The sequence below is a fragment of the Halichoeres trimaculatus genome, unplaced genomic scaffold (genome assembly GCF_033239565.1).
Source record: "Halichoeres trimaculatus isolate MK-OKI-2021-1 unplaced genomic scaffold, fHalTri1.1 fHalTri1_scaffold_2, whole genome shotgun sequence".
Lineage (NCBI taxonomy): Eukaryota > Metazoa > Chordata > Actinopteri > Labriformes > Labridae > Halichoeres > Halichoeres trimaculatus.
In genome coordinates, this window is record NW_027437180.1 from 12,242,646 (window position 1) to 12,519,900 (window position 277,255).

The 277,255-nt window shown below is 40.7% G+C and overlaps 16 protein-coding genes and 1 pseudogene across 28 annotated transcripts; 10 read left to right on the forward strand and 7 right to left on the reverse strand.

Moving 5' to 3' along the window:
• Positions 1-3,314: 3,314 nt before the first annotated feature.
• On the reverse strand, positions 3,315-5,761 carry LOC141785418 (myeloid-associated differentiation marker-like protein 2; annotated as a pseudogene).
• Positions 5,762-14,603: 8,842 nt separating this feature from the next.
• aspscr1 (ASPSCR1 tether for SLC2A4, UBX domain containing) lies at positions 14,604-41,377 on the reverse strand. Of its 2 annotated transcripts, XM_074682398.1 has the most exons (17): positions 41,258-41,377; positions 40,971-41,026; positions 40,243-40,357; positions 37,952-38,052; positions 33,241-33,298; positions 32,963-33,036; positions 31,275-31,827; positions 30,946-31,005; positions 29,372-29,511; positions 28,523-28,604; positions 28,355-28,421; positions 27,931-27,993; positions 25,178-25,230; positions 20,311-20,362; positions 20,119-20,188; positions 19,383-19,570; positions 14,604-14,959 (listed from the first exon to the last, which is right to left on the reverse strand). In XM_074682398.1, the coding sequence occupies exons 1-17, from the start codon at positions 41,345-41,347 to the stop codon at positions 14,949-14,951; spliced, it is 1,833 nt and encodes a 610-aa protein (XP_074538499.1). In that variant the 5' UTR covers positions 41,348-41,377; the 3' UTR covers positions 14,604-14,948. The 2 variants fall into 2 exon arrangements, with proteins under 2 accessions (XP_074538499.1, XP_074538508.1); XM_074682407.1 differs by lacking the exon at positions 14,604-14,959 and having other exon boundaries at positions 19,375-19,570.
• Positions 41,378-43,972: 2,595 nt separating this feature from the next.
• On the forward strand, positions 43,973-53,106 carry notum1b (notum, palmitoleoyl-protein carboxylesterase b). Its single transcript, XM_074697105.1, has 11 exons — positions 43,973-44,662; positions 46,270-46,322; positions 46,416-46,511; positions 47,051-47,111; positions 47,475-47,533; positions 49,323-49,425; positions 49,522-49,713; positions 49,805-49,902; positions 49,990-50,137; positions 50,263-50,310; positions 52,217-53,106. Exons 1-11 carry the CDS (start codon positions 44,301-44,303, stop codon positions 52,554-52,556), a joined length of 1,560 nt encoding a protein of 519 aa, XP_074553206.1. The 5' UTR covers positions 43,973-44,300; the 3' UTR covers positions 52,557-53,106.
• A 226-nt stretch (positions 53,107-53,332) lies between these two features.
• tmc6b (transmembrane channel-like 6b) lies at positions 53,333-72,326 on the reverse strand. Of its 3 annotated transcripts, none has more exons than XM_074698954.1 (21): positions 72,283-72,326; positions 67,041-67,201; positions 64,726-64,856; positions 64,402-64,563; positions 62,246-62,407; positions 62,051-62,159; positions 61,884-61,968; positions 58,930-59,184; positions 58,431-58,618; positions 58,179-58,323; positions 57,806-57,961; positions 56,328-56,506; positions 56,150-56,240; positions 55,827-55,924; positions 55,590-55,685; positions 55,429-55,504; positions 55,168-55,301; positions 54,334-54,510; positions 54,110-54,188; positions 53,892-53,978; positions 53,333-53,783 (listed from the first exon to the last, which is right to left on the reverse strand). In XM_074698954.1, exons 2-21 carry the CDS (start codon positions 67,094-67,096, stop codon positions 53,769-53,771), a joined length of 2,481 nt encoding a protein of 826 aa, XP_074555055.1. In that variant the 5' UTR covers positions 67,097-67,201; positions 72,283-72,326; the 3' UTR covers positions 53,333-53,768. The 3 variants fall into 3 exon arrangements, with proteins under 3 accessions (XP_074555055.1, XP_074555046.1, XP_074555061.1); XM_074698945.1 differs by lacking the exon at positions 72,283-72,326 and adding an exon at positions 71,797-71,850; XM_074698960.1 differs by lacking the exon at positions 72,283-72,326 and adding an exon at positions 70,807-70,837.
• Positions 72,132-82,906, forward strand: tmc8 (transmembrane channel-like 8). 2 transcript variants are annotated; one of them, XM_074698984.1, is made up of 16 exons: positions 72,132-72,219; positions 74,250-74,481; positions 74,601-74,749; positions 74,851-74,985; positions 75,074-75,126; positions 75,200-75,339; positions 75,904-76,051; positions 77,326-77,490; positions 77,580-77,731; positions 77,812-77,884; positions 78,001-78,110; positions 78,299-78,485; positions 79,900-80,057; positions 80,249-80,392; positions 80,715-80,793; positions 80,991-82,906. In XM_074698984.1, exons 2-16 carry the CDS (start codon positions 74,453-74,455, stop codon positions 81,096-81,098), a joined length of 1,830 nt encoding a protein of 609 aa, XP_074555085.1. In that variant the 5' UTR covers positions 72,132-72,219; positions 74,250-74,452; the 3' UTR covers positions 81,099-82,906. The 2 variants fall into 2 exon arrangements, with proteins under 2 accessions (XP_074555085.1, XP_074555075.1); XM_074698974.1 differs by lacking the exon at positions 72,132-72,219 and adding an exon at positions 73,345-73,631.
• A 254-nt stretch (positions 82,907-83,160) lies between these two features.
• On the forward strand, positions 83,161-91,470 carry LOC141801444 (Fc receptor-like protein 5). 3 transcript variants are annotated; one of them, XM_074684516.1, is made up of 10 exons: positions 83,161-83,264; positions 83,368-83,394; positions 83,508-83,786; positions 83,871-84,167; positions 86,088-86,360; positions 86,448-86,822; positions 89,177-89,287; positions 89,381-89,402; positions 89,482-89,578; positions 91,354-91,462. In XM_074684516.1, the coding sequence occupies exons 1-10, from the start codon at positions 83,213-83,215 to the stop codon at positions 91,372-91,374; spliced, it is 1,554 nt and encodes a 517-aa protein (XP_074540617.1). In that variant the 5' UTR covers positions 83,161-83,212; the 3' UTR covers positions 91,375-91,462. The 3 variants fall into 3 exon arrangements, with proteins under 3 accessions (XP_074540617.1, XP_074540602.1, XP_074540610.1); XM_074684501.1 differs by having other exon boundaries at positions 89,482-91,470; XM_074684509.1 differs by having other exon boundaries at positions 86,448-86,780; positions 89,482-91,470.
• A 324-nt stretch (positions 91,471-91,794) lies between these two features.
• Positions 91,795-98,349, forward strand: LOC141801469 (Fc receptor-like protein 3). 3 transcript variants are annotated; one of them, XM_074684517.1, is made up of 12 exons: positions 91,795-91,894; positions 91,983-92,009; positions 92,141-92,267; positions 92,350-92,525; positions 94,809-94,995; positions 95,300-95,406; positions 95,489-95,758; positions 95,841-96,248; positions 96,321-96,348; positions 97,657-97,705; positions 97,843-97,908; positions 98,239-98,349. In XM_074684517.1, exons 1-12 carry the CDS (start codon positions 91,864-91,866, stop codon positions 98,329-98,331), a joined length of 1,569 nt encoding a protein of 522 aa, XP_074540618.1. In that variant the 5' UTR covers positions 91,795-91,863; the 3' UTR covers positions 98,332-98,349. The 3 variants fall into 3 exon arrangements, with proteins under 3 accessions (XP_074540618.1, XP_074540620.1, XP_074540630.1); XM_074684519.1 differs by lacking the exons at positions 91,795-91,894; positions 91,983-92,009; positions 92,141-92,267; positions 92,350-92,525 and adding an exon at positions 92,933-93,088; XM_074684529.1 differs by lacking the exons at positions 91,795-91,894; positions 91,983-92,009; positions 92,141-92,267; positions 92,350-92,525 and adding an exon at positions 92,933-93,084.
• A 144-nt stretch (positions 98,350-98,493) lies between these two features.
• syngr2b (synaptogyrin 2b) lies at positions 98,494-106,599 on the forward strand. Its single transcript, XM_074689122.1, has 4 exons — positions 98,494-98,789; positions 101,253-101,490; positions 102,404-102,540; positions 104,326-106,599. The coding sequence occupies exons 1-4, from the start codon at positions 98,679-98,681 to the stop codon at positions 104,599-104,601; spliced, it is 762 nt and encodes a 253-aa protein (XP_074545223.1). The 5' UTR covers positions 98,494-98,678; the 3' UTR covers positions 104,602-106,599.
• Positions 106,600-106,829: 230 nt separating this feature from the next.
• On the reverse strand, positions 106,830-110,910 carry tk1 (thymidine kinase 1, soluble). The gene is made up of 8 exons (XM_074689134.1): positions 110,832-110,910; positions 109,597-109,877; positions 109,386-109,417; positions 108,842-108,955; positions 108,272-108,365; positions 108,028-108,117; positions 107,635-107,754; positions 106,830-107,497 (listed from the first exon to the last, which is right to left on the reverse strand). Exons 2-8 carry the CDS (start codon positions 109,660-109,662, stop codon positions 107,318-107,320), a joined length of 696 nt encoding a protein of 231 aa, XP_074545235.1. The 5' UTR covers positions 109,663-109,877; positions 110,832-110,910; the 3' UTR covers positions 106,830-107,317.
• afmid (arylformamidase) lies at positions 110,822-117,346 on the forward strand. Of its 2 annotated transcripts, none has more exons than XM_074689103.1 (11): positions 110,822-110,957; positions 111,475-111,565; positions 112,667-112,771; positions 112,877-112,925; positions 113,027-113,112; positions 113,213-113,285; positions 113,378-113,475; positions 113,638-113,716; positions 115,086-115,221; positions 116,079-116,183; positions 116,470-117,346. In XM_074689103.1, exons 1-11 carry the CDS (start codon positions 110,928-110,930, stop codon positions 116,497-116,499), a joined length of 882 nt encoding a protein of 293 aa, XP_074545204.1. In that variant the 5' UTR covers positions 110,822-110,927; the 3' UTR covers positions 116,500-117,346. The 2 variants fall into 2 exon arrangements, with proteins under 2 accessions (XP_074545204.1, XP_074545212.1); XM_074689111.1 differs by lacking the exon at positions 110,822-110,957 and adding an exon at positions 111,283-111,388.
• A 794-nt stretch (positions 117,347-118,140) lies between these two features.
• Positions 118,141-127,198, forward strand: cant1b (calcium activated nucleotidase 1b). 2 transcript variants are annotated; one of them, XM_074682302.1, is made up of 5 exons: positions 118,141-118,267; positions 123,112-123,708; positions 123,800-123,940; positions 124,156-124,359; positions 125,758-127,198. In XM_074682302.1, the coding sequence occupies exons 2-5, from the start codon at positions 123,171-123,173 to the stop codon at positions 126,126-126,128; spliced, it is 1,254 nt and encodes a 417-aa protein (XP_074538403.1). In that variant the 5' UTR covers positions 118,141-118,267; positions 123,112-123,170; the 3' UTR covers positions 126,129-127,198. The 2 variants fall into 2 exon arrangements, with proteins under 2 accessions (XP_074538403.1, XP_074538393.1); XM_074682292.1 differs by lacking the exon at positions 118,141-118,267 and adding an exon at positions 119,499-119,660.
• A 93-nt stretch (positions 127,199-127,291) lies between these two features.
• Positions 127,292-135,097, reverse strand: ogal (O-GlcNAcase like). The gene is made up of 17 exons (XM_074689548.1): positions 134,764-135,097; positions 134,482-134,533; positions 134,109-134,206; positions 133,262-133,392; positions 132,831-133,002; positions 132,639-132,737; positions 131,908-132,047; positions 131,667-131,811; positions 131,321-131,419; positions 130,968-131,227; positions 130,706-130,880; positions 128,862-128,947; positions 128,586-128,678; positions 128,445-128,515; positions 128,244-128,364; positions 128,027-128,156; positions 127,292-127,767 (listed from the first exon to the last, which is right to left on the reverse strand). The coding sequence occupies exons 1-17, from the start codon at positions 134,822-134,824 to the stop codon at positions 127,631-127,633; spliced, it is 2,070 nt and encodes a 689-aa protein (XP_074545649.1). The 5' UTR covers positions 134,825-135,097; the 3' UTR covers positions 127,292-127,630.
• Positions 135,098-136,255: 1,158 nt separating this feature from the next.
• On the reverse strand, positions 136,256-143,713 carry LOC141787184 (uncharacterized). 2 transcript variants are annotated; one of them, XM_074665472.1, is made up of 11 exons: positions 143,513-143,713; positions 142,496-142,600; positions 142,151-142,306; positions 140,481-142,005; positions 140,206-140,259; positions 139,333-140,116; positions 138,068-138,262; positions 137,495-137,558; positions 137,288-137,409; positions 137,052-137,203; positions 136,256-136,920 (listed from the first exon to the last, which is right to left on the reverse strand). In XM_074665472.1, the coding sequence occupies exons 1-11, from the start codon at positions 143,606-143,608 to the stop codon at positions 136,820-136,822; spliced, it is 3,354 nt and encodes a 1,117-aa protein (XP_074521573.1). In that variant the 5' UTR covers positions 143,609-143,713; the 3' UTR covers positions 136,256-136,819. The 2 variants fall into 2 exon arrangements, with proteins under 2 accessions (XP_074521573.1, XP_074521574.1); XM_074665473.1 differs by lacking the exon at positions 143,513-143,713 and adding an exon at positions 142,822-143,162.
• Positions 143,714-159,390: 15,677 nt separating this feature from the next.
• On the forward strand, positions 159,391-189,078 carry ldb1b (LIM-domain binding 1b). Of its 2 annotated transcripts, none has more exons than XM_074689582.1 (11): positions 159,391-159,823; positions 176,382-176,484; positions 179,206-179,250; positions 179,475-179,550; positions 179,641-179,743; positions 179,831-180,003; positions 181,729-181,851; positions 181,956-182,039; positions 184,957-185,080; positions 185,169-185,317; positions 187,893-189,078. In XM_074689582.1, exons 1-11 carry the CDS (start codon positions 159,796-159,798, stop codon positions 188,121-188,123), a joined length of 1,239 nt encoding a protein of 412 aa, XP_074545683.1. In that variant the 5' UTR covers positions 159,391-159,795; the 3' UTR covers positions 188,124-189,078. The 2 variants fall into 2 exon arrangements, with proteins under 2 accessions (XP_074545683.1, XP_074545690.1); XM_074689589.1 differs by lacking the exon at positions 159,391-159,823 and adding an exon at positions 173,748-174,106.
• Positions 189,079-194,829: 5,751 nt separating this feature from the next.
• On the forward strand, positions 194,830-222,226 carry armh3 (armadillo like helical domain containing 3). Its single transcript, XM_074665027.1, has 26 exons — positions 194,830-194,981; positions 196,126-196,235; positions 196,340-196,396; positions 196,752-196,898; positions 197,155-197,262; positions 197,348-197,440; positions 197,527-197,601; positions 197,709-197,795; positions 199,027-199,083; positions 199,176-199,219; positions 199,730-199,790; positions 199,891-199,937; positions 200,618-200,693; positions 201,107-201,200; positions 203,636-203,737; positions 203,868-203,926; positions 204,084-204,149; positions 204,389-204,458; positions 204,777-204,837; positions 204,918-205,006; positions 207,323-207,405; positions 207,771-207,897; positions 209,338-209,413; positions 210,841-210,919; positions 217,391-217,507; positions 221,289-222,226. Exons 2-26 carry the CDS (start codon positions 196,134-196,136, stop codon positions 221,379-221,381), a joined length of 2,070 nt encoding a protein of 689 aa, XP_074521128.1. The 5' UTR covers positions 194,830-194,981; positions 196,126-196,133; the 3' UTR covers positions 221,382-222,226.
• Positions 222,227-234,436: 12,210 nt separating this feature from the next.
• LOC141805259 (A-type potassium channel modulatory protein KCNIP2-like) lies at positions 234,437-250,641 on the forward strand. The gene is made up of 9 exons (XM_074690198.1): positions 234,437-234,856; positions 245,619-245,721; positions 246,817-246,937; positions 247,078-247,147; positions 247,827-247,897; positions 248,278-248,385; positions 248,483-248,587; positions 249,757-249,819; positions 249,925-250,641. The coding sequence occupies exons 1-9, from the start codon at positions 234,784-234,786 to the stop codon at positions 249,970-249,972; spliced, it is 762 nt and encodes a 253-aa protein (XP_074546299.1). The 5' UTR covers positions 234,437-234,783; the 3' UTR covers positions 249,973-250,641.
• Positions 250,642-251,448: 807 nt separating this feature from the next.
• Positions 251,449-273,254, reverse strand: jupa (junction plakoglobin a). Its single transcript, XM_074662137.1, has 16 exons — positions 273,107-273,254; positions 262,506-262,554; positions 261,754-261,918; positions 261,414-261,664; positions 260,823-261,061; positions 260,025-260,226; positions 259,506-259,650; positions 259,224-259,327; positions 257,830-258,168; positions 257,203-257,349; positions 256,928-257,047; positions 256,691-256,841; positions 255,572-255,693; positions 255,248-255,287; positions 254,483-254,623; positions 251,449-252,421 (listed from the first exon to the last, which is right to left on the reverse strand). The coding sequence occupies exons 2-15, from the start codon at positions 262,513-262,515 to the stop codon at positions 254,490-254,492; spliced, it is 2,169 nt and encodes a 722-aa protein (XP_074518238.1). The 5' UTR covers positions 262,516-262,554; positions 273,107-273,254; the 3' UTR covers positions 251,449-252,421; positions 254,483-254,489.
• Positions 273,255-277,255: the final 4,001 nt, after the last annotated feature.

Here is a 277,255-nt window from a genome sequence, read left to right on the forward strand (position 1 = left end):
TGCACCACATTTAGAAAAACAAAAAGCTACAGGGGGAGCTGACATCAGTAGCATACGCCATCAGAGATAAGTCACGACAGCAAGCCAGCCCCACCCCCCACCCTAGCACTCCAGGCTAGATAACCAGGAGAGGACGTTATGATGGACACCTGTCGAAGTACATCACAGTCAGGAGAGTTCATTCACTGTGGGCCGTGTGTGTGTGTGTGTGTGTGTGTGTGTGTGTGTGTGTGTGTGTGTGTGTGTGTGTGTGTGTGTGTGTGTGTGTGTGTGTGTGTGTGTGTGTGTGTGTGTGTGTGTGTGTGTGTGTGTGTGTTGAGAAAGCCATGTTTAAGATGCAGCCTCCGGGGAGTGAGAGTTAAAATGGTGCCAAACATGGAACAGCTGCTAAATGGAGCTCCACAGAGGAGCAGGGAGTACACAGGCCTAATGGAGCTACAGATTGCTCTGTGGCAAAGCTGTCTGTCACTTTCAGTGGTAGTTCTCTCTTGGCTCGGACTTGGTCTTCCAATGTTATCTGCTACTCCCCAAATATTAATCAAAATACAAGCGGAGTGAGTGTGCCTTTCAGGGGCCCTTTGGAGAACCACTCTGCCAGACTGATTAAGCTGTGAGACGCTATAAACACAAAAACTCCATATTAAAATGTTAGTTTAACAGAACAAAGTTATTTATTGCTACAAAAAAAGCACATAAATCCACTTAAAACTCTGGTTAATCTGCTCTTTGTGTGCCTGTTGTTTACTCATATTAACTCATTACAAACATTGGCACAAAATGAACAGCGGTAAATCTCTGACAGGAACAGAAGCCTTTCCAGTAGTCTTAGACAGCTTTGGTTATGAGAGGAGCCAACTGTTGTTGGATTTTCTTCTGAAAACAGAGATGCTCTCTCTTACGTATGCTGTGGCACAGTGGCTTCCAGAGGACTTAATATAATACATCCACAGCACTCACAGCTGTGACAGGGGAATACACTGATCCTGGATTACAGAGATGAGATTCACAGAGGTGACCACAGCAGAGAGGAGCGAAGAAAAAGGAGGGGGTGACTGGAGTGATGTGTCAGAGAGAGAAACATTCAGGGGGGAGTCAGCGTCTGAAGAGACAGTGAGAGGAGGGATGGATGTGAGTTAAGAGCAAAGAACAAGGAGAAAGAAAGGCCGAGATGAGTTAGCGGGACGTCTGCCCCTGTTTTAGGTCTGTGGAGAAAGAAAATGAAAGTGCTGACAGAGGAGAGGACAGAGAGGACAGAATGACCTCGAGTTAGCAAAAAGAGGTGAAGCTAATAAATAACCGAGAAACAGTCAAATGAATTGTGAGTGAAATTGTATTAAATCTGGCAAATAGACGTGATCAGGATCTTACATTTTGAGAATCAAGAAAAAAAACAAAAAATTACATTAATTAAATAGATTAACTGAGAATTAAAATTAACATGCTGATTTGAGTGCTAAAATGAAAATAGACCAGAGAATTTTCCTATCCATACACAATAATATTGTTTTAACTTCAGCTGTTAGAAAAAAAAGTTAAGGTTGATTTTAGTGAATTGACTAGAAAGATTTTAAAAATGTCCACAGCAGACCTGACACATAATGCTTTAAAAAAAGAAAGGGATGACACCATGTTCAGAAAAAAAAATGTGATGAAAGCAGACGCGAGGCCCCAGATCATAAGTTAAGGTAATAACCATGAATCTGACATAAAAATTATGGGAAATGTAATAAAAATTAGAATCCTTAAAATAGTGATGACACAAAAAATGATCAAAACAATGATGAGAGCGGACTCTAAGCACAAAACATGAAAAAAGTGATGAAAGTGGATCTGACAGAAATGATAGAAAAGTTTTGAGAGTGAAACTGAGACACAAGATCCTTAAAAATTAATAAATAAATAAAATTTAAAAAAAGGTTGACCTGACTCAAGAAAGAAAGAAAGAAAGAAAGAAAGAAAGAAAGAAAGAAAGAAAGAAAGAAAGAAAGAAAAAGAAAAGAAAGAAGAAGAAAGAAAGAAAGAAAGAAAGAATTAAGAAAAGAAATAAGAAAAGAAATAAGAAAAGTAAGACAGAAAGAAAGAAAAAGAAAGAAAGAAAGAAAGAAAGAAAGAAAGAAAGAAAGAAAGAAAGAAAAATGTAATGAGGGCAGACTTGTGGTTTAAGATTAGGGATGGGTAACTTTAACATTTGAAACAATCCGGTACTAATGTACGGTATCTTGCAACCGGTTGTACTCAACGGTACCAATGTTGGTACTTTTTTGTGTTTATGTAGTAACAAATATCAATTTGTTTAATAATAAAATTTATCATTGTTTTTCAATTTCACATATTTATGCTTTAATATATCACCTTGCAATGCTGTGTTCATGTCCAGCATGGAAAATCGCCTACTCTTATACTCCCTCACAGTCACAAGGATGTGTTTAGTTACCTAAACATGGTACCTTTTGATTTTTCGTGAATCGGCACCCGGTACTTTTGACAGAATACGGTTTGTACCTACAGAAGTACCTAATTAAGTTCCCATCCCTATTCAAGATCATGAACAAAAAGTGCTGACACCCAAACTTAAATTTGATGCAGCTTAATCTGATTTGTTTTTTGCTATTACCATGAAGATTTACAGAGGTAGACAATGAGAGAGAGTCACTTTAGAGGAATTGAGAATTTTATTTTCAAACACCATGCTTTGGAAATTAGCAAATAAGTATCATGCAATATTTACATAACTGGTGTAAATCATAGCTTAATGTAAGATTGTCTAATTTTTTTTTTTTTTATATATATCATTGACATACCTTAAACATGTCTCCAAATCATGTTTGGTTAAACAAGGTTTCAACACAACCTTTTGTTTAGAGTCAAGTCTCTGGAGACCTGGTGAACATTGATGTAACGTGCACTGTATCACTCCCCTGTTTTGGTCTCCAAAAACCCTTAAGGAGGATTTTAGTGTCCTCTGTAGCAGCTCAATGTCACACTTTACTGACACATCACTCATTTCCTCTGTGTGTCAGCTGCTTGATGGTGGAAAGCTAGCTTATCGTGGGGTTTACAGCTTTTAATTTAAAAGTACAGCAACAAAACATAGATATGCAAAAAAATAAGTTATGATCAAGACAATTTAAAACAAGATACTGTGAGGAACTGCAAAACAATAAATCTCTGTGCAGTTTTCAGTGATATTCACACCCAAACATATTTGATTCATGGAGAAATTAACACATTAATTAAAGCTTATGAGCTTTGTGTCACAATCTCATCCCACTGTGTATCACCTATACCTGCTCATTCAGAGGTGGTGAAAAGGAAATAAGTAGAGGTAAACAGGTTTTTGACATTTGACCTGTAGTTTAAAGACACATAAATGTCAAATGTTTTATCTCCTGAGTGAATGTATTTAAATTCCCCGGTCACCACAGGTCATCTTTGGAGGAGTTGAGTCTTTACCATCCTGGACAGAGGGAAGCGTCTCATCAAGGTTTTAGAGAACCTCTAAAGACACCGGCCTCTTCTGAGCGCCGCCTCACAGCTTTAATAGACCGCAGACAGTTCTTGTTTATTTTTGGCAGCTGGGGTACATCCCTGGTGGTGAGTCTGCAGATGACCTGGATGCCACAGATGCCATTTCCAGGTTAACTATTCATAGTCAGAAATGTAACGTATCATTTGAGCGCACATACTGGCAGCAGGTCAGTGTGTTTATAAGTGTGTTAATAATAGTGGGGGTGTACTGGTTTATGAGAACTTGGCTGCAGCAGTGAGCTTTGGCTGCTTGGGTGAGGCTGGCTGGTCTCCTGACATCTCTCAGAGGGCAGAGGGGGTAAGTGAAAGAGATGGGGTGTCACCTCGGTGGGGTGTGGCTGACGGGAGATTCCTTGTTCACATTCCAAAGTGAATTTTGGACGTCTGGATGCCTGGGCAGAAGAGCATGTGCAGCATAGGAATGTTCAGGGCCTGACATCTGTGACTCATACCCGTCCATCCCTCGTTTTGTCTTACAGATATTGATGCAGAAACAAAAAGTTAAAGCAAAATAAAAAAAGAAATAAACCTGTGAAGACAGTTGTGTGATTGGCTCCCACATGGCTCTATGCTCGGGAGATTGTGGACACATGTGAGGGGACAAATCGAATCCTCTGGGAGTAGATCAGATCTGCCACATACAGGGCAAAGTTGACGAAGGAGAAAACAGCCACCACAACCTTACTGTCCCATGAACATTTCCCCCGCGGGCACGATGAGGGTCTCCAAGGAGAGCCGTATTTTGAGTCAAAGCAGAACACGGACCACACTACCGAAGCACTGAAGTAAAGCAGAACCTCCAGCAGGGTGAACACGACCACAAAGCGATCGAAGGACATACAGCGTATAGCTTTGGTCCGCCCACACACGGTCATGATGACCATCACTGCGGTTAGAACAAAGCAGAAAGCATAGACTGCAACACAGTAGATAGTGCCAGCATAGCGGGAATACTCGCTCCCGTTAGCAAGAGCCCCAAAGATGATACACGCGACAAAACCCTGAACCACTTTGAGGAGGCCGGACACAGTGGCCATGTAGCCCACCACGGCCTGGCCCGGCCTGGCTCGTCATAAGGCAACCTCAGCTCCATAGGCGAGAGTGCCCAGGATTGAGCAGACGGTCACTGCGATGCGGAAGTTCCGGACGTCACAGCCAGCGTACGGACACTCAGATTGGACAAAAAAGAGCGGGTAGACCACAGAGGCTGTCACATACCTGAGGGAGGAGACAGACAATCAGGAACACTTCACACACATTGTTTTTCACCGCAGCCATGAATGTCAGATATGACAGAATAATCTCAACTTGAGTCTCCATTTTGGTTTTGTTGGAGCTTTAACGACTTTTAATAATGGATGGCAAGTTAAAATTGAATCATCTAATTTAGCAAGGCCCACAGCTAATTACTGAATCAAAACCAATCAGTTGGTCTGACGTTTGAGTGTATTTTTTTAAACTGGCAGCACACTCAGGTATCATCTGCATACAACATTAACATGTTCACTAACAATAATTTATAAATGTCTGGAGCAGAAAGTGGGTGATACTATGGCTCTTCTGATTTATGCAGCTGCATAGACACTCAGTCTTTTTTTAATTAGCACACATAAATAGCTCTTAAGCAGCTAAATTTTCAGCTTATTTCCAAATGTAGCTGCTATCTTTGTCTGTTAGGCGTAGGTTGGTGGGCAGGAGATGTTTAGCCAGTCAGTCACCAAAATACAAGCTGTGATAACTTAGCATAAATTGTAGCCATAATGTACCCAAAATATGATGCTAGCATCTGATTTTTTATTACTTTTAGCAGTCAAGGATTTTGAGATTAGACCAGATCGTGACCAGAAGTGAAAGTATTCCTGATGATGATGAAAGCAAAGCTAGGGAGGTAAATCTCATGAGCAAGCTTTGTAAGAGCATCTGAGTTAGTTACACCTGATCATGTGACTTACATGAGCGTGGCAAATGCAGCTCCCGTGACCGTCAGGTTGTCCCAGGACACAGGCAGGCAGCTGTAGAGACGAGTAGCGTCCAAGAAAAACACCACAACCGTCATGGCAAAGCAGAAGCACCATGCCGCCATACAGAACACACCCTGTGAGCCGCTGTAGCCTGCACTGTGGGTTACCATGGCAACCACACTACAGCCAGCTGCCAACTGACCGAGGCGGGCAGCACCCAGAGGTGAGCAGAGGGCCTTCTTGTTGAGGAACGGACCACCCTGAGTATCCATGAGTGTTGGTGGAGAAGAGAAGTTGTTGAGAAGTTAAAGGAGATTGAAGATGTAGAGAAGCTTTAAATCAACACAGGTTGAAAGTCTTTGCTCAAGGCCCAAAAGAAAAAACAGAGTCCTGGTGCAAAAGACTCAGAGATCAAGTCATTCCAGCAGCCTGTCCACGTCCATCCAAGAAAACCTGAAAACAGTTTTTGACAGATATTAAGATAGAGCTCAAGTTTCAGTTCTGTGTGCCGTCGCCTCTCCTCTAACACTGAAGCAGTCAGGCTGTGCTCTCATCCTCTACTTCCACTTTTGATTTTCTCTGATGAAGTCACAACATCGACATGTGTCTGGAAAGTTCTGCTGCCTCCTCACACAGAGATCCTTGGATGATGAACTGAAGTTAAAAACTTCCAGGTTATCTGTCTCCCAGGTATTCTCAGCTGTTATATCCCCCTTTGTGTGGGCTCTGAGATTCAAATGTATCACTCTCTCAACACCCCTGCAGATTCATACTCCCCTATTCATGCTGTGTTTACAGACTTGTCAGGGACTTTCTGATGATCTATTTCTGTAGAAACAGTCACAGGTCTCAAACATCAAGACTCCACAAAGCAGGAATGGCTGGTAGAGATTCTGGTCATGTTATGAGGAAGTTTATGTCTGTCCATCTGTAGATTCTTTAAATCCAGTTCATCCAGCAGTCAAGCAGAGTTACTAGAGGCAGCGCCAGTGAAAGCAGGTCCGCTCTGACCCGTTAGCTATACCGGTCCAGTTCAGTCATAGAAATTTCTAGAGGATCTTCTGCACTGGATACCAAATGTACGACCGACCTGTCAGTAGCTGTTCACGCTCATGTTTGTCCATGTGGCCACGAGTGAAAAACAGCCATCAGCTCTCAGATGTCAGTGCTCATCTTCCCAGGTCCTCGCTGTCAGACACTCTTCCTCTCACACTTTCTCCTTCCCCTCTGTGCAGAGGAGGGGGCTGCCGGTCAGTGGGACCAGAATGGAAGTTATGTAGGGTTGGGCCATGAGGGGTACATGTGGTTGGGCGTGGAGTCGGGGCATGCAGACACATTACTGACACATTACAGACACATGAGGAATGAGGTGATGTCCTTGTTGTCAGATCTGAACTGAGACATGACGACTCTTCAAACAGAAAGCTTGGAAATACCACAAACAGAGAGATGTTAGATTTGTAGAAGAATTCAGCATATGTATGTGACACTACCTTTACCCCTGGCTTTATCACCACACCATCATCCTTTTAAGTTTTTCAGTTGTTGTTAAGTTGGCCTCACTTTTCACCTTGTTAAAAATTCAAGGACACAGTTCAAAGTAGTAAACCATCTATACAAAAGAGTTTATCAACTGTATCAGACCAGGCTGTTAACCCATGATGCACAGAAGTATCTGATAATACAAAACTAAATACTTGATATACTCACACAAAGCTATCAATCTGAGTGTTCAAGAAGCCTGAAGCCTATCCCAAAAGTTTCTGGGTGAGAAGCGGGTACTCCTTGAACAGTTCAGCGCCCGACCACACAACACATACACAGACAGTACAACACACTCAGACCAATGGAGAGTTAAGAGTAAACCTTATGAGTATGACTTTGAACTCTGGAAGGAACACACACATTATTTTCAGAGCTTTTTAATTATTAGTTTAGTTTTTACGTGTTGTTTAATAAGTTTATTTTCATTTTGTTTTTTTTTTGTGATTCTCATAATTTTGGCCTTTCTTTATATTTAGTTTTTTCTGGTTTGTGGTTTGATTTTTTTCTTTTTTCACATTATGATTTTAATTTATTTATTTAAGTATGTTATTTGAGATTTCATTCAAGTTTTTCAGTTTTTATTATTTTTTTATTCAAGGTTAAATAGCTTTAATTTTTATATAAATTTGTTTATGCTAGTTTTGTATATATTGGTGATTAGTTATTTTAGTTTATTTTTTTCTATACATTTTTCTTTTTGTTTTTCGTTATGTTGAAATGGTGAAAGACATTCAAACATGTTCAAATCTGGTTTTTCTATATTTGATTTCCATTTCTTTAGTTTTTAATTTTAGTTTTTTGTTTCAGTTTGGTTTGTCTTGGTTATTTATTTTAGGTTTTTTTTTATTTTTTCTTTCTTTTAGGTAAATGTATTATTTGAATTGATTTTTGTCTTATTTTTAGTTTAAACTTTTGTTGTTGTTTTTTTCTTTGTACACCCATAGCTATACCTCAACTGAATATGACCCACTGACACATGCCTCTTTGTTGGTTGTTATGGGTCATCTTTATGAGATCTGCCCACCCATACTTTATTGATAAACCACCATACATTACTGCAATAAGTCAAACAGAGACTGGTTTGGTCATATACCACTGATGATCCTACACCAGTCAGCATACGATGAAGACCCGCTCTCTTGTCAAACATGCCAAAGTTCACCTGTCCAGCAAAGGACTCTGGGTAGTGGACTAGAGGAGAGAGAGATGAAGAAGAGCGAGAGGAAAAGGGAGAGGAAGGAGAGAGAGGAAGGAAAGAAGGGAAAGAGAGAGGAAGGAGAGAGTGGAGAGGGAAGAGAGAAAGAGGAGAAGGAGAGAGGAGAAAAAGAAAGGAAGAAAGAGTAAAAGGAAGGAGAATGAGGGAAGAATAAAGGAGAGATGGGATGGAGAGAGGAAGCAGAGGGAAATGAAGAAAGGAAAGGCAGAGTGGAAGGAGAGGGAGGCAGGAGAGAGGAGGTGATGTGAAAAGGAGAAAAGTCTACCTCGTCTTCTTTCATAAGGAACTTGTCTTTATCTCTCGTCTGTTTCTTGCGGAAGAGGGGACGTAGAGGGGAGAGAAGGGTAAGAGAGGAAGGAAGGAGGAAGGAAAGAGGGGAAGGAAAGAACTCTACTTTGTTTTCTTCTCTTGTTGGGAACTTAAACTTTGTCTCCTGTGGTTACTTTGTCACTCTCTCTTGTCGGTTACCCATGAAAGAAAGGAAAGGAAAGGGAAAAAACAAGGGAAAAGAAACAAGAGAGGGGAGAGAGAGAAGTGAAGGAGAGAAAAGAAGGAATGAGAAAGGAGCGAAAGGGGAAAGGAAAGATAACTCTACTTTGTCTCTTTCTTTGGTGAGGCCTGTGGTCTGACGATCACATGTTGACATTCTTTTTGGAAATTATGGATGCTCTGCCCTCTGGTCTAGAATGAAGAGGGAGCAGATTATTATGAGGACACGTTACAAAGTCAGTGTTTGTGACAGTATGGAGAAGAGGAGTGCTCACGTCATGGGGAGTTCACTCTTCTTTGAAGGCTCTGTTAATGCAGATCAACAGGTGTTGGAGTAACACATATGCTACCATCCAGAAAACACCTTTTTCAGGGAAGACTTTACACGTTTCAGCAAGACAATCCCAAACCATGTTCTGCATGTTTGAAATGGCTCTGTAGTAGAAGAGTTATGGTGTTAAACTGGCTTATTTGTTACATAACTTTTTCAGTTTTTTAACATTTATCATCTTTGCATTACAAACCATAACATCCGCCTTTTATAACACTTTACGGTGTCTCAACCTTTTTGGAATTGAGTTTATTAAAATAAGTCTTCAGTAAATGAAAATAAAACTTCAAAGCTAATTCTCTGTGGGTCTGTCACCAAAAGTGACACCTTTCGTATACCACACAGTCACCTCATCAGCTGTTAATATAAAAGTATTGATGGAATCAGCGTCTTTCAAAGTTGATACCAAATATAGAAAAATAACAAAGGGTGACAGCAGAGACCCGAGACAGAAAACACACACCTCAAACAGTGTTTTCAGCTGATGGCCAACAGTTTTTCTACTGAGGAACAACTTTTTACAGTTTACACTCATTTTTCTAATGTGTCCAGCATACTTCCACTTCTCCCTGTTTTTCCTTTTTAACAGAGATAAACAGAGATAAGCCAACAGTTACCCATCATACTTTGGGGAAGCTGAAAAATACTGATCACCATCAGAGCCTTTGACAATCAAGAAAACAAAGTAATGTGCTTTGATGTGTAACCACTATGTACTATGCTCCACTAACATGGCCTAAATATGTTACCTGTCATGATTCATGTGGTCCTCATGTCCACCAGGTCTCACACATAAAGAAATGGTTTCTTCCAACAGTAGTCTCTCCAGCAGCTTCAGTCGGTCCTCTACACACTGGTTTCCCCCACCGTCCTCGGGTCTCTGTCTCCACCTGCAGGTGTGTGTCTATCTCTGCCCACTGGTTCATGTTTTAAAGTATTTAAAAGTGCATGAGCTGCGTATCAATCATGCTCAGGTGTTACATGTCATATGCTGAGATGGTCCCAGGTCTGCAGAGCAGGAATAGATCAATAGCCTCATATAGAAAGATCAATCAGAGCTTTTTTTTATGTATTTGCACATTCATTGATGCATTGTGGGACTCGATACATTTTTCACTGTAATTTCAAACTAACACTTAAGATGTAAATACCTCAGTGTGTTAGTACCAGACTGGCTGCTCTGATCTCTGATGAGCATCATTTACAAATCAGATCAAGTCAGTAACACTTGCTTTAATTCCACTTGTGCAAAATAAAAATACCAAAGTAAAACTGATTTGAAAATCATTCAATCTGCTGTGATGTATTTTAACACAGTCTGCACATGGGAATTCTGTTTTTTTTTAAGCTTTATACACAAGGTGATACAACACCTGTCACTTGGTAACATACTACTCTAACTACACCTCATTAACTGGAACGCAGAGCCCAACACGTCACTTACACAGCACAAACACACAGACAGTGTGAGCTGGTTTTAACAACAAACTTGAAATTTAACGCTTTGACCTGGTTTAACTCTCCTGATGTTGAGCTGATATCAGATACATCTCTGACCTGAAAACATGTTTGAATGTTACAATACCTGAGGTTTAAGTGAAACAAAATGATACTGAGTCTTTTTTTTTTTTTGGGGGGGGGGGGGGGGGGGGGGGGGTCTGTTGAAACCTCCAGTACAGATAACTGGTCATATTCACTTACATACTAAATGTCTCAAAACACTTCAGTAATGGCAAACAGATGAATATAAACAGTGTTTTAGATCTGTGAGTTCATCATGATCACTAAAGACAAAATAAATCACTGCGTTGCTCCCTTTAGCGAAGTGATTCCTCCTTACAGTTTGAGGCAGACAGTGCATAAAAGTCTTAATCCAACCATGGACAAATGTTTTTAATTTTAAAAGGTAAAAAATAATAAAAAGAGACAACTCAAATACAATTTAAAGTTACCTAATGATGTATTATGCCAGACTAGGTTTTTCTGGAAAGACTTGTCATCCCTCCAGCTGCCACATGGAGGCGCTGATGTTACAAAGCAGCAGTAGTATGACTGTTGGGACATGCAGACCCCCTTTGCAAACACTGGCTTCTCTATTTCCAGCTGAGACTTTAAAGTGCACAAGTGTGTAACTGATGACAGCAGTGAGAAGTCATGGAAGGGTTAGAAATACATCTTTAAGTCTTTTTATTATTTTATTTTATTTTATTTTATTTTATTTTATTTTATTTTATTTTATTTTATTTTATTTTATGTAAAGTTGAACAAACTTCTTTTTTAATTCCACAAAAGTAAAGATGCTGTCTTGGATGATGATAGAAACATAATTTAATGAATTTATTAGAAGATACTTCAAAGTTGGCCGATACATTTTTGTATGTGGAAGAATGTTAATGTTTTATTTTTTTTAACAAGTGCTCATTTTAGACACAATACTAGCGATGTTTTTGGAAAGAAGTAGGAACAAGAACAAGAGAACACTGAGAAAGTTGTGTCATGGTAAAAACAAACTGCCTGGAGGAATATCTCCCACTGACTCAGGTTAGTTGTAGCTGACACAGCAGGGAGAATATCACGGATGTTGATCAATATAATCATGTTTTGAGTAACATATTCAACCAAGGGCTTGTTATTTCCGTGAGACAGTGCCAAAGTCCATCCAGCAGAATGTTAAAACAGCACACCTCTGTAGCAGGAGAGTTCAGATGCAGAATTGAAGCCTACAGCTAAACCCCTCAACAATATTTGTCTCACCTATGGTGCATCAAAAGAGACCTGAAACTATTTTATTAGTAATGGTTTCACTTTCAAAACTCCAGAAACTGGCCTCCTCAGTTCCCAAACATTAACAGTTTTTTTTAAGCAGAGGTGGCTCCACACGATGGTCAGCAGCCTGGCCCTCAGCTCAACTTTTTGACAACATTAAATTGAGATTATTATTACTGAGCAAAACTTCCTCATAGCTGCTCCAATTGTCATCAGTTTGTACATTATGAAAGTAATGTGGGGATCGGCACAATTTGTAAAGTTGCGTAACTGTGAGTTCAAAACTTCCGTCCCCGAAACAAAACCAGCACAAACTTCATTAAGCTCCCTTCTGCTGCAAGTGCCCATCGCTATATTTAGCATCAAAAGCAGAGTTCATCGTAGCTGGAAGTAATTAATTTGTAAGTGGGGGACTAAGAGAGGGGGAGTGTGTGTGTGTGTGTGTGTGTGTGTGTGGGTAACAAGTAGATGGAATGTACTCCACACAGACACATCAATTGCAGCTCTTTTTGTAGCCAAAGAAGTAAATGAGGGCAGCCCAGGGGAAATAAATTGAAGGGCATGCTGCAGGTGTGTAAAAGTGACATCAGGAGTTAAAGAGGACTGTTTGTTCCTCATTACGCTGATTTTTTCCACTGAGAAGTTAAGTTTTAGTTAGCAATTTTATTTCAAAAGAATAACTTATTAACCGATCTGAGGGATCGTCAACTAATTTTATTTGTCAATTAATAAGTTTAACTCAGAAATGACAGCACGTTATTCAATAAACATTCAATAGTTTCTGTCAGCTGGTTAGGCTTTGTTTCGCTCCATATACTCGAAATGAGTAGCTAGCTTGCACTTGATGTCGCACTCATGTAGTTAAAGTTTTCCTTGATATAACTGCCTTTCATTAAATGCAAACTCTGTTCACATTTAACACTTCCATGTTTACATATCGTCGCCCAATTAAAATAATGGCCTGAGTCATTTTTTGACAAAAATGAGCTTTTGGTTTAAATTATCTAAAGCCTAAAGGATCCTGCTCTTTATGCTCTATAGGACAATGGCCTGTGTCAAGAGGGCGACCTAGGCCATTTTATTTCTAGCCTAAGTCAAATTTTTGAATTATTTAGGATAAAATATGTGACTTGGGCAATTTACCAAGCTTTCATGATGGTTTTTGCTTCAAGAAGAAACAGAATCTATAGAGCACTGGAAGCTGTAAACATGATTCTTGAATCAGTTTCAACAGGTGAGTGATCAGATTCACTATCATTAAGGCTAGGGCATAATGTTGTGTAGTAATTTAGTCTAAATTCAAAGTTATAGTTTCACAACAAATTTAGCTAAAGATAGCTACCTATTTCTGGCTAGCCTAATTATTTCTGCAACCAAACATAAATGAGCAAAAGGCAATAATACCCTTCAAAGTTTTCTACAGTTTTACAGTTTTATTTAGCAGACGCTTTTGTCCACAGTGACGTACAACACAAGGATTTAGTGGGCAGAAGGAAAACCTAATTAGCACAACAAAGTGCCACAAGTTATTTGGCTGCAGGTGCTGCCATTAAGTGCAAGAAGATTTTTTTTTAATGTAGAACAATCTCGCCAACTAACCATAATTAGTTGCTGCAACAGTATACTTCAACCTTCAACAACATTCAGTAATTAGTGCTGAAAATTCACCAAGAGCTGCGTCTGAGACCTTCTGACTCATTCTACCCCTGAGGACAAAGAGGAGAAGGGTCAGATTGAGGGCCTAAGTGTTCCCTGAACAGATGAGTCTTCAGACATCTCTTAAAGTAGAAAGAGACTTTGTGGATTGTGTAGAGTTAAGTAATTCATTCCACTTTTTTGGCACAAGAGTCTGGCTTGTGATTCAGAGCCGCGCTGGGCTGGGAGCACCAGGCGTCTTTCACAAGCAGAGCGTAGTGGGAGAGAAGGAGTGTAGACCTGGGTGAGGGACCCCAGGTAGGCAGGAGCTGTTCTTATCAATGTTTTGTAAGCCAGAAGAAGAGCTCTGTATTTAATTGAAGCTGCCACTAGAAGCCAGAGTAGAGAGATCAACAGCGGGGTGACGTGTGCCGTGCAGTTTCAAACTTAAAGAAATGTTTTTGCTGTTTGGTAGTAGATGTATGAGTATGTATACTCAGCGTAGGAATGACCTGACATTTGTTCAATTTGGGTTGAAGGTATTTACGTTTTGAGTTTTCTTTATGGAATTAAAGGACAGTAAATGGTCAGGTTTCAAAAAGTTGTCAAAACTGGATGTTGGAAATGGGTTAAGTTCACTAAAATCCCAGCAAACCTGGAGAAGTGAGGAAAGGGGCGGCCTCCTGACCAATTTGATTTACCTGACATTTGTTTAACTTAATTCAGGGTAATTTTTTACAGTTTTGAGTGTGGACTATGGAACGAAAGGGCAGTTTAAGCCAAGTTCAAAGTTGCCTAAGTCACTTTATTGTTTAATGTTACATGATTGACAAACAATGTTCTATGCATGTCAACAGTCATCCACTGTGAAGGCCTTTTTGATTGAAACGATAAATAAATATCATATGCTCTGTATTTGATAAGGTTTTTGTGTTTTCCAAAAAACTAGAAAAAATGACTTGGACCATTATTTTTAAAGGGTGACGATATGATCAGTAAAAAGGGTTAAACACTGCAACTTAAAAAGATAAAGGCAAGTATTTAAAGAGGAGCAGGGGGCACATGCTGGATCAGATATTGGCTTTAAATAAACTACACAGAATGTTTCAAAATAAGACAAGATAAAGCATTATTTGTATAACAATCTTTATTCACGTTGCACTACATTTTAAGCCGCTGAATTAACACAGCCTCCTCAGCACCCTCTCTCCTCCACTGGGAATGAAACACAGCAATCTTCTTGGCAATGAAGAATTCACTACTCACTCTTTTATAGCGATACTCGACCGTTTAAAGTCAATTGAAGTGCACGATGCTTCTGAAACAGCTCAGATCTGTAACAATTCTGAGCCTTTATCAAAGCGCAGGAAACGTTTAAGTGTCCTCATGGTCTGAACGCAACTTGTCAGACGTTGGCCATGTCAAGTCCTCCCACCAACACGCAGCAGCAGCAGCAACAGCAACAGCAACAGCAGCTTTATTTCTTACCTGTGAAGGATAAAAATAAAATAATTAACACCATTGCTGTTTGTGTTGTATGGTGTTAAAATCCAAATATCTGAAAAAAAATAATGGCCAAAAAACAGTTTTGTGAATGATGTGATATTGTTTTTAACTAAAACAAACAAAATATAACCTTTTTTTATTTAAAATAACACATTTACCTGGCACTGAAGAAACAAACGTAACATATTTTACCAAATTTTCACTCTAGATTTATTTCTTTCTCTTGGTGAATAAACACTACTTCTACTCTGTGAGAAGACAGGTTGGTATAGTGCAGGGGTCTGCAACCTTTACTTTCAAATGAGCCATTTTGCCTCAGCTCACCTGGATTAAAGTCATTCAGGAGCCACAAGATCTACTGTATTCTCACAGTAAGGACAAGAGACTGAATAAAATTCTTTACAAAGTAAAAATGTAGTGAATGAGTGTCTAAACAAAAAGTTTTTTCTGTGTAGAAAATTGCACATGTGAAGTTTAAGTTTTTTGGTTTCATGAAATTTGCACATATATCCTCACAAAATGAAAAAAATGTAATGCCATATTTCATAATTTTATGAAATTTTAATGTAACTTTTAAAAATTCAAAATTTTCAAAAATTAAATAAAGAGAAATTTTAAAAATTTGCAGATTCTCCAAAATTTCATATTTTCGAGAAAAACATTAATTTAAAAAAATTGTAAAACTTTTCAAAAAATTGCTAAAATTGAAATGAAAAAAAAAAACACATTTTTTTTAAAAGGAATTTAAAAGATTTTCAAAAGTTTTAATTCAAAAACAATTGAAATTCACAAAAAAATCATAAATTAGCAAAATCTTCAAACAATTTTATTTTATTTTTTATCTAAATTAAAAAAAGAAACTGCCCATGAACTGAGAAAAGTCAAGCGTGCAGCTGCCAAGATGCCACTTGCCACCAGTTTTGCCATATTTCAGAGCTGCGACATCACTGGAGTACCCAAAAGCACAAGGTGTGCAATACTCAGAGAAATGGCCAAGATAAGAAAGGCTGAAAAACGACCACCACTGAACAAGACACACATACACATGGGGTACTGGTATGGGCTGGTTTCATCAAAGATGAGCTTGTGGGGCCTTTTCAGGTTGAGGATGGAGTCAAGCTCAACTCCCAGTCCTACTGCCAGTTTCTGGAATACACCTTCTTCAAGCAGTGGTACAGGAAGAAGTCCCCAGAAAAACATGATTTTCATGCAGGACAATGCTCCATCACACGCATCCAAGTACTCCACAGCGTGACTGGCAGGAAAGGGTCTAAAACAAGAAAAACGAATGACATGGCCTCCTTGTTCACCTGATCTGAACCCCATAGAGAACCTGTGGTCCCTCATCAAATGTGAGATTTACAAGGAGGGAAATCAGTACACCTCTCTGAACAGTGTCTGGGAGGCTGTGGTTGCTGCTGCACGCAATGTTGATCATGAACAGATCAAAACACTGACAGAATCCATGGATGGCAGGCTTATGAGTGTCCTTGCAAAGAAAGGTGGCTATATTGGTCACTGATTCGTTTTTGTTTTGTTTTTGAATGTCAGAGAAGCTCCAGCAACACTTGTAGTGTAGGAAACAACTTTAATAGACCAACGCGTTTCGGCTTGCGGCCTTCATCAGGGTCATCCGTTTTTGAATGTCAGAAATATATATTTGTGAATGTTGAGCTGTTATATTGGTTTCCCTGGTGAAATAAATAAATGAAATGGGTATGTATTTGTTTTTTGTTAAGTTGCCTCCTAACTATGCACAGTAATAGTCACCTGCACACACAGATATCCTTCTAAAATAGCTAAAACTAAAAAAGCCCCACTCCAACTTCCAAAAACATTCAGCTTTGATATTAATGAGTCTTTTGGGTTCATTAAGAGCATGGTTGTTGTTCTATAATAAAACTAATCCTCAAAAATACAACTTGTCTTATAATTCTGCACTCCCTGTAGTGTATAGTATATTCTCTGATAAGTTCATCATAAACTCTTGGTAAAAGGTAGCAGTCAACTTGGAATCAGCTCAGCTAACACATTAAATGAACACAGTGTTGCTGTTCTGAAACAAATAGGACCAGTCACATTTTTAATTTGGTGCCCTCAGTTATATTTCAGCAGGTGTTTAATGTCATTCAAATCTATGTACAATCCAATTATTTTGTGGAGTTTAAATCAGAGGGATAAACGACTGTCAACAAGGCATCAACTGAAAGCTACTCTTGTGCAAAAGGAAGCATGAAAAAAGAAGTATAACACTGATTCCTCCAGGATGCACCTAAACACTGGAATGTTGTTTCTATTAACACGTGTTCAGCTGTGTCTGCTGCTGCTCTAAGTGTCCTCTGTGCTGCAGGGCACACATGTGGTCTATAACTTCTCATTCAGCTTTTCTTTTAACTTTCCTCGTGACGGAGAAGCAGCCACAAGCCCCTTAAAGAGACACACAGGGACACACACACAAAGATTAGAAAGAAAACACACACGAACAAAGAGTGAAGCAATACTCTAAATAACAACATCCATACAGTGACCATCAGAAACACCACAACAGAGCAACGCGCCTGGAGAGAACGGAGGAGCTGCTCTGTGTGATGTGGCCCTGCAGCAGGCTCTCTCTGGGCTGTGTGTGTGTGAAGTGGTCTTCTCTGCTGGAGACTTTGACCCTCCACAGCTAATTGGTTCATCCTAACATGCATCCTTCTTGTCTGAGTCATGAGAAATTCTTCTGTCAAAGAAACGTTTCTACTGGCTCTGGTTTAGGGGTTTGCGTGTGTGTGAGGGTGTTTAGTGTAACAGGAATTGTGTGGCTCAAAGCGTTCTGATCTTTCACTGCAGGAAGAGGAAGAGATCTTTGAGGATGATGACTGGAGTACTTAGACACTTTAACATCGACACTGTTTGCTGTGGTTCAAACTGAGGCGCAGGTTTCCGTTTGGGTCAGTTAGTTTGGTGCACCGTGAAAGGCAGGCTTTCAATCAGGACTGTGGTGAAGCTGTTTTTCGTGTGATTGAAAAGGAAAGCAGAAAAATAAAGCATGCAGTGACAAATGTGGGTCATAATTAAATCAAACTGTGTCCGTCCATGGATAGCACGTCCATGCTGTGTCTGCAAATAGCGCAACAACAAACAGGCTGTCTGATGTTGAAGTAGAGTGCTAAAAATAACTTTGAGGAGTGCTCAGGCTACCTGCTCAGTTCAGACTCTCTCAGTATTAGCTAAGTTATGTGGCAGAACCGAGCCCGTCTGCAGGAAGTTGAAGCCCAGACTGTGACTGTTTCTCCTGGCAGTTTCTCATTAAAAGTCCCATATTATGCAAAAATCACTTTATTAAGTCTTTTAGTGAAATTTGTGGGTCTTTGGCTTTCCTCCCATCCCACAAAATGTGATATTTAATGACAAAACCTGTACTTAGTAGTGCTTGTGAATGTAAAATCCTGACCTAAATCAGGACCAATCCTGATGGACCAATCAGGAGCAAGTCTGACCTGATTGGTCCATCGGAGCAGATACCCCCAAACCCCCTCCCCACCCACTCCTCTCCCCGCTGCTAGAGAGAAATCTCTCCAGCAGTGGGGAGGAGTATGCCAAAGTTGAAGAGCCATCACTGCTCTTTTTTTGGCTGTAAACAGCCACATAGTTCCATGCACAAGCTTCCCATCTCAGGGGAAGACAAGACTAAGTGGCTAGAGTTCATTTATCAGGAAATGTTCCAGCTACACTCAGTAAAACTGTGCATGTGTGTGCTAGTCTCTTCATGGCCGACTGCTTTTCCAACTTTGGACAGTACAACAGAGGGCTAGCGAATAGACTGGTCCTGAATCCAGGAGCATTACCAACCATCCGCCAACAAACCTCAGACCCTGGAAATGTGAGTATTTTAAATGCTGTGTGCTGTGGAGCAGATGTAAGAGCTTTTCCTCAGTGTCCCCCCTGTCTCTGCGTTAGCTTCAGGATGCTAACTTTAGCTGCAGTTAGCCTGTTGTATAAGCCTGTAATGTTACGGTAAACAAGCTTCGCTGTTTTCTAAACATCGTGCACTCAGAGCTCGTGGCGCCGCTCTCAGTGACGCAGAAGAGCAGGGCGGTATCAGCGGTGGCTCATTTGCATATGAAGGTCACGGCCACTAAATCAGAGCGTTCTGAACAGAGGGGCTATGAGAGCCTGGAAACAATGCTGCTGTGCTTGATTTATTGGCTTTTTGGACTAAAACATGTTACTACCATTTCATGAAGACATCAATGATCCATATTAAACTGCAGAAAAGGGGCGGAATGTGGGAGCTTTAAAGATGAAATCTTTCAGACAGATACCTCGATACAGATTAAACTTCTTTGACTATTATTTTACATGTTGTGTTGAAACAGTTTCTGTTTAGAGGAATATTCTCATGGTCGGGTCCTTCACTCACCTGGAAGCTTGAGCCACTTTGGCACCTTTCCTGGGTCAGATCTTGCTGGTTTAGCAGCCTGGGTGTGTGCAGGTGGCTCTGGCTCTTTCTGTGTGGACCCACTGGTGTCAGGGCTGATCTCTAGAGGAGGCTGCGGCTCTTCAGGTTCTGCAGAGCTGGTGAGGGATGAAGGAGACCGGAGCATACAGCTGGTGTTGGAGATAGAAAAACAAGGTTTGAGATGTTAAAACATGTCAGCAGCAGAAGAAGGGGTTCCCTGCTAATTTTTCGAATCTTTGTCTTGTTTTTGTGAACAGCAGAATTTTTTGCTCGAGAGGAATTTAAACAAGTGGCTGAGATGTTTAACAGAGAAGGAGAGCTGACCCTGTTAGAGAGGCAGGAGGACAACAGGTGGGGGTCACATTTAGGAAACAAGCTCTTATTTTTAGAGGGACTGGAAAAAGTGTGTGTGTGTTTGCGTGTGTGTGTGTGTGTGTGTGTGTGTGTGTGTGTGTGTGTGTGTGTGTGTGTGTGTGTGTGTGTAGGAGGAAATGAGGGTGCACGACGGCACCTGCTGTTTAGGCACAACCTCAAAGGGATTCCAATGATGATGGCTTTGTGACGGGAAAATAGGCTGGTTGCTGCAGGATACAAGTGCATGTACACACCCAGACGTTCACACGACCAGGCACACTCTGAAAACACACACACACACACACACACACACACACACACACACACACACGTGTTGGCGTACCTCGCAATGGACTCGTTAGCTTGTGAGGCTGAGACAGAGGACTGCAGCAGTTCTTTCTTTATGTAGGAGTCTGTGTGAAGACATGATGAGACACAATGTTGACTACTGTCCGTACGATTACACTCCTCACTTATGCTCCACAACCTTATTCATCATCAGCAGATCAGAGGAAGGAGCAGAAAAGACAAAAACCTGTCTTGACGTCTGAGCCAAAGTAGACCAGAGCTCCAGGAAACAGATCGGCCTGCATCAGAAAGAGAGACAGAGAAGGAGAAAAAAAGAAGGAGCTATTAAAAACATTGGCACACAACTTAATTTTGTACAAAATGGAAAAATCTAAACAAAACTGCCTCCTGCTACACGCAAACCCAGCGCTGCCACCACATCAAACTGGTGTGGAGTTGATTTTTGTGGATGATTCATGGCTCGGGGATCTGAACCAGTAACCGGGGTTCTTTGAAGCAAACCACAAAATGAGCTCCAATCAAATGGTTAGTGAAAACACTTTCACCCCCGGAGCACAACACTCCTCCACAATGAACTGCTTAATGGTTTTAATGGACCAGTGGCAGGCAGATATTATCAACCATACAATTATGAGGTACAGACGCAGACAGACAGACAAGCAGGGGAGCGGGGAGATGTCTGTGACTGTATTAGAAAGTCAACAAACAGAGCTGCTTTAAAGGAATAACACCACTTTGTGCCTGTGAGGACGCTGTGAAGTGGTTCAGTCTCTTTCAGAGAGTAGTTGTCAAGTTAAAAACCTCCAACAGAAACAAACCTCAGCTGAAGAAAAACACCAGGAGTCATCTGTTCCCTCTCTCTTAGTTTATATCAACTCTGACAAATGGTAAGATTATTTCTAATGATAAGAGCTGTTACCAACTGTTAACATCAAATCACTTATATGTATATATTATTGAGTATATTTTATTCAATTATAAATCTATTTCAAAGAAAGGGCACAGAGGTCAAAGACAGTCATATTAATATTTTAATCATTAAATACAAAAGTAAAAATATTTGTTTTTGAGCATAAGGGATCGTAGCTTTATGCCTCCAGAACCAGGGGCTGCCACACAGTGAAACAACATTCACTGAAAACTCAACCCCAAAGCTCCTAACAATCAGTCCTGAGATGATCTAACACAAACGCCATGGCTGCTCATACAGTATCAAATGACAGTTTAAGCAGACATAGCCTTCATATATCTTCATCTCATTTATTTAGATCAAAACACTGTCAAACCGTACACTGGGTTATGAGATGTTATCCTTCCTCTGTGCTTATTCACACCAAATTTACAGCATTATAGCATCAGGGCTAGGGTTTGTTACTAAACTTCAGCTCTTTTGTGGTGTCGACTGAAATGCTTCTCTAGTAACAAGTATCAAAATATGTAGTTTAGTGACTTTTCAGACCCCTCTAATAACTTATTTTTATTCACAAAGTGACTAGCGACGAATGTAGCAATTTTTCTGGAGTTTGGAGACTCTGACATGAACGCGTGTATTGATCTCCAAAGCACTTAGAGGCAGAAAGGTCCTCTGTGCTTTGCAGCAGTTCCAAGCTGCATTCAGAGCAGGTAACTGGATGCAAATCGTGCCTATGCTTGTCTTGTTTGGGTCACACTGACTGGTCAAAAGCGCAGGTACAAGAGGACAGTCATTATTTTGATATTGAAAAAAACAAAACAAGAATCGACAGAAGAAAGTTCATTTATAGTTAAGAACACACAGTGATCTCAGTTTAAACTGACCTGTCGTTTGCATAGACTGTATAAAGAGTGGACAGCGTGGCTTCGCCATTTACCATTGTACAGTTTTGAAGCCAAAATTCCCCCGTCAAAGGCACAGCCATTGTAGCAGTTGTGTAGCCAGAGTCTGCACAGTACAGTAATCTGAGTGGTGCTGGGTGACAAAAATGATATATATTTTTTATCTTTTGAGAGTCTTATCACTTCTTGACTTTACCTCCTGATATATTTTACAATCCCGGAAAAAAATACACAATAATGGCAGCTGTCAATCATCGTTAAACGTTACGTAAAACCTCATTTTTAACCTCTAGAACTAATGAAAACGAAACTTTTCAGAACAGAAGAGGACTTAAATACAAGGCAGCCAAATGATATCTTCAAATCACCACAACAATCGGACGTGAGAAACATTTCTAAGAGGTGTATTAATTTTTTCAAAGTTTGACCACAGCCCATCTGGAATGACTGGAGAGCCAGATTTTTTGACCTACACTGCAGCCAGCCACCAGGGGGAGCAGTTTTTGTGGCAACTTCACTTTGAGTCAAGCAAGCGGACATCCTTTTTTTTTTTTTTTTTTTTTACAATCTATGGTCATTTGTTTGCAACTGTTCTTGTGCGCTGGCAATAATCTGTTGTTTATTTTTATGTAAGAAAACTGCTCAGAGTGGAGAGATTTATACTGTAATGTGTAATCCAATTTTCTTTTTGTTAGAATTGATATTATGAAATTGGTATTGTTCAGGAAGCAGTATCAAAGTAAAACTATCGATATTGGTACAGGTATTGGAATTTTTTAATTGATACACAGCCCTCATCACTGCAGTAACCATGAACCAGAGACAAACAGGTCACTGCATGATAGACTCAACTTAACACTTAAGACTCAGTGTTCCAAGTGTACAATTAAAAAAAAGCATGAATGATTTAAGCGAAGACTAATTCTGTTACATCATTTAGTGGACTAAGCCTGTGACTGGGAGCTGAGGAGAGGAAGACGTTAGTGGTGGGCAGTGTGGGGAAATAAGCCAAATGCTGCTGTGGTGAGGACTTGAGGAGCCTGCACACAGGTCACACTCTACTGACTGAGACACACCAAGACAACACATCTCCATCTGTCCACTAAAACCATCAATGTGAAGCACAGAAAGAGATATGCTATTCTCGCAATTCGATTCTGTTACGATTCTTGGGGTGCTGATTCAATATAAAGTGCGATTTCTTTGTGTTTATGATTTTTGGTTTGCTTTTTTACCCCCAGACCATGTGAAAAAGTTAAATGATGATGGTGATTATGTCTACAGACTATATCAGGAGCCATATTTACCCATAAAATGCACATCAAGCGAATCAGAGAAAAACATTTCACCCTCTGCTGAAGAAAAGTGGAAACATTTTTCCGACCCCATTTTCAAACAAGAGTGAAATTAAGAATTTGAATTCAAAAAGAAAGATTTTGATGTTGTCAAACAAAAAATCTTGATATTCTGTTTTTTTTCTCTCACACTTAGAAAACACATTGAATAAGAATTGAATGAAATGTAAATGAAGTAAATTTTTCCTCCTGTGCGGCTCAGCCTACGCACTGTCCTCTCACGCCGCCCCCTGATGTTTGCTGAATTGGGACACTCGGCCTAATTGCTATTATCTCAGCTCTGTGAGCAGGAAACAATGTGTTACAGTGAAACGACAACATTCCTGCTATCCCGCTCCCTACGACACTGAAATGTTCACTTGGGATGAGACAGCGCAACAGAACAGGATCTGTGTTTGTGTGCATGTGTGTGTGCGTGTGTGTGTCTGTGTGTGTGAGAGAGTTTATAAGGGACAGGAATGAAGAGACAGAGAAAGAGGCAGAACAGATCTTGATTGAAGACAGAGGGAGAGACGGGTGAGGGAGGGAACGCCTGGTATCAAAGGGCTTCTGGGTCGGGAAACATTCCTTTCCTGACATGACACAAAGTGATTAAACTGTGCATCTGCGTGTGCGTGTGCATGTGTGTGTGTGAGTGTGTTTGTGTGTGTGTGTCTGAGAGTATGTTTGCAAAAGAGGGAGTACATATGACTGTGCATTTATGGCGATGTAGCGTGACAAAAAAATGATTAAAGATTTCTTGTGTGTGTGTGTGTGTGTGTGTGTGTGTGTGTGCGTGCGTGCGTGTGTGTTACAGACTGATGTAAACATCAGGAAACAAAGCCAGCCTCTGTGTGCATCCACCTGATTTTCTTGCACTCCATGTTTGTCAGTCTCTTGAGGACTAATGGATAGAGACACGGGAGTCAGTGAAGAAAAAGAGGAGGGAAGGAAAACGGAGGGAAGATGGCACAAGAGGGTAGAGGAAAAGAGGGGAAGATGAGGTGATGAGTGAAAAAGACGAGTAGAGGGGTTAAAAAAACCTGGAGTTGTGATGCAGGAGATGTCTACTGATGAACATGCAGGCAGAGTTCAGCAAGGGACAAAAAGATGAAAACAAAGCGTCTGCAGTCTTAAAGCAGAGGACAAGATCAATCACATCGTGGCTCTAAAGCTCTAACACACATTTCAGTTTGTTTTGTGGAATGTAACTTTAACAGCAGATCCTCTGAGGGACTGAATCTTGTTTTATTCTTGTTGAGGCCCAAAAACAAGAGTAAAAGCAGAAATGAAAAAAAAGCTCTAACTTTTAATCTGATGTTTCTCCAAATAAAAAAAACAGAGAGATGAGGTTCATGTGGTCGTCTTAAGAGGTCGTTCATCTCTGTATCAGAAGATAACTTTTACTATTCCTCGACTCTAAACGTGTGCTGATAAGAATAGCCCTGAACTCCGAGGCATCAAGGCTACCCAGTGCTGTGAGGGCCTGCATGTGCACCCATGTGTGTATACGTGTGTGTGTGAGAGAGGATCAAAGCAGAGCCTGTATTAACCCCATGTGCCAGTCTGGGAAAAATCAAGCCCAGCTGGGGTCAAGGACAGTGGAGAGGGGGAACAAGCGTGAGAGTGTGGAGGCGTGAGCAGAGAGGGGGAGAACGGGAATGTCGAGGGGCTTTGAAGAGAAGAGAGCAACCAGCAGCACGTTAAACAGTGTGTGTACCAGTGTGTAGCCCTTTCTCTTGTTCTCTGACCTCTCAAAGCTCTTTTTACTTCAGATATCACACTAACCCATTCACACACCTGCTAAAGGCAGACGCTGATACGTACAATACCTTTCAGGGTTAGCTGCATCTATTAACACACAGCTGGCGCAGCCTGTGAGAAGCCACACTGTGATTTTAAGGAGTTTGTTTTGTTACCTTGAAGGCAGTGTGAATGTCTTACCTGAAACAGTGTAGCTGAGGAGTCGTTCAGGATGGTTTTCGGGGGGGTGATGACTGAAAGAAAAATCAAAAGGAGGCACTTCATGTTTGCTTGATGACACCACAGTAAACAGGTGTCAGTGTTATAAACTAACCGGGCTTTTGTCATCAAATTCTCTCAAAGTACAGCAGTGAAACCATCAGAATCTTAAATGATAGAGCTTGATGTAGAGCTGTTTCATGGTTTTAGTTGACAATAGCAAGTGTTTGACCCCCCAGGAGGTCCTGGTCACCAGTTCATAGAGAAAGTTTTATCTCTCCAGCCATTTTCTTACCAGCAGGCCGAGCAGAACAGTATCTCTTGTAAAGATCCTCATACAACCCCACTCCTAAAAAAACGGATCCATCTCTTTAATCAGAAAAACACACAGAGGAAGATTCCAGCTCAGCTAAACTGAACTCACAGGGTTTGATTTTTGGCCGTCATTTTTCCTCCATTATTTTAACATTTCATCACTTTCATCAAAACTAAGCTTTGGGAATGAAGTGACATCACTCAAAAGAAGTCATATGAGTCAGAAATCTAGGGATTCAAACCATTCGGAAAACCATTAATTCATATCAAGGAGAGATGTATTCTTAACCCACATTCTTGTCCTGGCTTGTGTTTCTTTCCCTGGTGAGTTCTCAAATTTCAGAAGCTAATTTTGGAAAGGGTGGAGTAATTTAGCTCAAGAGATAAAGTGACTGTCATTGTCCTGTCACAGAAAATAGTTTAACATGTTAATATTGTGTCATACCTGACAGAGGTATCATTTAAAGTTTTTAGAGTTGGTCAGATGCTGAGTGAGAAAGCTGATGTTCTACTCAGGTACGTGCACAGCAGTGGTGATTGCTCTAAGACTGCAAGGGAAGCTCAGCTTCCCCTAAAATGTCCTCCAAAAAAGTGGTGATATGTACTGCTGTGTGTACATTTCATTGACAAAATATGAGCTAGAATTCCTTCTTCGTTTGTTCAGAATCAGCTACCTATCACAGGTAACTGGCTCTACCTTCTTCTCCTTCATCCCCGCAGCGTCTCAGCGCTTTAACACAGTCGGACGCTGAGCGTCTTCTGACTTCAGCGGGGAAGCGTAGAGTGGGTTTTACCACTGTGGAAACTGGACGGTCATTGGATAAACGCTGGGCTTTGTCCCACCCATCGGACGCTAAGCGTCTCTGGGGGTCTATGAGACAGTGGGCTGGCCTGGACACTGGGCTTCTGCATGATGATTGGATGATCTGTCTGTGGTCAAATCCCTTTTTGATTGACAGTGAAATGAGCCTGTCAGCGATCTTGAAGTATAACCCCCCACCAGAGCATCTTCTGAGTTGTACATTTATTTGTTCTGGACTGATCCAGAGGTTTTATCGATCCCCAACGAGTTTACTTTTCTTAAAAACGACGAGCGTTGTGTTTAAAGATCTTCTCTCTTTCCACAAATAAGCAGCTACAGCTACAGCTGCGGAGCTTCTCCCCCTGTCACTCACACTTACAGCCTGTCGTAGTCTCACGTAGCAGCTCCAGCTGCTAACAAGCTGACACGTAGGGTAGAATTTACGTTTAAATAAATAAACAAATTTAAGATGTAGGCCAGAAAAAAATGAGCTTCCCCTCTTTGACTGACCAGCAGCCGCTGCTGGCGCACAGGTACTTTGATGCAATCTCACTGAAGCAGAGGTTAAACATGCAAAAAATTAAGTAAGCATACTTTCTTTAAAATTTACTTTAAGGGCTAAGAATTTATTTGGACATGACCTCGAACTACTTTCAAAACGTCTTATCCAAACTGTTGAGGTGTAACCAACAGGAGAGCATTAACGGGAGAGGATAGTTTACACTGAATATTTCTGTTTCCTCTTTGTTTTTACTCTGTGACTTGATGCAGGGACCGTCTATAAAGTACAGTCTGCTATGCAAGAAGTTCACGATGAGGTGTCCAGTTTGCAGGACGGCTTGTTCTGATCAAAATCAGCCTGTCGTTCACATTTGACCTGAATCTAGTTGGAAAGAGGCGTCAGCTTTGCAAAATATTTGTTTTGCTGAAAAACTATTGACCTGGGGAAAATGAACCTGTGATTTCAGTGCGATCAATGGATCAGAGATGCCAGCCAATCAGCTGCAGGCTTGTGTCCTCTCCAGTTTTTACCTTTTTCTGTGAGTTCAGTAACTGATGTGATGTAGAATATAGTAAAGTGCAATTCTTTGTATGCGCACACACACACACACGCACACACACACACACACACACACACACACACACACACACACACACACACACACACACACACACACACACACACACACACACACACACACACACACACACACACACAAATCACTTCTTCATTACAGTAGCTGGAGTAAATGTAACCAGGAGCAAAAGGACACCAGTCGGACTGCACCGTTTGGTGGAAGGATATTATTCCCAAAAATTATCCAAATGCCAACTTTCAAGGTTGTTTTTCTGCAAAGTATTGACCTTTTATTTTTCATCTGTTCAATGTCATGACATGTTTTACTCATGTTGATTTAATAAACACAAATAAAGCCATTTGTAGCTATGTCAGTTCTGTTCCACGTTATCAGGTATTGTTATGGTGAAAACCTGAAGGCCAGAAGTGTAAAAGTAAAACCTGATTCATGAACTGCTGGGGTTTTTGTCGGCTCGAGGTGACAGCACAGAAATATGATTTTAAAACAGGGGGGGTGTTGGGAAGTGAAATGACACTTACAAAGGTAGAAACTGAGCCGTGGATCCTCCAAGTGACTCCTCACAAACTGCCTCACCGCTCCGACTGCACAAAACAGACACGGAACAGAAACTTCAGCATGAACAAACTGATCAACCTGCTCCTCTGCTCATTACCGTGTGGAGTAAAACTCATTTTTCAGATGGAAAGTCCCCCAAGGTTTGTTGTTGTGCTGGCTGTTGTGTTGCTGCTGGCTCTGAGGTGGATTAAATCTCTGGAATTACAGACCTGTCTCATTCTTTCTGTCTCTCTGTCACTCTGCTGTGGCTGTGCTCATAAATGTGGTGAGGGAGCCGCAAGTAGCTTTTACATTGCAGCCATACCTGTGGCTAGCCAGCTGAAATGCAGCTCGCTGCGCACACACACAAACACACAGGCAAACACACACATAGAGACAGACACACACCTGTCTCCAGGGGCCTGAAGAAGCCTTGTAGAACATGTCTGTCTGGAAACTGGACCCTCAGGACCACCTGGAGACACATGGATGGTGTGGATTATTCAGAGGCTGAAATTTCAAAGAAACACACCAACCTAAAAAATGTCACGGGGGTTACTTGTTATTTGTGCTCACTTTGGGATACCGCTCCATCTTCTCCCTCATCTGAGCTTCTCTCAGAGATTTAGTCATCAGTGGAGCCTCCTCCAGTGTCTTCCTGGAAGAACGAAAAAAAGAAAAGATGAAGAAAAAAAAGGAGGAAAGTGCTTCATCCTCTTCAACCACTTGCGTGTGGCCGTTTATGTTTGCGTGGGTGTCAGAGGCACGAGATAAACTGCTGTGGTCGTCTTAATTCCATGCTTGGTAATTGCAGTCATTGACAGGGCAGTTGCGTAGCCACGAGGCAGCCGGCTAAGTCGACGACGATCAAAGGATGTACGCGATGAGGTCTGAACCTGACAGCGTTAGGTCGACAGCTAGAAGATAAACGTCTGCACACACGGCTCACTAATTGCTCCTTGTGTGCTGAATTTAGAAGCTTTCGTTGTCTGTGGGTGTCTTATAAATGAGAACATGTTTACAAACACACACAGCGTCTCAGCAGCTGTGGTCTGCAGCGGCCACATCCAGAGAGCACAGAGTAAACTCATCCACATCTGTTTCGAGGAAGCACTCATAAATAAATAAAAACTTCAAACTCATGATAAAAAGAAAATAAAAAACTTCACAACGCGTGCAGAGATGCTCAGCGTTCCCCCTGCCTCTGGCCTCTCATCACTGCTCTGGTATTCAACAATTAAAGGTTATACATGGACAGAACACCGCAGGACTGAAAGCCTAACTGACTAATTATCTGTTCAAAACAGATCAGGAACACATCGGATCCAGACGTGTTTCTGCAGCAACAAGGTGTTTGGACTAAATATCGCACACAGTGTCCTGACCCAAAGCCACTCCAATGTTTCCATTCACTTCCTCTCTTACCGCTCACTCTTCAGCTGGGCAAAGCGCTTTCGTATGTCATCCACCGTCACCTCGAAGAACTCATCAGGCAGATCCTGGTTGTCCTCACTGTGACAGGACATGGAGTCCAGATGGTAGATGAGAGGCTCCCGCTCCACTGGCTGCAGGGAGACAGAATGTGTGTGTGTGTGTGTGAGAGAGAGGATGGAGGCAGAAAAGCATACACACTTCACAGGGGGGCTGCAGAGTCAGGATGAGGAAATGTTAGGGGACAGGGGGGAAAGATGTTTATAACTGTTTGGCTTAGCATACATAACTTCATAGATCAGTCTGTAGCACTATCTGCATGTAGCATCTCTTGTTAATATTTATGATACCTCAAAATTATTCGGTAAAGAAAACATAACCATTCAGCTGCATTCCCACCAAGCGCTGAGGTTCACTACAGTTCACTGTTGTTTATCTATTAAAATAAAAAAATAATAATTTAAATATCAGAAGCTGAAAAGGGCACAAAATCAACTGATCCAAACCGTCCTTTAGTTGTGCTATCAAGCTAACTGATCAAAAGCGCAGGTAGATACAGCAATTTTTTTTGAGAAAGCGTAGGGCTCATTATGGATTAAACTGCTGGTTGATGCAAAAATCAAATCAACCAATCACGTGACAGAAACTCAAAGCATCAAGGCATGTAGGCATGGTGAAGACAAGCTGCTGAATTTCAAACTGAGCATCAGCATAGATAAGAAAGGTAAGTTAAGGGACTCTGAACATGGCATGGTTGTTGGTCTGAGTATTTCAGAAACTGCTGATCTTCTGGGATTTTAACCAACAACCATCTCTAGGGTTTACAGAGAATGGTCCAAAAAAGAGAAAATATCCAGTGAGCGGCAGTTGTCTGGGGCAAAATGCCTTGTTGAAGCCAGAGGTAAGAGGAGAATGGACAGACTGGTTGGAGCTGATAGAAAGGCAACAGTAACTCAAATAACCACTGTTTACAACCGAGGTCTGCAGAAGAGCATCTCTGAATACACAACACGTCCAACCTTGAGGCAGAAACAGGCTAAACTGAATCTGAATCTGAGAACACATGGAAACTGTAGTTTCAGAGCTCAAACATCAAATTCTCAGTCGATTATTTGGAGGGTGATAATGTGCGTGAGGGTAATTCAAAATGGTGAATTACAAACTAAGTCCTCAAGCTGTTTTTAAGAAACTATAAACTTACAACTTCACAAGACTACAGAGATTAGCTTGGCACAGTTGGCACGTGAATTTTTTTCCAGAAACCAAAACAATTAAGAGTGACTAAACAGACAAACATCTTAAATCACATAAATCTTAAAACATGATTCTTTAGGCGTGCAGATGGCTTGGCAGTCTAGACCACGCCTCATGAGGTTTGCCCTCAAGCAGAAGGCCTGGGTTCAAGTCCAGCCTGTGGCACGATTCCTGCATGTCATTCCCCACTCTTGCCCATTTTTCTAATATCTCCAGTGTCTTCTCCCATCTCACTAAAGGCAAGAAAAGCCCAAATAGTACCATTGAAAAAGGACGTTTTTCTAGAGACCTCAGCAACAAACAAACGTGTTTACCTCTAAAAACTGCTCCCCCTGGTCCATGTCTTCTTCTGACTGTGTGGAGGTGATGACACGCTGTAAAAGAACACAACATCCTACAAGTTAACCTACTTTGAAGATAAAATGATATGTTAAAAAAAAAGGCAAAGATACACTCAAAAGGAAAACATTATTTTTAGAGGGTTGCGTGACTGTGGGAGTGGTGTTATTGAACACTGAGACACTCAGGTTCACTTTAAAACATGATCATTAGGGCAATATAAGCAAATCCAAAAGGAAAGACTTGAAAGTGTCAGCATGGTTGGTAGTGTGTCTGGACTTGTACTTGTAACAATGTGGCTCACCTTGGCGCTGGAGCTGTGACCTGCTTTGGCTTTCTTTGCTTTTGGAGACTCGACAGCAGCAGTCAGAGATGACGATGATGAAGATGAAGATAAAGAGCGGCCCCCTGCTCCTCCTGGTGGACCCCCAAGGCGCTGACCGCCCCCAGAGAAGGGAGTGAAAGGAGCAGAAGGAGCAACAAAGGCAGAGGAGGAAGAAGAGTGAGAGCTGAGTCCAGATGGCCCTGGTTTCTCTCCGTCCCCCTCGGACGTTTCTCTGTCAGCAGCAGGAACCTTGGGCCTGACTGCATCCTGCGAGTTTTTAGCTACTTCCTGTTTAACAGGAAGTGTGCTTGTGGCAGAGGTGGGACTTGGCACAGGCTGAGTTTCCATTTGTCTGTCTGGGATTGAATTCTCAATTGGGACCTCTGCTTCTGCTGATGTCTCTGGATGTGCCGGTACAGCATCAGGGCAAGGTTTCGTTTCTTTGGCAACAGCTGAAGTTGGCATCGCACTTTCTGGAGTGGTGTCCATGCTCTCTTCATCTTCTTGTGTTTTGTTCTTTTTGAGTAAAAACCTGAAACAGAGGTGTGAATAAAAGATCTCAGTTAGATCAGCAATACACAAACTGTGTGGAACCACATAGATAAGGGACAGTTTAGACCTTTAATAATTTCATAGACACAAGGTCTCACAGAAGCCGCTTTCTTAATCTACCACTTTGCTCCGGGTTCAGTTTTATTTACATTCACTGCCATACGGCAAGGTGCTGCCCTGTTGGTTGTGGCTCCCTGTTTTTTGACATTTTTGCATTTGGAGTGGATCGTTACTTTATATGGTTAAATTTTTGGTCGTGGACACCAAACTGGTTTTGTCTTCAGTGATATTTTAACTAGTTTTACACATGTGAACTCAGCTGTTAGCAGTCTGTAGCATGTCAATGCTAACTGGTGCAAGGCCTGATGTTTCCCACAAGGTGAGGAGAAGGAGGTGTGGACGACGTGCTGGTTCTCAGGCATGAGCTGAGAAGTGATCAACCTGTCCTTTCATCCATAGTAACTAGGAACGTCAGATCTATCTCCAATAAGATGGACAAGCTAGCTGTGCTAACCCAGCAACAGAGGCAATACCAGAGGGCAGAGTAGCATCATGCTATTCACAGACATGGCTAACGGAGCTAACATCAGACACCAACGCCTCATTGGAAGAGCTTCACCTGCTGTGAGCATACAGGATCCAGGAGACAGAGATGGAGCATGACTGATGAAGCTCAGTCCTGGACCCTGTGGAGGTGGAGGCTGGCTGAACTGGACAATGATGGACAAGCTGTCAGCATCTATTTTCTTATGGACCTCTTTGCACTTTCTATACACTTTCTTTCTTTTCTTGATTGTTGTTGTGACTCCTCCTGAATTTCCCCTAAAAGATAAATAAAGTATATTCTATTCTATTCTATACAAGCTGGGCCGCTTTCTTAATCTACCACTTTGCTCCAGGTTCAGTATTATTTACATTCACTGCCATGAACTTTAACAACATCTTGATAAAACTTCTCAGCCTGCTCCTCTAATTGGTATTGTGGGTATTGTGTAAGAGGCAGCCTGACCCACAATCCCAAATGTTAAATGTGTAATGTTGTGATCCTGGGTGAGAGAAGACAAAAAGATGCTTTCTTTGAAGTACTGAAGTCGACTGAAACACCAGCAGTTTACCTGACGATGGCGTTTCCTCCTGTTAGACCCAGAGACTTCAGCGTGGCCTTCTTTAGAGCTTCTTCACCACTCACCTACAGCAGTACACACACACACACACACACACACACACACACACACACACACACACACACACACACACACACACACACACACACACACACACACACACACACACACACACACACACACACACACACACACACACACAAAAACAGAGCTTTCTAACCACTAAATTCTCTTTCATCTCTCTTAAAAGTGAAATGAGCCTTGCTTACCTCATCTCTCATGTAGACACATGTGGGGGTGGATCCTGACTCGGACAGCTCGGACGCACTGGAGTCCGGCAGTTACAGGAAGAAAAAATCAAAATTACAGGGAAATTATTTTTATTGGCTTAAACTGTGAAGAAATAGAACACAGAAGTGACTTTCTCTTGTTCAGCTGTGATTTTACAACAAAACCTCATTGGATGTCATGCCATGCAGCCAGCATGTGTAAACCATGTGTGCACAATTCCGTGTAGATACTAATTGAACCATAAATGTTTTACTATTGTTCTCCTCGCTCTGAAAGCAAAGCTTCTCCCTTTGATTCACAGCATTCCTGGAGCTCTCACTCTGAAGGAGGTAATATTCCTTCAATCGAGGCATAACTTCTCTGGAAAAGGTCCAGGATGCAGACAGTGATGTCATCTAATGGAGAAGAGATGAAGGCTGGGGGAATGCACGAGCACCTGGGACCTCACAGCTGGAACTACTGAGTGTGTGTTTGTGTGTTTGTGTGTGTGTGTGTGTGTGTGTGTGTGTGTGTGTGTGTGTGTGTGTGTGTGTGAGTGTGCATTCGTGCACATTTGTATTACTGTTGGGTATTTGTTTGTAAGTCACAGTTTTGTTGCACGTTTATGGAGTTTTGAACAATTCAGTCAAACTATGCCGTCAATTTCCAATGTTTGAGTGTTCATCACTCTCCTGACCTCCAGTAGTTTTCAAAATGTAAGAAGACTTTGATGCCACAGAACAAACACAGCCTGGTGATGTTTGATTTGTCCTCTCAATATCTGGTCACATATCTTGTTTTTTTACCCCGAGATGGAAACAGTAAAATTACAGCAAATTTAATGCAAAACATAAAAAAATGTTTTTGTAATGAAGAACATATCCTCCCTTTCAGTTTGATGCCAACAACACCTATCAAAACAGCTGTGACAGGGTCATGTTGACCATTGTGTAGTGTCCGCTCTTCTCTTTAAAAGTGTAAACATTTGGGAACTAATGAGAGCAGTTTTTAGACTTCTGAAAGTAAAACTTTGTTCAATTCTACCCTGATATATGATAAATGCTCAACGGTTTGGTGTCTCATTTGCTGTTTATTTCACTTCATGATGCACCAAATGTTTGCCATGGATAATGAGTCAGGATTACAGGCGGGTCAGTTTCACTGCAAAGAAATGACATCTTACCAAGTGTTTTTGTCTAATTCTAGTGAAAAATGTCTTTTTAGATTTAATATGAGCCACATTCACTTGACCAGTCCAGAAAAGTCTTATTTCAAGTTATTTAAAGGCAAAATGAGGTCTAAACTGCCTGTAACAAGTAAACAAATCTGCTAGTGTGGTAAGAGAAATGTGCCAGTCAAGACTAGAATTATGTCCTATTACAAGTACATTTCTCTTACCCAACTGGCAGATTTTTTTTAAGCAATTCAGACCTCATTTTTGTCTTAAATAACTTAAAATAAGACACTTTTCTGGGCTGGTCAAGTGAACGTGGTTCATATGCAGTGTTGGGAAAGTTACTTTTAAAAAGTAACTAGTTATAGTTATAGTTAGTGCTGAGAAAATGTTATTAGTTACTTTACTAGTTCCTAAATTATAAAAGTAACTAGTTACTTTACTTTAAAAACAAAAACAAAACGTTGGTGGCTCAGTAAGTGAAAGGTCAACTTTATCATTTTAGCTACTATTTTTATGACATGTAGTGGAACAATAAAACACAACAAATAGATTAAGAAATATTGACGGGAATATTTATTTTTGTAAACCAGAATTGCTCTCATTTGGCAGTGTAACAGTGACTACTCCCTTTGTCGTGTGTTTCGTGGTCAGGTGCTGTAAAAGATAGGCATTGCTGGATTTCGATGTGGATAAATGTTTCTGCCTTTACCTCCACAAATTCAAAATAATGGTTGTACTTCCATCCTGCATAGCAAAGCTGGCACGCTGCCTTCCATTGTACATGGGCGTGAGGTACTCGTCTGCTCGCTGCTGCTCATCTTGTCGTGTTTACTGTGTGTGTGCGCACTTGATCATACTCATGTCTGTTAGTGTGTCCCAAATCGCATACTTCCATACTGTGTACTCAAAATTTTCAAATTGAGTGTACTAAGCATACTACATACTCACTGGCTTAGTGCACAAATTTTGAGGGTGTAGTGCTGTCCCAAATCGCATACTGCCGAGCACCGTACTTACCGGGAATGATGACATGATGTCGACCTCTTCTTCTTCTACGTCTAATTGTGACCGGCTTCCAGCGCGTTTCCGCCAAATACCTCCACTATTTGCCAGCAAATTTTCACAGCCTTTTCAGTAGTATATTAAACATAGCTAATAACACGATCAGTGGTGTAGAGTTTATTAATGGGGCTCGGTGCAGCTAACTGAAGCTACCAAGAGAGCTACCGGGGCGCTGTGGCAGTTAAAATACATCCACAAATTAAATGTCTGAGTGGTGCTTCTGGTCATGTATTCACTGTGCAGGGTCTAACCCGCTTGTTATTATATTTACCTGGTTCACCGGGTAATGCTAGGGCCCCGGTAACTGTTAGCCCAATGAGCTTTGGCATTTGAGATAGCTGTTAGCTCAACTAGCATTAGCATAGCCCAGTGTTTCTCAATCCTGGTCCTGGGGCCCCCCTGCCCTGCATGTTTTAGATGTTACCCCACTCCAGCACACCTGATTCAAATGAATGGCTCGTTATCAGGCTCGAGCAGAGCTTGATGACGAGCTGATCATTGGAATCAGGTGTGTTGGAGTCGGGTAACATCTAAAACATGCAGGGCAGGGGGTCCCCAGGACCAGATTTGAGAAACACTTGCATAGCCTAACATTCGCAGAACAAAACAAACAAAAACAAGTTACACCACATACACAACGTCAACAGCTGATGGTGCTTGGTGGAAACAACACGTGTAAAAAACAACATCAATAAGTTACATTTATACATTGCTGCCAGAGGATGAAATGAGTGCGTTAAGTGTCCACAGCTGCATACTCAAAATCCGGGCCGATTTGAGTACATCATCCTGGTACTTTTGCATACTCATTTCTCGCATACTATGCATACTGTTTTTCATTTTGACGCAGTATACTCAAAATTTTGAGTATTTGAGTATGGAAGTATGCGATTTGGGACGCACTATCTGTGTGTGCAGCAGCATGGGCCCGCCCAACTGTGTTTCTGATTGGCTTACCGTCAGCAGTTCCCCTGTGTTAACCAATCATCACTATCACTCGCTTTCTCAGCAGCAAGATTCATGTTAGTGTGAGAGCTCACCGCTCCTCATCCATGCGTTTGTGAGAGGAGGAGGAACGGGGAGTGCTTCATTATAACACGACTAACGCAACTAACGCACGTATTTAATTCAAAAGAACTATAACGACACTACAGAATGACAAAAGTAACGCGTTACGTTAGAAGTTACAGAGAAAAGTAGTTTTGTTAGGTAACGTAACAAAAATAATCGTTACTTCCCAACACTGTTCATATGTAGTCTAAAAAGACACTTTTACTTAAAATAAGACAAAAACACTTGGTAAGATTTCATTTTTTTGCAGTGTTGGCCCCCTGACTTGTCTTCAAAAAGCTGTCTTAGGAACAGAATGTGGACCAGAATTGTTTTGTTAAGATATGCAGGATCCTCCCTTATAAAGACATTGACTGGTTGGCAGCACGTATTGCTCTAAAACCTGTATATATGGGTAAGTATTTGTGATGCTTTCCAGGATGTGTAACCTATCCATGTCATAGACACTGGTGCCTAAATTGTGCACTGACAGCAGGCTGGGTCCCTTGAGATGATGACCAGGATAGCAGTGCAGCCTCTGTCAAAGCAGTAAGCCTCCCCTGACCTGTTACAATTAACCGAGTAGTTGTTGTGAGATGATCTTTTCATGTGTTTTTTAATTCCAGGCTTTTTTAAGAAGTGTTACACAAAATGAACACTTTTTTGATTAAACAAACAATAGAATAATTTTAGGTTTCAGCATCTATTGCAGGGGTGGCCAACCAGTCAGAGATCAAGAGCCACAAAAATGACCGTGGTACTACAAAGAGCCACGTCACACATGTGGTCTTACAAACACACTTCCTCTCACACATAAACAAAATGACATAAAATAAAAAATTGTCACATTCCAACTTTATTCCAATTTTCAGAGTGAGGTTTATTGTGTTTAATTTGTACTAGAGAAGAGAAACTGAAACTTAAGTATCAATGTGTACACCCAAACATTGATCAACACTGATCCCAACGTATGCATCAGTATATCAATATTTTAGATTGATCGGCACACCGCTACTCATAACTTTATATATATTTTTATGAATGGATCGAAGAGCCACATGCGGCTCGCAAGCCACAGGTTGGCCACCCGTGATCTAATATGTCTTCTCTGCAGTACTTTCAATCAAGTATAAGGCATAAATGATGTAAACTATCCGTATGTGTTTCAACCACATCCTACACAGTGTCCTGTTCTTGTAAACTAGGGTTGTTTTTTTCCAATAAAACATTTGATATGTGAAGGTCGAGTAGGAATAAAGTTCTCCTGGAAAATGTTGATTTTTCCACTAAGAAACAATCAAACCTGGCCCAGAAGAGCATGTCGTCACGATTCAAAAAAGTCTTTAAATTTCTAATTAATTTTGCGCTCCCATGGACACACCCACACAAACATAGATCTTTGAAAATAAAAATACACACACCTGATTTGGGGGAAATGTGTGAGCAGGTCCCACAGAGTCTGTCCACATGAGAAGGAATCCTGGAGCCTGGATCCATCCTCCAGCTGTAGGGCGATCCGCACCTAAAGGAACATGAAAACTACAGTGACCAGAAACTGGAGTTTTCACTGACAGCACACGTCACACATAAACCATCATGCGTGATACAGGCTACACTACAGGCTTTTCATGAGAAGTACATCATACATCAGCAAGATTTGTTTTCTTCTCCCCCAGTATAAATGATGTTGAGTGTTTTATGCTGCACTTTCTGCAGATATTATGCACTAGTGGGAAATGTGTGATAAAGGAACGCAAACAAACCTGTTTAAATATTCCATGATAAAATCCTGCCAAGTTTGAGGTTTGAATTAGTTCATTAAAAAAATCAGACAGACATATTTTCATGATGTGAAGGCCTGTCTGTGAAAAGGTGACTTTCAGTGCCTGAAATAAAACTCACTACACTAAGAATCAAACTTTCTCTTGGTGTCCGTCTGAACGCTCTTGGCTGCAGAGTCTGGAGTAATTTGCAAGAAGAAAATTCTTTGAAAATCAGACTTGATTAAACTGCACATGTGGGCCTATCTCAGTGTGGAAATGAGTAACATCAGGCATCAGTGTTGTTCTTTCTGCCTGACTCATTCGACCAGTTGTTTATGTTTACTCAACAACCATGTTGTCCAGCACAGAAAGCACGCCGCCTGTCTGCACACCGGCAGAGATGAAAAGAGCTGTTGGCTGTCAACTACCAAACATGAAACTCTCACAACCACACACAGCAGCTGAGAGAGCTGAGTGTGTCTTTGTCTGTGTGTGGCAAAGAAGTGTGTGTGCATTAAAACTACGAGGTATCAACAGGCAGCCATCCATCAAATAAAGAACAACAGATGAAACACAGACGTGACTTTACAGCTCAGATTATGATGCCATGATGTCATCGGAAACTACAGCTCAGATACAACAAAGGTTTTTTGTAAACAGTGCAGATCAGAGTGAACAGGGAAACACAGACGGAGAATTTATTCATTTCCAGGTTCTGACAATAAAACCCACGTATACTCACATACAAGGCGGTGTAGGGTTATTAATCAATAGTCTGGGAATTTTATCTCTCTTTCATGGAAATATAATACTGATAGTCTGGCACAGGTACCACCATACTGTCTGCTGTGTTACCAAAGCAGAGGTATTTCCTTTCTTTCCTGCAGATATTTCCTTTTGCCATTGGAGGGTTGTCTGATGCTGCAATCTTGGCCCGTCTGTCTATGTTTGTTCATGTTTGGTTACAATGCATCTGTCACTACTTAACTGTGTAAAAATCATACTTAACTGTCAGAATCCTTTGGAAAGTTAGACATCAACAACAGGGATCTTAATTTATAATCAAAGACAGAACACACTTCCCTTGTATGTTCTTGCATATTTCTATTTGACTGAATAGTTAACCCTACTGATTCCTGTTGAGTTTTCTGGATGAAAAATAAGCTAGCAAGTCACCAAAGCAAGCAAGCAAGCAAGCAAGCAAGCAAGCAAGCAAGCAGGCAAGCAAGCAGGCAAGCAAGCAGGCAAGAAAGAAAGAAAGAAAGAAAGAAAGAAAGAAAGAAAGAAAGAAAGAAAGAAAGAAAGAAAGAAAGAAAGAAAGACTAAGTCTTTTACTGCCAGGGATGACACTGGTGTCCAGTGCCTCAGTTACTGGACTAAATCTGTGGGAGGAAGTATTAATCTATGTTTGAATGAGTGACTGGCACATCTTATGATTCACACATTCAGGCTTTTTTTCTGTGGTTGTCCAGCACTGTTGCTGTGTAAAATGTTGTATCTTTTTCCAGATGAAACAAATAAGAATTCTCCTCTGCCAGGGCCATGCCAGTAACATCCACCTGATCATTTGTCTACAGTTATGATCAATGGACATTGGTGGATTCGAAAATGGCCAAATGATTTTGACTCAATTTGGATTTAGGATGGTTTGACAATAATTTCTCATCCAATAAAAAACAAAGTTTTGAACTGTCAAAGCATACTTGCACACTATCTGTTACTGTGCTTTCTGTGCAAACCATCTGATGCAAATCAGTGTCAGTTTTTTGTAATGGCCTGACGTATCTCTGTTTCACTAAATCTGACTTTGAATTAAATTCAAAGCTATTGCACCAGGCCCTAGGTAATAACAACAAGCGAGAGAAGCACATGTGTATATCCATTGGTACCGGCTGGCATATGTCCTTTCTCTTTCTCACACACACACTCAGGTGAACTTAATGACTAACCTGGCTCTCAGCTGCAGCCTGTTTCCTTGTGCTCGTCACGATCTCTAATTTAGCGTTGTTTGGCAAGTTAGCGAACCTCCATGGCAGCGAGAGGTCGACAGTTGTTCTCTGAAACCTGTTGAGAGTGATGATGGAGGAAAAGGGTGAGAGGGTGATGGGAGAACTACATCCTTCTAAATGTAACAAATACATATAGGGAACTAAATTTGGCTGTACACACATCTACTCTGTAGAGCTACAGTTTTACCCTGTCATTGTATGAACTCTGCTATGATACTGTATCCATGAATTGAAAGTGGGAAACTATCTTTACACTCATTTTGTTTGATTCTAGGGTAGCTTCGTGGTTATAGTCATTCTTGTGCATTAAAGAGGTACCTAAGTACTTCTTTCTGTCACTACTTATAGCTTATCTAGCATGTTCAAAATATATTCAAACATAAATCCTGACTCCTATTAAAATTGATTAATTCACTGGGAGCCTCTGCTGCATGTTAGCACCTTTTCACGTACGTGGAAAACCGTCATTTACACATTCAATTCAATTTACTCCCTTCTTTTATCATCTCAAACACAACAGAGTAAACCTGGTCTTGTATCTAAGTGTTTATAATGCAGCCATGGCTCATGTTTAAATTGAAAAGAAGTCACAGAGCATGCATTTAATCAACTTTCACCGGGCTCCATCCTTACATGACAGCTGCACACAGCAGGCAGCTAATACTCACTTTAAACCGTGATCATCCGGGTTAAATCCATGCTTTTTGCAGACATCCTCAAGCACCTGAAAATAAAGTATAAACCGCGTTTCACATGAGAAGTATTTCCAAGAAATTAATGATATCACTGATATTCTCCGACTCGAACTCAGAAACTGATCTGTCACTGGCTAACTGCTGTTAGCCGACCAGCTAACTCAGAGGGAACCATTTAGCTTCCGTTTGGTTGTAAATGAACAGAGAAAAAACAAACTGCTTCTGTGGAAGACATGAAATGAGGTCATAATGAAGTTTACCTGTAATAAAGGTGTATTTGGAGACACTTTAACTGTTTGTCTTCTCCCATTTGGAGTGAGAACCGTTACAGCTGTGCCACTGGCTGCCATTGTTTGTCGTGACGTCACTGTTTGTTTGAATAAACTTTATTGACTCCTCAGGAACAGAGCTTGCAGGGCCAGGTCACTCAAGAAACAGCAAGGAACCTCTCCAACAGAAAAAAGTACACTCCTGATCATTGTGTGACATTTTTTATCATTATTTTGAAAGAAAGTTGCAAGGTTGAAAAAAATCAACATATACAGACAAGCCATTTTATCGACCCGGGCATAAGTAGGCTGAGTAAGTAAGTATACAACCACTATTTTTTTTTTTTTTTCTTTTCTCTATTTTCTTTATGTTTTTTGTTTTATTGTAAGAGCAGTCATAAGGTTTGCTGTAAAAAGCATCTATATTTATAACTGTATTTTAGTGTCCTAATTTAGAATTCTCTGTCTTTTAAGTCTCACTTTCAGCAACTTTCAAAAAAATGAAGTTATGTTCTATTTCAGAAATACTTCATAAAACTCTATTACTGCAAAGAAAAGACTTGTTGCTGCCACTTCCTTGCCTTTGATAAATTCTGGTGATGTTTTATATATGCAGCATGCATCATCTCAGAGACTATATTCTGTGGATACTGTTCACAGTGGAGCTTTGAGGTTGATCATGAAGCCAAAGTCCCTAATTTATTTTAACTGCTCTCTGCTTGCTCACGTTGGTTGAAACAGAGAGGTTTTAGATACCCTGCTCCTACTGCTTGGAGTTTGTTGCAGGAAAATTTGAGTTTGAGAGAGCTTGTAGATGTTTTGACAGATGACTTTCTGTTATGTGGGCCAGAATATGTTGATGTGTTTTTAAATTTTATGCTGTTTGTGTGTTTAACTTTGCTGGAATGTGCTGCTGCCGGGACACTTGAAAAAGAGATTGATAAACCCAACAAGATTTTCCTGGTTAAATGACATTAAAATGAATAGATAAATAAATGTAAGATTTCTTTCTGTTAAAACTGTTGACCCGGACATTTTTTAGAAAATTGCTGCTAGAAATACACAGAACATCAAAACAAGGTTTTGCCAAACACGAACAGGTTTTCCTGGTAAACTTTGCAGTTTATATTTTCTTGTTTAAGTTTATCAGAAGGATAAAAACACTCCAATTCAACTCTGTCAGTGTAATCCTTGTGATGTGGATCATTAATATCAACCTTTAATTCCACCACATGATATTCACACTACCTTAGTTCTTTCCCACAGTACGACTAAAGAAAACATCAAACAGACAAGCATTCAGATAGGGCATACAAGCTTAATTACAAAAATACAGCAAGTGACAACAGGAATACCTAAAATATGATCAGGTTTCCTGTCTAGACTATGTTCTCTACCATGTGGCTAAACAAGCCTCCCCACATTAACAGCAGGAACCCTCACAGGAAGAAAGATTGATTCTGTCTGTAAACTGGCAACAACACATCCAATCTGTGTCCCATATGTATGACTTTATAAATGTATACACCATATGGAGTTTGACAGACAGCCCACTCAGAAACAAAGAATCTGGACTGTTTCTTTCTCCAGAAAAAAGAATCTAATTGGATCAAAGCTGGAATCAGATTGAAGAGACCACACGGCATGAGCTGCCAACAGATGGAGAGGTGTCAGGCCTGTGCTTCACAGGACACTCAAGCGACTGACTGAATGAGCACCTCTGCAAAGTTTAGAGTCGCAGTCCACCTGAGAACAAGAAAGAGAGAGGTGAATGCAGTTCTCAGTTCAGGGGGGAAATTGCCACCGTCTGAATAAACAAACAAACAATCAGTTTCCTTCCTCGCTCAGCAGGCCAGAAACTTCAAAACTGCCTGGCTGGAGTGCTGGCACACAAAGGCATCTGAACTGAAAATCTGTTGGATTTTAACATTTTGTACAAAAAAACAAACAAAAAAACAACATCAAAAGGATTTTCACTCAATGATTAATTGATGGTGAACAGATACACATTTTAAAACAGAGGTCCTTTCATGTATAACTGCAAATTTCTATGAGGGTATTTTTGGTTGTACTTTAACCAAACATACGATTGCCATATGTTGCCCAGTGGAAGACTCACAGATGAAAGATCTGCTTTTAAACACTGATTTAAAAGATTATTTAAAATTGTCTCGAAGTATAAGAGTGGAGCTTTTATGTCTTGAAAAGCAACAGAAGATACACGTTTGAAAACTGACTTCAGAGTGAAAGGCTAACACAAAATGGAAAGATATCTGACCTGTATCATTTAAAAAGATGTGTACTGAAAGTAAGACTGACGACCACAAACTTGTACTAGATAAAATCTCGAAAAGATTTTTTTAATCCAACGAACTCAAGTTTATAATGTGAACTTTTGTGTATCGTTGGAAACTTGTTCGTGCTGGACACAGGCATGCTTTGACCCTTTGCAGCCTCACACACTACATTCAATCAAAGACACTTCAAAGGCAGAGCCGCCATACGATGACACAACATCAAAGGAGCAAACCGACCGAGGGGGCGTGCCAGGCATGCGCGCGCTCTTGGTGTGAGACCGACGCCCCGCGAGGAGCATCAGCCAACTATAATAACCATTGGCCCGCAGGATTGAGAAGCACGCGGGGCATGGGGAGGGCAGGGGGGGCTTCAAATAAATTTCCAGTTTGTCCGCAGCTCATGAAGAACTGAACAGAGAGCCAACAGGTTGTCAGGAGACCTCAGCTGAATGTTTCAATGCAGGGACTTGACGCGTAATGACGCTTTTCCTGGATGATTTCAGGGCCGAAATGAGCTTGGACCTTCATGGGTTTTCCAGGTGATCTTCAGACCGACTCTTTATCTCTCGGGGCACCATGGAGAACCGAAAACTGAGATTATTCTGCACACCTTTCACCAGCTCCCCAGAAGTCCTCGCGTTTTTTCAAATAACTTTAACTTCGACTCCAAGGATATGCTGAGCTTGACTCGCTTTCCACCTACACTCCAGAGAGACGTCGATCAGTAACAATTAGAAATGCAGAGCCTCAGTGTGGTGAGGGGCTCAGCCGGTCCGTCCGCGGTGCGCTCCTGTCTGCTGCTGCTCTTCATCCACATGAGCGCACCGGTGGAGGCGAAGAGAGCGCACGGAGGTCGGACGCAAACCCGGAGGGTACAGCAGCAGCAGCAGACTCCGGCTTACAGGGAGCGGATAGATGGAGCAGAGAGCTTCCCTTTGGACTTTACAGCAGTAGAAGGTAACATGGACAACTTCATGGTGCAGATTAAGAACCTGGCGCAGTCTCTGTACCCATGCTCTGCGCAGAAGCTGGATCAAGAGATGAAGCTGCACTTTTTAAAGAATACATCTGTGACCTGCAACGACGGGTCACCAGCAGGGTGAGTTAGCAGCCTGAACTGCTTTCTAACTATTTTGGTCACTTGGCATGTTGTTTGGGGGCTCTGGACTTCAGTTTAGTATGAGAAGAATTTGGGGGAAAGGCACAGAGGCTTGTTGGTTGAGTTGTAGTCACACCGAACATTCACTCTCTTGTTACCTCTGATGTGAGCAAAGGATCAGAGAGAATGAGATTGGGAGGCAGATGTTCCCTCTTTAAATAGGTGAGAGGTCCTCCAAGTGGAATAGCAGCTTTATGTCAGGATCATCAGTCATCCCTATTAACTTGAATTAAATCCCTCAGACGGGCCTGCACAGGATTAATTATAGACTTTAGCACAAAATTAGACATTTTAACTCAGATCCTCAAAGACATGTTCATCAAATGCAGCTTTGACTGATAGACACCCTGATAATCTATTGTAAACAGTGATATCAACTCATATAAACATTCTTTTTTTCATTATTATCATTAAAAAGCACATTGTGTTAACTATTTCTAACATCAGTCACTAAGTGCCGTTAAACACACTTAAGCCATCATCACAGAGTTATAAACTCAAACCTCACCTGTCTTTCAAATGATTCATGAAACCAAATGATATGTGGTCATTTTTCTACACTGTTATGTCCTGTTAAAACATCAGCAAACTCTGCTTCTTCTAAACTTTCTCCATTAGGGGGCGATGTGGGAAAATATGTCAGGGTTTTTAAGGGCATGATCAGGATCTAAATTGACTTTTGTGATGTTTTTAAGACAATTTTGACCCATTCATAACATTTTTAGCCTCAAACACTTCTTATCCTACTATTGGAGCAAATTTTTCCCACCATTTCTTAACTTTAATCCAGTCCCAGATGTGTCTTTGAACACACACATTTTCACACCATGATAAATACATTCATTTAAACACTAGATAAACTTTGGTTTTGTTTGTGCACTAGACAGGAAATGTGAACACACACTGTTAAGACTATGATTATTTTTAGTGGCATAAGATGAAAGATGGGGGTTGAAACTTTGGTTATGTCTGATCTGAACTTTGGCCCCTTGGTCCCTGGTTTGGTGAAACTGGCACACAGCTTTGGCTCAATGAGAGGTCTTAGTAATTTGATCGTACTGTCAGCAATTAAGCATTTAAGCTGCATGAATACTTCCTGAACAAATACTGAAAACTTTATGTTAAAACAGACCAGCATTGCATGAAAACATCAATCAAGTCCATTTTAAGGTATTAAAGTTTGCCCATCTGCTTTGATGTAACTCCTATAAGAACAGCTCACATCACTGCTGAAGATCTAAAAGAGGATTACATCATCATCAAGTTATAAAGTTAGCTAACAGCAAGATGACTCTGTTCTGCAGTCTGAAACGATAAAAGAAGTAAAATACTGTTATCAGAGCCAAACCTTTTATGTTTAGATCAAAGGTTGAGTCCCTGCTGTGAAGCTAAAGAGAGAGTGTGTGCACTTTTATATCTGTGTGTGTGTGTGTGTGTGTGTGTGTGTGTGTGTGTGTGTGTGTGTGTGTGTGTGTGTGTGTGTGTGTGTGTGTGTGTGTGTGAGGCACACTAGGCATTTACAGATTTGTTTTGTTGTGCTCTCACAGGTATTACATCAAGGAGTCAAAAGGCAGCAAGAGGTGGCTGCTGTTCTTAGAGGGTGAGGATGATGTTCACCTCAGACACAGCAACACACACACTCTGCATCTATGTGTGAGCTGTTAACACGTGTGTATGTCCATGTGTTTTGCAGGTGGATGGTACTGTTTCAACAGACAGACCTGTGACAGCAGGTACGAGACGATGAGGAGACTGATGAGCTCCACCAAGTGGCCACAGACCAGAACAGGTAACGCCAGCATCTTATATGTTAAAACACATACATGCAGGAAGGTGTGTGTTCGACTTCAGTAAAACCTCAGCAATGGCCAACAGAGCTTTTTTCTTCTCTGTAGGAAAACAAACTTCTTCTTGAATGCCTGAGATTCATAGATCCCTGTTTGTGTTTCCTCTTCAGCTGAGTTTGCAGTAATCTTTAAAAGTCAAACTCTGCAGCCGTCAGGGAAGCCCTTGTTTGTTTATGATCCCCCCCCCCCTCGCTCTGAGTAAACTGTACCCTGGTGGCCAGTTCAGCCGCCACAGAGCTCTTCAATGACTGTGTGTAAACGCTGACCAAAGCAGGAAAGGTTAATGACTTTGTGACCACAGGGAAAACACACAAACACAGACAGTAAACACACACACACCTCAAACGTCACCAAAACACGAGGCCATACATCAAGGTTTGGCAAGTTTAGTCTGAAAGATGTGAACTGAAGCTTTTTGAGTCTGACCGGATGTTTGCTGGGAAAAAGAAGTTAACGGTACATCTTTCCTACTCTTTTACAGGAACAGGAATTTTATCCCCTCAGCCTGAAGAAAACCCTCACTGGTGGAACGCCAACATGGTGTAAGAACCCCTCTCTCTGTACACACTGATACTCCTGTGTGTGTGTGTGTGTGTGTGTGTGTGTGTGTGTGTGTGTGTGTGTGTGTTTCCTTTTCCTGTTGATCTCTTCTACAAATCTGTCTGCTACGTAAATAACTGTTGGTGCATGTTTGTGTGTGTGTTGCACTGAATGTGCTTTCATTAATCAAAGTAATGTTACCACACACACAAAAACACAAACACAAATGCAGTTGGATGTCATACAACACACTGCTTTTAGATACAGTTTTTTACTCTGGTGTCTGTTTGTCTTCCATAAGGCTGTTGACAGTACACGGACTCAAATAAATGATGCTCTGTGATGTTTCTCCATCTCTCCTGCAGCTTCATCCCCTACTGCTCCAGTGACGTGTGGAGTGGAGCCTCACCAAAGACAGAGAACAGTAAGGACAATACATAACATGGTGTCATTGTAGATGCACCAGAGGAAAGAAAAAGAAATCTGTTTAAAGTCCCTGTATATCGATTATCAGTGCCAAAGAAGGTTGTTCTTAAATGCTATTTCTCAGCTTCCTGTTTGGGTCAGACAGGACTAGATTGATTTACATCTCCCAGTTCCTGAGACACCACACCACGCCAGCCATAAAGTTTGGCAGTCAGAAGAGAAATCTGTGTTTTTCTCTGCTGAAAACAATTTCTTGGATTAATTTTGTGGTGATGGTGGACGGAGCTGAACTGTCTGACTGAAGAGCAGAACAAATCTAATCAGGGGAGTGATAGAGCACGGGTTAAAACACAGATTAAGCTGTTTGTGATAATGTTGATTCCAACCCACAGTCAGCAGATATTCTGCAGTGGTCTGTTCAAACTTTACAGTCTATAGGGATGGGTACTGAATCAGGTACTTTTATAGGTACCAACCGAATTCAGTCAAAAGTACTGGGTACCGATTCATGTTAAATCTAAAGGTACCATGTTTATATATCTAAATGTATCCTTGTGACTGTGAGGGAGTGGAAGAGTAGGCAATTTTCCATGCTGGACATGAACACAGCATCGCAAGATTATATATTAAAGAATAAATATGTTAAAATGAAAAAAAATATACATCATTACTAAACAAATTGATAAATTTTACCACATTAAGACAAAAATGTACAGATAATTGGTACTGTTGAGTACCGGTACCCATTGCCAGGTACCGCATATCTGAACCGTATTGTTTCAAATGTCTATCAATAAAATGAAGAGTGAGGTTATGTTAGCTCTGCTTGGTAGATGACTGGTAGGATATAGCTAACCAAGATTCTGTGAGTTACACTAAATATACCGTAGTTACTAAACTATGGTACAGTCTGACTTTACAGAGTTTGCTTGTTGTCATGTTCCATTCAACAATAAGTTGTCTTGAACGAAGAAAAGTAGTGTTCTGACTTTCTAAAAATGCTGTTTTGGTTTTGTTCAGAGAGATAAGGTCATGTTTGGATTGTTTAATTGGAGTGCATGAAATGTTGCCAACATATATTTTTGCTGTAAGACAGTGTGCAGGAGTGGGCATCACATTGTTTAATGTGATCCTGTCATATACATCTGTTCTGGGAAATTTGTGCGGAGTTAATTAATATGTAGTGTAGAAACTGATATGCAAGTCTTTAACTTGATATGAGCCACATTCACCTGGAAGGTCCCGTAAATTTACTACATTTCAATATAAGACAAAAATAACTCCAGGATTACTTGAAAATTTGACAAGCAAATTTTCTGTCCCCGCATTATAAGTTTCTTTTTGTCATAAACAACTCAGGCAACATTTTTACCTTTTGGTATATTGGAATAAGACATTTTCAGGACTTTTCTGATAAATGTGGCTCATATCAAGCCTGAAAAGACCATTTCTACAAAAAATAAGTTTCTGGAGCAGCCAATCACATTTGAAGAGGGGCCCATGCCACACATGTGGACAAACTCCACTGTGAATATGTTCTAGTCTCAGTTACAGAATAACAAACCAAACTGTTTTTCACATTATCATCTCTGCAAATGTCCTGAATCAAGTCAAAATCTTCTCCTTATGAAAAGAAAACGCAAATATAAACGCATCTTATGTAACTTTTTTAAAATCATGACCTAGAAATTGTTGAATAGTTTGATAATTGATTAATACATACTATTATTATTACTACTATCATCACGCTGTTATTGCACATATATAATACATTTTCTCCCTCTCAGGTGATTATGCCTTCATGGGATCTCTGATCATTAAGGAGGTAGTGAACGAGCTGCTGACAAAAGGTCTCAACAACGCCAAGGTTTTGCTTTTAGCAGGAAGCAGGTAATGTTTTTTAATGTGTGTGTGTGTGTGTGTGTGTGTGTGTGTGTTGGCTTAAGAACGTGTGTCAACCCTCTGATCCCTCCGTCTTCTCCTCAGTGCGGGGGGTACAGGTGTCCTGCTGAATGTGGACCATGTTGCAGAGCAGCTGAAGTCACAGGGACACAGAGGGGTGCAGGTCAGAGGTCTAGCAGACTCTGGATGGTTCCTGGACAACAAACAGTACAAATTCACAGACTGTCTGGACACCATCAGCTGTGCACCCACTGAGGCCATAAAGAGAGGCATCAGGTAGGACAGGTGGACAGCTGAGTGGACGGTGGATGTATGAACAGGACATTAAAGCGTATCTGTATCATGGTGTTGTGTGTCTGTTGTACAGGTACTGGGGAGGTTTGGTGCCAGAGAGCTGCAGACAGGCTCATGTAGGAGAGGAGTGGAAATGTTTCTTTGGCTACAAAGTCTACCCAACAATAAAGAGTGAGTAAAATCAGTAAGAGCTTCTTCTTAAAGTAAAATAAAGAGGAATACTTCATAAAACATCTGACCAGTGGCTCGTCCTCTCAGGTCCTGTGTTTGTGGTGCAGTGGCTGTTTGACGAGGCTCAGCTCACCGTCGACAACATCCACCTGACGGGACAGCCGGTGCACGAGGGCCAGTGGAGGTACATACAAAACCTGGGACACGAGCTGAGGAGCACGCTGCGGGATGTACCGTAAGATTGACACACACACACACACAAACACACACACACACACACATACTCGGAGGCAGAACCATAATACACACTTGAAGAAACCAGATTGTTGTGTTGACTTTGATTCTCCGGTTAAATTGCAGGGCGATGTTTGCTCCAGCCTGTCTCTCTCATGAACTCATCACCAGAACGTAAGTAAACTTTTATTACAGGCACATCTGATCTTTATGATCATCCCAAATAACATCTTATTTACACTCTGAGCTGCTGAGTCTGCTCGTGGAAGGAGTAACAGTGACCGTCTCTCTGCCTTAAAGTGATTTTTGATACTTTTACTAGTCGGTTAGTGTCATGCATGTGATGTCTCAACAGGTGGTAGTTTGGGCTGCTTTCTATTAATTGACCTTATCACAGAAAAGTTTTTGTTCACTGTATGTTGGCTGGTAAATTACTATAAAGTGCCAAAAAACATGTTTTAAAATTAGGCTGTTTATCCACTGGAGGGCACAGATGAGTGCAAAAAAAAAAAAACTTTAAATTTTACTTCTTCCTATTTTCATCTTAGACTTTTGTATGTTCCATGTCAACATTAGTCTCGATAGTCTGTCCAGGATTGAACCAAGACATATAAAAGACAGGTTTGGGGTCATATATCTACAGTGGGGAAAGTAAGTATTGAACGCGTCAACTTTTTTTCATTACATTTATGTCCAAAGCTGCAATTCAAGTGAAATTTCTACCAGACATTGGTATTAACTCAAATAATCCACACATGAAAAGGAATCACAACGTTCAGGTCCATAAATAATGATTATGTGGAATTAAGTAAGATAACACAGGAAAAAAGTATTGAACATACCATGGAAAAGCTGTATACTTTGGAAAGGAAATGCACCATACCACCTGAAATCTTTCAGTAATTATTACTTTAACTTCCAATTAGTGCAAACCAACATCAGCTGGGCTAGAGCAAATTGATGGTCCTATAACAAAGGTTGTTTTTTCACCAAGCATTTAAATACGACACACCTCATGGTGGATAAAGGCAAGGACCACCCTGAAAGTGCTCCAGAAAGACTTGGAGGCAGCAGGTACAATTGTTACAGAGAAAACAATAGGCAATGCACTCCATCGCCATGGCCTCTATGGATGCTCAGACCGCAAACTCCATTCCTCAAGAAAAGGCATGTTGAAGCTGGTTTAAAGTTCGCTAAACAGCATCTTGACAAGCCTGTAGAATACTGGGAGAATGTTGTCTGGTCAGATGAGACCAAAATTGAACTTTTGGGCTGTCATACTACATATCATGTTTGGAGGAGAAATGGCACTGCACACCACCCAAAAAACACTAAACCAACAGTGAAGTTTGGAGGTGGAAGCATCATGGCATGGGGTTGTTTTTCATCTCATGGTTTTGGCAAACTTCATATAATTGACGGAGCAATGAATGGAGCCATGTATGAGGAAATTCTTGATATGAATCTGCTGCCATCCACCAGGATGATGAAGATGAGACGTGGCTGGACCTTCCAGCAGGACAACGATCCAAAGCACACGGCAAAGTTGACTCTCAAATGGTTTCAAAAAAAGAAAATCAATCTGTTAGAATGGCCTAGTCAATCACCTGACTTAAATCCAACTGAACATTTGTGGAAAGAACTAAAGAAAAGGGTTCACCAGAGGGCACCAAAGAATATTCCAGATTTAAAGACAATCTGTGCAGAGGAATGGGCCAAAATCACACCTGAGCAGTGTGGGCCATTAGTTAAAACATACAAGAAGCGTCTGGAAGCTGTCATTGCAAACAAAGACTTCTCCACTAAGTATTAGATGAGTCTCAGTTAGCGTGTTCAATACTTTTTTCCTGTGTTATCGCACTTAATTCCACATGATCATTATTTATGGACCTGAACGTTGTGATTTCTTTTCATGTGTGGATTATTTGAGTTAATACCAATGTCTGGTAGAAATTTTGTTTGAATTGCATCTTTGGAAATAAATGTGATGAGAAAAAACTTGACGCGTTTAATACTTATTTTCCCAACTGTATAAAAATATCTCCTGTCTCCATCACTTCCTGTCTTTCTGCCCCTGCAGACACTGGATGAGCATTCAGGTGAAAGGCACCTCTCTCCCCAGAGCCCTCCACTGCTGGGACCGCAGCCTACAGGTTAGCAGGCACACCAACAGCAGCCACAGCAACCACCACCAAAGGAACCGGACCCCACCCTCCAGGGGCTGCCCTCTGCATCTGATCGACAGCTGCCCGTGGCCTCACTGTAACCCCTCCTGCCCTACGATCCGCGATCAGCTGACAGGACAGGAGATGAGCGTGATCCAGTTCCTGAAGCACATGGGCTTTGACGTGCAGAAGATGGCTCAGCAGCAGGGGATGGACCCCAGGACGCTACTAGGCATGCTCAATAACGGGAACTGAGTTCAGATATTTTTTGTCAAGTCTGTCTACAACAGATAAAAAAAGGTGCTCCATATAAAGACAAAACTCCTGAAGAGAAATCTGCAAATGAATCAAACATATTCTTCAATGAACAACAGAAAAAAGACTGAATGAGAGAAAAAAAGAGATGAGTTTGAGGAATCAAACCAGAACATTTCCTCTGATTCACTCATCGTACAGAATCAGATTCTCCTTGTTTTAACACGTGGTTTCATGAGATGTATACTGCCTTTATGTTATTAATGTGGATGTACACAAATACAGTTAAAGATTTATATATGAACAGAAAATATATTTGTGGGACATAATCATAACAGTCTGAAAAAGTTTAGACGGTGAAGCACAGGTTCGTTTTGTGGGGATCCGGTGCCATCATCCGTCATCTTAAAGGGAAACACATCCACAGTGCTGCTGTTTCAACCCTCCACCAAATATGCTGCTTTTCCTCATTTTGAACATTTTAATTTAATGGCTAATATTACTAATAAAGGATACAAAGATTATTTCTGGATCTTCAGGCTACTTTGAAGAGCATCTATATTTTTCTAATGAATATATCTTCATGTCACTGTCAGAAACTGTCAGAAACTGTCAGTATCTCCATAAGATTTGATATTAAAATGCATGTTTGTAAAAAAACAACGTTATGTTTAAAATGTTTTTCAGGCTAAGAGCTTAAAAAGAAGTGTCTTTTTTGAGAGTAGCTCACACCTTCTAGAGGTTTAAATAAAAACAAACGTGTGATGTATGTAAAAAACTTTTTTAATAAAAGCAACACATGGCAGTGGTCACACCCACCTTAAAAACTCAGAGAGAGATCTCTGAAAACAAAACAGTATCATACATATACCCACATCCACCTTCAACGATGATTAAAAACTTACACTAATTACTATTTACACAAAAAAACATGATAAAAAAGTGATTTGTTCACAGTATATTTAAAAAAGTGCATCAATGACTGACCAGAAGTCTGCGAACTGAAGACGTCAGCTTAAAGAATCCTCAGGTCCTACTGTCAGACTAGATCTAACTTCCTAACCTTTGACACTTGAGCTTTCTCCTAATAAAACGTTAAAATCTACCAAATCTGTTTGAGATCAGTCTGGTTATATGTGCAGCTGTCCTTCCAGTTATATCCCCGCTGATATGAGATTTCCCCGACCCTCAGTGCTCAGAGGAATGGCGATTTCAACAGTTTGAGTCCTAGGAGTTAAATAAAACAAACACTTTGGGTTAGAGGAGGCAGGAACAAAGACATGGTTCATCTGTCAGATTAGAGAATTTTTAAAGCTCCAGGCAGCAAACACTGACCTGACTCATGAGTCTCCGATTAGGAGTTCGTTTTTGCTCATGGATGGACTGCAGGCGGGTGATGAGAAACTTCTTATCCTCTCCTTCCTAAACATAGAGATGAAGAATTACGTTGGCAAAACAAAGGTGTCAGGTATCTGATTTTATTTTTCAAATAAAAAAAAGAACCAGGAGTTAAATATATGAACCAGAGTTGTGTTTATGGAGATTTGTTTTACGTTTTCTATCTGCTCCTGGAGCAGGTTGATGATCTTCCTCTGACCGTCCACCACCTGACTGTGGAAGTAAATAACAATCCTGAAGAAAGAAAATAGAGCACATCAGCTCAATGCACCCAGCACTTTAAAGATAACTGTAGTAAACACACATCTGCTGCTGGTGGCATTATGACGCACACAGCACGTACCCAGTCACTGGTTTGTGTGTGTAAGTGTGTACTCACAGGAAGATACCTGCACCCACAAACAGGAAGAAGGGGTGTTCGAGCAGGTAGGAGTGAGCCCTGGCCAACACAGAAAGGTTTGGATTGTCCTTTTCCAGTTCTTCCATCCAGTGTTTCCCAGCTTGAAACATAGTCTGCAGTCCACGGAATGGTCCACATGAGGAGGAGGGAGGGATGCTTTGGAAAGAGGAAAGTCACTGTGAGTATTTCTGCCAAACTGTTTGCATGTCACACAGGAAGAGATGTAGCTTCAAAAGGTTGTCCCCCTTGTGTAGCATTCAAAAATGTTTTAGTTAGCCTGGTTTACACTTGCATATCTTTGCCTTCGTTGTAGGTCTTGTTGTAGCCCCTGTACCTGTGCAGAGACCCACACATGTAGCCAAAGTGCACCTCCTCACAAATCTAACTATGTGTTGAAATGACAAGTACTGTAAGGCCTGGGATTTTTCTGCTGGGCGGGATCAGGACTCCCATATTCTTGATATTTATGTAATCCCCATACATTTACCAAACATTTAATCTCCTCAGGCGTCTACTCTTCACCCTTCTTTGTAAAAGATGCTGTATGACAAATGGCAACATGCTTCATCTCCGTAGTATTATTAAACACGCTCAAAATCGCTGTAAAAAAGCAAACACAGCTGCAAACAGGAAATCTGTCAATCATACTGATGACACTGCCCTCATGTGTTTCAGAGGAGAACTGCAGAGTGATGCAACGATATGGCATAGGGTTAACAAGGAAGTGCAAACCAGGCTTTACTGATATAAATTAAAAATTTTGTGTAAGGTACACTTGTTTCTGGAGCCCCACAATTTTTTTAAAATGTTTACCTCCACATTGTGTAAGTGACACACACGGATGCTCCAAGGAAGGAGGGGAAGCAAAGCAGGGTGATGAAGACGGTGTGCATTTGGCTGACTCTGTAAGGCCTCCTGGGTGCCTGACAGTTGTTCATCACACTGCTCTGTGGGCAGACAAGACAGGGCCCAAAAAGATTAATGTAAAAAGAAATACAAGACACTTTTGTGATTAAGCTGTGAACATTTTTAAAGCTTTTAATTTAATTTAAGTTAATGTTTCAGTTTTAATACCTTCTTAATGTAAAACAGCAGCAAAAGTTTGAGAATCTGCACTATAGGAAGCAGAGGACAGAAGAGGACTCCCACCCTGAAAAAAAAAGACAAAGGTCAAATCATAATCACAAATCTTGACCTCTGGTAACAACTCTCTGTCAGCTTAGAGGACTTAGTACCAGGCTAATGTCTGTCCATAGATGAGGTCAAGGACATTCCTGGCAATGTCAAACACAGGTTTCCTCTTCCGCTTTAGCACCGTCTCAGAAAACAACCTGAGGAGAACAAGAGAGGAGACTGGAATCAACAACAAAAAAAACATTTTGTTAAATATAAATACAAAATAAAAATACCATTCAACTACATTTTATTACTTTACACAATAACACTGAAACCAGTTTTTATGAACCATTTACCTCCAAAGGAACTCCCCAAACAAAGTGTCCAGCAGAGTAAAAATAAAGTCCAGGAGAAGGAAACGATAAAGCTCCTGGCCAACGAAACTCTCCCAGCACTGAGAACAACAGAGAGCTGGTCACGTTACGCAACAAATCAATATTCAAGATTATTCATTCAGCATGTCTTCAGCTGCTGTGGCAGTCTATAGAGAAATCATAACGTCTTGCCCAGCTCAGCCTCCATCACATTCACCCACATGAATCATAAGTTTGATTCAGTGACAGCAAATGTTTGATGATGTGCAGATAATCTGAAAGGACCCAGTGTGTGTCCCTGTTACCGTCAGTCCGATGCTCTGAGGTTCAGCAGCCACTCGACCCAGCCAGTGGTAGCAGAGGACTCCCAGCACGCTCACTTTCAACATCAAGTTTCTAGAAATGCAGACAGCAAAAAACAGTTAAGCAAATTTTTCCATGACTCTTATTATTTCTCAAATTCTCACATGTATGAACCCATACCTGCCAATGGCCACGTATGTGCGCACAGACGGGGACTCGTAGTCCTCCATCCAGGCTGCGAGGTTAAACAGACCAGGCAGCAGCTGGTTCATGAGAGACACGACCACAGGGAGGGCCAGCAGCCTGGCCTCACTTAATAAGGGGTTCTTAGGGGGGGAACGAGAGGTGTGTCTGAGGTTCTGTTGAAGGGACGGGGTCCAAAAAAGGAACAGAGAAACACAGAGAAGCAGATAAATATGAGAAACATCAGCTCACAATCAGGTGACATTTTCTGCCCCTTCATAGTGGTTTTGAGTGGAAACTAGCTGCTTGAAAAAGAGAGTGTCTCTCTTATACGCCCTTGCCTCTAAAGGTCCCATATCATGCAGAAATCCCTTTATTAAGTCTTTTAGTAAAATTTGTGGGTCTTTGGCTTTCCTCCCAGCCCACAAAATGTTACATTTAATGACAAAACCTGTACTTGGTAGTGATTGTGAATGTAAAACAAAGAAACGAGCTGTATTTTGGGGATCTGCCGACGTCAGCGATACCCTTTTTTGAGTAATCAGGAGCAAGTCTGACCTGATTGGTCCACCAGAGTAGATACCCCCAACCCCCATCCCTGCCCACTCCTGTCCCCGCCGCTGCTCCAGCAGCCATCACTGCCATCAATGCTCTGTTTTTGGCTGTAAACAGTCACATAGTTTCATGCACAAGCTTCCCATCTCGGAAGAAGACAAGACTAAGTGGCCATAGTTCATTTATCAAGGAAATGTACCAGCTACACTCAGTAAAACTGTGCATGTGTGTGCTAGTCACTTCACAGCCGACTGCTTTTCCAACTTTGGACAGTACAACAGAGGGCTAGCGAATAGACTGGTCCTGAATCCAGGCGCATTACCAACCATCCACCAACAAACCTCGGACCCTGGAAATGTGAGTATTTTAAATGCTGTGTGCTGTGGAGCAGATGTAAGAGCTTTTCCTCAGTGTTCCCCCTGTCTCTGTGTTAGCTTCAGGATGCTAACTTTAGCTGCGGTTAGCCTGTTGTTTTAGCCTGTTATGTTACGTAAACAAGCTTCACTGTTTTCTAAACATTGTGCACTCGGAGCTCATGGCGCCGCTCTCAGTGACACTGAAGAGCGGGGCGGTATCAGTGGTGGCTCATTTACATATGAAGGTCACGCCAACTAAATCAGAGCATTCTGAACAGAGGGGCTATGAGAGCCTGGAAACAATGCTGCTGTGCTTGATTTATTGGCTTTTTGGACCAAAACATGTTACTACCATTTCATGAAGACATATGGGACAAAATAGTATGGGACCTTTAAAATGACAAGTATGTTGTCCACTTTGACAAAAGCAGTCCCGTTCCATACAACACAAACCTGATAGGAAGTTTGTGTCAAATACAAATTACTTATTTGACACAGAGAGGTTATTGTACACTGCAAATATTGTGTAACTAACCCAAAGCTTGCCCCCCCCCTCCACAGTACCTGGTGCATGTGGTCAGAGAAGAAGTAGATCCCAAGCACACAGGCTGTGGTGCCTGCTATGCAGATCGCCCAGGCCAGGCCCTGAACTGCCAGTCTCCACAGCTTCTGACACACAGTGTTCTTCACTTTCTTATGATTCACCTCTGCTAGCAGCTCCTGGAAGAGCAGAAACAAGACAGGACGATGACTCGAGGGTCTACAGGGGTTAGAGTTTAAAAGGTTGGAGGAATTTTATGAAGAAAAATACAAACATCAAAAGAGAGTTTAAGGTTCAGGATGCTTGTGCATCAGATATTTGACAAAGAGGGAGATAAAAGGAAGCAAATTCTTATCTTTAAGAAATCTAAATGTTTGTAAGCAGGTTTCCCAGTACCTTTAGTTCTGTGCAGATATTCTCAGACATGAGCTTCACAGAGGGTTTCTTGATGACCTTAAAGTCCCAGGAGCAGAAGACTTTCATTGCTAACATGCTGTGAGAACTGTCGATCCTGAAGCTCTGTCCAAAAGACTTTGACATGCTGTTGGCAGATGTCACATTAGCATTCTTTATTAGAAACTGTTTCACTCCATTTGCTTGGTGTGTAGACATTTGTTTTGTATGGTTTTTGTGTGAGGTAGTTTGTACCTGTATACAAGAATGATGCATGTGACAAAGAAAGCGACTCCGATGGTGAAGAAGTATGCAAGCGGCATGTTGTAAGAATGCTGCTTTGATACACAACTCGACCTCGAGTCAACGCCCTCGCTGCAGTTTTTATTCAGTGTGTAGTTACAGTAGTATCCATAGTACATCACTGAGTCTGAGAAATAACCCTGAGAGAAAGAGAGATACGGTTTGAGTATATTTTGACAAATAATACTTCGAAAACAAATGATGTTAAAGGCAGAAGATAAATCTGATTTGGTTTTTTTTGTCTGTCAAAAAAAATCAATCACAGTTCTGAAAATCTACTCTCTACTATCTTTTAAGGACAGAAAAACTGATTTCTCCTTCATCTAAGAAAAGTTTCTTCATGACTGCACACTGCAAGATAAAGACTCATCACACAGGATGTGGTGGCAGGTTGCTTCAAACTGAAGCCTCACAGCACTTTGAAGTTTTGCATATGGTACACGTGGCTTACCCCCCCAGTAAGAAGCTCCAAACCAGAGAAGGAGCATCCCCCAAGAGGCGTTGGGGGGTGCACCGCCTGAGGCAGCACCAAAAAGGCCCCCGTCACCAGGAACAAGAACAAGTTGAAGAAGAGTAAAGTCCTGAGGAACAGGAAGTATGAGAGGACTCCAGAACCAAAACGTCCTCCCACTTGCTTGAGAGCTACTTGCCACAGCTGGAGTGAGTGCAGGAAGGACAGCCAGCTGTACCAACTCTGCCTCACAGCCTGAGAGGGGGAAGAGACAGAGGACAGGGGATAAATGACAAACCACTCAACACAAGCAGATTATATAAAGAATAGTAGATCAACCTCATCAAGTGGTGACACACGAGTTTGTCCCTTTGTCAGCTAAAAAAAAGACTCACAATGCTGCATTAGAGCCACAGGGAGTGTGTGCAGTGTTTGTGTAGCTTTTGCAAAGCAGACATCCATGACTCACACTCCCAGAGCAGTAAACGCTTGAGCAACAAAGTGATTACATGCTAACAACACCTACAGGAAATACCCACTGACACCCAGTGACGGTCACAGAGAAGAATTTGCTGTGCTGTGCTGTGTGTGTGTGTGTGTGTGTGTGTGTGTGTGTGTGTGTGTGTGTGTGTGTGTGTGTGTGTGTGTATTTGTGTGTGTGTGTGTGTAGGGAAGCTCTAGCTATCATTTGAGAGTACTGGTATCAGTTTGCTTGTCTTAAAAACTGATGTCTGTAATGGAATAAAAATCCCAGGTTGATTCTGTTTAGGCGGATGAAGTATTGACTACGTGTGAGGCTGAAACTGTTAGTGTTTTGATTGTGTTTAAACATCCAGCTACTTGAAGTAATCTAACCAGCTTCTTTGCTCCTTACTCAGAGTTGGTATACTGCGTCGCTGTGTAGTAAGTACTAACAAACACACAGTCTAAACCCTTCCCCTTTGGCCCGAGTGAGTCGTTTGCAGATCATACATTTAATGTAGGAGTAACTTCTGTCACCACAGTTACAATAAGAACAACATGAGTCAGGTCACTGTTGCTGCATTGAACTCACAGCATCTCAAATAAAATGTAGGCTAAAAAAAACAAATCTTACTGGATTTCCTCACCAAGATGGTGTGCGCAGAAAAATACAGCAACTCACAGACCAACCCACTGTAGAGTGAAAGTTTTGATCACAAACTTTGATGGGGAATTTTAAACCAAATATGTCCAAAGTCTTCAAAAATTCTTTGATTTAATAACAACAAACTTAGATAAGCTCATTTTTTGCCTGAAACACCTCCTGTTGCTAGGCGCTGCCCTGTTGGCTATGGCTGTCTTTTGCAGCAGCTCTCTCTTCTTTGTCAGTTTCTTGTAATTTTTTTTGCCTCTTTTTCATAAACTTTGTATTTGGAGTAGATCATCACTTTGTATGGTTCATTGTTGGTCATGGACACCAAACTTTTTGTGGATTCAGCGATATTTTTACTACTTTTTTTCCTGTGTTTGTCTGGAGATCCTACATGTAACCATGGCTGCAGTGTTTACATGTGAACTCAGGTGTTAGCAGCCTGTAGCATGTCAATGCTAACTGGTGCAAGGCCTGATGTTTCCCACAAGGTGAGGAGAAGGAGGAGGTGAGCTAAGAAGTGACGACATGGACCTGTCCTTCCATCCATCTTTATTGGGAACGCAAGATCTATCTCCAATAAGATGGACGGGCTAGCCATGCTAACCCAGCAACAGAGGGAATACCAGACATGGCTAACAGAGCAAACATCAGACACCAACGCCACATTGGAAGAGCTTCACCTGATGTAAGCAGACAGGATCTAGGAGACAGAGACTGAACAGACTGATGAAGAAGCTCAGTCCTGGACCCTGTGGAGGTGGAGGCTGGCTGAACTGGACAATGATGGACAAGCTGTCATCATCTATTTTCTTATGGACCTTTTTGCACTTTTTATACACTTTCTTACTTTGTTTTCTTGATTGCTGTTGTGACTTCACCTTCATTCTACTTGTTACAATGACAATAAAGTTCTATTCCAATATATTTTATTCCATTCTATTCTAATAGACATCATGAAAAGACTGTGTGGAAATATCTGACTATATAAATGCAAATCAATGCTTTGAATAATTTTAGACCTCTTTGAGCATATTTTAACATCTGACATTTTCCCCTTCATCACCACTGAAGCCTGAATGACCTTAATCAGTCATGAGACTAAAAGCATTGAGTAATGATAACAAACCATTACGCAAAGTCAGAGAGAGGAGAGACAGAAACCAAGGGGTAATTACAGACCAGGGAGCAATTTATTAAATCATGAAGCCTGATGTTCACATACAGCTCAGTGGATTAACGGTAAATGTAAGAGCTAAGCTGCCGCTGATCATGTGAAACAAAGGATCTGCTTTTCTAACCAACGGATTCATCGTGCTGAAAAGCAGTTTTTGTTTCGTAATGGGGCTAGCTGACTTCAAAAGTGTCACTTGAATACATGAGAAGATCTAGGACACTCAGAAAAACAGGCCCTTTCTGTTGCACCAAGTTCATGATCTGTTCAAATCATTGCCAGCAAACAATGCGTTGGTGCTCAAGTTAGGGTGTGTGGAAACATCTGGCTAAATTGTGCAAGCACAGACATGGCTGCATGAGCTGCCCTGTGTTTGCACTTGTAACGTTGTGTAATATGCACCTCTGTATGCACAGTGGTGTGTTGGGCTCACATGGTTTTGACTGGGTGGCATTGTTTTATTTATTTATTTTAAGATAAAAACAAACATGTTCAAATGTGATTAATGGGGATTAATCAAATATTTGTGTGACTCATTACAGTGGACACATCTAGTTATGTAACTTAGTGATAAATACAAAAACAAACTTGTCCATGTCAGAGTAAGACGACTGAGTGCCTGCTTGTGGAAAAAAGGGACAAAATGTAGAAATTCTGTCAGTGACTTACGATGATGATGTAATATTTGAGCCGACTGCAGCAGGGGATTTTGCTGCCAGAGTGTATGCGTTTCTCCTTTTGTAATGCCAGCCTCCTGTGAATAAACAGACAAAGATATTGAGGAGGAGACATTCACAATTCACAACAGAAGTGTTAATAACAGTGAGATCACCCACCTGAGCTCACTCTTCTCTGCCACGCTGAGGGGCATCGCTCTGAGCATCCTCACTCTGTCGCTCACTGACAGGTTCTGGAGGTTGTTCACCAAACGCTCCCTCTTACTCGCTGGATCAAGCACAGACAAATACTCCTGGTGAAACTTTCTGAACAGAAAATCTCATCCTTATGTCTTTATCAGGCGTCACCCTCACCTTCTGCGTCAGCATCTGTGGTGTCCGCTTCAATGCCGTAGCCTCGAATGCTCGGCCTGGCAGAGCGAGAGAAGTCTTTGATGGCAGGTCTGCTCTGCCTGCGTCTGCGGAGCTGCATAGTTCTGTTGTAGTACTGAGAGATGATGGCTCCCCTGCTGCGGCCTGACAAAAGAGACACCACAACTGTTCAGAGATAGAAGCAACACTTGAAGCCTGAAAGAGGCCCTGACAACACTGAAATGTCCAACTTCTCTAATATTTTGAGACTTGTCATCTTAAAACAGTCAAAGCAAGGGGCAGAGAGGAAGAGCAATGCTTACTAGTTCACTTTATGTTTGTTACAACAGCTTAAAACAAGAAAACACAGACACTGTGCAGCATAATCTGCTGGCAAGCTTAAAGTTTAAAAAGCCAAACTAGTTTCACATAAGCAACAGAGCGTGCAAATTTAAATGACTCTCTGCGTCTGCTTGTAGAAAGGAAGTACTGAAGTACAAAGCAGCAGATAAATAATCATGTGGCACAGCTTTGAGAATCAGTCAACAACTATCATCAACGAGCTGAAGCAGCTGATCTGCCACAGACGCTGACAGGAAGATGACAAAAACTGCTTCCTCATGAAACTCTGCTCTGCTTTTTATACATCTCAACTGTGTCAAGCCACGGGACACAAATTTGGGGCTTGGTGTGTCATGAGATTTCAAATGTCCACTGTTTCATGTGATAACACAGTACCCTATTTTAGATCTTGAAATGGTGAAATGTGTGATACAACTGCTTATCACCTTCTCTGTATGTTGCTTATCACATCATGTGATAATTACCTCTGTAAGTTAACCATTATACCCCAAATGTATCATTTTTGATACATGAGTTTTAAAGGTCCCATATTATGCAAAAATCACTTTATTAAGTCTTTTGGTAAAATTTGTGGGCCTTTTTCTTTCCTCCCAGCCCACAAACGGTGATATTTAATGAGAACACCTGCACTTAGTAGTGCTTGTGAATGTAAAATCCTGACCTAAAACGAGCTGTTTGGATTTGGGGGATTTGCCGACGTCAGTGATTCCCTTTTTTGACTAATCAGGAGCATGTCTTACCTGACTGGTCCACCCCTGCTGCTGGAGATATTTCTCTCCAGCAGCGGAGAATGCCAAAGTTGAAGAGCCATCACTGCTCTGTTTTTGGCTGTAAACAGCCACACAGTTCCATGCACAAGCTTCCCATCTCGGAAGAAGACAAGACTAAGTGGCTAGAGTTCATTAATCAAGGACATGTTCCAGCTACACTCAGTAAAACTGTGCATGTGTGTGCTAGTCACTTCACGGCCGACTGCTTTTCCACCTTTGGACAGAACAACAGAGGGCTAGTGAATAGACTGGTCCTGAATCCAGGTGTATTACCAACCATCCGCCAACAAACCTCAGACCCTGGAAATGTGAGTATTTTAAATGCTGTGTGCTGTGGAGCAGATGTAAGAGCTTTTCCTCAGTGCCCCCCCTGTCTCTGTGTTAGCTTCAGGATGCTAACTTTAGCTGCAGTTAGCCTGTTGTTTTAGCCTGTAATGTTATGGGCTCATTTACATATGAAGGTCACGCCCACTAAATCAGAGCGTTCTGAACAGAGGGGCTATGAGAGCCTGGAAACAATGCTGCTGTACTTGGTTTATTGGCTTTTTGGACCAAAACATGTTACTACCATTTCATGAAGACATCAATGATCCATGTTAAACTATGGAAAAGAAGCATAAGATGGGACCTTTAAGACATCAATGTGATAAAGTTTCCTCAAAAACCTGTTTAAAAATGTAAAAAAAAAGACCTTGAAGATTATTATATTTTTCCATTTTTAGGAAAAGCAGTGCTTATTTTCAAGAAGTTCTAGTAAGAATTACATCTAAATTGTAACTGTTTTTTTAAATAAGTATTTTTTGCATTGCAAGAACTTCATTGAAAAATTTGCCAAAACCATCTTATGTGTCGAATGTGATAACAAAATATATCATAAATGAAAGAAGACAGCAATATTTTGTGGATTTTATTAAAAGGGTCACATCTAAAAAAAAAAAAGATTTTCTGTGTATTTTTTTGATGGGTGTTCTTTTTACAGGGTTAACAACTTGTATGTAATTTTCACTGGCCTTCTGCAGGACTTACCGATGGTGCGACTGGGCATGGAGGACAGGATCTTCATGGTGGCTGAGGACCATCGCTCACCTACGAGTGGATCTGAGGCTGTTTCATCATCTTCCCACTCAATGTCCCTCCGCTCCTTAATCCTTCCCCTGGATCCAGGGCTGGACAGGTAAGCAACATCATCTGTGACGTAGAATAAATAGGAAAACATTACATATGTAGATATGATGGCCATGAGGTTTTCCTCAGTAAAGTATTTATCTTGTTTGGATATCATTTTGTTTATTCCCATAACCAGCTTTTAAACAAACTCAGCCTGTCACATGCTGATGTTTAACAGAGTACCTTGTTCCTCTTCATCCAGGTCTCTCTGCAGCTGCTGCAGCTCGTAGGCATCTGACAGTCCTCCGTTCTGACTCTGCTCTGCTATCAGCTGGCTGAATGAGTCGTGAACACCGTCCTCATCTATTGGGCTCCTGACGGACAAACACATGGACACAACTGTCACTCTCTGACAGTGTATGTGGTTGTTTCCAAAAACAAGCTGTTATCCCTTAGCAGCTTTATTACTCGCAACCAAACATCATCTTATCATGCAACAGCAGGCACTGTGAGAGAGGGACCACTCTCCCATGTGTCTTGGACAAGATGCTACAAACAGTTTCCCAAAAACTTTTGACCTTAGGCCACAAATAAACCCTGGGATAAAAAGTTTATGGTGCTATCTCTGTATCTTCTTCTCCTTTGTATTATTTCTTCTGTGAATGTGACCAGTCCTGTGAATTAATTCATAATGTATCATTTGATGGTTTATAGCTAGGGATGGGTACCTTAAGCCGCATTTCCACCAAGCAGACCTGGTCAGGTTGTTTCGGTACAGCTTGCATTTTGTGGCATTTTTATTGACTTATCTTGGGACAGATCCCCAAATAACCGAGATGAGCTGTCCCACTTTTTGGGACCCTTCCGCATGGGTGCCAGACTAAACCGATTTGATCTCAGGAGGTGGAGCAACACACTTCAGACTGTTGATTGGTCAAAAGAATCGCCACTTACCCCGACAGCGGCTGCATTTCTCCTGGTGGCACACAGACTTCTCTGAAACAAAGCTTGATTGCACTTTGTATCAAAGAGCTACATGCCAATCACAGAGGACGAAATGCTGCATGTCTTCTATCTGTGCTCTTTGTTTACTGTGTCGCGTTTTTCTTCTTCGTTGGATTTGTTAGCGGGGTAAATTGTGTCGCGCTGCTACGGAGTCATGCATTTGTTTAGCAGCTGCTTTCGGCCTCCGGCTTACACGCCGCATACTATGAGAGGGCACAGTTTTTTTGTGGAAACACAAACAGGGTCAGGCTTAACTAAACCATACTGTGCCAAACCAAACTGAGCTGAACCAGACTGCTTGGTGGAAACGCAGCTTTTGACATTTGAAACGATACGGTACCGATGCCTGGTACTTGGCAATTGGTATCGGTACTCAACTGTTCCAATTTTAGGTCCTTTTTTGTGTTCATGTGGTAAAAAATATCAATCTGTTTAATAATAAAATGTAAATATAATTTTTAATTTTATATATTTATTCTTCAATTTATAACCACATAATGCTGTGTTCATGTCCAGCATGGGAAATCACCTACTCTTCCACTCTTTCACAGTCATAAGGATGCATTTAGGTACCTAATCATGGTGCCTTTTGATTTTTTGTGAATTGGTACTCAGTACTTTTGAGAGAATTCAGTCTGTACCTGTAAAAGCAGCTAATTCGGTACCCATTCTTATTTATAGCCGATACAGATCAGAGGAACTATCAATGTCCTTCTTCCAGCTTCTTTTTTTTAAGAGCATCATATGAAGCAGTTGTCAGGTACTTTTTTGCTTGATAAAAGACCAATTAACAATAACAGAAATCATTTAATCATGTTAGTTTTACAGCGTTTAGAAAGGAAAAACATTATTTTGCTTTATTTTCACTGGCTTAGGAGGGGAAGTCTGTTGTTCACTGTTGGAGCTAAGCATCAGAGCGTGTACAGGAGAAGAAAACAGCACAGAAACATCTTCATGACTTTTTTTAAAAGCCTTATTCACAGAGCGCTCTGAGGACTCTTGCTCACTGACAACACCACAGATAACACTCTGACTCAGGCAGCTGTCTCATGGGGGAAACTGAAATCAAACAAAGTGTGTGAAGTCATTTTCATTCATTTTGTGAGCACAGATAGCCACCCGTGAGTCTCTCTTCCTGTTGTGTCTGGATGTACTGTACGTCAAAACTGAATTTACAGTTTCCTGTCTAAGAGTAAAAGACAAAAACAAGCAGCAGGTTCAGCTACTTTTGACTCTTACACAGATAAAAGAATACAGAACAGAGCAGAAGGCCTGAACTGTTTTCTTTTTGAAACACTGACACAAAACTGGGCTGTAAACAGGGACACACGCGCTCTCGTAAACACATAAAAAACTAGAAACCCTGCACAGTAATACACCTTCCTGTTGGTGTCCAATAAGACTTCAAAGAGCTGATTTAATCTCTTGATCTCAGTTCCTTATTCCTCCTCACAGCCTTCATGTTGAGTACAGCTGCACGTGAACTAAGTTTGAAGCAGAAAACTAAACAAACAGAGAGAGAGAGAGCAATAAAAGACAAGTGAAACACTCACTCCAGTCCAGCCTCCATGAGAGGGGAGCTCAGGTAAAAGTTCACGTTTCGAGCCATTCTTCTTTCGCTCGCTGTCCACACGTCTCTCTTGGTTGCGGAGGGATCACACCCTCACCAGCTCAGACCTGCACTCCCCTCCCACCATGTTGTTTATTTCTCCACCTGAGGGGAGAGGAGGAGATAAGGAGGGTGAGGCGGAGGAGTAGGAGTGAAGTGGAGGCGTCAAAAGGGGAGGAGAAAAAACACAGGAGCAGAATCTGTTGGAATTTCAACGCTCATGTCATGTTCCTGCTTGTCTTGCGCACATTTTTGACGGAGCAATGAGGAAACAAACTGAGAGAAGTGTACAGATTTTATAATGAGTCACTAAACTGCATTCAGCATTTTTCTGCTTCCATCATTCTTCAGAGTTTGTAAAGTGACGTCACTTTATCCAGACTTGATGAGAGCTCCTTTGTCACCCTGCTTGTGACCGGGACGGTGGTCAGAGTCAGATGTTACCCAGTCACCCATAGCATGAATATTCATACCCGTAGGCTGAATGGTGCATTGTCAGTTCACAGTCAGTGTGTGTCATGCAGAAGTTTGGGGGAAGCATGCTGGTGTCTGTTTGTGTTTGTATCTTAAAAGCTGTGAATTCAGTCCTAAACTCCATGTTCAACAACTGCTCATAAACCTTCATCAAAGACAGAGACAGAACGTTCTGCTGTTTTAAAACACAACCACAGAACCTAGAAATCGAAACGCTAGAAGAGTTTTTGGAATTAGAGGAAACTCAATTCAGTGTTAGTGTTTTTAGAATCCAAGTGTGTTTGATAAAGAAAGCTAAAAAAGAGAAACTTTACAACTACAGACACAGCTTGATGACTGCTCTTTGGACGTCCCAGTCAGCCATAAAAACTACAGATCTCAAAGTTTAACGACATGCCTCGAAGACAGAACACAACACTTAACAGATGGATCTGGAGATGCAGCTTTTAACGTTCATGTTTCAACCCACGCCCTCTTTTTTCCAGTATATTTGAGGGACTGATCAGGGCCAACATGAGCAATAAAACATATAAACATGTGAGAGTGTGTAAGCATAATTAACTTTCAGATGACTGTTTTATTTATCAGCTAACAGAAGAGGAACAGGGGATTTATCTTAAAGGTTTCTGTGCATAATTCTTTCCAGCTCTTCATTTTAGAAGTACATGTAACTTTAAAATAGTAATGATAAAAGTGCAAAATTATTAAAACATGACTTCAAAAATTAGAGATGCAAATACTGATACCTGGGCTTTCATATCTTATCCTACTCAATACCAGTATCAATTTGACATTCTCTATTCCTAAATATGAGGATGAGACTGTGGATCATTTTTTACCAACTTCAGGCTTTTCAAACTTTGTACACTCCTTTCCATTTGTATTTCATGAGATTAACAATCAGTAACTGTGTGGTGAGTTCATCTCTAATATTAACACGAAACCTCAGCAGTGGATAAGTGAGGAATCAATCCTTCATATTACAATTTCACATCTGAGTTGTCAGCGAAACAAGTACTGCGATTAGGATTTAGCATGCGATTTTTGGGGGGTTACGTTTATCTTCTACATTATTCACTTGACACAAGTAATAAACCGTCCTATAGTATGACCAACACAACAAAGGATAGTGTAACATACAAACATTTTTTTCCTGTATGCCAGGGTCTACATGTCATGTTTACAAATAACATATGCCTTTATCTAACTATTACAATCACAGTAGAATATTGACTGATTGATTTAACTTTAGGCCTTTTGGACCTGTAACAAAATTACCATTAATTACCTTCAATAAAATCAGAGAAAGGAACAAAGCTCTACAGAACAACAGGCCTATTATGAACAATAAAATAAATAATAAATATGAATACTCTCATCTATGGATCTCACATAAAATAAAGTGCAGAAATGTAAATAAGACCAAATCTCTGGCTCAACCACTGAAATATGTCAACATGTGGAATGCGCTTTTTTATAAAATGAAAAGAAACAAAATAAATTCAAATTTTAATTGCATAGAAATCATACTGATCTCTTATCAGGAACAAAACACAAACTAAAGTAAATGCACTGTAATTTTTTTGTTTTGTTTTTTTTAAATTGCAGCCTTTGTGATTTGAAAATTGCACTCTATTACATTGCGATGTTGGTTTAAATTTGATTAACTGTTCAGCCCTACTACAATCACACAAAAATGAACCACTTGTAATGCGAATCGGGACTTCAATGCTGTGACTTTCAAGAAAAATTGTGTTCTTAACCAATTAGCTCTATTTTTCACACACAAAAGAACAAAAAGCAAAACCATAAAGATGTTGTTTTATTATTAGCAGATCTGTCTGAGGAGATGCTGAAAACTGTATCTAGTCTTTTCCCTTTGACATCCCTGAAACACGGACAAGATCCCAAACTTTTCTAGAAATAAACACATTTTTCTTATATACATGTTGATAAAATTGATGCTAAGAATAGTGAATGATCTATAAAAGTCAGATCCACATCCTGTTTACATGCACCCATCTCCACAGTGATAATGTGCCTCTTGAGGGATGACTTTCATGAGAACACACTTCAACATCTGAGGGTCTTTAAAGAGCTTTATCCTCTGTAGTGACATGGAGTGTTTCCAGAACCAGAGCTGCTGCTGCTTGGTCACACACTCACCAGTTATCAAGCAATGCAAGGCAACATTCATTATGACAGAAACTAAAGGCACGTGTAAGTTTGTGTCAATATGAGTAAGTCCCTCATCTCTTTATCTTTTTGTCCCTGATGAACAAAATAACTGCTGAACAATCACAGCAGTGGAAAGTTTGGGTCCCCGGAAGACCTCCTGCACCAACAGCATGCATTGTGCAGTGAAACATACTCTGCAAAGAGTGCTGAGCACAGACAACACCGCAGGAAACAGTACTAATGTGGAGTTTGTGTGATGGCTGGCAGATCTCAACAGATGCAGATCTGAACTTCTTTTTTTATTTCAACAAAGATTCAGCCTGACTCCTGCTCAGGGTGGAGAGCTTTCTGGTTCTGCTTTCCAGTAAAAGTGATATCTGCAGCATATATGTAGCAGGGCGCAGCTCTGACTGTCAGCCAAACACTGACTACATGACAGAACAGCTCAAAAATGTCCCTCCACCAGCATCTACGTTAATCCCACTTTTTTTTTTTTCAGTTAACTTTTCCCAGGCTCTGCTACAGCACACATCTGCTGGTCTCCTCTCGACAGCATACTTTTCTCATTACCTGAGGTTTAAAAGATCAAGTTACCATTACCTCGAAGGCTTTTTTGCTGATCACTTTTTGTCTGAGTCAGTTTCTGCCTGCTACGGGGCACAACAACAAACACAAAGGCTTCATGCTCCGCTGCATTGCTGAATAGCTTGATATTCTTTGTCTTCAGCTTCTTGGTGAATCTTTGTGTCCTTTCTCAGTGAGTGTACATGTGATAACTGATGTTAGAGCAGTCTTCTTCAGACTTTACAGTCTGAGCAGGATAAAGTGTGGGAGGGACTACAGTCAACACTGCCTGACAGGGGGTCTCAGAGGAGCAGAGTGACTGCCAAATAAAACATGCTAGGGATAATTAAATACAGAGTGGGTCGATCGTGGGTTTATGTTAGGTTACAAGTCAACAAAAATACAGGGTTGCTTTTAAAAAAGGAAATGAGAAAGAAATCTGGATCAATAGGGTTCACTTAAGTTTTAAGAACTGAAGAGAAGGCATCACTGACCCGAAATAAACGCTGGCTAATACCATATACATGCAACTCATGTTCCAGAGACAGGCAGCACTTCTCAGCTGATATGAGGGTGAGGCATAGGGGTAAAGGAGGGAGGATTGGAAGCAAATCTCCCTGCTTTGACAGCTTTCAACAACTGCTCCCTGAGAAAAACCAACACAGCGAGCAGAGACACAGTAAACACAGCAACACAAGTACTTGTAATTTGTCAGGCATCCATGTTGGGAAATGAGGGGGTTACGGGGACAAATATGTGGGTAATTAAAGGAACTAACCTTCAATGTTTAGTGAAAAGAAGTTAAATGAAGGGAGACAGAAGCAGACACCAGAGACATTATGGTTTCAGACTACTCAGCTGGCTCTAACACAGTCAGACACGCATGCATACACACAATTACACTGTTACTGCACTGTGGGGCCCAAAGGACAGAACATGTCTCCCCGCCTCCGCTCAGAAGAAAAGAAACAAAATTATAGGTTAAATGTTAGCTCCAGTGCAGAAACTGAGAGCTCCTGTGTTAAAATAAAAAAAAAATCATCCCAAACACAACTCTCCTCTCGTGCTCTTCTCGTCTGTGTGTATGTAGTTTCGGGTGAGTAAGAACGTAAAAGAGATGTACGTTACAAAAAAAAAAAAAACACTACTGTTACTCAATAGCCGACCAAAGCACATCCACGGGAAACGAAGCTCAGATACGACAGCAAACCCCGAAAAATAAGAGTTTATTATTAGTATTCTTATTATTTCAAACCACCTACGCTACTTAGTGTTTGTTGTCAGCTGTCCTGTGTTCTGAACCTGCACACGTTAAGAGTGACGACCTACGGCTGCCTGCAACTTTTTAAACTGTCAGTAAGTGTCAGTTACTCTGCTCAACTTTGGAAGTGACAACATGCTACTTTTAAAAAATCAACAGGCAACTGAATAAGGAAAAATCAGAGCCCAAACATTGAACAGAAACCTGCAAAGGTCCCACTCACCCACTCGGAACTCGCCAAACCAGTCTAAGCTCTCTCAGTTCAGTCAAAATAGTCTGCACGCGCAACCGGGCAGCGAGGACAATCCATTTTGTCGGAGGGAAGTTGCGTTGCCATGTTTTTTGAAAGTAACACAAATAAAACCTTCAAACCCCACAAACTTCCCGCATTATTCCCACAGCAAAATTCATTTTCAAAAAAAAATCACACAACGCAAAATCTATTCAGCGCCATAACTTTTTCTTGTTAAAAGGTGTTATCGCTGTGACCCCTCTAATGCTGCCCCACTTGGTTGAGTCCTTTTCAACTAAGAATGCCTCTACCGGTGTTTGTCTTTAGGAACAATGGACACTACTTCAAAAATTTAGTAAGCATAGACAAGCATACCTTAACGAGACACTACGTCGTCCAAGAAGTGACAAATCAGTAAGTACCATAAACTACACATGGCGTGTCTCCACTGGGAAGTTAACTAGTTGTATTACTCACCCGATACAGGTAGATACTGTCAGAGAAGTAAACACACACACACAGTGCTCTGACAGCTGAAGTATGATCTAACCACAAAGTTTGCCGGCCCTTCCACCTAACTCATCTGCCTCTTCACAGCCACACCCAGGATGTTTTAGAGAAGTGTAAATAATGTATGAGCATATGAGAAGTTGTGGTCCTCATAATACATTATCATGAAAGCAGAGCATCTACTTTATAGTTTAACTTAAGATATTGCTTATTTAATTGAGGAAAATAACAATACTTTTCTTTACAGGCCAGGCAGAGCAAAAGGGGACATTGTGACAGTGTAACTACATGTCTTTAAAATCTCAAGTTTCCACTTAATTGAAACTGCAAATGTAAAATCATAAAAAAAATAGCACATGATAAATTGTGCCACATCTTTTTCTCAAAAACTTACTGGAAGCCTGAAATGTCTCTGTGGTTATGTGGGTGGAAAAATTTTTCTGCTGCATCATCTCTTACAATAGTTTCCAAGTGATGAAAAGCTGCACAGCAAAAAAAAAAAAAAAAAAAGGTTAATGTCTACTTTATCCAGTGTTATTCAGCTTATAATAGATAGTATGGATTCAGCGTAAATGACAGATGATAATAATTAGTAAGACAACTGGAAAATCTGACTCATTTAGCAGGAATTCCCCCTTTGGTCAGTATATCGTTTCACACACCTTCAGCTTTAATGGTGTGTAACCCTGTCATTCAGCCAACATTATGCATTAATGAAACCAGGAGTTTTATTAAAGTGGTGAATCAATTAACTAAAAAATAGATTATAATATAACTCACAATGAATTTTACATCAAAAGCAAAAGCAATAGTCAAAATTATGTTGTCTACTCTGAGGTGGAGTTTAACTTGCTTTCAGTTCTGTGTGTGTGGGGGTGTGGGTGTGAGTATTTTTTGTTGTGTTGTGAACTTATGTACGATACTTTTGACATCTGATATCGTGCCTGTTCGTACATCCTGTCATGTGATTTCCTGAGTGCTGTCAATTCTGCTACCCTTACAGTCGCTTGAGTATGAGGACAGAATTTACATCTGCTCCACCTGTCAGAATGTGAACCCCACAAACAGGACTTAAGGAACCATATTAACTCACTTCTCAACCTCTTAGCGGTCTCGCCTTCATTGTGCTATCAGTTTGAGGTGGTAGGCAGGCTGTTCAGATGGAAACTGCGGAAGAAGCTGTTTTGTAAGAGCTTGACGTTGCTTTGTTGGAGGAGGTGAGGAAATTGGTGTTTGAGTATTTTGTGTTAAAGAGGAAATGCAGGGAGACAACATGGAGGAGGACAGTCCAGTCAACTTCATGAGACTCCTTTCAGGTAATGGAAAGATACAAGTATAGTTTTTGTATTTACAATCTGTAAGAATGTGTTGGAAAAGCTATCTTGCATATACAACACTACTTATGTGTTTGTGTGTGACTATGCCGAAACATAGAGTGGAACTACGTAATGCACACTTTATTTTTGATCGCATAAGCAAACTAACAGAGAATGACTCTTGACTTTCTGTTAAGTATGAGTCTCATCTAACTCAACAAATTTATAATAATGATTCTCAACTTGTATTTCATCCCAGCTTCTGCAGCTTCTTCTTCTTTTTTAAAGTCCTATCTCAAGTCATGGTCTTGTAACCTTAGTGCTTTCATGCAGAACAAAAAAAAATCTTCAAGCTTTCATGATAGAAAACTAGAAGCATAAAAAACCTCTCCAACACCGTATACCAATAGGCCAGAAATAAGGAAAAAATACATAGTTGGAAATGGGATGCATAGTTTATTTATTAAAAATGTAATGATCAGCTGCTATGCATAATAATTTGATCTTTCTGCTGATCTCATAGTCAGTTTTATCCTTTTAGTTTTCTTTTACGTGCACTAAGTGCCACTTGAAATTTTGTAAACCTTCACTGATAAGACACAATCTTTCTCGCCCCAGAGGAGAGCACTCAGTCCACCCTGTCGTCTGACTCCTGTGAGTACTATCAGACTGAGATATATGACCTACTGCCCAGCACTCAGGCCATCAGGCCCACCCAAGCACAACAAGGGGGTCCAGAGCCAGAGGAAAGGACTAGTTATGGCCAAGTGTCCAGAGGACCCAGAGACAAGACGTCCACACAGCCGCTCAGAAACCTGGTCATGTGTATTCAGGGGAAAAGAGACGTCAGGTTAGAAAGTCAGATTAAACAAATCTACATCTGTACTTGTGCTGCTTTTGATAGAGAGAACCTGCTGCAACAAAGCATTGTTGTTTTGCACCAAATGTATTATTATACTTCCTTATCAGGGACAGGAGGAAAATGCAAAGAAGTAATATTGGCTTTTGGGAGTCATGGAGGCGGAGTCAGAGCATCAACAGGAAGAGAGTTTTTGCACAGATGAGAGAAGTGCTATTGAGATTATTGCCATGGCAGCACACTCTCCACACCATTGAAGGTGAGAAAAAATAGGCACGGTGCATTCAAAGTCCTCTTGTTTTTGTATTAACATATCAAGAATGTTCTGCAACAACATGATTTGTCACTGATGTGTTTCAGGCCGGTTTGGAGTCGGCGTGAAGTCCTACTTTGTCTTCCTGAGGTACCTGATCTTCTTGAACCTACTTCACTGTGCTCTCGTCTCTGGCTTCATCCTGGGGCCTACAGCTTTTTATGGCAGGAGTAACACCAGTGGTGAGGAGGATGTAATGACAGTTCTGTTCACCACAGATCAATGCCGACTCCTTCAAAACTTACTATTGTGTTGTACTCTAATTTACAGAAGCTTTGAGGTTCGGAGGCAATGACTCCGTCCTGGATTTCTTCCTGGGATCTGTAAGGCTTCATCTAGATGTGCTTGTGTTTTCTGTGTGTTTCTTATGATTAATGTTCTCCTCTCTTTTTACAGGGCTACCTGGATCGCTCTCCAGTTTTCTTTGGTTTCTACACTCGGGGCTCCCTGGATAAGACATGTCTGAACACACCTCTGCTGTACTTCTCAGGAATACTTTGCATCTTTATCCTCAGTCTCATTATGGTGGTCCGCAGGTCAGTACACAGCATTGAAAATATCCTTTAAAGAGGGGGTATATTCTGCTTTCCTTTATTTTACACATGGACGTAAGGTAATATATTTGGATGTCTATTAAAAACATGTACAGATCAATGTTTTTAAAATCCCTGAATCTGTAAACTGCTCAGAACAATCTGTTCAAAAACAGCACAAGATTGTTATTAGACTGGCTGAAATTCTCATTGCATAGGGATCTCCTAACTGGTTCATGACACATTGGAACATCAATATCTACTCATAGCTCTGTCCCTGACAGGCCTCCAGAGGGCTGGCCAATCAGAGTGAGGAGGCTTTGTGGAGCAAGGCGCCTTAAAGAGACAGCAGCCAAAATTCAGTGTGTGTTGTATAGACAGAGGCTTAAATAAGGGTTTCTAAAACAAAAAGCAAAGAAAAATTGGGATTTTTTTGAGCTGTAAGTTATATGGAGCTACTACAAGGGTACCAGAGGGACAGTATAAAGCCTAAAAAAAGCACAATACCCCCTCTTTAAAATCAAATGCTATATCAAAGAAAGCCTAAGTATGATTATCTGCAAACAGAACCATAGTTGGCTACAAACACACCCAGATGCTAGGAAAGCGCTACAGTACCAACATGAGCTACAAGATCTTCTGTGGTTGGGATTTCACCATCCAGGACCCACATGCAGCTACTCTCAAAAGCAGCTTTATCAGGAATGATCTCAAGGTGAGTAAAGTCACATTATCTGCATGTGTGTGAAAACACTTCTCTTATTAAAACCACAAGTCACATACTGGCCGCATGTTTGCAAAATAAGGCTTTTTCTGTCAGGCTGTACTGTGAGACATTTGCATAACTTCTTTCTCAGCAAACTCATTCTCTTTCTTTCAATTTTTTCTCTCTTTTACACCCTCTATGTTAAATTAACCTGAGCAGCTCCACAGGTGTGATTACAGTGCCAGATTTTACTAGTTATCATCAAACCTGTTAGCCAATACCAAGGTTATAATAATGTTGCATTTGTCATTATAGTTTAGTTTTAGTAAGTTTTGACATTGTTTTTCTCATGATAGTTTAGTTTTAATTAGTTTTGACTTTTTTTTCCCATTACAGTTTAGTTTTAATTAGTTTTGGAGCAGGCATTCTAGTTTTTATTTAGTTTTGATTTTTGCAACAAGGCTCAGTTTTAGTTTAGTTTCAGTTTAGTTTTAGTTTTTCCATACCTTATTCACCAGGTGCAGGATTCAAAAAGGTCAGAGTAAATACTTTGTAATACTGTTTATTTAGTAAACAAGCCCTTCCCAGTACTTTGCTGTGATGGTGCCCTACGGCGCTTACAACTGCCGAAAACTGCCGAAAACTGTCGTAAAATTGGTTGGGAAAATGTGTCTGATTAATTTTAATCCTAAAGGCTATAAATATTGTCAAAAATGATAACTAAGGACATTGTGTCTATAATTTTGGTTAGTTTCAGTCAGTTATATGTACACAAGATACAGTTTTAGTTTACTTATCGTTTTTGTTTTCTTTTCTATTTTTTATTAGTTTGAGTTAACTGCAATGTATGTTAAATTTAAGTTTTCGTAACAAGTTTTGTTTTAGTTAACTATTATAACCTTGGCCAATACAGATAGCAGGTAAGTGGTTTATCTCCCCGCTGCCAAAGCAAATGTAGGTTAAGTACTTTTAACCATGCCAGCATGGTTTGCTAGTTTATTTCACGTTTGTTCGTCTGTTTGTGCTGCATTTTAATCTCAGAACAGAGTAAGCAGTCACAGTTGACTTGCAGCTCACTCAGCATAATAAAAAGAGGTAATATTAGCACCAAAGCTTGCTATCTGACTGGTGAGAGCAGATATAGTTATATGGACATGTTAAGGCTCGTGTAGCAATAAACCACCAAGGGAAACAACATTTTTGTAAACAACTGTGACATTTTAGTGCCTTATGTGTGGATACAAAAATGTATAAACAAAATTTGTTCTTTGTTTCCTCCTCAGCTGTTCCTGTATGAGCAGCATTTCTCACTGCGTGAGAAGCAAAGGACTCTGGGACAGAGGATGCGTCTCTACCTCCTCAGGTTCTCTCTCAATGTGATTGTCCTGGCCCTGCTGAGTGGATCCTTCTCCGCCATCTATTATGCCACTGTAATATCTCAGACAGTGGTAAGACGGTTCAATTTAACATTAGTTTCTCTCACAAAAGACGTGTTTGGTTGCGCTACCAAAGCTAACACCTCACACTTTTCTGTTAGGATGTGAATCACTGGTTGTTACAACTGCTCCTGCAATACCTTCCTCCCATCACCATCACCTTTGTCAACATGGTCCTCCCTCACATCTTTCGGAAGATCTCATCTTTTGAAGACTACTCTTACACCACACAGATTAATGCTACACTATTGAGGTAACAGGCACAGAGGAAAAACAGCATTAAACTTTGTTCTGTGAACATGAAAACATTGATTCAGTCCATCTTCTCTGTAGGAGCATTTTCTTAAAGTTGGCCTCCCTGGGGATCTTCTTGTTCTTCATCTTCACCACAGAAGAGCCTCAGAATGTGAGTCCTCTTTGATTTCAGTATGACAAAGTACTGTATACAGTCTTTAATTCACACTATCAGGATGTTTTAATCACTAAATTAGCATCCTGTGTTATTCATGTTTTCCTTTACAGAACAGTTCTCAGTGCAGACCCAACAGACTTGGCAGAGAGATGTACAAGCTGTGTATCTTCAACTTCCTCGCCATCTTCTGCACTGCCTTTCTCTTGAACTTCCCCAGGAAGTGGGTTTGATTGAAATTATCTGTGCCTTTCTGAGTAGATGGGAGATTTTATTCTGAATGGAAATTAAAATTTGTCTGGAGTAATCCTCATAACATTTTAACTGTTTATGGGTGGAAAACAGAAACATACAACACCACAAGATTAGTGAAAAGTTTTTGTCTGATCTGACTTTACCCCGGTCTGACAGGCTGGTGCAGGAGTACTACCCCTCATCTCCGATGGCTTGGTTGTTGGGGAAACAGCGCTTCTTGATCCCCTTTAATGTACTGGATCTAGTGTACAGTCAGACGGTGTCCTGGGTTGGAGTGTTTTACTGCCCTCTGCTGCCCCTGATAGGAACTGTCACACTAACGGCCACTTTCTTCATCAAAAAGGTACTCTTCAAAAGTTTTCTCCCATCAGCGTACTGCTGGGTTGAGTGTCTGAAAATGTAAGACAACAAGAACCCAAATTCATCAATCTGATTCACAGACTAACTAACAACAAAGGTTAACTTTGAGCATGCAATAGTTAAAAAGTCAAATTTATAAAGTACATTTTAAAATGCTGTAAAGCCAAGGGTACAATCTAAAATATTATTTAAAGATCCTAATAATAGTGCACCAACATGCACAGTAATATTAACCTGATGAAACACTGGGCTGAGTATAACATTTTTTAAAACCTTTTTTTTAAACATTTTTTAACTGCCAGGATTTAATTTTTAAAAAGGAAATAATAATAAGACTCGCTGGGCAATATCAAATATAGAACAAAGTAGAACAGAGTTAGCTTAAATTTTAGGTCATTGAGAAAAGATCTTAAGCAATCTTTGCAAAGTCAGAATAGCACACATCCATACTCGCAGTTATGTTATAACTCATTTCAAACACCAAAGTTTGAAAATATAAGTCTGAAATCTTAAATAAGTATGCAGCATTACAAAGGGATCACAGTGAGAAAAATAACCCACCACAAAGACATAATAGCAGAAAGTTTTTTTTAAAACTTAGATAAAACTGTTTTAGTTCTAATTATAAAACTTCAACACTTATTCTTGGATAATAAACTTAAAAAATAAAAACTCATTAGATAGTTATAATGACTTTTTTCGACCATTATCAAACACTGTGTCATTATCCTCCCATACAAAGCTTAAATTGGCTTTTAGCATAGTTCAGCACAAAGCCTGATAACAGAAGAAACAGTAAGCCAAACGATAACGGTACTGTTCAACCATCACGTCTAAAATCAACTTATCAATGAAATCTTTTTTATGCTTTTCTTTATGAGTTAAAGTCAAAGTTTAAAAATGATTGTGGGGATTAGTGTGAGTGTGATTTCCAGAGTATGTGGAGCACATTGTTGTCACTATGACATTTTCAGCCATCAAGGAAAAACCGTAGCTATTGTACAATAACATTAAATTCACACTTCAGAGTGAAACAGTGAGCAACAATATATCAGTTATACAGTTTGCTTTATGCATGAATAAGAAAGGTCAAATATGATATGTGAGTGGCTGAGTGACAGTTTTGGCAAGGCCAGTGTTTACAGTCTGTACAGTCTCTTCAGGAAGCTAACCGAGTCCTTGCTGACGATACATATCCATCTAAAGTGTAAGCATCCCCAAATCTACCACAAGAAAAAGAAAGAAGTAAACATAACAAATGTTTTTGTATCTCCCCTTGTTTAAATGGGAGGGTCTGTTGTGACTTGTTCAGATGTACATGTGAATTCAACAGTTTTTGATAATTTCTGAACAGCTTCAATGTTTCTCCCCCTCCATCTGTCTGTCTCTCTTCACAGTTCACAGTCCTGCGCTGCTGTGTGGCTGAGCAGAGGATGTTTCGAGCCTCCAGCTCCTCTGTTTTATTCCACTTCATGTTGCTGCTCGGTCTCCTCATAGCTGCAGTCTTCCTGGGCCTCAACTTACACCATCAAGAAGTTAAATCCCACATGAAAATGTACTTCTCAAACTGCTGTTCTTCTTTTATTTTGTTCGTTCTTAGACAAACTTCCTGTACACATTTTTCATTTGTAGTTAGAATAAATACAGAAATGTAGTAACCTTTTTTGTTCTAAAGATTAAATCACATGTATTCTTGACTTTCTATGAAGTTTGTTCCTCGTTATTGACCTTTTTTTTCCTCTTCAGGTCGTCCTGTGGGCCATTTGGAGGTGGAGAAACTGTGTTAAATGTTACGGGAGAGTGTGTAGACAGCCTCCCCAAACTGGCACAGAGGATCCTGCGCTACCTGTCCTCTGAAGCCTTTGCCCTGCCGCTTATATTGGCTGAGATGTGAGTATGAAGAAAGAACGTATTATGATTTTAAGGAAATGATTCAATGTATAGAATGACTTGAAATCGATTTTCTAATATAACGAGATATTCTGCTTTGAACTTAAACATAATTTCACACTCATGTCCATATTAAAGACTTAGCCACCTTTGACCAAGACAGGGAAAGTACATAACAGTGTTGACTTGTGCAGATCAAATGAAAAAAATAAACACTCATTTTGGCTCTAATAACAAAGTAGGTCATAAAATTGCTTTTTCAGTCGACAGGAAGCACATTTATCTGCTGGTCTTTTAATGTGAAATGTTTTTGCCTTCTTAGTATAATCTTAACCTCATACGTGTCGAGGAGCCGCGCCAATCAGAAGGCCATCGAGCGGTTAAAAGATATGCTGGTTATGGTGAGTCATGTGATCACACAACTTACATATTAACAAATCAGTCACAGAGAGAAGATCAGAAAGTTCACAGAATTGATCTGATTCTTTGCAGTGACTCACCACCAAAGGATTTTTATTATAAGTATGCTCTGCTTTTTCACTGCTTCTGTGCACAAAGTGTGTCTGTAAATGTGTGTATGTGTGTGTTTTTCTCACAGAGCAGTTCAGATAAGCGTTTCCTGGTGAAACAACACGCCACAATGCTCAGAGGTCAGAAGCGAGACCGCAGAGCTGCCCCAGCTGCCACCCAAGAGGCTACATCCTGAACTCCTGCAAGAGGGTTTAAGTCCTCGAGTTGCCTGCCCTGTCCGCCTGTCCACCTGTCCGCCTGTCCACCTGTCCATCTGTCCTTCCACTGACTTTACTTTTAAGATACAAAGGCTGTTTGGTGTATGGCAGCCTGTAAGTGCCTAAATCAGGGGTGGCCAACCTGTGGCTCACAAGCCGAATGTGGCACTTTGCCTTTCGTGTGCAGCTCTTTGATCTGTTCATAAAAATACGTACATATTGTTATGAGTAGTGGTGTGCCAATCAGTCTAAAATACTGATAGACCGGGGGTGGGCAATTAATTTTTACCGGGGGCCACACGAGGAACCTGAATTGTGTCAGAGGGCCACCAACTTTCTTCCATCGTAAAATGCTCTAAATTAAATATTTTGAATAGCTGGAACTGGTAATCAGAAGAATAAAGCACTCTGTAAATGTTTATATTAGGTTATGTAAAATTGTGGTGTATAGGTCAAGTAGAAAAAAAACAATTATTGAATCCAAAATTGAAAGAGAAAATGTCTTAAGTTTTCGTCTTTGTCAATATCTGTCATACATGAACTCACTTTTACCGATCGAGAGTACTGGCAGGCTGCCATCACTCCTGAATATGGAGGGAGTCTCCCATTTTTTAAACCCTTTCTCCCGCTGTTCTCCTGGCTTGTGATTTCTCCTGATAGTCCCCAAAATTTAAGTATGCTTCTGTGAGCTCTAATATTTTACTAAGTCAAATCAAGTCCCGTACTTGGGCCTTATATCGAAAACTCAGAAACCATCCACCCCTCTCTCTTAGTTGGTTTGATCCAGAGACGCTGCAGGACACCTCAGAGACAGAGACAGATAATGGTGCAGCTCTTATTGATGAAGAGTTTATCAGAGCCTTAGCTGTTTTCTTTCTTTCTTTTTTGGAGTTGACATGACATGTCGTGAGTTAAACTAACGTAGCTCTGCTCTAACGCAGCATCCTCTTAAATCAGGAAAGTTTATAGCAGCGTGAATTTTATAGTGAGGAGGCTGACTCTAAAATAGTGAAACGCGTTTCGTTGTAAAGTTCTGTCCGTCTCTGGTGTGTGATGCGCATACGCGCTGCGCGTGTACGCGACAGCGCTCTCTCTTCAGAACGGGAGAGAGTTCAGGTGGAGGAGAAAGACTGTGCCAGTAAAGGAGAGGGAAAATTCAATCCACAATGTCTTGTTCAGTGCCTGTAATAGAGTATTAAGACATATGCACCCGCACAAGTTTCATGTTTATGTTTATGATTGGCCTCACGCGGGACAGATAGGGACGTACAAAGGGCCAGATGTGGCCCGCGGGCCGTAGTTTGCTCAGGTCTGATCTAGATAGATAGCCAGATAGAACTTGTCTCTTCTGCGGTAAAAACAGAAATGTGTCTTTGACAAGGCTCCAAGTACACATTTAAACACACTTACAAACACAACGAATCTCACTATGAAAATTGGAAATGTATTATTTTTCATTTCATGTCATTTCATTTTTGAGGAAGTGTGTTTATAAGACCCGTGTGTGATGTGGCTCTTTGTAGTACCATTGTAATTTTGTGGCTCTTGGTCTCTGATTGGTTGGCCACCACTGGCATAAATAAAGACAGTCAAAGGATAATGAAGTCTTTCCAGTGGGGTTGTAAACAGGACATTGAATATTTTGAAATTTCAAGTGTTGCCCCTCAAATCTCTAAATTTATTCCTCCCATGTTGTTGATAAACTGTTTTAAGTCCTTTAAGTCTTCAGCTTCATCATCAATAATGAAACTTTCACTTCTTCTTAGTAAATGCATAATATGTGTTTGTGGTACAGTACTGGCCTTTATTTCTGGGACCAGATGGTATGTAATTTTTGCCTCTACCTGTGTGCAATAAACTACGATAAGAATAAACTCATTAAATCTTTGTGTTTTGTGCAGTTTCAGAAGTTTCATGGCACCTAAAACACACAGGTTGTAAGAGCCAAACCAAACATGCAGAGGAATGTGTTATCTACTTGCAACACATGTTGACACCCATAGCATGTACGCACACTCCATGTCCACACACACGCATGCACTTTCACACAGACACACAACGTACCAAACAAGAGAAACCATGTCAAAGATAGATGCACAGCCCTGTTATGAAGAATCTACGCTCTAAATCATTGCCAATTTTGGGTGAGTTGGTTGATTTCTTTTTTTTGTTTAAAAGCAACTTAAGTTTTTTTTTTTGATGGACTTGAATCATCACAGAAACATTTTGTTGATTTGTTTTTCTCAGCTCTGGCATTGTGGTTCATCGAGATAAGTAAGTAGTTAAAGATGTGGTGTCTAGTTTACTAAGAGTTACTTCTCCTTTCGGTCTCACAATAAGAAATACAACAGTCAATGGCGCTCATGTTCGCTCACATGTATCTTCAGGTGGATCAGTTTCTCTTCACCCAGTACTGACTGGTCCGGACTTGGCGTACCTGAGGTCCAGGGTGGCTTTCCGCTGTTTTGCTCCTCTCTCTCCTTCTCCAGTCACATACGAGCTGCTTATGGATGGCGTCCCAATTGCCTCCAGCGTTGATGTTGAGGGCGACCAACCTGCACCCTTTTTGTTTAAGGTCTCTGCAGCATCAGAGGGGTCCTATCACTGCGAGGCAACAGCAGGAGGGAGCACAGGAGTCAGCAACAACATCAAACTGAGTGTTGTCAGTGAGTAAAGGTTATGAATACATCTAAACATGCATTTATCTCATCATTCTTTATTTCGATCTCATGCTGTTTTCTCATTTCCAGCTCCAGCACTAAATACCAGAGTCCTCTCTGACCCTTTCCCTCCTGTCACGTATGAGGGGTCACGCATCATTCTAAGCTGCAACGTATCAAAGGGCTCCCACCTGTCCTACACCTGGTTTTTCAACAGGAAAGAGGTGACACCTTCAACCTCACCTGTCCTTCACCTCACTGGGAACAAGCTGGTGTTGGAGAATGTAACTCCAGAGCAGACTGGGAGCTATTATTGCATGGCTTGGTCCCAGGTACATGACATCAGGAGGTTTTCCACGAGTTCAGAAATGCTGGTGACAGTCAAAGGTATGTGTCCGTGTCCCCAGGCAGGAAAAAAACATATATGATCAAAGTTGTCAAAGTCTCTGTTTTACCAGTGGATGTCTTAAAACTTAAGGTTTGCAGTTTGGTACAGACTTTACCATGCCCCAGAGGATGATGTTTATTTATTTGATTGGATGGTTTCGTTTTTTAAATTTGTGACTCTGAGGTTGATTTTTAATTTTAAATGTAAGGCCTCCATAGCTATCACCAAAACACTTTGCACATGCTGATATTTGTCTGATAAATCAAGCAAAAGCAAAAAAGTGACAAACAACGTGCTACAGGTTGGTCATGTCATGTGGCAGTAGCTCTGAGGCTTCTGGCATGTGTATGCCACAAAGGCCAAGTGTAATGTGGTGGCCTGATACTGTGGCCCTCATAGACTGTCAGAGTCGACAAAAGAAAGTGTAATATCTCATTTTCTTAGTACACCAACTAGGGCTGAACAATTAATCGAATTTAAACCGACATCATGATGAAGTAGAACACAATTTTCAAATCCCAAAGGCTGCAATTAAAGAGAAATACGTTTTAAGGTGCATTCAAAAAGTGCAATCCACACATATTTCAGTGGTTGAGACTAAACTTTTTTATTTACATTTCTGCACTTTATTTTGTGTTTTGTTACTGATGACAGATCAGTAAGATTTTTATACATTTGATATCTATGTTTACACAGTGTTTCTCTTTCATTTTCCATATGTTGACACATTTTAGTGGTTTAGTCAGAGATTTGGTTTTATGCTCTTTATTTTGTGCAAAATTCACAGAAGAGAGGATTCATAATTATTTTTCAGATTATTGTTCATACCACGCCCGTTTTGCAGTGCTTTTCTCTTTTCTCTGATTTTATTTAAGGTAATTAATGATAATTTTATTACACATCGACGAAGCTTGAAGTTAAATCAATCAGTCAATATTCTACTGTGGTTGTATGAGTTAAAGATACATCATTCGTATCAATTCATGCATCAGTTCATCTCATTTCATCATAACATGTAGGCCTGGCCTACAGGAAAGACTTGTTTATAACATTATCCTTTGTTGTGTTGGTCTTACTATAAAATGATTTATTGATTGTGTGAAATGAATAATGTAAAAGATAAACACCCCCCCCCCCAAAAAAAAAAAAAAATCGTATGCTTAATTGCAATCGCAATATTGGTTCAAAAAAATCACAATTAGATTATTTTCCAAAATTGTTCAGCCCTAACACCAACTAATAGGTTTGGACTAAGTCCATGGACTAAATAGTCAAAGGTACCACAACTTATCAAAATTGGCATCTGCTGATGACCAATCAACACACGGCATTTTCCACAGACCTGCCAGAACACGACATGGCTAAGTACTGCCGTGTACCTGCCACTCGTGACATTTCCATTACTGGGGTTATATTCTTTAGGGTTAACTACCAAACACTGGCATGCTGAAGCTAAAGCTAATGTGCTAGTTTAGGATGTTAAATTTGTACCTGTATAACATTAGCATGTTAGCAGTGTCACTGTAAGCATGTTAGCTACAAACAGTCTGACTTCCTGGAAAAACATTTCACTGTACACTAACACCCTCAAACTAATTTATTTTAAAAAAGTACCTACGGTTCCATTATTCACTAAGTTTTTTTTTTAAAAAAAGGTTTTTATTCTTCTTGTTGATATAGCTTACTCTACTTTTGACTCTTTAGTTTCCTGTATAAGATATTTTCTCCTCTTAGTCTAATTTTCCTGAAATATTTTCATTGTTCAGTAAAGTTTGAAAGTAGAAATCCTGCTCAAAAAACAAGAGTTTCAAACAAGCACACAATCCTCATTAGCACCCTTTCAAACACACACTCCTGATGTGTTAAACTTATTGGATAAATTGTAAGATTATTTTCCTATCTCTCCATTCCTCCACCAGCGCACATCTCCAAACCACAGATCTCTTTCTCCATCTTTAAAATCGGAGGAGTTTACCAAGGCAATGTGAGCTGCTGGTCCACCAGGGGCAGTCCACCTGTCAACTTTTCTCTTTTACTGGATGACAGGGAGGTAGGGCCTGTCACAGCCTCTGAATCCCTCACTGCTTGGTTTCCTGTTGAAATCGTACCTGGTTTGGACATGGGGGTGGCTCAGTGTCGGATGAAAAATGAGGTGCAGGAGTTGATGAGTGAGCCTGTGTCTCTGGAAGTAGGTATGAGACACAGATACCAGTGAGACTTATATTTTTGAAGTGTAAAGTTTCAGGGCTGCCTTTTTCTAACTCTGTCTTCCTGTTAAGTTCCAGTTGGTGGTGATGTGAGAGTGGACGTTGAATATCTCTACAGAGCTGATTTTCTGCTGACTGCTGCAACGCTGAACTGTGAAGTCAGCAGAGGCACTTTCCCCCAGATCTCATGGATCTTCAATGACTCTGTCCTTGTCTCTGAGCTCTCTGAAGGCTCTCATATTAAACCCACACTGTCTCACTATGCCCTGGCTGGCAATGGTCAAACCCTTATGCTGACCAGGATTGGCCCAGAGGAGTCTGGGTATTACCGCTGCAGGGCCAGGAACACCTACGATGACTCTGGACCCTGGATGAAGAGCGCAGCTGTTCTGGTCCGAGTCACAGGTGAAAGAGAAGACGTGGAAAATGAGTGTCCTGAACAAAACAGTATGAAACTTTGGGATATATGAATTGTGTTAAGAGAAAATTAACTTGATAGATATTGATTGTTTTTCTTGCTTAATTAAAAGTAACCACCAGCAGCCAGTCAGTTTGCAACGGACTTGATAATGAACCAGCCTGGCTCATCCACAACCTCCCTGCCAGAGAGGACACTAAAGTTAGAAACTGATTCACAGCTTCCAGTTTGGCTGTTGAGGAAGGTTATAGAAACCAGGATCTAACACAGAACAACTATACTCAGACAGATCGGGACCAAGGTTATAATAGTTTTGGATTTGTCATTATAGTTTAGTTTTAGTTAGTTTTGACATTTTTTTCCATTACAGTTTAGTTTTAATTAGTTTTAGAGCGGGCATTCTAGTTTTTATTTAGTTTTAATTTTTGCAACAATGCTTAGTTTTAGTTTAGTTGTAGTTTTTTTAAAACCTTATTAACCAGGTGCAAGATTCAAAAAGGTCAGAGTAAATATTTTGTAATACAGTTTATTTCCCAGTTCAACATAGTGCTCACTGCTCAGTCAATGCTGATACTGAACTGTTGGCTGCTGTCTTAAAAACAAGAAACTAGTATAAACTTAGTATACAAATATAAACATAAATTATATGAAATAATGTTGACATAAATTACATAAAAATAATAAAAACATAAATTACATAAAACAATACAATATGAGCTTTAATAATTAGAAACTTGGACGCTGTAACAATAAAGACAGACTCACATGAAATTAAACTATTACAGATGCTCTGATTCATTGCTCCACTATGTTTGGTCGCAGCACAGAGCACAGCCAGTCAGTGCAGTAAACAAGCTCGTCCCTATATGTCGCTATGATGGTGCTGTGCGGCACTGACAACTGCCGAAAACTGTCATAAAATTGGTTGGGAAATGTGTCGGATTAATTTAAATCCTAAAGGCTATTAATATTGTCAAAAACTACAACTAAGGGCAATTTGGCTTTAATTTTAGTTAGTTTCAGTTAGTTTTGTGAACACAAGATACAGTTTTAGTTTACTTATCGTTTTTATTTTCTTTTCTAGTTTTTATTAATTTGAGTTAACTGCAATGTATTTTAAATTTTAGTTTTCCTTTTTATTTTCGTTTTAGTTAGCTATTATAACCTTGATCTGGACTAGAGAAGCTACAAAATAATCAAACACAATATTTGATCCAGAATCATGAAACACCGATTAAGCAGTTGTGGACTGCATTATCAAAGAGAGTCTCCAGACTTTTTTATAATAAAGTTTTAGTTTTGTTAAAACTTGATTCTATTAGTGAAATTTATTTTTGTAAAAGAAGGATTATTTCTGCATGAAGGCAGTTTAGATATAATTGTTCTGGGTCAAGTCCAATGTGCTTTCAACAGAAAAAAAAACTGTTAAATCTCACAAATGTGTTACACTGGAACAAATAGAATAGCAGTCAGAAATATAAGAATAGAATAGAATAGAATAGAATAGAATAGAATAGAATAGAATAGAATATTCTTTATTGATCTTCACTGTGGGTAGTAAACTCAGGCCAAGTTTGGAGTTCATAAGTCAAAAAACCTAGGACGAGTTCGTTCAAATACGTAGCCCAAAACCGCTAAATTTCGACGTTTAGGTCCAAATAGCCAAGTTCATGTTCGGAAATCACGTTAGTCGTAAGAGACTTTTTTGTAGGGCTGGGCGTGCTTGTTATGCCCACCAAATTTCAGGGCTGTAGCTCAAAGTCGCCCGAGGGGCTGCAGTTTTTAGTCCCTAGGGGGCGCAATGGCATCTTCATTTTTATGCAAGCAGTGGTGTTCTGCAATTAGCCCCCAGTGTGAATTTTGGGTACACACGCGTTCTGTATTAGCTTTAACCTTCCCCTTCAAAGCCAAACTGAGAGCTACAAAATCAGATGCTAGTTTCAGCATCACCCACCAGCATTTGAGAAAAAAAAAAAAAAGAGTATTAGTTTTTTTTTTAATCAGTGTAAATTCATATGGGCTTTTGATATTCTGACATATCAGTCTGAAATCTCAGCTAAGCTAAGCTAAGCACGAAAGTACATGCAGCACCATATTAAGCTGTCTCTGATATATAAAGTGATAGTCTTGTTAGTCTTGTTTTGTGACTCTTTTGACATAAATGAATGTACGAATTGCAAGAAATGTTTGAGATGTTTTTTTAAGACTTTTTTTTAATTAAGATTCATCAAACCTTTTACTATTACTTACACAGAAACTGCAACTGAATTTATCAGTAAATTTTCCCTTACTACTACAACAAACTAAGTATAATAAAAATGTATGCGTCTAAATGTCTTGTGTCTTGGCTTTTAAACACTTCATTGTCTCTTTTCCTCCACAGATGCTCTCACAACCACCATGGAGGTCATCATCATTGTGTTCTGCAGCTTCGTTCTTCTGATTCTTCTTGCTGGTTTATTCTTAATTTACAAAGTCTTAGACCAGGATCGAGGTGTGTGCTCATGTTTTCGTGAAAAACAAAAAAATTGTATAAATGTTAACTGTACACACATTGATTGTTTACACCTCTCTACTCTTTCCACAGCCCATGGTCACGCTCCTTCAGAGTGAGTAACAACTTTACAGACATGTAGAAAGTGTTTAATTCTGTATCTCACCCTGATCAAATGTGTGTGTATCTTCCAGTGCTGGTTTTGACGGGCTCAGTCTGTCTGCACGTGTGTCCCTGTCGAGAGGCTCACGGGCTTTTACTGCATCTGCAGACTGCGATGTTCAGAGTCAGGTATGTATGCTGGAAACAAACACCGCCTACAATCACAAGAGGAGCCCACGGAGGAATAAACCTGTGACTAGTCTGAAGAAGGCCTGAGCCCATATGCTTTGTTGAAAGTTTAATGCCTACTCATAAAAGAAGAGAGTGTCTTCCTCCTGCTGCTGCAGAACAAATTAAAGCCTCCACAGAGCAGGTGCCTGATAACAGAAGGCTCTGTCTTTGACACAGCTGTCAGGAGCTTTAGCTACCACGTGGAGACCTTCATTAAGGACGTGTAATGTTCTTCTGGAGAAATAATGTCCTTTCTTCTTTATTTTCTTTCTCCTCAGCAGTTTGTGGGTTAAATGAGGATTTTGGGTTCTGCTTTATGACCTGAGATGAAGCATAAATTACAGGAATATGATCTCATTACTTGTCAGCAGAAACGTTATCCACTGCAAAACTGAAATCTAAGCTAGCGTTTTATCTCAAATATATTAAAATGTTTTATTGGACTAATTATGAGCTGCATTCACCTGACAGGTCCAGAAAAATCTCCTTTTTCAAGAGATTAATGAAATAAATCACACCTGAGGTGTATGTCAAAAAATCTGCCATGGGAAAAGAGGGATGTGTTTGTCAAGTGTCATGAAATAAGAATAATTGCTTAACGGATAAGTTCGGTTTATACAGCTTTTACATTGTTTATAGAATGAAGTAGCACAAAATACTCACTCAGAAGGCTTTCCTGATCCAAGCAGTGCTTCAGGAGATATTTAGATCCAAAATCGTGCAGCGGACGTCCGTATAATGGGATCCGTCAGGGCATAGACAGCGCTGCTCCTAAAACTGCATTAATCGTCCAAAAACTCGTGTTTTTCACCAATATTCCATCATGGTCCGCTCCGGGTTAGTCCTCTGTTGCAGTCTGTGTCACTCCAGACAGCACTGTGTGGCTGTAATGACCTCTGAACTGACGAAGACTCTGTTTACGTTTGCCCCTCAAAGAAAGGAGGAAGTGGAGTCAGCTCTCCAGAGAGTACTGCGCATGCATTCAAGAAACTAAACCAGTGGTATTTTTTTTTATCCTGTTGGCAAATTTGTTTTACTCCCAGGAAGCAATTGAGGCATCATTTTTCTTTTTGATTATCTTGAAAGAAGACCTTTTTTCCTTACTTGTGGGGTGAATATGGCTCATATTACGTCCATTAAGATGGTTTTTGAATAAAAATAAGAGAGAAACACTTGCTAAGATTTCAGTGTTTTTTATTGTAGGAGTATTCAGGATACAAAGAGTTTATTTTGACACTGATTAACCTGCCTGATCACAGAGAATCATAATAATCTAGTTTAGAAGTGACAGATGAATTTCAACAGTGTTTTTAAACAGGGTGTCAGGCTGTTAGTGATAAGGGAAAAATGCTCTGGAAATGTGTTTTGTCGTTGAAAATAGCAAATATATCAAATTTTCCAGACTCCAAAAGGTGTGGCTTGATCACAGGATGATGCAGTAACTAAACCCTTGAATTAAAAGTTGAAGTCCTGCTAACCTTCAGATGTCAAAAGACGGAAAATATTTAAAGAATATCATTAAAAATTGAAATTGTTGAAAACTTATAAATAAAAAATGCTTGAGTTTGTATATTAGCCTGACTGAAATGATTATCCCAGATTTTTTTCTGCTCTATCCTTTAAAACCTAATAATTTTGACATTAGCAGTAATGAGTTCAATAAAAGGCCAAATAAAAACTAAGTGATTGATTTGATAATAACTGACCCTGTTGTCTCATTTTTGTGTTTTTAGCTCATAGAGCTCACAGTGTGACCCATGGGGAGCTTCCAGCCGTGGCCTCTTCATGCTCTTTATTCTTTATTTCAGACCCAGCCCACATGTTTTATGTTGTACTGCATGGATTCTAAGTGTGACTTTTTGGAGCTCAAAAGCTTCTTGAAAAACCAAACCATCATTATAAACTTAAATATACTGTTGTGTGTTTTTTTTTCTGAGTTTAAAGTGTGAATTTTGTGTTCTTTTATTTAAATCAATAAATGATGCTCGATGACACATTTGCTTCTTCTCTTTTTATATCCATTTCACGACCCTGTTTGGAGTACAGATGCATCTTATGATGTGACAGAGAAAGGGGTGTGTGGCAGGGAGGTTGACCCTATCCTTATCAGCTTTTTGCACGTTGTGAAGAGTGTGTGTATTTTTTCACCCACAGCGCCTCAACCCTTCGTCTATAACTGTCAAAATTCCTGAACCTCACAGCAAAGACTTACCATACCTGAAAGACTCATAATTTTTTTAAGGATGTTTCCATTTGTCTTTGTGATCGTACTGGGTAAGCTTACAAACACAAGCCCACTGTGGTACATGTATATCTGTTGTATGAAACTCCTCTTATTTCATTTCTTTTATCCTCTCTCCAGGGTTGTGCTCCTGTAGCCAGGAGAACAGTTAAGTGTTTTAGCATGTTACTGTTTGTAATCTAGTATTTTGATCATACTGATTTTGTAGCTCATTACTACTGTTGTTATCCAGGTGTGAATTCGTGTACGGTAACTATTTTATCTTGTGTTGCTGATAGGTCAGTCAGTTCTGGGCCGCCCACAGCTCTTTGGCCCTTCAGAGGCTCTGCTGGAAACTGTTGTAAACTTAAACTGTAAACTTCTGACCTACCCTAAAAACGAGTCCATCCTGCTGCAGTTATTCAAGTGAGTATTTGTTCTTGTTAACGTAAACAAAGCATTTAAACCATTTTGTGATGATTGAACACGTCTCTGATTTTCAACAAAGGGAGGGTGACCGTAAAAGGGTGTTGGCTGAATACACCTCTATGGCTGGGCAGATTGCAACCTTCCCCCTCTACATCAGACCTCGTCATGATGGTAACCTGGAGTGTGTGGCCAGAGCCCAGAACAACTCCAAGATCGAGCCCACGGTCAGCATCACACACTACCTGAAGGTTATTGGTAAGTCTTCAGTTACATTTAAGAAAGCCCCGGATACACTGCAAATTTTTCATCACTTGCCAAGATTTAAATTCTTGGATTAACTTGTTTTCAAATTTCTTCTAGGTGTTTTTTTTTTATCCTTGAGTGTACAGTATTAATCTTAAATTGAGCATGAGTGTGCTGTTTTTGTCACAGGTGGGCAGAGGATCATAAAGTAAAAAGCTGTTGAAATAAGCGTCACTGGTTCACACCCCGAAAGTCTTACCAAAATAAATCATTTTTTTAAGTATTTCAGAATCATCGTTACTCCTTAGTAAACACAAATTCAAACTGGGCTCCTCCTTCTTGGATTAATACCAGCAGCAGAGCACACCCACTGCCTCTGACAGTGATTACGTGAGCACATTCACTAGCCTAGCAACAGCCGCTGCATCGCATTTCTACGTGGGAGAGACTACAGAGCTATACCAGACTTGGCATGTTAGCACAAGCTAATCAGGGGGAATGGACATACCTGCTCAGCAGACAGCCAACTTGCGTCGCTCTTCTTCTCAAGCTGCTCTCAAAGTGTCCGAAAGCGAGTAAAAGTCTTATTCAAGTTTTATTTAGCAATAAGCTCTATCTGTTTGGCGTTTGTTTGTGTTTTTCTTGCTCCGTGCTACGCCCACTATCGTAACCGTTAGGGGTAGCTTCTTCCACTCGCTAATCAAGACGCAAAGTCACATGCGCACTGGGCGCTCTGTGATTGGCTGAGGTAACCACGCTTACCCTCCGCCCAGAACAAAGAAGAGGGTTCGAGTCAGGCAGGTAAAAACAATGTGCATAGGATTATAACTAGTCACACACCCCACGGTCCATTATTACGTGCAATGTGATTGAAATATATATATATATATATATATATATATATATATATATATATATATATATATATATATATATATATATATATATATATATCAAATGTGCCATCAAGCATCATTTATTGATTTAATAAAAGAATACAAAATTCACACTTTAAACTCATATATATATATATATATATATATATATATATATATATATATATATATATATATATATATATATATATATATATATATATATATATATATAAAGAGAGAGAGAGAGAGAGAGATCAGTTTTAACTAGCAATGTGTTGTATCCAGTTCATGAGTCTTAATATGGGATCATGTTTGTTTCAAGCTTGGATCAAGAAACATGATTCTCTTATAGAGTATTTAACGGTATTTTTCTTGCTCCAAAGCATTCATTTGCTGACATTGTGCTTATATTCAGTTAATTACACTTAATATTGAGCTGCTGGAAGTTTGTTTTCAAGTATCTTAATCTAAAGAAAAACATTGTCTTCTTATCTTAACACATTGGATTACCTAACAAGGCCTACTTATTTCTGGTTTTCATGTACTTATTTCAAGATTTGCTGCACAGTGTCACCAGTTTTAAGAATTTTTTTTTTTTATCATCAAATGCACTGTTTTTTATCACTCATTCAGGCTTCCTTTTGTATAGTCTGTGAGGCTTCAGGTCTGATTTTGAAATATCATTTTTTATATATTTTCTGTAAGCAACACCAGTCAGAAGTGTTGATACATAAAAAGAACAAGGCAATGTGCCCCTACTTTTACAACCATGCTTCCACTGTGCTCGGCTTAAAAGCAGTATGCCTGCAAGATAGACGTGAGGTAAACATGAGGTTATTTCTTTTTTGAGAAAAAAAGGTGAATTAAAGCAGAGTTTTGAGGATTATACCAGTTTTGCACAGAAATATGTACTTTTTTTTTACTCTATTCTTTTTTTTATTAGATGCTTTACATTGTACTGCCAATTAACTGTACTAGAGGTAGCTAAAGTTAATTTACATCCATAATCTTTGGGGAAAAGGCGCAAAATACCTTGTGTTAACTTAAAATAAGATTATAAAAATTTTCCAAAATGACTTTTATTTTATTATAATGACTTTCAATAATGTAACATTTTACTGAAATTTATGAAATAACACATTTAAGTACATGAAAGTATTGTCAGAGCCCATTACTCAATAAACTAATGGCCTCACTATGGCTCCATATACCAGAGCCATGCTGTAAAGGATCTTCAAAGTTTACTCCCATAGTGCCTCCTTAAGTGAGGCGGTGTTGAGCCAAAGCGCATGGTGAGATGAATGTGCAAGAACAGTAATATTATTCAACAATAAACAATACATGAAGGCACAGACTTTTCTCTTGTTCGATGGAAATAAAACCAGGGTGTCTTTCTATTTCTGTGTCCTTGTTGCAGTACCGGTACAAGGCGCGAAGGTTGTCGTCAGGTCAGGCCAGCAGGAGATGTTTGAGGGGAGGGAACTGGATCTGCGCTGTGATGTTACCACAGGAAGTTATGTCTCCTACACCTGGTTTCTGAATAACCAGCGTGTCTCCTTGTCTCCTCATCACAGAGCTGCAGATGATCAGCTCTTGATCCCCAGGTGAGATGGATGGCTGATTTAACACTGCTACATACTGCTTTGAGATTTTTATGTTTTTGTGAGTTGTTTATCTATTTGTAATAATTAATTAAAGAGCTCAAGGTCATGAAATAATGGTGTAATCAGCTATAAGTGACTGCTTCAACTTCAACCCCAGTGCCTTTTAAAAATTTTAATTAAATGTTTTCGAGAAGGTTAATGCCACACTCCCAACATCTTCCGAGCTGCCTTATCTAAATGTTTGAGACAATTTGCATCATCATCATCAAATACTTCAAACAGTGAAATCCTGTGTCACCCTCAGTGTTACCTCCAAAGACAGTGGCTTCTACATGTGTGTTGCCAGCAACACCTTCAATCACACAGAGAGCTTCCACTCCAACAGCAGTGAAGTCCTGATCACAGTCAAAGGTGTGTTTTCATCTGTAGTACACAGTCCTATAAATTCATATAGATGCTTTCAGTGAACTAACTCTGCAACCTGTTCCCTCAGATCTTGTGTCAAAACCTGATATCTCATTCAGCGTTTTAAAGGATGATTCCCTCTACTTTGCTGTGGTCACCTGTCAGTCGACAAAAGGCCATCCTCCTGTCATCTTCAAGCTGTTTAACGGCACAGCACAGATTCATAATATGACATCTAATGAGACAAAGGCCACATTTAAGGTGCCTTTGGTCTTGGGCCAGCATTCAGGGTGGTTTCAGTGCCAGGCACGTCAAGGAGAGAGGACTGTGTACAGTGAATGGATTCCCTTAGAAGTTGGTATGTGCATTTTCTTTTGGAAAGTGCTGACAAAAATTATTTGGTACAACTGAAATTTTCATGATGTCCTCCAATTCAACAGAGCCGGTCGGAGGTCCCGTGAAAATACACTACGAGTCTGATGTTGGAGAAGACTTTGCTGTGGTTGGACTCAGGCTCTACTGCAAAGCAGCAAAGGGAACTCACCTACAGTACCAATGGTTCCTCAACAAAACTCTTCTCAGTGGTCGAGGAAGCTTCTACCATGTGGTGCACCAGCCTCCAGAGCAGTCCATTCTCCTGATGTCCGTGGGGAGGAGCAGTGCTGGGACGTACCACTGTGAGGTGTCCGACAGCTTCGATAACTCCACTGCTGTGAGGAGCAGGAGACACTATCTGGATAGAGAAGTTGTGAATAGTCTTCCACTCCTGGTGGTGGTTGTTGTCTTTGGATGTTTTACATTCCTGATTCTCCTGGTCTGTGTTTGCTGTTGGATTGGAGTGCTGTTCAGTAAGTCCATGATGTCTGCAGTATTTGCCCCCTTATTACCCCAGTATATAAAAGTTTTTATTTTCCTTTCAGGGAGGAGGGAGTTTGGAGAGAAGTCTCTGTGAGTATTTTAACTGTTTGACTCCTGAAATCATAAAAGAAGGGAGTTGAGGGCCGTTATCTTGCTGCCTAGCTATTGGCTACAACACTATTTAAGTAGCCTGGACTCTCAATATCGGCCACAACATGATCTAGATTAGGGGTCTGCAACCTTTACCATCGTAACAGCCATTTTGCCTCAGGTCACCTGGATTGAAGTCATTCAGGAGCCACAAAATCTACTTTATCTTCACAATAAAGACAAAATGTGAATAAAATTCTACACAAAAATCCAGTGAATAATTATCTAAAATATTTTTTGTGTTTTCAAAATTGAACATGTGATTTTTGTTTCTATTTTTAATACATTTGCAGATATTTTTGAAAGAAATGTTATGTCAAACATTTCAAAAATTTGCAAAATTTATGAATTTAAAAAAATTATGAATTTCAAAAATTTGCAAAAGTCAACTTTTTTTCAGAAAGTTTAAAAAAAATTGCAAAAGTTAAAAAATTGAATTTTAAATAATTTGCTAAATTTAGCAAAAATGAAAAAACATTGAAATTTGCTTAACCTTAAAAATTGTTTTTCCTAAACAAAAAAGTCAAAAATTGAAATAAAAAAACTGCAAAAATTCTGAAAAATGAGCAAAAATCTAGAGAAAAATATTTAAAATGTAAAAATGGCAAAATTTTAATTGAAATTTGAAAAAATAATAATAATAATAATCAGCAGTGGATACATGTTTAATTCCTCTGTCAAATGTTTTATTTGGGCTATCATAAGCTTTGTAAGATTTTGGTGACACCCTCAAGTGGACACTTCAGGGATTACAGTTTTTTGCACTTTCCTTCATAAGTAAACAGAAACTGCTTAGTTTGACACAGATGGGGTAAAAAAGTGATGACTCTTTTTTGGTGAGGTTGTCACCTCTTGTAGAACACTTACACTTGATACTGAGTCATCATTGCTTATTCTCCCTTACTGCCATTAATTAAAGGTTTGGTTCACTAAATTACATCTAATTTGAGAAGGCTGTCAATCCAATCCTAGGAACAGGAAATTTCTTCTTTTTTGACATTTTGGCTGTTTGGAGACTGCTGACAATGTAGCCCAAAAGTAAACAAGAAGAGTTGGGGGAGTGACGTGTGACAGTGTCTTAGCAGGACCTTAAAGTCCTTTTATACCCCGTGGATATAAAATGCTTAATCATGTCCCATAAAATGCAAATCCTCTTAAAAAAAAACCTCGATACCTTTAGTTTTACTAAAATGTTGTAACATTTATGCTAGACCTGTCAATGTGATGACCTACTGCCCCTCCCCTCAGGTGGATCTTGGAGATGAACAGAACTAATGCTGCATTTGAGGGTGACCTGGTCAGTCTATATCTGCATCTTCATCTGTTTACATCAAGCTGTTCACTTCACCCATATGTTTTATTTTTACTTATTTAAACAGTGCATATTGTGATATCTTTACTGTGAAACAGCTCTACAAGTTTCTCTTTTTACAGGATGTGACAGAGTATGACGAGGATGTTGATTTGGCGAGGGCAGCTGAAGGAGGAGAGTTTGATCAGGTGAGGAAAATTTAAATCAACAGATCAGTCAGCTGTTTAAACAAGCAGACAGTTTCATGATCTGCTTACCCATCTGTTCTCACCAGTTTAAGAGTGTAGTGCAGTGGACTCCCGTTTCAGGAAGATGGGTGAAAAATGACATTTCTTGCATATTTAGGTGTCTTATTACCATGAGTTGATTTTAATCTCTCAACCATTTGTCTTCAGATTGTTTTTCATCTTCTCTAAGAAGTCACATAATATTTTTGCCAACTTTTCAATGAAAAAACAGTTTTTCTTTGTCAAACAATGGTCTCAGATGAACTTCCCTTTAACTGCTTTGTTCCTCAGACATCTGAAGCCTCTGTAGATGAATGGCCCCAAATTGTGAAGAGGGGGAAGACCATAGAGGATGAAGCCTTTGAGGATTCCCAAAGGGTCTAATGTTGTGATGTGTATACAGACTGTTTTGAAGAAATAAACATCCAATGATACCAATGTCGCCCAGTCTCTTTCACCATGAATAGTCATTTTATTTATCTGTAAAATGGGAGGTATGAAATCAGCGATAACAGACACACATGATCACTTTCTTGGCTGCTCACCGGTCAGCTCCGCCCCTCTGACGCGCAGCCGCCTGCGCAGCTCCTCTGGGTGTCTCGTCTTCTTCGGCAAGTGGAGCAGCACGGCAGAGGTCAGACATAGTGCAAGTTAAGTTTAACTGAGCAGGGGGCTGTCCTGTCAGGTCTGTGAAAGCCAGAACTCCGGAGGAAAGGTTGAGCGGGAGAGACATGGAGGAGACGGGCGGCGCGACTGCGTACGGATCTTCGCTCGCGGGAGGAGGCTTCGACGTCAACAAGTTTGTCCGACAACCGCTCACTATCGTGCGGTTTCTCAGTTGGGTGAGTGAGGGCTCACTTAAAAAGTAACAGTTGTGTCCTTCAGGACGCCAAATAAGTCAGTGGTGTTATTCAACCTGGTCAGTGAACAGGTGCGCCTGGCACGCGGCCTGTGAACCCCCTCACGAGCGGTGAAATGATGTGTTTGTGCATGAGGTTTGCTGGACTGAGCAACAGGCGGCTACAGCAGCGTCTCCGCGGAGCGTCATGTTGCACACACACACACACACACACACACACACACACACACACACACACACACACACACACACACACACACACACACAGCTGGTGTGTCACAGCAGCTTGGCGACAGCGCAGGTCAACACCGCCACTGTCAGAGGACAAAAACTGAAAACTGTCAGACACTGAGACGTAGACTTAGACTATCTGCCTTAAGACTCATATAGCAAGCACTTTATATATTCATTTTTATCCATGTGGTTAATTGTGGTATAAAATAGACAAATGCAGCAACCTACATTTTCAAATTCACTTTGAATTAAGGGTTGTTTTTAGGGAAGGGCATGTAAAGGCCAAGGAAGATGCCTCATGCTGCATATCACCTGTTACTAAGCAAAACGTATAGATTTGTCCTGTGCTTGAGACAGTTAAAAAAAAAGTCCAAAATGATTCCCACCAGACAGGTTATGCAGCAGATCCTAATCTTTTCCTTGGCTGATAGTGAGCCCAGGTTGGGTTTGAGTTGCTTCCTCAAACATCTCCATGATGAGGTCAGACTACAGGATCTTCACTTTTATAAACCTTGAATTGATTCATCACCTGACGGACTCATGTTTGTGTTACAAATGCCGAAGTTATTATTTGTCCGCTTGTTTGGATGAAGCTGAAACCAGGTGCTCAGCCCACAGCTCCTGTAAATTGAAGGAAGTGATAAATTGACCCACTATAGCAGGGTTATGTGGTGTGTTCAGTGTGAGCTCTGAGGACAGAATGTGCCCTCGGTTCTCAGTGTCTATGTGCCTGTGTTTAGGAAACCTAGTGTGTGTGTGTGTGTGTGTGTGTGTGTGTGTGTGTGTGTGTGTGTGTGTGTATGTGTGTGTGTGTGTGTGTGTGTGTGTGTGTGTGTTGGGGGGAGGAGGAGGGGTTGGGGGGATTATGTGTATGTAACTGGTAAACACTGGACAGGTAAGATGATACCTCTGCCCTCAGTGGACCCTCACTTTTATTCTAGGTGAATGTGCTTCACTGATTTCCCTTTCACATGCCCGTCTGTGCGTGCATACACACACACACACACACACACACACCCCAATGCATATCTTGTGCAGCTGTGCTCAACTCCTCTTAACCACCATTTATATCTGGTGATTGTAATCTTAGCCTGAGCCAGAATCAATGGTACAAGAGGGGACTGTTTTTCAGAAACCCCGCCTATATGTCCCATAATGCACAAGACCTGTTCCTGGAACAAACCTGGCTGCTCACATTGAATTTTATTCATCAAGGATTGAAAATCACATCTCTTTATATCCCTGTGGTTGGCTTAAAGATGTTATAAAAGTTGATTATGGTTCAGTACCTTATTTGCCTGCATTCATACTGTATATTTCCTCCACATGAGGCTAAACGCCAGCTAAAAAGCCCAAAGACTTTGTGTTAAGTCATGTTTTTGGCATTTGTCACTCAACACACTTTCCCTCTGTCTATTTATGTACAGACATGTCCACCAGCTCTTCAGCTACCAGCCCTCCAGGCTCATTTGCTTCATGTGTTTTGTCCCTCATATCCACCTCTCCAGTGTCTCCCTCCACTCCTACTTTTTGGTACTTTTGTCTCATCACATCAGCAGGACTGTGGCCAGTTTCTCCCTCCGCCCCTTCACCTCATCCTCCTTCCCACCGGTCGAACAGTCGCTCTCTATCCTCCTCCCAGATCTCATAATGAGACTTGTTAGCGAGTTGGTGGCATCTCTGCAGTCACATGGCAGGCAGCTGCCCTCAGAAGTAGGTCACATGGTTAGGTGGGTAAGCGGAGCAGGCAGCAGCAGAGCACGGGACAGTCAGAGGCAGCAGGCGGCCTTCAGGGCTCTTCACTCTGTAAACACATGGCAACAGGAGAGCAGAGAGAATTAAACAAGTTCCTTTGTGATTGCTCTAGTGACCAAATGATTTTCATGCCTCTTTTTAATGTTTATTTGATTTCCATCTAATGAAAGAAATGTTGGTTTTTTTTAAATCACCTTGAAGTATTTTCTAATAAACTTCAGCATTTGACTGATGTGAATGTTTACACATGTTGGAGCCTCACTGTTGAGATTTTGAAACAGAACTCAAGCCAAGAAGTTAAAACTCAACAGTGCTCAAAATAATCTTTGGTATTCAATGTGAGGTTAATGGGTAAACTTAAAAAAGCCAGCACCATGTTCCTTTAACTGCACAGTTTATCCTTGTCTGTCTGCAAATCATTGAAGGCTGTCTTCCTTTCTGCTCTTCATCACTGTAGATATTTGCCTTGGTGGTGTTCGCCTGCATCACCACAGAGGGATACATCAACACCCCCGACAGTCCTGAAGCAAAGTGCATCTTTAACCAGAACGACTCGGCATGTCATTACGCTGTCGGCATCGGGGTGATCGCCTTCCTGGCGTGTGTGGCTTTCCTGATTCTGGATGTATACGTACCTTATACGAGCAATGCACAGGAGAGGAAGTATGCTGTTATAGCAGACCTGGGATTCTCAGGTGAGGGATACTGATAACATTTGTTTCTTAGCTTTTTAGCTTTGAAGTTACATAAAAAAACAACTTTTAAAACCTGAGAGGAGAAAAGTTTGTGTGTTTTAAATGTCTGGCACATAGCAGGAGAACAATAACCTAGAAATCAGTTTTGTTAAATGTGTTTTATCTGTTTTCAGGTTATTGTCTGTTTTGACTTGACTGCCACTTTCTCTTCCTCCAAACTGCTGCTGGTTTGCTTTAACACCAACTGCTCAGCACACAAGAGCAGACACACAGAAATTGACTTGTTGGTCAACATATTAAAAAAGTGATTAAAAATTTAAATTTGACCTTAAATTTGTATATTTTTCATAGCTGCTGCATCTTGTAATGTTGTGAACATTTATGATATTTTTATTTGAATTCATGTCCCCGACATTATTTCACCACAGATGGTTTTCTCCTCTTCTCAGCCTTTCTGCTTCAGTTATTCTCATCTGCATGTGAACGCCTCATACACAAAGCCTGTGTATTGTCATAATCTGGGACAAACCTCTGCCTGTTATTCCTGACAAAACATACCATGTTATTCACCGCTGAAGTGTGAGCAGCAGGGTGGAGGAGGGGAGGGTGACGTCGCACATTTAGAGGAAATTAAACATTCATCAGCTGTACACGACACAGATCACAGTCAGCTATTCTTTCAGAAAACAATGAAGGGGTCATTTGAAAAACAACTAGTGGTCATTTGTGTGGATGGAAGCAAACCTCAGTCTGTTTTTTTATTCTGTGAACATTGTTTTCGTTCTTTTGTATGATTTTCACAGGGGTTTACTTTTCATATCGCTGAGCATTTCAGATGACCTTTCCTGCTGTGGAAACAATCTTTTATATCTGCATGCATGTTTGTGCATCTGTGTCATTGTATGTTTTCCAGGGGCGTGGACCTTCCTGTGGTTTGTGTGTTTCTGCCTGTTGGCCAGTCAGTGGGGTAAAACTCATGAAACTGGAGGAATACCAATGGATGCTGCACGTGCCACTGTGGCCTTTTCATTCTTCTCCATAGCAACATGGGTAAGGACGCTGCTGAACTCTTGTTTTATTACGAACAGCTTGGATTATAGCCTCGTTATTGGAGGTCTTGATACGATTGTTTGCTTTTTGGTCAAGAGCTTGGTAAATGAACGGTAGATACTGTCGTTGTGTGTTTGTTTAAACTAAGGGGAAAATTCAATGAGAGTAAATATTGGTACCAAGAATTTCAGATTGTTTGCTGAAGTTCTGTATCGAGGTCTTCATCACAGAGCGAATAAGGGCATCCAAGTTCTGCTGAGCTGAGCTGAGCTGTGGGCTCTCATCCTGACAGAGATAGTTTATCCACATATTTGATGAGTTAACTGGAGGGGGGAAAGTCTTTAACCTTTTGAAGTCAACTTATGACAGCTGCAACACAAAATTTCACAGTTTATAAGCAGCCGGATTCCTGGAATAACTTGGAAAAAAGCAGCTTGTTCAGTTAGCGTAAAGTAAAAGAAAAACAACATTTTGTCATGCATTACAGCACAGCATTTTTACGAGCAGGCAGAGCCACAGACAGACCCAGACTGACTAAAACCCTGGTTATCACAATCATTATACCAAACTTGTGCAAAAATTAAATGAAGTATTACTTTAAGGTCATGGGGAAGTCTAATCGTTCTTGATCAGTGAAAAGTTTCCGTTTTGGCACTCATAAATACCACAGTGTAATTGAACCTCCTCTTAGCAGATGATAAAAATTTCCTTCTATGTGTGTCTGTCAGTGTCATCGTTTGTTAACAATGTGCTTTTGCAATAAGGCGAGTTTGCACAGAAAGGGCCTGTTCAGCTCCAATTGATTGCATAATGGCTCATCTGAATGTCAGTAAATAACACCGGAGTACAGAGAAGCTGTTTGCAGTGTGTGGGGCACTTCATTATTTGCATGGGGTTTGTGGATAAGCCAAAGTCTTTTTGGCACATTTGCACAAGTTGAGCCTGTGCAGAAATCATTCAGTACTTTTGTAAATCAGGCTCAGAATATTCTGCAAAGAGCTGTTTCAATGAGAGTCACCTTGAGACCACCAGAAGCCCTGTGGATTGGTGGAGTGACTTCCAAGTCCCACTCCCAGGATGGGTCATAGGTGCATGTTGTGTAGAAGTCAAACAGAAGAGAACAGGGGTAGGGGATTTTTCTCCTGAATGCCAGTCTTTACCTGCAGGTAGATAGATTAAAAATTGAGAACAGACATTTTATGTGCTAACTTTTCCAGCCATTGCAAAGACTCGTTAAGCTTTGCACCTTTATCAGTTTTTAGTTGGAGGGTGCTCCATTTTGCGTTTTTTGAACTTTATAGCGTAACCCAAGTTCCAGTAAATATTATGAAGGAGAGAGGATTTAAGACACATATCACAGCTAGTCACCAGAGGGAGCTCTAAAAGTTTTGGCTCACTAGAGTTTTCTGATCTTTTTGTTCTATAGTGCAGTCTAGTCCGTTCAATACGCAGACAAGAGAGTTTAAACTCTCACTCTTTAACTATACTATCACGCTTTAACTATATTTTTCAGAGGTAATGCGTAAATTTCCAACATTGGTATCGTTTTGTCCACTTAACTAAATTTTTCTGACAACACTGGTTTTAATTTCTCAGGGAAATCTCTTCCTGGCTTTGAAGTTTAATTTGTTAATGTTAAGTTGTGTAGCCTTAATACAAGGTATTTTCAGAGTAAGTGTGGAGCATCCTTTGGGTTTATCAACTATATATTACTGTGCAATAAAAACAGTTCAGTAGCTTTATAAAATCCCTTGCTGTATAATATATTCTGTCTTTTTTTCACAGGGGATCCTGACCTACTTTGCTCTGGGACGTTTCCGCCGAGGTGTAAATGAAGTTACCATCCCGACCTACGCAGAGCCACCACCGGATCAGCACACCCCCTACCCTCCAACCTACGCCCCCACCTCCTACAACCCCACCACCTACACTCCTACTACTTATACCCCCACCACTTACACCACCTATCCAAGCAGTGTGCCCGACATGCACCCACAGCCTCCCTTCTCCTCACAGCCACAGCCACAAGGAGACATCGGCTATCAGCCGCCAAACTACTGAGACAAAGGGAGGTCATATGACGTGGAGGTGTCCTAGGTCACCTGTGGATGGACTGATTGTAGGTGCACTACACAGATTCAGATTCATATCATATTGATGTGGTATTATGTTTGGTTGAACACACTTTCTAAAATGTGTCAGATCAAACCAGGAGAATCTGAGCAGTGCACCTTCCAGTCAGAGATGAGGGACAGAAAGGTTCAAGGGTCTGTTCAGGGTTCAAGACATCAGGCTGACTGTTAAGATTAGCTCTGATGATTGGGTAATCTGACTTTAGACCTTTGTGCAAAGATGCAACTTTTACCTCAAATCAGCTTATCCTGAAGGGGAGAGGTAGTTGGAGTGTCTCCAGGAGCTCAAAGGTTGCAGTTTGTGACATCATGAAAAAAACCTATGAATGCTCCAATCAGAGAGGAGGAATCCAACGCTCATGTGCTCCTCGCTTCTCTCTGTTGGAAACCTGAGAATGTGCATTTGTACAGAGATGTCACTATGCAAAGCTGCCATTTTGACGGTTGTATTTGCCTGAATTTCTCTTCTTATTGGACTTTGTGAACTCTTCCACTCCAGTGTATTTAATTTGAGGACCTACAGACAAGGATCAGGGTGTAGTGCAAAAAGACCACTACTAGCCAAATGTTCTAATTTTCTTTGTATGTGTAGTAGGCCCTGTGAAGATTTTTCCTTTATGTTTGTTAGCCATTTAACATTACAGTTGCCAAGTTGTCAACATTTGTGCCTCAGGTTGATGACCCTGATATTGCAAACCTAACAAGCCTTTTTTTATGGAGCTCCCATGCAGAAAATGCTCTCATAAAGACCATAAAAGTATCTTCATGTTTGTGTTGTACTGGGTTTAATTTGGTCATCTGCAGAGGTGTTATTTTAGTCAGAGCTGCCCTTGAGCCTGTAGCTAACACTGTGATAGAAAGGAGGGCGGAGCTTCTAGATAACTTATTGAACAGGTTTATCCACTGAGTGTGAGCTCACACTGAACGGTGACTTATTAGCTTCTAGTAACACGGCTCACTGCCACACAGCAGCCTCACCCCTCCTGCTAGGCCTCTGTGACTTCTTGTTAATGCTGATGTGTATCTCCTGTTTACAGGCGCAATGATCTTAACTGCTGAAAACAGACTGCAGCTGTATGTTTTACTGGTGACATGTTAACACCCCAGTCAGAAATGGTGACCTTTGAAAGCATGTCCCACTGGTTTACTCAGCTGCATTGTGCCTGACTGTGACACCTTTCTCAGTTTTACACATTTGTCAGTTTTACATGTCAACAATCTCATCTTACAACAGTCCAGGGTATTCAAGACATGGAGTGAGGTGTCAGATGAATTTAGATCTGTGAATGAAAGACCAGACCTTTGAATGTGGGTATATTTATTAAATACGACACAGTTGTGGTTTCGCATTGAGGGTGTGGGGGGAGTCATTTTTGATAATAGTTTGGGCGGTGGGGAGGGGGGAAGATGTGCAGGACATACGTGGGCACTTAGCGACTTAAAAACACTGCTTTTGCTGATTTGTTGTGGAGTGAAATAATGAGTTGGTTAGATTTGGGGTAGAAGGGTAAATAAAGTGTGCCATGATTAAATACTGAGATCTATTTCTGCCAAATGGCTGTGTATCACAGCCGAACGAGCTGTGGCTGATGATCTGTGCAAAGTTGATTTTCGTGCCCTTGAAAATTGTTAAATTTGCCCTTTAGTGAACGTTTAAATGTTTTCTATTCCTGTCTCTAAGGATGCAGCTTCTCACCTACCTGAATGACTTGACTGATGCTTCCCTAAACTCTATAAATTTGGTCGTGCATGTAGAAAATTTTGTAGTTGATTTACATTACTTGTTAAAAAGTTGTACTTCTTTAGGCATCTTGTTTTGTTAGACAGGGTAAATTGTAAAATCACTAAATTTGTGATGCCTTCATAAATTTGATCAAAACTGGCAAAACAATATTGTTTAGATTGCTAGACCTCTCTTTTTTTTATTCCGTCTTTTTATCAAATATTAAGTCTTTGTGTCACCGTGAGCTCTTTCGCTTTCATTTGTTTTTTGGACACATCTTCATGACAAACGACAGCATCATTTCCTTGAGACCTTTTGTTTGAAAAATAAAACTATTCACTAGATGTGCACTTGTACTCTGGTTACTTTCATATGAGTACTGAGGTTATACAGGTTTTATTTAGTGAGCAGGATATACTTTCCATCCCAGCCTGCCAGCCAACATCACATCTTTGGAGCCTGCCAGGATTTGAGCAGGTTATTTTTGTCTCCTATAGTATGTGAGGGCATAGTGTTACATCTCTCACAGTTAGTGCACTGTTTTGAAAACATACAACATTCAAAAAGGTAGAAAGGGAAACCCATCTGAAATATTTGTAGAAATGGCTGCATCAGTTTTTGTTAAATTTTAATAAAGAATTTGACTCCAGCTCCCCCTTTACGCCTCAAATAGTAAAACAATGAGTCATTTTGACACCAAGATGTCAAAGATGTTCAAGTGTTTTTCAAAAATAATTTATACAAGTTAGACCACATAATTCAGGTTGGTATACCCATTCGGTGGTCACGAGATGCAAAGTCCTTTATCATAAAAATAACCACAAAACATAACAAGTATTCATCACATAAGACCACAAATGAATGCGTGTTTTGATCCTGTGTGGCTTTTAGGTAAATATTTCAAACAGTTTCATTTCAGTGTTCAGAGCTGAAGAGAGGAGAAAAGCTTCCTAGGAATCCCCGACTCTGAGAGTTTTCCTGCCGAGACATTATTTGGAGTTTCGTTCCTGAAGGGAGCACCGTTCTCCTTGTTCTCTAAAAGACCTCCATAACACTTTCTACATGCCGCCTGATACTTGTCAGCTCCACCAATGACTTCCACCTGAAAGAGGGACGAAGACATGAAAAGTAAATGTCAAGAAATATTTGAAACATAAAACTCTGATTTTGTCTGATGGACATACTGTAAGTGATCTGATATGATTTGATTAATTTGAGGCCACTTGGGTTTCTCCTCACCTCTTTCTCTGCTCCTATCCTCTTGGTGTAAGCAGCTTCTTTGTAACACTGCATGCAGACTGCGTGCAGCTTTACTACGCTCTCAGCCAGAGGAACCAGGTTCAGGATGTTTCCAAAAGGCTACAAGAATGCACAGCACAGATTTAGTTAAGTACTACTGAATGTACTGAGGTAAATTACATTACAAGGACAGACAGACTCGTCATAGTTGGAATAATAGTCACATTGTTCTGTTATTGTGCAGCTCCTGCAGATCATTCGATCTGTCCTTGATAATGCATTTTTTTGTCTCTACACACAGTGGAGCTCTGTCATCTCCAGGAGTATGGACTCAGCGTCTGTTTGTCTGCACGTCATTGTGATACTTGAGCACATGGTGACAAACACACTCACCTTTCTTTGGAAAGTTCCATCCAAAGCAGCTACAATGATTATCTTTCCCAAGTTGGCCATCTCCTCACAAAACTCAACTGTGTCTGGAAACTACAACACAAAAGCAGCAGTAAATGTAGTTAGTTTGGAACTTTTCTCTCTAAATTCACTCTGTAACTTTTGCAGTGAAACGTCCCCATTTTTGTGTAAAGTTAAATTATAAGGTGAAAAAAAACAAAGATAAATAAAAGGTAAATGTACTTACAAACTGGCCTTCGTCAATACCGATAACGCAGGCTTTGAGAGCGAGAGGTCGCACATCCTCCAAACGGTTGGCAGGAACAGCTGCCATTGTGTTTCTAAAAGACAGACAACTAATTAATTTTTGTACAGAAAATGTTAAAAAGCAATGTTTTAAATAAGTCATAAATATTTTTAAACAGATTTAAGGTTCACTCTGAACTTTACCAAAAATGCCCTTCAGAACAACCTACAATTACCAAGAAATCCCCACTAGAGGTCATCATCTTCTGTGACATGATTCTTTGCGTGTAGCCGACATTCACAGTATATTTCTGCTTCCTCTGTCTTAAATTTAGGAATTAAAACTAATGTTACTATTCATTTCGGTTTATCCATCTATGTATCATGCTTTTAAAACTGAATCAATTTGATTGAAACACGTGGACAAGCAACAGTTGCAGCAATTAAGTTTAATTCATTGTCTCTGTAGATTATAAACCCTAAGTCTTCACCATACAGAAAGACTATTAAACATAGTCACAACACACAAGAGTAACTTTGAGCTAAAAAAAATTACTATGTGAGAACTTACTTGTCATGTGTTGCCATGCCTGTGTCAGAATAACGTGTGTCCTTGGCATATTTAACCACCAGGCAGTTATACTGGGCTATTTGAAAACGACGGACTCTTCTCATCAACTCAGTGCTGGGAAAAGGGGCAGAAAATAAAGTAAGCGTAATCAAAACACAGCTATACAACAATATGAAAGTTTGTTTCGACTTGTTTGGCGGTTTCCCTCTCCTTTCATACAGTACATTACAACATCCGGAAGTGTGTGTGTTTTTAATATTACCCAGTGTAAATGTGCAACAAAAGAGTTAAGTGGTTATATACTGCAGTAATAAAGCAGACTGCTTATCACAGCTTTGGTATTTATAAGTAAAGCCGATAAGGAAGGACAGTGTGGGGAGCAGCTGGTTACTGTAAACAATGCAGGCAATTTGGCGGGATGTTCAAGCGCTGACCACAAGTTGTTGTTTTCCAGTGTTACATTACATAGTTAATAAAATACAAATTGTTTTCATAAACAAGAGAATCTGCTGGTTTGTAATGTATGCATTGAATAAAAACTCACCTTTTACCTGAAAACATCGGTCCAAAGATGACCTGCGAACAATAGAGTAAATAGCTCAGACCTGTAGCATTTCCTAACAAACACCAAACAAGTTAGTCATGCCATAATGGTTACAATTCACCTTAACTACATGGAGCCTAGTTTAATGAGAGTTTCATGATACAAAGTACAGTCTACATCAATACGATCATACATATACCAACATGCAGACCTGAATCTGTCCTCGTGCCTTCCTTGGTGAGTTGGGAAAAACTCTTGGATAGTCCATACAGTCCATTGTGTCTCCAAAACGATGCACTAAGTACAGTTGAATAAAAAAAATAAATATATATACAGCTGACAGAGTGCGGGAGATACTGTTGCTCTACAGCTGAACGTTGTATTTGCCGCGCAGGCGGATGATTTATGGAAGCTTCACAGTGGATAAGGTCACATGGTTCTTTCAGCCTATCAGCTCAGAGAGAGCTGATACAACGTCACATCCGGTTCGCGCTGTGGAGAAAAACAAATCATTAGCTACAGTGTGTCCACTGGTATCCCCCATAGACTGTATGTAAAAGTCTATGGTGTGCCCTCGATGAAAACTGTGTCCGAGTGCTCCAATAATACACTAAAGGGAGCGTATAACGGCGTCACTGCGGCCGCAATATACTCGGCAGGCCAAACATATGTCAAAATATTGACCATCAAAGTCAGGAAATAAAGACAGATTGGGAAATACATTTGATCCAAAAATGAATTTCTTAGAATCTTTAGAAAGAACACTATTCCTCAGTGAGATTAACAAATAAGTGTGATTCTTAAATGTTTGTGTTGAAACTTAAAGTTTAGGAAGAATCAACTTTATTAACATCCAAACAGCTTTTACTTGTAAAACTAAAGGCATTAAAAAAAAAACAACAATTATCATTTAATCCTTTTGTGCATATTTTATACATGTGTAACAGCAATGACAGTATAAAACTGTGCAAATAATATTAACAATAATAAATTCTATTTATATAGCGCTTTTCAGGAACTCAAAGACACTTTACAACTGCTAAAATCAATTCAAGCAAGGCACAGAAGTCAAACAGAACAAAAAACAAAAAACAGTACAGTAAAAGCTAATAATTTGTGATTAGAAGCATCATCAAATTATCATGTTCACCTCTTGTTCTTTTCTGCAGACACGTACAAATTAAATGTAATACCAGTAACTATAAGGATTTTGCAAAATCCTCATGCGTTTCCAGTGCACCCCCGTTTAACAAGTGCTTACAATCTACCCTTTAAAACTACACCCACAAGCGCAGCATATTTAGCTCCAAACTTCTTTTGCTTTCATTTCCACTTTCTCCTCTCTTGTTCTGTTAATGTCGAGGCAGTGGTAAAATGTGCATGTAAAAAAGAGAAGTACTCCCGCCCTCTCTCTCATTTGAAAGCTCTTAGCTTGACATTGTTTACCTGAAAGTCCAAAGTTCAGCCATGTAGCTTCGCATGTTGCCCAGATTTATCTCTCTGCCCCAAGCTGTGTAGAGCTGAGTCTCTTCGAGAGAAAAAATGTCAAACTGGACGGAAATGGAGAAAGATGTAAGTTTTTAAGACTTTTTCTTTAGGCGTGATGTTCGTTTAGCAAAAAAGACATACCCTAATAGTTTTTCTATGACTTTATGGCTGATAGGCATTTTAAAATAATCGTGAAACCTAATCTTTTATTAATGCTTTTTGGGAAAAAAAAAAAAAAAAAAAGATTACAATTAACCCTAGCACAGTGTTTCGGGTCAGATATGACACGGTATCCTAAAATGGATTTTAGAAATGCCAGCAAGGGTCAAGGAAAGTGGTTATTGACTGTACAGGCCATGTGAACTTTTTTTTATGGGACAGTGGTGACGTAGTTCCAGTGGGTTCTCGACATTGTTACAGGAAACCGTTGAAGGTAGCAGTTAGGGTTAAATACCTTAATACACCTTATCCATAGCAGTGGGCTAATGTCATCAGACGGGGGCGCTGTGGATCGGGTAAACACTGTTTTTCACCGGCTCATGGTGCCGTGGTGTCCGTGTTTCATGGCCGCCCGGCTAACAGTTGTTTCTCCGTGTGACAGGAGCTCGAGAGGCAGTATTCACCCAGCCGGTGGTCGCACAGGATGTCTGCTGACGACGTGATAAAGGCTCATGTGAAGGCTTTGAAGGAAGGTCAGTCTGTTCTCTAGCTACACACTAATACGCAACAATACACAGAAATCCTGTTAGGACGAATAGGCAGGCCGGACACAGGTGTAGTGCCAAATATTGTATCCCTGTGAAAGTCTGCTTCACAACTCGAGGTACAGAGGTTGATTAGAAATTAAGATGATTATCATGTATATTCTTCTCATTAATGAAAAGACTGTATACCAAGAAACGTGACATTAAATTCAACACCACCAGAATCTGAGTCTCCCACTGAGGACAAGGCTGTGGGTTGCTGTATAAATAACCTTTTTTTTTATTAAGTTTGTGGAAGAATCTAGCAGAGATTAGTCATTAGGTAATTTTATTGTACTTCTAATAAAATAGTCATATACAATTTACTTGTAAATATTCCTACTAGCATCATCTGGCTTATTAGAGTGATGTGTAAACAGGTTGTACATAGGCCAACCTTTCACCTGTCACATCCTTAAAATTCCTGCAGCCTGTAGTCAATAGGCTGAGTGAGGTCACCTGTGTCTGTTTAGACACAGGGTGGAGTCCACAGTTAGAAAAGTCTTTATTGTTTCTATAAAAGAGGTAAAATAAAAGAGGTTTTCTGTGTTTGTTTGGATGGACTAGGAACCAATAGTTTGATCCAATTAAGGCTGGCATAAAACATGTCTCAGAGATTGTTTAGGGAAAGATTGTTTTGCTGGAAAGCATACAATGTTTGTGTGAATTTGGCATACCTCCAAGTATTTCCCCCCATCATATTATTCGATGTCTGTGTTTGAAAGCTGACAACAGAGTGATAACAGGAAGGGGGTAGGGAGATAAATAGGGCGTATGCTAGCATCCATAAAACTCTTGTTATGATTGAAACAAAATTTAAAACGCCTGATTTATTCTAAATCTCAGACCAAAACGGGCAACATCTGCTTCAGACTTTGAAGCTGCTATTTGGTGTGTAATGAATCAAGAATCCAAATTACAAATACTAAGAGCTAATACTGCTCGCAGTGAAACTCTATACCCAGAGGTAGAACAAGTAGAAGCTGGTGGTGTAAAGTATACAGCTTCTCACTGTTTCTCTGCTAACACATTACCTTTTTGTGTGGCCAGGTACAGAGCGTGCCCGCGGTCTGGCCCAGACTTTGCTCAATGTACCGTATGGAGAAGGAGATGGGGAGAAACTGGATGTCTATATACCAAGCACCAACTCTCTGGGTACAATTAAATGATAGTCAAACCTAACCCCACTGTGCATCTCCTAAGATACAGAAGCAAAGAAAAAAAAAACACCTTTAACAGGTCAGATTCTCTCTGTTTCAGATGTCCCCCTTGTTATTTACATTCATGGAGGCTACTGGCAGTTTTTAAGGTATTGGGTCATATGCTTTTTCCTTTCACACACAATACTCCGTAGCATTTTCAAAACATGTTTGTTTCACATTTTTCATTTGACGCTTTCTACCTCTACAGTAAGGAGGAGTCAGGATTCATGGCTGTGCCGCTCATTGACACAGGTGTAGTGGTAGTTGCAATTGGCTATGACATCGCCCCCAAAGGTAAAGTTTGTAAATGTCTAAAAACTGTTAAATCTTTTGGGAAAACATACATTTCTAATAAAGATGGCCTTTTGACATGAGCCTGTCTTCTTTACTTCAGGTAACATGGATCTCATGGTCTCCCAAGTCCGCAAGAGTGTCGTGTCCGTAGTTCAACAGTATTCCCACATCAGGTACCTTTTTTTCTGACCTCTCTTGTTTTGCTTGGGTTCATTAATTCTTTACCTTGTGTTTTAAATAAAACTGGTCCCAATCCCTCTGTCAGTGGTCTGTACCTGTGTGGTCACTCTGCTGGAGCTCACCTAGCTGCCATGGTACTCTCCACCGACTGGTCAGAGTACAGCATCACTCCTCAGATCAAAGGTAAGGCTGAAATGAAAAAGCAGGAGTGATAGCTATAGCAGAACTTGGCTTCATTTGACTAAAAAAAAGAGTGAGTGAGATGTAAAGTGACTTGGGATCATAAAGCTGAGAAAAACATCATATCTGTCATTGGTCTTATTTTTTTCTCTTTCTCTCTCTGAGGCGCCTTCCTGGTCAGCGGCATATACGACCTCCTGCCTATCCTGTCCACATACGTCAACGAGCCCTTAAAGATGACAGAGTATGTTCCTTTCAAATCACTAACTGAACTTAATTCATCTGTTTATTTTATTTTTACATTTTATGATCACATGTATAGAGGCAACTTGTAAACCTAGATACTCATGACAGTATCTAGTAGAGCCCAAGAGCAAACTTGCTATGCACATAAACAGAAGGGCTTCAAAGCACTCGACTCACAATTCCACAAGACACTCTATTAACACAAACCCAGCGTTAGACGTACAGTAGAGCCAGTAGTTACACAGAACCTCATCGGACAGACAGTCTTACACAATGTTAAAATTCTGACACAATAACTATTTACAGAGCAACAGACACCACCTCATGAATGGGTGCACAACTGAGCTCTCTTCAAGAACTGAGTGTTTCTTAATCTTCATCTGAAGAAGTTTTAAGCCAGATAAATACACTGGCATTAGACATGCTGTAACCTCCGCCATCCTTGTTAAAACAATTTTATTATACTCACATTTGTGAGGAAAAACTGAAAAAGGGCCTCTGAATATTCCATGGAAGATACTTAAAAATTCAAATCACTTTCCTCCTTTGTCAAAGAGATAAACTGATTTTACTGGTTCAAGTTGTTTTGAAGTTTTTGATCAAACTGTAATTATTTTAACTCCAAAAGGAGCAACATGAAATCTGTTTGTTGTTTTTTTGTATGATAGGTTGAATCTGAGCCCCGAGGCAGCTTGTGTTTTCTTGAGGATATTATCTTCATACTGTATTAACTTTGATAGTATAATACATAATCTCTGACCATGATTACCTGAGGTTGAGTTGCAGTCATACTGTATGAAATATAGATATAGTCCGCACTGCGTCACCCCTCTGTTCCTGATGTAGATTAATGAAACCGATCATTGCAAGGGGCCATACTGAATATGACGCCTCCTTCCTAACATCTACAGGGCGTCCATCAGTCACATGTGCTGAGCTGTGCTTCTGATTGGCCATACTCATGATCCTAATATCTTCTTAACTGTAGAGTTAGAAAAAAAAAATTCACTCCCTTTACAGATTGTGCTGATAGTGAAATTAGAGTTTTAGATGTACGTCGTTTTTTGAGCAACGTACATTTTTTTCAATGCCAAAAAAAAAATCTTTTTTTTTTTTTTCTTGGCTCGTGCGTGTGTGATTTTCTGGGCGGAAGCCAGCCTCAAGTAGATTCTCTATAAACAGCAACTATTAGCACTTTGTGAACCAGGAATATTACAGATCAGTATTTTAAAATGTCGTAATGAACATGACAGTGTGCAGGATTCAGTTGAGAAACTGCTGTGTGTGTTTTTGCGTGTGTGTGTGTAATTCTCTTTAATTACTCTACTCATCTTTATGTGGTCTTTCTGGTCGTCTCCTGTCTGCAGAGAGGTGGCTGTGAGAAACAGCCCCAGTCAGCTGGTCCCACAGCTCAAACTCTCCTCTTCGAGCTGCCAGATTGTTGTGGCTGTCGCTGAGAATGACTCGCCGGAGTTTCGCAAGCAGTCTGAAGACTACTTCAAAGTCAGTGGGGTTGAGAATAACATATCTTATTTCATAATTTGATAGATAAATTGATTATTCTCCTACTGTGTGCACTTTCTTCATTTTTGATTTCTTTTTGTCCTATTGCTGTGATGTTTTTTGTGTTACTGCTTAAAAGCTTGGATCTAACCCAAGAATGTTTGATGTGTTCACGTGTTTCACTATTTACAATAGTTAACAGAATGGGTTACCCCAGTGTCACAGATTACAAAAAAAACATTGCTGTAGCTCCAAGATTATGTTCTTAAAATTAAAAATTCAGCTTTACCTAAAGCACACAGCCCCCAAATCTTATATTTCTGTTATTTTTTGAAAAATTTTTTGGTTTAATTTCAGTTTGAAAAAAGAAAAATCTAACCCTAAGATTTTCAGGAAGGCTTTTAGTGTTCTCACACTGAAGCTCCAGGTTGGTTAGTTATAACATCAAGTTGATGCTCATTGTTTAAAGTTTGAAAATTTATTGCTGTTCCCTTAGGCTGATTTTTTTTTTTTAAGTTTTTGTTTTCTTCTTTTTATGCCTTTAATCAGATAGAGGACAGTGGATAGAGTAGGAAACAGGGCAGACGTTCGCCACCAGGTGAACCTCATGGAGCCCAACTTAAACCACTTGGCCATCTGCGCTCTGAATTTTAAAGAGAGCTTGTCTCTTGTGGTGGTGAAGACTTCAGCAGTTTAGACTCTGGTGTTTCTAAAAACACCAAATTTGTGCTTTGATGTTCAAATGGCTTGTTGTCACATTTTATTTTTCCTGAGTCTATATTCTGATTATGTCCTGTCTCCCTTCAGCTGTCCATTTTTATAAGCGTAGTTATTTCCTGTTTTTCTTTGTCCTGCAGACTGTTAAGGAGTCTGGTCTTAATGTGACCATGGAGGATGTCGCAAATACAGACCACTTCAGTATCATTGAGCAGCTGGTGGATGGAGAGTATCATCTAACAAAGGTAAATACTCTATTCACAAATAGAAAGAAAACATTTTGTTGAAATGCAGGCTGGTCTGTAACCAAAGAAGATATTCTGAGAGAAAGTATAAAAATATGTAAGCAAGAGTTGTCTTAAACCAGGCTAAGTAAATGGTAATCAGAAGTTATCCAAATTTTAAACTACCATTACACTTTTAGTGTTTTTTTTTTTTTTTAATAAAATGTAACATAAATTTTGACTGGTATACTGTTTGGCCCATAATTGGTTGAATTAGCTGTAATTTTAATCAGTGTCTTTTCTGTAGCTCCTCCTGAAGATGATGGGGAAGAGCTGAGGTGGCAGTGTTGGAGCTGTCAAATGAAATCGACATACCTCCAAATCAACATACACCTCTAGGAAGAGTCCTCATGCACTGATACTAATAAAATATGCATCATTCAGGTTTGTGTAATGATAAATAATGATAAATGTACAATATCTGACCACATTGATCAACACTGATGTGGCAGAGGTTGTGTGGACTGTCTAGTTTACCGTTTTATTTGTTATGCTAACTGTAGACAATACTGTTGGTCAATGTCCGAGCAAAGCTTCATGTTTTCCAACCACAGCATCATATTATAAAAGCATTGTGTGCCTAAAACTGTGTGTCACTTCAAAGATGATTGTTGTCTCAAATTAACTGAAGGCTAAGCTCATAATACTGAGTCACAGACAGATTGCAGTGCACAATGTTATCATTGGGAAATCCATAAGCATTCTTACAGTCTGTGGTTTGTCTAGGCATATCTTTAACTTTTAGTGAAAAAGTGGGTTTGTCTGCTTTTCTTTTTTTTTTCCTTCTGTGACAATCTGCACCACAACTTAAAAACTTTAAGTCAATGAGTTGGAAAGGAGAAGCAGCTCATGTCAGTGTTACTGGTGTATGTAACATACACAGTGAATGTAGCTTTTAATTGTAATTTCCACAATTAAAAAAATCTCACCCAGGGAACTTTAACGTGTTGCTACACTTGATAAATGTTAATAATCAAAACTATATATTTGCACTTTTTATTTGATCCTAATGAAGTCAATGAATATTGTTATCAATACGCATATTTGAATAGAACAAATGGGATTATATTAAGTTGACACACATTGTTACTGACTACTTTTATTCTAGCATCTTGAATGAATGTTTACATTGATGTTTACATTATGCCTGCTAACAAACATTGTAGGTAATGAAGAAAATCACCTCAATAAATATTTCATTTGAGAAAACGTGTGGGCAGTTTCTTAAATTAACTTTTGCATCATGATGAGATTTGACTGAATTTTGAGATTGGTTCCCCACCTACAATCGGTGATTTCAATAACTGAAAATTTGGGCCTTTCAGTCTCTGCAGACAGCTACAGGGTGCCCTGCTGCCAGTTAGTCAAGTTAGCATTCAGAGGTGCTAAAAAATTGCAGTTCATCAGGTTGATACAGAACCCCTTAAAGGGACATAGGCAAGAAAAATAAAAGTATATTTGTCTTGTGCTCACGAGAAACGTATATATATATATATTTTTTTTTTTTTCTGCATGTGGCCCTTTGGGGGCTCCCTATATTCTTCTGCCAGTTTTCAAATTTCAGTTTTCTTTTTTTTTTTAGATATTTGCAAATTAGTTGAAAATGTCTGAAAACTCATCTGTTTAGGGAACACTTGTTCACTTAATCTGACCCTTTGCCTTCAGGGGTAGAATTAGTCAGTAGGTCTAGACTCAGCTCTTGTGATTTTTTTTAGAACTAATACTGAATGTTGTTGAAGTTTGAAGTATATTGTTGCAGCAATTTATTGTGGTTTGTTGGCTTGTTGATGATTGTTTTTTGTCTTCACTGTGAAGATTAAGTACATTTTAAGGCCCTGGAATGACTCAAATCCAGGTGAGCTGAGGCAAAATGTATCTAAAAAGTAGAGGTTGCAGACCCTTGGTGTAAGGAGTTAAACGGTATGCTCAGTGCTGCTCAGTGTTCAGGGCAGGAGGAGCCAACCGTCCAACGGTGACTGCTAACGGTGACCAAACAGTTCAGCAAGTATGGCGAACCGAGCAGACCAGAGGACACTCTGTACCCGGTAAGCTCAGAGCTTTAAGTGTCACTTACTGACAAACAGAGAGATTGTCAACTTAAATGAGCCTCAAGTCTACATGCTAAGCGTTGTTGGTTATACTAGCGCTAGCTTCAGAAAGGTTCATGCTAGCGAGCTGAGGAGGCTAACGTTAGCTGGCATTAGCTTAATGAGTAACGTTTTAAAACAGAAGCAGTATGTTGAAATGTCTTGATCAGACAACTGCCAGCTCTTTGTCGGGGAGTTTTTTTTCTACAAGTATAGTGTGGTTGAGGTGTGTGAGAGTTTGAAGAGTAACATTTTGTTCACTTTCATCCTTCTTGGTCAAAGTTTACCGGTGTTGCCGGGTACCGTATTGCCTCATGTCTGTTTGCCTTCGTGGCTTTCTGTTGGCACGCGCTGTGGCTGTCTACTGCCTGACACTTACAGGGAAGTACCAATGCTGTAACACCGTTATACATTAGTCATTACACCACTTTTTTTTTTTTTTTTTTTTTTTTTTTTTTTTACCTCGTTGTCTCTATCGCTTGAAAATACCTGAATTAAATTTCCCTATGGCTGTGCTTCTTTATGACTTTATGGGATGATCAGGATGGGGCTCAAGCTGACGTGTGGATAAAATACAAAACATGTAAAAACATACATTCCATGAACACACACTTTTAAAATTATGCAGATGGAATCAGATCGACAGAGTTAAGATAAACAGAGCCTGAAAGCCCAGTGTTGAAATAGGCTATTTGAGCTTAACATCAATCCTAATAGGAATGAGTCCCTGACAAATGTCAGGGACTCATTCCTACTTTTAAAAAGCAGATTTCTGCATCAGTTGGTTAAACAAGCGGGTCATGGCCTAAATACTAGTCTTTAAACAAAGAGTGGTAAACAAATATGTGGCCTGAAGTAACACAGAAACAAGAGTCTCATGAAGTAATCACTCCAGAGGATGATGGAGGCTTATGAACTTTGTCTTGACATCCAACTTAACTTAAAACAGTTTAGCTTGCATCATCCATACTGTTAAGGGTTGTTTCAGAACTGTACAGGACCAAACATGCTCACCATAACTGTATGGTTGTTCCTCAGCTTACATAAGCTAAAAAATGTCCCTTTCTGTCCCTTTAACAGGTGAGATTTGCAGGCACAAACCTGTTCTTCCAGAATAGCTTGAGTTTGATAATATTTACTAAAGGCTCTTTTCTGCCCCCGGCTCTCAAGATAAGGATTGCAGACTTGCGACCATGCAAAGAAGAAGAAGAAAGGAGGAGACTGTCTGAGATAGGGATCTGTAACTCATGTGGGACTGAGGGCTGAGGGGACGTGAGGTTTAATGTGGAGTGCGTGCGAAAGGAGATCAACATGGTAGCTGCATGTCCAGGAGAGGAGAGGCGAAGGAAGGGTGAATAGTTGAATTCTTCAGTGAGGCTGTGTTCAGTAGTGACAATAAGGGCATTATTTGTTGGCAAAGAGTTTGCTAATTTGGTGTGTGTTTGTGGTGAGTGTGTGTGGGTGTTAATGAGCATCATATTTTATTCAAGGGCGTGTGAACTTGTTTAGAAATCATCTGAGGGGACAGAAATAATGTTCTTCATCTGTACGAGGTTTAAAACAGTGTTGTGCACTCCAGTGGTGATTTTCTCGAGAGTTTTTCTTCGTGCTGGTTTTTGTGTTTACCCTGATGTCTCTGAGAAAGTTGTCAGTGAGTCTGCAGCCGCGGCGTAACGGATGCAAACATCTTGTTGGTGTCGCTGCAATTTCTATTTTAGGTTTCTAAATGATGATGATTTATCTGCTTAATGACAAAGTGCTGCTTCAGTATCACCTAGTATCTGCCTTAGACCTGCCACAGGTGTGTTGCTCACTGACGCGATCCTGTTTGTTAGTTATTTTGCTCACTTTGAACTATGTTATGCTACAATCATGCATTTTGATCTTCAGCAATCATTTGAGACGGATAAGGTGGCTTCCTTCTTCAGGAAATTGCTTTCTGGACTGCAGGAAGATTGGTGTAACTGAATGTTAAAGAGAGAAACAGAACATGAAAGCATTGTATTTGTTAAACTACTATTGAAAAGTTTTGAGTCACATTTAATTTCTCCCAATGTATAAATGGAGGCAGGTTCAGCTCTCTGAAAACAGAACGGTGAACGGTCACCTTGGCAATGTTGCTCTCAAAATAAAAAACCTGACACTTCTTGTGTTTGACTCACCAGCCAGGACGCTTGTTGGCACAACAGTTATACATCAAACTCAGTTGTTGCCACTGTAACTCAAATCAAGAAAACTCCAATGCCCTTGACTGGTGTGAACAGAAAGACTTTTCAATCGAACATCATCTTTTACTGCGATCAGAAATCAAATGCCTGAAGGTGGATCTCAATTAGGGCTGAACAATTAATCGATTTTAAACTGACATCGCAATTTCATAGAATGCAATTTTTGAAATCGCAAAGGCTGCAATTAGAAAAAAAAAAGTTTCATGTACACAGACCTAGAGGGAATATAGTAACTTATAATATAAAACTTTATAAAAACCCTGTGGGCTACAAAGATCCATCCAGTAGATCGCAGAGCCATACCCCTTTGTCACTTTTTTCTGTATGGTTTCTTACTCTTACTGACAACTGGAGGTCAGTAAAATTTCACATTGTTCCCTTTTCAATTAAGAAATGCAAAAAAAAAAACTTGTTTAAATGCGAACAGTATCTTTTGTTGGTTAGTCATACTATAAAATGACTTAAAACTTGTGTAAAGTGAACAATGCAGAAGATTAACGTCCCCCCCCAAAAATCGTCTGCTAAATCGCAATCGCAATATTGGTCTAAAAAAATTGCAAATAGATTATTTTCCAAAATTGTTCAGCCCTAATCTCAATCAATCGGTGGACAACTTTGTTTCAGTAGTTCAATTCAAAAAGTTGGTAGATGTTCAGAAGACTGTCACTGAGACCCTTGACAAGGAGAATAAGTATTGAAGTTTATTTTTCTAAAGAAGCTTACCATCTCAGAGTGTGGTATCCAAGCATATTAATGGAAATTTGAGTGGAAGAAAAATGTGTATTAAAAAAACAAACAAAACAAAAACAAGCAACTAAGTGAACTGCAGGTTTGAGAGGATTGTTGAGCAAAAAGCCATTGAAGAGTTTGAGGGAACCTAAAAAGGAGTTGACTCAGGCTGGGGATTCGTACATCATGAGCATAGATACTGTACAAGAAATGGACGTCACCCATCTGTTTCTGATACAGAGTTTGAAGCTGATTGTCCGTGGTTAGGTCAGGCTTTGCGCCTCCTCACTAACATCTACAAGGCTCCCGCCTGTCAGTCAGCTAAGCTGTGCCTCTGATTGATTAATCTCATAATCCTGATATCTAGTGAGTTAGAAAATAAATTGAAATTAGCTTTTGAGTCTAAAGTCATTTTTAGTACCAGGCTGTAAACATGTTTATTTCTGCTGTGAAAATGCCGTTTTACTGTTGACCAGGAAATTTAAAGGCCCTTCATGCTTCCTTTATTCCATCCTTTCCTTATGGAGATGTTGATTAATCATTCCAGCTGGACTTGGCTCCTGCCCACACTGCCAAAAGTACCAAAATCTGGTAAAAAGAACCATGATGTTACTATGCTTGATGGTTGGAAAACTCACCCAGCATGTACCTGAAAGAGAGTATACAGGGTATTTCCAAGAGGAGTATAAAGCAGACAAGCTTAAAGTGAACAAGTTGGGTCCTATCACAAGGTTTAGGGCAGAAATTACCCCTACAGCAGTGTTTTTGTGCAGCAGAAGCCCAGAGCGCACACACCAAAGACCCCTCCCTGCTCCTCTGCTGGTTTCCTCTGCACTCAGACGGGACCATATTTTACTTGACCAAAAACACAAACAAACGGACTCCCACCAAAAACTCTATTGGTCTGCATTCACGCTTTATTTAGAGAATTTAAAGGACCCCCCACCAAGCATCGAGAACATACTATGAATACACATATTTTTACAAAAGCACATATTCCTGAGTTTTACTTTTTGAATTGAACTTCTGAAATAAATGAACTTTTTCACAGTATCCTATTTTATTGATGCACTGGCCTCTATTACTAGTTATCATGATAAAAATGTCAGCTCCCCAGAGAAGCTTCCTTAAATATTCAAATAGAATAAATCTGTGAACGTTCTTTGTTAATGTACCAGCTACACTCTGTAAAAAGAAAGTTTGGTGAAAATATCTGATGAGATTTTGGTTTCAACTAAGAAACTTTTCCATCACACATTGAGGTCTAAGCATTTCTACTCAGAGGAGCAGAGTTCTCCATTGGGAGGGATGGTAATCCACTCAGATCCTGTAATTTGACATTAACCTAAAGACCAAGCACATTACATTCAGTGCCGCCGTCCTCAGGATGTGGGACATGCCAGCAGCCTACTCAGTGCGAACATTAGAGGCTCTGCATGAACAGCACAACAAAGCTGTGCTGTGAACAAAGAACAATGAGAACAAGAGCCTTTTTTTACCCAACATGCTCTCTTCTCCCCACCAAGTTCAGCCTTTCATCCTCTTTGGCTATTGTGTCCTTTGTATTTCATTCAAACTATAGAAATACTCTGAATAAAATAAACAATGAGACAGAGTTATAAAAACAGAGACTGGATTCTCTTTCATCAGATTAAATTCCAGGTCACTTTCTGGACGCTCTGATGAACTTTACTCTGATTTGAAGATACAAAGACATGCTGTGATGAAGCATGATATTGTCTGCTGGTTGTACAGTTGGTAATGAAGTTAACTGTGTGTATTCATGTTTCACCTCATCTTCTGTCATTCCGTTCTTCTGATGTGTTTCTCTCTGCTCAATCCCAGGCTATAGCAGTCGTCAGCCTCAGTCCAAACCAGAAAGAGAGGATGATGACGATACTCCGATGACCTCCTTCAGTGTAGCCGTCCGAGGCCTTCCCCTGGCCTTGGCGTCCATGACCCAGGCCACCACCTCAGACTCACGCTTCCACCCTAAATGGCGAGCGATCACTGTGGCGACCTTGCTGGCATTAGTGCTCATGCTCTACCTGCACAGGACGGTAGGGGACAGAGACACGGTTCCAAGCAGGTACTACCGCAACAAGGCTCCCAGTTTTCAAATTGAGCTGGAGGGTGAGGACAAAACCTTCAGAGACTCTAACAGACGAACTGCTCAAAGTCCTTCCAGACTGAGTGGAAGAGAAAAACCTTACAATGACACTTACCCGTTAAGTCCGCCAGAGAAGACAAGTCACGGTATCCGCTACCGCATCGCTGTGATCGCTGACCTGGACACAGCCTCGAGGAGCTCCAAAGATCAGACGTGGATCAGTTATATGAAGAGAGGTTACCTGACTGTGTCAGACAGCGCAGACACTCTGCAGGTGCAGTGGGATGATGACACGGTCACGCTGGCGAGTCACCTGGCTGAGAAAGGACGAGGTGGAGGAATATTAACACACAGATCTGTCACCCATTCTGCCTCAGACTTGTGTTTGTGTTTGTGTTAATCGTGCTGACTTTCTGTCTGCAGGTATGGAGCTGTCTGAGCTGGTGGTGTTCAACGGTCATCTGTACAGCGTGGACGACCGGACAGGTGTTGTGTACAGAATTGAGGGCAGCCAGGCTGTCCCCTGGGTAATCTTACCTGATGGGGATGGCTCTGTCTCAAAAGGTTTGTCATTTGTCGATCCAGACTTCTTAAATACTCTGTTTCACTTCCACAACCTAATTTCTGCTTGATTTTAACTAATGCAACAATTTTACCAGGTCATTCCAAGTTTCCATTTTCAATTTATGGCAAAGATCAGTCGAAAAAGATCTGCAGCACAAAACTACCACTGTCTGTGACTCTTGAGACTCAAATATTCTTCATGTTTCTGTGTGAAGGATTCAAGGCAGAGTGGCTGGCAGTGAAGGATGAGCACCTATATGTCGGCGGGCTGGGAAAAGAGTGGACCACAACCTCTGGGGTAGTGGTCAACAACTACCCAGAGTGGGTGAAAGTTGTGGGTTATCATGGTGACGTGGAGCATGAGAACTGGGTGCCACACTACAACGCCCTGAGGAGCGCCACAGGCATTGAACCACCAGGTTGGGATGATTCAGTTCGTTGGGTCTAAACACTGTCCATGAGGCTGCTGATGTCACATATAGAAAACTCAGAACAATTCTTCCTTAAAGGGATCGTTCGGATTTTTTTACATGAACCTGTATGGCATCCTTATCTGTAGTAACGTGCATCAGCGCTGTCTTACCCCTGTCAGCGTCCTGTGACCCGAGATCTGGTGCGGTTTTGGTCCAGACGAAAGAAGTCTGGCAACATGGCTGGGGTCACAAAAATGAAGCGTTTTTCCTCCCAAAACAATTTGTGTTCAAAAGAGTGATACATTTTCATCACAAAACTGCAAACCGGAAAAAAGTCAGACTCCATTATCCCTTGGCACTACTTTCTGGTGTGTATCACTGCGCCATGCGGTGCATCCAGCTGCCCGGCGCGCATTGTCAACATCATTACAACTTTAAAAAGTTAACAATAACATGTCTGACTACGACCCTGATGAAGATGACATTACATTTAGCACAGAGCCAAGGGGATTTATTTATGAAGCCGAATATACTGATGCTGAAATTCGTCAGATAGAGTTAGAAAACAATACAATTGAAGAAAAACAATTAATATGCCACACAGTGTAGATGTATGCAAGTTCCTGTGCTTCATAGCTCTTCTGTGTTCCATGTGCAGCCACAGCGAGTGTGTGTGACTTATGTTTATCAATAATACTGTATGTGCCACTGGCTGGTTCTTTAAAGTTGTGTTTAAATAAGTACTGAAGTTTTTGAATAAATGAAAAATTGTGTTTATTAATTGTATTTTCAATATCACTTAAAATAATCTGGATTCTTATTTTTACCATAATCGCCCAGCCCTAATATCCCCTTGGCTCTGCGCTAAATGTAATGTCATCTTCATCAGGGTCTTAGTCAGACATGTTATTGTTAACTTTTGTAACAGAAAGTAGTGCCAAGTGATAATGGAGTCTGACTTTTTTCCGGTTTGCAGTTTTGTGTTGCAAGTTTATTGCTCTTTTGAAAACAAATTGTTTTGAGAGGAAAAAAGCTTTATTTTCGTGACCCCAGCCATGTTGCCGGACTACTTTCATCTGGACCAAAACCGAACCAGATCTTGGGTCACAGGACGCTGACAGGGGTAAGACAGCGCTGATGTACATAACTATAGATGAGGATGCCATACAGGTTCATGTCAAAAAACCTGAACTATCCCTTTAATCCTTTTCAGTGTTTGGTGGTTTTGTCAGCACATGGCATGGTTATAGTTTTTCTGTTACCTTATCCAGTTTAAGCTGTGAAAAATGTTCCTGATGTTCTGTTTATGTTTGTTTGTAGCACAATAATAACTTTCCTACAGTGCCCGTATTTACTATGTCACCAGTAAGTAATGTCTCCTTTTTTCAACTCCTTGTTCCAAAGGTTACCTCATCCATGAATCAGCAGCGTGGAGCGAACGTCTCCAGCGATGGTTCTTCCTCCCTCGCCGTGCTAGCCACGAGCACTACGATGAGACAGCAGATGAGCGGCGTGCCACCAACCTCCTCCTGTCCTGCCCTGCAGACTTCAGCCACATCACAGTGCGCCATGTTGGGCCGCTCAACCCCACCCACGGCTTCTCCTCCTTCAAATTTGTCCCAGACACGGACGATCAGATAATTGTTGCTCTCAAATCTGAGGAGGACGCGGGAAAAATTGCTACATACATTATCGCTTTTACGCTTGACGGTCGGGTGCTGATGCCCGAGACGAAGATAGGAGATGTGAAGTATGAAGGGTTTGAGTTTATTTAAAGAAACAAGGCTGACAAAGCACATTTACACCTCCAACAAGGCTGTAAGAAGTGCTGATTACTACATTCCCCTTCATTCCTACTGTGCAATAATACAAGCAACCCAAAGTTAAACTTTCATGATTACCTAGTCTAATTACTGAGAGGAGGAGGAGATGGAAGCAGGGGAGGAGGAACATCTAATCACTTAACACCAGCAAATTGACCAAATGAGTGTGGGTGTGACGAGTGTGTCTAATTTTTCACACTCACTGGTCACATGGGTATGATCCGTCAACAGCAGGTGAGTTTATAATTACTTTAAAAGATAAACCACATCTTTCAGTGCTTATAAAAACACTTAACTGAAACATGAACTATATATGCACTAATGATCTTCAAAAGGAGTGTTTGTAAAAACTATTACAAATAATCATCTGTTGTTCATCAGGGGAGTTTTTATATATGCAGGGTTGTTTTGTAAGCCTGAAACTTCAGGTTGTCTGACGGTGTTTATGAACTGTATCTGTTACCTCACACACTTTGCTGTGTAGACTCACAGGAAATGAAACACTTACAGCATCACTTGATGTTTTTTTTCCACAAGATAAGGAATGACTGACACCGACAGACAAACCCAGCTCCAGACCGAGTTAATGAATCAGACCTCGGTGATCCAGCTAGGTTCAAAGGGAGCCAGCTTCATTATGCTAAACCTCCAGGTGATGTGGATCTCCTCCCCTGCAGTCAGACTCTGCTGGTCAGACACTCAGGGTTACAAAGTGTGACACGTTTAAACATTGTTTAAAAAATAGTAAAGAACTTCCTTTAATACTTGAACTAAATATCTAATTTCTTTCTGTTTGCCTCGCCTGTCAGTAAACTGATTAGCAGATTTTATTAATGGACTGAGTTTGTTTATTTCATGCATATCAACTCCTGCCTCATTAACTACTTGTTTCCAGTTTTCTCTGTGCAAATGTATTTAATAAAACTGAACAGTGTTCATCTGTTTCCCTCGTTCAAAAAGATGTTTAACTGGAGATTAAACTATTCAAATATTGATTTGTACCCTCTCTTGAATTCAAATAAAACATCCACTTGTTGAATGTTTGATCTAGTTTTGTATAATGTGTTCTCTCAACCACTCAGTGGAGTACAATGCAACAAGTCACAAATGTTGGCTCGTCCACACATTTTTATTTTTGTGCAGGGATTTAACATCTTAAAGTAAAAAAATAATCAATGCATTAAAAAACATCATCTCTACAAGATCAGTAGTTCCTCTTTAACACACGCCCCTAACTCTGTGTGACTTTTCATAAAGCAGCTCCTTAATTAGGCATGGAAGACATGGACAAATGTGATTGTAACTAATTTGACTGTAATCACTGTATGAGTTGATTGAAACTGGGTTGAAGTGGGTCACGCTGCAGAGACAGCAGCTTTTCAAACAGCTGTACCACAGCATCAGAACAGCAACACAAACCTCAGATACCTCAGATAAACCTTGATCAATCTTTTTCACAGACTCGTTCCCATGGCAATGATGTCTTGGGGTAAACCAGACGTCTTTATAGGTGTGAAGGAGCCCAGTGTGGTGTAAAAGTGAATCATCCTTTGATCGCTCTCCCTCAGCTCACAGAAAGCTCCTCTGGAACCTAAAAGTAAGGGGAAAGGGATTTTTTAGTTTGTTTATTGATTCATATATTTTATGACAGTCTGGAAAAGAGTTTATCATTTCAAACATTCCCAAAGCAGCCTCAGCCAACTGATAAACTGCTGAGCTTCTGTCGTAGTAAACACTGAACATCGCCTCCTTGTGGAGAAAATGCAGCCTATTAAACCTCAGTGTGTGAATTAGTTGTAGGTCAGCTCCGTGAGGCCTCTCTAAGAATTATCTTTGGCGTCTCCACCTACCGCTGCTCCTGATAGAGGACAACAATCGACCAATCATCCGCTCAGCTGGAGAGGGATCAGTGACCCGGGGCAGCACTTCTACGGTGAGCAGGGAGGGGAAGTCCTTCAACACAGAGTCGCTTACAGCCCTCTAGAGGAGAGAAAAAAGAATACAATACTTAACACTAAATCTTATACTTCATGATACATTCAGGAAACAGATCAGACGTCTGGTCACCTGAATCTTTGCTGCAGCTGGTTTGGCATCAGTCAGAGCCAGAGCATAACCACATATGCCGATATCATCCTCCAGGACAAGAGCACACTGAGGGGATGGGGAGATCTCACCTGCTGACAGGCTGCAGAGATGCACAGAGGATCATAAGAGAGAGGTGATGTTGGTATGAATCCACTACAACGGAGAAATCAAACTGCTCACCTGTCACACATCAGAGGAGGTTGCACCATCTGAGGTCCCTGCATCTCGCTGAAAATCTTCTGCACCTCCACCTGTGACAGAAACACAACCGGTGTAACAACTGCTAAGTTATTAACTAGTCTCAGGATCTTGCATCTTCACCTTGTCATCAGGGCAGTAAGGTCGTATGGTGTAAACTGCTGTCATGGGAGGATGTCTGAACAGGTCTCTGTTTCCGTGACCGGGCAACATTCTCTGCAGGAGCAGAATTACAGGACACTCAGATTCAGTAAGAGAGTTTAAGAAGGGACCATCTCATGATGTAGTCCAGTTACAATTAAAAAATGTAACCCTAAACACAGCATTAATATGGTATATAATAAAAACACGATTAACACTCAAACATCCTTCACTGTCTTTAGACGCTGTTTGGATTACCTGGAACTCCCCAGAAAGGCCTCCTCTGAACATCCAGGGCTCTGGATCCCTGGTTATGACCTGGGCTGAGGGCCGCCCCCGTCCCCCTAAAGAGAGGGAAAAAACATTAAATTCACAGTTTAACAAGATTCTTATTCATTAACAGGCATTTCTCAAAGTCGTTTTAAGTTTTTAATGTAACATGTCAGCCTATGTAGATCTAATCCAAACAACAGTTGCACTTAAAGTTATTCAACTCTCATTGCAGTCAGGTTTATTAGATAAATTTACAAACTTTAAGCTGTTCAAAAAAGAAAAAAAAAAAAAAAAAAAAAGAAATAGCCCAACACAACTATTTCCTCTTAATGACAGCAGCTTAGAAATTATTGTTTCTAGTATTTAGAGCACACTTTTACTTTTTGAATCTTTTGCAAATGTGATGTTTAGACAGACATCCGCTCCTTGCAGTGTTACATAGGAAACTAAACCAATGACCTCCAGTTCACCAATACCTGTGAGTTTGCAAGAGGCATTGCACCATTTTCAATGGGGGGGTTCCATTTAAGAGAGTGTGATGGCTAATCTGTTCCAGGACCTAGATCTTTGTCTTGTTAGAAGGTCCAACAACCTCCAAGTTTCAGCTTTCTCTCAGATGGCATAACATCTTCTCCAAGGATTTCCTGGTACTTGACTGTGTCCATCCTGCATTCCACATGTTGCAGGTTTCCAGTGCCACAGAAAGAAAAGCAGCCCCAGAGCATCACTGAGCCACCGCCATGCTTCACTGCAGGCAGGGTGTTCTTTTCAATCTTTGCTTTATTCTTATTTATTCAGACATCCATAAGATCCAATTCCAGTTATGTTTGTGGGAGATGGAGACCTTCAGTGTTTAGTTTAGTTTAGTTTCCTGATCAGACTAAAAAACTCAGAGCCTGCTGCTACTAAGTCCAGCTGCAGATCATTTGTGGTGACTCAGGAGTCTTTAGACCACCTCTCACCTGGAATCTTGTGTCAGTGGTTGATAGCTTCCTCTTAATGCTACATCCAGGTAGTCACTGTACTTCTATCTTTAAATGTACAAACTATGCTTCCAGCTGTATCCTTGGGAACATTTGATATCACTTTGTATCCATATTCTTGTTTGATCAGCAGTGAAATATTGTCTGAACTCTCTCGACAATTCTCCTGACTCGCCCATTGAATTGAATTGATTTTTATTTCGGTCATGTCGACACACATATACAACATCACACATTGTCAATAGATGATCACATTGTACATGTCCGAAAGGGAAGACGGGAGAAGAAGAGCTTATCTAGTCCCGTCCCTGTTTACTCAATATTTAGTCTCCTCTTTTTCACATGTCATCAGAGTAATATAAATTTTGATTCCATTTACAGAACTTTGGCGTAATTATTTATTGTCTTTTAGTGTCCATATTTGATTTTTGATGTCCAATTCTGTTTTGTTTTTTTTTTGCGTGAGGCATTGTCTTTTAGTGTCCATAGTTGATCTTTAATGTCCAATTTTGTTGTCATGTAAGGCATTGTCTTTTTGTGTCCATAGTTGATTTTAAATACCCAATCCTGTTTTCCACGTACGGCCTGATTCGTGGGTCTTTCAATTTTGTTCCTGTTGATGTAATTAAATAATAATAAGATGGTAAATAATTCTGATATGCAGCTCACAAAGCCCTTGGTTTGATGAGCGATTTTTTCAGTGGGTTGAACAATTCTGAGACTGCGACAGTCAATGAAAGAGAGATTTTCTTATCTTTTTTTTTTACCACACTACAGGAGCTTTTTCCTTTAGAAGCAACAAGTCTTATTTTTAGTCATTATGCATCAGCTCTTATGATCCCTCACCGAGGTTTTTGATGTAGGATCGGGCCAGGCCAACCCCGCTCTTGATGTCACAGATGTAGTTGTAGAGGTCGTACAGAATGCTGCGGTTGGGGGCGTTGGACAGGCGATTGAACATCTGCACCACTGCCTCACACATGTCATCAAACTGCTGCGCTCTTGAGCACCACTCTCCTGTCTAAAAACAAAAGAGAACAGTTTTCCTAAATACAGCTCATTCATTCCATCGTTACCTGTTTCTGTATGAAAGAAAACATAGAACCACCTGATCTGCCCCTGCAGTGGCAGCAACACTGTTGTTCTTGAGCCAGTCCAGCTCCTGCAGCATGTTCTTGGCTGTTTGCCCGTGTTCGTACGGCAGGTAGAAGAGATCTGACAGTAGCTTCAGATCCTCCAGGGTCAGAGGTTCTGCTGTGTACAGGGGATTATCTCCTGGACCAGGCACATAAGAACCCTCTCCCATGTCTGTCTGCATGGGCTCCTCGTCTGACAACTCTTTCTTTAGACGCGCCTTAAGACAAGGACCTTCAGGGAGTCAGAGAATGAAGTGTCTTAATGTTTGACCCACTTGTTGGCATTTTGTCTATAAAATTCACACATAGACTTCTGTAACTTTACCTCCAGGCTGATCAGTGTTCAAAAACTCCTGCAGCCATTCAGTGAGGGCCAGGGTCAGAGCTTTCTGGGGGCTGTAGAACAAGTCCTCCTCCTCATCACCTGATGATGGAGGTCAGAGTCAGAAAACAGTTACTCTCTGACTCCTTTCAATGTAAATAGGCAGTCGTAAAACTTCTATCTTGAGTTGAAAAACTGCTTGTGACCTCAGAGTAAGGGCTAATATTAAACTGTTGCACAAACAGATCCTATCATGACGTGTAAACATTTATGTCTGAAGCTACAGAAGTGGTAAAATTTGATCACAAACAAACTTAGAAACTTGATATTTAAAGCCTGGGGTGCTTACCCATTTCCACATCTCTCTGTCCTCCCTCTGTGTTTGCTTTGCACCATGTAGCCAGTGTGTGGATGGCCACAAAGTTTGGGTGGAACTCACAGTTAGGGTTAGTGAGGACCCCCCTCAGTTTGGAAATCAGTTCAGTGGGACGATCCTGGGAGAAGCAGATCATGATGGTTTTGTAAAGATATCAGACTGGAGCATGTGGAAACTTACAAAATATCAAGAAAACAATCTTGTTTTAATGTACCTTGAAGGGTCCCAGGAAAAGTCTTTGGGGGTCATAGTCGTTTGCATGGATATTGTCCCAGATGACTGGGGGCCTCCTAAGAACAGACGTCACCTCTTCTATGGACTCAACAGAGATTTTGTTTGACACCACTTTGGGACCTGAAAGACAGAAACAAGAGAAAATTGTTGAATTATGGCACAGCACCTTAGAGAGGGGTTATTATGTTTCTTTGAGCTTCATTTTGTCTCTCTGGCACCTCCGTAGTAGAGTAACATGATTAACAACAAAACAAAAATCCTATTTTTCTCACACTGTCTCAGAAAACATTTGATTCAGCCTCGGTCGAAACACTTCTTTTAGCTGCTGTTACTTTGAGGCTTTCCACGACACAAATCCCCTTTCTCTGATTGGTCAGCTCCCTGGAGGCCTGTTGAGGTTAGAACTGTTGGAGACCTCAGTGTTTGAGGCCCACCCCTTCAAATGCCTCATCATTTCAGCACGTCTTGTGAAGATCTCAAGCAATATTTTTAGAAATTACTGATCGGAGTGGTTTAGATTCAGAGATTTTTACAAAATGTGAATGTGTAGTGGTTTAAAAATCTTCGTGTATTAAGTATGAACATCCGGCAACATTACTTTTGTCCATGTTCAAAGTATAGGAAAATGTAATATCCCCTTGTTAATCTTTATTTCAGAGTTAGAAAACAATACTAAAGAATCAGCAGGATCCTGATTTAGAGCAGCCTTACCTGTCCACAGAATATCAATCCCTGGCAACAGCCCCTCACCCACAGTGTTCAGGTAGGAGGACAGGGGCACTGTGGGAGTGCAGTACACAGCACAATAATCTGTCGGAACAAGGACAGAGGAAGTGTGTATGATTTAATAGAGACAGTTGATTTACTTTGGTTTGTTGTAGTGTCTCAAACCCACTACCTAACCTGTGGGACAGAAGAGGAAGGTCTCAGGTTCTCCCAGGTGCTGGTAGACTGCATTTGTGATGGACACCTGAGCGTGGGCGAAGGAGCTGAAGGCCTGCTTATCAGCCGCACACATCTCCCTCTCAATGTCATCAAAGAGCAAAGAGAAGGACCTACAACCAAACTCCTTCACCTGAGAGAAGAAAGGAAGCTTGAGGACTATGGATCCAGGCAGAGAATTTATTCTTTGTTTGCAAATATTAAACTTAAAAATGGTTGCAGTTTTACATACACTTAATGCAAACAGATTGCAAGATTATTTGTCCAGAGGTTAAAAATGTCACATCACCCTTTTATATAATCAATCACCTGCCTGTCGACCTACCTAAAGAAAATGCTTATCTGAAATATCTCTTGTGCCCCACCCTTAATGTTCACACACAAAGTCCTACCTGATCTAGCTTTCTCTTCAAGGCGGCAACCTCTTTGGGGTTGGAAAAGGTAATGTCCAGGCCAGGGGAGATAGCATAGATGAAGTCCACATTGTGTTGTTTGGCTGCTGATATCAAGGCGATGAGTTGCTCTGGGCAGATAAGAAGAGATGAGACATGTTTGAATTAAATGTTTAACAGGAAGACAGCAATGTACGAGTTCAATGTTTGGATTGATAGTCATTAGAAATGCTAACCTATCACCAGCTCCAAACCACAATGGTTCCTTTAAATAATTAAAATAATTTTAACCACAGACTGACAACAGGGTCACTAAAGCAGTCAATGTTTTTTTTAATTTGCCCTGGAGTTTCAGGACACAATCTTTGCAAAGAAGATAGCTGAGGTCATACTATTGATAAGAAACCATGAGCCACCTCTAAGGTGAGGCTCCAAACTAGACAATTCATGATCTTTCTGAGGAGATAACTTTAACACAGATCGGCACTTTGTTATTTCACTGGTGTTACTGAAAAATATCTACAGTTTAACAGTGACCTCATCTCCAGAGTTTCGTTTGACCTTTGAACAGTTTTGGACTGTAAAACTCCTCAATATGTGTTTCTTTAACATCATCTAAAATTGCAGAAAAGTGGGGATAGGATTAAGCAAAGAAAAATAAAGGACAAAGGACAATGACACCACCTGATTGCAGCATTTGCAACACGAGAAGAACTATATTTACTTTTCAGCTTCTCTGACAGGTACATAGATTCTGGATCCTCTCCAGAATCTGTTTCAGGTCATGTGCATGTTTAGTTACTAGGTGTTTCCAGATCACCCTCAGATATGTAGGGGAGCAACTTACCTGCTTCCTCAGGTGAATACAGATCTCTCCAGTACATCCTGTGTTTGTAGTCGTCCTTGGGAGCATACAGGTATGAGTTCAAACCCCACTTCTGTTCTCTGTAACACACCAGATATTAGCAAGCAAGCCTATTTCTGTTAGTTGTACTACAAGGAGAAATACGAGTGTATGACTTTGTGATTTAAAGGAGTTTTTAAACAGAGAAAATGGAACAAGACATTGGCAAACACCAAATGATATCATATTATTTCATGTAGTAAGATATTTTTTGTTTACCAAAATCCTAACACGAGTATTTCGATCAAGTGCAATTTCATGAACACAGCCTTTTTTATATTCATACCAAAAGCATTAAGCATATTTGGCCACAAACCTTTTGAACAGCTCTGTTCTCTGCTCCATAGTCCACGGCCGCCCATAAAATCCTGCATCAAACAAAGGTCAAGTAAATCACAGCGAATCCCTCTCTGCAAAAGTGATCAAGTTACACATGATTGTATTATTCATTGCTACAATATTTGTATAGCTGACTCCTAATTTAGGATCTTACAAACGCTTAAGTCAACATTATAGTTAAAGTTATATGAAATTAGCTTTATTCACTGTACACTATGATCTGGTGGTCCAACCTGGGTCGTGGTCCCAGTCTGCTTACCTTCCACTACCCCGCTGATGAACCGTGTGGTCTGCGTCTTGGTACTCCCCGGGGTCGACATGGTTTATCGGTCGTTGAGTTGTCTTCTTGTCAGCCTGTGTTTACAGTCTTCTGGTGCACAAGTGGAAGCTCCTGCACTGACACTGCAATGATTCCTGCAGTACCTGTGTAAGCCAGCCTTTAATTTGATGAGCTTTTATTGCATCTTTCTCTCGCGCCTGCGCACAAGAGCGTGCACAACTTGATGACAAGATAGTCAAAAGTTGCAAATACTCTGGACGAATTAGAGAAGCTGCCCTGCTAACAGATGACAGATCACCTGAGGTGCATACCCACGTTGGTTGAACACGTCTGACTTCCGGGTTTACGTCTTAAAGGGCCAGCGAGTCCTTTGAGGAATTACAGTCTCTATAATAGGGATGCAGTGCAGTTTGTTGATCAGCATCAGTGGTCAAGTATTTCTGTTTTTATGCATAAACATACCACCAAAAATGACGTTGCCATTTTTTTACAATAGTTGTAAGAGCCCTGCTTGTTCAAAGAAGTGACTGAATAAATGTTGTTTTAATTGAAGACGCTCTGAGGACTACCAGAAATGCTAGTGTTTTTCTGTGATTAAGACTCCATTTCCCATGAGCATTATCACCCACTTTAATAATAGGTCTGGTCTTTGAGGGGGCCAGTTCATAATTTTCTATATTCCTTTTTATAAAGAAAATGACTATGGCTTTGTAGATTTATCATTTGTTTTATGGGTATATCAATGACTGATTCAATAAAAACAGCTAACACCATTTAAATATACTAAGTGCTTTAATATTTGAAACTGCACTGTATAAAAGTGAGACTATTTCAAGATCATTTAAAAAGTCCTCACAGGGCCTTTAGGTATTAATGTAAAATTAGAAAAGTTGACAATTGCTGAAAGACATCCAGTGGTGAAACACATTTGTTTCTTATACTCTTGCATTAATTTGAGAGTTGGACTTTTTTCTACTGGTTAATCAATTCATTAAATTAATTAATCTGTCCATTTGTTTATTTGTCCATTGACATGGCTTGGTTTTTGAAAAGTGTCCATTTCATTGGGTTAGGTTTTTAGTATGCCACATTTACAATAGCTGTGATACTTTAAGAACTGTTTCTTAAGGCAGTGCGACAAATAATTACTAGGTGTATCAGCTGTCTTGTGTTAGTGCAACCCAAACATTATCAAATTAGTGGTTAAATACAGCTTTTGTCATCATGATGGTCACCTGCTTATTTGATCAGCTGTCTTGAGAAACAGAGCAAAGCACTGTTGGCTTTTTCTGTTAGGCTGCTCAAGATCAAAAAGATTTTTATAGGAGCGAGATACTGGGATTAAAGATGTCAAAAAATTGAATTGAACTTTATTTAAAAAGCACTTTTCACTCAAAAATATGTAACACAAAGTGATCTACAGTCCAAATAAAAACAATCATACATGCCTGTCAACCCAACCACCCTTTGCCCATACAACCCACAGTCAACAGTCTGAAACACACTCACCCAAAGCCACACACACACTTATGTATATGAGGCTGAGTACAGATGAACCAGTGCATAGAGGCCTTTTGATTTTTTTCTTCTTGACTATATCTTTAAAAGGAGCTAAGGAGCAATGACTTTTATTTTAACCTAAAACATACACCTGTACCCGAAAGGAACCATGCATGGTATCTGACCAGCACAGCTCCTTTAGAATTCATACACAAATGAACTGAGGTTGTAAAGAGAGACAATAAACAGCTTTTTATTAAATTCATATACAAATATATATGTGTGAATGAATTCAGTGTTATGGAATGAAGAGAATTGCTTTTGTGAGTTCCTCCAGTTACATGTTATTAAATTGACAGACATTTCTTTTTTTACATATTTACTAAACATGCTAAAATTTGCATGCAAACATACAAAAAATGAAAAAAAAAAGTTTGCTACATAAGATTGAGCAAGAGGCTCTGAGCTTTGTGAAAAGATGTTCCTTTAATTACTGCAACCCGGCTTAGCAGCCTTGTCTGAATACACGGATCTGCTACCTCTTCAGTCCTCTCTGTGCCTGTTTCAGCAGCGAATCGAAGTCGAGGTCCTCAAATTTGCTCTTTACCGGAGATTGTTCTGAGTCTCTGTTTGCATCTGAAGAAGAGTCAGAGGAGGAGAGGTTAAATGTTACCCACATTAACCACTTCACACTGCAGATCAGAGATGTAACACACAAAACAGCTGTGACAAAGCCAGCTGTTTTACTACAGTGATGTGAATCTCACCAAGGTCAGCATAATCTGAATTACAGAACTGTCTCCTTCCACCAAAACAGATTTCAAAAGGGAGCTCATCAGGCTTCCGTAGTTTCCCGCCATTATCGATGGCTGCAAAAGCGTCTCCCATGTTGTAGAATGTGACGAAGGCGTAGTGATCACTATAAGAACAAAGGATGCTGGGTTTTTACATTGCTAATACAGAAAGAGTGTTGTAGAAACAGTGTTTTGGTGTGCACACTAACCCTTTGTCCCTGAAGTGAAGCGACACACATTCCACCTCTCCAAACTGAGAAAAGCGCTCCCTCAGTTCGTCGTGAGTCATGGACCTGCAGATGCGGCCCACATACACCACTCTGCGCTCGTCCTGAATGACAGGATGTTAATTATTACTTACTAACAAGACCAGGAAAACCACAAAGAAATTAATGTGTGCGCAATATGCTACTCACAATGGCTTTGAGTTTTTGGATCCTGATCTCATGCTCTCTCCTGAGCCGCCTCGACTCTCTGCTGCTGTGGGGAGAAAAAGATGGGATGAGAGGAACACTGGGACTTAGTATTAGGGAACAAGACTGATAAATGTCAACTGGTGTAACCAAGGTTTCTCATAAAAATCTGATATTCCTAAAAAAAATAGCTATAACTATAGTTTTAGCAGTCTACACTGTAAAAATGAAACTTAAAATGATTTTAAACCAACTGACCCAAAAATAAACCTTGATGCCCACATCATACTGACTTGCTCAGTACAACAAAAACATATTTTCAAGTTTAGGAATGAAATATTTTGAACAAACTTTGAGAGGATATTTTATTTAGATAATTTAGTGGTTTTGTGTTTACACCATTTGACAATTTGATGGAACTAACTCTGTGATGGGTTGAAAATAGCATAAGTGTCATAGTAGTTATTATGACACCAACAGAAATGCAAACTACAAATTTTAACAAACATCTTACATGTTGTTTTAACAACATATTTGCAATGCCAACCCTTATTTGTCATGGTTCCATTATTATACCTGTAAACACCTCTCCATTTCCTGTAACACTTCTGTGGTGATGGTGATCTGGATGGGGACCTGGACCTGGACCAGGATCTGGACCTGCTGCGTTGTGTTCTGGTGTGAGACCATCGACGATGCCGGGGTGGAGAGCGGGAAATGGAGCGAGAACAGGAGGAACATGAGCTGCTCTCTGAGCGCTTGTGATGGCGCCTGCAAGACAAAAATGATGGTGTGAAGCCTGTGAGATAAAATCCTACCATTGACCAGTGTTTAGATGGGGGACTGTGATGCAGATACATTTATTAGTACATTTAAAGGCTAAAAAAGGAGACACACTGTTGTTTCGTTGGGCTGCTGTGGCATTGTTTCAGTAAGCTTCAGCAATGTCACGAAATTGGATTTACATCCATCCAGTGTTGCATTAATTTTTCACCAAGATCTTCATTGATGATGGTAGAGTCTGACCTCTGTCAGTCAGCACTCAGTGAGGCTAAACAGAAAAAGGCTTCAATTTGTAAGGAAGCATAAAGATTGGACTTTGGAGCAATGGAAGAAGGTCCTGTGGTCTGATGAGTCCAGATTGACCCTGTTCCAACATGATGGACCATCAGGGTAAGAAGAGAGGCAGATGAAGTGATCTCCCATCATGCCTAGTGCATACTGTCCAAGCCTGTGGGGGCAGTGCTATGATCTGTGGTTGCTGCAGGTGGTCAGGTCTAGGTTCAGCAACAGTCTGTGCTCAAAGAATGAGGTCAGCTGACTACCTGAAGATACTGAATGACCAGGGTACTACATCAGTGGACTTTTTCTTCCCTGATGGTACGGCCATATTCCAAGATGACAATGCTAAAACTGTGGAAGAGTGGTTCAGGGAGCAGGAGACATCATTTTCACACATGGATCGGCCTCCACAGAGTTCAGACCTTAACCCTGTTGATAATCTTTGGGATGTGCTGGAGAAGGCTTTGCTCAGCGGTCAGACTCTACCATCATCAATGAAGATCCTGGTGAAAAATTAATGCAACACTGGATGGAAATAAATCCTGTGACATTGCAGAAGTTTATCCAAACAACGCCACAGTGAATGCGATCCAATGAAATATTAGAGTGTGTGACCTGTTAATTTGGTGGCAACTTTTTTTGGCCAGCCAGTGTATATAAGTGTTAAAGATGGCTTAGGAAACTGCAGTGTGGGTAGGTCGTAGAGTCAATAAAAATAATGCAGACAGGGGAAAAACAAAGACTAATAACAAATAGGAATGATTGATAAAGGTGCTTACTTTTGTCTTTTTGGAGAGCGAGATGCTGAGCTTGAGGATGACGACGATGAGCAGGAACTGGAACTGGAACGAGGAGACCTTCTTCGATACCTCCTCTTTTCTCTCCCCCTGACTGGAGGGCTGGGTGGGGGGGTTGGGAGGCTGCATTGAGGTGTCTTCTGCTCAGCTGTACTCCAATCCTTCTCTTTGGCAGGAACATCTGAGAGAGAGAGGGTTTTGTCTGAAGGTAGATTTGATTCTGATCTGGTCCTGGGTTCTTCAGGTGGATCTTGCAGTACAGACTTAGTTGAGGAACTATATGCCCTAATAGAGGCGTCAGTCCCACCGGTACACTCAGCAGCCGGACTGCTTCCCTGAGTAGTGGATGAAAGTGCGCGGTCTACAGGTATGCAATAGTCATGATCTGAGGAGATGTGTGTGTAGGTGTGAGCAGCAGGGAGCTGTGGCAGGTTGGCGTGGGTCTTCTTAGGTGGGAGGGGACGGGGGTCAATGATCTGGATGGCCTTGAGGGGGGTATTTTTGCGTCTCATCGGCAGATCTCGTACCGTGCTGAGAATGATCTCAGTTCCGAGGGGTTCAGGGATTTCAACACTCTGTGATGGTAGAAGTTGTGGATCCCTGAGGTCTGTCTGACTCTGGTTTGAGTCTGAAGTGCTTGACGGTTGATGTGCTTCAACATGTGGTGTCAGTAAATGCAGCTGAGTCCTGTCCAAGTTTACATTTGTTTGTAGGTTTGTTGGTGAGGTAGCACTTTTAAGTTTAGGCTCCACTCTCCCCTCTTTTGCTGAAAGAAGAAAGATTAAAGAAACAAAGTTTTCACGTGAGAACATGAGCAGCAGAAGTAAATGTGTCACCATTGATCCGATCCCTTACCTTGTGTTTCCTCAAACTGTTCAAGCAGGCTGGTCACATCAGCTGCCTCAATGCCTGAAGTGAGAGGACACAAAACGATAAAAAGATAACTTCAGATGATGTTTCTAATGCCTCAGTTGTAGTCAGTTTTCAACATCATCTGTAAAATATTCATTAAATTATTCCTTTACAAAAGAAAACGTAATAGCTACTGAACACAAATCCTAACCATTTCAAACTTAAAATAAAACAAACGATGCAAACACATTCAATGTTTTTAGGTTTGAATATTTTACCTGCGTCTTCCACCACCCTCTCCTGAGCAGGTGACAGTTTTTCAGGTGAGGATTCACTGCAGATAACCTCTGCTACTTTCTCTTTAAATGGTGAAGGGTCATCTGTGGGGGCCAGTGTTACACTTTTTGATGGAGAAGTCTTTGGTTCAGAGATGACTGAAGCTGTCTCACCACACTTGTTTACAGTGTCTGTTTTATGTTGAGACACTTCAGACTTTGGCTTTAAGGAGGATGGTTGTTGCTGAAGTGCTGAACCTGAGGATACATTTGGGGTTTCTTGAAAGTGCATGGCATTCAGCTGGTTGGAGTCTTTGATGAGGAGGACAGCTGTGGACTCTGATGAGGAGTGATGGGTGGGTGGTGATGGAGGTTGACTGGCAGGCAGTGGGAGGAGGACAGGGTTTGGGGGATCGACACTGAGTGGTGTCACTTTCTTGGTTGGACTTCTTTTGCTTTCAGGCACTGGGACGTCGGTGCCCGTGGTGACACACTGTACTGGACTGGCTGTGTCTTTGGGTTCGTGTCTTGGGCCCTTTAACCTGCTGTGACAGGTGGATGGCTTGGCCTCTGAGGGTTGAGGTCTGGGTGGAGTGGAGGTGTGTTGGGTTTTGTAAGAAGAGGTTTGAGATCTATGTGTGTTAATCTTAACATCTGGGTAACCGTTCGCTGCCTTTGGTCTACAGCTGATTTGAACTTGTCCCTGTAAACAAAGGATTGGGGTCAGCTCTTTGGGGGGCTCGGACACTGAGGGCCACTTGGTAGTGTAGTTGCCCTGTTTCTCCACCAGGGGCTGTCTTTTTTGGCGCAGCTGTCTGTACTGCTGGAGGCTGAGTGATTTGGCCTTGGTCTCACCTTTGGCTGGTAAAGCCTCTGTCTTACTGTTACTGTCTGAGGTGAGTCTTTTAGATTCAAGTGCTGGGCCAGCTGGATTTTCAAGAGCTTTTGACACAATTTGACTCGTTAAATTCTTCCCATTCAATCGCTCCATGTCCTCTGGTTCATCAAATGAAGCCACTTGAACGGGGCCAAAGCTCACCCTCTTCTTCTCTCTGGATGGCGTAGCTTTGGATGAGATTCCATTCAACAAAACACTCTTCAGCAGTTTCCCATTATCCTCTTCTTTTCTGTCCTTTGTCTCCTTCACTGTGACCTCATCATCAGACACAACATTTATCTCTTCATCGCTCTCTTCAGAGGGTCTCTCATACTTCCACACCTCCTCATGAGAGAATAATGTGTGATCTCTTTTCAGTTTCTCACTCTCCTCTTCCACATGCAGCTTCAGACAGTAGGAGTGCATGATCCTGACCAGGCTGACCAGAGTGGAGGAGGTGAAGACCTCCACTTCAGGCTCTGCTTTCCTTTTCTTAGAAGATGACAACGATTCACTTTGGTGTTTGTACGTTTTCTGGGGACTTTTCATCCCTCTTTTGCTCTCATCTTCTTTATCTCCTTCGTTCTTAAGTGCACATTTTACATCTGCAGATTTAGATCTTGGTCTAAGTCTCTCAGCCAGAGATAGTTCCTAAAGAGGGAGAAAGGAAAACAAATGGTTGAATTGTATTGAACAGTGTGTTGTGTTTATCTTTTGAGTTCTGTTTTTATATTCTAGGATGGTTTCTAACATTTCATCTCAAGTAAGTGTTTATTGTACTTCTGTGCATGCATACCACTGAGTTGTCCTCTTGCTCCATGTGAGTGAGAAGTTTAGTGTCAGGCAGTGTGTCAAAGGGAGACAAAGTCCCATCATCATCCTCCACACTGTCCAGCATCTCCGTCAGGGCTGACAGCAGGTTTTCACTCTCCTCCTCCACTTGACTTTTATCCTAATAAAAAGAAAACAGATTTACTCATTAATGAACAAATCTAAGATGTGCCTTTACATGGTTAAGTCACCAACATAAACTATTAAAATCCACTATGTAACAGATAATAGACATCTTATATTCAATGGGAAAGTCCTCTGCTCTTATAGATGTCATGCTTTTGTTCAGTGATGATCTTTTCAAACTGACCTCTGATGTGACACTGGAGTCTTCAAAAATAGCCAGGATTGAGTGGTCCACACAGGACTGTGTTTCCATCTCAGTGCCATGCACATCATGTTGTCTGAGGGCAAACTGAGGAGACAAAATATACATTACAATACAGTCAAGTGTTGTGAATTTTATCCACTCTGACCTAGTTAACATTTGACTCCTTCCTTGGGTGTGACCAGGGTTTGAGTCAGAGGACACAGCAAGCTGGAAACAACCGTTCTGTGCATAACAAGGAGCTGCACATTCTTAGGGTGTTGAAATAAAGATTGAGAAGCCTTGAAATAAAGAAATATTTTACTTACTTCTCTTTACTAACAGTAACAATTTAGTTTCAGTCTATTGTATGGACAAAGTCTGGAGATTAATAATGCACATGTGAAGGCTTTCAATTTTCATATTCATATTAGAAGGACGTGTGTGCACGTGGTAAAAGGCTTTGGGCTATCTAGGGTCGATGAGGCCTCAGAGGAGGGACTCAATCAGCTCATCGATGTAGAAAAGGAAGCACAAGCCCCTTGAAGGATTGTCCCAATGTGACACCAGCAGCAGTGTGTCCGTATGCCAGCTAGTAAACAGCCTACAATTAAAATGAACGATGAAACGGTACAGTTGAGCTGCGGAAATATTTACACGTTCAGTTTAATAAGCGGACAGGGTTAAGGGCGCAGCCTCGTCCGAACATCATGTACTGAACAGGAAACGAGCCGGTCTCTCTCGGTTTATTCACGAACTCAACGACACATGAGACCGGGACGGATTGATCTGCCGGATTTAACAGTGATGAACAGGGAACGACATTCAATTCAGTGTGTCGAAGCAGTTTTGCCAACTCCCTGGTCGCCACTTCTGTAGTACTACTACCCCGCGAGAGCCACGTGTCGCCGTACACGCATGTGGCCTCGTGCACCCGCGAAACGGCTCCCAATAGATCAGCGAAACTCGCTCGCGTGCAACTACTTTGATGTCAGTAAGTTTATATGAGAGACCTGGTACCTCATTGAGAGAGTTGCTGACCAGTAAGTCCCCTGAACCGGCATTTAAATCCCCGTCTGTGGGACTCCACCGCGCCGCCATCTTGCTGCACCACATGCTCCGGCACTGGCAGGCCGGACAGAGACACGTGGTCACCGCCGGCTCCGAGCACGAGGAGAACACCGACCTGGGATCAGTTAGGCACCAGTAACTTCTCGTGTTAGCAAAAAGGGAATGAGAACAAATCATACCCCAGGTCAGCTCTATCTGCTTATAATGTCCGTCGAATAAAATAAGTTTTCTACTCAAATAAGCTCAATTAATAGACTAGCACTCAGAAGCTACGGTTGCTAATAATTAGCTAAAAATAAATTTTATTAGGGAATGCTTTCGACATTCATAATGGATGCTGCTGTTATATTTGTCAGCTGAAGTACACGACAGACAGGTCGCATGTATTTTTTTTCTTAATTTGGTTGATTTACTTTAATACAGGTTTTTAAACTTGTTACAGACATATATTGTTCAAAAAGCGACCTCTATCGTTTGATGGGGTGAACAACATGTCCCCTTCCTTATTCACCTAAAACGGAAGTCAACGGGTCATATCAAATATCCCTTCATTGTCATCAAATTATCAGCTTATATATGTTTTAACCGTGCACTCAAAGTATTTTTCACTATTGAATCTGGAGGCTGAGAAAGCTTTTCAAACAGTTTTTGAAATATTTAATAAGAAATGTTCATTTCCAGCAAATAGGCCTGCTCATGTTGCCTAACATAATAAGAAATTAATGATTACTGTGGACCTGTTTACCCCCTTTATAGCAGGAGGCTTTGATAGTGGAAGGGAGCACTTAAGTGTTACTGCAAAGCGGAAACAACTCTCTGTAAAGCTGTTAAATTTGCCCAAGTGCTCCATTATTTCCCATGTAATAATTTGTTCAGTGTACCATAAAGATTTCAGCACATTCAGTTTTAGTAGCCGCTCACAGTATGTCAGATATGATAATAAACAACATTAACACCAGCAGTTTCTGCAGTGGTGTTAAGGTAAAGGAATCAATGCTTCCTGGGGACTTCCTCAGCAACTAAACCAACAGAGTCTGTGCGGATGACTAGACTTTACAATACTGATGTGTTGACTTCCCTGATTAATGTGTATCCACACCTCCACCTTGACGCATCTTATGCTGTTATGGCCTCAAAACTGTTTTACAACCCTGTTTGAATACAAATGGCTCCTCCTGAGGTGCAGATTTGAGTCTGCATTAATTTAAATGTGTTAAAGCCTTGGAAAACATTTGTACTGTACACTACATCATTATGATTGAATACATTTGAAGTAATTTATTGCCTGTATTCACTTGGTTCACAGTGATGCTGAGGCTTTACTTCATTTATATTTTGCTGTCACATGAGTCAGAACCAATGCTGATTCATGATAAATCTGTTCATGCTTCGTCTTCGTCCTGAGCAGATCCTGAACTCCTCTATATAATAAATGCTTTATCTTCACTCTTAATGTCTGTATAAAGCACAGCTGTCTATGTAGTGTCTCACTGGTGTGGTTTACATTTCTCTCTCCTGCAGATGAAGACCAAACATCACCAACCCTTATGCTCCACTGACAAATCATATGATGGTTTCTGGATGGTTGATTACATTAACATATTCAGCACAGAGGCAGAATTATTCTCCTCTCATCTATTACTTTGGAAACAATCTGAACTTTTTCTACTGAATTGTGCAGGGATGAGAAGCTGTTCCACAAAGAGGTTGATCATTTTAAAGGGGGGTTTGAGTCTTTGGTACTAAACCTGGTCACACTGGTTTGGCCTGATCAACTGACATCATGTCTGTCACTTTCCTCCACAGGTAAGAATGGTAAGGCTGATCCTTATGGCCAAAACTTTCTGTTTATGTTTCGTTAGAGCATAAAACTGAGAAATATTTTGAAATTACCTGACACATGGATAATATTACAATAAACCTGTTTAATTTGATGTTTGTTCCCTCAGGGCCATCTTAGTCAGAGGTCAGCATCAAAATCTGCTGCATCATCACCTTTAAAGCTTTAACAAACATGTTTTCTTGTTTGAGCTTTTAAGGTGCTGGGAGTTATTTTTTTTTTGTTTGTTTTATTTTTATTTTTTTAACATAAAGTGAACTTCCATTTTCAGACTGCATAAGTTAAAGTATGATGCAGTTTTGTCCCCTACTTAGCAGGTTAGTTTCTGAAGGCCCCAATGCTTTGGCTTTTATTTGTGATGCATGGCAGTCCTGGACTATTTTTGTTTGGATGTGAATAAAATGTTGTGTTTTTTTCCTTCAGCTCACCACTCATAAAATGTAGTTAAATAACACAAAGATGGTCATTTCTTATATGACCTTTACATGCCAGGCAGAATGAAAAAGAATGAAATGACTATGTTTGGATCAGTCTTTCTGGTTATGCTTTTAGCCACAGCTAAGATATAAGCTCCTGACTCCCTTTACTTGCTTGTCATCACTCAAACCTTCCATGCTCCAGAAGTAGAAATTACCAGCCTCTTTCTTGAAACAGTCTATTAAGCATTTCTGTTCTGAAGTTTAAGTTTCTTGACCCAGTCTGAAGTCACTTTAATGACATCTAAAATCATTTTCAGAGATCAGGGAAAATATTCTCGTCGGTTCAGTTTTCCAAAGCCGCAGAGGACAACTGTTTTCGCAGACTGAGTATTGCTCTGCTATGTAGTCTCCCAGCACCTCCCATGTCATCAGAATTTTTTCTTGAAAAAGCAATCCAGAAAGTCTCAAAATTTTTTGAATAACTGTTTAGATTACATCAAAACCGTTGCAGCAAAAAAAGATCATTTTCAGACTGAGGACCCCCTTACTGAGGAAGAGATGGAGCCGGTACCCTTTGCTGTATATATTCATTCATTCACTCATTTAAAAAAAAAAATACATATATATATATATATATATATATATATATATATATATATATATATATATATATATATATATATATATATATATATATATATATATATATATATATATATATATATATAGGCTGAGTGCCATGTATAAATGTACATATTGTCATTGTGCCTTCGATAAGAAGCCATCCAGAAATACACACAGATTCATGTCTTTAAAGTTTCATTTGAAGTATTTGTGAGGTACAGTGAATAGGGAGTAAAAAATATTTGAAAACAAGAAAATTTGCCCAAGTAACCAAAAATGTCACAATACCTCCATGGATCCCCTAGGGGGCCATTGGGACCCTGTTGAAGACCTCTGATCTAAATGAATTTGTAATTTCTGCCAGCAACATCTGTCAATCACAAATTAAAATTGAGTAATAGGACAATTTTACTTCAAGATGTTAAATCTTATTCAAAAAAAGAAAAAAATATAGATAGAGATAGATAGATAGATAGATAGATAGATAGATAGATAGATAGATAGATAGATAGATAGATAGATAGATAGATAGATAGATAGATAGATAGATAGATAGGTAGTTAGATAGATAGATAGATAGATAGATAGATAGATAGATAGATAGATAGATAGATAGATAGAAAGATAGAAACAAGACATAATTTCTAGTGTTTCCGCAAAGTTACACTAGGTATTGACATTTTCTTGTGCAGGACTTTTTAATTAACTCACTCCTCCTGTATTCACGTCTAATAAAAAGGTTTGCAAAGTACTTCTCTTAAAATCTGAAGCTCCATCAAAGGAGAAAACACTGGTTTTAAAAACGAAGAAAGCTACAAGCAACTCTCCTACAATTGTTTGGTGGTCATTACCAAAGTGGTCAACACAAATTGATCCAACTTCATCAGAACAGTTTGGATTTTGAGTGGACCATGATTAATTTCCTCCACTAGATGGCAGTATGATATACCTCCTTATAGTCAAACTCGCTTTCTGTTTCTCTTGCAGCCTTTAAAAGTTGTGAATGAGTTAGTCCTAACTGAACCGTCTCCCCCCTGTGAGTCACCTGTCCTCAGAGGACACCTTTCACACAATGATACGATGATAAATGAATGAAAAGGATGCATAATGAATTCAGGTTCATCACCTCTTTACTTGTTTAGTGGTATCTTGTTCTATCTCTCTTTTTTTGTTCAGATGAGAATGGATGTGTCTGGTTTGTTATCTCATTCATACCAGCGAGGAGTTGACCTTTCGGCTGAATGTCACGATGGTACAAAGAGTTCACAGCTGTACAAGATTAGCTGGAGGAAAATATGCTCATAGACACACTTTGTACCATTTATCCATTTGATTTGATTAACATGAAGTCTATTTTCTAAAAAGAAAACTTACCTGCAGTATATCTGTCTTCCTCTGATCACCTGTTCTTTTCTACTACAGCTTCAAATCTCTGACCTCTCTCTGTCTACACACACTCACGGTTCTGTCTTGTCTCCCACAACTCTAAAAAACACATTACTCTCTGAAATGGGGCCAAAGCATCCTCCAGTCTCCGGCGGGTGAAGTGTGAGTGTGTTCAGGAGTGTTAGTGTAACAGTGTGTGTTCAGGAGGGGGGGAGTGCTGTGTAAGTGGGTCACCTTACTGCAGTATCCAGCACCAAGCCACCATGTCAGTACAAGGCCCCACACACTCACTGACACACATTAAACCCACTCCCCAGCCACTGTTCCCTTTTCCTGTCACTCTGGAGACAGATTTTGGTGAGAAGATGTAAAACAGTCCCCTTCACTAAAGTCATAAACCAGCATTTCCCCAAAATCCCTGAAGCTCAACAGTGTGCCAGACTGTACTCCCATCTCAGGGGGAAAGGAGGAAGAGTAAAAAATGAAACCACTTTCTCATTCCTCTACATCACTCCCCCTCCTTTCCTCTGCCTCTGGTGTTTTCCTCACTCTTGACCTACTGGAGGACTCCCACGGTGCTCTTTTGCCATGTTTGAATTTTTAAAGAACCTGCGAGGTCTGAGGAGTCAGATACCGACAGTATATAAGCTCTCCTGTTTGCTCTCGCTGTGTGTGTGTTTGTGTCTTTCTATGTCATCATGTCTCTTTAGTCATGCTACATTTTGCATGCATGTGTATGCCCTTCTGTAACCTTTCAGATGCTGTGTAATGAAGAAGAGGTGTGTCAAAAAAGGCAAAGGCACTCTGATCTTTAACCTGACACCTCCTCGTGGCGCACACATGCGTGACTTTATTGAGGCTGAGTTGGGGAGCTGTTTTGCAGTCGCTCTCTTTTGATTTTTCATGTTTGTCTTTGGATTTCACAGCAGAGAAGAGGAATGCCCTCCCACATGGTGCAGACAACATCTGTTAGTGAGAGATGAAGGACTGAGTGAGGAAGAGGAGGAAAGGGGCTCACATTAACTGAAGAGGAATGAGGTGCAGACACAAGAAGGGAGCGTGTTGAGAGAAGGACAGATCACGAGAGAAAGTGAGGAGGTACCAGCAGGAGGAGACCACCCTGTCTATGCATTAGCACAGGTGAGGGACTTTTCTGCAGGAGTGACTTACAGGTGTACACACTCACAGTGCACACACAGCCGCACAATGTGGTAACAGAAGCCTGCATCAATAATGTAGCTGAGAGAAACAGGATGCAGTTTGTGCCTTACATAAGAGTTTAGAGAGGGCCGCCTGGCTCCAAACAGCCTCTTTCATTCTCTGCTCTGCCCTGCGGCTGGATGCACACAAAGATTTCTTAAGCTAATTAACCAGCACATTTGCCATCCAAACAACTTTGCAAGATAAGTGTACTGAAACACGGGCGTGAGAGCGGCGCTAAAGCCATTTTTAACTTCAGTCTACCGACTTTGGGTGATTTGTTTTTACTCTGTGGGGGCAAATTTCTTCTGCAGTGTTTCTCCTCCAGTTCCTAATTTGTTGGATGTTACATTATTGAAGTTCTGTAACAGGCTTGTTTGTATCAAGCACGGTTCGTTTATAGACTGAGCACAAATCCTTCAACATTAATGGCCAGGGAATTAACTTCTTCTCTGCTGCCATGGTTTAACTGATTCGTTTACAATGTTGTCGGTCTGCGTCACAGGATCAGATGGAGCCTAACAGGGGCTGATATCAAACATTAACAAGATCAAATATATCAGATATAATCAAAGTCTGAAACACACTTTGACTTAAGGCTTCATTAATCAACATTTTGATATGTTTGAAGTTCAGATTTTATTGGTGACGTTGGTTTGAAAAAAGAGTCTGCTGATGTAGCCTACACATAAAGATATATTCAAACCTTTATTGATTTTGGTGAAATCAGAGATATTGTCATCGGGCATTTTCCCGTTGGATTGTTCAAAGTTTTTTTTTTCAAATAGCAGTCTGGATGGCGGCATTGTTGCTTCAGAATCTGAAATTTTCAGCATTAATGTTACATTTTAAGATGTGTAGTGTAACCGTGACAAGGACGCTACTGTGGCTTTTGAGCTGTGTGTTGACAGCAAGCTGGGTGTTCCTAAACCTTATAAGATCCAGGATTTCCAAAAAGAGTGTCAAATTTCAATTTTTCAGACCACGGGACAGTTTTTCCACTTCACCTCAGTCCATTTTAAAAGGGTCAGAGACTATAGAAGTGGCTAGCATTGCTGGATCCGGTTTGTATGGGTTTTCCACTTTGTTTAGTCTGTTGTTTGGCATTTGTGAACAAAGTGTGACTAAAATGTCTTCACACGCAATGACTTTTGGAGGTGATTTTAAGTCCATGCAGTGATTTCCTGTTCAGTTGTGTTGAATTCTAAGAAGAGGGATTTTCCTCCAGTTTTTTTTTCTTACATAAAATTATTGATTTGGAACGTGTGTGTGTGTGTGTGTGTGTGAGTGTGTGTGCACGTGTATTTACACCAAGTGGCATCCACTGGCCTAGAGAAATGAAGACAATATGGAGACGCTAAAAACTACAGTTTGTTGAGTGTCTGCTTGAGGCTGGATTTGGAAATATCTAAAACCACACCAAGCCCAAAACGACAGCTTTACAGCATTAATAAACATATTTACAACCTGGTATAAAAAATGACTTCAGCCTGAGCATGTTTCTTTAATTACACGCACTACATGGCGATGAATTCCTTTTTTAAAATTCAATTTAGCAGTTTAGAGATAATGAGATCACAAGTTTCAGAGAATCAGAAACAGATGGGTTACTTTACGGTTATAATATACAGTCTTTGGTGTGCTTTCACATCCTAGTTGGGCTATCCAGGTCAAAAAGTCTGGGTTCACTGGTTCGGCTCAGTTGGTAGACACTGGCACACCAGTAAAGAGGCTGTTTTCCTGTTCTCTGGTTGTGGGATCAGGTTCTGTTCCCTGATTTGATTTGCATTGACACACCCATGCTCAGGTAGATTAATTCCTCTGACTCTGGTAATCCCCCGACTTTCCAGTAGCACTGCTCTGAGATTTGACGGTTTCATTTACACAACTTTAAATACTCGGCTGTTTTAAAGTATGAAGATAGTTTTTCATTGACTCCAACATTATCAAGAAGTGTCTCCTTGCAAAACTAACAGCTTCCACATTAACTTTATCCTCACTGTTATTACATGCTTTATTTAGATGTAGAATAGAATAGAATAGAATAGAATAGAATAGAATAGAATAGAATAGAAAAGAATAAAACTTTGTCATTGGAACAAGTACAACGAAATTAAAGACACAGCAACAATCGAGAAAACAAAAGTAAGAAAGTGTATAGAAAGTGTAAAAAGGTCCATAAGAAATTAGATGATGACAGCTTGTCCATCATTGTCCAGTTCAGCCAGCCTCCACCTCCACAGGGTCCAGGACTGAGCTTCTTCAGCAGTCTGTTCAGTCTCTGTCTCCTGGATCCTGTCTGCTCACAGCAGGTGAAGCTCTTCCAATGTGGCGTTGGTGTCTGATGTTAGCTCCGTTAGCCATGTCTGCGAATAGCATGATGCTACTCTGCCCTCTGGTATTCCTCTGTTGCTGGGTTAGCACAGCTAGCTCGTCCATCTTATACGTTCCCAATAACGATGGACATCAACAGGTTAATGTCGTTACTTCTTAGCTCATACCTGAGAACCAGCATGTCATCCTCACCTCCTTCTCCTCACCTTGTGGGAAACATCAGGCCTTACACCAGTTAGCATTGACATGCTACAAGCTGCAAACAGCTGAGTTCACATGTAAACAATGCAGCCATGGTTACATGTAGGATCTCCAGACAAACACAGAAGCAAAAGTAGTAAAAATATCGCTGAAGACACAAACAGTTTGGTGTCCATGACCAACAAATGATCCATACAAAGTAATGATCCACTCCAAATACAAAGATTACGAAAAAGAGAGGAAAAAATTATAAGACTCGTGTAAACACTCATCCAGTCATCATTTTATACCTTTGATGTTGCTGACATCGGCAGGAAACTGGAGCCACTGTCAGCATGAGATGAGCGACAGGCGTGCTACATCCTGGACACGCTGCCAATCAGTCACAGGGCTGACATAGGAACAACCAGTCTTACCGTGCTTACAGTTACTGATGTACGAAATAAACTCAGATCAAAGAGTCACTATGAGCTGGAGCCAGTTCACTGATATTGAAAAGGACTCAAAAAGCTGCACTGGCCTCAACAGATATCAAAAGAGTATATTCCAAATTTCTTAAAAAAAAATTAAAAAAGAGCTAACAGAGGGTGAACTTAAACACCAAATGCTTTCTAACAAACTGATGCACATTTTACTGGACAACTTTACACACCTCAAATGCTCTTATAATTCGTTACACTTTCCCCAAGATAAAGCAAAAATCTCTGTAAAAAACATTATGGAGGTGTTCAATAGCTTAAAACTGCAGACGGAAGAATCAAGGGAAAGTAACAATAAAGAAGTGAGGAAGCATTTCCCCATGAGTCAACAAAGTTTATTGTTTGGCAGCGCAGCAGGGAGCTGTGATACTTGATTAGCTCCAAAAATTGCTCTCCTGTTCTCCTTTGTCATTTTCTTCTCTGTTGCCTCTCGCTCTGCCTCTCGTTTCCTGTTTACTGTCTGACTTTTAAAATGAAGCTTCCACAGCTCTCTGTTCCTTTTCTGTGTGATGTGTGGGCTTCAACTGTCTGCTAGGCATGGAAGTGTTAAAATGTGTGTGTGTGTAAATAACGATGTTAAGGTGTAAGACTGTGCACATTGTGTTTTAAACGCTTTTGAAATATAAACTTGTCAAATTGTCCTCGATGGAAGTGTTTATATGGATGGATAGTTGTGCATTATCACTGATATCATTTATAAGTGTGTGTGTGTGTGTGTGTGTGTGTGTGTGTGTGTGTGTGTGTGTGTGTGTGTGTGTGTGTGTGTGTGCGTGTAAAAGCTCATCATGCTTGTGCTATCCTTTTTCTGCCACATTGCCATGGCGACAGTGCCCTCCCGGGGTAATGGGGGACGAGTGCGCCAGAGCTATTTATTCTCTCTTTCTCCCTCCCTCCATCCATCCATCGCCCTCTCTTCTGCTCCATCTTCCTCACGCGCTCTACCTCCCTTTTCCTCTCTCCGTCTGTCTCTCCATCTCTGCCCTCTCCTTCCTCCTGCAACCTCTCCGTCTCTCTCTGCGTCTCCCTCCTTCCTCTGCTCTTTCTTCCCCTCTGTGATTGGTTTAACACTCTCCTCCTCAAAATGAGATACTGCCTAATGAGACAGAGGGTGAGGAGGGGAGGGAGGGGGGGAGACAAAGAGCAAGTGTCTTAAAAAAAGGAAGTAGAAATATGTGGGGGAGGCGATCTATGCAGACTTGTGTTCCTTGTTGCATGTAAAGAGAGAAAACCTCTGTGATGTCATTTTGGAGGGAAACAGCAGAGCTCGTCTTTGTACTGATCACATTCCTACATTGAGCTCCGTGTCGTACAGCCTTGTGAGTGTGTTGTGACTGCACCTGCCTGGTGTCTTTCCAGGTTTGAGACGATGAGTTTTGATGGATCAGCCGAGGTCATGACCCTTGAAAAACTTAGGATTGGAAAAGCTCTGTCAATGAGCAGAGTCTCTATTCACATCTTTTAAACAAAGCCTCTGACCTGCATCTCTTCTCTTATACCAAGGCCAGTTCTGCTTTGCACTACACCACCCTAGAAACTCATTTAAATATTTTTTATGACTCGATTTTGTAGCTCAACGCTCCTGAGAGGAAAACTTTTGTGTCTGTATAGTTTTGGAGTGGATTAAGTACTGGTGATTTTGTCCTGTACATCAGTACATGGTGCCTTTCAATGCTTGCTTTTGACAGTAAAGTGTTTAACTCGCTTTAAAAGTTTGCTGTAGAAAAAGAAAGGAAAATCTTTCCTCCGCTGTTCACTGCAGTCACAGGCATGAAAATTATAATCTAAGAAATGTCAGTCTTGTTGCTGATGGTCTTGTTTACGTTCTGGATAATAAAGAGGCATCTTTGTTTATTCAGTTTTGTCCCACAACAATCAAAAATGCTAACAATAAATTTTGATAACTTTAAGACTTAAACTTCTCAATTTGAAGAATAGAAACTGGAAAATAGATATTACTCTGAAAATCACATTTTTATGTGTGTTTACTCTCAGTGGGCTCTTCCTTACCTCTCCCATATACAGATGACAACTTGCAGTTGCTACTTGAGCTTTGCAAATAAAATTTACACATAAATATTAATACTCAGAGCAGCACATCAATCAGCAGCCATACTGGAGGGGTATGAAAACGCGCTACGATAGCACAAGGTTTTTCTTCAGACAATTCACTTTAATTGTATAGTGATTCACTTTTCAAGTATTTTTTTTTGTTCCAAACATCATTTATCCTTGTTTCAGGAGACAAAGATGATAATATTTATCATCACTCTATAGAAAATAAATTTACTGTGTTTATTTTTAGTATCTCTGTCTCATACAGAGAATCCCAATAAAGTTCTTGCAGTATCACCTTTTTTAAAATACACATTTTAATAATTCACTTAAAATTCAATGGTTACATGATGAGATTTTGGTTTTAAGTTTCAAATTCCATCATTTAAGTTCTAAAATGTTTTACATAATGTCAAATATTAGACACTAGCAGTGTATACAAGTGATATTTTGTGACAAAAATGAGTATTATGACCTATGTTATATTCAATATGATACCATATTTAACACATAATGTAAGATACTACTTTCATCCAATTTAATTCATTTGCAATGTATCCATTTGTGCTACAAACACATTACAATGTCCATATGATTTCAGGTAATATTTTACATTTAAAGTTTTTGTAGCAGTAAAATACAAATTTTAACCTGAGAAATGTTCAACCCTTCATGGGACGAGCTAAAAACTGGTGCTAAGCAAACACCAACTCTTTCCTGGGCCAGAACAAAGGCCAGGGCAAGCACCGGCTACGTCAGGGGGCTGGAGGAAGGGGTCAGGGGACAGGGTTACCTGATAATCGTGATGCGATTGAAATCAGCCATTATTAAAACTTCTGAGCCACTGGTGTGTTGGTTTTTTTAGACTCTCAAAAGATGGATATGGACGTTGAGCAGAAGACAGCAGTGGACTGAGGAGGAAACCCAATGCTTTCTGGCACTGTGGTTCTATGGAGAGGTCCACTCGAAGTTAGATGGAGCTTCGCAGACTAAACCGGTTTACAAGAAGCTTCATTTGGCTGCAGTGGGCTACAGCTGGAGTGTTGAGCAGCTCCTTAACAAGCTCAAGAAGTTGATAAACAACTTCAGAGATCAGAAACAGGCGCAGCTTGGGCGCAGAGGCAGTGGTTGCACCTGCACTTCCAGCTGCTAGACTCTGTGCTCGGTGACGGACCAGCGAACCAAGCCTGGCACCCTGGCTGACACATTATTCAGCAAACTAAGAACTTCTGTCATCCTGACTCTGTCCTGATGCGTGATAAAACGGCGTAAGACCTCATGACCACTGCAGTGAAGACACATCTGACAACCCTGAATTTGCCATCAGTGTGTTTTTATCTATGAAGACTGTAAACACCGAATTTAACTTCTTCTCCAAACAGTAAAATCCTTTCAATACAGCGCTGAGTCATTTAAAGGAGAAATGGGGCCTGTTTTCACACAGCAAAACTTGGGTTCAGGACTTACAATCCCCTGGGAGGAGAGTTACAACACAGTTTCTGGCAGCGGGCCCTGAAGTTCGACACCTCCTGTGATCAGTCTTGGCTCTGTATCCTGAGTAGGGACATCTGAGCAGAAAGGAAGAGACTAAAGAGGACACTGACAGAGAGGAGGGCCATATCAGACTAAAGTCAATCTCAGACTGGCTTTTACTCAACTGAGAAAAAGAAAAGTGTGCAGGAGCTGAATCACAAAAGCACACAGCTCTTTTACAAGGTAGCTTTAATGAATTAAAAACTGTTAAATCTAAAAGATCTGCTTGTTAACAGATTATGTGCCAAACAAATTTATTGTCCAGGTGTCCTGACTTAGTTAGGCCTCCCAAGCTCAACTCAACTATTACTGTCAGTAGCCTCTGAGAACGATCCCTGAACCTGGAGATGAAGTTTTCTCTGCAGCTTGTTCTTGGTGCAGAAAGTGTGATCACCAGAAACAGCTTCAACTGAAGACTGTCAGTGAGCTGCTTCACAGATGGTGCTGATATTTATGGTCGCCTGTCTGTTGATGATATCAAGAAAGCTAATAAATCTCAGCCTGATGTTGTACTACACCCTGGTTTTGGTCCAGAGTTTGAAGGATAAAAAGATGTTTATTTTTTGATATTAAATACTTTTGTAATCTGTGTGCGATACAATAAAATGGCAAACATCTCTTGAGAAGTCCATCTATTATTTATCTTGACCACTCATCTCTTTCAGGATCCGAGCTGTCATTGGGTGCAACAGGTTGTCAGTCTATCACGGGACTAATTAGACAACCATTCACACTCACAATCACAGCTATGGGCAACTCAGAGCGACAGATAAACCTGATGAGCATGGTTTTGGGACTGTACCTGCAGTGAGACCATGCTTGCAAGAGGACAACATGTCATCTCCACGCAGAAACACTCCTTCCCAACGAGGAAATCAAACCAGCAACCTGTGAGGACTTTATCAGTGATATGGTGTCACCTTATATATTTGCCTGTTCAAAACCCATTGTTTAAAACAAGAATATCAACTCCAAAATTATAAGTTGTTTCTTAATGCTATTTCTCAGTATCTGTAGTCAACTTGATCATTGAATATATTTACGGCACGCAGATTGAAAGTCCCTGTGATGACACCACATCAGCCAGCAAAAGTTAGCAACGAGAAGACAGATCTTTCCTTTTCTTTGCTGAACACGATTTCTTGGGTTTGTTTTGTAGTGATGGTGGACACTAGAGCTGAACTGTCAGAAAGAAAAAGGACAGAAGAGCAGAAGAAAGCTGAATGCGAGAGTGATAGAGCACGGGCTAAAGGCTGAAAAATGGGCTAAACTATTTGTGATAATGTTGATTTCAACCCACAGTCAGCAGTTATTCTGCAGTGGTCTGTTCAAACTTGAGAGTCTATCAATAAAATGAAAAGTGAGGTTACGTTAGCTCTGCTTGGTGAGGCTGGAGCTGGTAGATGATCACGGGTAGGACAAAACCATGATTCACTAATGTTACACGTTAGAGACATGTCATAGAGCAACAGGCTGTAAGTAACACTAAATATGTCCTGGTACCAAACAATGAATCAAACTAAGTTTACAAAGTTTGCTTGTTGTCACATTTCAAACAATAGCACTAGATAATGCTTTTCAAATACAGTACCTCGTTGCTTTGAATCCTGGGAAAATTTGTCTTGAACAAAAAAAGTAGAGTTATGAGATGATCTGCTATCCATTCATTCACCCCAAAACAAACAAACGCCTTGCTAAGAATCACATCACATCTATAGTCCCAATAGCTCTCACAGCGCATTTAACATGAAAGTCAGAGTTACCAAGAGGATAAGATTAGGATATAAAACCTTCATCAATTCATTCATAGCACTGATCTCCCAACAATGTGGTTCCAACAAAAAAAATGTAAACTTTCTTTGAACTAGTTTTAGTTTTTGGCCTTTATCAGGCTGATACCAGCCTTATTCAAGGTATTGGTACTTGTGAAGGCTGCAGCTAATACTCAAAGCAAAAAAAAATCTCTTGTCCAGTAAGTCCTCCTTGCTGAAATTTAACACCACAGCAAAAATGCCTGAGATCCTGTTTAGATAACATGAATGAAGACCATAGATTGTATAAAACATGGACGTAGTCTCTGCGACGTCACCTGTCTCTTTCTGAAACGGAAAATGAAGCACATCGGCTATAGCGGCCATATTGGTAGTGGCAAGGGCTTCGCCTACAGCCATAGGGCACCTGTCGGTCACGTGACCCTCAGCTGTGCCTCTTATTGGGGGAGCTCACGATCTTAATATCCTCCAAACGGCCGAGTTAGACAAAAATTCACGCCCGTACAGTGTGTGCTGATAGTAAAATTAGCGACTCAGACAGGAGACTTTTTTTAACCAGGCTGTAAATAGGTTAATTTCTGAAAATGGCTTTTTTTGGCTTGGTGTGTATGTGACTTCCGCTACTTCCAGAGCAAGCTTCAAGCGAACACTCCAGAAACAGCAGATTTTAGCACTTCCGCATTGTCTCATATTCTAAGACTGAAGATTGCCACTTGATGAAGACAAAGAGTTAACAGTTTTAATTTGCTCTTCAGTTTATTATGAAAAATACTTAAACTTTGACAGTTGTTAGTTTTATTTTGCACTTTTGTTAATCAATTTAAAAAAAGAAGTAAACTCAGAGAGAGTTGTTTGTGCTTTATTTTGGACATGACAGTGCGACTGCTGTCTCTGTTTAAAATGATCTGTCACTGTTAATAGAAGTTTTATGTATCTAAAGTACTAGTGGTGTCGGTACTCATCGGTTAATACACAAGAGGGAGTACAAGTACTGTTATTGGTCTGAAAAAAAGTAGTATTGAACATCCCAAGTCATAAGATATCCCTCTGATGATACACACAAGCTTTAAAGAGGAAGGTGTGTTTACGCGCTTATTACCCAAAACCCAAATTCACAGCACACACACTCACTCAGTGCACAGACACAAACTTGTGCATCTCAGGTAAAGACAAATGACACAGTGAGGGAAGATGGATGAAGGGTCGATGGAGACAGTGGAAGAGGATGGAGAAGGGAGGAAAGAGTAATAAGGGAAGGAAGGAGATGGCAAGAAGGAGGTGGAGAGGGAGGGGGGAGATAAATGGCTGAGTAGACGGGAAGATGAGTGAGGCAGGAGAGCAACACTGTGTGGCACACTGCAGACAGAGAGACTAACAGAGCGGGAGAGTGAACGGGTGAGAGGGGGAGACGACAGAGGGAGAAGGAAAGAGGAGGAGAGCGGAGGCACGGCAGTCGCCCCCTCCTCTTTTTCCTCCCCCCTTCTGCTCCCCCTGCCCTCTCTGCCATGTAGCAGACCTTCGCCGGATGGTAACAAGCCACTCAGACGTCTGCAGCACACACACACACACACACACACACACACACACACACACACACATGCACACATGTGTGTGTGTGTGTGTGTGTGTGTGTGTGTGAAGCATGTAGCAGCAGTGAAAAACAGCCTCTACATATTTAACGGGGAAAAAAAGGACCCACATCACATGGTTGTTATTCTCTCAAATCTGCCTCTCAGGTCACTTTGACAGTCCACTCTCTCCCTCTCTCCCTGCTGAGCTCTTGCACACACTCACACTCACACACTCGCACAAACACACACTCACACATTCTCTCTCTGGAGTACTCAGCCTCTCGTTCCCTCCCTTTCTCTTCCTCTCTTTCTCTCCCTCTCTCCTCCCACCTGAGCTGTAATTTGCAGGGCTGATGAGGGTGAGGGCAGAGCAGAGGCAGGAACAGAATTCTTCTCACTCTATAACACACACACACACACACATGCTTCCACACACACACACACACACACTCTCACACAGTGTGATTCACAGTGTACAGCTACAACTGAGAGAATCCGATCCTCTGTTTGTGCGTGTGTGTCTGTGTGTGTGTGCTCTTTTTTTAACCTCTTCTTCCCCTTCTTTTTTCTCTTTTCCTCCCTCGTCGTCACCCTCTCCCTCCCTCCCTGCCTCTCTTTGCTCCCTGGTGGTGTGTGTGTTTCTGTGTGTGTGAACTGTGGGGATAACAGACGCTCATGTGAGCAGCCTCAGTGGCGGCAGCAGTGACTGGTGAGAGAGAGGAGGAGGAGGAGAGAGGAGCAGAGAGAGGAGCAGAGAGAGCGTGAGGATAACAGGACCACCACCATCATTCTGATCGGATTCACACCAGACATGTGAGAAGATGTCCGTGGGCGGCTGCGCGTGTCCCGGTAAGTAGCTGCTGTGGTGATGGTTGCCGTTAACGACAGCCCTGCTCCTGCTGCTGTTGCTGCTGCTGCTGTTGTCAGCCGCTGACTTTTTCTGCTCATTGTTGTTGTTTTATTTTGGTGAGTCGCTGAGTGCAGCGGCTGAGTCGTGGCGTGACTCGGGCAGAGAGGCAAAGGGAGAGAGAGGTGCCACGGGCCCTGGGGCGCTGTTTGCAAAGGCTCATGGGAGGTTGCCCTCTGTGATGGCAGAGAGGATGAAGGGGGAAAGGAACATGCTGGAATAAATGGATCAACATGTACTCTGTCATGCCTACTTTTTCTCTCTAGGCGGACAGCAAAGAGCTGTTCAGCATTTAGGGATGAAATGAAAAAACAGATCTTTGTTGGCTGTGCAGACATCTGGCCATGAAGTTGTTGCCATGGCATCACTAATGCAACTTCCTCCATCACTTTGTTTTCTTCTTGTTGCTTCTGCTGCAGATGATTTCTGACAGGCTGGCTCTAAAACAGAGTTTCCCTCCTTCAGCACTGATGTAACACAGTCACATAGACCTGACTCTCCTGCAGAAGTCTCAGAGAAGACCGAGGAGGTGGATCAAAGTTTGACATTTAAAGGGCAAAGGTCACCGGCCAGGATCAGAAGCTCACATGCAAAGTGATTCTGCATCTTCTCCAGTGTGACAGCTATTAATGAGTGTTTGATGTTCGACAGCTTGACAGGAAGCGCTACATTTAGGATGACAATACAGATTCAGATTTTGTAAATGATACCTGAAAATGCAGCGTCTCATCATTTATGTGTCAAATCACTTGATTCAGCGTCTTTAACAGACGTGACTTCTTCTCTGTTTGGAGTGTTTGCAACCTTTACTTTCACCCAGAAGACCTCTCTTCTGGAGTTCACGTAAGAGGTCAGTGAGTGCACGCCTTGGAGGCAGGGAATGCTGACCTTGACTCACATGTTGTGATATAACTGGCATCATTTTATATTTGCTGGTGCTGCTTTCTACCACATCTTCTTTCCATCCTGTCTTTGTCCAGTCATCACTGCTACAGTTTTTTTTTGTCTTTGTGGTGTGTGTTAAAGCCAAGGGGCAACATCTGGTTTACAAAAATGAAGCCTATGAAGAAGTACTAAAAGTTGCTGTTCATTGAGAATCTGTTTGAAGCTGACTGCAGAAAGAGTGGACAACATGTACACATCAAGCCAAAAAAACAGACTTTTAAAGCACTAAAAGCATATTTACTGCCTGGCTCAGTTTAAAAGACATTAGGATCGTTTGATTGTCCAATCAGAGCTCAGCTCACATGACTGACAGGCGCCCTATAGCTGTTAGAAAGGAGCTGTTAGAAAGGAAGCTCAAAACCTGTGTCATATCCAGTGTGGCTGCGCCCCTAGATCGTCTTCATTTAACAGTTTCAGTGACAGATGGGTTACTTCGCAGAGACTACGTCCATGTTTAATACAGTCTATGGTTAAAGCCAGAGACTGGATGAAAAGATAGACAACAAAAGAGTTCCTGAAAAGTGAGGCCAAACTAGGGGTGTAACGGTACATGTATCCGTGCTGAACTGCTCCATTAGGCCGTTCAGTTCCGTACAGTACTGTATTTGAACGAGTACAGTAAGTTTACATTAGCTGCTGCACATGACTCTTTAATATTCATGTGAGTACTCGTCTATGATTGGCTGAGCAGGGAAGACGTTGTAATATTCATGTGGAAAGTGGTCTGTGATTCGTGCTTTGCGATCATGTGCATATCATGTGGACGTGACGTCTCACGGTGAGCCAATCAGAAGATGAATATCAAAGAGCTTCCGTAGCCACAGGAGCTTGTGTCTGAATTGTGCATCATGGCTGCTGCTAACGACCAACTGGAGCTTGAAGAGCCTCCCCCCTCGCTGCATAATGGCAAGTTTTTGGTTTAATAAACATGCTAAACAAGCAAATGGTTTTGCGTTGTTGAAAATGTACCGAACCGTGACCCTAAAACCAAGGTGTGTACCGAACCGTGATTTTTGTGTACCGTTACACCCCTACGCCAAACCATTTAAAGCACCTTCTACAGGCTGAGAACATTTGAGACAGGAGTTAGTGAACTTTCTTTAACCGCGAGTGTCCACTACTGACAAACTCAGGAGGCTAACCTCCTGCATCCTAGTATGTTTGGTTAGCGACAACTTAAGGGCGGGATGTTTGAAGTGAAGCATGGACTTGCTAAATACCCATTCTTCCAACTGCACCACCAGTCTAGCTTTTCCAATAAAGAAACCTTTGAATCTTCAAAGCTCAGACTGTGGCTTTAAAAACTTCATAAACCCAAGATGTCGATGGATGTTTTGGTTTAGTCTATCTTAGGTGTTTCCCTGTTTTTAAACACAGTCAACTATTAAAACATGCTGTCAAAAGAGGAAAAATGATGTAGAGGTAACAAGAACACTTAGCAGAGGGAGTTTTGTCTCCCACTTTATAAAATAAAATTGGTTAAAGTTGAGTAACAGCCTCGGGGTGTCAGGGATGTAAGCCACAGAGAGCCTCCTGGAGGGAGTAATATCTGTCACATTAGACCACCATATAAGAGGTGTATGACTGTTTCACAGCCTGTTATGACTGCCAGAGTCCCCACAGCCCCCAAACTGTTGCTCATGAAAGTAAACAGATAATTCTTTTTGTTTTATTGACTTTAATCAGACAGAGGAGGTAAGAAAAGTGGAAATCAAGTTCTGGAAATAAAACCTGCACTCCAGAGTCTCGGGGAAAATATTAAGTGTTACAACAATTTATCTTGCTCTTCTGTTTGGTGGTGTGCAACATGAAATATAATCCTGTAAAAGAAAATGTATTCATAACCATGAAAGATGAACTCAGATTGTTCTGTTATCCAATCCAGAGCAGCAGGAGAGGAGGAAGTGAGTGGTGCTGTATCACCCTGACATGGCCTCCTCTCTGCTCTCCACAGTGGCTGCTGTGGTCAACCCTCACACAGCCCGAGATGTGGATAGAGAAATACAGCCGACCACGCATCCAGGATCCGATTTCCCTGGTGCCAGTCTGGACTTTAATCATTAGAAAAGATGGAAACACTAACTGGTCTCATGTTTGTGGTTTGGAAACTCTTTAGCTGACAGATTTTTTTAAAAGGCGGAAAGTTTCAGAGAAGCCAAATCATGAGAGAAAGCCAACTCATCCTGGCCTGAACAGTTGTATTATAACCACGGATGACTGGCTGAAGAAATGACACACGACTGAAGCAGAAGGACCACGAAATGTGGGAAAAAGGAGAGAGAAATATTGGCATTGTGATCAAACCAGACGGATTTGGTATCAGCAAGGACAAACCCTCCAGACACAACAGATGACAATTTGTCTTGGACACACAAAGGCGCAGCGAAACGTGGTGTACCACTGTTAAATTTGACTGCATGCACACAGGAGTTTTTTTTTTGTGTGTGTGTGTGTGTGTCTGTGTGCGTGTGTTTTCAATCTCTGCGCAGCACCCCGTGCTATGAAGGCAAACGCTGCCACCTCAGCCGTTAAACAAGCCTGCACAGCAGAGGCGGGAGCGTTTGTTTAGAACCGGGCTGGAGCTATCTTGCGGTCAGATTGCATACTTAATCAACGTGGTCATGGAAATTTCCAAAAAGACGTATGACCGCTCTAGTGTGTGTTCCACTTTTTCTCTCATATTGTTTGCTTTGGTGTTCCCCTTTCTTTCCCCCCTCTGTGTCACTGCTTTACAGATAAAACTTTTTTTTTTGTTTCCCTCCAGATTTCTTTTCGACAGAAAGTAGAGTTCCCGTCTTAATTCACACTCTGGAACTTTTTCCTAAAAAAAGCAACACAAGTCACGTTCTCACCGTCCCAGCAGGAAATTCATTCATATTTAACATTCAGACCTGCAGGTCAGACACCGTGTTTGATGAGTAGAGCAACATTTACACGTGTGCTGTGATATGATGCAACCATGCCCCTCATCATGAGACAATCCCTTCCATTCACCCATTTTAACTTCCTCTGACCCCAAACTTGACCCCACAGAGCTGCTGCACACCGATGCAAAAATATGCTGCTCTAGTTACACTTTGAATCCACACGCGGAGGTCAAGAGATGTTGTTCTAGCTAAACGCAGTAGAAGAGTGGAAAATATGAAAGTACAGAGTCCCAGTGAAGTCAGTCCCTGTTTCTTTCTCTCGTTCTCGCTTGTTTACATTCCAGAGCCGTGTTCGACACAGAGGGATCCTCCCCCTCCTTGGGTGGCCTCAGAGTTAGTGCATTGAGTCTATAGTGTGTATACATGTGTGAACACACACACACACACACACACGGGCGCAGCATGTGCCCCAACATGTGGATGACATAAACAGTGGAGTAGAGAGTGTGGGGATGTGCTGGGCATCCACAAACAGAGAGCATAGAGAGCAGATGCTCCGTTTTAAGGAAATCACACTCTGACCTCAATTCTCCCCCTCCTCACCCTTTGCTTCTTCACCTTTATCTTCCTCACCCCTGCACAATGCTTCACCATACACCGTGTATACCCTCCTCCTCCTCCTCCTCCCCTTCCCTCTCCCTCCTCCCTTCACTCCCTGTTTCTCTTTGACTTCTCTGATTGCTAGCGTATGTTGGCTGGCTGGCTGGCTGGCTGGATGAGAGGAGGGGAGGCGGGTTGGGGTGGGGGGAGGTAAGGAGGGATGAGAGAGGGAGAGAAGGGAGGAGAGATTGAGGGAGAGAAGGGAGGAGGAGGAGGGGGAAGGGACGGTGCCCTCTCATGCAGAGAGTCACATGGTGTCCCTGATTGGAGGAAAATGAGTAAAGACTGCAGCCCGGCTGAAATGGCAACAGACAAAAAGGCACAAAGGCTGAGCTGTTTGGAACCGGGTTGCACAACAAGAGAGGCTGAAGAGGAGGAGGAGGAGGAGGAGGAGGAGGAAGGGGGTGTGATGGAAAGGAAGAGAGAGATGTGGATTAAGAGAGAGATGAGGAGCAGAGAGGGTGGCAGGAAGAAAAGAGAAAACAGGAGAGGAGAGAGGTGACGGAGGAGGAGAAGGAGAAGGAGGAGGAGGAGGAGGGGGGAGAAGGCAGAGAGCAGAAAGAGCCAAGAAAAGAGAGTGAGTGGGAGATGAGCAATGTAGGAGCGCAGGAGGAGTGGGAGGGAGGAAAGGGTGAGACAAAGTGGGAAAGAGAGAAAGAGAGATCAGACTGTGTTTCTATGTTTTCTGCAAGGCTGAGCGGTGACGTGATTGGCTGAGGGGGGGGCGGGGGGTGAGGGTGGGGGGCAGACCTGACTCTGAGATCAGAGACAGACAAAATGGCTCCCAGAGAACAGAGAACGCAGCATCAGGGCACTGTCATCTCCCCTCACACAGCTGTCAGCTGACACCAGCCGCCACTGAAACACACACAGACACGCACGTCTGACACCTTCACATACACACACACACACACACACACACACACACACACTGATACGCACTCTCTTAAAGGCTAAACCACCTGCAAAATGCCAACATGAGAGGGAAAGGGATGCTGGCTGATATCACCGCTCATTAATTTGCTTTAACATACACATTTGAATATGTGTAAAACACATAATCCAGAGTTATGAAAATGGCTTAAAGCTGCAGATAATCCCGTCACCCATTGGCCTGGATGAACATGTGACGCCTTGCTTCTGAGTTTCCCTTGTTGCAGGGTGTCTGTGCTCGCCTGCCAGAGAAAATCCTGAGCAGGGAATTTACCCACTGAGCAAGAAAATACTGTTGGACAGCATGAAAACAAACACACTGGCTCACTGCAGCCACAAGAGGGCGCCGCTATCAAAGAATCAGCTCTGATTGTAGGTCAGCTCTAATTTCTCCCCCCTGTCATGATGTCCTGACTAACTGTGGAGCTCTGTGAAGAATAACAACAGCATCATTTGCATACAGTTTGACTTACAGAAGACATTTACATAATCACTCTGGTTATCCTTCTTTTTCATGTGAAGTTATGTTTACAACAAGCTGCATCAATATCAATTCTCGTCAGACACTCAGACTAAGATAATTTTTGTTGAAAGTAAAAAAAAAACACAACAAAACAATGTTGAAACACTCATTATGAACAATTTCCCTATGAGAGATTCACTGTTTACACTTTTTGATGAGTAATGACTTTAACTCATGAGGAGATGCATCTCAGATTACTTCATGATTGGTTTTATGTCTTTGCTATATCAGCTGATAATTGTTTACAGATACAACAACTTCACAGAGATGTTTGTATTTAGCAAATATAAAGTATTAAACCCATAAATCAAGCTGCCTCTTCAAACTAACCCAATTATGATAAAATCATTTAATAAGCAGCGAAGCTGACATATCAACAGTGAGTAATTAGGTAAACCTTTGAACTATAATCACTTTATGACTGAGTTACTACACAACAGGTCAAACAATCTCAGAACAAGATGTTTGCTGTCATTATCAGAGCTCACAGACTGAGGTTTTGTGTGGACCTTCAGTGTGAGTTTTTTAGCCGGCTGATTGTTGTAGCAGGGATGTGAAAGGCTCCCAAGACTGAGTCAGTGTTGAGGAAATTTAAGTTAGACTGAATTGTGCCTACGATGATTTCTTTTAGCTCAAGATAAAATTTTATACACTGTGACAACATTTAACTGCAACCTGTTTGCTATTTCTAAAAACTTTTTTCTAGAGATAGACCGATATGGATTTTTTGGGGCCAATACCGATACTGATTATTAGTAGGCAAGGAGGCTGATTACCAATATGTGAAGCCGATATTAATTTGCAGTCAAAGTGAAAATATTGGCATAAAAATGTTGAACCATACAAACTCTAAAACTTACCTGCATTCAAATGCCTTCAACCATATGATTATTAAACAGCTCCCAGGCTCAGCAGCATGTTTTATAAAGTTAAATGAAAACTTAAAAAAAATAAATAGCTAAAGTTTTCTACAGTAAGTAAAGTTTTCCAAAATCAAATTAATTTTCTGTTTGGTTTTACATGACTGATTTTAAATATTTTGACCATCTAGGGCTTCCATAGTGCAGAGAAGCATCAACAAGCAGCTCCTGAATGTCTGCAGTTTGAAACATTTCTTATAATTTTTTTAAGGGGCATAAAACATATTCCTGTGGGTATTGACAAGAGGAGTGATTTTTGTGTCTGTGGAAGTTAAAATAGCTCATAGACAGTAATATAGTCACAATGCTAATTGCATTAGCCTGTCAATAGGATTTTCCATTGACATTAGAATTATCGGCCTTCGGATTAAAAAAAGGCTGATGCCGATATGCCCAAAATGCCAAATATCGGCTCCGATAATCGACCCGGCCGATAATCGGTCTATCTCTACTTTTTTCATGTTCAGGTACTCATGTACTAGGGAAAGCTGAAATAAAAACACAATTATCCAATAAATAAATAAATGGGGGAGTTATAACTTGAATACTTAATGGTTACTTTCCTTTGTAAGGGAGATTTGTGTGGTGGATATTGTTATACAGTCAAGCACTGTTTCCTTGTAGTTAAATGGCACTTTGACCTTAAGCAGCCTGCTGGCAAAGGCAGACTTGTAAATAATACTTAAATAAAATAAATACTTGTGAATAAAAAAAGGGCACACACACATCTTAAAAGATAGCTTGTGAAAACATATTATGTTTGACGGAAACATAATTACACTGCAAAAAAACTGAAATCTTATCAAGAGGTTTTGTCTTTTTTTCAGTAGAAAATGTTGTTTCAGCCGTAATATGAGCCACATTCACTTGACAAGTGCAGAAAAATGTCTCGTTTCAAGCAAGTAAAAAAAAGTCTACCAATGGAACAAGAGAAAAGTTAAGTGTTTTAAGACATTATTTTAGTTTCAAGCAAATTTTCTGCCAAGTGTTTCTTGTTCCATTTTTTTTTACTTGTTACAAGCAATTCAGACCTAATTTTTGTCTTTAAATAACTTGAATCAAGACATTTTTGTGGACTAATAAGTTGAATATGGCTCATATCAAGTGTAATAAGACAATTTTTACTTAAAATACGACAAACACTTGCTAAGATTTTAGTTTTTGCAGTGTAGTTAAAAAAATCTCAGTTCTTGGGGTTGCGAAAAACGTTTTAGCTGCTCCCTGTGTGTGAAGCAGCCACATTTTAGTCCCAACATCCACGTTTAAAGCATTGACTGCCCCCATGGTGACACCTTTTAGTTTTCCTATGAGTTTACATTTTAGCTGAAACCTACTGATTCAAGGAGGCAAACAAAAAAGCCTAAAGTGTGCCATGCCATGTGCCTGTGTATCTGCTGGTAGTGCAGCAGCATTTGCTGTGGCAAACAGTGTGCCACTGAGAGGCCAGCACCAAATGCCAGCTCTTTTGAAAGGTGTGACAATCTACTCATTAGGTGCTGCTCAAAAGCAGGGGGCCACAGACCGCCACACTAGTCTCCATGCTCCATTTCCATGATACTCATGACAAAATAGAATGTTGTTTAATGTCTCAGTTCATTTTATAACAAAGTTTAAATGCAATAACTTCTAATTTTAGCTAATGATAATGTCATGTCATGTAAGTGCAGCGGAGTGATGATGAATGTTTACACATTCTTTTCTGGGGTATTAAGAGTGGCTGTTGTGGTTCCTCTGTGGCAACCGAACCACAACCTCAGGGCTAAGAGTATGAGGCAATGCAGAGGTGCTATAACCTGCTGTTTGTGTGTAGTGTCCTCTTGAGGGTGGCTGCAGAAATACTGGAAACCACATAGGCTCAAAGCCCACCCTATTTCTAATATGGCCCCTGCTGACAATTTGCTTCAAAACTCTGTATCCAAAACAGACAGGTGACATCAGAAGCCACGTTTACATGGACCCAAATATTCCGCTTGTATTTAGTTTATTTGCTCAAACGGAAAGAATTTAACCTTTGTAAACACCTCATTTTGAAAGAAAAGTGCCAATCCGACTGGACATTTAATCGGTTTCACAGGGATGGAATATTCCTTTCCCCAAACTGATTGAGGTATCATGTATCCACTCAAACAGAAAGTTGTCAGGACACGTTCTTTCAGCGCATGCTCAGATATGACGTTAAATGCAGCTAGAGACATTCCTCAACTTTAAAAATGGCGGTGAGCCGTCAGCACTGGAGGAAAGTTTGTTTTTTGATCCAAACTTTGAAAGAAATGAACATAATTTCAAGACAGGACGGACGACAAACTCGCAAAAAAACAAGTGTCGTCCTCCATCTTTGATAACTCACGTGCTGTTTACATTTGTTTGTGCAAGCCCCATTGGCAATTCTGTTTGATTCCTTTCCGTGTATACTACTGTTTTTGGAAAAGTCATTAAGAAAGATTCTATTTAGAAAGACGAAAAACTCCTTATGTTACTGTGGCTACAGAGACTACGCCCATTTATCATGCAGTCTATAGTGCCAACTGATAAAAACTGCATCTTGAGATACTTGCTAATGTAACCAGTAGCTTATGGCAAAGCTTATTTTAGCTAACAAGGTTAGTGTTAGCCTAGCTACCATGAGCAGTGAACGAAATCAGAGGCAGAAACAGCCGTATCCTGTATCACATTCAGAGCAACATCTTTGGGTCATTAAAAAAAGTTAATCCTTTGTTGATAGCAACAGGTGAAAAAGCCAAACTTTGTACTCAGATTAATGTTACTGTGATGCAATCTGGGATTGGTGGTTCATACTGTAAAGCCTGACCACCAGCTTTGATTTTCAAATTCATTGTAGGGTGTCCCATGTGTGATCTAAGTGTGACTGTGACTTTTGAGTGACATTTCATGGAGGGGGTCGACACTCCTGTGTTTAGACCCAGACATGCTGCTGCCCCATGGCACATTAAGGTGAAATACCAGCTCATGCTTGCGCACACATGTTAGGATTATTTTGGCACAAGTGTGTATGTCTGGATTATACCTCGCGTTATTTGAGGAGATGATGAATATTGCAGAAACTCTGATTACTTCAGTCAAAAATATTGATTTAGCCTCATAAGGTAGTTGTGGCTTTGTTTGTTTCTAAATGGATTTCACTTTGTTTCTTTCTTTTTTACAATGGTTTGTGTTTATAACAAGTGTGATTCCCACATTATAAGCTTTTTTGTACTCTTTACAAGCTCATAGTATATCAGTTATAGATAGGTCTTTAGGCTTGTTGGTAAAGTATACACCAGTAAAAATGATAATAGCTGTAAGATGGTGTTGTTTAGGTTTAGGTTTAACAGATCAATAGTCACTCTTCAATGAAATAAATAATGTAGCACAACATGAAAGTAGAGTAAAGCTTCCTCTGCAGACACATTTTTGGTGCTTGCTCACAGGCTTTTTGATCTAAAGCTTGCCAATCTTCTCCGTCAGTGCCCAATCCTCCAAAAAGTGGCAGCTTGTCTTTTGGATCTGATATCAGAGCTAAATCAGATACATAGATCCCTGTACCTCAGTCTGAGCCAATCAGAGAGCAGCGCTGCCAAAAGTATCAAACCTGGCAAACAGTGATCACTGAAAACAGCTCCCGAGACATCTCTCTTCCATATAAAGGAAAGAGACTAACTGTGCTACTGATGTGTTAATGCTTTGAATGACTTTTTTGCTATTGAGAGGTAATACACTGTGAAGCTGTAGCTCTGGTGTTACACTCTGAGAGAGAAATGTGGTGAACACAGTCTATGAAAAATCTGATTCTATTTTCATTCCTATCAGGATAAAAAAAGGAAAAAACAACTAACTAATACCACTCCCATTCAAATTCAGCTCTCAGTTTTAATCCAGGATCAGTTCAGTCACTGTGGTCTTTACACTCATAACAACGCAAGGCTGTCCCCAGATCAGTGTTTAGACTGCGTTAAAGAGAGACGACTGGGACACTCGTTATCTGAACTGTGGCAGATGTGTGTGCAGTCAGTTTCCTGTTGACTAGTGAGTGGAAGAAGCACACTGCACACATTTAACATACACACACATGCACAAGAGCACACACACACATGCTGACACTTAGATTGACAAGCACACACATAAACACACACACTGTAGACACCCCCCCCCCCCCCCCCCCCCCCCCCCCTCCTCGTGCCCCTGAGCCTGAGAGTCTGGACATGGGAGATATCAGAGAGAAGGAGAGGCATGAAAACAGAGTTGGTCTCTGAGTTAGATCAGTGTGTAGCTGTGAAAGTGTGTTTGTGGGTGACAAAATGGCGATGTCAGAACAGCTAGAAACTGAAGGAGGTAAGTCTCCCTTTCATGTGTTTCTCTGTGGAAAAAAAAAAACACGAGGTCAAAGAAATCAAAACAGCTGACACAGATGTGTTTGAGGAAGTCTGTGTAAGTTTGATCTTGTTTCGTCTTGGTGACTTTGATTGAGGTAAACGAAAGGAGCGGCACTTTCAGGTTTAGGCTTAGTGGAAACATCGTATGGTGCACTTTAGGGAGTTTATTCAGCCGCTGCACGCTGCAGCTCTAATCACTTATTGTACAAGGGTTTATGGCTTTAGGTGTGAATGTATGACTGTCAGTTGGAAAATAGGGCTAGCTGGTAAAGTGGTTGTGTGTGTGTGTGTGTGTGTGTGTGTGTGTGTGTGTGTGTGTGTGTGTGTGTGTGTGTGTGTGTGTGTGTGTGTGTGTGTGTGTGTGTGTGTGTGTTTTCTCACTGGTTGGGGTGCTAGTTGGAGATAAGGCCTGCCGTATGCCTGAGAGCGAAAGAGACGGTGTGTGTAAGCCCTTCAAGCCTTATCCTGACACCCCCCCCACCCCCGCCTCCTCTCAATCACCCAACAACACACACACACACATACACACGCACACACATATGCAGCAGGGATTAACCCCGTCATGTACCATTTCAATGGGCAAGCTTTGGAGATACACACACACATCCACACTCACACAGGATTAACCCTTGTGTGTCCATTTCCACGGCTGATTCTTAGCCCCGCTCCGGTTGTGACAGCATTGACTTGCTCGTGTTGCCATGGCTACAGGGGGCCAGCGAAGTAAGATAGGCAAATCCACATAAGTCACCCACAGCAGACACTCTAAGCTACAACTGCCTCCACCTCCCCCTGATACTAGACACACAAAGATGCTGCCAGCAGAGTGACAGGAGGCTCGTGAGCTGTGAAGTGCTCGTGTCACAAGCTTACCACAATCAGACCAACATACAGACCAACTCAGCCCCAGCATCTTTATGCAGAGCGGGTGAGGGACGGGCCTCTGAGCAGATTATGCTCTTTATGTGTCTGGCTCTGAGAGACACTGCACTTCATCAAACACGAGAGTCTGCAAAGAGGTCTGCATTTGAGTTGTCGTCTTCATTATGAAAATGAAAGAGACTCAGGAGTTGTTTAGCAGACTGCACACATCCAGACAGAAAAAATACTGTGAACACTTCAGAGAATACAGAGAGTCACGCTGTGGCAGAAAACTGAGCAGTCAGAGAAAATGAAAAGATGGGGAAGTGTCTTTCATTTGCTTCATTGTCTTTAAAGTGTCAGAAATCCTTAAAATGTGGGTTATTATTATTATGGCCAGTGCTTCGGGGAAAAAGAAGAAAGGGTACAATGTTATTTGACATAATGAGTGAAATACAGTGTTGTACGGATGGACTAAACTCCCATACTGTCATGTTTTAAATCTGTTTTTTTTAGGAACATAAAAACAGTTAAAGTTTAAAAAAAAATACAAAGAAACGTTTGATTGCTATAAGAATTATTTTTCTGACATTCAGCAGTAGTTTGGTGTTTTGTTAGCTTTTCTGCAGTCTGAAGGCAAAATAATGCTCATATTTACCTTTGTGTACATACAGTATAACCACTACAGAAATGCTCTTAAATAATACGACTCAAACTTTATCAATACTTGATTACTTTGTGAAATATCACCAATAACTAGCCTGTTAAGTTATACACCAACCTCTGTGAAAGCCTATGAACTATTCCAAAACAGCAGCTCTCAGGAGCAGCTTAATTTGCAGATGAAACATTTATGAAACATGGTGTTTTCACTGCCTGTGTACATGAGTTGTGAATAAATCAGAGCTGTATTCACACCGTTGGCTACAGTCTTTAAATAATCCAGGCAGGGGAAAGTGCTCCAGTGATTTAAAGGAAAGTATTCCTCAACATTGATACAGGATTGCCACTGGTAAATGTTTGGAGTCCAAGGCATAACTTTCTTTGATGAATACTGCTTGCTAAATTAATATTTTGACACACATGTGGATAAATGTATGGAAAACCACTGACCCAGTACCGCTTGTTCTTTTTATATCCCAACTTCGGCCATATGGGCGCGTCTTTGCTGGCTGTGATCTGAATATCTGATTATGATTTGAGGCGATTTAAGCAGATTTAAAGGCCCATGGGTTTCTCCCTTTGGCTTAGTGCATTCAGTGTGTGCATGTGTGTAGTATCAAGAGTGGGAAAGGGAGACATTCCCTGTGGGATGGGATTTTGGTCTACCTTAGAGATGGTTCATGTTCAAACTGAGAGACACAGTTAACAGTAAACAATTCAAGCCTGTTCTCCTTTGATTGGATTTAATGTGGTATCTCATTCTGCTGTTGCCTGTTGTGGGCTGTTGTGTATGCATCACACTGAATGGACCCATAGTGTATAATTCATATGGCCAGGCTGATGTCCCTGTCTCAGTTCAGTTGTTTAAAGCAAGCTGATGTACACTAATTAGGCAGACGTGAAGACACTTAACAGTCAGCATGATCCTTATTTCCACACGCACTTCCACTCGGCTGCATTAGGCCAATTCTCATCTGTGTCAGTTACAGTGAAGGGATGGGAAACAGGGAGGAGGAAGGAAGAAAAAATGCTTACCAGACAACCTTCATGTGCAGTTGTGCATTAGTGGGGGGAGGAGGAGGAGGAGGCGGAGAAGGGGGAGAGGGCGGCTGGCGGTGCTGGGCAGAGGAGAGAGGAGTAAATGCATTGCGGAGGGACAGGAGGAGGAGGGCCTACAGCTATTGTTCATGTCCTCCCGTGAACAAAGGGCTCATCTGGGTCCGTATGTAAACCCACAGCAGGCTTCAGCCCACAGACAAGGCCTCATGCAGGACAAAACATAACCGACTCACTCCCGCTATTTCGGCCTTATTCTGTAGTGGTCTATCGGTCGAAAGGGTTTTTTCATTGATCCCCTTCGGAGGGACGTATTGTGTTGATACGTTGCGTCCAGCGGGCCTATCGGTTCTTACGCACGGAGCGTACACACGGTCTATCATCACGGATCTGTAAACACCAATTTTCTGATTGGACTTCTTTGCAGGTAAAGGGACTCTTTCACCAAACACACACTTATTCTGAGATTCCTAGCTGCTTAGGTGTTTAAATTTTACACACTCGCTTCCGTGGTTGTGGTTTGGGGTCTGATTCCAGGGTTTTTTTGTTGAAAATGGATTTATCGTCAAGGCGTTAGCGGGTAGGCTAACATCAGCTAACTGCTTACTATCTGTTCTTTGACTTACGCTAGCTTGTCCTGCAGGCCTGCATGGCATTGTTGTTTCTGGAGTTGAAGATGTTAAGGGTTAGGTTTATTTAACGTTAACTTACGGATCTAGTTTGATTGAATGGATTTGTTTTGGCTGTGTAAAGTGGAGCTGACGCGGTCACAGAGGCACCTGTGTTTTAACGTTTTAGCCTTGCTAACGGCTAACTGTTAGCATCCAGCGCTGGCTGCCTTTCTAATTGCCTTTGTAACCAGACATCTCCATGAATAATGTGCTCTAACTGTATAAATAGGATACATGAGAGGTCGAAAAAGCAGAATAAAACGCATCTTAATAAGAACACATGATTTATTTATGTTTAGGAGAATACACTGCTAAAGTAGGTTAATGGTTCAGGATAAGCTATGCCCAGTATTCCGGACAGGCTATATGTCCCCCATAGCTGTTATGGTGGCAGTCTGGAGTGGCAGAAGTCCAAAAACCACAGCTTACACTCAGTTAAAGAAGACTACGTTTTGTTGGAAGAGTTTCGTGGATAGCTAACATACATGTTGTTAAACCGTTCAAATTAGGTTTGCTCTGTTGATTTGCTGGCTAACAGGATATGCGTATGTATAATGGATATATGTTTATGTATGTAGTGTACTGTGTGTGTGCCTGTAAGAGAGCTATGAACATGATTCCCAATGGAGGAAGTGGAGTCCAGCTGATGAGATTGTGACTGCCTGTCATTAACCGCTAACAGGAGAGGAGAGGAGCTAATGGAGCTCTCAACAACTAATGGACACATAAGCATTGATTATTTATTTATTTATCAATCCCATTTGTTTTCCTCTGGCGGTGCATCCAGCCCATAGCATAGCAGAGCTGGCTCACACAGTAAACAACTTGTTTTTACAAAAAGTGGAGTCAGGGTTTTAAAAGTATGGATGGTTTATGGCCTTTTCCCATCATTATGTATCAAATTAGGTTTGAAAACCTGTGCTACCACTCAATGTAAAACTTCATGTCTATGCGCATTGATTTAGACTAAAGCTATGGTTTTTCTTTATGGCCACATAAGGTTGGAAGTAGAGAAGCGGCAAAACTCTATACCCGAAAGAAAAACTCCACTTTTTAACGGGCATTATTAAGATGAATTTTAGCATTCAGGACAAAACACCAATAACTGTATTAGTGTTGCCCCTGGTGTCACTTTGTACATTTGTCTCATCAACATCTGTTAATACTAGGATGGTATGTTGTTGTCAAGTCAGATTCAATTTATATTGATGCTGAAACAAGTTTATTGGTCTTCTTCTGACAGAGGGAAGGCCATTTTACTCTGAATAGTCTTCCTGTGGCCTGGGATGCATGTTAAACATTACTGCTGTGGGGTTTCTGCCCCTGCTTTTAGATAAATCACAGATATTCATTCAAGTAAACGCAATAAAATCCCATATCTACCATCTCACCATCATATACAGAGACAAGACAGAGAGACATTAAAAAGGCGGGGCTTCGCCATGGTGACTGCTGGGGTCGTGACCTCGAGGCACGCCACGCCTGGTTGGCCTTTATTGGAGAGCTGGGCAATTAGAGTAAAACAAGGGATGGAGCTGTGTGTGAGAGATTTATCTGTGTAGTTGTTTCTATATGTGGGTGTGAATAGAGAATGTTGAGCTCTCTTTTTGTTTGCTTTTTTTTTTTTTTTTTTTTTAAAGAGAGGTGCGTTTTTAGTTAGATTTAAACCAGAGAGCTTTGTTATTGTTGTTGATGTTGTTGTTCTGATCTTTATGAACTAGACTGTTGATGACCTGTGAATGAGTGCAGCCAGCTGAAACTGGGCCATATTGGACAGTTCAGGCTGCATGTGCCTTCATCCTCACATGATGAATCCATTCTCTGTGTTGCTCTTCAAGTGGCAAACATTAGACATGCAGCAGTAATTTTAGAGGCTTTTCCATCCTGTGTTTTTTCCTGGATCATAACTTGAGTGTAATTTTACCCTCATGTTAGTCACAGTTGCATTTATCTAGAGGCAATAACAACTGACATTTATTATAGCTTCTCAGCCTATGAAATAAAGTGGCATTTATGTTCTCTCTGTTGCAGGCTGTTCCTCCAAGTCATTCAAGCTGTACTCCCCCAAGGAGCCCCCCAACGGTAGCACTTTTCCCCCTTTCCACCCCGGCACCATGCTGGACAGAGACGTGGGGTGAGTTTTACATCTGTTTCCTGTGTGTTCATTAGTTTGAGCGATCTTTGTTATTATTCTGCAAACATCTTAATGCATATCATGTTTTTGTGGCCAACTACATCAGGCAGGAATATCAAGACTTAACTTCCTACAAGTAGATGCAAGTTTGGGAAATGTTCACTGTTGTTGGTTGATCAATAATAAGTAAAGCAGTATTTCAAGTTTGTGTGAGAGGTGGTTGTATTAGAGGTTTGTTTATTCTCTTTAAAATGGTACAGGAGAGAGGTATTTTAAACAAAATTTTGTAATTAATACCCAAATGTTTAAAAAGTATATTTTTATTAAAAGAATGTATATTTCAAAGACCCACTACTAAATGCAGAGCATGTTTGTGAGTCCTTTTCACACATGAACCTCAGCAACTTAAGAAAATTTCAGGACAGTCTTCCATCAAAGTTGGACTTTTCTTTACTCTAACAGCCAGCTTTGAACAAAAAAAAGCAGATTTTTAAACTGGGTTTATGAATAACAGTGGAGTATGCATGCCAGAACAGAGTTTTGTGGTATAACTTTGCAACTGAAACAGTCGTATACAGAGCCATTCTTCCACTGAGCAATGTGTACAATTATGCAAGAAAATGACAGGAAATACACATTAAAACCCCCAAACTTTGTCTGCAAAAGCTGTAAATAACTCAAGAAGAGTCAGCAGCTCAAATGGAGCTATTCTTGTTGTTGTGTTCCCACTGGCACACAGGTATTTGATTTGGGACATAGCACTAGTGTGAGAAAGGGGCCCTGAGGTCGCTGGTTTTCACCAGAAAAGTCCACCCTGCAACCTGTTTTCTGTAGTTCACATTGTGAGTCGCCAGAGCACTGTTTCCATGAAAGTTAATGACAAAAATGCAAAAGCAGTCTACCTTTTTCTGTTGAAAACATTTGATCGCTTGGCTTTATTCTCAGAGGATACTTTCAAGTTGGACATGACGAAAGAGGGACACTGGGATTTTCTAATACGCCTAAGAAGGCAGATTGAGCAAGAGCAAGAGAGCCCTTCACAAGGACGACAACTTTTTGCCTTGTCGTCCTACACTTCCAAGCTACACTTCCAACATTAGAGGTGTCCCAGTCTGATGTTGATATCTGACATCAGTCCGATATATAAAAAAAAAAATATCGGTATTGTATCGGAATGCATCTAAATTCACCGATATAAGCAGTTTCTGTTACCCATTGGTTAATAATAAATGGGACAGTTTTTCCTCATACCTACTGTTGCTGACTGCTGTTCTTTGTTTGAGTAATATCTAGTGGTGGGACTTGATTAAAAAAATTAATCGAATTAATTATGCCATTTGTAATTAATTAATCGTAATTAATTGCATTTTAATCACATGAATAGTCAACATCAGAAGCAACACTTTTCAATTCAAACAGATTTTGGTAGAAGACTAAATCATTGAATATTCTCATACGCAAGTTTAAACCACAAAATCCTGTTTATTTTGTTTAGAAGATGTTTTTTGAACACACTACTTTCAAGTACATTCATCAGCCGTTATGTGGTAAATAGTGCTGTCAGGAGAGAAAAAGAGCCACGCCATCGTGAGAAAAGACGACGGAGATCATAGAGAGGAGCAAAGGATGGAGCGCATGAGATGAACGTGATCAAAAAAGTTTGATATTTCTATTTTTTGGACCAAAAACAGGAAAAGAGACATAAAAGAAGAGAGTCCACTCTTCTTAAAAAACTTTGGTGTTTATATTGTCATAGAAAACAACATTATTTGGGTCTTAAAAGATTATTCAAGATGCTCTGAAAATGGCCGGTAGCTAATGAGTTAATCTTGCGTTGATTTTTATAACGCGTTAATGTGCGGTGTAATTAATTAATCTAATTAACGCGTTAAAGTCCCAGCCCTAATAATATCACTTAATCAAGCCTTTTCTAACATGACAGACATACTACAAAATAAGAAATAAAAGTATGTATGTTTAATGCTGATATCGTATCAGATTAATATCGGTATCAGCCAGTACTCAATGCTGCAGTATCGGTATCGTATCGGAAGTGAAAATGTAATATCGGGACATCCCTAGCAAACATATTCACATTTTTAACAAACAAGTGGAAAAACACAAAGACAAGCAGAAGAGTGCAGTTGCAAGTACTCCAATATCAGAATGGTCACATGAGATCAACAATCTTTATTCCTGTCTAACTGCCAGCTGCAATAGTTCTTGAAATTTTACGCTGGAAAAATGTGGGTGAAAAACTCTGCTGTTTGTGTCAAAACATGCAGCACAAACCTAAAACTTTGAGGAAGAGAATTTTCGTGCTCCAGTTACTGGAAAGTGTAACCTTTTGGCTTCTTTTTCACCAGTCTTCTTCCATAAATACAACCCACCACCTTTGCAAATGAATAAGTGACAGATATCAAAGTGAAACCTGATAAAATGTCCTGAGTTTTCATAACAAGGCTGAAGTTTGGAGGATCTACTCCTCTGCAGGCTTCAGTCCTGGGCTTTGCTGCGTCTTTTGTTTTCAGTAACCAGATCAGACACAGCAGGTGTCTGTGAGTGTATCTGAGAAGTGTTGTTATTTACTATCTCCTTGTATCATCCAATTTGTACCATGTTTGGCTCACATCCCAGAGTCTTTAAGACAGAGTTTCTCTTGGAGGAGGGCATATTATCACTGTAGCTTAATGTAATAATCCCTGTCTCTTGTTTCTGCAGTCCCACCCCAATGTATCCTCCCACATATCTGGAGCCAGGAATAGGGTAAGACGAATTTATTGACCATTATTTCTAACTTTAAGAAATGAGAAAAATAATATATAACATCCAAAGTAACAATAAAGTCACTAGAAGTTCTCTTATTGGAGGAATTTGCGATGCATCTTTTGAGAAAGCGTGCTGAGTGGATTATTAAATCTTCACCTTTTAAATACAGAAAGCTTACCGTCATTTTGTTCTTGTCTTTCTTCCTCTCCATGATGGATCAGGAGGCACACACCATATGGCAACCAGACAGACTACAGAATATTTGAACTCAACAAACGGCTACAAAACTGGACAGAGGTCAGTAGACACACCTTTAATCTACAAAAAAAGACAACCCAGTAATTTTGTGACTAACTGTTTGTTATTTGTCCCCTCTGTACCCTGCAGGAGTGTGATAACCTGTGGTGGGATGCATTTACTACAGAGTTCTTTGAAGATGACGCTATGTTGACTATTACTTTCTGTCTGGAGGATGGACCCAAACGCTACAGTAAGAAAACAACACCAAAAGACACAAACTCCAACTTTGAAACGCTTCCTTTCTCATGTACTTTTTTTTACTTTTTACTTCTTTAAGCAATTGGCCGGACGCTGATTCCAAGGTACTTCCGAAGTATATTTGAGGGCGGTGCCACCGAGCTCTACTATGTGCTAAAACATCCCAAGGAGTCCTTCCACAATAACTTCGTCTCCCTAGACTGTGATCAGTGCACCATGGTCACCCAGAACGGAAAACCCATGTTCACACAGGTGTGTTTATCACTCTTTTACGAGCCATATGCAATATGGAAAATGAGCCAGTGAGCTATATGGCAGCTCACTCCTTTTCAAATGTAATTTACTTATTTTCTTTGTTTCATTTGTATTTGGTTTCCTTAAATTTTCATTTATATATTATGTTGTGCAAACAAATAGTTGTAATTTAGAAGTCCTGTTATATTTGATATTATAAATAAATTAATGAATAAGTTAATGTCAGTTGTTTCAGCAACTTCAGGAAAAAGAAAAAGAGAAATATTGTTATTTTGAGACTATTTTCTTTCTTCTGTTCACAAAAGTATCAAAGTATGGATTTAAAACACACCGATCGTAGCATCAGAGACGTTCCCAGTGTTTGGATTAGTCAGCATAAGCAGCCAGTGTGTTTACCACTTTACCACTGAGTGCAAGAGGGCAGGTTGGAGGGAGTTGTAGTGTCATTACTAAAGATGAGAAGGATTTTAACATCAGACATGGTTAAAAATATAAAGTCTGAGGATAATCACAGTTTATGGACAGAGCTGCTCGCTCTCTGTCTTTACATGAAATACCTTCAGTATTTTCTGTGAAATAATGGGCATGAGCAAGGCTTTAATTTAAAATATGTCTCCACATGCTGTAAATGACCTGAGCAGGAGATGCTCTCAGTGGGTGGTTTATGAGCTGCACAGAGATTTCAGAATTGCTGCCAACATTTTTGAAGGCTTACGATTGGTCCAGGTGTGAACAGCTGCTCTTCGACTTGGACACATCGCTGACATCTCATATCCAGCCCCCAATCCTCATCCTCACACTTTCTCTGAATCTGTACTGAGCAGTCCTGATACCATCACTGTGGCTCCACTCTGGTCCGTTCACCTCTCAAGTTGTTTCCATTTCACTTCCTCATCACTGTCAAATTTAAAAGGTTCAACAGGCGTCACTCATGCAGGGAAGAGGATAAGGTTAGAGAACTCATAGACTGGAACAACTGCCTGATGTCAAAGAGGAGATTAAAAAAGTGGCAAAAATTGAATTTATGAGTTTTTTCCCCCCCAACATGTAGAGGTCTTTTGTCATTTTTACTTATGCACATGAATGAAACATAAATTTATATCCCAGCGTTTTGTTTGAACATACTTAAATTCGGCTCATATCCTGGTGAACTGAGAGGCTTTCTTTGTAACCCATGAAGGGGAATGAAAGTGTTAACAAAAATCCACCGAGAATTCACCTGGAAGCTTGACTATTGAACTTTCTATGGCTCTTAAACACCAGTGATCAAGGCCAGAGATTGAAGCATCAGGGGCTCCACTTAAATTTGCTCTGGTACAGCTACAAAAAGAAAAAAGAGATAGATCCTCTAAAAGCAAAACTTTGAGCTGATCCACTTTTAGTGTGAACAGGCTCAAAGCTGTTAAAAAAATTAATATCAACATGTAATACTACGCAGGGTTTCTTCTGATCATGTAATGCATTGCAGTCATTCCCACAACAACAGATCAAGAAATCAAACTTCTCAGTATGTCTTGCTAAAAAGAAACACAGTGGTTGAAGTGTCACTTTGAAGTTAACCAGAAGTTAAAATCTTCTTTCATAGCAGTCACAGAGCACTCCATACTTGAGATTCATGATTCTCACGTCCCACTTGTTTGGAGTGTTGCCGTTTTTACACATCTCTGCATTTATTTTATTGTAACTTCTTTGCACTGACCTCACCCCTCTTTCCTGCTGCAGGTGTGTGTAGAAGGTCGCCTCTACCTGGAGTTCATGTTTGACGACATGATGAGGATAAAGACGTGGCACTTCAGCATCAGACAACACCGTGAACTCATCCCCCGCAGTATACTGGCCATGCATGTGAGTGCAGACACACACAGAGAGTAACCTCATATAGTTCACAGGTGTTTTATATTGATGTATGAGTTCCTGCTTTATAACCCGTCTCCTTTTGTGTTTCTCAGGCCCAGGACCCACAGATGCTGGACCAGCTGTCCAAAAACATAACAAGATGTGGCCTGTCCAACTCCACCCTCAACTACCTCCGAGTGAGTGAGGCATGCACACCGTTTTTCATTTCCAGAATATTGTTGGTGTCTTGATGCTTTTGTCTTTGTCTCTTTCAAAAGTTGCATTCAGACTTTCAGAATAGCTTTTTAAGGTAGTTCAAATACAGCAGATTTATTTAGTTTTAGCTAAGAAAAGGGACTGTACTGAGCTGTTGTTACAAGTGATGATGGAGACAAACGGTCTTTGTTTTTATGGATTGGGCAAATCTTCAGCTTTATAGAGCAAAATGTGTCAACAGGTGGTTAGTTTGCACCTCTGTGGACCAAACCTACAAGCAGCACAGTTTCAGGCAAATGCATTGGTGGACAGTAGAGACTTTCTGATTTGTAAAGAGTTAAACAGAGACAGGGAAGGTAAGCCAGTGTTCATCCTCCATGCTGGTGTGAAGAAGAATGATGGACAAAAAAGAAACCCCTGTTTTCCCCCTTTTAACTTCTTTAATTACACAGTCCATTTGTTTTGAAGAAAAGGAAACTTCCAAGGATATTTTAAAAGATGGATGATTAAGGTGCTTGATCATTGGAGTGATGTGATCAAATCCTGATGTAGAAAATTTGGAAACAAGCCTGGCTTGTATTAGTGGCAGGCCTGTACCAGTCTGTGTCTGCTGAGGAGAGTCATTGAAGCAGGGATTTTGACTTAGAAACACCTTTATTCAGTTTTACATGTTCAGTGTTTTTCTGGTTTTAATTATTAACAGTTCTGGAAACAGAAAACAAAGCATGAAAATCATCTTGAGCTCATGTTGATGAACTTTGTTCCAAAGATGAGCGACTGGACTATATTGTCTATGTCATAACCAGAACACGCCTGAAATAATCCAATTGTATACCTTGTTGAATTTGCTGGAATCATAAAAAAAACTATATACTGTGGTCACATATTCTGCCAAATCCCCTTGTCTAGGAATGGGAATTGAAAACCAGTTCTTGTTGAGAATTGATAAGAAATGTTTCAATACATCGATACCATAAGCCTTTGTGCTTAACGATTTCCTTATTAATTCTTTACATTGTGCTGGAGCCGCCGGGCCTTATGTCAACTAGCCTGCTGCAGCTATCTTAGCTTTAGCAGTTAGAAAACGTTTCCCAAGAAAACTCTGGTTCAGGATTTTCCGCTTAAATTTTTACTAAAGAACTGACTTCATAAAGAAATGTACATTACTCTCTCTTAGGAGATTCATATTCAGTACATTCAAAATGGTTTAAATCACCTTATTTACCAATATAACAAAATAGCCAAAGCTTGATGCTAACGTATATGGGAAACTGCATTGATATGCTAGCAGTTAGCATACATCAGTATAAATTCAGCTTCAGAATAGAATTTCAACTTTCATCACAGAAACATATCACATCAACTCTTTGTAAAAAAATACTGAGAATGTTAAATGTCAAAAGCTAACAGGCAATTGAAATGCTCATAGCTGACTTCATAACTACAGAAAGTGTCCAAACAACTTAAACCATTGCTATAACCACTTTGAGACACTAGATGGCCCTCTTGAATTATTAATATATTACAACACAGTACATCAATGTCCCATTGTGTGCAATTTTTACCTGTTTCTGTATAATTATGCCCAGAAATATCCAGACTCAGGGACCAATTACATTTTATTCACTTACAGTATAAACTCAATTAAATATTGTTGACACAGAGAACCTGTAAAGCTACTTTTAGTACCAAGAAAATTCACAACATGAATTGATAAGGGAATCAATAAAGAATCAGATCAATGAGCATAATCGATAAGGGCATCGGTATTGACAAAATCTTATCAATTCTCATCCCTACCCTTGTCAAGTTTAGTTATAGTGTTTTCCGCTGCTGACATTGCTTTATGAGACTTACAACTTCAAATAAGATATTTAAGGCACTGTGTATAGTACTCATATGTTCTAGCTGTGCACACAGAGGGCCACATAGTTCTGATCACTACAGTGTATGAGGGCAATGAAGTAAGGGGTGATCAGATTAGGGGTGCACCAATCACAATTTTCTGGCCGATCACCGATCTTTAAGAAGTCTGACCTGCCTATACCGATTTGGGCCAATACCAATTTTTATTTTTTATAACTGACAGCATTCAGTGTTCCAGTCTTATTTTATTGAAAATAGTTGAACAATACCTGTGAAACAATAAAATCTTTATGTTTTAACAACAACCAATAAAGTGTCCTGAGTTTTAGGTCTCAGAGCAAAAAGCAACGAAGGCTGTCAGACTTTCCTGGAAGTATATAAGATCAGTTTCATATGTAAGGATGGGCCAATCATGGATCCCCCAAAATTAATGGAATCAACACTGATTAATAGGTGTATTTCTAATTCAGATGCATTCTAATCCCATCTTGGATTATAGTACCAGCTCTTTCTAAAAACAAAATCTGATAGAAAAGCTCTGCAGTCAGAGGAATTTGCTGAAAATCTTTAGAAACTTGGCTGAACTTTGAAAGTATGAGTTATAGTGCATCTAAATGATTTGTCATCCTGTTTCTTGGGAGCGCAGCCCCACTCGAATGCTCTCCAGATGCCAGCAGTTATGATGTTACCTGGCTTTATGCATCTGGAGCTCCATACAGTCCAAACCTGGCGCCCATCCCACTCGTCTTTGGTAGAATTATTACAAACATGACTCTTCTCTACTGTGAGGAGAGAAAAGCTGCAGAGCAGGTGCTCGCTGAAATCTCATCAATTCGTTTGCCTCCTGCGTTATTCTTCTTGTCATTTATTTTATTGTATTTTCGCAGGTTTTATTTGATCTCAGAGTAGATAAACAGAAAAAATCATCAGCACTGAGCACCAGCTGCTAATGATGCTACGTCATCGATCAGCGTTTCCTTAATGATCTGGAACACGATGTGATCTCCCCTCTCTCTCTGCTCCCCCCTTCAGCTGTGTGTGATACTGGAGCCCATGCAGGAGCTGATGTCCAGACACAAGACGTACAGCCTCAGCCCAAGAGACTGCCTCAAGACCTGCCTCTTCCAGAAATGGCAAAGGATGGTGGCACCCCCAGGTAGGCAAAACAAAATACTCAGATAAAAGAGGCACACTGAACAACAAAAGATAGTATCTCACACACTTTCTTTGTTCTTTTCCTGCAGCTGAACCATCAAGACAAGCCCCAAACAAGCGGCGGAAGCGTAAGATGTCAGGCGGCAGCACCATCAGCGGAGGAGGAGGAACTACCAACAACAACAACAACAAAAAGAAGAGCCCTGGCAGCGGCTTCCCTCTGTCCAGCCAAGTTCCTGTGAGTACACGGCTGCTGCCTAGTGTCTGTACTCTGCTATTACACCTCCTGTGATAAGTTTAGTGCTTATAAAAATACTACTGCACTGATTTATGAGTTCAGTGTCAAAATAACAAGCAAATCAGGAAACAGTAACAACGTGTTGCATCAAAGCAAGCTGTCCTTTGGTGCTTGGTGGAATTTGTGCTGCACTGAAGTATACTGTACAGTGTTCTGTAAAGATGTTTCCACAACACTGTAAAACGTTTGGTGCAAAGTAAAAACAGGGCCTCACCAGGTTTGTTGCACGCTTTTCAAAGTCAGACTAACAGAGTCAAAGCCACTTGTCCTGGATAGAGGTGATTAAATTATTAGTTATAAATATATTGATTTATATGTTAAAAACTGAATAAAGTTGAAGATGAAATAAAAAAATCTTAGGCACTACACTAGGGAAATACTGTGGTAAAATGATCATACAGGACTTCAAGCAAAGCTCCAGCCTAGTGAAATGATGACAGCTGGGCTAGTTTTTGACAGAAGGTATGTGGGAGACTTCACTGAGTGAATGAAAGTTTTAGTTTAATGAGATATAGTGAAGTGTTTTGGCTGTTCACTTTAAGTGCTGTGTGTAGTGAAAGCCAAATACTCCAACATAGCTGAAAAATGGCAACGTAGAGTGGCAACAAAGTGGCACAGATCTAAACTAACAAAAACTTTCTCAACCATCCTCTAACTGTGGCTCTGCATTAGATCTCAGGCAATAAAAGAATACCAATTTGTTTTACTATCATTATGTCATCTAAGTCTTTTGTCTGCAGGGTCCAAACTTAAAATGTTAAAGTCAACTTCACTGGAACTGATAGAGTATGATGCCTCTTTGCAAACATCTAACTGTTTGTAGCTAACAGAGCCTGTCAGTCAAGTCAGCCATGCCTTTAATTGGACAATCTAATAAGTTTAATACTTGAGAAAAAATACTAGTTGAAAAACCAAAACAGGTCTTTGAACCAGATTGTAAATAAATTTGTTTTTGTTGTCTTTGAAGGGTTGGTGCTTTCTGGTACTGCTGTCACTAGCCTCAGGTGCATGGTTGTTTAATTGTAGTTTTCAACACTTCATTATCGGCGCCATACTAGAAGACTGAAGGTCTCCACTTGGTGTCCTGCACTTTAAAGTAGCTTGCCTCAAATGGGGTTTAAACATTTGTTTCTTTTTTTTTTGTATTGTAATCGATACACTTGCTGTTCAGGAAAGCATTATTTCCACTTTGTCCTAAGGGGAAAACAAGCCGCTAGCTGTAATGCCTAAAAGCTGCTGTGCACCTTTCAGCACAAAAAACCTTTAAAACCTGAAGTTTCATTAACCCCTTGGAAGTAAATGTTTGATTTATTGGTTAAAAGGTCGACACAACATGCTTTTTTAAGAGTGCTGTGTATGTAAATAAATGTCTGCCTGACACAACACATCATCAATAATGATGATTATTACTGAAACTGGTTTGATCAGGGGTTTCCTTCAAGGTTTTTTTTTTAAACTGTCGGGGAGCCCCTCAGCAGTGACTCAGTTAAGGAGCTGTTTGGCATCAGTTTAGAAATCATTCATTCACTATATTGCAAGCTTTGTGTGAAGGATGGTCTTGCTATCTTCTCTACATGGATGCCTTTCCCACAACCAAAATACAACAGTAACTGTGTCAGTGAGGCGACTCGCGGTTTACTTTTTAAACTGTTGTAAGTCCCCTAAACTTTGGTGCAACAGTGTTTTCATTTCAGCTGTGAGAACGAGAACATAACAAGTGTCACAGCCTCCTGTTGCTGCACCACTGTGTCTTACATCTGCACGTTAACAAGCTCTGTCACTTCTGCAGAGGTTCAAGTGCCGTAGCTTGTGCTAACAGTAAAAAACTTGGCACATCCATGCAATTTTCAGGCCCCGTTTACACGACAACGTTTTATCTGAAAACGCTAAAACACAGTGAAAACGCAATGAAGAAAATCTGCGTTTTCACAGAAATGCTGATGGACTGAAAACGCTGTAGTAAGCATGCCAGGCCTGTAGGTGGTGCTATAACTGTCTTGTCCAGAAACTGCTTTTGGGAGACCTCCACCAAAGTAGAGTCGAGCTGATTATCTGGTGTTTTGAGGAACACTAAGTGCAAAAGTTCAGCAACAGATGCACATTTTGTATGAAGACAGTCCGCATATTCAGCAGATTGAGCAGCACAAGCACAACTTTGTAGTTTGCAACGATCGTAACAACGGTACTGATGTCCTGTTGTATGCGCTCGCAAAGAGCGGAGTGTGACGTCAGGGTTTCCACTGGAAATGCCCCACCATTTACACGGCAACGGTGTCGGCAGCGTTTCAGAAAAATCCCACTCTGGAGGCTGTTTTCAAAAGTTTGCGTTTTATTTCAGATGAAACGCAGTTTCCGTGTAAACGTGAGGCTGAAACGCAACAAAAATTTTGTATTTCACCCTAAAATCGTTGTCATGTAAACGGCCCCTTAGTGGCTACAGAGGCCCAGGCTTTTTTTATTCCTCCCCCGCTACAATCACTGAAATCTGGATGTGCTCCTCTCTGTGTCCCCACAGGATGTGATGGTGGTGGGTGAGCCCACACTGATGGGAGGGGAGTTCGGCGACGAAGACGAGCGTCTAATCACGCGGCTGGAGAACACGCAGTTCGACGCAGCCAATGGCATCGACGACGAGGATAGCTTCAACAACTCTCCAGCACTGGGCTCCAACTCACCCTGGAACAACAAAGCCCCCTCCAGCCAGGAGAGCAAGAGCGACAACCCCACCTCACAGGCGTCGCAGTAGAGCCCAGAGCCCCATGACCTCAACACAAACATCCCCTCCTCTCTCTGTCACTAATCTGACCCCAACAGCCACGAGTGCAACAGCAACAGCCCATCATTAACCCAGACAACACTGTCGAACTCAAATTCTTCAGATGCATCCTCAGTGTGTCTAAGACTTTGTCACGGAGCTGAGGGATGTTCCACAACTTTCATCTCTGCTGTGACTTCTTCATATTTAGGCACCGTGTCCCACCTCTGCATCCCTTTCCCTCCGCCAGCTCTCAAAATGTCCCATCCGCTCTCGCTAATTTTCACTTTGGACATGGATCTGAGAAGTAGTGATAGGAGAGGCATAGGGATGTTACCCAAGGGAGGAGAAATGTGCTCACTTTGCAATCTGCGCTGAAGTCATGAAGTACGTCTAGGTCAGAGGGGGGGTGACAGGGTGGAGCGCACGTCTGCAGTGGAGGTGTCAAGATGGTGGCAAGTTGCTTAGGGACCACTTGTCCACTAGTCCTCTTTACACGACTCTCAGGTCTGGTCTGCTCTGTTTGATGTTTGAGTCACTTGTTTCTTTAAAGAATATGTGTGTGTGTGTGAGAGTCTGTGTGTGTGTGTGTGTGTGTGTGTGTGTGTGTGTGTGTGTGTGTGTGTGTGTGTGTGTGTGTGTGTGTGTGTGTGAGTGTGTGTGGAGAGGGAAAAGAGGCAGTCTGAGCTTATTTGTGGCTTTACTGAAGCGAACAGACCAGAATTTAGAGTCGGTCGATAAAACCATTAAACTTCACACACTAGCAGAAAAAATGTGGCACTAGGGAAACTCACACACACAAACAAACAAACACACACATACACACGACAATTAAACATACAAGTTTGAAGGATTTTGAATCCCCTAGTGCCCGAGCCGTCTCTGATTAGACTACAAAGGGTCTTTCAGACAGAGAGCATTTATAACACACACACACACACACACACATTAACACATACACACTCACATGTACACACAGTAACACATTTTAAGAGTTTTTATACAGTATATATTTCCCTAGAATGTTTTTTAATTTGTATTGAACGCCTTCATTTCAATTGTTACTTTTTTATTTTCTACCAATACTGAAAAGCTACAGACCAAGGAGCAACACAGGACTTTTATCCCTCCCCCCTCTAAAATATATTGTTTTTATCTTTTATGTTTATAAAAGAGAAATAATTTAGTGTGGATGTTTTTATTTTGTCTTTTTTGTTCCTTTTTTGGAGATTTAAATTTTTGTGTATTTGTGCTTGTATATTTAAGGTAGTAGCAAAGTTCTGTCTGACTGTAATAAAATGTATTCTTACTTAGATTTACCTAAAGCCATCCCGATCTAATGTAAAGAAACAAAAATAGGAAAAAGGAGAAAAAACACTCATGAACCTTTCCTCTCTATCTCCCTTCCTGCTCTCTCCTCCTCCTCTTCCTCCTCCTTCCTCTTTTTTTAAAACTTGTGTAAATTAAATTACAAACCCCTTGAGGGTACAATGACACCATGAAGAGATGATCCACGTAAGTCTTTTGTATTTATTTTAAAATTTTAGAATTTAACTCATTTATTTCAACCATACAGGAAGTGATTTTTCCACCTAACATACATTGCAATTCATGTACTGCAACTCTAAACTTGATGTCAAGTGAATGTGCACACTAAATTTGAGTTGATCAGTGAATTTCACGTCTGGCTTTTTTTTTGTTTTTATTTTTGTTTGTTTTTTGTCATTGTTGTTCAGATGACTTATGTTTTGTAGGATGTGTTCCATGACAAATAGAATGATACCTTTAACCAACCAATCATCTTCTGAAGCCAGATAAATATGAAATTCAGACGGCATATTTGGTAGCAGTGCTGAGTCTGTACAGACTGTCAAACACAGCTGAAGCTCTGTTCATTTTGTACATTTTCCTTTTTTCTGACAGTCGATTCCAGCAACAGTTCTGATTGCATTTGAATGGTGACTTGTACCTTCTCCAATCCCTGTAGAAAAATCATCGTTTGATATATATTTTTTGATTTGGTTAGTTTCTGCCCTTGATAATTAATGTATGGTACCAATAAAAGATACATTTTCACTTTAACAGACAATCTTTGTGGAGTTTCTTTTCTATCACATTAACAGCTCTGTGTTTTCAGACACATTCACAGTGGTAGTGATCTCTTGAAACAAACGTCTTCCCTCCGCAGCCTCATGACTTCTGTCTGTCAGTGAAGTTGGGCTGTCAGAAAAGCTCAAAGCTGTGCTGCTGGCTATCCTTTGTTCTTCAGATCACATCCCTGAGGCAAAGATCCATGTTGTGATTTTATTTCACCGTTTGGTTAAATGATTTCACCCTATCAAAGTTTACACCTGTCGCTTTGAGTGAAAAGGCACAAAGTAGAGACCTAAAGCACCAGTATGCACACATGTTTTTATGTGGGTGTTACATCCACATATGATACGTCTTGTCTGTGTTAAAGTCATGTCGAAGATAATGAAACCCTATCTGTACATGAAAATATTATTCTGTGTGTTTTGATGCTGTTCCATAGCTCAACAAACAGCTCCATCCTTGGGTGCAGCATGATGTGGCCTGGTCAGAGTAGAGAGAATCAAACTTTTGTGTGTGTGTGCAGCAGGAACACCAGATTGAACGTCTACAAAGGATCACAAGCTGTGGGTCTCTGTGTGACCTCCAACACCCACTGCCCTCCACTCCTCTGTGCCACACATGTGCATCCACCTGCCAACTATCACACCCTGCAGGCATTTACCTCAAACCACATGTCACACTGTACCTAAAGAGCCGTAAAAACAGTCACTGGAGCTACATGTCAGGTAAATCGCTGAGGGCCCTCTGAAGACTGAGAGAGGGTGTAACATCAGGGTGACAACTTTCACCTTTGTGGCAAAGCAGAGGCTTTTTCTTTACAACAGTAGTTCTGTTGTTTCACTTACGACGAGCTCAGATTGCCAACAAGACAGAGAAATGCATATCTGCATTTAGCATGTGTACTCATAATGATGTACGGTGTTCAAAAAATGATTTGGATAGATAAAATGGTGATCATACACTCGTGATCAAATCTTTAGACCAATTAAAAAAATTACACAAATTTGCATTCTGCACTGTAGGATCTTTAAAAAAGGTTCAAAGTAGAGTTTCAGAACGCAGAAATAAGAAATGAGGGTGAAACAATAGAGAAATTGAGTGAGCTATCTAACAACGATCAAACTGAATTAAACTGTTCATCGGCTGATCAAAAGTTTAAGACTATAGCTTTCAAAAACCAAAATCTGTGCAATTTTCTGTTCAGTGTAATTTTCTGTAAGTTATTCTTAGTGGCATGACCTCCTGATGGCAAAGGCAAAAAGTTTTCTCTCTTTGTGGTCAGATTGTTGAGCTGCATAAGCAAGACCTCACGGAACAGAGGAAATGGTTGGATGTAAAAAGACAGGCATCTTAAAAAAGAATTTCGAAGTTTTTAACTTGTAGCAAAATTGACACGTTTTGCATCTATTCAAAGTTACAAATGTTTTTCAGAAAGTAAGAGATACAATAAAAACAGGTAGAAGACACAGTAATCCAAACATTCTTATCAAACAAGGTGGTGATAGTGGTGACACAGAAAAGATCGACAACCACGCCAGATCTTGTTTAGTGTGCCCAAGCCACTATTGGCCAAGTACAGACCAAAGATTTAGAGACGTCTGACATATAATGGACTCATGGGGAAAAAAAATTCTCTTGTAAAATCTTCATCTGACAGTGAAAGCTCTGTGATCATTAAAAAGGATGGCTGTTTGGGAAACTGCATCTCTTTGAACAGGAGGTCAAATACGAAAATGACGTGAAATTTACAAATAAAAACAAAAAACAAAAAAACACTGCTCCAAAGAGTGTCTTAACCAGTAAGAAGTAGGCAATCCAGGAATATGACTGATGTACAGATGAAATACACAAAACAAAACAAAACAAACAAAATTAAAATACAAACAAAAAAACAGAGCTTTGTTTGAGGATTAATTGCATGTTATCGATGCTTTGTGCACTTGATAAAAAGGATTTAGAACTGTAACACTTCTCTGAGCTCGGACGCAGGAATCAATAAAAATCTAAACCTAGGATGAGGAGCTGACTCTTGTGAGGTCATGAGTCAGAAAAAGGTTGTGAATCATCACAGTTCAGGCCATCACAGAGATTTTAGAGAATTTTATCCAAAACATGGCAGCATAGCTAAATAAAAGCTGCAAGAAAACATTTGTCTTATTAATTGACATTGTTACTGTCACAAGCACAGATTAACCTTAGTCATAGCTCACACTGGAAAAGAAAAAGTCTTAGCAGATGTGTCTCTGATGTTGCTAATAGTTAAAATAAACTTGAATAAACTTGACTGATGAGTGTGTTGTCTAGTTAAATTAAAACACTGTCTTTCAGAGGTTATTAGACATTACGCTGTTCTGCTGAGCAGCTAAACTTTCACACCTTTCTGGCTCAGAGGATTTCACTGATGCTGACACAATGACTTCACACCCTGCTCATCTTAACTCTTTCAGCCTGAGAGTTTAAAATGTGTGTGTGTGTGTGTGTGTGTGTGTGTGTGTGTGTGTGTGTGTGTGTGTGTGTGTGTGTGTGTGTGTGTGTGTGTGTGTGTGCGTGTGTAACCGTGCCTATGGCTCTGTGTGAGTCACTTAATGTTCTTTTTCACTCCTCAGCAGCTATTCTTCCTCTCTTCACTTCTCTCATTATATTCTGATTTCCCTGCCTCTCACTTTTCTCATCTACTACTTTAATGACATGGTAAAAGCAAGGCTCGTCTCATTTATTCCCGAAATTGAGTTGCTATATGCAGTCTTTACGGAGATATTGGCCCCTGGATGGCAAAGTTAATTTACCAAGGAGCTCATGAGGTCAAAACATGGAAGAATCAACTGTTGTTTTAAACTGGATCAGAGAGGGCTTGTCTCAGTCTTTCTCACAAATTCTGATCACAGATCTCATATAGCATGGAGAGTGGTTTTATATTTTGTATTTGGGTGTTTACTCTGTCTCACTCTGTCTGGTTCACTAGAAATGTGAAGATGGGAGACAAGAATAGCTGTAGGGCATGTTGAGGGATGTGCAGCTCAAATCAGGTTATCTTGTACTCACCATGTAACTCAGAGAAGTAGCATGTGCTCTACGATGGAAGACAAAGAACCACTTCATCACTTTGTAAACAATTTGTAAATTCCAGTCCCTTTAGGGTTGGCCACTCATTATATTACAGGCTAGATAAAAAAAAGATAAATTCATTTGTTGATATAATTTTAAAAAATGATGTATGCAGGGTTGATTCAGGTAAGTTAAGACTTTGAATAAATTGCGACAGCTTAAGGTTTCTTTAAGTATCTTTGCTTTTAAAGACAAAATCAGAGTAGTTAATGCAGAGATCCTGCTTTGAACTAAGGTCACAAAAATTACATGAAAAAGATGGTGTGACACCACGTGGGAGGATGTGACAAGCTTAAAACTGGAAGTTGACCATGAATAAAAAAAGTCTGTGACAAATGTCTCTTTGTCTTAATTTTAATATACGGGCACAGGTTTTAAATACACAACGTATAGTAAATCCAAACTTTATACAAATATGAATGTTGTTTAAGTGTTACAAAATAAATGATTTTCAAGGTGTAATTGTATTTCATAAATCAGGGAATTTCTTGGTGGCGTGTTTCAGGTAATTTGGGGCACTTTTTACATGCTCATTGTGAACCTTAATAGTAGTTTATCCATATGGACTTTAATAAGAGTAACTTGACATCTCTATCAGCACAGATCCCCAGAGATGCAGACAAATCAACTCTAAAGAACATATTGAAAAGATTTCTAATGATTTGGTAAAGGCTTTAATCATAAGCCAGTTCCTTAATTCTGTTATGTTTATACCTTGCAGTTTGTTGAAACTGCCACCATATTTCAGTTTGTCTTGAATATTTTATTGTATTCAGGCTTTTTTAACACACAAAAAAATTAAACTAAAACAGGGCTTCAATGTAAAGGGGGCAAGTGGTGGCATAGTAACTTATTTTTTGGAGCCAGTGCACATTATGCCTCTTTGTCACTTTACCAATGGTTCAACCTCTATTCATACTTGATTTAAATCCAATGGAAAGAGTGGGAAATCATGGTTACATAATAGAAAAGACCACTTACAACTAACTGAAGGCAGAAATATGAAAAGAGCCTCTAAAAATACACAGAGGTGGCCAAAGAAACACTTTATTTATTTATTTATTTATTTATTTATTTATTTATTCCAATACTACAGCATTTAAGGCAAAGGCTCACAGAAATGACATGTGTCCAAATATTTCTAACCTTCTGTCCTAAATGACCAAACACATCACAAAAAAACAAAATAAAACAAAATGTGAAACATAAAACACATTAATTTTTTTAATATGAACGAAGTAGACGTGTGTATGCTGAAATATGTTTTGTAATTCAGGCCAACATGCTGACAAGGGTGAGAAACTGCCTCATCATACCCGAATTCGCCCAAAAATATTAATACAATGTCATAGACAAATTATAAAGAGCAAAGAAGAGTATTAGTAATTATCCAACTTTGGAACCCCCAAATTAATCCAAGTTTCGTTTAACTGCGCACTTTGATATGCTGTCCCTACCTACACACTTAGAAACATATAACCTTGGACAGATGCTTGAGCACAGTGAAGCAGACGGCCCACCTTTGGGGCACTAGGACCCTGAAGAGCATCAGGAGGCTGTTGATAGCAGTAGTATGCTACCACAGGCTAGTGCTGCTGTCACAAGAATTCATGCACTTCACAACGACATAAATTTAATACCACAATTGAGGTAAGAAAAAAGATACTAATCACTTCTCTGCACCTACATGGATATTTTACACAACAACGCTGTCAAGGATCAAACCTTGGGATCAGATCACTGAAGCTAACTCAAGTTATCACTCCTCTCTGCCAGACATTAGCCAGGTATGCTAGCGTTAGCCTTAGCTGCGAAAACAGAACGCTCAATGAGCCAATGTGTTAGCACATTAAGCGAACCTCGAGTGTAAACTGTATTGAAATATATGCTTTTCACGCAAGTAAGTTCACAATAGTCCTGATAAAAGCAAGTTAAGCCCAGTAATAAATTAACAACGGTAGGTCAGGTAGCTCAAGAGCTAGCAGCCCAACCCAACCTAAGCTAGAGTTAGCTAGAAAACTGCACACAGTACCTGGTAACGTCAAGACTGAACAACTTGGACAAGTGTCGGCGTTAAATAACCATGAAAGCATGACGCCATGTTACTAAGTCAACAAGAGCTACGCACACGTCCTAACTGTTAACGTGTTTTACTCCGTTTTCCCCCATGATGTTGTGTATTGTATCTTCCATGAACCCAGGTTTATGTCTAACAGTTACACATCACACTACTCCAATCTGTCACTCAGCCTGTAGAGCTTCAGCTTTGTCCCCTCATTGGAGTTATTGCTTAACTGTTGCTTTTTCGATATTTTAAGTCACAAAAGCAAGAAAAATGTTCCTTAACACTGGATATGTGCTTTCCAACAGGTGTCAGCTTTTGTTGACTGGCCCACATATGTTACACAGTAAAGGGAGTAGCCTTTAAAGAGCTCTCAGTCATGACTGTGTAACTCTTGGCTAATAACAATAGGTAGCAACCTGCAATTAAAGTCATGAGTCATGTGCTCAGTGACAAATGTATCAATAAAATCGATTTCTTAGGAATGTGTGTGTGGCCAAAACCCAACAGAAACCTCACTGAAACCACTCTAAATTGATTTATGTGCCAAGTTGTCAGACTGCTTGACTTATTTCCTCATCTTCATTTTTCTTCCTCTTTTCCATGTGTAAGTGCCATGAACAGTGCACCAAATCCTTTTTGTCAGATTTGCTTTGTTTAATTTACATAGCAAAAAAACAGAACATTACCCACCTTAATCCTTGTTTATATCTCATGCTTCTCTATCTCTAGACTCAGTCATGTCTCAGATGGAGAAGAAAGCAGGGCTGCTGCGGAGGACCTCATCCTCTAAAAAACCCTTGAAAGAGAAGGTGGTGCTGATGTATGATGAGATTTTTGCGGTAAGTATTACAGTGGGAAACTGTGATGGAAATTAAAGAAAGGAAGAAAAATGTTGAAAGAGTTTAATGTAGTTTTGTCTGTTTTCTGTTGTTCGCTGATTTAGAAAGAGGATCCAGCCAAAAGCAACCCTCGCTTCTGGGATGAACTGTTTCTCATGAAGGTAAAATGAAGCAGAGGCTACTCTTCTTTTTCTTTAAAGGCTCCAGATTCATTCATCATAGCAAGACAATTAACGCTGATGTCAATAATAACACTCTGCCTCATAATCTTAAGTTTTAAGCTCATTTTGAACCCCCCTTGCCCTGTTTGGAGAGATGAGACACAATAGAGCTTTATGCATGGAGAGTCTGTAGCTGTTCTTCTTTTTGCGTTTCCCGAGCCGAAGCTGTTATGAACAGAGGTTATAGCAAAACTGTCTTTAAATACACATCATAGTATTTATGAGTATCAACAGTGCAGTCTCCTCCTTTGCATGTAACCTCTTTACTAACCAACATCTGTCCACCATGTTTCAGGTAAATCTGGAGTACCTGGAGTCAAAGCTGGAGAGTGTGGATGGGGAGGAGGTTCAGCGGATCCAGGACAACATCAACTCTCTGTTCCACCACTGTGTTCAAGCTTTGGGAGAGGAGCACCAGATTAAAGTGGTCAATGCCCTGCAGGTAGAGCTTTAGTATAATGTGGTTTAATGCTTAATTTGTTTTATAGTTAAGGATGACATCGAACAACAACTGATTTTTACCCTGGCCTGGATTATGCTTGGTGTTTTTATAACATTACTCAAATATCTGCCCCCTCTAATGTGCATTGCATTGAACAGTTTTGTTTCAACCTACTATTTTCACAGAGACTTAAAAATGAGAAGCATTTGTTTTGGGGTTTCTAGTACTCACCCTTGCCTTCTGCCTCCCTCTTCAGACTCTCTGTGCACTTTTCCGTGGGGTTCACCAGAAGAACAAGTCAGCGTCTGGCTTTGACATCATCAACATGTTGATGGGGTTTGACAAGGCTGAACAAAGAATGAAGGTATGTGTTGAACATTTCTTGAAAGACAGATAAAAGGTTTGTATTTCTTCATGTGATGTGATGTGTCATCTTCTGTTCCCTGCAGGACTTGATGGAGAGACTGGACAGCCTTCTGTGTGGAGATGGATCAGAGAGTCTGAAGAGCTTGTGTCTGAAACTGTTGCTGTGTCTTGTGACGGTGAGACAGGAAATATAAGAAAGAGAAGGATTAATAATGATGTGGAGGACTTGAGGGAATCATGAATATGAAAAATGTGTTGACAGGTCACGGACAATATTAGCCAGAACACCATACTGGAATATGTGATGATCAACAGCATCTTTGAAGCTATTCTGCAGGTACGTCATATTCAAAGGGATGAGACTTCTGTAATTTAAGAAGGGTAATTTAAAACTGCCATTCTCCACATTCATTCATCTCTGCTGTCCTCTTCTCCTGTCCTCAGATTTTGTCAGATGTGTCCAGTAGAGGGCAGCATGGTTATGATGCTGTGGTTCTCCTGGCCCTGCTGGTCAACTACAGGAAATATGAGGTAAGAGCATGTAACACTCACATTATACATCTGGCTGTTCAACAGCAGGAACAAATATAAAAAGCTCCTGATTTTTTTAAAGTGATAGATAGGGATTGAGTTATGGACCAAACATAACCCACAAAGCACTTTTGCTTTAATATTCACAATTAAGAGTGGTTTGCTGGTAAAAAGAAACAAAACAAAAATCACTTAAACAGGATGTTTGTGGGAGTTGAATCTGGCAAATCCATTTTTACTTAAAGTGATATCAAACTAGTGTTCTAGTTTGTTTATTTGGATCAAAGGCAGAACAGATCAGAATCATTTTGGATGCTAACGAAGATTGATTCATCCCTTGAAGACCATTTAAGGAGTCTCGTAACAACACTTGATCCAAACCACATCTTAAACATTCAAACTGAGAAATGTATTCTTATCAGGCTGAAAGCATGTTAAAAATATTGCACTGAATAAAGTGACTTTCTCACATCTTCTTCAAAAGCTGCTTCATTTTTAACATTTTTAAGAACTTCCTCAGGATAGTATAAGAGAACTTTCAAACCATATGTCTGAGTATTGTAACTGGCATGTTGACCTTTTACACTTAAACTTACCTTTTGACTGTTACACTGAAATAAACTATGATGATAAAGACCTGTTTGTTGTAAGCAGGCTTGTTGGCAAATTGAAATTGAAAGGTAGATTTTGAAACTTGTGACTGCCCTGTGTACCTCAAAAGATCGACTTGGCTATTATTTTGATGACAGAAAGAAAAAAATGCTCTCTGAAATGATTTCCAGTCCACCCACCTCTCCAGTTATTTTTTGGAATAATAACAGTCAGTGTGGGAGGCAGGATAAAGGGAGGGGCACTGAGTTTTTGAGTTCATCCTCATATAAAAAGCATGGATAAGCATGAAGGGCAGCAGCACAAACATTGGCCTTTGATTCACTCTGAAAGAATGTGCATTTCAAAGACGGTTCAAGTTCAACACATTTTAAGTTTTCATCAATGCTGCAGCTGGAAAAATAGCACTCACCCTGAGGATGGAGTAGACATTCATCCAAAGTCACAGGCCCTGCCTCCTTGTTTGTTGACAGGAAAGCAGCTTGTTGACAAGCGAAAGGAGACCCAAAGTTAAAGCAAAGCTTCATGTTTATATAATTGGACAGCTTCAGTGAAGTTTTAAGTGTTGCATTTGTGATGAAGTCCTAATGATATCTCATTTCTCTGATGTTTTGATTTTCAGTCTGTGAACCCATACATCGTAAAGCTCTCCATTGTGGATGATGAGCCGACACTTGATGTAAGTATAAAACAGAAGAATAATGATGAGCTGATATAATGTCAGACAGGTCATCACAGGTTTGACTCAAACCCTGCATGTTTCTTTCCCAGGGAATGGGAATGGTTGTCCACCAAGCTCTGACAGAATATAACAGGTAAGATCTAAAAATGCTTTTCTTTTTTTTTTTTTTTGATGTGTGCCACAGTGGGTTGAGGCTGCTGGCGTCATCAGTTGAGTTTGATGTCTTCTGCAAATGTTCTATTTCCACTCTCCTGAATAAAACAGGCCTTTTTTTATTCTTTGGGTTATTTATATCTGACAGCTTTCTTTGTCCGTCAGTAATGCTTTTTGGATGAGGCAGAGGTTTGGAAATTAAAATGCTGTTTGTGAAGTCTGTGTGTGTCGACAGACGCATCAAAGTGATGGATGGTGTCTCTGTATAGTTCATTGTTTCTGTGTTTGAACTGAATACTCCTTAGATAATAAATAGCAGGCAGTAGAAGGAGATGTTAGGGAAATGTGTGTTAAGGTGGAAGTGCTGTGTTTAAGTGGAACCATAAATCTCTGTCTCTGATGTTGTACAGACTTAACTGCCTTCATTTTATTTCTCATTTTATTCACTTTTTAATTATACCTCACTTCCTGTCTGTTCTCATTCTTTTAGGCAGTACAAAGACAAAGAAGAGGAGAACCAGGGAGGCTTCTTCTCAACCCTCACCAGCATGGTACTTACAATAAGAGACATTTTTAACAGATTTCTTTATCTGCAATTTAATGAATTCAATATCCATGCACCATGCTGATGTGTGAGCTTTCTGTACACAGGTGGGGAGCATGTTTATAGCAGATGCTGATGAGAAACTCTCTGTACAGTAAGTAAAAAGCCATTTAACTTCTTTGTCATCAGTCACACATGATGGAATAGTTTGGCTGAAATCATCGGTCGTGGCTGTGGGTCTTTGTTCTCCATGTGTTAAACTGATTGTTAGTCTTAGCTCAAATGAACTCACCTCCTGTAGAAAAAAGCACAAAAATAATAAACAGTAAGTCTCAGCCTGTATCATCGTCTTTCATCATTAAATTTTAAAGATTATATTGAGGGCATTGTTGTTCACCCTCTCCTGTTTGTGAAATGTTGCAGGTTGGTGTCTTTGTGACCGACTTTAGGCCAGTTAGGATGAAAACTTGTTCACATTTAGTATCAAAAACTGATCAAAGCATCAATACCTGTGTTAGCAACACTTTACATCGTCCTACAAATGACTGTAAAAAGTGGTGGTGAAAACTGGAAATAAAAGTGTAATGTCAGTGATTTAGAAATGATGCATAAGTTACATTATGCAGTAGCTAATGAAACAGAAAATTAAAAGAATGACCTGCTGAGGCAAATGCTGATAAACTTTGGACACCATACTGGCCCTCGCTTCTTTCCTGAGCCTGACTGCATCAAAGCATGAAGCCTTTTCCTTCCTGGTTTAATGTTGTGTGAAGTTTGAGAGTTTTTCTTTTTCTGAACGAGCAACTTGACTCTAACTACAACTTTCTTCTCAAGGACAAATGAAGCGATTCTGTTGGCGCTTTATGAAGCTGTGCACCTTAACCGCAACTTCATCACTGTATTAGCACAGGTGAGATTTACGACCTCTTCTCTGTGTGGGCGTACCGGCTCACCCTTTTCTCAATGTCATAAAACGCAAACGATGACTAGTGGAACAACTTTTACCCAGATATTTGTAAATGTTCCCAAACTAGAGAGACTGCAGGCTTGTAAATGGTCTGTGTTGTGTGAAACTATGACAGGACATCATCTGTGACACTCAGCGGTTTCTTACATTTTGTGAGGAGTTAACTAAAGATAGCCGTAGTGGAAGCTGCTCATCTTTAATAGTTTTATCCAAGCTGTCACAAATCTTGGATGAATGATATTTTAAATTGTTAATGTTCTTTTACTGTGCAAGTGTTTTTCTCTGTGACCCTGCGGGATTTTCCTTCCCAAGAAAGAGCTTTTCAGTATTAACAACATGTCTTTGTTTTTTAACAGAGCCACCCTGAGATCAATATCTCCACCACACCCAGCACCCCGACTCCAACCACACCCACAACACCACTTGGTACCACGCCACCCTCCCTCGACAGTAAGTCAGACACCTCCTCAGTATGTTTTAGACACAGTGCCAGAAACTCATGTTGTGCATCTGTTACATGAATAATTGTCATTTTAGGACTGCTTTTCAATTTTGTATTCAGCGTATTTCTCCATCCCAGAGTTTTAAAACTGAGTATTCTTCAATGAGGAGGGGTTGAGTTGAAATCGTTAAGTGGGAGCAGGGTTATTTAAACTCAAGTTTTCTCAGCTTAAGCTCATCTGTTAATCATCAGACCTCTCCAGTGTTTAGAGACTGTGTTGCTCCATCAGGTTTCAGTCTCTGTAAATGTTTGAGCAGCAAACAGCCTTGAACAGTGGCCTCTACTTTAAAGGTCTCATATTCTGCTCCTTTTCTGCAGTTTAATATGGATCAGTGATGTCTTCATGAAATGGTGGTAACATGTTTTGGTCCAAAAAGCCAATAAATCAAGCACAGCAGCATTGTTTCCAGGCTCTCATAGCCCCTCTGTTCAGAACGCTCTGATTTAGTGGGCGTGGCCTTCATATGTAAATGAGCCACCGCTGATACCGCCCCGCTCTTCCGCGTCACTGAGAGCGGTGCCACGAGCTCTGAGTGTACAATATTTAGAAAACAGCGAAGTTCATTTATTGTAACATTACAGGCTAATACAACAGGCTAACCTCAGCTAAAGTTAGCATCCTGAGGCTAACACAGAGACAGGGGGACACTGAAGAAAAGCCCTTACATCAGCTCTACAGCACACAGCATTTAAAATACTCACATGGATTCAGGACCAGTCTGTTCGCTAGCCCTCTGTTGTACTGTCCAAAGTTGGAAAAGCAGTCAGCCGTGAAGTGACTAGCACACACATGCACAGTTTTACTGAGTGTAGCTGGCACATTTCCTTGATAAATGAACTCTAGCCACTCAGTCTTGTCTTCTTCCCAGATGGGAAGCTTGTGCATGGAACTGTGTGGCTGTTTACAGCCAAAAACAAAGCAGTGATGGCTCTTCAACTTTGCCATTCTCCTCCCCTCTCGAGGAGCGGTGACAGGGGTGGTGGGTTCGGGGTATCTGCACCAGTGGACCAAACAGGTCAGACTTGCTCCTGATTGGTCAAAAAGGGAATCGCTGACGTCGGCAAATTCCCAAAATCCAAACAGCTCGTCTTAGGTCAGGATTTTACATTCACAAGCACTACTTAGTGCAGGTGTTCTCATTGAATATCACATATTGTGGGCTGGGAGGAAAGCCAAAGACCCACAAATTTCACTAAAAGACTTAATAAAGTGATTTTTGCTTAATATGGGACCTTTAAGTCGTCTTGTAGGCAACCTGAACTTACAAGGGAGAACAGCTTTGGTGACGTGTTAGCATGCTGTTAGTCCCAGCTCCATCTCTGAACAGAAGTTAACCACACTGAAAATATTCATCTGACACCCAAAGGGGAGTACAATGGAGCTCTAACTCGAGCTATTTCTGGCAACAAAAAGCAAGCATGCTTCACCTCGTATCAACTCCAACTGTATAAATATACATTTTTAAAAACTCCCTCTAAACTAGGTGATTCACATTCACTCTTGCCTCGAGGCACACGTGAACCTTCGACAGCTGCTTTTTCAAATATTGAGTTTAAAGATTATCTGCTGAATAATGACACATCTAGTCTGGATTATTACGTCTTAATAGTGACATTTTAACAACATCTCAAGTGTTTATTTTTATTTCTTCAAATGTAAGAACACGTTTATCCCAAGAGACTTCTCCAGAGGTTACCATTGTTGCCAACATGTTCGAAATCAGGTCATTCGTCATGTGCATGCACTGTTACTTTTAAAAGGTGCATGTTTCTATCTTGGGCTTGGTCTCCTACCATTGCCATTCTCAGTATAAAATATTAACCCACAGCTTTAAACACAGATGAATGTTTGACATGCTGCGTGCATTGCACCTCGTCATGGGAGCTCAAGCTCTAAGAGGACTACCGAGGATCAGGAGCACTTTAACACACACGAGTATGCCATGCAATGACATGTCAGGAATATATCTTCACAGCTCTGTGTGATTAAACGTTTCCTGACAGTGTGAAATCATTGGTGCAGCACTGATCAGAGGATGCAACGACCAAATGAGGGGGTAGAAATGACCTTATCATGTTTCTGTGTTTGAGAGAGCAGAGATTTTTAAAATGGATGAAGCTGCGCGACAGAAAGCTACAGTAACAGAACAAAGACCTCCCTGAATGTAAAGCAGTTGTATGCCTCAGTGAGCTTTCTATTCACAGTAAAGGGCATCAGCTGTTTTCTTCTTTAAGAGCATACAGTTCAGGTTCAGGTAACTGGGTCAAAATTATTTATTCAATAACTGACCCAACAGTTCCGTGGCTCAAATTTTTATTCCACTTTTGTCTTTTTGTGTACTTTATGCTTGATTTAAGTTTTAACAGTATATCCATTCCTCAGTGATGAACAACCCAGAGCTGCCTCTGGATCCCAACCTGCAGACCAGTAACCTGCTGATCACCTTCTTGAAATACGCTTCCATTGTAATGCAGGACACTAAAGGTGAATATCCACATCCTCTCCCTCTTTCACTTTCCTGTGACTTTCATTCTTTCACTTTTTTGAAGTTTTCTCACATAGTGTTGCACAGTAGGCAAATGACTCAAGTCCTTTTTTAACTCTTTGTCTTCAGACGAGCATCGCCTCAACAGCGCCAGACTGTGCCTGATCATCCTCACCTGCATAGCTGAGGTAAGAGCTGAGACCCTGCTCTGACGCTTTCTCCTCACAAAGATTTTCTTTATTCTAACTGTATCTGTGTGTGTGTGTGTGTGTGTGTGTGTGTGTGTGTGTGTGTGTGTGTGTGTGTGTGTGTGTGTGTGTGTGTGTGTGTGTGTGTGTGTGATAGGACCAGTATGCTGATGCCTTTCTCCATGATGACAACATGAATTTCAGAGTCAATCTCCACAGAATGGTGAGTCTTTTACTAGAAATGTGACAAAATAAAACAGTGAGGAGTCTTTTTTTTCTATTCGTATTGTAAAGGGAGAAAATACCCTTTCTATGATTTTTCCTATCTACTAGTTCTGCATTCTTCAGGCAAGGGCACATCAGTTTTTCTGTACATAATTAAGCTGAATGGTAAACTGACTTTGCTTTCATGTGATATTTTACATTTATAGAGTATTTGAATTCTGTATTTTTTTGTTTTAGCCCATGAGACACAGAAAAAAAGCAGTGGACAAGAACATCCCTTCACGGCCGCTGGTGTGTGCAGTTCTAGGTAGGAGGAGCAAGTTAGAGCAGCTGTGACGCAGGTTCAGTTTTGAAACTGTTAACTCTGATGTACCTCCTGATTTTATGCTGTTTTTCATGATATCAGTATTTATCAATTTAGTTTGTCAATACTGTTCAGCAATTATGTTTTATTTTTGAAGGAAAGACATCTGACACATAACTGAAACTCTTTTTTTTAGGATTGATTTTAATTTGTGGACTGGATTGATTCGTTAGGGGTAGCAGGCAAGCTTTAAAAATATGTTCTACACTTGTTTGTTTGTGTCTATCTTATATTTGTGTCTTTGTGTCTTCCTTTGTTTAGACCTGATGGTGGAGTTTATTGTCACCCATATGATGAAGGATTTCCCCATGGATCTATACTTGTAAGATCACATACACACTCATCATTCTCCAGTCTGATCCTTCATCCAGCTCCCTCACTCTGCTTTTATTTTCTCTGCAGGCGCTGCGTGCAGATCATTCACAAACTGCTGTGCTACCAGAAGAAGTGCAGAATCAGGTTACAGTACACCTGGAGAGAGCTGTGGTCAGGTACGGGCGCCTCACTTTTTTTTGTCATATCAGATGTGTTTGGTGAAAAGGGGCTTCTGTTTTAAGGAATCTGAGAATTTAATTTATAAATTTGCTTTAATGCATTTGAACAAAAGTTAGAGCAGCTGTTGCTGTAGTGCTTTAAAAAGTGAGGAACTAGAGGGTTGTGGTTTGATAGGCTGATGTCTTAAACTGGTCTGACACAAACATCCAGTGGCAGCTGGCCAATAGAGAGGATGCTGTCCACCCTAGTCCAAAGCATAGCATTTTTAAAAATTGTTTTATTTAAAGTTCATTTGAAATGTGGACAGTAAACGAGAGGCTAGGGGCGCTTTTTCCACCGTCTATAGAACAGAGACAAAGAGTCAATAAGGGACTGTTGGTGGGGCAAGATATGCCCATATTACTATCAGTTTGGCCAATGAGTGTTGTAGACAATAATCCCTGAAAAGGGAATTCAGGTATATTCAGTTAGCCTCAGTGGTTGAAGTTTGATGGCACTGATAATGATGAACACTGACACTGTGAACATTTCCATGAGCTCTCTTCTCCAAAATTCATTTGAGAGGAGATCTCTGAGTGAAAAACTACAGATAAAAAAAACTGTACCAGTCCGCTAGACATTAAAATCAGCCGGCACATGAGCAACAAAAGTAAAACAAGAAAGACAATAAATATATTTAATATATAATAGATTTTACTTTGGCCTAGGACAATGGGACAGGAGTGAAAATCCACTCCTGCGTCACTCTCTAGTGGGCACAGTCCAGCCCCATCAAGAATATTCTTCACCAGCTGCCACTGCAAACATCCCATCAGCTACAACTCTGCCGTCTCTGAAAACACTGCAGATTACCAAAGTTGTTCAGTTTAATGTTATGCTTTTGTCGCCACTTTTTAACCCACTCAAAAGAGTAAAGCCACTTGTAATCTTGTTGAGTTTTGACCCTCAAATGTTCTGACATATAAAAATAATTGATTTGAGTTCATTTTTTTAGGGATGCACGATATATTGGTATTAATATCGGCTGATGTTGGTCATTTTTTTAACATATCAGCATTGGCTGATGTGTAAAAGTGGGCTGATATTTACTCATTAACGGCCATTTTCAGAGCATCTTGAGTGATCTTTCAAGACCCAGATAATATTGTTTTCCATGACTATGTAAACACCAAAACTACTTAAGAAGAGTGGACTCTTTTTCTTTTTGTCTGTCTTCCTGTTTTCATCCAAAAAACAGACAAAACATTTGATCCTCTCCATGGTCGTCATTTCTCACCATCGCTCTTTCTCTCTGAACTACCTCGACACATCATCTTAGATTGTTTTTTTTTTGTTTGTTTTTTTTTTTTTTACCAATATCGATATTGGTAAATATCGGTTATCGGCCACAACAGCAATATTAATATCCAATATCGTTATCAGCCAAAATTTTCAATTTCCTAGCACTTTTTTTTATTTGCTCACAGAACAACTGCAGCTGATAAAAATAGGGGAGAATGGTTTCAAAAAAACAGTTTGTGTCTTGTCCTCACTCACTTTGAAAACAGTAATTAAAGGGATTAAGATATTTACATCACCAGACTGTAAAGAAATCATTTATCCCTCACAGCTTTGGCAAAAGTTTTTGGACCCAACATTTACATAATTGAAATGGAAAACAGTTGAAATGTTTCTCCTGGTGCAGTATCGTAAATAGTTCCTGCTTCCTGGAAACAAAACCAATTTACTCCCGGAGTCTTCAGGGCTGCTGTTTTTAAAATGTTTTGCATCACTGAAATAGGATAACGAGTCTCTTAAGAAAGCCAGCCCATCCTGGTGGCCTGCTTCCAGCCTTGTTATCACACAGTGGGATAACATATCAGCCTGTAATGGCACCATTGTACTGAGTCTCATTAGGGTAAATATTCCTCTAATCAAAACAATAATCAGCTGAAGTCCCTGAATGATGTTGACCTTATCCTCATGGTGATGATAATGGCACATCCTGATAGAAGAGTGGAAGAAAGGAAACTGACTGAAGAGGAGGGAAAAACAAAAAAACAAAGTCATAAAAATGTTTGTCATCATTCAGAGTGCCCTGGTACCAGCCTTGGTAAAACTTTTCCCTGCACGTTTTGGTTCTTCTCACGGCTTTTCTTTCACTCCACAAGAGTCGATTTGGTGTTGAAAGGTTCCCCCCTCCCGTGTTTCCATTATCCACCTTAATAAAAACACACAGAGGAAAGCAGACTCCTGCCACATGACTCAGCGTGTCGTCGACTATCAACACTCCAGATTATTTCATTACCGTGTGCATGTCTCCCTCTGCACAGCGCTCATCAACCTGCTGAAGTTCCTGCTGTCAAACGAGACCACACTGCTGGCCAAGCACAACATCTTTCATCTGGCCTTACTGGTGAGATCACACACACACACACACACACACTCACACACTCACACATCATCCAGACATGACTTTGACAAAGTGCACCAGAGAATGGAAATGAGTTTCTAAGGGACGTGTGTATTTTCTTGTACTGAGAATAGAGCCAGATGCTGTGCTCGGGGTGCTGCTTCTAGCCTAGTTGTGTGTGTGTCTCAGATCACACTCCAGACTCTAAACTGCTTTCTTATCAGTCAGAAGAGACACAGAGCAGGCTTTTTGTGCAGAATCTCCTGCTGTGTAAACTCTCTTTAATTCCCCCTTTTTTTCTTGTTGGCTTCTTTTGTTTTGAGACAGAGCTGCATTGAGTCGTTCATGCTGTGTGTCTTTTTTTCCAGGTAGTGAATCTGTTCAACATGTTCATAACATACGGTGACACGTTCCTGCCCACTTCCAACAGCTACGACGAGCTGTATTATGAAATTGTACGAATGCACCAAGTCTTTGACAACCTCTACTGTATGGGTATGTTAGCAGTGACACAGTTTCACATTCTCATCCTACTATCTAAAGAAGTGGCCGTCACAAACAGTCAGAAACTTGTTTAGAGTAAAGACTGGTCTTTTTCTTCATAACATAGATCACTAGTGAGCTCCTTTGTTTTTACTTTGCAGTTTGACCTTATGAATATTTCATAACCTCCAGCAAAACATTATGCTAATTTGTATCTTTCCCTCTATCCTTTATTACTTACCTAAAGCAGCACTATTGTTGTAACTGCAGCAGTGCTGAGATCTAAAAATGCCTAATTTCATCATGTCACCTTTGGATGTAAAAAGTTACATTGTTCTCGAATATTTCACAGATCGTTGGATGATCTGAGTTAAAGGGGCTGTGAGGAGTTTGAAAGTCATCTTGAAAAAGTCTCCCTTCTAGATATTTGCCTGATCATAATCCATACTTTAAAATGAGATCATCAGCGCCAATATTGCTGGTTACAGGTTATCTTAAAATGCTACTTCTTAGCTTCCAGTTCGGGTTGACCAGGACCAGATTGATGTGCGGCATGTCTAGGTTTCTTTGACAACACCACACTGGCTGACGAAGTTTGGTAGTGAGAAGAGATAAATCTAAGTTTTTCTCTGCTAAAAACAATTTCTGTGATTAATTTTGTAGTAATGGTGGACACAGGAGCCTAACTGTCAGACAGAAAAGGACAGAAGAGTAGAAGAAAGATAAACAGGAGAGTGATACAGCACAAGCTAAAGCCTAATTAGTCTTTAGCTCGGGCTGTATCACTCTATAATACAGGGGCTAAACTGTTTGTGATAATGTTCATTCCAACCCACAGTCAGCAGTTATTCTGCAGTGGTCTGTTCAAACTTGAGAGTCTATCAGTAAAATGAAGAGTGAGGTTATGTTAGCTCTGCTTGGAAGATGACTGGCAGGACACAGCTAACCAGGATTTACTAACGTTATGCATTATGGACATGTCTTAGAGCACTGGACTGCCAGCTGCATTAAATATAAACAGCTACTAAACTAAAACTAAACTAAACTACAGATACATCAGAGCACTGGGCTAACATATAGCTGGTTGCTACAACGTTTGCTTGATGTCAGGTTTCAAACCGCAGAGCTGCGTAACTGTACTGATAAGTACCTTACCTTGGTGCGTCGTATCTAGTAAAAAGATGTCTTGAACAAAGAAAATTTGTTTTGATCCAATCTCCATTTAATTAATTTAAAACAAACACACACCTCACTAAAAGCAATTTATGACAGTGTGCCAAGACTCCGGGCCAGAAGGTGGCAACGGCGTGCAATTAAAACAGATCCTCCTCATAGCATCTTTAAAGGCCAATATGAGTGAATTTTAGTGACTGAAAGCTGACAGATGATAAGAGATGACTTCCATCGAGTCTTTGTGTTTGTTTCTTATGCTGTTCTTGTTCTGCCTTCCAGTTTTGAGAGTATCAACCAACACCGGCCAGTGGAAGGAGGCAGCCAGCAAAGTCACACATGCACTCGTCAATGTTCGGTAAGTATGATCACACAGATACACAGAGTGGGAACACACAAATACACCATGTCAAGGAGAAAAGAGTCATTGGATTACACAGAATCAAAGAGGTCAAAATAAAGTGAATGCCATTAAGTCTTTGAACTGTAATTTATGAGACATTTTTCTACTCTTCATTTCCCTCCCTAAGGCCCCTCTTTTTCATCATTTCTAAGCTTTTATCTTCACAACCCAACTCAACTCACTCCATACACGTCCCGTTCAGCATTCCCGCTTCACTGTTTCCCCCTGTAATCTCTCTTACACTCCATCCTCTCTGAGGGGATGACTCTCTGAGGGTCACCCTGGCTTTGAGGACCCTGAGGGCTTTCAGTCGAGCAGGGTGATCCCTCAGGATTCGCCCACTCCCGTGGAGCAGACTGTTTAAATAAGCAGTCTGATGAGAAGTGGCGGGAAATGATTGAAAGAGTAATATTGACAAAGTAGATTAGAGTGAGGCATAAAGAACCCACAGAGGGACCCAGTTACTCCCACATTAATCCGCTTCCATATAAAATAACAACAAAACAAAGACTTTTCTGCATTTTGTCACCAAATTCTTTCTTATATAGGATGCCCTCTAAAATACAGCATTTCCTTTGACAGTCATTTTTTTAAATGGGCTTAATTTGAGCTGTAAAGAAAAAAAAAATATATATTTTTTCTGGAGAAGAGTACATTTGACTTTGCATCTGAAGCTTCCTGTTTTTTCCTCTCCGTGTGAAGGAATTCAATAAGAAGGAATTTTGTGTTTTGGGCTAAAACCCTGGAGTCACGTTAGGGGCACACTAAAAATTGCTGAATAGAAAAACATCATAAGCTATTTCCAATCCAAGCCATCTGATTTTTCATCCTACAAAGGATCCAAATGGGCCTCATAAACACTGCCTTCTTAATTTTTCATCACAACAACACTGTCTTACAAGTGAGCATAAATTCAGGATAATGACATGAGCTGTGCTGAAGAAGTTGGTGCAGCTCACCCTCAGGCGTCAGACTGGAAAGACCAGCATCATCACTTTACAGAAGCTTCAGTTTCTTTGGAGTTACTTCTTGCAGCGGTATTGTTCAGTGAGGATGTCCAGAGGCAGCAGTTTTGTGATTTGAAAGGAGGGTGTCACAGCTAATGAAGATTGTGATTTATAAACGTGTCTGTTTTAATTGTTTTATATCAGCTTTTTTACTCAGTTTTATAAAGTATTCTTTTCAGTCTGAGGCATGTTAAAACTTTATAACATCAGTTTAACTTGTATTAAATCACACTAAACAGCCGCCAACTGGGGCCCAACACAAATAGTGAAAACTTTTCCTGGGACATCACTGATTATCTCCACATTAATAGATGTAGTTCTCAAGTTTGAAAGTAAGCCTAACACATCTTTAATATTTACATTTCTGTCTTTCAGGGCCATCATCAACCATTTCAACCCCAAAATAGAGTCATACGCCGCTGTGAACCACATCTCCCAGCTGTCGGAAGAACAGGTAAACACAACACACACTGCCCCCTTTTTACACTTCTGTATCTTTTGTCCATTTGGATGTAGCTCGTGCGAGAGATCGCTCATGTCATTTCAAAAGTAAATCTTGATGAATTTTTTAGTGTGCTATGGAGAACACTCGGAGATTCACAGTGTTTGAGGGGGGAACACTGGATTTTATTTAAGAACATCTCTCATGACTCTGTGGCAGAGACAGATGACGCCGTAATGACTGAACTAGACGTTAGTTGCTATCACCGACCTCTGAGGTCTGAACTCAGCCGATTCATTGCGCACAGATCAGGCAGATGTTCGTAAAAGATGCAAAACTTTTCATACACAAATATTGCATACAGTCACATTCATATTTTAGCTGCACCAAAAACACTGCAATGCTAACTACTGTATTAACCCAAATATGAGAAAAGTTTTCTTGTTTTTAAAATGTACCTGAAAAAAGTAGGATCACCTTGTGTTCCGTGTTAAGTCACTAAAAGCCAACACATAACAACAGAGGATAAAGATACAAAGTGTTAATATGTTTAACCTTATTTAATTGTGTCAGTTTCTATCCTTGGTGAAGCAACATCAAAAAGATAAAATCCACACAATAGGAGTCCCACAAACAAAAACACATAATCTTATAGTGAGATGTGATATAATGAGCAGCAGAACAACTTCTGACGACTAGACTTGTTTTTCTATCATTAGGAAAAAAAAAACCTTGAAACTGATTTTCACATTAGCAAGTGTTGTGAGCTCCATTTAAAACTGAACCATTAATGTTGAACCAGTGAGGAAGGAAAACCAGCTGGAGGAGTCTGTACTTTTTTTTTGCAGGCTGATAAGAGAGTGATGGATCTGGTCATTATACTCCCCAATTACCTCTCCGCTTTTATCCAAAAGATTTATTCACAACAGGGAGGGGAGGCAGAAGTTGACTTATGAGCTGAGTGGTTTTATATGATTTCCCTCTGGTGATTTAACACCCATTACACACAATAGATAGAATAATTTTGTTTTTGTAAGTGGTAGGTTTTGGCTGACTCTTTTTATACCGTTAAAAGAAGGAATGTGTTGGAGGAGTGACCGGGCTATGATCCCGTTAACTGATTCAATGTCAACAGAAAGGCTCTGCTGCTGGAAAAGAAATTCAACCCTCATATTATTCATTGTGAGGAAAGGAAGATCAATCTAAGAGCTCCTTTCATTAGCAAGAACTGCAAAGATGAAAATTTGTGTGAATGATTTACTTAGAAGGATGGTCAAGTAACTTTTTCATATGACAAAAAATGGAGACGTTACCAGGCTAATTTTTCTTGGGCCAGAAAACTATTTTACACATTGATATTAAATTAATAACACATTTCCAACCCTCTACCACCAAACATCACAACATGAAAAACATACAAAGTAGCAGCGAGATCAAACAAACAGTAGCAATGGGAAATATATTCAATCACAGGCTTTATTTTGCTGCAACTCTTGGGGCTGTTTACATGACAACAGTTTGAGGGTGAAATGCAAAGACTGTTTATAGAGTGGACAGTGTGGCCTCGCCATTTATCATTGTATGGTTTTTAAGCCAAAATACCGCCGTCACAGGCGCTGCCATTCTACAGTTTGGAGCCAGAGTCTGCGCAGTAGAGACGGTGAGGGATTCTGAGAGAATCTGAGTGGAGCTGGGTGACAAAAATTATATATATTTTTTTTCTTTTGAGAGTCTAATCACTTCCTGACTCTACCTTCCGACATATTTTACAATCCCCAAACAATACACGAGAACGTCAGCTGTCAATCATCGTTAAATGTTACATAAAGCCTTGTTTTTTACCTCGTATAACTAATGAAAACGAACCTTTTCAGAAAAAAAGAGGACTTGAATACAAGGCAGCCAAATGATAACTTCAAATCACCACAACAAACGGACGTGAGAAACATTTCTACGAGGTGTATTAATTTTTTAAAGTTTGACCACAGCCCATCTGGAATGACTGGAAAGCCAGATTTTTTAACCTATACTGCAGCCAGCCACCAGGGGGAGCAGTTTTTGTGGAGACCTCACTTCGAGCCGAGCAAGCGGACGTCTAGTTTTTTTTTTTTACAGTCTATGGTGAAACGCAAAAGTTTTGTTGCGTTTCAGCCTCGCGTATCCATGGAAACTAAACAACCCAAAACGCAAACTTTTGAAAACGGCCTCCAGGGTGGGATTTTTCTGAAATGCTGCCAACACCGTCGCCGTGTCAACAGTAAGCTGGCGTTTTCAGTGGAAATGCTGACGTCACACGCCACTTGGAGCAACGCATACAACAGGGCAACAGTACCCTTGTTACAATCGTCACGAACTACTGTGTTGTGCTTGTGCTGCTCAATCTGCGGTATCTACTGACTGTCTTCATACAAAATGTGCATCTGTTGCTCCACTTTTTAACTTAGTATTCCCCAAATTCACCAGATGATCGGTTCAACTCTACTTCAGTGGAGATCCCCCAAAAGCTGCTTCTGGACAACACAGTTATAGCACCACCTGCAGGCCTGGCATGCTTACTACAGCGTTTTCAGTCCCTCAGCTTTTCCGTGTGAACACAGATTTTTTTCACTGCGTTTTAGCATTTTCAGATGAAACATTGTCGTGCAAACGGGGCCTTACTCTAGCAGCCATTTTCATCCTAACGTACGGGGTTAAGCCCTTTGTAACAGCCTGATGTCAGGGCTCAAGTCTCAGACTACTCAACGTCACCGTCTCTATCTCCCTGCTCCCTTGTCCTCCCCCCACTGTCGTCAGCATCAAAACAACCTTACCTCATAAAAATATATTTTCAAATGTAATTAAGCAGCCTTCATCACCAGCCTTGAAACACATGCAGCTCAGTTGAGAATAGAAAAGACAGAGACAGAAGAGAACTGAATGAATAAAGCAAAAGATTTGAGCTGAACAAAAGACAAGTCACATCTTTCCTCTGCCTGAGAAAAACAATATCTTTGTGATCATCGGAGACAAAAAGTAATGACAGCTCAAACCTGTATAATGGAGCAGAACAGAAAAGGTAATGAGTTGATCCATTTAAGAGCTGTTCAAGTATCACTGCTGCAGACTGCCTGTCCTTCTTGTCTGTATCCTTCCTGTTCCCCTGGTTTCATTATGAAGGGTGAATCCTGACATTTTCTCTCTCTGTCCTCTGACATACCATGCCTTGCTCATCATATGCACTCAGTCCTGTTTCTATATCTTCACATGACACAACTTCTTTTACTCTAATAACTCTAGGTCTACGTTTAAGCCTTATCTGTTGTGGTGTGTTGGGTCTATGTGAGGCCAATACTATTGTCAGTTTGTTACACTATGCTGCTCTGACCTTCTAAACTCGTGTGCTAGCGTAATTGTGTCACTCGGCAATTACACAGCCACAACAAGAGTTGGCCGTTCTCCCTGGAGCTACTTTTTGTTCTTTGAATGCAGCTGACTGTGGCTGGATGATGCCAATGTTTTTTTTTTTTTACTCTGGCATCTATTGACTTTACCGAAGCTGAAAGATTTGTGTCTTTGGTATTAATCAGCAATCTTTGTGTTCAGCATCACCCTCAAGTATTGCAAGTGTTACATTTCTGAGGAAACGCATGTCGGGTCAGACGTGGGAAATGGTGCCAAGTGGAAAACTCTGGTGCTTAAAAATTGAAGCCAAAAATGTTGATCCTTCTTCAAGAGTCAAGGAAGCTTATTTGGGTTGGAACTAGAGATAGGCTGATACACTTTTATACATTCCGATTTGATCCGATCTATTAAAATTTAAAGGGATAGTTCAGTTTTTTTGAAGTGGGGTTGTATGAGCTCTATGTGACCTCTAAGGACATTAGATACAGTAGAAAGTTGTCTCCTCTCCCTCAGTAAGACACAAACTGTAATCGATGGTGAAGAGGAAATAGGCGCTAACAGGGAGAGACCGTACCAAATTCAAAGGCTATTTTCTCTGCCTACAAGAACTAAAATCAAAAAGTAATACCACAGTTTAAGAGTACGCTACATAAAATATTTTTTAAGTGCATTAAGTCTTCGGAAATATAAACATTTACCCGGACCTCACTAACTGGTCATGTATCCTTCCGTACAGCGCTAGTGCGCTCCGTCCCTCCTCCTCCTTTCAGCTGTAGGGAATGTAAACTAGCTATGCTTCGGGCGCCGGCTGTAGCCTTCGGTTGTAGCCTTGTGTAAGTTTGATCAAGTATCGTAATTCTTTTGTTTGTACTCTAAGGATTGTGAAGAAGCGTAGGAAATTCAAAATGAGTGACTATGACCAAAAGGATACCTGTATGAACCGGAGCACACAGAGCTGCTACAGATGGCAGCTGGTTCATACAGGTATCCTTTTGGTTCCAAAGTGAATGGAACTTCATCGTCGCTGTCATAGTCACTCATTCCGAATTTCCTACGCTGCCTCACAATCCTAAGAGTATAAACAAAATAATTTCTATACTTGATCAAACTTACATGAGGCTACAACCGGCGCAACCGAAGCATAGCTTGTTTACATTCCTTACAGCTGAAAGGAGGAGGGGGGACGGAGCACACTAGCGCTGCGCGGAAGGATACATGACCAGTTAGTTAGGTCTGGATAAATGTTTATATTTCCGAAGACTTAATGCACTTAAAAAATATTTCATGTAGCGTACTCTTAAACTGTGGTATTACTTTTTGATTTTAGTTCTTGTAGGCAGAGAAAATAGCCTTTGAATCTGGTACGGTCTCTCCCTGTTAGCATCTATTTCCTCGTCACCATCGATTACAGTTTGTGTCTTACTGAGGGAGAGGAGACAACTTTCTACTGAATCTAATGTCCTTAGAGGTCACATAGAGCTCATACAACCCCACTTCAAAAAAACTGAACTATCCCTTTAATTTTGAAGATACCTGATCCATACTGATACAGTAGGCAGCATAGTAAAACATAAAACAAACAAAACATTCTCAATTTCAAGCCATTTATTAAATAGCGCTACAAAACCTGAGTGCAATATTCAATGGCATGGTATGTAGGGATGCACCAATCCAACTTTTCTGGTACGATACCGATGCCTGGGCTTTGGGTATCAGTCCATACTGAAAGTAATCCGTTACCAGTGTTAAATAATAATTTCTGTGGAAGCGGGATGGGACAGTAGTGAAAATCCACTCCCGTGTCAGGCTCTACCTCACATGTCCAGTCACAGCAGCAACCATCTGCCTAGAGTATCTGCGCCCTGGGAAGCAACACTGTGAGATAGATGCCTCCAGATACACACTGCATTAAAACGAGTTGCTGTGCACTCTCTTTCACACAGCACAATACCAGAGACCCAACATGCACTCACTTCAGCACAGGCTGCTTTTTATTGACGCTTCAAGATAAACACAGTGACAACTGTGAGCATGTAATCATGTCTGCCCAGCGATGCAGAAACCTGCCCAGCAGAGTCTGTGTGTGTGTATATGTGTGCGTGTGTGTCTTTCCTTTTTCTCTTAACCTTTTCTTTATTTCTTCTTTACTCTCTTTTTCTGTCTCTCCAACCAATCATCATACCTTCCCTTCTTCTACTTTCCTCTTTTCTGCCCTTTCTACCCTTCATTGAGTGGTGTAAGAATCTTGGCACATACATGATAAGGGTTTTTATTCAGACATGCCCCAACATTTTCACCAAGAGAGGAGGATGATGAAAAGAGGGGGAGGCAGAAAGACGGGGATGAATTTTTCATGTCGTATGAGAGGTTGAAATAAAAACAAGAGCTCAGAGCTGAGCTGTAGATTCATTAGAAATAAAAAAACATGAAGAATGCTCTCCTCGGCTCTCACTCTCGTCATAAATTTTTGCATGGTGTGTCAGCTGTTTGCTTGATTTACCTGTCACAGCTAAAGCACAATATGACGCTGTGTGTGCATAAACTATGAGCCTTCTCATAGGTTCACACTCACATGAAAGGCTGTTGAAGAAGTATAGGCGTTACCGGAGCTTATCTGTGAGGCTCCACTGAGTTCAGCTCATGCATCTCTCAGTGGATGCTTCATGCAGCGCAGACATTCATAAACTAATGGAAGAGGTCTGGTTGGGGGCTATTTCACAGATTAATGGGGGGACGGACGGGGTGGGAGTGTGGAAAATCTCCGCATAATTAGCTCTGATTTAGCTCACCTTATCTCAGTTGGACTTTACCTCAGGCAAATGTGCACTTAAAAGCACGATACATTCACTTTAACAAAATGACTCGGCTGTTTTTATTCTCCGATCTTAAAACTGATGAAGCGAGTCCTCCTAAGTGACCTCCTGCTGCAGAAATATCCTCATCACTAAAGTCCATAATTCAAACCTAACTGGTGCTTGAGGTAGAGACTCACACTTTGGCTCTGATTTTTCTTGCAGGTGTCAGAATGCATTAACCTCTTTACAATCTAGAGCTGGAGAGTCATGTCAGTCCTCTATTAACTCTGTTTTTTTCACCCACAAGGTGCTGGAGGTGGTAAAGTCCAACTACGACACACTGACCCTTAAACTGCAGGATGGTTTGGACCAGTTTGAGAGATACTCAGAGCAGCCCAAAGAGGCTGCGTTCTTCAAGGAGCTGGTAAGAAACAGAGGGGGGAAGTCCTTTTGGAAAATCTGTTGTGTTTCGTTTCAGATACGATGAGTAGAAGACAATAAATGAAGGCTGAAAGTCAAATTGTACCAAAGGGTTGAGATCAGAAACTAAACCAGCATCTCAAGATCAAACAGTGACACACAGGAGGGAGACTTTTCCTAGTGGATGTCAGTATGACTCTGATTCACACTACATGCCACATGACAACGATAGTCTAATCTGATTTTTAATTCCTTTTGAATAAAATGCAAGGAGGAAGAAAAAGCTGCCTCGACACAGTTGTTGCAGTGGTCTGTGCTCTTTATCATGAAAGACAGAAATCATCTGTAGCATTTCTTCACTGTATTCACAACACCTAAAGCCACGTGCTATTTGCACTCTAAACAAAGAACAACATGAGAGCTTCTCAAAAGTGAAGCCAAAGGGTAAAGAGTCAAAGTTTATATATATATTTTTTTCAAACATGATTTCAGTTCTGTTCTCACTAGTTCATATCATGATTGAGTTCCTAATATCATCTCTATTGACTAAATGAAAGATCTTCACTATTTTATCATTAAGTCAAATGGAATACCTCTTGTCCAGTCAGCAAACTTTGCCATTAATAAGATGTACACACCTGATCAAAATCTTAAGACCAGTTGTAAATTGCACAAACTTAAATTTTAATGCAAAAGGAAGGAATGTGAGAGAGACAAAAAAATGTGACTTAGAAATTTCTTGAAAACAACAATTAAAGTAAAATAGGCTGTTCATCAGCTGATCAAAACCCCTCGAAACCCCTCAGAAATCCCCTAAAATAGAAATAAAGTTTAAAAATAGGACTCAGTAATGAGTAGCTCCACTGTCAAAAATTTGTTTGGGCATGCTTGATGCGAGTGTTTCCAGGAAGCTGGAAAATTTGCTTTAACTGGTGAAGATAGCTTCACAGAGAGCAGCAACTGACTGCAACTGATGACCACTTTGTAAACTTTTAGGGATGCACCGATATGAACATTTTGGCCGATACTTATATCAGGTATTAATATTGCTGTTATGGCTGATGACCGATAATTAAAAATATCAATATTGGTTAAAAAAAAATCTTAGATGATCAAATTTTGAACATACTGAAAATCATGCAAACTGAATTTTTCAATATCTCCCTTTATTTTCAAACCTGTTTTCCTTCCAAATAAGGAGGTGACAGGGCCACCATAAAACCAAAGTAGCAGTGTTACTTTACAGTAACTTTTGAATCACAAATAAGGATCTCAAGAAGGATCACAAATCAATGTAATATCCTGACTAAACGAACACATCAAACTTGCCAGTATTCCTGGCAACCAGGCAATTATTGTAAACAGCATAACATGTTTTAAACTCAAGTTCACTCCACTTAAGCTCAAATCTGTGAAAAAGTTAAAATCAAAGGATGGAGCGCCCGAGATGAACCCCATCAAAAAGTGCGTCATGTTGGTTTTAGATTAAAAACAAGAAAAGAGACATAAAAGAAGAGAGTTCACTCTTCTTAGGTAGTTTTGGTGTTTACATGGTCATAGAAAACAATATTATTTGGGTCTTGAAAGATCATTCAAGATGCTTTGAAAATGGTCAGCAGCTAATGAGTAAATATTGGCCTACTTTTGCACATTGGCAGATGCCGATATGTTAAAAAAATGACAAACATCTGCCAATATTGATATTGACACTAATATATGGTGCATCCCTATAAACTTCCCTCCCTCCATCCATCTCCAAATGTTCTCAATGCAATTTAGATCAAGGGAAAATGCAGGATGGTCCCAAAGAGTGAGGTGAGCTGCAGCGTTGTTCCAACCCAATCCAATCCAATTTTTAGGGTCCTCGGCCTGAGCCAGGCACCTTCTAGCAAGAGCTAGAAGGTGCCCTCGGCCGAAGGCAGAGGGCACTATTGTTTTTCGTCCGTTTCTTTCTTATTATTATTCCGCACTCCAGTAAATCGCTTATTAGAACCCCTAAACATGCTCAAAAACTCACCAAAATTGGCACACACGTTCTATGCGCCCAAAATTTTTGTTTGATACCAAACAACACCCCCGACATCCCATAATATGCTCAATAGCGCCACCTATGCACACGCTAAGGGCCCTAGCTCAGGCTAGGAATGTCGTAGAGAGATGAAACCAACACCAAAATGTTCGTGTCATCGAGACGCAAAAATCATATGCTGCTACCCTGGACCTATCTCCAACAGTAAGCCGGCTATTTGCCTCACAAAATTATTATTATTTTTTTTTTAACCCTTTCTGCAAAAATTATCTCCTCTGAAACCAAAAATGGTACATGTTTGAAAATACCATCACATGACAGACTAGACCCTGCTCTACAAAAGTTGTGGGGGAAGTTGTTATTTCGGGCCCGGTTTTCGAATGGCGAGCCCTCAAAGTCGCCGACCGCTTTTGGCCAATTTAGGATTTCTCCATGTTAGCAGATGAGGAGAAAAGATTTCAGGTCAAAACACTCACTACTAGTACTTCTACTAGTGCCGCATTTGGGCCTCTAGACAAAAAACTAAAAGTCATAGAGCTTTACAAATTACATGGTTGGATTCCTGACAAATTTTCCTACAACCATATGATATTTTTACACAGATTTAGCCAACATTGTGGCCTACAGGACAAGTAGTTCAGACATGTCTCTAAAATACAAAATCCATTTCTAGCACTTTTCCACTGGTTTTGTGACACATTAGGGCTTCTAGAGAAAAAAGTATAACTTGTACAGCTTTAAAAATGCCAAAAATGGATTCCTCACAAGCCCTTCTATCAAATATGATATTTTTGACACAGATTGGGGTAAAATTGTGGACTCTGTGAGGATTTCTTTACATTAGATGGCTGATAAACTCTCCCTCCACACTCTGTTTGGGGTCTGTCACGCTAATTAGAATTCCAAGCATGCAGCTGGTGATGTCATTCAGCATAGCAGAGGATACGTTGCCATGGTGTCAACTGACTCCCTGACATCCCATAATATTCTCTCAGAGCCATTAGGCTCACTTCCACCTATGCACAGCAAAACAGCCCTAACTGGGGCTAGGAATGTCGTAGAGAGATGAAACCAACGGCAAAATGTTCGTCTCATTTTGTTGGACACATTGGAGGGAAAACTGGCAGGAGCCCGAGGACCCGTCTAACGCTGCTTGCAGCTTTAATATTTGTTGTCGTTCTGTTGAAAGTTTGTTTTCAATAAATTTCTTACTCAAATATTATTTTGTCTCACTCTCATTTCTTGTTTTGCATTTTGAAACTCCACTTAGAGCCTTTTTAAGATCCAATAGTGCAAATAATAAATTTGTGCAATCATTCAACTGGTCTTAAAATGTTTGATCTGGAGTGTACATGATCCAAGGCTCTTCAGAGGAAGTCAGTTTGTACCATCACAGTGTGTAACATTTACACTGAGGAACAGACTTTACAGGAGCATGAATATCACACCTTGAAGTGTCAACATTAAACAGTGTCAAGACTTTCCTTCAGTTATCATGAATCTGTTCTCAGAGCTGTGGAGGACCCTGTTCAGACATGTGGGAGGTCATAGTTAAGTTGTGTGTGATTGACGAGTCAACCACGACAGAGACGTAGCATTTCATGGCCCTCCGTATCACCTCTGGTTCGGAGGTTACAGGATGATGACATCAGTGCTGGGGCCATGATAAAAACTTTAAAACTTCTCTGAGCTGATGTGTTCATGTCAACATAACATGTAAAAATAAGTGTGTATCTGTCTTTTGTTTTGTCTCCAGGTTCGATCCATCAGTCTGAATGTGAGGAAGAATGTCTCTCTGAACACGCTGAGTCAGGACATCTTACTCAGAGAGTTTTCAACCATCTCATGAAACACACACTCAGCCTTCTCCTCTCTTCAGACGGACATGGACGGTTAACTTTTGTGCGTGTGGGCCTGTACACAAACTCTGACACACAATACAAACACCAGTCAACCAGTACAATCCCCTTTTTTCTTTCTTTGCCTCTCCTTTGTTCCTCTGCCTCCTGAAGACTGAGTGAAGGAAAGCTTCTTGGAGCAGACAGACATGTTGACGTACTGGATGCACCTTAAGAAAAGACCTGGAACTCTTCAGACTCTAAACACATGTGCTCATCCATGCTGTAAATGCGTGAGTGTGTGTGTGTATGTGTGTGTGTGTGTGTGTTAACTTTAAGGAAGTTGAAGTGCCCATGAGGCACCACTTTCTCATGTGCAATCTGTAATACTGGCTGGACTGTTATAATCAATTCCTGAGAGTTTGTTGTTTGGGGAGTTCAGACATTTTAAACACTTAAACCCACCTTCTCATCTTCTCTGCCTCTGATGATGATGATGATGATGATGATGATGATGATGGTGTGAGAGGCTTCTTCTGTCAAACAGAGCAGTTTATGATTTACCCTCTGCTGATTCTTTTTGAAGATTTAGGCTTTGATAGCGCATTATTTCTGACTAACAATCTGTACTGGTAACCCTGAGCCTTTTGGAGTCTGAGTCTTACTGGATGTCCTTTTGGATTGTGGCATTAACTCTGAATGCTTTTTGTGTGAATGTCAATTCTTAATGTGTTCAAAAGAAATGTAAAAGTATTTTATATCTACATTTGTGTTGAGGGGAAGGATAAAAGTGATTCATTTGAAAGAGCTTTGAATTAATGAAACCTTGTATTTTTGTTGCAATCCTGTTTTTTTCTTTAAACAAAACCATGGCTTACACCCTCCTTTAGTATTTCTGAATTAATGAACTAAATCTGAATGTGATTAAAGGAACAGTTAGTTTAAAACAAAGCCTGGTCAAAATTAGTTTGAAGGAAACATTGGTACACTCATATGTTTAATCTCATCCTGGTTCTTTCTTCTCCACGTTCACCCAAGTGTTAACTCTGATTGGAAGCAGATCTGAAGTATGCAATTTCCTCTAGTGTAGGATCACATTTCTTTCATCTTTAACTCTTGTAGGTATATTTATGTTCCTTTTATAAATAAAGGTTGGTTTCCTGAAATGAATTAGTGCTTTTTCTGTTGAAGGTGCCAGGATAAAAGACTCTGTTTACCATGAGCACCATCATCCACTGATGTGCGTATGTTTTTGGAAACGAATGGAGAGCAGATCATTTTTTCACACTACTTTTCTTTATTCAACAAAACTTTTCACGGGATACAAAGCGATGAGGTAATGCATTTATTTGTGTCTGAAACATGACAACAAGCTTTCTTCTGCTCTTCTGTCCTTTTTCTTTTTAGACAGTTTAGCTCCTGATCTCACAGATCTTGTTTTGTACTGTTAAACCTTGCCGGCTGGCGTAGTGTCCTCTTTGGGACTTCTGGTGCAGTAAATCATTTTGTGTTAGCCTTGGCTACATATACTAAGATGCAGAGTCATTTCATTTAAAATTGTGGGTTATGAAAAGTCAAATCAAAGTGAGCCTTTTTGTAAGATCACTTAAAAAGTCCTCACAGTGACTTTAAGTTGTGCAACATGAATCTGTTTTCTAACATCGAAACTTTTTTTTTTCATATCTTTGTATGCAAGCTCTCTAACAATCAAGACACACACACCCGCACACACACATACTGTCCTCTGCTGACTCCGCCGACTCTGTCTTGAGTGTGATACATGGTGTGTCAGTAGGGGGCTTGATTTCTCACCCCCACACAGCAACAGTGAAATATGACTTTTCATTGGATGAATACTGTCCTTGATAATAAATGCTCTCCGCTGGGATCATTTCTTTACCTCTTGTCCCCCGTTGAGCTCGTGTGAACTGTTAAGTAAAACGTCAAGCAGCTTACACTCAATTGATGGAGTGTGTTTGGGTGAGTTTGTAGAGAGGATGACTGCACGCTAAGCTCCACTGATTTTATTATATAATGTTTTGGCCCCGCTCTCTTTGTTGAGCCAACTTTTACTCAGATGTCTGAACCTGCACACTATCAGTCATAAAACTGAAATGATCAAAAGTGAGCTGCTTTATCACAGTTATTCAGCCGCTGCAAAACAAAACAGCAGAGCATTTTAAAAACTCCCAGCACTGAATCTGGTTTACAGCGTCAAGCTCAGAGTGCCTGAAGATTCCTAAAACCATCATCCTCTCACAGACTCATTCACACGCTCATGGTGGTGCTTTGCACATCATTATTTCATACATTCACACTCTGAAGGCTGTGCCTCAGGTAAAATAAGAAGCTGCAGAGTTTTGCCTGAGGGTGCTTTGAAATGAAGTCTGCTGGAGCTGAGGATGTAACCACAGACCCTCTAACAGGTGAACAAACCACTCTTCCCATCACCCTGAGAATAATCAATGTGCTGCAAGTGCAGCTTGGCTTAATATTAGATCAATAAGTGACTTTTCTGTTTGAGTGGTAAATCCTCTGGACGTGTGAGGTCATGGTTTCAGAAACAGATGGTGATGCTGACAGAAAGAGAAACTATACTTCCCTCTTTTCTTTGATCTCTTTTCAGTTTTCTCAGCCCAGTGCTCACAGACACAGAGCTCATAGTGGTTAATTACATGTTCCTTATGTTAGAGCGCTTTCCCAACAAGGGCAAAAATACTTTTTGAAATTTCTTCTTTGAGTGCTGAGTATTTATTTTAAAGCCAAGGGGAGTGGAGTGAACAGAGTTAAAAAGCTGTAAGATAAGATCTACAAATAATGTCAGGACATAACTATCTTCCTCTGCTAAAAGTTGAAGTCCAAACAAGAGGAAAACATTAATGTGAGAACAACACATATTTGTTTCTGAATATTTTTCATTTTATGTTTTTTTTTTTTTCTTGCACTTTGTAGACGGCCCCTATATCAAGTAGACCAAAACCATCCAGTTCGCAGAATGGCTTGAAGTGATCAGGTTGTAGCTCAGTTTTTACCAGACAATGATTAGGAAGATGTGTCCACTAGGGGTGGGTAAAAATATCTATGAATAGATGCATCGCAATATTGCCTTGCCCAATTCAATATCGATTCAGCAAATCCCTTGAATCGATTCATCTCCTGGCAAATGAGGGGAGTGTGCGTGTTATTCCTGCTGAGTGGACGAGGGCCATGAGAGACCAAACAACAAATAAAATGGCAACCAAAGCAGCAGCAGAAGCAAAAAGCCTGATTATTCAGCTTTAAAGTCTGATGTTTGGGTTGTTTTATTGCTCCAAAAGGTTAGGTGACATACCACATAAGTTTACATGGGGCATGAAAATCGATAATCAAAGCATTTAAATCGATATTGAATCGAATCGGTATTGAATCAAATCTCAGCCTAAAGAATCTTAATCAAATCGAATCATGAGGTTCTTTGCAATACCCACCCCTAGTGTCCACTGTCTATACTGAACTGATGAGTTATCAGCCTATTTGCTGTGATTTCAGCATCAGCAGCGTCTTTCCTCCTCTATGTTAGTTCAGCAGCAGCTGATCACTGGACCATAGATGTCAGCCGATCAGCTGCACTCACTACATGGATGGGAAGCCTGGTTCCTTATTGCTTTTACTTTTTTTAATCCAGTAACTGATACAGTTAGTAAGGTAAACTACTCACCACAAACAGGACTTAAGTTCAAGTAAAAGTACTGGTTTTAAAATCTTCTCTTTCAGAGCACCAAAAACTGCCCAACCACAGTAACTAGAGTAAATGTAATTAGTTACTTCCTTACCTGCTCATCCATGAATATTCAGTGTCAAGGTGCTGTTTGACTCACTGCATAACACTGACTGGGAGAAGCCACCTAAACATGTAAATGTGGTCTTATCACTCAGAAAATCAATGTATGGTCATAAACCTAACTCCTCCATCATTTTGAGACTTGGACCCTGTGAGAGACCAGTGAGGACCAACTGACATCCTGAAATCATTTAATCAGCAAGTTTGCACCAAAAAAATCCCCACATGGGTCATGCAGTGATGTCTTTAAAAAGTATCTCTATAAGTTATACTGTGGGGTTACATGTGGTGTATGTATGGGTGTAGAGGTGTAGAGACATCCATCATCAGCAAATCAATAGAGAAAGAAGACTGCAGCCACATGTGGGGTAAAAGCTGGCATTGGGTGCTGAAAAGGTTTACTAAGGTGGAAGACCTCTGATGTTGTACTGTGGTACCTCTAAATAAAGGTAATAAAATAATTTGACAAAAACATAAAAATATCTTTCAAAGTATTTGTCAAACACTACAAGCATGAAACAAAACTCTAAAATCTGATCCAAACTAGATGTGTCCAGAGACACTTCAACAGGACAATGAACAGAAGCTGAATTCAAGGAGTTAAACACAGGAGAAACTATGACAACCAGAGAAGGAGAGCTAAAGTTAACAGTAACCTGTTCATGCAGTCGTACTGTAGCCTTATGACCCTTTTCCACCAGCACGCCTTGGCCCTTCTCAATTCGCAGTGTTTCCACTGGCCTGGTACCTCCTAAAACAAACCAGTTTTAGTACCTACTCCACTCTGGTTCCAAGCAAAGTGAGTCGATCCTAAAAGATGACATCACCGACAGCCAGCTACTGATTGGTCAATGTTGTTATCAATGGGTCATGAGCGGGATGCCAAAAACAAGACGCGACATAAGAGGACAAACAACTTTTTAAACTCTACTGTACTTCTTAAGGGTATTTCTTCTCCCTGCCTGCAGCCTTCTTCTGCTTTCCTATTTCATTTGGTTTGTGACAAAAAGCCACAGACCGAGTATATTATTGCCTCCAAGTCCTCCTTTGTTTGCGATTGTTGTGCCGTGCTCAAAATGATGTGGATGTGGTGTTTTATGGCTACCTTGCCCCCCAGTGGTCAAAGAACCAGGCTAATGGAAAACCATCACAAGAGTAGGGCCAAGGCGTGCTTGTGGAAAAGGGCCATTTTTGTTTCTGATAAGCTGTAACTATGAGAGACGATGATCATTTTTCCCACATTGCTCCAGAATAAAAATCAAGCAGCTTTGGTGTTTGTTCCTCCAGGGCAGAAGTAACATGTCTCCCTGAGAGTCCTGCAGTGAAACTTTGCTGCTCAGCAGCCATCAGTGCCTGGATGCACTGAGGTTTTTCAGAGAAGCCTCCCATCAAGGATGCATTACAAGGTGGGCCAGAAAGATTTGCCCATCTTTTTTTCCGCACTATCCAAAAATGCTTGCAGACAAACATAACAAACATTGAACACAGATTCTATACTTTATTCTCTGTCACCAAAAAGATTTACTTCCTTATTTCCTTCTTCACTTCTATCCTGCCTGGTTTTCTTCAGTTTCTCCTCCTCTTTCTCCTCCTCTCCTCTCCTCCTCTTGACTCCTCGACTCTCTGATGGCTTCTTGTCCTCCTTTTCTCCTTGCCTTTATCATATCCTGGAGATGACCTGGCACTGCCTGGCACGAGCGCCGCACTGTCCCCGCATCAAGTTTTGACCATGACTTCATCAGAGCTGTCTTCAAAGCAGTGACACTGCTGTGAGATACTCTTGAGACCTCCCTCTCCAGGATAGACCAGATCCCAAAGTCCACTGGATTGATGTCCGGAGTTGACGGAGGCCACATGTTCTTGTCCCAGGAGCCAGGAAAGTGCTGCTTGCACCAGGCCTGTGTGACATTGGACGTGTGAGCTGCTGCTCCATCTTGTGTGGAGACAAACTGGTTTCCAAACGCATTGGTACACCAAGGCAACACTTTTTCTTCAAGCATTTGAAGGTACACCTGGCTGTTCACTTTCACACCCTCCTGAATGAAGACCAAAGGAGACTTTATGCCATCAGATGCAGCAGCAGCCCACACCATGACTCCAGCTGGCTTCTGACGACACAAATGAGCTCTGCAGTCCTGTTTGACGAGTCTTCTCAGTGAAGTTCTTGAGATGTTCACTTCCTTTGCTGTTGCCCTCATGATCCTGCGAGGATTCTTTTGGATTCTCTTCCTCACCATCTCAACAACCCTTTTGGTCCGGACTGAACATTTTCTTCCAGGGATTGGCTTGCTGGTGGTATTGTCAGTCTCCTTGTATCGTTTCATGACATTGTAGACAGTCTTACAACAAACATTCACCTTTTTCATGATTTGCATTGTTAGTCCAGCCTCCTTCAAGGCCACAATCTGGTCCCGCTTACCCTTCAGTGTCATACTCGACAATCATCAGGAGTAAACAAATGAACTCAGGTACATTAAAAGCTATGTCTTTTAAGAGGATCTATCCAAAATGTATGTTTCTTCAACAAAAGCTAAGCAAACAAAGTAGAGATATACGATGGGTGAATCTTTCTGGCCCAGCCTGTAAGATACTCTTAACCAAGAAAAGAAAACACAGGCTCTTTCACATTTAACTGATGAATGAGGACATGCAGGGCCACCTGTGGGCTCTTTAAATGATTTAAACTCCTCTTTTTATCCGTCTCATGTGCCTGCTTCTCTAGCAGTCAAATTATAATCGTGGAAATAAGAAGAAAAAAATTACTCCAATAAACCTCTAATGGGACATGGAAGCGTCATGTTGGTGCAAAGAGATGAAAATAGTTTTTGTAAGCTATGGGGACAAAGCTGAGGCTCAAAAACTAAGAGTCTGAGTGTGAGAGAATGGAGACGGGTGTTACACTTCCTGGATGTCACTTTACGTAATGTAGTCTGATACTGAGGACCTCAATCCCCTGACGTGACGTATTTCCAAATCCTCTAATTCTGTTGGCTTTATTGTATATTGGGCAGTATATCAACTTTGTGATATAATCACTGCTCGGCGTGTGTGTGTGTGTGTGTAAAGGGAAATCTCAGAAGTTCGTGCAGAGCTGAGCGGGTGCCTTTTACTGTGACAAGCCATTAACGCTGCAGTGTATTTATAACGTTTCATTTGAGCATATCAGCCATCTCATCAAATATTCATTTGAGGGAAGATTGCCTACTTTGTCTCGCCTGAACCCCCCTCCTTCATCCCTTTATCATCATTTCACCCCCTCATTCTTTTATCAGGGTGTCCTCACCTGAGTCTGTGTCTGCATGAAATATGAAAATAACTAAATCAACTCAAAGTGTCTATTTTCAGAAGTACACGGCAGCATTAAGACTCCTCCTGAGGACATGTGGCTCCACTTTTCAGGTCTTCTCCTGAATATTATCAACTGTCTGCGCTAATCCAGCCTGTGCCTGCTCACCCTTTGCTGTGCATTTCTTTTATGTCTCTCCAGGTGTGTGTTATTTTTCACCTGTATCACTGCTCCCCAGTGTGCATAACTTCAGGCATCAATCCCAGCTCATTATTGGTTATCTGTCGGCTTCACTTTCCAGCCTGCAGCAGCGCTAAACTTCCTGTAAACCCCTGTGGGAGATAAACACCATCAATATCTTGAGATTTACCCATCCCACAGTGCATAATATATTCAAATACCGCTCCATCGTCTTCCCTCTGTCTTCTTCTATTCCTCCCCTGAGTTTGTAGACCTCCTCTCTGTCACACATTTCCATCTCTTCCTTTTTGGATCGAGCTCTTCTCTTCACTTTGAGTGTTTTTACCTCACCAGGTTCCCTGTGTCCTCCCTTACCTTTACATTTTCTTTGTCTGTCTCTTCTCATGCAGCTGAGAGATATTTTCTCATTTTCATCCATCAGTCTTCTGAGGAGCGGAAATAATCCCTTATCCACCTGCTTCTCTGCAAATGTATGTCTCTAAACTCCTACTCTTACTCCTAACACGTATTGTCTTGTTGTTTGTGCTTGAGAAATAACTCCTCTTTTTACAGTCTGGTTCTTCTTTGTGATGGTTTGACAGATTAACTCCACAGATGGGAGATTGATCCACCACTTACAGTTTGTCTAGTTAGATCCAAACAACTGTCTGGTAGATGGATAAAAAATTCTGTACAAACATTCACAGTCTCAAAAAAAGAAAGATGAAAATTCAATTACCCCCTTTTCCCTGTTTGGGTTAAAAAATCTTTTTAAACTGATTTTTGTCCAGAGTACTGATGAATGTTTGAAATGCCTCCCTTTCTACAAGGGTGTATCTCTACAGCTCTCTTGACTATGATGACAAGTGTCTTTTTATTTTGACAACAATCATATCTACTTAAACTAACATTGAAGGATTGATGCAACAAATAAGATTGATAGACTGAATTTTTTGATGACTTGTTGTTTATACAAAGACACAGTTATATTTTGGGAAAAAAATTACCACACTTTAAAATTACCAAGCCACCTCATCTGGCTCCTCTCAACGCGGAGGAGCAGCGGCTCTACTCCGAGCTCCTCCTGGATAGCCGAGCTTCTCGCCCTATCTCTAAGGGAGAGCCCGGCCACCCTACGGAGGAAGCTCATTTCGGCCGCTTGTACCCGCAATCTTGTTCTTTCGGTCACTACCCAAAGCTGACCATAGGTGAGGGTGGGAACGAAGATCAACCAGTAAACAGAGAGCTTCGCCCTCCGGCTCAGCTCCCTCTTCACCACCACAGACCTGTGCAGAGTCCGCATTACTGCAGATGCCGCACCGATCAGCCTGCCGATCTCTCGCTCTATCCTTCCCTCACTCGTGAACAAGACCCCGAGATACTTAAACTCCTCCACTTGGGGCAGGATCTCATCCTCGACCTGGAGAGGGCAGTCCACCCTTTTCCGGCTGAGGACCATGGACTTGGATTTGGAGGAGCTGATTCTCATCCCAGCTGCTTCACACTCAGCTGCGAACCGATCCAGAGAGAGTTGAAGGTCTCGGCTTGTTGAAGCCAACAGGACCAACTCATCTGCAAAAAGCAGTGATCCAATCCTGAGGTCACCAAACCAGACCCCCTTGACACCCTGGCTGTGCCTAGAAATTCTGTCCATAAAAGTTATGAACAGAATCAGTGACAAAAGGCAGCCCTGGCAGAGTCCAACCCTCACTGGAAACAAGTCCGACTTACTGCCAGCAATGTGGACCAAGCTCTAGCACCGGTCGTACAGGGAACGGACGGCTCGTAACAAGCAGCCCGACACCCCATACTCCCGAAGAACCCCCCACAGGACTCCCAGAGGGACACGGTCGAATGCCTTCTCCAAGTCCACAAAACACATGTGGACAGGTTGGGCAAACTCCCATGCACCCTCAAGGACCCTACTGAGGGTATAGAGCTAGTCCACAGTTCCACGGCCAGGATGAAAACCACATTGCTCCTCCTGGATCCGAGGTTTGACTATCCTACGGACCCACCTCTCCAGTACCCCCCGAATAGACCTTACCAGGGGGGGCTGAGGAGTGTGATCCCCCCGTAGTTAGAACACACCCTCCGGTCCCCCTTCTTAAAAAGAGGGACCACCACCCGGGTCTGCCAATCCAGAGTCACTGCCCCGGATGTCCACGCGATGTTGCAGAGTCGTGTCAGCCACGACAGACCCACAACATCCAGGGCCTTAAGGAACTCTGGGCGGATCTCATCCACACCTGAGGCCCTGCCACCGAGGCGCTTTTTATAGTTCCATATCATTTTTTAAGATGTGACAACAAGCAAACTTTGTAAACTCACTTTGTAGCTTAGTTTAGTGTCCAGAAGGTGAGCAGACTTTGTGTTAAGTGTTACTTTTAGTTGGACTCTCTGAGATATGTCTGTAACATGTAGTGTAAGTGAATCCTGGTCGGTCATCTACCATCTCTAACCTCACCAAGCAGAGCTAACATTACCTCACTCTTCATTTCTCCCTCACTCTTCGTGTTGTCATTGGGACACCTATGTGCCATAAATCAATCCGGCCCTGGACCAGTCAACTAGGAAGGTGAGGAACAGCATTTAGAAACGACTGATTTTGGTGTTGGTAATCTCATTTTACATCGTGGCATATGATCAGGCATTTTATCTAGAATTATGATTTTTTTCATCATCACTTCAAAACTCCTTACAGGGGATTTGAGATAAGCGTCACCTCTAAAGAGGCAAACAGTCGGTCATAACTTTTGATTTGAAGATGGCTTCTTTAGGTGGTCTAATGGGTTTCAAGGGGGGCTGTGCCACCCCTCTAGACACACCCCTGGCCAAAGTATGAAAAACTATCACCAGATTGGTTAGACATTCTACCAGCACAGCATTTTCTAGAAGTTTAGTCTACTCCTGATGAATCCTAATGAAGCCTTCAATAGTTTTTGGATAATATCCTCTCAGTTGTCACGGTGGGAATGTTTCTTTATTAAGAGGATATTTATTTCAGACATTCTCACTCTGCCCAGGATATGTTTTAATAACTTTGGGGACCTGTAATTTATTCAGCGTAATCAATAAAATAACTTTTGAGAGTTTCTTTTGTTTTACTTCTCCTTAAGAACTATCTTCTCAGCCTTAGCAGCAAATTAAACTCGGGGTAGTCAAGCATTTTTCAGCAAGCTAAGAATTATACTCTGCTCAAAGCTCCCATGAGGAGTTTGTAACTGGTTATAAAACAGACTGAATTTAACAGTGATTCCTCTTTAAGACGTACAGAAACAAATATGACAGCAGCAACAAGACTGACTGTATTAAAATTTTTATGCCCTCATTGGCTGCTATGAGGTGGATGTCGGATGGGTTGATGTACAGAATTAGTCTTTTGGTACATTTTGCATGGCTAGTATTGAAACAGTGATGCTTTTTGCATTTAGAGACAGCAGGATGATGTTTTTCATTCACACATACAGGTAGAAATCAGTAATAGGATATGTCACTTTGTCCACAAGGGGTGCCATATTTGAAAACTAGTCCAAAAGTTTCCCTCAGTAGCTAAAACATTTACATATTAGCATTGTTTTTGCAAATGAGCACATGGTTCAAACAGCTCTGCATCTTTGGGTTCAGCACTGTTCAGACCATCCCTAACCTGACTGAAGGCCAGAGCTGAACTTTATGATAGCAATATTATGATGACGCATGATTTATGTGGGCTATTACTCAAATCACATTTTCTTTGCAAAGGAAGTATTGAACTTGAGGAGGGAAGGTAATCTTGATCTCTTTACAGCTGCTCAACTTCTTAGAAGCAACTTCAAAGAGAAGGGAGGTATTCAGTCCAAAAATAGCTTCAAATGGACATGTGACAACCCAACTGTGAAAATGTAATTATAACTATGAGCGATCAAGCAACCAGCCTTCACAAAACCTTTCTCAGTCACATTTCTTTCTCTGAGAGTCTCAGGCACTATGAGGTAAAATCAAAAACTGAGCAGCTAGATTGTCACCATTTGACTTGGTATCAAAACTTAAAACTAGAAGTGAGTTTTTTTTTTTTTTTTAAATGTACTCAAATAGTGAGATATTTGTGAAATAGACTCTCAGTTACAGCCTAACTTTATACCTTGATGATGTCCCAGAAAAGCTCAAAGTCTTACAAGTCACTGTGTATAAAAATAGACTCTTCTGATGGGAAACAAAGCTGTGAAATCATGAAATGTATCCAATGAATCAGGCCGTAGCCTCCTCTGTCTCCATCCAGCGTAGAGAGATTATTTATGGACATTTTATTCAAATGACTTTTTTATAATCAGGACCTTGGTACTTTCGGTCTTCTGAAATATAAGTTAGTCATCTGTTTGCTCAACCAGCTCAAGGACGAGGAGCTGACAGCATATTGATCCGCAGGTATTACTCCTCTTCATTGAACCAAAGCTGCACAAGACCAGAGCCAAGGTGAGACCATCCATCAGGGAAACAGTGATCAGGAGACATAAATCTCTACATCCAAGTGTCTGTCAATCTGCCTGTGCATGTCCCTCCTCCTCCTGCCAGGAATGACTGTGTATAAGAGTGATGAAAGCATTCAGATCCTTTACCTGAGAGAAACTACCAACAACACAGTCTAAAATACAGCTTGATTCCTGCACTGCACTTTGTATAAAAAAAAACAAAACAAAACAAACTTATTCTTACCAGGAAATTCTTTCAGCAGAACTACCCAATGCAAGAAACTGTCCGTGATCAGTGATACATAACCATACATGAGCTCATTTTTTCAATTAGAACTTATGCACTGCTGAAAGGATGAGTTTATAAATTAATCTATTTTTTAACTTTTATTCCACCTGGAAATTCACTTTAGTTAGAAAATAAATCAATTATCTGCGGTAGCAGCAATACAGAGTCACAAACACAAAAAAAATACACCTACACAACATATTGAGATTACAACATCCCAAGTTCAAACACCACAGATATGCCTTTTTATGTTTGGTAAGGCTCAACTCCTTCTTGGTGCTGTAGTGAGCAATGACTAAATAATACAAAACAGGTTTCACATCTGATATATTGTCTTTTCTTTCATTAACCCCCCTTCATTTTTTCATATGTGTCAGTAATTAATCAAATATTCATTTTGAAATTGGTCAGCTAAAATTCACTTGACAGTGTCAGTTACATGGTGGACACCGATATAGCAAATCTTTTTTTTTTTTTTGAATCACCTTTTTTTCCAAGTAAGTTGCAAAAATCTTAAATATTGTAAGTAGGAGGTGCTTGTTCATGTCTCAAAAGACAAGTTGTGATGTTTTTGTCATCCCAACATTTACAATATATATAGTGCTGAACAGATTTATTAGACCACAGGTTGTAAAAATGAAAAGAAAAAATACAAAGAGAATGTTAAAAACAAAACCAACAAAACAAAAAACAAAAATATAGTAAGAATTTGGGGTGGCCAATCATGGAGGGGCCATGGCCACCCCTGACCATCTCTGGAGCCACTACTGTCATCCACACAGTTTTAAAATCCGACAGAGTAGAAGAAATTTTCTGAAACTAATCAGAAGTGTCGCTCTCACTGAGCAGTTAATGTCAGTCAAACCTCAAAAGTGTAACAGAAGCTATAATGCTCGATGAAATATAGCCTTCACTTATTTACATTCCGTGTCTGAGTCTCGTTGTGTCCCTTCTCTTTCTCGGACGCTCCAGCTGATGGATAGTCTCTGACATTTGTGGACAGTCTGCAGAGTGAAGTCACCAGTATGCTCCAAAGCAGCGGTTATATATCACTTCAGCGTCAGATCCCAAAGCTTCTCAGAGAGATGAGAGGGAGAAGCGTCCGCGCGCAGCCTGTGGATGAGAGCGCGCGCTGCTGATGAGCGCGAGACAGAAGGGGGGAGTTCAGTTTGGGTTGATGCGATCGGGGACACACGAAGAGGAGCTTTACACGGACTTTTTGTCGCTTTTGGTCGCTCATACGCATGAAACACGGTCGTTGTTTGCGGGAAAGTGTCCTGCGATCAGGGATGAAGTGACAGAGGTCGTAGACGAGCAGCTCTGGCGCGCATACACAAACTGACCCGACAGGTTCGACCCCGTGGTCCCGGTCAGGACCGGAACAAACATGAAGTCCACAAGTCAGGACCAGAGTTTGTCTGACTCCAGAGAGCTGGACAGATCCTATGACCTGCTCACAGGTAATACATTTATTTCTTCTTTACTAAACAGATTAAATATCCACGATATGTTCTTGATTTGTAGCAGTTTTCTGACCTGACCCCGAAAAGTTTTCTTTGGGTTGTTAAACTTAAAACAGCTACTTGTACATTTATCAATACAGGAAGGATACACCACAATCTCTTTTCATCTTCTGTCTCTTCCAGCTCGCTTCCAGTGCGTACAAATCTAACTGTTGTCTTGTTTCTCTGAACAACAAATCTGCCTCATTACCAGTGTTACTCAGAAACTTGATTTCACTGACTGATGATCTCACATTACACCACTGGAAATACTCGGAATAGCCTTTAATCTGTAAAGAAACGGAGGGGCTGAAAAGAAAAGGGAGCTGCTTGGATTGTGTTTGATGATGGATTGTTTCTGTTGTGATGAAGTGAGTACGCATCATTTTCAAATGAATTAAAGGTCGTGTGTAGAATATTAAACATCTCTAGGCTGCAAGAAATAATGCTTTAATGACATCTGCTGATAAATTAATGCAGTCTGCAAGTGAGAGAGGAAAGGGTGGAATAAGGTAGGCGGTGTTCTTTATAAAGGACTTATCAATATTGAAAATAACATTTTAAATATTAATTAATCACTCACTTGGCTTAAAAATCCGTATTGTTGCTTGTCCAATAGGATCTCTTTCTCACATTAGTTGAGAAAATACAAAATAATCAACTTTAAGGCCTGACTTTCAGGTGATTAGAAATTGTTATCGGCAGCTGTAAATGCACTGATTGTGGTCAGGGCTGGTGTTCTTGCTGAGTTTTATTTAGCACAAAGACTTAGATACACTTAAAACTTAAAAATAGATAAATAGAAATTAATTGTTGAATAAAAAAACAAAAAAGTTTAAATTTGACTAGAAGGAGCTAGGGATGGGTACTTAATTAGGTACTTTATAGGTGCAGACCAAATTCCATCTGTAATACCAAGTAGCAATTCACGCAAAATTTAAAGGTACCATGTGTGGGAACCGAAACACATCTTTACATCCACATCCTAAACACAGCATTGCAAGTTAACACATTGATGAATAAATATTTTAACTTGGAAAACTTTACTAATTTTTTTTTATTTATTACCACATAAACACACAAAAAAGTACTGAAAATTGGTACTGTTGAGTACTGATACCAATTGCCAGGTACTGGGCACTGGTACCATGTTGTTTCAAATATGAAAGGTACTCATCCCTAAAAAGTGCACAGAAGTATTATCTCTGTTTCCTTCTGAGACATCCCACCTTGTCACTCACACACCTAGAGATGGGTACCTTTCACATTTGAAACAATACAGTAACAATGCCTGGTACCTGGCAATCAGTACCGGTACTCAACAGTACCAATTTTCGGTACTTTTTTGTAGTTATGTGGTAAAAAATATCAATTTCTTTAACAAGAATATATATATATATATATATATATATATATATATATATATATATATATATATATATATATATATATATATATATATATTTAATTTAACATATATATTCTTCAGTATATACCCTTGCAATGCTGTGTTTATGTCCATAATGGAAAATCGTTTATTCTTTCACTTCCTCACAGTCAGAAGGGTGTGTTTAGGTACCTAGACGTGGCACCTTTTAATTTTACATGAATCGGTACTTTTGAAAGAATTCGGTCGGTACCTTTAAAAGTACCTGATTCTGTTCCCATCCCTACACACACCTCATTCTTGATGCTCTGTCATTTTTTGTGACAACTACCCAAAATAGTCTCTTCTTTAAAGCATGACTTGATAAATGTTTAAAAATAGCTGCTCTCAGCACTGCTCTTGTTTAGTCTGAAGCAGGTTATAGGTTTGGACAGCTGAACAGATGCTTCAGAGATGAAGGTTGATTTATTTACTGCTGATGGTGGTTGTGGGCACAATAGACGGTGTGATACTCATTCAGCAGCAGGTTAACCAAACATTGAGCAGGTGCATGAACACTGAGGCTTCAGGGGGCAGTGGAGAGACACAAACAGAGCGTTTTATTAAAGAGTCAAGCTCTGGGGCACAGTGAGTTCAACAGCCTGAGGCACTCACTGTGTAAATGCAGCCTTACTGTACACTTCTTTTGTTATTTCAAACAAACACCCTGCGCTTGTTGCTAATACGATGATGAAGGCAAAAGCAACGCTAATAGCAGAAAAAAACATCATGTACACTTCAAAGATTTATCAGCTTCATAAAAGCACAATGAGACGGAGCAGAGGGGTCTTCATGTACAACATCTCAGCTGTACAGCTGCAGAAACCTCATGTTGTTTACTCCTAACACTGTTCATACATTATGGATAGTGGCTGTTTTTCAAGTCATCACTTTCTACACTACACTTCACATGTTACTATGACCCTCACTGACCGACTGCTGCACTGCAGCTGTACTCAGATGTCAACTGGAAATGATGTTTCATTTGTTTTCTCAAAGACAAAGCTCATACAGAGAGAAGACTGTAAAGGTTTAGAGCAAGAAAGTTTGACTGACTTAAAAGTTCGACTGACTCTGATTCAGAGCAGTAAACACTCAGCTTAGCTGAAAATCATTGGTGTGGCAAACTATGAGATATTGTCAAACACAAAATCTTCCCTTGATTTTTTTGCAGTCAGATTTGACACTCATTGTGATTAGTTTTTGGTAATGCAAAGAAAGGGTGTTTCTCTAATGTGCTGTCAACCATCGGGTCTGACACATCCCTCTCATAGTGGTCTCTTAGGTATTGAAAATTATTTCAGAGTATTGTCTGTCTGGGTGTTGATGGTCTTGTTTGCCTTTATCAGTCAAATGAAGGCATTAGTATCAATCCCAGTCTTTTTCAAAAGCAGTTAAAAACTCACTTTGGGCCTCACATCAGATTAAAGAATGCTTAGTTTGTCTAAGATAAACTAAGATAAAGTGGAAAAGCTAAGCTAAGAATAAATACTTAAAGCAGCTAACCCACTCCATTACTAAAACCACAAACAGTTAGCTTCACTTTAAAGAGAAAAGTATAAAAAGTTTACGGTACATCAGAACTGCCAACACTTGGACAAGGTTATTTTACCTTGGTATAAGACTCAAAGATCTGAACTAAGTTTGAGTATGAAAACTGTTTGCTAAGTGCTACATTAAAACTGGAAACAGTTAGCCTCGCGTAGCTCAAGACCTGAAACATCCGGTCTACATTAACATCATGGTTGGAAACAATTATTTTAGCTTTGCTTAGAAACTGCAAACAGTTAGCCGACATGCTTAGTGTAAAAATTGTAATAGAGTGATTTGTCCTTGGAGGTCCGAGTGAAACTAAATCTACAACCTGGTCTTATTCTGTCTTATACCATCTTATGGTGTGCTACAAAGACCCAGAGCCATTAAATTCTCTTTGTCTACTCTAACACATGGTAAATTTATCAAAGTCTCTTTAGCTTGTTGGGGGCTGCGTGGTGGTACAGTGGTTAGTGCTGTTGTCTTACAGCAGGAAGGTCACCAGTTTGAATCCCGGCTCAAACAAGGTGGGCCCCTCTGTGTGGCCTCTGCATGTTCTGCAAAAACATGCTCGTCAAGCTAACTGGTGATTCTAATTTACCTGTAGATGTAAGTATAAAAGGTTGTTAGTCTCTGTGTGTCAGCCCTGTGATTGACTGGCAACCAGTCCAGCCTCTTCCCCAAAGACAGCTGGGATAGGCTCCAGCAACACGGACCTTGGGCAGTAAAATATAAATGATAATTGTTCAGCTCAAAAAATTAATTTAACCATCATGAGTTTAAAAAAAAGATAATATGCAAAACATGGGCTTCAGTATCCTGGGTCTTGTAGTTTGTCCCCTATGAACTGCAACAAGAAACCTGACATCGGCTGTGTTCCAAATCGTGTACTTCTGCACTCACATTCACCACTTTGAGTGCATAAGTGCATTCACAACGAATGCAGAACAGAAAAGAAAACATACCATGAATGGCTGGAGCATTCACTATGGTCAAAAAGTTGAGCGTGGAGCGCTTTACATAACTCACATTATCAACGATTGCCATATTGGCTACGTAGAGGAAGGGGTGGTAATGGTTTAATGTTGGGTGATGGTTGTAATTGGTGAAAAGCAGAATAACACTTGTGAAGGGTTGTGAAATGTGATTGTCATTTGTTTGATTTGGGACAACAGTACCCTGTAAGTTTTTGTGCACTGCCCTAGTAAGTGCATAGTGTACGTAGTGCACTTCATGTTAGGGTCCTTACTAGGGATGTTCTGATCACGTTTTTTTGCTCCTGATCCGATCCCAATTTTTTTATTTTGAGTATCTGCCGATCCCAATATTTACTGATCCGATCTTTCAACAATTTATTAAGAAAAAGGATAAGAAATAAACTCCTACAAGTTATCCTTTGAGTTTTTTTTTATTTAATTCAAATGAAGGTATCATTCTATCCAACATGGATATAGCTTTTTTTCTCCACTTAGTGCAGCATTGGATCAACGAAATAAAGATAAAGCTTCTCAGTGGTGCACCATAAGATAACCTTGTATGTGTGTGACAATAAGGTTGCAATTTCTTGTTTGCAATTTTGTTGTACTTGTTCTAATGACAAATAAAGTTCTATTCTAAAATGAATGATGTGCTATTATACACATTTTAATTAAAAACAAGAACTAAGGCCCCAGGCTTTTTCCGATTCCCCTTCTTCCGATCTCCGATAGTTAAAAAAATGACGTGGTCAGCCCTGATTCTGATCACGTGATCGGATCAGGACATCCCTAGTCCTTACGGCACTACGCGATTTGAGACACAGCCACAGACTTATTGAAACCTTCTTCTTACAGTCACCAGGAGCAGTTTCTCTGAGTTTGTGATTACTCCACATGAAGTAAATTACATTGGGGTGAACTGTTTTGGTGCGGGAGTTCACCCTGTAGAGACACATAGGGCTGTGGCAAAGCAGCAGCAGTGAAGTCTGTTTGGCGTGTTGGTAATGAGAACAGGCTTAGACTTAAGAGCCAGCTCCTTAGACAAAAAAAACAGTTTACATCTCACAACTGTGAAATGACCTGAGAATAGAGAGGAGCCATTATAAAGTTACAGCGTTTTTTTTTTGTTTTTTTTAACCAGCTGCTTATTTCAGTTGTCACTGTGCTGACAGGAATTTGTAGTGTAAATGAATTTTGTTTCAGTTTTTCAGTCCCAAAGCATAAACAAAATTTTAAATAAATGTTCTTCCTGCCTTTTCTCTGTGTGTGTGTGTGTGTGTGTGCGTGCGCCTGTGTGAGTTAATACTTTCATAAATATCATTCATATCGTTGTAAAGGCTCATGGGTATTTTGCTCTAATGCATGGCACTCTGTTACAGATAAGATAAATATTTTATTCATGTAACATAATTACATGGCAGATTTTAAAGCAAAGCCCTTCAGCAGCAGATAGACGTCATTTTCAATGTGCCAAGTGGATTTGGCTGTGGTCTGGACTCATGCTTTAAGATCAATGTTGTGTAACAAAACACCAAAGCTGATTCTACAGAAGTGATGAAGTGACGTCTCCCTGTGTGTGGGTTCACAGGAGGTGAAATGAATTCATGTTGTAAACCTCTGACAGCTTTACCTGAAACCTCATTATGTAAGTTTTAAGGGGAGGGTTGTGTAAATTGTCATATTTTGTGTGCGTGTGTCTGGTTTGAATGAGATGATGTCTGTAATCTGGAGCGTGTCCCTTCGAGGATTATTGTAAGAACGGAGGCTGTTGCCCGGGCAACATTAGCTTACAAACACTCATTTGGCTCTGTGTGACCCTGCTTGAGCTAGCATGACCCTGCAAGCAAACACAAGATGTTCCCATTCAACCAGAGTGATTCTGTTTTCTAAGATCATGACAAAACGAATCACAGTGAACAAGATTTCCATTTGACAATATTCCTTATTTATTTGGGCTCACTCGTTCATTCAAGCTCGTGGCCAAAATGGAGACTTGGTTAAAGTTTTTGTTGTCATTGATATTTTCACAGTGCTCCATCCAGCTCTGAGTTTTATCCGAGAATGGTGCTTTATTTTTTGAGGATTTTTTTTTACAATGTAAATGTCCTGACTTTTATTAAAACAACCTTACCTTTAATCTACTTCATTTCTTGATGGCAGGAACATTCCCCCTGACTTGTCAGAAGCTGATTGATTGGTGTGGCAGCCTGGAATTCTGAGTGTATTGGAAAGACGTAACAATTTCCACCAGGAGAGACAGGCTGCAAATCCTTACCTGTGCTTGTTTCCATAAAAACAAACCTCGGTACAGTGCAGAGTCAGCCAAAGCACGGCTAGCTAAGATGCTACAACTCACAAAGCTAATCTTCCAGACGAAACCATTTCTTAGCTAAATTGAGTGTTTTGAAGGTATTATTAAATGGTGTTTTAAACACTGTAAAAAATCGGTGTTAAAACAAGGAAGTAAATGAAGAGCAACAATAAAGAACCATAGGATTCATAACTGTAAAAAAAAATGACATAGCAAGTATATTAAACAACTGTAAATCCAGAAACTGAAAAAATCTTCTCATTTTTTTAAGTGATTATGTACAGAACACACACATTTTTACAGTTCTTTTTTAAGTTGCACTAGACAGAAAATAGCGTAATATCAAAGCTGTCAATATCTTCTAAGAGTAATGAAATGGTTTAAAGTAATTTACTGTTAACATATGATGATACTCTGCTGTCAAATTTTCAGCTACCGTCTTCAGTAGATCATCTTCACAACAGAACGGCAATTCCCGTTATATCCAGTGGCGGCTACTGGTCAGTCAAGGAGGGGAAGCTCATTTTTTTCCGGCCTACATCATAAATTTGTTTATTTAACCAAACTTAAATTCTACCCTCCTTTCCTTTTCAAGGAAATGATCTTGACCCTATCGTACCAGCCAGGTGTTTTTTCCAGGGATTTTACCAGTGTTCTCTCGACGCTCGTCGTTTTTAAGGAAAGGTTAACTCGCTGGGGATCGATAAAGCCTCCGGATCAGTCCAGAACAACTGAATGTAAAACTCAGAAGATTCTCCGGTGGAGGGTTAAACTTTAAGATCGCTGACTGGCTCATTTTACTGTCAATCAAAAAGGGATTCGGCCTCAGACAGATCATCCAATCATCATGCAGAAGCCCAGCGTCCAGGCCAGCCCACTGCCTCATAGACCCCCAGAGATGCTGAGCGCCCGAGGGCGGGACAAAGCCCAGCTTTTATCCAATGACAGTCCAGTTTCCACAGTGACAACTCTTCGCTTCCCCGCTGAAGTCAGAAGACGCTCAGTGTCCGACTGTGTTAAAGCGCTGAAACGCTGCGGGGATTAATAACTTTTTTTTTTTTTTTTTTTTCTGTAAATCTTTTAAACATTAAATACGTACCTGGATAAACCATTCCCAACCTTTCTGTCCATCATAGTTTTTCATTTGAATATTCTTTTATAGCACCACAACATGTTTTCATATGAGAAGAAAATGCAGTAAAAATGGTTTTCTTGTCTACCTGAACTTTATATTTTTCAGGAATTATATTGCAAAGTATAAATTCTAAAATATAAACAGCTGTATAACTGTGTAACGTCATGTTAGGGTTACCTTAGTCCTTGGAGCCAGGGGCTTTCATCACACCAGGTGTGGCTGGCTCCGAGGCTAATTGGATGATACTTGGATTTGTAGCAATTTTTCTTTTGGGTGTGTTTCATGGATTTTACATTTTCATTGTTTTTACATAGTATTATTGATGAATCTATTGTTAATGCACTTGTTAGGCTTTTTACAACTTTTCAATCAGTGTTTCGAAGTTTGGCCTTACCATTGTGACTTGCTGAATGCTGCTAAGTGGTCATGGTGGGTTAAGATGAGCTAAGAATTCTTATTTTGTCTTGGTGTCAATAAGGTAAAATTTTATCAATGAGACCTGTTATATTTAATAAAGTGTCTTGTATATAAATAAAGATTGATTGATTGATTGATCTTTAAACCATTTTCGACTATTGTGTTAATTTTAATAATGGTATTAATCTGAAGTTGCAGCCTGTTTTTACTGAATGAAAACCATTTTGGTCACTAAGGAGAGAGGAACTATCACTCCATCAAAATAAATTGAATATGGTCAGCCAAACCTTTAAGGGTGCAAGTCTAAGACCTGGCCTAAAATTTCAAATGAAGAGTAAGAAGCTCTGTTGACTTTGTGTTGCTGCCTCTCACATTTTATCAGCCACCATGTACGTCTTTTGTGTCTTACATGTTTGCACAAGTGGATCTGTTGTGATGAGACAAGAGCCAGTAAATGCTACTGACTGCACAGACATGTATATTGATCCCTCTCAGTCACAGTCACCCTGAGGGTCTGCAGGGCTGAGGAGAAGCTGCTGAAATCACTGCTGAGTCAGTCAAACTCTTCAACGTGCATCTTGTACTTTGGGACTATTAAAGGTTATGTAACACATCAAGCTGCTCTAGAAACATGGAGTGACCTCACAGAGGTCACAGATCGAGGGTTTGGGTTAGGAGCATGTTGCTTTTTGTCATAACCCTACATGAAGAACAATGTTCATAAAATCCTTCATTTTGAATATCTTACGTAACTAATACAATCAGCTGGTACAGTGCAGCTCAGCTAAACTCTGGCAAACCATTCAGTCTATCATCAAACAACCCCACCCTGTTTTTTTGTTGGATTATCCTGTAAGCATGTCACATAACTCAGCTGTCCTGAGAAAGCATGTCTGTAACTTTAAAGCATCTGTGATTGAAGGCCTGCTTGAATAGCAGCCACAAAACAAGAAAAAACAGACAGAATGCGATTTTTTTTTTTTTTTTTTTGCCTCTTGAGATTGGATCAGAATTTAAAAGAAAAGGTATTCCTGCTTTTTTTTTAATAGAAGAGATGTTAGTGTCATGGTCTATGGCTGTGACTGTATGAAGAAGCTGGTTTTACGTAGGGCTGTGCAGCTGCTGTCATGTTGAGACGGTTTGACATGTCCAACATAAAAGCAATTACTCTTGAACAGCTGTAAACTTAAGTATATACCTGCCCTTTTTGGCATTTTATTTATTTATTTATTTATTTTTATTTATTTTATTATTTCTATTTTTAGCTGTGGTTTTTGAGATTGCTTTACTCTGCTCAGTGTTTGTGTCCCTCACTCTTTTTCTCTTCTCTCTGACTCGGGGGTCTGTAACAGTTGTGTGTAACCTGAACAAAGTGCAGCACTGCCCTCTAGTGAAAAAAAGGACACACACGTCTTAGTATGAATAAATAATGAAAAACAATAAAACGACCCACTGAACATCAGATTTATTTGAACTAGTATATAAAAGATAGATTCCAGAGAAGATTATTAAACCTGTTTGTTTAAAGGTTTTCAGCATTTCAACATTAAGTTGCTTGAGCTTTGTCAGTTTCTGTCGTCCCAAACCTTTGTGTTTCATTTGGGTCAATATAATCTGCAGAGTGCAGAGGTTTACACACCTGATATAGGACAAATGTTTGTCCAGTAGAAAGATATAAAAAAATATTATAACAAAACAAATGTCTCATAATGATTCAGTTTTTATTTAAAAAGCACCTTACCAAAAGCAAGTGAGCATGAATGTCTCATCATTTCACTTACGAGTAAACGGGTCTGTTTCAGGGCTGAACAATTAATCGAGTATAAACCGACATCGCAATTTTCAAATCGCAGAGTCTGCAATTTAAAAAAATGAAATTTAAAAAAAGTTTCATGTACACATACCTTCAGTCTATTTCATTTCATCACAACATGCAGTCCTAGCCTTTATACTATAGAATGATATAGAATGATTTTATTAATTGTTTTTGTAAATAATGCAAAAGATACCCCCCCTCCATAAAAAATAAATAAAAAATAAAATAAAATAAAATAAATAAATAAATAAAATTGCATGCTAAATTGCAATCTCAATATTGGTTAAAAAAAAATTGCAATCAGATTATTTTCCAAAACCATTCAGCCTTAGTCTGTTTGTCTTTGTTTTACTGAACTAAATGACCTGACTCAGTCGTTGGTGTTTCGTGTCCCTCAGAGGGTCTGTTGGATTGTTGCAGCACTCTGTAGCATTCAGCATAGATCTAAACCAGTTTTCAGGGTGAGCTGTGGGCCTACAATGATTTTTCAAACATGTGAGACCTGTACACTCGTTTACACTGAAGGTGCTCTCTGTCCTTTCTCTGTGTAGTCTGATAGTTTTGTCTGTTTTCTTAAATTAATGGAACGGGTTGTTTTCTAGCCAGAAGGTCAGCTGTAACACTGCCAAAACCTGGAAGCAGGATATGAAGTCTGATATTAGTTATTGTCCATTAGCTTCAAACTCAGGGCAGCATGTTTCAGGTAAATCCAGGGGCTGGTGTTCCTAGCTCAACTTTACTTTGAGTCTAAATCAATGTTCAGCATTTCATTAGTTGGTTTATCCATCTATCCGTCTACAAAAATCTTATAAATCACCAAATCTATGAGTTAATAAAACAATCTGAAAACCGGGAACACTGAACCTGATAAAATCTGGACACATAATCCTCCTCAGAGTGTGTTTCTGTCTCTAACTGAGCCCTGACGCTGGACGCTCTGATGGGTCACACTGATTCAAAGGCAGTCAGCTGACTAAACTACAAAGTTTCATATAGAAGTCATTCAAAGTAGTGGTGTGTAGCTTGACCTGTGATTTAACCTCCTGCTCTCTGATGTAGGTCATACGTTCTGAATCTAATCTCTGCTGTGATTGGTTGTTTCCAGGTAATCCTCCATCCAAACCTCATAAAAAGAGCATAAAGCAGCGCTTCCTCAAACTGATCCCCTGCTATCGCTCCAGCTCCAGCTCTTCAGTTAATGAAAGCAAGTAACACAACACACAGCGCTTCATCATCATCATCATCATCATCACCGACCTTTATCACGGCAGAAAACTTAAATCATATCAAGTGTTTTCTCTTGTTTTCAGTAAAATGTCTTTTTAGACTTGATATGAGCCCCTTTCACCTGACCAGTCCAGAAAAAATGAGATAGACCGATAGAGATAGACCGATATGGATTTTTCCAGGCTGATACTGATACAGATTATTTGTAGTTAAGGAGGCCGATAACCAATATTTGAAGCCGATATTAATTTGCAGTCAAAGTGCAAATATTAGTGTCAAAATACCTTTGAGCATGAGTTTATTAAACAGCTCCCAGGCTTAGCAGCATATTTTATAAAGTTAAATGAAAACTTAAAATAATAAATAGATAAAGTTTTCTTCTGTAGATAAAGTTTTCCAAAATTTCAATGTAACTGCAATAACTGTAACAACTGTACTGCTGATTGGCTGTTTCCCGAGCCATGGCTCTGCTTGTAACCAATCAGATGGTGCTGTGGGTGGGACAGTGCTGGGACTGAGTAGTGACTGCAGACAGCGCAGTGGCTGCATCAGAGCCACAAAACGCAGTTTTGAATTTGTTTCTTATCGGCTGTTGGATTAAAAAAAGGCCAATGCTGATATGCTTCAAAATGCCAAATCGGTCTATCCCTTTGCTAAACTGCCTGTAACAAGTAAACAAATCTGCCAGCGGGGTAAGAGAAATGTGCTAGTCAAGATTAGAATAATGTCTTGATACAAGCACATTTCTCTTACCCCACTGGCAGATTTGTTTACTTGTTACAGGCAGTTTAGACCTCATTTTGTCTTTATATAACTTGAAATAAGACATTTTTCTGGACCGGTCAGGTGAAAGGGGCTCATATCAAGTCTAAAAAGACATCTTTCCCGAAAATAAGACAAAAACACACAGATTTTGTTTTTGTGCAGTATTTCTACTCATCATATGAATCCAGTTGTGAAGAAAAAAAATTCTCTAAACATTGTCGTAATGTTTTCATGGAACAAATCACCCAAAAACATCACGGACCCTCTGGTGCATCCCTTTTAAATCTTATGTTTTCTCCCCATGCAGAAAGTTTGACAGATGATGGCGAACTGGCAACACTAAGTTACAGACCGGAGGGCATCGACCGTCTGGTGCAGCAGACCAGCTTCAGCAGGAAAGAGCTGCAGGTTCTCTACCGTGGATTCAAAAATGTCAGTCAGAGACCTCTACAGCTGATCTACCTCTCTTTAAAATCCCTGTGAAATAACTTTTCATGTTTGTTACTGGCGGATTGTTTAGATTATGTGAAATAATAAAAAAAAAGGTTCTTTGTCTGTGTTTCATCCCTCAGGAGTGTCCCAGTGGTGTGGTGAACGAAGAGACTTTTAAAACCATCTACTCACAGTTTTTCCCTCAGGGAGGTCAGTCCTTAATGCACTCAAACAAACGTGTGGTTTTAATGTGAAATCTGTTAACTCTATGAAACTCTATGCATCAGATGCTATTCGCAGACTCCTTAAAAAATAGGCTTTTTGCACTTTTTGAAAGTTGTCACACTCAGCTTTTTGCAGAGGGACACACACACTCATCATTTCCCCCTTTACTGTCTCAGCAGGAGCACAACAGAGCTTCAACAGGGCTGTAAATCATTTTATTAAAATAACTACTCAAAAAAAACTTATAAATCTCATGAAAATCAACACTTGCTCACAAGTTAGCATACTGCAAACCAACAGTTAGAGGTGAATCTATACTGCAGCTAGACACCAGGGGGAGCCCTTACAGTTCTGGTTGGGGACCTGTTCTGTTTGTGGTTTATACAGTCTTAAGTCAAAAAAACAACTCTTATTAGATTAATGAAACACATTCATATATATATATATATATATATATATATATATATATATATATATATATATATATATATATATATATATATATATATATATATATATATTTTACAGCGGCTTGGTTTTTGTCACTGTTTGGACGCAGTGACAGATCATTGTTTCTAAACCATCAGTGTTCTGAGTTTTTGTCCAGCTCCTTAAATGAACATCTAAATATCAAACATTTCACATTTTTTTCTCCTTCTTCCAGATTCCAGCATGTACGCACACTTCCTGTTTGAAGCTTTTGACACTCACAACAACGGAGCGGTCAACTTTGAGGTGACTTTCGCCTGCTGTCACTCTGCTGTTCAGACTTCCTCCTGTTTTGTATTTTTTCCGCCGTAATTTCCTGTCCCTTTGTGTTTGTTCTCTTTGAGCCCTTTGATGGAAAATCTAAGCCTTACAAAATTTGAGCCATCTTTAAGGAATGCTTCCTCTTACTTAGTTTGATTTATCCCAACTCTTAATCTTTAGGTAAACTTGGTTGTATGGTATCCCCTAAAACACATCCCAGATTGTAGTGGAGAGGACTATGAAGACAAAACATGATCATCTATATAAGCCCAAAGTTTTAATCTTTATTGAATTTAGTAACAGGACTAAAACAACTGTATCTATACTGACCTCAGTTATGACTCAGTGTTTTTATTCTACTGTAGGACTTTGTTTTGAGCCTGTCCATCATACTGAGAGGCTCTGTCACTGATAAACTGAACTGGGCCTTTAATCTGTACGACCTGAACAAAGACGGCTGCATCACCAGAGAGGTACCTGGGCAAATTTCTCTTCCTCTAAAATTGTAGGAAGAATTTTTTTATGTCACTCTAATTTGTTCTGTTTTCTTTCCTCCGTCTCTCCGTGTAGGAGATGACAGATATCATGAACTCCATCTACGATATGATGGGGAAATATACCTACCCAAACATAAAGGATGGTGCTGCAAAGGATCATGTTGACAATTTCTTTCAGGTAAACTCTTAAATCTCTCAGGTATACACTGTAAAAATCTCTGCTTCAGTTTCATTTATTTTCTGCGTGTTTTGTTTTGACTTTATAAATGAACTGTGCAGAGTTTTGGACTGCTAGCAGTGCCTTAAAGGTCCCATATTCTGCTCCTTTTCTGCAGTTTAATATGGATCATTGATGTCTTCATGAAATGGTAGTAACATGTTTCGGTCCAAAAAGCCAATAAATCAAGCACAGCAGCATTGTTTCCAGGCTCTCATAGCCCCTCTGTTCAGAACGCTCTGATTTAGTGGGCGTGGCCTTCATATGTAAATGAGCCACCGCTGATACCGCCCCGCTCTTCAGCGTCACTGAGAGTGCACTCTGAGTGCACAATGTTTAGAAAACAACGAAGCTCGTTTACCACAACATTACAGGCTAAAACGACAGGCTAACCGCAGCTAAAGTTAGCATCCTGAAGCTAACACAGAGAAAGGGGGGACACTGAGGGAAAGCTCTTACATCAGCTCCACGGCACACAGCATTTAAAATACTCACATTTCCAGGGTCTGAGGTTTGTTGGTGGATGGTTGGTAATGCGCTCGATTCAGGACCAGTCTATTCACTAGCCCTCTGTTGTTCTGTCCAAAGTTAGAAAAGCAGTCAGCAGTGAAGTGACTAGCACACACATGCACAGTTTTATTGAGTGTAGCTGGAACATTTCCTTGATAAATGAACTCTAGCCACTTAGTCTTGTCTTCTTTTGAGATGGGAAGCTTGTGCATGGAACTATGTGGCTGTTTACAGCCAAAAACAGAGCAGTGATGGTTCTTTAACTTTGGCATACTCGTCCCTGCTGCTGGAGAGATTTCACTCCAGCAGCAGGGACGGGAGTGGGTGGGGAGGGGGTTCAGGGGTATCTGCTCCGGTGGACCAATCAGGTTTTAGGTCAGGATTTTACATTCACAAGCACTACTAAGTACAGGTTTTGTCATTAAATATCACATTTTGTGGGCATGGAGGAAAGCCAAAGACCCACAAATTTCACTGAAAGACTTAATAAAGTGATTTTTGCAGAACATGGGACCTTTAAAGCAGTTTCTCCATCTGTGTTAAAGATGAAGAGATGCGTCACAACAAAAAGGAGCACCTCACAGTAACCCTTTCATACACTGGTACCTTTTATTTTTCAGAAAATGGACAAAAACAAGGATGGGGTGGTGACTATCGAGGAGTTCTTGGAGACATGTCAAAAGGTCTTCTGCGTTGATAATGTCTTACGAGTTTATAAAAAACATGTTTTTTTCTACTTCCTGCAGCTCTGTTGGGACTTAACTATGTTTCATTGTTTCTCTCTCCAGGATCAAAACATCATGCAGTCCATGCACATGTTTGATAACGTGATCTAAGGCTCTGGTGGACACATACTCAGTTTTTCCTCCTGCCTGGAGCTCATCTGCAGTTTTCAGCCCTGAACCAGAGTGGACAGTGTTTGTAGGGTCCCAGAACACCAAGATATCCGTCCCTGAAACCACCTCTTTCTGTTATCTGGGAATATAAAAGGATCAGCGTTTGGTATAGGTCTTATATCATGATTGAATAAGCTGTGCAGATCAGTTTGAAGCCACGTACTCAGTGTGTGAGGGAAGCAGCTCTGTAACAATGTTGATAACGAACCAGAAAGAGAGAGAATTCACTTCATGAAAACTTTACACCATCATGTTTTTCTGTAATGCATGAATAAATTTGAAGACACGTGAAAGAAAGTGTATAATGCTGAACACGTCTTTGAGTACTCCAACCTTCCTGTGATCACAGCTGTACTACAATGATGGGATGGCTCTATGTGAGAGGTGAAGATTAAAATGAAGCAATAATATAACAGTACCAGAATAAACTCAGCTCTGTCCTCTACTGTTTCTTCTTACACTGTCTGCATGATGTGTCTGATTTGACTGGACTACAAATGTGAAATGTAAGTCGTCATAGATCTTCTACATGGTCATGAAACTAAGAAGATAAATATGAATGAAACAACAGAGTTGTTGTGCATTTTATTTTGTTATTGAGCGTATCCAGAGCCGTCGCGTGGGCTGTGCAAACTGTGCACCTCCACAGGGCCTTGCGCCTCTAGGGGGCCTTGCGCCTGCAATCCTGCTGTTTTTTTTATTTCCAATTTGCTTTAGATAAAATGTACTCTTTAGGTCATGTTTAATCGTTTACCTTTAATATGATTTGGTGACCTTTTTAAATTATTATTTGTATTTCTCTGTGAAGCACTTTGAATTTCCTTGTTGCTAAATTGTGCTATAAAAAAACTTTGCCTTGCAGTAGCGTGCACAGACTGTTTGAAGGGCAGGGGCAAAAATAAAAAAAAGGCACATATGGCACGTTCTCAGCCAATAAGTTCTATGTGTTCTGAAAGGCACTTCAGCCACTCAAGAGGGCAGTTTAATGTGTTTTGCCAAAGAGGAGGGCAGTTTAGCACATGTTTTGGCTCTCATGAGGGCAATTACGCACGTTCTTCAACATGTGAGGCCCCTCAGGAACTTTGTTGAAGTGTCAGCTTTCTTGTTTGTTTCATGTTCAAACTAAATCCTGGCACAATTTCTCACCCTGTAGAGTAAGGTATCAACAAACATAGATGCTGAACCACATGGCACTGTAGTCCTTGGGGCTGGAGCAGACAAATGACAAATGATTTTAAATTCTAAAAACTTCAGAGAACTTTTCGCGGGCAGTCACTTTTTTTGTCAATGAATCCCAAACTACAAACACTATATCCCTAATGCCATCATGCATTTTTCATGATGTGTTTCCTCAGAGACAATAGGTCATTTGTAACAGATTTAATTACAGTAATTGAATAAACACTGACAAAAACATACTTTCGATAAATCCTTTATTTTTATTAAACAAAATTTCAGTAAAAACTCTCGTTAAGTAGAAAGACAAAATTTCCTGTCAGTAGTTTTCTCCAGCTGTAGGGCCGACCCTGACTACCTTTTCATACGCTGATTTTTACACTCACACTCACAGAATCTTCCTTTTTTTAATAATCAGATTATAATAAGAGACAGCTTTGTTAATATTCTGGTAATGCAGGATTATGAGACTCTTTCCCCGTGAATAACTTATAAAAGATGAGATACATTTAATAAAAACAAACATCTACACTCTAAAAGAAATCCACAGTACATGAGCGTCAGGGGCGGCCCCACACGTTTCTCTGAAAGGTCTCACCGACCTCCACATCTCATCGTTTGTTCACTCCTACTGAACTAGTGCTGAGAGAGAGACAGAGGCGTGTGCACCTCGCCCTCTCACAGTGGGAGAAAGTCGACAGTATATAGTGTCAAACTGCAGCGTAAACAGCAGTGTCTGTTACGAAGGCGTTAAAGAAAGGAAGAGAGCGGTGAGCAGGTGCACCGTGCACGTAGAGCCACCTCTGGCAGTGTTTTCAACTATTATTCTCTTTTTTTTTTAACTTTTCTTAAAAAAGAAGAAGCTACATGATTATCATCACAAAATAAAATCTCTTTGGCATAGAATACCCACCCAAAAGCATAAACCTACACACACACACACACACACACAAACTCAGCTCACATACTCTCTCACACTCGCACACACACTCTTTGAAGCCTACAAGCGTCGTCAGAATAAATCAGCAAAATTATGCTATAAAACAAAGTTGAGCCCTGTTAACATTATGAGTCCCGTACTCAGTGATAATTGCATATATTACATCAGGCTGAGAGCTGAAGGGATAATCTTGAGTGACGATTGCGTTCTCTTCATCGTCGTGTTACGTCCAACGTCAGCTCCTGCACCTGCCCTCTCACCTCCTCTCTGTTCCTAAAAGAGGAAGAAAAAGAAATCAACAAAAAAATACTTTGAAGCACCTCTCCAACAGACAAGCTATTCAAAATAAATCATGTAGAGCAGAAACACCATATTAATATGCTCTGACCATGTAAACTTCTCACTAAGGATAGAAACCTCCTTTATAAATAGCCTTGACTAAGTCCAAACTGTATTTGACTCTTACAGAAAGTCCTACCTCCTGCCACCTGAACTCTTGAAAGTTTTATAAAGTGGACAAAGAAAAAAAACGATTTCACATGTTTAACTTTAAAATACAGGATTTCACTAACAAATGTTCTAGTGGGAAAAGTTTTCAGATGCAGCATGTATTTCCTAAATACCACATCAACTGAAGTTTCATTGAACTCAAACCTACAAAGGAAGCAACCAGCTAGGGATGTGTACCGAATTGGTACTTTTGGTTTGTTTATAGGTACCGACCGAATTCTGTCAAAAGTACCGAATACCGATTCACGTAAAATCAAAACGTACCATGTTTAGGTACCTAAACTCATCCTTGTGACTGTGAGGGAGCGGAAGAGTGGGGGATTTTCCATGCTGGACATGAACACAACATTACAAGTTTGTATATTGAAGACTAAAAATGTTAAACTGAAAAAAAAACATTTTATTGTTAAACAGATTTATATTTTTTTACCACATAAACACAAGAAAGTACCAAAAATTGGTACCGTTGAGTACCGATACAGATTGCCAGGTACTGGGCATCGGTACCATATCATTTCAAATGTGAAAGGTACCCATCCCTACAACCAGCTGGAGTAAATCTGTTAAGTTATCTTCACAACCCCAGGTTTTCAGTATATGATAGTGGAACATCTATCCATACAGTTTTTTGATGCGGTACCACTACATTAGATTATTGTGCTACATTACAAAGCATTACTGTCACCACTTTAGGTGTCTGTGGTTTTCAGTTTTCAGTTAGTGGGACAAGATTTAGTCAGCCAACAGATTCTTCAAATTCTTGCATGAATTTACTTTTAAAAATTAGTTGACTTCCAAGTATACGTTGTTATATTAACGTTTTTAGCATCGTTCACTTTATATAAATTTCAATTCTACATCTCATTTCATTTACGGTCTGTTTTGTACTGTAGAGATTTTTTTTCCTGTATCATGTCCCGGTATATTATGATAAGCTTTCTACAAAGTAGTCTGGTTGAAGGTTTGCCCATGATGCTCACACACTCTCATTCAAACAGAGATGGCAAAAACACCATGATTCCTTACTTGAGTAGAAGTAAAATACCTATGTGAAAAATACAGCTTGAGTAAAAGTAAAAAGTACAGGCTCTGAAATATGCTTTTAAAAGTAAAAAGTATTCATATTGCACGATTCACTGACTGTAAACACAGGATAATTTATATGGAATCTACTTTAGCAACGTTATTGTTTGGACAAAAACTACCTGCCAAGTGTCCTAATGTACTTAATGGACTGTTCTTGAACGCAAATACTTCCTGTAGTTTTGGTTTGCACAAGATGCAACGCATATGCCAGGAGTTGTTTTTAGCACCAACAAACTCAAAAAGCTCTTTCAAATAAGGCCATGGGTGCTGCTACTGTGACTGTGTGGGAATCTCACCACTGTCCATCCCATGCAGCTGCTTGAACGACGTTAGTGGTTTATTGTGTGTGACAGACCTGCTCTAACAATGATGTTGCGGTGCCAAAAAAATATATATATATAGACCCAGGCTTTATATTTATAGTAACGAGCTTCTTTTGGGAAATGTGAGGAGTAGAAAGTACTGATATTTATGTTGAAAATGTAATTAAGCAAAAGTAAAAAGTCTTCAGAGAAAATGGTTCTTAAAGTACAAAGTACCTAAAATTTCTACTTATGTACAGTAACGGAGTATTTGTACTTCATTACTTGCCATCTCTGCATTCAAATCCCTTCCACATGTTCCTGAGCGAGCTGATCAGACTCGAGTTATCAGCCTCTAATCTCTACAGGGAACAACCTGCACACTCTGGTTTAGTTTCCTGATAAAAATGTGACTAACTCTTTTGAATACACTCACCTGAAGGTCAGTATTCAGGGTATGCTTGTCTATCGTAAGGCATGCTGGGTGGGTAATCGTCGTGCATCATGCCTCCATCCATGCCGTCCATAGGCATGTCACCTGCATACCCTCCGTAACCCTGGAAACCAGCATCCAGCTCTGCAACAGATTCATTATTTCATCACTCGATGCACACTAAAAGAGCAGATTACAGGCAATTTGCCATGGCTAATTTAACACATCTGTCATAATAATGGCAACAGCAGAATGAAAGTAAGCAGAGAGAAAAATAACCTGACGTATTCCCCTTTTTAGGAACATTTTGAAACACAGTGATCAGAGAGATAGAGAGAAGACCCTGATCCTTTCCCCCCTGAGGGTCTCTCTGCTCTGAGGAGACAGAAAATACCTCAGCCATACAAGGAGAGGAGCAAAGAGAGGGAGAAGAGTGAAAACACAGAAAAACATTTTAGACTTGGCAAGAAACTCAACATCAGCTGTACAGAATACAGCTTCAAAAGGTCGACGGATTCAGTGATTGATCTGAGTCAGAAGTTTCAGGGAGGGTGAAAAATAAAAAAGACCCAATCTGCTTAGATTGCTGAGAATCCAAAGAGTATCATTGAACAGAAGGAAACGTCACTTTTGCTGTGAAATGATACAGCGGGAGGACATCCTGCGAGCTGATTTACGGCACGTTAACACTGCAGTCACTCCCTGCGGTGGAGTGACCCAAAGCTGAAGAATGTGCCGCGTGTGCACATTTCAAACATAGTTACTCACCATCTGGATATGGTCCCTCTGCTGGGAGACTGTTGTGGGCCTGAAGGGAGGTCAGGAGAGAGGAGAGGTTAAAAAAGGCAGCATTGTCACACTTAGGATGATTATTTATAGTTATTAAAGTATTACACAAAGTTATCAGAAGAATAAAAAGATGAATTGACAATCTGCTTTTGTTGCTTCTTGATGTTATCAGCATTGTATGAGTGGTTTCAAAGTGAGTCTGATGTCAAACCAGCTGCTGCTACATGTTCAAAAAACACATCCAGGAAATATTTTGAACGTTCAGTTGTTACATCCTGGCAGCAGAGGACGCCATACACTCACCATTTCCCAGGCAGCCGGGTCGTGTCTGAACAGAGAGTGTGTAAGCTCCACGGACACGCGCTTCCTGTAGTCTGAGTTCTTATCCTCAGAGATACGGAAGAGCACGGCAGCAGCGTAGGTAGCTGAGCGGGAGAAAAACAGAGCACAATCAATGAGATGCAAAGTAATTTACCACTAATTTATGAAGAGACGTGTAACTGTGTGGGAGAGCTGACTGCAAAACAACTTTGGTCTATCTTTGGAACGAAGATTGAAGTTTTGCAGATTAAGAGTTAATAAAATTATTATAGGGATTGTGCAAATATCTGCAGGTGTGTGTTTCAGTGTTAATGCAGTTGTGTTCTCTGAGGTATTATGATAACACAACTTTGACAAAAACAAACACTGAGCGTAAACTGTAGATTGAGGGAGTTTAATACATTTTTCATGTGGGCTAATGAGCTTTCTCAGTCTGCAATCATACCGCAAAATGCAATTTAAGAAGAGCCCCAAGAGACGTGTAACAGAGAACACTACTGTTTAGAAATGAAGTTTGATGAGTCTCCTCCCCTCTCATAGTAGAGGAAGGTGAGAGCATACCTTCAAGAACTTTTACAGAGCACCAGTCCTCAAGTAAGTCTTAGCAAATTACGCAATTTTACAACATAAAAACATAATAAGGTAGATAAACAACAAAAGAAAACATAAAAACATACTTTAATCTAATTAAAGAAACTTTTGAATGTTGTAAATCTAACATCCTCCTGCTCCTCTGATACAAACGTTGTCTTTGCTTTGAGTGCAAAATGATCTCCAGAATGTTTCCTCTTTAATAATTTATTTGTAACTTGTACCAAGTTTTACATATTTCATGAAGTCAATGAGCAGAATATCTAGAATAAACTCAAACACTGCATCCTACTTCTTATTTATTAAGTCTTCTTCAAACTGAACATGTAATAAACATGGATCTGAGATGTTATAGATTAAAAGAGTCACAAAACAAAGAAGTCAAGAGGAGCAGAGCACCTGATGTGCACTTACTGTAAGCCCTGCACTTGTGTAAATTGTTTCTTTCCACCTCTGACTAAATGCTACATTATGGTCAGCGATGGTCAGTGCATTATCTGAGCGTCTTACCAATGCCCTCGTTGTTGGAGTGGAGCAGGTCCATCAGTGGAGCTGAGGCTCCCTCTGCATCAATCATCTCAGCTGATGTTTTGTCCAGAGCCAGCTCGCACAGGACGCCCGCCGCCACACGCTTCACGTTATCCACTGGAGAATAAAGGAGCTGCAGAGGAGAAAGAGAGAAAGAGAAATGAGTGGAAACTTCAGGAATTTACTGATCCGACAAAAAGCCTTAGTTTCCTTTGTTACCTGCACAAACAGAGGAATGGTCTGCAGGTTGGCGATCTCTGCCCTGTTAGTGGGGTCCCTGGCCAGGATGTGCAGAGCTCCTGTGCAGCCCTCCACAATCTCCTCCATCCTCACTCCATCCTGAGGAGCAGCGTGCCAAGAACAAATGTTACCCAAGCATACATACAATCCTCAATTATTCACAATTTCTTTTTTCCCAACATCCCTAAATCACAGAGGTTGTGTTTCTTTTTCCAGTGATCACAACCATCCTGTGAGACAAGCTCCTCATGTACCTGGTAGGTCTGCTGGGCGGATGATTTCTGGGCGTCCTGGTGGGCTTTGAGGAGCAGGTTGACCAGGCGGGGGATTGCTCCAGCGTCTCTTAGAGGAGCCTGGTTCTCCGGGCACAGCGCCAGGTTGCGGATCAGGCCGACCACAGCCTTAAGGCGAGAAGGAGAGGCATTGACACTTATGAAGCACTTATGACTTGGTCTCTCTCAGTCTTCAGTGAATCAAACCAAGCTGACAAACAGATTCAAGCTTCTGTTTTGCACAAATTGATTATTCTTCTCCATGATGCCCGGTCTCGTCAAACATACTGTTCCTGCTGTCATGTGCATTTCATGCTCTTTCAGGCTGAGTGAGACTCTGGCCTGCAGCCCAACCTTCTGTCCTCTCTGTCCATCTGTCTACTCCTCCTCATTTTACACAGACATTTCCTTTTGACAAAGCCCATTCATTTCTTGGTGTGTTATTTAACTGTCTTTCTGTTACTCTCCCCTCTGGTCTTTTTCTTTCAGCTCTGTTGTCTCAGTAAGAAAACACTTCACACATCATTTCATTTTTCAGGTCAATACGATGTTGTGTAAATTGAATGGTGAACAGAAATCATTTTTACAGGATTTTCCACTCCTTTCTACCTTGATGACAGGCCAGTAGTAGGGTTGGTTGAGCAGCTTGACGATGGCGGGGATGCCGTAGTGTTGTCTCACAGCGTTCTGTGCCAGCTCAGCCTGTTGGTGGCGGGAGGTCAGGTGGCGCAGAGCGCACACAGCAGGTTCGGTCACATCCTCCTTCTCACCGGCACGCAGTATGGCGTGGATCAGAGACTCCACGCCGTTGTTCATGGTAACCAGGGACTTGTTGTTGGCGTTGTTGCATGTGAGGTTGGACAGGATGCCAGTGGAGCAAGTGAGCATGTTGATGTCATCTGAGCTGAGGAGGCCGACCAGTGTCTGCAGCAGGCCGTCCATTCCCTCCTGGAAATGATTGGAGGACAATTATTAAAGGTCTCATATTATGCAAAAATCACGTCATTAAGTCTTATAGTGAAATTTGTGGGTCTTTGGCTTTCCTCTCAGCCCACAAAATGTGATATTTAATGACAAAACCTGTACTTAGTAGTGCTTGTGAATGTAAAATCCTGACCTAAAACGAACTGTTTGGAATTTCCAGGGATTTGCCGATGTCACCGATTCCCTTTTTTGACCAATCAGGAGCAAGCCTGACCTGATTGGTCCTCCCTGCCCACTCCTCGCCCCCGCCAAAGTTGCCAAAGTTGAAGAGCCATCACTGCTCTGTTTTTGGTTGTAAACAGCCACATAGTTCCATGCAAAAGCTTCCCATCTCAGAAGAAGACAAGACTAATGGGCTAGAGTTCATTTATGAGAGAAATGTTCCAGCTACACTCAGTAAAACTGTGCATGTGTGTGCTAGTCACTTCATGGCCGACTGCTTTTCCAGCTTTGTACAGTACAACATAGGGCTAGTGAATAGACTGGTCCTGAATCCAGCTGCATTACCAACCATCCGCCAACAAACCTGAAATGTGAGTATTTTAAATGCTGTGTGCTGTGGAGCAGATGTAAGAGCTTTTCCTCAATGTCCCCCCTGTCTCTGTGCTAGCTTCAGGATGCTAACTTTAGCTGTGGTTAGCCTGTTGTTTTAGTCTGTAATGTTACGGTAAACGAGCTTCGCTGTTTTCTAAACATTGTGCACTTGGAGCTCGTGGCGCCGCTCTCAGTGACGTGGAAGAGCGGGGCGGTATCAGCAGTGGCTCATTTACATATAAAGGTCACGCCCACTAAATCAGAGCGTTCTGAACAGAGGGGCTATGAGAGCCTGGAAACAATGCTGCTGTGCTTGATTTATTGGCTTTTTGGACCAAAACATGTTACCACCATTTCATGAAGACATCAATGATCCAGATTAAACTGCAGAAAAGGAGCAGAATATGGGACCTTTAAAGACCTGGTGTGGCAGGTTGGAGGAGAGTAGGAGAAACGTGACAATGAGTGTGAGTGTGAGCACGGACCTGCTTGGTAGCAGCATCAGACAGGTTCCTGAGCGTCCACAGACAGTTCTGCTGCAGACGGGTGCTGGGTCCTGACAGGTGTTTACCCAGAGCCTGCATCCCACCTGCAGGAACAGAGAGGTTAGATCACTACGCTCTCAACATCATTTAATCAATTACGCTGTCACATCATGGACATGAAGCCAAAAGGAGGCAGCGCAGAAGCTAAAAAGTGGAAACACCTGTATGACTGCCTGACACACAGGTGTACACACACAGGCTCAGAAAACACACACTACATACCAGCCTCAACAATGGCGGGTTTGTTGCTGGGGCACACAGAGAGGACTTTGAGCACACGGCTTGTTGTCCACAGCAGCTTCTCATAGTTGTAGTTCCTCATGATGTGAACCAGACCCTCGGGACCCCTGTTAGCGAGGATGATGAGCTGTGTGAGAGAAGAAGACAGAGAGGAAGACACAGAGGAGATGTTTGAGTATGTGTAGGCTTACAAAGAATAGGTGGTATGAACAGTTTGACACTAAGGATCCATTAATAAAGAAAGGTATTTTCCAAAGCTTTGCCCTCTGCGGCCAAATAAACAGCAGTTAATTATCTCAAATTTTACGACATCATAACCACACCCAAACCTTCGCTGTGCCAGCATCTGAACCACACCTTTCACATGCCACACCCAATACAAAACAAAACACACTCAAGCTACCACAGCCTGAACAGCATCAGGTTACAACACCTGACTCATATCAGGAGCAGCAGTCATTTTCTCACACACACACACCAACGAAAACCACACACACACACCTTGCTCTCCTGGTTGCCGTAAGACAGCAGCTGCAGACAGTCTGTGGTGATGGCCAGGAACTTGGGGTTGGTCTTATTCAAGAGGGGAACCATCTTCTGCAGACCGTCAGCCAGACGCACCGCCATCTTGGCTCCTTCCTGGTGAAGCAGCAGGTTGTGGAGCGTGGTGATGGCGTAGAAGAGCACAGACTCCATGGGAGAGCTGAGGGAGAGACGTGTGTCAGTTATATGTTAGTCATTTATAGAAGCGTGTCATGTTGCCACAAGTTGCAGAAAAATTCCACTGCTGGACGAGTTCATGGATACCATCAGTCAGTGCGTCTCAAGTGGTTACTTTTACTTCTCTGCTCCTTTAGCCTTTTGATTTTTACTTCTACTTGAGCATATAGCTCTTTTGTTCTTCCTTAATGCCATCCAGCTCAGACTTAACTTGATTCTAACATTTCCAATATGGTTTTCTTTTGTTTATTATCTATTCACTGCAATCCTTTTTAGAGTAAGTCAGACCTCCTTTAATGTACTGTGCTGTTCAGTAGCTCAGGATTTTACGAAACATAAAACAGAGGGTGGAGCAGCTGAAATGGCAAAAACAAACACTTCTGTAAGGTGTTTTCTCATTGGTAGATTATTTATGTGTTCACCTGCTTTATGTGAGTTATCACTGAATAAATGTTGATGTTACTTGTAACTTATAAAAAAGAAAATTAAATACGAATCAATCTCAAAGTTACAGATTTTATAAGCAACAAACCAAGTTGTACCAAAGATCAATGTTTGCTTGGTTTTATCCCAAAGTACCTCAGCATGCGGACCAGAGCGGGGATGCCTCCAGACTTAAAGATGGAGAGCAGGCCCTCTCTCTGGTGGGACAGGTTGTGCAGGATGCTGGCTGTAGCCCGGGCCGTCTCCATGTCGCTTGTGTTCTGCATCGCCCGCACCACCGCTGACACCATCTGCGGGGACTGCATCATCACACGTCGGGACGCCTCCTTGCGGGTGAGCTGGTTGACGATCTGTGCAGCCTTGCTGACCACCAACTGGTAGAAAAAGACGGGAGATGAAGAGTCGACTTTAGCTTCCGGAAAAACACTTAACAGTGATTCAGCGTCGTTTGACTCCTTTTCTGGTTTCCAGAATTTTCAGTATTTAAGGTGAAGATATTTCAGTTTAAGCCGATGACTTTAAGTAATACTGTAAATTTAACTGTAGGAATCTAAAATTCTTGTCGGGTGTTTGATAAAAAGTTTCAGTCTGATGTCTTAACCAGCTAAGCTTAGCGCAGCACCAGGAAAAACAATCCCATAAGAGGATAAAAATATCTCTGTTAAACTTTGATGAAGTGTATTTCATGCGTGTTTGTGGACATTTGTGTTGTCTTGAGCTCCTCACCGTATCTTCGTCATTGAGCAGTTTGGTGAGCTCAGGCATGGCGCGGCTGGCCAGCTCAGCGTCATCCTGGTAGTTGATCAGATGGACGATGGCCTCCTTGAGCAGCTGGGACGGCTCTGCCAGCTTCTGGACGTTGGTCATCTGGGACGGGTCTGTCTGAGTGGACAGGATGTTGGTGCTTACCTCCACGGTCTCTGGAAACATCGCAGCACGCACTCTTGCAGCTCGAGTAGCGATCATGGAGTCTATATCTGTGGAGAAGACGGAGGATGAGCTTCGCCTTTATAAGTGAAGTGTGTGACAGACACTGTATATCATCTGGTCTTTCATGTTGTCTCACCGGGCTGCTCAGTTGTGACGGTAGAGGTCACGGTGTAGTGCTTGGTGGTGAATTCACCGTCGTCATCCCTGATTGTGTTGGCTCCAGAGTTGATGCCAGAGTCGAGGACATACCTCCCCTCCTGCCACTCTTGCACCTTAGAGATGCCACTTCCAGCCTCACTCACTGCAGAGCAGGAAAACAGAGAAGCATGAGATGATAGTGACTTTCTTTAAGCGCTGACGCATGTCTGTTTACTTTTTATTTTTACGTTTTTTTGGGTATTATTATGCATTTATTAGGATGATCTGACATTAGACACACCAAGAAACTGGAAGAGATAGTAGGGAATGATATGTGTTAAAGGGCTGCAGGTTGGAATTGAAGCTAGACAGCCTATTCATAAGGTGCACAGCGTCACTACAACCTAGGATGCGTTTGTTATTACAATATTTCCAGTTTAATGTTATGTGTCTCCTCGGATTTTCTCTCTAAGTGTTCAACTCAAACTGCTCACAAAGGTTTCACAGATTTCACCTTTTGTACTTGTCTGTATTTGGGAAGTAACCCTCGATATAAATACATGAAAACAATAGTTGGAAGTAGGAAAGGTCAAAATCCAAACATTCAACACTCCCTTTTTAAAGGAGAAGTTGAATGAGGTGTTACCAAAGAAAATGAAACTAAATCCTGTATCATTGAAGCTAAATATGCAGACATCATGGAAAAGCATATGATTGAAATTAATTTAACTTTTTTTTTAAGTCACTTACTCATTGCCATCCTGGTGCCCGGTTATCACCAAACAACACCAAAGGAAACCTGAAAAACACACAGAGCCAAAGTTAAGATTCAGAGGAACATTTCACCGCCATTATGATGACAATGTGCAATCCTGCTTCAGTTCATGAATAAACCACTATTCCAGTGAGGTCTCTGCTCCCTTACACAACACTGTCTTTTGGTTTTCATAAGCAGCTGAAGTAAAAACAGCACACGAGCAGAGCCCTTAACAGAAACACTCACTCCTTTTTTTTTGAGCTGAAAATGACAACACGTAGCAGCAGCAGAGGCTCATGGGGAGAGGGAAAGAGGGCAAAGTGGGCGGAGAGACAGCTGTAAGTCAGGAATGCTAGGTGACCTTTCACCCCAAACCTCCGCCCATACAGCCATGGGAGCAGCCTGCCGCTGACGCATGGCAATCAGGAACCTGCTTGTCAGGTTTAAGCTTCACTGGAAAAAAGTGTGTGTGTGTACAAAGAGTAACAGACTCCTTGTCAAATGTAAGCCTTAAAGAAAACACTTCCACTAAAGTTTGTCATTTTGAAGTTTTACTTCATAAACTCTATCAAACTTGCTGTGTGTCTCCTTCGATAGGCGCATGTAGTCTGAACTCCTCATGTAGTGTAGTCGTATTTGTGCTCCAGATTGTGTAACTGCTGTGCTGCTTGTTGATGCAAGTTTGAGCCTCTGTCATGACCTCATCTTGCTCTCTATTCTTCCAGCTAAATTAGCTCAGATTCTCCTCAATACAGTTTTAGTTACTACATTGTGATGCTCTGTACTATCGAGCAATGCACTTCTGATAAAAATGATAAAACTAGGTCATGTGTTGTGAATCAAGGCATTTCTGCAACCACTTTGTGAGATAAAGAAAAAAAAAATCAGACTTTCACAAAAATACAGTTCCAAATATGGTAATTTTAGTTACACATGCAAGTTTGCAAGCTCGAAATTAACACTAAAGTGCAACCTTTCTTGTTTTGAGGCTCAACAGACTGTAAATAGCAATTTATTCCTATCCTCTCATTTCTGGCATGAATGTCACCCACCACAGACATCCCCTCATAACTACTTTCTTCTTGTAAAATATGCCCAATACTGCACAATGCCTTTACTGTCCCAGTTACGAGTTTGATTGGACATTTCTAGTCACTGACTGACTCTTTGCTGAGAACTCTGCTGGGCGCATTGTGCTCTACACGCAAGAGGGTGTGTGCAAATTTCTGCAGGCATGTTAGATGCACTGGCGATATCAGAGGCTGCGGAGACGTTAAGTCAACAAGCGAAGGCTTTGACAGACAAAAAAGGTGGAAAACATTACTCTTCCTGAAGCTCTGTGGTGAGACATCTGATAATGGCTCGATTCCATGCAATAAGCAACTTTGCTTATCTTCCGTCTTCACAGCTAATAAAACAAGTCAGGGCTAAAATCCACAGCGTCAAGCTGCTGTGTTGGCATAAAATGAGCCATAAAGCCCTTAATTATCACCTTCCCCTCTGCTCACATTCGTACTAGCACAAGTTAACAATGTGTTGAGAACTGTAATCAGAGTTGATCGACAGGTTTGGAGGAGCAGAATTTGTACGGAGATGAACTGCTTTGTTTCGCTGCTTCTCACTGGGACTGTTCATGTTAGTTAAAGCACCACGCCCTCATCTTTAGGCCCACAGGCTTTGCATAGGGATGTGTCATGTTGTGTGTGTGTTTCAGTCCCTCAGCTGACCCCACCCACTTTTTCTCCTCCAGGCATCAATGTATGTACAGCAGTGTGTGTGTGCATGCGTGTGTGTGTTTGTGTTAAGTGTCATTGTGGCTTCAGCAGGCAGGGGGCTTTGTTTTCCACTGCAGCCTGTATGTGTGAAAGAATGTGTGTGGAACAGGAGAAACACATGCACTTCATGTTTTTCATTATCACTTGTCTGTCTTGAATTTTCTTGTTCTGGCATGCACTCAGGCTCATAAATAACTCCAAACTCCTCAAGCTTTCTACCTGGTTTATCCAAACATTCAGCCAAATCTGTACGCTGACCTGACTCTACAGATTAAAAATGTGTTGATGTGTTTATGACTTATTGTAAGACTCACATTAATCAAGGGCTTGGTGAGCTTCAGTAGCTGTATTTCTGGCATGAAATCCTGCAAGACCAGGCCTCACAGGACTGATGTGCTTGTAGCTGCATGCTATACAATAGATAATGCCCTGATTCATACATGCACAGACAGAAACTACGCTTACAGTCACTCTGTATCCCTACCTTTCCAGCGAAAGGTGTGGCCTCTTCAAGAATGAGGGCCTGCCATCGAGACACACACAACAGGAGAGGGAATAGTGACAGAAATAAACGGCCTCAGATTGTGTTTTTACAAAAGCTTTCACAGGGTAAATTTGCAGCTTTGCTCCCTTTGACGACTGCTGAAGAGGAATTACAGCACGCACAGCATGTTAACACAAAACTCTCCTGCTCTCTGTAAATCAGGGACAGTGTTTGTGTAGTCTTTGTTTTCCTGGGCGAGGCAATGGGTTCAGCCAACTGTTGCAATGCTGCGACACGCCCTGCGTATTGCCTAGGTAACTGAAACTCCGCTCAGTCCCTGATCTGTGGGGGTTTTATCTGCTGACCGATCTGATGTCTGGGGCTAAACTAGCCTGCTTGCTGATAAGGGTTGTTGCCTCTTGGGTTTACTGATAATCCTTTTTTCCATAACACTCATGACTACAGCTCGAGCCATGAATGTAAGAAAATCCAACAATGGTCTTGAAATAATAAACTGTAGTAAAATGATGCTTATATTATTTCTATTTAAGTCGTAGCTGTGCAATTGGAGCACTGTTCAATACTGGATCAAAGTGTCTGGCTTTATCATGCACTTCACCCTGGACTTTGCTCTCTGCCAGTTAATGAGTGACGCATCCTTTCACTCTCAGCGTACCTTGCTCTGTAACTGTTATTCCCACCACAGGCCTAACAACCATTCATCCACCCACAGCAACAAGCAGCAACATGGACGCCACACTTTTCACCCCGGACACAAATCTGCCACTCTTCACCTCCCACTGTCCGATTTTAGCAACAGCCTCTGTTTGAGGAGAAAAAAAAACACCTTCATGGTAAAATCAGGAATGCGTATCATTGAAAAGTGGCAGTGAGTGGGCTGTAGCAGAAAAGCAGAGGTAGATATAGTTCAGTTGATGCTGAAACATTAGTGCCACATTCCACACTCATGTTGTACATTCAGTCTGTCAAACGCTGGTGTGTAAATCTTGTGATGAGGAGTGAATAGTTTCGATACTCTACGAACACTGAATGAACCCTTCTAAACTTATCTGACTGACTCACTCAGAAAGTCAGGAAACTAACAGATACTGTGAGGACACCCCAGCTGTGACAATGGATGAATAATTCACCGGCTCATGAGAACAGGTTTGCTCATCAGCCCCCCTCCAACCACAGGCATGTTACACAGGGAGTGTCTCCCCAGCAGTGACTCGCTCTTGACTAGGGTGTGGCAGAGTGCGTGGGTGTACCAGTTAACTGGGTGAGGCTAAATACACCTTATGGCCAGAGGGGCTAAACTGCAGGTGCAAGTCTTCTTACTGATCGATAAACTTTCAGAATACAAACTCAGGAAAGTTTTAAACCATGTCAGTTTTGGGACTTTGATGGCTTAAGGTCGTCTTTGTGTCTCGGTGGGAATGTTTGAAGAGGCCCTCTGGTTGTATCCTCACAGCCTTTTAACATACATTAGAGTTTACAGTGATTTATGTTGTGCTCCATGGTTGTGGGTCAGGCAGGGCTGTTAACACGCAACATTTGCCCTCTGTGTAGTTACATGGAGAGGAATGAGCTCAAATGTAAATGAGCATAGTTTGACATTAATTGAAAGTAAGGTGGTAAACTGATATCACTCATCTGACTGTTAATAATTAAGAAACAAAAGCAACCATAAAGTTAGCTTAGCTTAGCTTAGCATTGATGAACTAATAAGTTTCACCCCTAAAAAACATCGCAGGGCAAATACAAAAGGAAGCAGTCCCACATGTAACACCAGTGAGCCTCACTGACAGTTGCTTTTGCATAACGCTACAGTAAGCTAACTTCTCAGGTTAGCAGCATTTTCCCTTTCATCAGTTTCTGCTTTTTGCCATTTGCTTATCAGTGAAGCAAGAGTTGGGAGACAGATAACCAAGTTAAGCATAAAGACTGATTACAGGATGAACCCACTCTGTCAGCAAAAACAAGCCTCAAAAACTTGCAACATAACATGTCTTTATTGATTTAGAAATAAAGTGAAGAAGAATAAAAAAAAGTTTTAGTCCCAGACATTATTGCTGATCAAGCAAGAACTGGCAATTTCTCACCAACACTAACTTTCTTGTAGGCTAGCTGCAGTGTCAAATTTGTCTACCCTTGAAAGCTGATTGGCAACACCAGAGGCTCCTTAAACTCCTACACCAGGGGTGGCCGTATGTGGCTCTTTGCCTTTGGATGTGTGGCTCTTGGATCCATTCATAAAAATACATGTGTATATATTGTTATGATTGTTATCAATCTAAAATTAAGTAGTGATAGATTTATGCCAACGTTGGGGTCAGTATTGATCAATACTTGGGTGATGAGACTTATACTTAAGTTTCGGTTTCTCTTCTCTACATGTGCTCCTCTCAACTGCTCATGTGCTCATATCTATCTATCTATCTATCTATCTATCTATCTATCTATCTATCTATCTATCTATCTATCTATCTATCTAGATAGATAGACGGAAAGATAGATGGATAGAATTTTATCTCTTCTGCAGTAAAAACAGAAATTTGTCTTTTGGTTCCAAGTACAAATTCAAACACATTAAAAACTCACTCTTTTTGTGGCTCTTGGTCTCTGATTGGTTGGCCACCCCGTCTTACACCAGAGCTTCTCTGAGCAGCTGGAAAATGATGTATCCTGGCCTATCATTGGCTTTTGCCTTATTTGGGTCAGAATCTTTAAAACTACTTATTCGGACTCTGGTGAAACCTTTCTTTGCATGTAAGTATGGCAAAGTTGCTTCACCAGTAGAAATTGACAGAAATAATAAGACATCATAAGACATTTACAAAAGTCTGTGCATCTATTAAGTTTCCCTCGCCAACTTTTGGAGAAAGTGTGTCACCTCTAATGTAGAGAGCTGTATGTTCTGTCTGTTGTGTGATGACCAAAGCCTCAGCCACATCTGTATGTCTGTGTCTGCTAACAGGATCGCTGATGTCATGTTTAGGCTGACATGCAAATAAAGCAGATTATGTTACACACATATGTAAAGCTTCCTGCACCATCTGCATGGATCCACCATTTAATGACATAAAGGCCGAGACCCCCTTACACTTACACACCCACACGCACTCATGATGTCACATGTATGTCCCCTGACAAGCAATGCAGCCACACTCCTCTTCCTCTCAACAGTTTCCCATATGACTTTAGCACACCATCACACACTCACACAGCTAATGGCTGCTGCAGCCAGCTGAGCCTGTGAGGTTGACATTGTGCTCTCTGTATTTCAGGATTGGGGTTCAGGCGTCCCGATGGGATACAGCTTAACACAAACCACTGACCTCCCCGATCCCCAAACCACACACCCCCTATCCCCCCACTTGTCCCACAGTGCCTGTCATGGTCCTGTAATGGAGGCAGGAGGGGCTCACTGGATAGCTGTTTGCTATAAATCAATAAGGGAGGATGTGAAGTGGTGCACAGCTAATGGATTTATTGTGGTGGGTGACAGGAAGTGGTGGTCAACATATCTGACTCACCAACAATGCTGGGCTGTCTGGTCGGAGAGGAAGTTTATTAGCAGAAGTTGGACCTTCACGAACGTTCCTACGCATTGTGGACACAAAGCTATGGCTGCAAACCGCTGCTGGCTGTGTCACGACTTCTGCTCACTTTTAAGGGAACAAGACATTCACTCTTTCAGGGTGAGCATTTGTCAATTGACTGTAACAGGCAGTTGATAAAATCCAGACCATAGCAACGCTGACATGCCAAGAGCCCACAGAGAAAGAACAGACAGCGAGATACTGCTGCTGTGCAATGAGCAACACACACTGAATTTGTCGAAACGTGGCAGATAGCGAACGACTCGCTCTGCCTCCTTTCCTGATCTGGAAACATCCCCAACAACAAGTTATCCACCAGTCTGCATGCCGATGAGCAAAATAAGCACCAAGATGGTTAATGGACCCTAATCTGTCAGTTGATTCACTGCAGCCGCTTTAATGAGTTAAATTAGGCCAGTGGATTCAGTATGTTGGCTGGTGAGCAGTTGTTTACTCCCTGTGGGACCTCGCTGTGAATCAAAGGAAATGTGAGCTCCCTCAGAGGAGGTGCTGGAGAGCCGAGCGGGATCAGATTACGCCAGGCAGATAAAGAAGAAGGGAAAGAGTGAAAAAAAGAAAAAAATGGGTGTACCCTGCATGGTTTTAAATGCTCATTTAAAAGACCACAGCATTCAACAAATAGTCTATTACTTATCAGATATGTGAGGGGAGGAGAAGTTTATTTGAAGATTGTTTTATGAATCAAGAAAACACAACACGCCAGCAAGACTGAAGTCAACTTACAGGTTTACTTCACAAGTGTTGAATATTTAAACATGATGCCTGGTTACTCGTATTTTGGGGTGTTACAGAGAGGTTACGTTGTCAGAAAGAAGGATGGCCAACCCTCCATGTTGTTTGCTGGACCCTATAGGAAGGAAGTGGATAGACTGAGTCTCTGATACAGCACAGAGAGGTTCTGTGTTACTTTGTTTGGGGTAGAGAGGAAAAGAGTAGCTGCATTGTCCCATTGACTGCTGTCAGAGTGAAAAGGAAACCGGGTCTCAAGCGTCCCCGTTGGATGGAACCAAAAAGGCTGAAGCACATCAAAATGCCTCTGTGGGTTCCCTGGCCAAGATTAGTGGCCAGCGCTGCATCCAAAGCCCCGTTTAAAGGCCTGACGGGGAGTTATTTCTTAAACTGCGACTGCTACGCATCAGTGTGCGGCTGAGCACTGAGGCGATGTGACAGATGATTAATTTTTCAGGGAGATTAGAGGCACGAGGGAGTGGGAGGGGGTGCTTTAGAGAGCAGGGGAGAAGTCTGGTGGTGGTGGTGGTGGTGGTAGTGGGGTACGGCACTTCTTCAGAAACAGCCCAAGTTCACAATGTCTTTCTCGCAAACACAAATGATAAAGAAACATAACATCAAAATGTTTCAGGGGAGTGAAAGCCAGTGTTACCAATGACAGATAAACAAATTCTCACACATGCAAGGTCAGCACATTAAGGTCTTTTATTCTGAGACAGTTACCTCCAAAAAATCAGGACAAAAAAGCCAGAATGACTGCTTTGACTGTGTGCACTTTCCACTGTATCCAGGTCTCTGTGAAGTATTCACAGCACGCTGGATTGCACAACTTTCTCAACCAGTGACAGCACGAAATCCAACAATAACATGAGCACAACAGAAAGCTCAGTTATGAAAGATACACTCGACAAAAAGGAGCAAAAGGCTTTTCCCTTTGTAAGATCTAGAAGTAAATGTGCATAATATGTTGTAACTTCGCTTTCTCTGGTAATTTGCTTTCCGTTTCAACCACACCCTAGCTGTTCTTACTCCCCTCAATCTCTCATAGAAGTGTAATTAAGGGACAGGGAGGAGGAGGAGGAAAACACGCACCACAGTCTTCATCACAGCCACTACGCTGAGAAATACGACTCAGCCAAATCATCCAACTGTGAAAACTTTATCTTTTGAGTCAGAGCTGGAATCTGGTTCACTCCCTCCCTTCTTGGATCCGCCGTCAGCGATGAAAAAATTATCATCTCTAATGTGTTCTGGAGAAAACAGCCAGATTCAGCTATTTCCAGCAGCTATTGGATGGGTGCACGGGTGTTTGGACTGAGCTTTGATAGGAGCTGAGTGGAAGTGAACAACCTGACAGACATTCACACTGATTCAAAAGTGCAAGTGATGGGAAGAAACAGCCTTAAGGCCTCAGATGTTTCAGACAAGGGACGTTTTCTCCTCCCTTTGATCCACGCAAGAGAAGTGTTGGAGGTAAATAATTAATTTCAGGGGCCGTCATGGGAAGCGTTGAGCTGGCTAGAGTCAGCTTTACTTGCTCAGCATTATACCGCTGTGCTCTGCTAGAGGCTTCTGATTTTATCTTTTGTCAGTGACAGCAGAATTTCTTATATGAATGGATGTTTTCAGGCGATCCTGCCACTGATTCAAGGACTGTATTCATACTAAACAAAGAGCCCAAACTCTTATGCAGAACATAAACTCTTTTTCATGAAATCAATTTTTTTTTTTTTTTACACCTGCTTGATTTATCTAGCTTAATTCATCCACCTAATACAAATTGATCAACCTGTTTCTTGTGTTACGTTCATTTTTCAAAGATTATAATTCAATCAGAGCACCAAGAGTCTGGGAGACAGCTTGGTTGAATGGATCAGCTTAGGCTTGACGACCTCATTGTCTGAAAGAAGAGTTTTCCTGGAACCTCTAGAAGGGAACCCCATGGAGATTTTGATACCGTCACGCCAACTCGGTTTGACTTCAGCCTCAAAGACCCCTATCATAGCTGACGGGAAACTTTATCTCAGTGCGTCCCTTCTTCCATGGGAACAGTCAAACACAGGGGAGGTCGGGTGTTATGCAAACACAGAGCAGGTCACCAGACGTGTGCGCCAAGAGGCCGTAACTGAGCCCCTGGACAGTACTCAGTCAGGCTCTGGTGAACAGAGACAACAACGAGGTAAGACAGCGACTCCTCAGAGAAAGAAATCCTTAAACAAAGAGGTCAGGGTATATGCCATACACTAATCCCCTTTGCAAAGTGTAGACCTATTTATAAACTGAAGGATCTCCTGGCCTCTTGCTCTGCTAATGTAGGACAGTATCACGGAATTAAGCAGGAGGGGGGAGATAATCACCGTGCTACCACAGCTGTAGCTGCGAAATCTACAGTAAGCCCCCCTGCTCCCCCCGCTTTCCCTACCACCAGCCCACCATCCAGCCGGCCCCTTCCCTGGAGGGCAGACAGGAACAGCTTTCCATCCAGGGTGCTGTCTGCTGCTGCACTACTTGATGACACAGACCCAGGGTGAGCTTGGCAGAGGACTGACTGGCAGAAAGTATTGGCACCTTGTCCTATTCAACATGACACACATTCAGCGGCCTCAGCTGGACGCATTGGACGAAAAACAAGAGGAATGCCATCAACTTGTTTAGCACTACTTTTGGTCCTCTTCTTTATCTTGCTTACAATTTGAATCAAAGAACAATAGACCAGTGTTAATGTCCCAATGGACAAAAGCAAAAAGAAAAGCTGTATAACCTCTTCAGATTACATCTTTGTTGAGTTTCAATTAAACAGACAATAAAGTTCAATACCAAGGAACTGTGACTGTCTAATTCAGTTAAGACAAACAAGATAAGATCAAAGTTATTTAGACTAATGCTGATTTAAGCGTATTCCCTGATTAACTGAATGAAATAGATTTAGATTTGTTCTCCTGAGGTCACTCAGCAGCATGATTCATAAAACACTTGTCTTATAAAGTCTGACGGATCTGCAGACTGAAGTAATGACATCATGGGAGATTTGGCAACACCTGGAGACATCACTACTGGCGTGAACAGCTGTGTGGGAGCCATGAGCTTCATAATAACCACCAGCACATTTTAGGGATGTGATTAATAATTCATTGTCATACATTACACATGCCTGTAAACTGGAACTAACTCCCTCCTGCAAAGTTAGATCATTGCCTTGGGCAACTGTTGCTAGAGCTGAAAAACTAGATAAGAGGTCTGAAAGGCATTTTGATTTCATCTAATATAATCTAATGGTTTAAATTTGAGGGTTAACAGCTGGTCAATAACGAGTTAAACGGTATGAGCTACCCATAAATGTTGTGTTGCTGTCTGGCCAAGAAAAGTCCAAAGAAGACAGAGATTATTACTTAGAAACACAATCTCCTTGGTAATCCCTGTAAAGTCTGTCGATTAAGAAAAAGAAAGTTAAGAAAAAAGTGAGTCTGTCCCATTCCTCATCACCTGCTTCACACGCACGCGAGAACACATTCACACGCGCGCGCTCACGCACTTTGACATCGCGACTCTATTGACAAGTGACGTCAGGTTGAGTGATCGATACTGGAGCCGTAAAGTAGTTTTCATTTAGATCAGAGAAAAGCGTTTGTGACACTTTTCGCCGTAAAGACTACAAGTTAAACGTGAGAGGGAAACTTTTGTCGCCAGGAAAGCTCGCGCTTCACCGTCACACCGAAACAGTCGACAGCAGTGGTCAGTTTGAGGCATGCGGAAATGAATGCCAAATATGAGGCTGGTTTCGCTCCAAGGTGAGAAACAGAAAAAATGGAACAAAACATTCCACTAGAAAAACACACACGGTTGTATTGACAGTGAGGCAGATACTGTGACACGCAAAATGAGCAGAAAAAAACGCATGTGTCAATGACAGAAGAGTGTAGCCACTAAATAAGAGGAGAAAAACATTTGGAGAAGACAATCATGTGTTCAGGGCGTCTTACCTGTCCAAAAACACAGCGGTGTTGAGTTCTATTCCAAATTACAGATGTTTCTTCAGCCCAGGACACTTTTCTGTATTCCTCCCTTCTTGTCTTCACATTCAGCTGCTGCTGCTGCTGCTGGCCGATAGTCCTCTGAACAAAAATGTGTAACAGGAGCGTCACCTCAGCTCAGACCCCGCCCCCCGACCCGACCCCACCCTGCTACAACTCAACACACACACACACACACACACACACACACACACACACACACACACACACACACACACACACACACACACACACACACACACACAAACACACACACACACAGAGAGAGAGTCAGAGCTTTTATTGTTAGGAACTGTAGTCAATAAAGTAAACACAAACTTGATGCTTTGTTTTTTAATGTTATGCGGCCAAAAATGTGAATGTAAAACATTTTAATTCATGTAATATGGCTAATTTCACCTAATAATTAATCAGTAATAGTTTCTGGATCAAGTCACTTGTCAAAATGATGAATATAAATCAACATCAGACCCAGACTCCACAGAGCTGCGAGCTGAATTTGAAAGTCGAATGTATTAACACTGTAAAGAAAATTATACAAATAAAGGTGTCCGCATGTCTTTCATAGGTTTGTTGTCTTTACCGTTTAAATCAATGATGATGGGACACATTTTTAAAAAAAGTATTCTGTCGCTTTTTTTTTTTAGGTGAAAGTGACTCCAACAACGCTGAGTGCTGACAACCGTTTGGTGCACCTGTAGGACGGCGGACCACGCCTTGAATTACAACACGAAACCAGACAACAGCATGAGTCACTGCAGCTGGGAAACGGTGCACTGTCAGAGCAGCTACTCACGCTATTAGTACAGAAGTATACACAGTCAGCATTAATGATATCTCACGAGTTTTCAGGTCGCATTGATCATAGGTTCATGGGAGGTTTCGGTAAGAAAGAAATACAGAGGAAGGAAAGAGCTGAGGTGATTTTCTTATATATATATAATTATTATTTCCTTAATGTTAATTTAGTATCTGTAGCATTTTCTGGAGTAGGTGTCAGATAAAGTGTGTTTACCCATGTGGCATGGACAACTTTACAAAAGACTTTTATGCAAGCAGACTTAATTCAAATTTATTGTCTAATTAAAGAAAAAAAAAACATTTTTTTCCTCAGATGGAGCCAATATTAGTACAAACTGAGCTCATAGTAGTGTCAATACACCAGAAAATATAAAAAAAGGGGCCAAAATTTTTCTGATACAAAATCTTGAAATAGAGTGTTTTATTCAAGCAACACTACCGACTCCCAACCAAGTACTCAGCTCACTAGCATTGAAGTATGTATAAGATATGATGATTCGTGATTAATTAATTATTTTTTATTGGCCACCAAACAAATAAATTAAAAAATGAATGCTAAATAATCTAATGAAACACATGATAAATGGCTTATGAACAGTTTAAGAGTGACTTAATAGGCTACACAATTAATGGACAAGCCCTTCATCTCTATAGAAACTTAAATTTCCTCTAACATGGGACTGTTTCACCTCACAAAGTTTATTCAAGCTGTGAGCAAAAACACTAAACTGGTTCTGAGTTATTGTCTGGAGGCATCACTTCAGGCTGAGCTGACCCTTGCATTCTCTTGTTATCTACACTGACTGGACTGACAATGTAGGATTGGGTGTCTTAGCACAACCATAACACCTTTAATAATGCTCACTCTTTTTTTTATTTATTAGTCTCTTTATTTTTTCAAGAGACAGAGTCCAGACAAAGATGCGCGGATCTAGCACCCTCCTCCTTAAGGCAGTAATGGTTTAGTTAAATGTTAAACACAGCATGTCTGTCTCCCTCAGTAATGTACCACACTAAGTCTGTATTGCAGACTCAGATAGGTCAGGCGATGTTATATATTATGCCTCGGGCTAAATGTCATGGCTCCTCCTATGTGACCATTGTGACAGGCATCATCTGTGCCTCTCAGAGTGAAAGAGACAGGGTCAGGGGGGGACAAGGCCACTGCTGGTTTTATAGGCCATTATATTTGTCAGAGTGAATGTGTTGACTGACAGCCTCCTCTTCAAAGCAGCTTAGGGCACAGTACACATTCTTGGGACATTTATTAGACTTTTAGCTGAATGGGACAGTGCCTTCATAACTTCATACCCTCTAATCTGTTACTTTTCCCCCTGCATGTCTTGTCTTGTTTCAGCTCTCTCAGATATCCTGGGATAGTGGACACAGAGGCAGCAGGACCATGAATGGGGCTATTGTTTTGAGCACAGCAGCCTCTTTATTTTGAAAATTAGCCAGGAATTAAAGAGTTGGATTCATGTGGGACTTCAGCTCATTCTGACTTTATCAAAGACACCTGCAGCACAGATTCAATATTTAGAATTTGGCACTTTTTAATGGTGTCTCTTCTTCAGGCTTAGTGTGTAATACTTAAACACATCAAGATTTCCTTTATTTACCAACTCTGTCACATTCCTTGTGGATATTTCACAGCCTGATAAGTCCTACATATGTTTCCTTATAAAGGCAGGAGTCAGTAAGATGTCTTCTGTAGTGTCCATCAGACTACACCCTGTCACTCACCAGCAAAGAGACCATGAATCACTCCATAAGCTTGATTCTATCTTTGACTCCAAGGACAAGGCACACTGATATGATGTCTCTGCTTCACAATACTGGCCTGTTTGACTCTTGCTGGTCCTCTTCCCCCTCCCCACAGGAAATGGCCCCATTGTCCTTGGGAGAGAGGAAGTGGCCTGCAGCAGACCACTGGCTCACTGGACTGATTGAGCCTGGGGTAAATTATTAATCATCACTTACAAATGGAAGACACAGAGCCAAGCTGTATACTGTCTGCTGAGGAATGTTTGAAAACAATGGAGAGTGGAGCTGGAGTCAACCACCTGTATGAAGAGACACACAGATAACTATAACTAGAGTAGAAATAACTATGTTGATAAAACAGGTGAAGACTGCAGCCAAAAGTTTAATGCCTTCTCTAATTTTTAAAACAAAATATTTGTTAAAATTTTCGCAACTCTCACCGCCCTCCCTACCTGTTTCAGTTCACCACTGTATTCCCAGCCAAACTGTACACCATCCCTATAGGTATAAAGAATTTAACTTGTTGTCTCAAACTCATTTCATCCAGTCTGTTTAAAACTGTTTCCCAACCAATTCCCCATTCATAACAAAAAATCATTAACCCCTCCCTCAAGCCTGGTTCACGCCTCCGTGCACTCAAACTTGCAGCTGTTACCCCCATCTACAAGAAACCTGGATTTAATCCTGACAGTATTTGTAACTTCTGGTCCAACCCCAACTTCCCCCCTTTCAGTCAAAAATCCTGGAATGTGTTTTTGCCTCTCAAATCAAGTCCCACTCAGAGAAGAGTCCCAACAACATTCTTTATGAACCATTTCAGTCTGGTTTCTATTCTCAACACAGCACAGAAACAGGACTCCTCAGAATCACCAGCACTCTTCTCTCCTCTCCTCAGACTTCGGTCATGTCAACATCCTCATTCTGCCAAAACTCCCTGCTGCTTTCTATACCACAAAGCACACACTTTGTTCCTCCCGCCTGGAAAACAAACAAAACAAAACGCACCTTGCTGACCAACAACAGTTCATTCATATCGACAACTACAACTGTGGCTTAGTGGTGGAGTCAGTCATCTCTCAGTCGAAATATTGGGGCAAGACACTTTATCACTGTGTTGCCCCTGGTGTTGTGCCATTGGTGTGTGAAAGGGATTAGTTTAATGGTTAATAGCGACTGCTCATTACATTGCAGCCTCTGCCATGAGTCGATGCATGCAACTCACGATGTAAAAGTGCTTGAGTAGTCTGAAGACTGAAGAAACAACTAAACAACCTGAAGACAGTTCTCCCGTCTTAAGGTGTCCTCCAGGGTTCGATTCTTGGTCCCCTCCTGCTTATCATCACCTTGGCAACATCACCCGACAGGATCCATCCAGCTTTACATCCATTAAGTTTTGTCACCACAAAAAGCAACTAGAGCTTTTGCAACATATTTGATTATTTTTGTAAGTTAAGAAATAAAAATACAAATTCAAAATCAAGATAGAGATACATACATAGAGAATGTGGTAGTATTATCTTAGCGTGCATCAGA

Excerpts from the sequence above, each read along its gene's own strand:
- ldb1b (XM_074689582.1), top strand. The coding sequence starts at position 159,796 with ATGTCCGTGGGCGGCTGCGCGTGTCCCG. Across the intron at positions 179,551-179,640 it reads GGCTACAAAACTGGACAGAG|GAGTGTGATAACCTGTGGTG; the intron begins GTCAGTAGACAC and ends TGTACCCTGCAG. Across the intron at positions 179,744-179,830 it reads GGATGGACCCAAACGCTACA|CAATTGGCCGGACGCTGATT; the intron begins GTAAGAAAACAA and ends TACTTCTTTAAG.
- LOC141805259 (XM_074690198.1), top strand. The coding sequence starts at position 234,784 with ATGAAGTCCACAAGTCAGGACCAGAGTTTGTCTGACTCCAGAGAGCTG. Across the intron at positions 234,857-245,618 it reads ATCCTATGACCTGCTCACAG|GTAATCCTCCATCCAAACCT; the intron begins GTAATACATTTA and ends GGTTGTTTCCAG. Across the intron at positions 248,588-249,756 it reads ATGTTGACAATTTCTTTCAG|AAAATGGACAAAAACAAGGA; the intron begins GTAAACTCTTAA and ends TTTATTTTTCAG.
- jupa (XM_074662137.1), bottom strand. Across the intron at positions 261,062-261,413 it reads TGCTCAATGACGAAGATACG|TTGGTGGTCAGCAAGGCTGC; the intron begins GTGAGGAGCTCA and ends TTTTTCTACCAG. Across the intron at positions 258,169-259,223 it reads CTGATGCTGCTACCAAGCAG|GAGGGAATGGACGGCCTGCT; the intron begins GTCCGTGCTCAC and ends AATCATTTCCAG.
- tk1 (XM_074689134.1), bottom strand. The coding sequence starts at position 109,662 with ATGGACTGTATGGACTATCCAAGAGTTTTTCCCAACTCACCAAGGAAG. Across the intron at positions 109,418-109,596 it reads AGGCACGAGGACAGATTCAG|GTCATCTTTGGACCGATGTT; the intron begins GTCTGCATGTTG and ends TATTGTTCGCAG. Across the intron at positions 108,956-109,385 it reads CCGATGTTTTCAGGTAAAAG|CACTGAGTTGATGAGAAGAG; the intron begins GTGAGTTTTTAT and ends CCCTTTTCCCAG.
- LOC141801444 (XM_074684501.1), top strand. The coding sequence starts at position 83,213 with ATGCACAGCCCTGTTATGAAGAATCTACGCTCTAAATCATTGCCAATT. Across the intron at positions 83,787-83,870 it reads CATCAAACTGAGTGTTGTCA|CTCCAGCACTAAATACCAGA; the intron begins GTGAGTAAAGGT and ends TCTCATTTCCAG. Across the intron at positions 89,288-89,380 it reads AGTCTTAGACCAGGATCGAG|CCCATGGTCACGCTCCTTCA; the intron begins GTGTGTGCTCAT and ends CTCTTTCCACAG.
- afmid (XM_074689103.1), top strand. The coding sequence starts at position 110,928 with ATGTCAAACTGGACGGAAATGGAGAAAGAT. Across the intron at positions 112,772-112,876 it reads ACCAAGCACCAACTCTCTGG|ATGTCCCCCTTGTTATTTAC; the intron begins GTACAATTAAAT and ends TCTCTGTTTCAG. Across the intron at positions 115,222-116,078 it reads AGTCTGAAGACTACTTCAAA|ACTGTTAAGGAGTCTGGTCT; the intron begins GTCAGTGGGGTT and ends TTTGTCCTGCAG.
- notum1b (XM_074697105.1), top strand. The coding sequence starts at position 44,301 with ATGCAGAGCCTCAGTGTGGTGAGGGGCTCAGCCGGTCCGTCCGCGGTG. Across the intron at positions 44,663-46,269 it reads AACGACGGGTCACCAGCAGG|GTATTACATCAAGGAGTCAA; the intron begins GTGAGTTAGCAG and ends GTGCTCTCACAG. Across the intron at positions 49,714-49,804 it reads GCCATAAAGAGAGGCATCAG|GTACTGGGGAGGTTTGGTGC; the intron begins GTAGGACAGGTG and ends TCTGTTGTACAG.
- tmc6b (XM_074698954.1), bottom strand. The coding sequence starts at position 67,096 with ATGGCTCGAAACGTGAACTTTTACCTGAGCTCCCCTCTCATGGAGGCT. Across the intron at positions 59,185-61,883 it reads TCAAATATTACATCATCATC|GCTGTGAGGCAGAGTTGGTA; the intron begins GTAAGTCACTGA and ends TCCCCCTCTCAG. Across the intron at positions 58,324-58,430 it reads TGCATCATTCTTGTATACAG|CATGTCAAAGTCTTTTGGAC; the intron begins GTACAAACTACC and ends ATCTGCCAACAG.
- aspscr1 (XM_074682398.1), bottom strand. The coding sequence starts at position 41,347 with ATGGCAGCCAGTGGCACAGCTGTAACGGTTCTCACTCCAAATGGGAGA. Across the intron at positions 41,027-41,257 it reads CAAATACACCTTTATTACAG|GTGCTTGAGGATGTCTGCAA; the intron begins GTAAACTTCATT and ends CTTTATTTTCAG. Across the intron at positions 31,828-32,962 it reads GGAGGAAACGCCATCGTCAG|GTTTTTACTCAAAAAGAACA; the intron begins GTAAACTGCTGG and ends CCTCTGTTTCAG.
- LOC141787184 (XM_074665472.1), bottom strand. The coding sequence starts at position 143,608 with ATGTGGTGCAGCAAGATGGCGGCGCGGTGGAGTCCCACAGACGGGGAT. Across the intron at positions 138,263-139,332 it reads CGCTCTCCAAAAAGACAAAA|GCGCCATCACAAGCGCTCAG; the intron begins GTAAGCACCTTT and ends TTTGTCTTGCAG. Across the intron at positions 137,559-138,067 it reads AAATGGAGAGGTGTTTACAG|CAGCAGAGAGTCGAGGCGGC; the intron begins GTATAATAATGG and ends TTCTCCCCACAG.
- cant1b (XM_074682292.1), top strand. The coding sequence starts at position 119,621 with ATGGTAGCTGCATGTCCAGGAGAGGAGAGGCGAAGGAAGG. Across the intron at positions 123,941-124,155 it reads GGATGGCTCTGTCTCAAAAG|GATTCAAGGCAGAGTGGCTG; the intron begins GTTTGTCATTTG and ends TTCTGTGTGAAG. Across the intron at positions 124,360-125,757 it reads CACAGGCATTGAACCACCAG|GTTACCTCATCCATGAATCA; the intron begins GTTGGGATGATT and ends CTTGTTCCAAAG.
- tmc8 (XM_074698974.1), top strand. The coding sequence starts at position 73,574 with ATGCAGGGAGACAACATGGAGGAGGACAGTCCAGTCAACTTCATGAGA. Across the intron at positions 74,986-75,073 it reads TGGCAGGAGTAACACCAGTG|AAGCTTTGAGGTTCGGAGGC; the intron begins GTGAGGAGGATG and ends TCTAATTTACAG. Across the intron at positions 75,127-75,199 it reads TGGATTTCTTCCTGGGATCT|GGCTACCTGGATCGCTCTCC; the intron begins GTAAGGCTTCAT and ends CTCTTTTTACAG.
- armh3 (XM_074665027.1), top strand. The coding sequence starts at position 196,134 with ATGTCTCAGATGGAGAAGAAAGCAGGGCTGCTGCGGAGGACCTCATCC. Across the intron at positions 196,236-196,339 it reads TGTATGATGAGATTTTTGCG|AAAGAGGATCCAGCCAAAAG; the intron begins GTAAGTATTACA and ends TCGCTGATTTAG. Across the intron at positions 197,796-199,026 it reads TCAACTACAGGAAATATGAG|TCTGTGAACCCATACATCGT; the intron begins GTAAGAGCATGT and ends TTTGATTTTCAG.
- ogal (XM_074689548.1), bottom strand. The coding sequence starts at position 134,824 with ATGTCGACCCCGGGGAGTACCAAGACGCAGACCACACGGTTCATCAGC. Across the intron at positions 133,393-134,108 it reads GTATTCACCTGAGGAAGCAG|AGCAACTCATCGCCTTGATA; the intron begins GTAAGTTGCTCC and ends TTATCTGCCCAG. Across the intron at positions 132,738-132,830 it reads CTTCCTCTTCTGTCCCACAG|ATTATTGTGCTGTGTACTGC; the intron begins GTTAGGTAGTGG and ends TTGTTCCGACAG.
- LOC141801469 (XM_074684517.1), top strand. The coding sequence starts at position 91,864 with ATGTTTCCATTTGTCTTTGTGATCGTACTGG. Across the intron at positions 91,895-91,982 it reads TGTCTTTGTGATCGTACTGG|GGTTGTGCTCCTGTAGCCAG; the intron begins GTAAGCTTACAA and ends TCCTCTCTCCAG. Across the intron at positions 96,349-97,656 it reads GAGTTTGGAGAGAAGTCTCT|GTGGATCTTGGAGATGAACA; the intron begins GTGAGTATTTTA and ends CCCTCCCCTCAG.
- syngr2b (XM_074689122.1), top strand. The coding sequence starts at position 98,679 with ATGGAGGAGACGGGCGGCGCGACTGCGTACGGATCTTCGCTCGCGGGA. Across the intron at positions 101,491-102,403 it reads AGCAGACCTGGGATTCTCAG|GGGCGTGGACCTTCCTGTGG; the intron begins GTGAGGGATACT and ends TATGTTTTCCAG. Across the intron at positions 102,541-104,325 it reads TCTTCTCCATAGCAACATGG|GGGATCCTGACCTACTTTGC; the intron begins GTAAGGACGCTG and ends TTTTTTTCACAG.